The sequence below is a fragment of the Tachysurus vachellii genome, chromosome 23 (genome assembly GCF_030014155.1).
Source record: "Tachysurus vachellii isolate PV-2020 chromosome 23, HZAU_Pvac_v1, whole genome shotgun sequence".
Classification (NCBI taxonomy): Eukaryota; Metazoa; Chordata; class Actinopteri; order Siluriformes; family Bagridae; genus Tachysurus; species Tachysurus vachellii.
The window spans coordinates 4,027,367-4,251,025 of NC_083482.1; the positions used below are offsets into that span (position 1 = coordinate 4,027,367).

At 39.1% G+C, this 223,659-nt stretch overlaps 7 protein-coding genes and 1 long non-coding RNA gene across 11 annotated transcripts; 2 read left to right on the forward strand and 6 right to left on the reverse strand.

Moving 5' to 3' along the window:
• Window positions 1–1,350: 1,350 nt before the first annotated feature.
• Window positions 1,351–41,014, forward strand: ptpn4b (protein tyrosine phosphatase non-receptor type 4b). The gene is made up of 27 exons (XM_060859281.1): window positions 1,351–1,762; window positions 11,140–11,294; window positions 12,428–12,535; window positions 13,565–13,607; window positions 14,556–14,634; window positions 14,733–14,777; window positions 15,659–15,711; window positions 16,036–16,156; window positions 16,453–16,540; window positions 17,469–17,557; window positions 19,141–19,204; window positions 20,423–20,595; window positions 23,956–24,024; window positions 26,940–27,074; window positions 27,368–27,520; window positions 32,769–32,928; window positions 33,028–33,108; window positions 33,206–33,262; window positions 33,474–33,630; window positions 33,803–33,975; window positions 34,785–34,875; window positions 34,963–35,024; window positions 35,251–35,397; window positions 36,215–36,343; window positions 36,503–36,651; window positions 37,278–37,413; window positions 38,075–41,014. The coding sequence occupies exons 2-27, from the start codon at window positions 11,157–11,159 to the stop codon at window positions 38,186–38,188; spliced, it is 2,814 nt and encodes a 937-aa protein (XP_060715264.1). The 5' UTR covers window positions 1,351–1,762; window positions 11,140–11,156; the 3' UTR covers window positions 38,189–41,014.
• A 13,087-nt stretch (window positions 41,015–54,101) lies between these two features.
• Window positions 54,102–68,947, reverse strand: ppef1 (protein phosphatase, EF-hand calcium binding domain 1). The gene is made up of 18 exons (XM_060859430.1): window positions 68,826–68,947; window positions 66,526–66,644; window positions 66,305–66,349; window positions 65,141–65,268; window positions 64,819–64,879; window positions 61,954–62,123; window positions 61,734–61,848; window positions 61,034–61,080; window positions 59,156–59,322; window positions 59,016–59,052; window positions 58,781–58,930; window positions 58,165–58,440; window positions 57,906–58,091; window positions 57,549–57,691; window positions 55,445–55,551; window positions 55,179–55,342; window positions 54,683–54,767; window positions 54,102–54,395 (listed from the first exon to the last, which is right to left on the reverse strand). The coding sequence occupies exons 2-18, from the start codon at window positions 66,578–66,580 to the stop codon at window positions 54,196–54,198; spliced, it is 2,136 nt and encodes a 711-aa protein (XP_060715413.1). The 5' UTR covers window positions 66,581–66,644; window positions 68,826–68,947; the 3' UTR covers window positions 54,102–54,195.
• An 881-nt stretch (window positions 68,948–69,828) lies between these two features.
• On the reverse strand, window positions 69,829–70,318 carry LOC132839048 (uncharacterized). The gene is made up of 2 exons (XR_009647688.1): window positions 70,186–70,318; window positions 69,829–70,089 (listed from the first exon to the last, which is right to left on the reverse strand). It is a non-coding gene; the product is annotated as an uncharacterized LOC132839048 (long non-coding RNA).
• A 1,151-nt stretch (window positions 70,319–71,469) lies between these two features.
• rs1a (retinoschisin 1a) lies at window positions 71,470–80,041 on the reverse strand. Its single transcript, XM_060859456.1, has 6 exons — window positions 79,961–80,041; window positions 79,815–79,840; window positions 79,582–79,711; window positions 77,397–77,538; window positions 73,896–74,091; window positions 71,470–73,481 (listed from the first exon to the last, which is right to left on the reverse strand). Exons 1-6 carry the CDS (start codon window positions 80,013–80,015, stop codon window positions 73,329–73,331), a joined length of 702 nt encoding a protein of 233 aa, XP_060715439.1. The 5' UTR covers window positions 80,016–80,041; the 3' UTR covers window positions 71,470–73,328.
• Window positions 80,042–82,354: 2,313 nt separating this feature from the next.
• Window positions 82,355–125,179, reverse strand: cdkl5 (cyclin dependent kinase like 5). 3 transcript variants are annotated; one of them, XM_060859452.1, is made up of 19 exons: window positions 124,981–125,179; window positions 120,539–120,764; window positions 119,136–119,170; window positions 108,772–108,817; window positions 108,498–108,634; window positions 104,980–105,100; window positions 104,841–104,900; window positions 102,112–102,202; window positions 99,644–99,833; window positions 99,192–99,272; window positions 98,353–98,519; window positions 96,990–98,082; window positions 93,098–93,196; window positions 90,897–91,002; window positions 90,642–90,765; window positions 90,343–90,448; window positions 88,292–88,408; window positions 87,041–87,250; window positions 82,355–86,891 (listed from the first exon to the last, which is right to left on the reverse strand). In XM_060859452.1, exons 2-19 carry the CDS (start codon window positions 120,600–120,602, stop codon window positions 86,502–86,504), a joined length of 3,237 nt encoding a protein of 1,078 aa, XP_060715435.1. In that variant the 5' UTR covers window positions 120,603–120,764; window positions 124,981–125,179; the 3' UTR covers window positions 82,355–86,501. The 3 variants fall into 3 exon arrangements, with proteins under 3 accessions (XP_060715435.1, XP_060715436.1, XP_060715437.1); XM_060859453.1 differs by having other exon boundaries at window positions 124,975–125,179; XM_060859454.1 differs by lacking the exon at window positions 88,292–88,408.
• Window positions 125,180–131,101: 5,922 nt separating this feature from the next.
• On the forward strand, window positions 131,102–150,588 carry scml2 (Scm polycomb group protein like 2). The gene is made up of 12 exons (XM_060859455.1): window positions 131,102–131,161; window positions 131,971–132,205; window positions 132,307–132,395; window positions 133,827–134,070; window positions 142,119–142,390; window positions 143,057–143,168; window positions 143,848–144,051; window positions 145,427–145,603; window positions 145,768–145,893; window positions 147,999–148,226; window positions 148,603–148,757; window positions 148,864–150,588. Exons 1-12 carry the CDS (start codon window positions 131,132–131,134, stop codon window positions 148,987–148,989), a joined length of 1,998 nt encoding a protein of 665 aa, XP_060715438.1. The 5' UTR covers window positions 131,102–131,131; the 3' UTR covers window positions 148,990–150,588.
• A 269-nt stretch (window positions 150,589–150,857) lies between these two features.
• si:ch211-161f7.2 (retinoic acid-induced protein 2) lies at window positions 150,858–158,224 on the reverse strand. The gene is made up of 2 exons (XM_060859477.1): window positions 158,156–158,224; window positions 150,858–153,074 (listed from the first exon to the last, which is right to left on the reverse strand). Exon 2 carries the CDS (start codon window positions 153,038–153,040, stop codon window positions 151,652–151,654), a length of 1,389 nt encoding a protein of 462 aa, XP_060715460.1. The 5' UTR covers window positions 153,041–153,074; window positions 158,156–158,224; the 3' UTR covers window positions 150,858–151,651.
• A 5,090-nt stretch (window positions 158,225–163,314) lies between these two features.
• nhsb (Nance-Horan syndrome b (congenital cataracts and dental anomalies)) lies at window positions 163,315–213,638 on the reverse strand. Of its 2 annotated transcripts, none has more exons than XM_060859689.1 (11): window positions 213,135–213,638; window positions 175,111–175,263; window positions 173,771–173,916; window positions 173,539–173,574; window positions 173,299–173,352; window positions 172,761–172,808; window positions 170,512–170,707; window positions 170,094–170,225; window positions 165,664–168,624; window positions 165,450–165,573; window positions 163,315–165,354 (listed from the first exon to the last, which is right to left on the reverse strand). In XM_060859689.1, exons 1-11 carry the CDS (start codon window positions 213,538–213,540, stop codon window positions 164,766–164,768), a joined length of 4,845 nt encoding a protein of 1,614 aa, XP_060715672.1. In that variant the 5' UTR covers window positions 213,541–213,638; the 3' UTR covers window positions 163,315–164,765. The 2 variants fall into 2 exon arrangements, with proteins under 2 accessions (XP_060715672.1, XP_060715673.1); XM_060859690.1 differs by having other exon boundaries at window positions 173,771–173,898; window positions 213,135–213,637.
• Window positions 213,639–223,659: the final 10,021 nt, after the last annotated feature.

Sequence of the window (223,659 nt, forward strand, 5' to 3'; positions counted from 1 at the left end):
CATTTATTTTCACCCTCTATCACCCTCTTAGGCATTGAGTTCACCAGAGCATCACAGGTTGCCACTGGAGTCCTCTTCCACTCCTCCATGATGACATCATGGAGCTGGTGGATGTTAGAGACCTTGCGTTTCTCCACCAGCTTCTTTAGCAAGGCAGTGGACGTCATAGAGGTTTGTTTGGGGTCTCCAAAGGGAGGGGATCATGCTCTGCTTCAGTATGTCACGGTACATGTTGGCATACATAGTTCCCCCAATGAACTGTACCTCCCCAGTGCCAGCAGCCCCAGACCATGACACTCTCACCACCATGCTTGACCATAAGCATGACACACTTGTTAGTAACACTAACAAGTCACATGACACCAGGGCCAGCGTTTTAGACATTAATGGCTGTTTGTTGAGTTATTTTTAAGGCACAGAAAAGTGTCATTTCTTCAGTGTTGTAACATGAAAAGATATAATAAAATATTTACAAAAATGTGAGGGGTGTACACACTTCTGTGAGATACTGTAATATTTGCAATTCTCCCCGTGTTCACATGGACATTTCTTGAATTTCCTTTAAAGTCCACAAAACACACCAATAGGTGTCCTATGTGTGAGTTTGTACGTGTGTGTGTGTGTGTGTGTGTGTGTGTGTGTGTGTGTCTGTGTGTGTGCCATGCAATACCTAATTCTCAAAACTGTAAATGCAATTCCAGTACCAATAAAAACATTTCACATAACATGCAAACGAACATCACACTGTATAACACTTTAAACCTTGTATGTGTCAAAGCATACAACGTCAATCCATCACTAAGCATCAAATAAATAATTTGAATTGTTTGTTGCTATTATTTCTAGCAAAACTGGATAAAGAGTATATAGTATATCTGTGTATAATCAAACATATTGATATATTAATGTGGTTTAAAGATAGTATATACACTATATTTTATACACACTGCACCCCTGTGCAAATATAATAATAATAATAATAATAATAATAATAATAATAATAATAATCATTATTATTATTATGATTATTATCATTCTTCTTCTTCTTCTTCTTCTTATTATTATTATTATCACTATTATCAGTATTATTATTATTAGTAGTAGTATTATCATCATTATCCTCATTATAATAATAATAATAATAATAATTATTATTATTATTATCAGCATTATTATCATCACTATTATTATTATAATTATTATTATTATCATTATTATAATGATAATTATTACAATATTATTATTATTATTATTATTATTATTATTATTATTATTATTATTATTATACAATCCTTTAGCCGCTGTAGGTATTGAAGCCCCGCCCCCAGTTCTAGCCCCGCCTCTCCGCTGTGGGTGCGCGAGGCGTTTGCGCCATGTTAGCGCCGCTGCGGCTCAGCTGCTAATACAGCTATGAGAACATATGCTGGCTTGATGGAATGGGTGACAAAAAAATCTAATTAGCATATCGTGCAAAGGACTGACGACCATGTCGGCGTGAATAAGCTGTAAAGGAGAGACTAGACGCAGGAGGGATTATTTCTGTATTTGGCTTTGCGCGTGCGTGCGGCGCGCGCCTGCGTGCGTGCGTATGCGTGTGAAGGCTGCTGGCCCTCTTTTAGGAGAAACAGCAAATGGGGCTTTTTCGGTTTTGCAGCAGATGAACATCGTCCTTCTCTCTGCCTCCGGCTTCCCTTATTTCCTCCATCACAGCTACATCACCATTTACCATCACCTGGACTCTCTCTCGGACCTGTATATGACGGTGAGAATCGCTTTCACTGCTGGGCATCAATCAGCTTCTGGTTTTTAGCTCATTATTATTTTTGCATGAATCGGATTCTCTGATACTTTTGAATGAATCGGGCTTTCTGAACGTTTTTCAGTCATGTTGCATGAATCAGGTTCCCGGATTGTACCGTTACACCTGCAGCGTCGCTCTCTCTCTCTCTCTCTCTCTGTCTCTCTCTCTCTCTCTCTCTCTCTCTGTGTGTCTTTCTCTCTCTCTGTCTCTCTCTCTGTCTCTCTCTCTGTCTCTCTCTCTGTCTCTCTCTCTCTCTCTCTCTCTCTGTGTGTGTCTTTCTCTCTCTCTGTCTCTCTCTCTGTCTCTCTCTCTCTCTCTCTCTCTCTCTCTCTCTCTCTCTCTCTCTCGCTCTCCCTCCCTCTCTCTCTCTCTCTCTCTCTCTCTCTCTCTCTCTCTCTCTCTCTCTCTGTGTGTCTTTCTCTCTCTCTGTCTCTCTCTCTCTCTCTCTCTCTCTCTCTCTCTCTCTTTCTCTCACTCTTCCCCCCCTCCCCCTCTCTCGCTCACTCTTTCTCTCTCTCTCACTCCCTCTCTCTCTCTGTCTCCCCCTCTCTCTCTCTCTCTCTCTCTCTCTCTCTCTCTCTCTCACTCTGTTTCTCCCCCTCTTTCTCTCTCTCTCTCTCTCTCTCTCTCTCTCTCTCTCTCTCTCTGTCTCTCTCTCTCCACCCCCCCCCTCTCTCTCCCTCCCTCTCTCTCTCTCTCTCCCTGCTTTCTTGTCTTTCTGCATGCATGCACGTATGCCACATTACATCATCTGAATTGATTCCTAGCACAGTCCTCTGTTACTGGCCAACAGCATATTTACCCAATCTGTACATTATGTAACACTGTGCCTTCTTGCATGCCAATACATACAAGACGACATATGCAAATATTCCCAAGGTGGAAATAGCCTCATATAGACTTCCAGAGAGTTCATTAGTGTTGAGTTGGACTTATATGAAGACTGTAGGTGTATGATTACAGCCCTGGCTTCTTGGACATGCACGCCTCTTTCAGCTGAATGGATGACATCACCTCACTCAGCTCCTCTGTCTAGGTGCGCACTCTCCTGCAGCACCTGCCCTGTTCATCTCTTCATTTGGGAAGGCTAGAGTGCAAAGCGGAGGTGTAAATATATTTACATATTTGCCTGCATTTGAGCAAAACGATGATGTTGTTCCGTTTTCCGTCCCACTGTTGCTGTAGGGCAGGTATGAAGTAACCGTTGTTGCTGTGAACTACCTATTGTCAAGAAGGTAGGGGTTTGTGTGTGTGTGTGCACAGAGACCCGCTTCAATAAAAAAAGACCACTGTGATATATTGCGTATAAAGGGATAGTTGATGACACAAGCGGTGTGTAGATCCTGCTATCCGTTCTCTATCTACTATTTTTTTTTTTTTAAATCCTGGGTGTGCCCTTTCTCTGTTTCATTCAGAGAAAGGCTAGTAAAGGAAATAAAGAGGGGTTGGAGGACACATGGTATTACTACAAATTAGCATTAGACAAATAGGGTCCTATTAGGACAGATAAAATAGACAAATAATCATTAGTTATCACTGTGCTACAGCTACATCATATTATTTGATAATCGCATTAGCATGCTGGCTCAGGAAAAGCATGTTTCTCTTTTGAAAATGTGACGTTGTCTAATTCTTCGGTGCAACCTGATTTGTAACTCGTAAGACTTGAAAGTGGACGAAAGTTCACCGTCAGTCTGTTAAACACTGCAAATTTGTGAGTACACTTTTCTTAGTAAGTATTTGAAAGATCTATTTTATATTACAACACTTGCGGCTTGATAGAAAAGAACCATGTCTTGTCCATGTTGCAAAATCCCAATGTGGCAGAAATCCAAGATGGCAGGTTTGACAGAATTTGCTTTAAAAAGCAGAAACATAAATCTGTATTTAGAAAAAAAAAACTATACATGTTGCTTTATGTATAGTTTATATGCATTATGTTATAGTAACTAAAATACAATACGTCCTTCCGTTGTTATTGGATGAGCTACAGTAAAGAGTGCCACTGCTTAATTGGCAGGAATTCCGCTAGGAGGTCAATGCATGACCCCTAGAAGGTCAACCAGTGTGACCTCCTGTTGTATAGACAGCTATCCACTGAGCGTTCAAATGCTACAGAAGCGTTGCCTGTAAAAGGACATGAAGGAGATGAAGCTAAATTTCAGCATTTCAATCCCAATCCATACGTTTTGCTTTGCTTGTATCGGTCATTATAGTCGTTCAATTTTAGATTGTCTTTTAAGATACTCCTTATGCTCATTTCACACAATAGACATGGCTAACTTTCTCAGCTTTTTCAAATTAGGATATCCCTTTGATGGAAGTGCAAGCTGGCTAGTATAAATAGCTAGCCTTTTTTCCATCTAGTATTTCTAGTTGGCTTTTTTGTGCCAACAAATTTAGTGTTGCAGTATGAGGGAAGGTTCTCTTCTACTGTAAGCCTGGATACTCTCATGGTTTCTTTCTCATATCATCTCAGGGAGTTTTTTCCTTGCTACTGTTGCCTCCGGCTTGCTCATTAGGGATAATTATTAATCTGTTGTATTCTATACTTCTGTAAAGCTACTTTGAGACAATTACAATTGTTAAAAGCGCTATACTAATAATTGATTTGAATAGGTTCATACTAGCATGCAACAAATCTCTGTTGTGGTTTGTCTCTTTTGGGCATGTAACAACCATTACCGTTATCATAGTTTCAGTTAGAAACAATGAATAGCCTACATATTAAACTTGTTAAACACACATAAACATAAATAATGAACTAACAGCATGACAAATTTTTATTTGCTTTACATTACATGGCAGAATTTCTACGCAAGTTAACAATATTAGTCAATGAACACTCAGCACAGGCACCAGCCACTATTTCTGTCCAAGCTTTATATTTCTTTGTGATATCTTTATACACATTTAATGACTGGCTGTATGTGACAGGATAAGAGGTAACAGCTAGCTATTTGTTTTCCTCCCATTTTCATGCAGCAACCAGTAACTAGAAACTAATCAATTACAAACTGAATTTGTCAGTACGGAATTACAGCATTGGACCACACAAACCATCAGATTAGTCCAAGGAATCCTTGAAGCCAGTTGTTTGGCTTTTGTTGCTTTTTACCAAATTGAATTTGCATGAAACTGAATTAAACATCAGTTCAATTCTTATGCTGCATGTTTTTCCCTTGGTGCTGTCACAGAAATCAAATCTCCGTACCCCATGAATCAACACATTTACTTTAAAGTCATCTATTGAATCAGTTAAGTCAGTTAGTTGATAGCTAAATTTAACCGTAAGAATAAAACCTGTCAATTCACAAACAAAGTATAAGTCCAAGTAGACAGTTAAATCAGATTAGTAAATGTATTTTCAGTCTGAGTGATTTGTTAGAGTATTCTCCATGGGTCTAATACCTAATTATGGTATTGCCTTTGCAGCTGTTACAAATCAGAAACCTTTACCTTGGACATGTGCAAATGCAACTCAGACCTGCTAAGCATCAACCTCCCAAAAAGTAATTATGAAGTTATTGCATGGTGTGGTGAAGGTATTGCAAGGGGTAGTGAGGTTATTGCAGGGTGTTGTGAAGATATTGAAGGGGAGACAGGATATTGTAGGGGGAGAGAGGATATTGCAGGGTGTTGTGAAAATATTGCAGGGGTAGTGAGGTTATCGTATGGGGAGTGAGGATATCTTAGGGGGCTGAGGATATTGCAGGGTGTTGTGAAGATATTGCAGGGGGTAGTGAGGATATTGCAGTGGTAGTGAGAATATTGTAGGGGGTGGTAAAGGTGTTGCAGGGGGTAGTAAAGGTTTTGAAAGGGGTTATAAGGATATTGCATGCATGGTGAAAATATTGCAGGAGAAGTGAAGGTATTGACGGGAGGAGTGAGGATATTGCAGGTGTTGTGAAGATATCGCAGGCGGTAATGATATTGTAGGGTGTTGTGAAGATATCGCAGGGGGTAGTGAGGATATTGTAGGGGGAATGAGGATATTGTAGGGGGTAGTGAGGTTATTGCAGGGTGTTGTGAAGATATTGAAGGGGAGAGAGGATATTTTATTGGGGAGTGAGGATATCGTAGGGGGAGTGAGGATATTATAGGGTGTTGTGAAGATATCGCAGGGGTAGTGAGGTTATCGTATGGGGAGTGAGGATATCTTAGGGGGCTGTGAAGATATTGCAGGGGTAGTGAGGATATTGCAGGGGAATGAGGATATTTCAGGGGGAGTGAGGATATTGTAGGGGGAGTGAGGATATTGCAGGGGGAGTGAGGATATTGCAGGGGGGTGAGGATATTGTAGGGGGGTGAGGATATTGTAGGGGGAGTGAGGATATTGTAGGGGGAGTGAGGACATTGTAGGCGGAGTGAGGATATTGTAGGCGGAGTGAGGATATTGTAGGGGGAGTGAGGATATTGTAGGCGGAGTGAGGATATTGTAGGCGGAGTGAGGATATTGTAGGCGGAGTGAGGATATTGTAGGGGGAGTGAGGATATTGTAGGGGGAGTGAGGATATTGTAGGGGGAGTGAGGATATTGTAGGGGGAGTGAGGATATTGCAGGGGGAGTGAGGATATTGTAGGGGGAGTGAGGATATTGAAGGGGGAATGAGTATATTGTAGGGGGAGTGAGGATATTGCGGGGGGGAGTGAGGATATTGCGGGGGGGAGTGACGATATTGTAAGGGGGGGGTGAGGATATTGTAGGGGGAGTGAGCATATTGAAGGGGGAATGAGTATATTGTAGGGGGAGTGAGGATATTGCGGGGGGAGTGAGGATATTGTAAGGGGGGAGTGAGGATATTGTAAGGGGGAGTGAGGATATTGTAAGGGGGAGTGAGGATATTGTAGGGGGGAGTGAGGATATTGTAGGGTGTTGTGAAGATATTGTAGGGTGTTGTGAAGATATTGAAGGGGAGAGAGGATATTTTATTGGGGAGTGAGGATATCGTAGGGGGAGTGAGGATATTATAGGGGGGAGTGAGGATATTGTAGGGGGTAGTGAGGTTATTGTAGGCGGAGTGAGTATATTGTAGGGGGAGTGAGTATATTGTAGGTGGAGTGAGGATATTGTAGGGGGAGTGAGGATATTGTAGGTGGAGTGAGGATATTGTAGGGGGAGTGAGGATATTGTAGGGGGATTGAGGATATTGTAGGGGGAGTGAGGATATTGTAGGGGGAGTGAGGATATTGTAGGGGGAGTGAGGATATTGAAGGGGGAATGAGTATATTGTAGGGGGATTGAGGATATTGTAGGGGGAGTGAGGATATTGTAGGGGGAGTGAGGATATTGTAGGGGGAGTGAGGATATTGTAGGGGGAGTGAGGATATTGAAGGGGGAATGAGTATATTGTAGGGTGAGTGAGGATATTGCGGGGGGGAGTGACGATATTGTAAGGGGGGAGGGAGGATATTGTAGGGGGAGTGAGCATATTGAAGGGGGAATGAGTATATTGTAGGGGGAGTGAGGATATTGAAGGGGGAATGAGTATATTGTAGGGGGAGTGAGGATATTGCGGGGGGAGTGAGGATATTGTAAGGGGGAGTGAGGATATTGTAAGGGGGAGTGAGGATATTGTAGGGGGGAGTGAAGATATTGTAGGGTGTTGTGAAGATATTGAAGGGGAGAGAGGATATTTTATTGGGGAGTGAGGATATCGTAGGGGGAGTGAGGATATCGTAGGGGGTAGTGAGGTTATTGTAGGCGGAGTGAGTATATTGTAGGGGGAGTGAGTATATTGTAGGGGGAGTGAGGATATTGTAGGGGGAGTGAGGATATTGTAGGGGGAGTGAGGATATTGAAGGGGGAATGAGTATATTGTAGGGTGAGTGAGGATATTGCGGGGGGGAGTGAGGATATTGCAGGGGGGGAGTGACGATATTGTAAGGGGGGAGGGAGGATATTGTAGGGGGAGTGAGCATATTGAAGGGGGAATGAGTATATTGTAGGGGGAGTGAGGATATTGCGGGGGGGGAGTGAGGATATTGTAAGGGGGGAGTGAGGATATTGTAGGGGGAGTGAGGATATTGTAAGGGGGGAGTGAGGATATTGTAAGGGGGAGTGAGGATATTGTAAGGGGGAGTGAGGATATTGTAGGGGGGGAGTGAGGATATTGTAGGGGGGAGTGAGGATATTGTAGGGGGGAGTGAGGACTTTGCATGGGGTAGTTGTATGCTAGTCTGATTTGTTGTACTTGTGCTCACAGCTTTGTAAGTACCTCTGGTAAGTTATTTGTGAACAGGTTAAGAATACCCCACTGACCTTTGCTCGCTGTATGACTGTGTTGAGAATGTACCAACTCCACATTCTCAGAAGAAGGCTTGTGGAAAAGAAAGGCTGGCAGAACGTCTTTGATGAGGGGTTTTTTTATTGTTCATGGAATCCTCTTTAATCTAGAAAATAACCTTTTAAAACTCTAACTCATTTTCTGAAAATAGCAAGCAGACAATGCTTTTAGGGTTCTACATTCAAGCACAATGAACCATCAACATTTAACATTCCCCAAACACAGGCCCAGACATACTGTATGCGTGTTATCTGTTTGATGGTACATTAAAAATGTTGTTGAAATTGGTTGGTTCCTGTTGTCACTTGTCTTATCGCACCTATAAACATCGTTTTTTTAACTTTCAGAAAAAATGTCACGTTACTAAGAAATTGCTGGTTTCCAAAGACAGAAAACTGACTGACTTTACAGGTTCTTGTCCAACGCTTTCACTAGTTTTCTGTCATCTTTGGTAATGAAATGGACACTGACTGCTGAATGTCTGCCATCAAACCCACTGCTACAGAGCTTCTTTTCTGGGTTAGAACTTGGTCAGGAGGATTGCTGTGCATACAAATCAGGGATTCAGAGATTGTAAAACGCTTAGGGATCGAGTAACTGCGCTCCAGTGTCTCAATTAATCTTATAAACGCCTCGCGTTTCATTACGATAATGTGCATCACTATGGGTTCTGTAATTTTATCTGTAATGTCTTGCGTTCTTTTGTCTGTGATTGGCTTTACAGACTCAAGGGTATTTCTGACTTTGTTTTAAAGCCGATGTTTACCATTTCTTAGGATGAACCCCTAATATTCTGATCATTAGGCCATTAAACCTAAATGGCTTGTTTTGATGCAAAAACATTGTTGGCATTTGTAAGCTCACTTTCACATGCCCTATGTTCAGATGATTGTTTCAAGTGATCATGCCTCCATAGAACAACTCACCATGTTTTTCAGGTAGCTTTATTTTCCTCATGTACAGTAATACACCAACACACTGCTGATCAACACTGCATTGTGTAAACTAGATAGATCCAAGTTAGAAATAAAACCATTTACATTTAGTAATTGATTCACCACCACGGCAATGTCTTTTACAAACTAGAACTTTATTCACCTCTAAGAGAGTCATGCAAGGTTAGGGTTGGGTATCAAAAGAAATGTTCCGGTTCCGATTCCGGTTCCAGTTCTGCCTTACGATTCCCGGTTCTGATGCCGGTTCCATAATAAAAGAAATGTGAAAAATAATGCACAATACTTAAACAATTCCATTTGTGTTTATTAATAGTGTTTATTATTACTCTTTAAATATTTTAAACAGAGTATTTCAATTCATATCAATTTAAATTGAAATAAATCCAACATCAAATTTAACATCCAGAATTACAACTTAGCAAAACAGTTAGCAATTTTTCTGAAGAATTGCTTTCTCTGGGAGAAGACGAGACCTTATTGTATCTCCAGCTGTGGAGAAAACCGTCTCAGAGGGGGGGAGATTTGCTTCATTGTTGTAGCTTTGGAAATGAATCCACACATTAGACTTTTTTTGACATATTTAACACAAAGCGTACCTCAGAACAGCAGCGCGAGTGACTGATTTCTGTGGTAAGCTGCGTTAATTTGGTTGCGTGACTGTAAAACAATTAATATTCATGAGGTAAGACATGGCTATTTAAAGTGACCGCTCCCAGCGCTTTGCCCGTCATCGCATCGGAACCGCGTTTGGAACCGCAACTTAAAAATTCCGCGCGGTTCCGGTTCCTGTTAAAAAACAGAACCGGTTCTGAATAAGAACCGGTTCTCGGTTCCCAACCCTATGCAAGGTAGAAGCTCTTTAATCCTTTTCTCCTGATCACCACAAGTGTTCTCTTGTCAGATTCGGCCATAATGGTCAGCACTGTGTAAAGATGTGAGGCTAAGGCTTTTAACCAAAGAACACCACTTCAACTGTGAAACACGGTGGTGGCGGCATCGTATTTTGAAGTTTTGAGTTATGACCTGAAATAAATCCATCTTTTAGCTGTAATTTTCAAATGCCCATGTGAAATAAAGGAGATATTCTGATTGACACACCAAAGGAAATGTATGGTAATAGCTGTAAAAATTTGAGTTTGATGTTTAGGTGTTGAAAAATATTTAGCCTCCACTGTAAGACTTAACAACATAGGTATAAATGCCAAAAGGTAATTCAAGCAGTTATCATGTAATTATATCCAACAAGACCAGAGCTTGTGATTCAACATGCCTTAAATACGAAGTGCTAGATAATTATATTAATAGGATCAATAATTAATTATCATTAACCCATTGTGGTTCTCTTGCAAAGATGGTATAATTCATAAATACAGCACATGGTTATTAGTTACTCAGGACATTTCTTTAAGCTAACAGAGCCAACAGTCGATAAAACAATTCTTTCTCTGTAGGGCGCTTTGCCTTTATAATTAGATTAGAATTAGATCCAAATAAATCCAGTGCACTTCACAATAGTATGATACATTAGATCACAATATGTCGTACATTAGGTACACAATATATTGCAGGTGTCTCGTTCTTAAAATTCTGCATACGTAAAACAGTATACACCTAGACATGCAATGTTCTTCAGTTTGGCTCATGATCCATGATAACCCTAGTTTAGAACGGTTGCCTATTTATACTGATGAGTTGTACTGATAATTATACCCTTTTGTAATGACATGCTTTTTAACCACTTATAAGCAGGTGCAATGTCATAGAGCATCCACTACACAGGTTCCTGTTATAACTTGACCTATAGCTACTATACACTACTGTATACTTTCTACTGTAGCCCTCTGTCTTCTTCATATCGATGATTAGAGATTCTTTTTTGTTAAATAACATGTTTTTAAATCTGATCCTCGTTAAGCTTAGATTATGAAAACATCCACCCGTGAATGCAGCGTTATTGTAGAAACAGTAATGTATTAAACAGTAACAGATTCGGGATCTCAGGCGCTATTATAGACTATTTTCTTACTTCCGTGTATATACATGTTTTTTTTTTTGTAATCTCTTACACACTCATGGAGGTTGGGTGTCTTTCGCAGACGGTGCGGGGACAGTAATGACAGCACGCTTCCGGTTGCCTGCTGGCCGAAGCTCCGATGTGGGAGAGTCTGAAGTGGCACGAGACAGACCGAGCTCACAGGTGGTGTGTAACGTTTTGCTGCTGGACAACACGGTGCAAGAATTCAGAGCTAATGTACGTAAACACACACACAAGCAATCTTGTCAGTAAGATGGAATTTTCTAATATACAGTCCACTCTGAAACTGCTGGAACAGTTGCTCTAATTCTTTTGGTTTTTTTTTTGTAATACATTGAAGACATTCGGGCTTGAGATTGAAAGATCCGGACGTATTTCTCTAAATTGGACACACATGATGTTTCTGTAGATGTCTGACTTTATCATGAGTCCCATTGTCAGTAAAGATTAGTGAGAAGGTTCCAGAAGCAGCCATGTACTGTAAGCCCAAGCCATGTCACTACCACCACCACGTTTCACAGATGATCTTTTGTACGTTTCGGATCTGAAGGAGTTCGTTTTTTTTTTCCTCACACTTTGAGCTTTCCATCATACGTTTCAGTTCATCTCTTTCTTTCTCTTATTTATTTGTCCATCATATTCTTACTTGACACCGTTAGAAACACAATCTGATATCCATGTTGTCTCGTCTCAAATCCGTCTGCTGATCTCAAACCCAAATAGCTTCAGTCTATAGCAACACAAAAAAAATTTGCTCTTGCTGTTCCAATACTTACGGATGCAGATAAATACTGAGTGTGGTGCTCAGGTGTGCTGCCCAGTCTGACGTTTGCTTACTCGTGAATTGAAGAAGTCCAAAAACAAACCAGTTACAATAACATAATAACATATAATGAGATTTTTGTCTAGTTTAAGTGCATGTATAAAAAAGTTGTTAGTTTAGTGTTGACACTGTAGACTCCTTCCGAGAGTGTTTAAAAAAATGGACAGTTTCGTAAGAAAAGGTTTTGATTGAGAAAAATGAATAAAATATGATGAGGCAGTGATTTGATTCAGTGAGAATCAAACAACCCTGATTGGGTCAGTGCTATTTAATACGAGTCATTCCATCACCGTTACACAAACCGAGCAGAGAAGGATCCTGATATCCCAACTATGCCCCCCCCCCACAAGCCCAATCCCCCCACCTCTTTGTGGTCAGTGAGCCAAAAGTGCACACATTAGCATACATTTGCATGAATTATTGTAGATTAGTATGCGTCGTAGAGTTTTGCGTCATCGCTGCTTAAATTCTCAGCAGTTACAATGTGACTAAAAAAAAAATCCACATTTTCTCTCTGTATAATTAGAAGCAGGATCAGGGTCAGGTCTTACTGGATGCAGTCTTTAAACATCTGGAACTGACGGAGCAAGACTATTTTGGACTTCAGATCACCGACGACTCCTTGGACTGCCAGGCAAGCCTTATAAAACGTGCACACACACACACACACACACACACACGTGCACAAACACACACACACACAGACATAGGGTTCTTCAGTGAAACCTGTTCTTTTTTGTAATTCACACAGATGGATGAAAGGGTTAAAGGACATACCGATGTGTGTACGCATACACAGACAGTGGATAAATGTGCAAAGCTACACACACACACACACACACACACACACACACACTGGACAGTTGCTCTGGTGGACGCACTGCCTCTAAATTGATAGAGAAACAGCTACGTATTATATTTTCCTCATAGGTTTATTTATTTAATTTGTCCTGTTTGCCTTCTTACGCCATTCCCAAGTGCCCCTTTTCGTAAATTATACCTATTAACACCAAGCTAGCAGAGTGAATTATCACCACTCGTGCCCTGTCCCACATGGCACACTTACAGTCTCACAGTCCTCCTTTATTCGTGACGTAGGTCTCTGTTTCGAGCGAGTGCACGTGATCAAATACAAGCTGCATACTCACTCAGTACACACACACACACACACACACACAGATGGAGGGATTTATGGTGGAAAAACAAGCGGCTAAATGACTAGGAGGGGTTGATTGGTTGATGGATGGAGAGATGCACTAACATTCACTCAAACAAAAAAATCCTTCAACTAATTAAACGTGTTCTTAGTGCCTCTTCTTCTGGTAAATTATTAGAGACAAGGATGAATGAAAGCGCACACACACACACACACACACACACTCACACACACAGTGACCTGAACAGTCGGTGTTGAGTCTCAGGTCTCGTCATACTCCAGTGGTTTGTAACTGATACAAGAGCGTTAACAGAGCAGCGGAAGCGAAAGTACACCAGATGCATAATTCATCGATTCGGACCAATGTTATTTAGAAGCGATAAATGTTTTACTTTTTATTTCACACACTACTTGACCCAAGAAACCCTTCATTTAAGCTGTTGTTAGGGAATCAAAGTGCATGCTGAAACTGACAACACAATCTTCTCTTTGTTGCATTATTTATAGAGGTGGCTGGACCCGAGCAAACCGATAAGAAAACAGCTGAAAAGTAGGTGAAATGTTCTTTTCATTCTTAAAATTCTTTACAGTGGATGAAAAAAGTCACACGCACATATCCATATTAACCCTGTAGGTTTTTGTGATTAAAAGAAGTAAATCATGTCTGATCTTTTCACGGTGATCTGGCAACCAACATTTGACGTATAAAAAAAAAAAAAAGTCTCTTTTTTGTAAGCAAAAAGAAAAATTTTTTACAATAACCAAGCCTTTGTAACCGGGCCTTTATCATGGTCTCTAAAGCTTTTAGCAAGCATACACAGGATTTCAAGCTATCAATCCGTATTGCAAAATAATTTACAAAACATTGGCTGTACCACCAAAAAGCAAGAACAGGAAATCTCTCCAAAAGACCGACAACAACGTTAAAGGAGCTGCAGCGATCACTGCCAAGTACTAGTCACTACTTACATGTGATGACAAGCTTTCATATTTTTCCCTGGTCCATAGGGTAGGGTGTCTAGGGTCTAATATTCACCTCAAAACATGGTAAAATGGGTTCAGAAACCTGACAGCTTCTAACCATGGTGTTCGGTGGTGAAGCACGGTGGTGGAAGCATCGTGCAATGCTATCACTGCTTCTGTTTAGCGCCAGACCTAAATCCTAAGTGGAATGAAATGATCAAGGCACAAACAGGAGTGTCGGTAGAGACTGTGTGTACTACTTACATGCAGAAGGTTGGTTTATCAAAGTTTATTTATTCAACCAGGCTGTTGTTAGTTGTTTTTGTTTTTTTGTTGGTTATTATTACTTGCTCTATGGTTAAACGTGGAAAAAGATCTGACATGATTTATTTTTGCCTAATTATTTTTACAAAAAATAAACCGTAAGATGTAACCGGGATTTGTTGACTTTTATATCTGTTGTATGTTATTCAACCGGTTGGTTCTCTAAAATAAATGTCTGATTTTTTTTATTTTTTTTTTATTAATTTTTCAGGAGTCACGTCAAATAATCTAAGTTTTAGGGTGAAGTTTTTTGTAAGCGATCCAAGCAAACTTCAAGAGGAGTACACAAGGTGCCACCTTTTATAACGCATTTTGTTTTTTTTTCTCCAGTAAAAGCTCCGCGTTAAACAGCATATTTTAAAATATACGTTTTAACACTTATTTTCAGGTACCTGTACTTTTTGCAGTTGAAGCAGGACATCCAGAGTGGGAAGTAAGTAAGAATCGTGCGATCGGGTTCATTACACAGGGACACAAGTGCACTGTTCTGTTAAATGGGACATTTATGCAGTTGTATATTCTGTGTATTCATGTAGCATCAGTGTAATGCATCAGACTGTAAACATTAGACTTTGGTAAGAATGCAATCTCCGTGGCATGCCGTGGTTGGCTGGAGTATTTTAGAACATGGTCATATTTTGGGAATTTCACGCTTAACAGTCACGGTGTGATGCATAAAACATCCAGCAAGCGGCAATTCTGATACCAGACACATTTTGGGGAAAATTGGCAGACTTCATAGAGTTGACAGGAAGTCTACAGCAACTCAAATTACAACTCTATACATCAGCGGTGAGCAGAAATGCAACTAAGAACCCACAAAGCTTAAGGTGGATGTGGTAGCCTAGTGGTTAAGGTGTTGGATTACCAATCAGAATTGTTTGAATCCCAGGCCCCTTATAATGCCACCGCCGGGCCCCTGAGCAAGGCCCTTAACCTTCAATTGCTTGTATAAAATGAGATGCATTGTAAGCCGCTCTGCATAAGGGCATCTGCCGTAAAATGCCTCAAAAGTAAAAGGTGAATGAGTTAAAACAGCCACATCAAGTGTCACTTCTGACGGCCACTGGGCTCATGTTCAAGGTTCAACATCAACTTTTACCGATTATTATGATTGTTTTGGTAGAAGGTGGAATACAGTTTTCATGTTTACATGAGCTGAAATGATTTTTATCTAAAGCATCTCCTATAATAAGTGTTTTATAGGATTTATGTACTGACAGACTGACTGACAAAAGCACAATCCTTAACAGACAATTCTAATCTGTATTTGCTGTAAACTGTGACTCCTTGATCTGTCTCTTGGTCTGTTAGGTTACCGTGTCCCCAGAATGCAGCAGCAGTTTTGGCCTCTTACGCTGTTCAGGGTGAGTTTGGCTTTGAGATGGCTTAGAAGACTCGTTTGCATAAACGGATGGAATTAATCTCCTCAAAAATCGCCAAAGATTATTGTGATGGTGGAAGCTTAGGTTCAGGTCATTAAGAATGACAGCTTAGATGTTTGTCGCAATAAGTAGAGCTGAGTCTTTACATCTGGCTTTTTGCTCTTGGCCCAGCTTTACAGTTTTTTAACGTGAACTGGAAGCCTCGCTGCTTGAGACTTTTTAAAGAGGGCAAAGGAGCCATTGTGCTCGCCGGCTTTTTTCTCACACACACACGCCCTCGGTCACAATGCTTGCTCTGTGTTGCAGCCGAGCTGGGGGACTACAGCCAATCGGAGCAGTCACCGGACTACCTTTCCGAGTACAGCTTCATCCCAAATCCGCCGGAGGATTTCGAGAAGGAGGTCGCCAAACTGCACCAGCAGCACACGTAAGCTGAGAGAAATGGGATGTAGGGCTACGGCTCTGTGGAAATCCTCCGTATAGAATTATGGAAAAGACAGCGTGATTGGACTAAGTTGGTGTGTGTGTGGGGGGGTGGGGGTGGAGGGTAGAAAGGAAGCAGCTGAGTACACACACACACACATACACACACACACACACACACACACACACACAAGAACAAGGGAGCTCATTGTTCCAAACTCTATTGAGTCTCCTTACAGACTGCACAAATTATCTCTCTCTCTCTCTCTCTCTCTTTCTCTATCTCTCTTTTCCCCTTAGTGGACTCACTCCTGCTCAGTCAGAGTTTAACTACTTGAATTCTGCCAGTTCCTTAGAGCTGTATGGAGTGGAACTGCACTATGCTCGAGTGAGTAACGCTTCCTTCCTACCTCAATATATATTTCTTAATTTATTTTCCCCTCCTTCATTAAGGCCTGTTCTTTTTCCTAGACTAAAGTCTGTATTCACATCTCATCCAAAAAATACCGAAAAAGAACATCAACACTGTATCGTACAGTATAGAATATATACAGTATGAATATACAAGGTCATATACAACACTATGCGCATCTTATAAAACCATCTTGTGATTTCTCGATGACTCACGTTTCTATGAATACAAACTCATTTTGTAATCACGGTAGTATTCACCGAATAAAATAAACAAGGTCCTTAGTATTCAGTCCTTCCAGGAATTCACAGCGATTTTTTTTTTTTTTTGTTATTGTTGCAGCCTTTTTTTCCCCCCCAAAACGTTTGATGCTGCTTGCAGAGATTTTGTTCTGCTTCTTTGAAAATTGAGGCAATTAATTGATTTTGCATTCATTTTTTTGATAGCATAATCATAAAATCCTTAAAAAAAAGGACTGACTTGTGTCCCTCTTGAAAACAGTGGTCTGGGGTTCACAAAACAGCAAATGGATGAATCTAGAGCTCTCCCGCTTTTTCCAACCCGAAACACTCCCACGACTGGCCCTCGTGAGTGCGGACTTGACCCAGGAGTGAGCACAGAGTTAATCGACTCAAGTATATTGGGATGAATCCTAACGGGCTTCTTATTTTCTTATATATGCTCACTACTGTACATACGTAGAGTATAACAGGAATTAAAAAAGAAAAAGAAAGAATTTTTTTGTTTGTTTGTTTTCAGGCCCAGTCAAATCATTGAAATCAAATCTGCTACTTCCGAGTAGCTTTTATTGTTTTTTTTTTTTGTTTTTTTTTTTGTTTTTTATTAAATCTAAATTAAAAAATAGCTATGATTCAACAAGGTTCTCTTTCATGATGCAAACCAGGACCAGAGCACCACTGAGGTCCACATTGGTGTGATGGCAGCTGGGATTTGTATTTATAAAAACAGGGTACGGGTCAACCACTTCCTTTGGTGAGTACATGTACAGTTCATATACAACACTAAAACCTATTTGCAGGACACTTTTGTTGCTTAACAGAGATGTGCACATGCTAACAGGGCTGTTGTTTCTTTAAGTGATGTTGTTTTACTTCTCTGTACCATAATCTGTACTGATGAAGTCCAGTGGCCAGCATAAATAAGTACAACCCAACAGATTTCACAAAAAAATCATCTATCTTCAGGAAAAAAAACTATTCTCTGGCTTAGAGGTTTCTTTCCTCTGATCACAAACATGGATGGATGGAGATGGATGGATTGTTTGATGGATGGATTCATAGAGGGCTTAATGAATGGATGGATGGATTGTTTGGTGGATGGAGATGGACGGATGGATGGATAGATGGATCGGTGATTTGGGTGAATGGAGATGGTTGGATAGTCGGGTGGATGTATGGTTTGATGTAGATGGATTGTTGGATGGATAGATGGATTGGTGGGTGGGGGGGGTGGTTTGGAGTGATCGATAAATGGATGGAGTTCAGTTGATGGATGGGTGGGTGGGTGGATGGTTTGATGGAGATGAATTGTTAGATGGATGGATGGTTTAATGGATGGATTGATGGAGCTCAATGGATAAAAGGTTTTATAAATGGATGATTTGTTAGATCAATAGAGAGGGATGAATGGACTGATTATTTCCAGTACAAAAAAAAAAGATTTGTGCTATAATGGATACTGCTGATTTTCTGAGAAAGAACAGAGTAAACGGGGGCATGGTGGCTTAGGGTTAGCACGTTCGCCTCACACCTCCAGGGTTGGGGGCTCGATTCCCGCCTCCGCCTTGTGTGTGGAGTTTGCATGTTCTCCCTGTGCCTCGGGGGTTTCCTCCGGGTACTCCGGTTTCCTCCCCCGGTCCAAAGACATGCATGGTAGGTTGATTGGCATCTCTGGAAAATTGTCCGTAGTGTGTGAGTGAATGAGAGTGTGTGTATGCCCTGTGATGGGTTGGCACTCCGTCCAGGGTGTATCCTGCCTTGATGCCCGATGACGCCTGAGATATAGTGATATATAGATGACGCCCCGTGACCCGAGGTAGTTCGGATAAGCGGTAGAAAATGAGTGAAAATGAGTGAGAACAGAGTAAAAGCTATTCAGCAGCCAGGCGTCACACGACCTTCAGCCAATAAAACACCTGCAAGACGTTTGAGATCCATTCTCCATCCAGCATCCAGGAAAGAGATCATTCTCCAAGAAAACCATTGAAGCCATAAGGAATATTAAAACTGGTAGAATTTTATTAGAGGGAATATCCATTTTTGCAACACCTCATATAAAAATGTACACTTTTCTTATATTAATGATACTGGTGACCAAAACTTGTTTTTAAAAAGCAAAAATGGAATAAAAGTCTGCTCATTTCAAGGGGGTACTAATTTATGCTGCCAAGATATACGTAACTCCTATTTATCGATTTCATTTAAATTTTGTTTCATATAATGGGATGTTATAAATAATTTACCTGTCTATGCATTTAAGTCTGTGTTCTGTATTGAGGTAATTCTTCTTCTTCTCTTTCCTGTTTCCTCTAACATCCTGACGTGCTCATTCCCCAGGGTGAAAATTGTCAAAATATCCTTCAAATCAAGACAGTTTTTTATCCAACTACGGAAAGAATCAGTAAGCTTTTTTTTTTTCTTAGTGATGGAATCTTGACATGTTTTTCTGGAAAGTTGTTTGTTCACATTGTTTGTTGTGGGATTCTTTTGTATCAAGGAATCTGTTCCTTATTAAATTATTTTTAAAGATACTTTTAAATGTTATGAAAGATAAACAGTAAAGATGCAAGAGATGTACCATCGGAGGTACCTCCAAGTTCCAGGGTCTTGTGCCGCTTAATGTTGAGCTTGAGGCGTAGCCGTGTATAGGACTGTAGGGTAAACTGTAGCTATCAGATGTTTCTGTGTCATAATATCTTTTTTGGCTAAGCTACTGTAGCAACACACCAGAACGTTACAGGAGATGACATGCGAGATCATGACACTTTGAGAATACGTATACATATCAGAATCAGAATCAGAATCAGAAACCATATAGAATATGTCTCACAGAACATTTTTACATTGATGTTCTGTTAACAAATTGATGTTACATCGATGGCCTGTTAATAAGAAATTCAACATGTTAGTAGCAAACACGGACCTGCATACAGTATCTCAAAGCACTTATCACGCTCCATCTGATCCTCAAGCACCGCTCAACTAGTGGAATGGTGAATTTTCCCCTGAAAAGAAGAGACACCAGCTGTCTTCAGACCTAACTGTTCATGAAGTACTTAAATTAAGACTTAAAAACACCAAACAATTGTGTTGTCGTTGTGCTTTTCTTACTGTATTACCTCAGAGTTTTTAGACCAGTGGTATTCTTAGCCCTTGACCTAGTGAACCAGTATCAGGATGTACAGTGATAGAGATTAGAGAGCTCTGGATAAAGGTGTCTGGCAAATGCCGTTAATGTAAATGTTAAAAACGCTTGGCTCACAGTTAAACAACATACTTGCTCCGAGTTACAAAGAAACGCTGCTTGGCTTGTTAGCGGTTTACTAGACGACTAGTTGTTTTGAAGCCGATGTTAACATGGAAGTTACAGGAGGTGAAAATGCCGGACTAAAAGACTAAAGCGCCGCTGCATTGCACACTTTAGGTGATTATATCCAGATTAGAGCTCGGTATTGATATGCAGGGTGGATTTTATTTATTTATTTATTTATTTATTTTTCATTTTTGGCTCTTCAGGATCATTACACTCATAATGATCAATTTTTCCATGTTTGACTATTAAACCAACTCAGTTTGCTGATTCTTAATCCCTGCTTTTCTTTATTTTTCACTTCCTCAGAGTAAGAGCAGGGAGTCCCTGTTGGCCTTCAGCATGGCAAACTACAGAGCGTGTAAGAACGTATGGAAGGCCTGTGTGGAACACCACACGTTTTTCCGACTGGAGCGGCCCTTACCCCCCCAGAAGAACTTCTTCACGCACTACTTCACTCTCGGCTCAAAGTTCCGTTACTGGTGAGATAAAAACCTTTCTAATTTCATTATTACGGTGTATAAAAGCCTCATAAATGCAATATGACTGTGAGTCTAAAATATAAAGCTGCATATCTGAAAATAATAAGCTAATTCTAAAAAGAATTGTCTTTGAGAGGATAAAATAGAAATGGAATCCTTTCTCCAGTCTTCAATTTAAAGATTTGCAGAAGATAGTAGAACTTTGGGATCACCAAGTCTCTGAATCTACAATTAGATGCTGTGGACAAACTATTTGGAGAACATGACATTAAAAAAGGATGGTTAGATTAATATATCGTCGCTGTCGGGCGGAAACCTCGTATGTCCAAATTTGGTCAATTTCATATTTTTTCACATATCGATGCTATTGGTCAGTCCCCACGTGGGTCTGTTATTTTTACAAGTTATTAACCAATCTAAAGTCTTGAAAATAGCTTGAGCGCAAATCTCATAACTCCATTGGACACTTCAACTGTCCACCTCTTCCTCACTCCGTGGGAGAGCTTCGCGGCATATTTCTCCTTAATAAGAGTCGCAACGAATCAACACGTCTTCTGAGGTAAATGTCTTCAAAACACTGGGCTCAAATAAAAAAAATCTTGACCCCCGCTAGTTCTGGTGCTCGTATGAGGACAGGAATTTAGCGCAAGACAATCCACTGCAACGCGGACTAAACCCTGTGCACTGCAGATAAGGTTCGGCGTTTTTTTAATTTCCTGAAAAGTAATGGTTTTGGAGATACGAGGATTCCGCCTGACAGCGACGATATGCTAGATAGATGGATAGATGGATGGATGGATGAGTGAATATATGGAGGGATGTATGAATGGATGGGTGGATATGTGGTTATAAGCATGGATGCTTGGATGGATATAAAGATGCATGGATGGACAAATAAAAGAATATATTGCAGAATATGCACAAGATGTCTTTGATTAAAACCAGGTTCTGTGGATAGTTGAGACAAAACGGTTATAGAGAAAAGAACCTAATCCCTGCTGTTAAATATGGTGGAAGATCTGCAATCTTGTGGAACTGTTTTCCTCAAAGGCCCTGAGAACCGTTAGGATACATGGAGTCATGAACTCAGAGAAGTACCAGGAAAATGGCAGGAAGTTTTAGCCAGGTCATTGTTCATGTTCCATCTACAGCAAATCTCTGAGGAATCTTTACTCCCCCATGTCATCAAGCTTTATAGGATAAGATTCAGTGCTGTTATTACCTACTAGATGATGCATTACCAATAACTGTGACTTGTGCTTTTGTTAAATATATAAAAAAAACATATTTTAATAACACTTAGTGTCTATACTTGTAAACTGAAGGTTAGATTATTCTCTAATGGTTAAATTTAGCTTATGAACCATGACATTTTTCCCCATACAATAAGGTGCCAATAATTCTGGAGTTTACAGACAGACATATGAGGGTGTATTAGCAGTTCCAAAGTGTCAGATACGTAGAGTACACAGACCATCTGCAAAGTTTAGGGGTTTTCCCTTTCACCAGATTCAGCTTTAAAATGAAAGACTTAGTGAAAGCATTACACCTACAAACTGTGACTTTGTAAAACACAGTAACATTCCAAACTTCACTAAAAATTCAGTTCCGTTTTAGCTAACTTGTGTATTTTTTATAACATTCTTACTGTTTTAGGTTTGTTTCTTTTTTTTTTATGGCATGCAACAAAAGTGATCATTTATAATCAACAGTCACACTATATTAATCCCCCACTATACTAATCACATTATACCAATCACACTATATTAATCACCAACAATATAACTATACTTATCACATTATATTAATCACCCACTATACTAATCACTCATAATATCACCACTATATTAATCACCCACTATACTAATCACACGATACAAATCACACTATATTAATCACCCACTATACTAATCACACGATACAAATCACACTATATAAATCACCCACTATACTAATCACACTATTAATCATCCCCTATACTAATCCCTCGCTATATCACACTATTAATCACCCACTATACTAATCTTCCCATATTAATCACCCACTACACTAATACCATATTATACCATATTAATCACCCACTACACTAATCACTCACATTATCACCACTATATATACTACCCTCTATATCATCACTATACTAATCACACTATAGTAATCACTCTCTAGATCTTCACTACACTAATCACACTATATTAATCCCCTGCTTTACTAATCGTGCACTATAAATACCACTCACTATCACTATACTAATCACACTCACTATATCATCACTAAACTAATCACACTATATTAATATCCTGCTTTACTAATCGCCCACTATAAATACCACTCACTATATCACTATACTAATCACACTTACTATATCACTATACTAATCACACTCACTATATCACTATACTAATCACACTTACTATGTCACTATACTAATACCACTCACTATATCACTATACTAATCACACGCACTATATCACTATACTAATCACACTCACTATATCACTATACTAATCACACTTACTATGTCACTATACTAATACCACTCACTATATCACTATACTAATCACACTCACTATATCACTATACTAATCACACTCACTATGTCACTATACTAATAACACGCACTATATCACTATACTAATCACACGCACTATATCACTATACTAATACCACTCACTATATCACTATACTAATCACACTCACTATATCATCACTAATCACACAATATAAATCTCCTGCTTTACTAATCGCCCACTATAAATACCACTCACTATATCACTATACTAATCACACTCACTATATCACTATACTAATCACACTCACTATATCACTATACTAATCACACTTACTATATCACTATACTAATCACACTCACTATATCACTATACTAATACCACTCACTATATCACTATACTAATCACACTTACTATATCACTATACTAATACCACTCACTATATCACTATACTAATCACACTCACTATATCACTATACTAATCACACTCACTATATCACTATACTAATCACACGCACTATATCACTATACTAATCACACTTACTATATCACTATACTAATCACACTCACTATATCACTATACTAATACCACTCACTATATCACTATACTAATCACATTTACTATATCACTATACTAATACCACTCACTATATCACTATACTAATCACACTTACTATATCACTATACTAATCACACTCACTATATCACTATACTAATCACACTCACTATATCATCACTAAACTAATCACACTATATTAATCATCCACGGTTTTCTATCCAACTATATAACCAATATATACAGATCAACACTGCAGCTGTCAAGCCACTCAGCGTTTCTTTTTCCCCTCAGCGGAAGAACAGAGGCTCAGTCTGTCCAATATGGAAAAGAGCAAGGCGTGAAGGACAGAGTGTTTGCCAGGTAATACACTAAATACACCACTTATTAAAACAAAACCATTAATATATTGTGATGTTCAGTAATGATATGGTTGACTTGGACACTAAAACAGTCAGTTGATGTGATGTGACTTGGATTTTGCCCTGTTTATATTTATTGTTAAGAATTACAGTATCCATGGAATATCAAAGTCAGACGTTCTGAGTCCGGAATCCAGACTTGCGTCCTAAACCTCAAATAACAACGTGTTCCTCACTGGATATAAAGCATCTTCCCAATTTAACAACCACTCTGTAACGCCAGTCTGAGTTATTCCAGATACTACAGGAAGTGGGGGTGAAGTGAAATATTCTAAGTAAGAAGGTCCACAAGCTGCTCGTGTCATACATTTTTCACATTTTATAACATTAGTATGAGGATTTATATAAATCGATTCATCTTTTTTCTGATGAACAGTTGTTTATTTAGGATTTTTCAACATAAGATAGGTGGTAACATTAAGGGTGCATCTCAAATCAGCTCAGTAATCAGGGAGTCATTCAAAATATGTAAAAGTATAGCACTTTGTGAAGGTTATTGTGTATTTACATATTTACAGCCAGTCAGTTACCCAACATGAAGAAAAGAAAGGGATAAAATGTCCTCGCATGTGGGCGGGACGTCACCGCGTTCAGTCCTCGACTTGTTTTCCGTGTGCGTGCATGTGGTTACATATTCTGAGAAAGATACATCTCAGTAACACAGGAAGCTTCCACAGGGTGGGTGCCTGCATGTGTGTGTGTGCGTGTGCGTGCGTGTGTGTGTGCGCGTGTGCGTGTGTGTGTGTGAAACAACAAAATCACTCCCTCTCAGTTTTAAAGTACAGTGTATTGTTTACTGTGTCATAGCAAATGATGTTGGGACTCAAGATGAGATTAAGGCTTTCATACTTTGCTTCTAGCAGGTACATTTTCACTTGCTTTTGTTTATTAAGTCTATCTTGTACTTATTCTTCTCGCCCTCTTTCCATTTTTTTGTGCTTTTGTATGTACTATTACACAGCTTACTGAGCGTTTCATCATCGCGGCTACATTATTTATTTTGGTCTCTGGTGAGTTTTCAGGCTGCCTGAACGACAGCGATAAATAAAATGCAGCAGCGTCGTCTGAGAGAACCGTCTAGCGCAAATGATGTGTCAAGACCGAAGATGAGTGCAAAAGTTTGCATCCCTCTGTGGTCTCTTGATCTGATATGGCTGTATTTTTCTAAATTTAACACAAATAAATACAGATAATTACAACAGATATAACTTTCCGGTTGTAGACTGAATGATGAATGATTTAACTATTAATATCACCATTAACACGCACTATATCACTGTATAAGCGACCGCATTAAGAAACGGTTTTAAATCAACTGCATTTTCATGAACTGAAGCTAGCTCTAGGATAGGATAAAGCTGGAATCGATTCCTTTATAAGCCTGAGTATGAATTATAAAGACCTAAATAACCTGCTGGACTACACAGCTGTTAATGGCCTGGGAATCAATATACAGTAACTGTGATGCGTTAGAAACATTTAAAATGTCATCAAGTAAAGTAAAAAAGTATATTTTGTAGAGTTATTAGTGTTACAAATCCATCAAGAGTTGGTGTAATAAATTATAAGAAATACTAAAAGGTAAAATGTATTTATTAACAATTATTATTTTTGTGATTGGTTATTAATTAATTTGCCAAAATTATTCTTATTATTAGATATAATGCTAGATATAAAGAACTAGAGACCATTGATTATAAGTCAGCTTAGTTGAGGAATCTTTTTGAGCACACACAACTTTTATGAGGCATTATTAGAGTTTGAAAAATTACTTAAGATTTATAAGAACAATTAAAAGAAAATAAAAGAAGCAGATTTTCAGATTTCCAGTCTTCCTTAAATTAGTAAGATTTTCTCCTGACCTGATCTTAGTAACATTGGGATACGAGTGTGTTTAAAAAACTAGAAGAAATAAATATTGAGTGATTTCATCCAAATTGGTGTCGAATTGGTATACCTTCATCTGACAAGCTCTCGTATTTCAAGTTAAAAGTTCACTAACGCTACTGTAAATACAAAACCACTATCCAAAAAAATAGTGAAACGGAGCTAACTTGATAACGTGCTAAATCAGTAGCAGTGATCTTTTGTGTTTGACATAATAACGAACTAAAGCTTGATGGAATCGGCTCATTACTTTAGTTTGATGCTCTACATTAGCAGTGTGTGCTGGAGAGTCTCTTAATATTCAGCAAGCATGCAAGAATTACACAGAGTGTAAAAAGCACAAGTGCTTTGATATTTTTTTATTTCAGGATCAAAATACTGGCTCTTTAAACAGTTAATAACAGTGTATTCAGCTAGACTAGGTGGCATATTATAAAGTAAAGTGACGTGACATACAGCTAAGTACGGCGACCCATACTCAGAATTCCTTCTCTGCGTTTAACCCATCCAAAGTGAACACACACAGCAGTGAACACACACACAGCATGAACACACACCCGGAGCAGTGGGCAGCCATTTACGCTGCGGCGCCCGGGGAGCAGTTGGGGGGTGGGGTGGTTAGGGGATGTGTGTGCCTTGCTCAAAGGGACCTCAGTCGTGGTATTGCCGGCTCGAGACTCGAACCCACAACCTTAGGAGTTAGGAGTTAGGAGGGTTAGGAATCAAACTGTCTAAGCATTAGGCCACGACTTCCCCATTATTACAAGTAATTTACTTTTATTTATATCCACCAATTATTAATGTAGTAGAACTGTAAACATTTCGTTTCGAAGCACTCTCACTGGAGACTCCTTGCTTGTATCTGTTAACAAACATCAATCAGAATTAAGCATTCAACCCACAACCATCTTAAACTCACCAGAACCGCTTCGCTGTTGAATGTGTTGTGTTTGTGACATTTGACCCCAGGTCACCCAGCAAGCCACTGGTCAGGAGGTTGGTGAGTGGGACAGACTGGGAGACGGTGAGCAGGAACTCTCTCTCAGACGAACGACTGGAGACACAAAGCCTGCCCAACCGCTCGCGCCCGGGTTCGCCCAATCAGTGAGTTCACAGATACATATTTTATACTTTTATATACTTTGATTTTACGGGTCAAACCTGCTTACTTTTGTGCAAAAATCTGAAAATAATTCAGCATTTTTTACGTGAATATATTCTTTGCAAAACTTTGCAGTCAACAGGAAATTTCTGCTGGGCTTTTTATCTGTTATGTGCACTGGCCTAAAGGTCTCATTTGCTCATAAGAAAACTGCAAGGGTTACTCAAGTGTTTGAAGGAATAACTAACCTGCCCACACACCTGAACACTGATTGATTGTCACCTGTCACCCGCAGCTCCATATTTGCTGCGGATGGCTCCCGAGTCCGTCCGTCCTCCATTGGGCACCTGGTGGATCACGTGATCGATGACTCGGTGTGCCAAGCTTTCACCAACCATAAGTCGGCATCGTCAACACAGGCTAACAGCATCAGCCTGGACTCGACCCCGTGAGTTTTCATCTAATTTATTACATTTAAGCAATATAGTGAACTTATTCAAATAGAAATTTTTTAATAAAAGCTTGCATTTTCCCCTCATTCTTCTGCAAACGTTGTATATCGTCGCTGTCAGGCGGAATCCTCGTATCTCCAAAACCATTACTTTTCAGGAAATTAAAAAAACGCCATACCTTATCTGCAGTGCACAGGGTTTAGTCCGCGTTGCAGTGGATTGTCTTGCGCTAAATTCCTGTCCTCATACGAGCACCAGAACTAGCGGGGGTCAAGATTTTTTTTCTTTGAGCCCAGTGTTTTGAAGACATTTACCTCAGAAGACGTGTTGATTCGTTGCGACTCTTATTAAGGAGAAATATGCCGCGAAGCTCTCCCACGGAGTGAGGAAGAGGTGGACAGTTGAAGTGTCCAATGGAGTTAAGAGACTTGCGCTCAAGCTATTTTCAAGACTTTAGATTGGTTAATAACTTGTAAAAATAACAGACCCACGTGGGGACTGACCAATAGCATCGATATGTGAAAAAATATGAAATTGACAAAATTTGGACATACGAGGTTTCCGCCCGACAGCGACATATGTAATTACAGTATATGAGAAGGGCTTCCTGTGATGTTATTTTGTCAGAGTTTGTAGACTTTGTCTTGCACATCCAGGGTTGGGGGTTCAATTTCCACCTCTTAGTAGTGTGCACAGAGTTTGTGTTGTGGGTTTCTCCCTGTCCAAAGACATTTGTGATGGTCTGAATGGCATCTCTAAATTGTTACTAGTGTGTGAATGGATGGGTGTTGTGTTGTGGGTTGGCACCAAAGTGTCTTCCATGCCTTGTCCTCTGAGACTCGATGATAGACCCCGGGCTCCCCGTAGCCCTGTATGGGATAAGCGATACAGAAAACAGATGAATGGATGGAGATTTTCCTGGACATAAAATGTAAACTTCTGAATTCATTCTGGTGCTGCTATCATGAGTTCCATCATCAATAAAATTTAGTGAGCCTGATCCAGAAGCAGTCATGCAAGCTAAGCCATGATGCTACCACCCTCATGTTTCACAGATGAGCTTGTATGTTTTGTATCGTGAGCAGATCATTACTTTCTTCTTACTTTTGCCTTTTTCTTCTCTTTGGTAGCGGTTCATATTGCTTTCGTGATCATACCAGCCTGTATGAACATAATTACGTGAAAGCGATGGCATTGATGGATTGTGACAAATAAATAGTCATTTGTATGAATAGACACAACTTTAATTATGTAGTTCAGATGTTTCAGCCACACCCATTGTTAACAAGTGTGTAAAATCAAGTACATAGCAATGCAATCTTCATTGACAAACACTGGGAGTAGATTGGGTTGTAAAGAGATGAACTCAGATTGAGACCTTTCTGCCCTGCTAGGTCTTTCTGCCCCAGTCAACTGTAAGTAATAATAGGCAAACATCTAGAAGCAGCAACAGTTCAGACAAAAAGTTTTTTCTTCTGTTCCAGTACTCACTACAAAGTTCCAAAGAGCCTCTTGAATTAACATCAGCATGTCTGGAGTGTATAGCAGTGGCTATTAACCAGGGGGTCATAACCCCCCAGGGTGTCGCAAAGAAAAACTTTTACAGAGCACCACCTCAGGCAACAGAATATTATTAAGAAGTTTCCTGGGCTGAGCAGTCTGTGGTTTATAGTCATCATAGCTGAACTGCTGATTAGACTCGAAGCAGTTTCCTGTTAAGAACAAGTATAGAGCCAGACTCATGGTTCAAGATAGTTCAAATCATGACTGGACCGCCTTGCCTCCACTAGCCACACCCACTACTTTGGAGTCACATGGTTAAATTTGGCAATGTTTTACGCCGGATTTCTCTATTTATCCGGCTTGGGACCGGCACAGAAGTCATTGGACTGTGACCCCCATGGCTAGATTACCCAATACGTTGGAGTGAGTATTCCAAAACATTGAAGTTGTTTTATATTATATTAATCTTCATCCATCTGTGGGGCAGATTGCACTCACAAAAAGGTTAAGAACTGCTGGTGTAAAACAAACCACCTACTGGAATGCCTAACAAGTAACAGCAGGGCATTATGGACTGGGGCTGTTTTTCAGTGTTTGGGCTAGGATGCAAAATTTCACTGAAGTGTATCGTTGCGGGGGCACGGTGGCTTTGTGGTTAGCACGTTCGCCTCACACCTCCAGGGTTGGGGGTTCGATTCCTGCCTCCGCCTTGTGTGTGTGGAGTTTGCATGTTCTTAGCCACTTTACTATAAACTTTTTCCTGTTTTTTTTTTTTTTTTTTTTTTTTTTTTCCCCCCCACATTTCTCAGCTTTAAATATGACTGGTGATACCATAAGGTTATTTAAAATCATCCTCACACCTCCAGGGTTGGGGGTTCGATTCCCGCCTCCACCTTGTGTGTGTGGAGTTTGCATGTTCTCCCCGTGCCTCGGGGGTTTCCTCCGGGTACTCCGGTTTTCTCCCCCGGTCCAAAGACATGCATGGTAGGTTGATTGGCATCTCTGGAAAATTGTCTGTAGTGTGTGATTGCGTGAGTGAATGAGAGTGTGTGTGTGTGCCCTGTGATGGATTGGCACTCCGTCCAGGGTGTATCCTGCCTTGACCCGAGGTAGTTCGGATAAGCGGTAGAAAATGAGAGAGTGAGAGAGAGGGTATTGTTGCAACAGTTTGGGCCTGACAATGCCCCTGTGCACAAAGTGAGGTTCATAAAGACACGGTTTAACAAGTTCTTCTATAGTATGGAAGAACTCCAGTGGACTGTACAGAGCCCTGACCTCAACCTGAACAAACACCTCTGAGATGAACTGAACCATTGATTGCAAACCAGGACAAAAATTCTTTATTGTCCAAATTAGGACAGATCCCAATGGTCACTCATGAAACTCTTATAGAAAGCCTTCTAAGAGGACTGGAGGTTTTATAGCTGCAAAGGTGCGGTATTTGCACCCATGGTTTCAGACTGGAATGTTCAACATACTTGGATATGCTGGTCCAGACACCCTTTTCCCCTCAGACTTGTTTGCACCCTTGTCTCAGTTACTTCTCAGATTTTTTTTTTCCTATTAATGCTTGAAAACAATCAGTAGCTTTTGGATTATATTGATATGGTCGACAGCTTTTGAAGCACAGCGTTCAAATGATTGTGGTGGTGTGTGTGTGTGCAGTTTTAAAGCAGAATAGGTCACAATTGTCAGTACTTTTTAACAGATCTGTTTTGCAACACTTTTTTTATCTTTATGACCATGTTCCCATAATATGTAGTACAACATGAGGTTGATTTTATAAAATAATCTAACAATTTTCACAAATCAGCAATACCAGATGAAGTGAATAACACTGATTATCTTGGACAAGGTGTAGGATTTATTAAGCAGCAAGTGAACAGTCATTTCTCAAAGGTAGATGTGTTGGAAACAGGAAAAATGGGCAAGTTACAACATTTTACTTGTAGTGAAACTTCCTTATAAGACGTACTAGTAAGCCAAATGCCCTCATCCCATAATTGAGACCCTGGAGTTTTCTTAGACGTAATGACTGTGAACGTAGGATCAAGGTGATGAACGCATGCTTCAGTACACTGGTGACCATTACTGTGTGTGCACATGTGTGTATAGTGGAGAAATGTTAATCAAGTTCAAATTTGAGTCATCACAGTTTCCACAGTGCTCAGACATGCAGTTGGCATTTGGAGCCTGTGTTTATTGTAGCGTTACACACTAGGTGGAAACTTTTTTGGTTGGGGCTGTGGTTTTCTTTTGCTGCTCATGGGAGGTCAGGAGATTGAAAAGTTTTGATGTATATGACAATATAATACAACATGTCTTTAGATACTAACTAGCTCTTACACCTCTACTCTGTGCACTTTGCCCTCTAACGCTTGAACGGAAGCACAGTGTGTGTGTGTGTGTGTATGTGTGAATGAATAATGAATATACTGTATAAACGCTTTAACCATGGTTTCGTTGGCGGCATCAATTAAACACTGGGTTTTTACTTTATGTTACCTTATTAATGCACTGCTTTAGTCTGATTTATCAGTTACATTAGTTATATAACATGTATAACAAATGAAATACCTATTAAACAGTTCTAAACTTGACCGTAACACTCTTGTGGTTGTGGCTAATGTGGTAATAGGGATTTAATCGTAAATCTAAAAACGACGTGGGCAACAGATTGCACGCACATGACTAATAGGTCATGTCCGCTCTATAAAGCAAGAAATGTACACAGAGCGGTTATTTTTGGCAATGCTTGCCTATTAATCAGGCTTTTCATTTCAACCAAGGATCACAACTTTGGATGGTTCTTTGTACAAAGAGACAGAGCCAGGGATTATTACAGTACATACAGTACTGCGTAATCATTTAACGTGTGATATGTAGTCTAGGAAACTGGATAATTTAAGAAAATTGTTTGTGTACTTGTAGCCCATCTGCCTCAAACTGCATTAAGGTGCTTTGAGATGCTGTTCAGTTCACCACCGCTGTACAGAGTTGTTCAGAGACGATCCAATCATCACCAAGGCGTTTTCCACCGTCGGAACTGCTGCTTATGACTTACTAAATAACAACGTTATTAAATTCTATATATTTGGACCTGCTGTGTTTTTCTGGAACTGTATGTCTTTATCTCAACCTGTTGGACTGGATGTTTCACCATTTTTACCTTCTACCTTCATCTTGTTTTATTTTACCTTCCTTTCACCTTCATCTTGTTTTATTTTACCTTCCTTTCACCTTCATCTTGTTTTATTTTATTGCCATTTTCTGATAGAAATGTCCGACAGGCATAAAATGCTTAGCGGTATCACTGTCTAGTGAACAGGACTGTTTTCCTTTCATGCTTGTAATCAGAGCATTAATAATGAGGCTGTGTGTGTGTGTGTCTATGTGTGTGAAGACCAAGGCCTGGTTACAGTTCTACAGGCATATGGAAGCTAATTCTCGCTTCTTGTTATGCTAACATTCAGACTCCCAATTTCTTTTAATCCAAGTGTTGTTAGATCCTGATTATTTCTTAGGATTTGTGCAGAAACCAGCTGTCATGCTGTCAGCACTGTGTGTACGGTATATTAGAGAATTGATTGTTGTTGTTTTTTTACTTCTAGTCGGTGGGTTGATGTCCGCTATATCAGCAAAATTATGCATCTTATGTGATGCACCTGTAAAACTGTATCCGGTTGGTTGTGCTCTCATTGCATTACCATCCTCTTTCATTTCCACTGTGCTGCCTCGCAGATCTCCAGACAGTGCAATAGACAGCCAACCTCCTGCACTTCCACCAAAGCAGTCCAGGAAGAACCTGATCAGTCACATCAGCCAATCCCGATCTGAGCTTGAGCTTGATGATCACGCCGCAGAACTCTATGACGTGCCTGGAGCTTCAGATAAGAGCATGGTGAGGCATTTATTTATTTATTTGTTTGTTTATTCATTCATCCATTTATCTATCTTCTAGTGTAGCAGTTCCTTACATTCTTTACATTTTTCCATACAGAATGGAGCAGTTCCACACGACAACCTCGTCCTGATCAAAATGAAACCGGATGAAAACGGACGTTTCGGATTTAACGTTAAGGTACGTTTGCGCTAAAAAAACGGTTGATTTGGGAAAGTACTAAAGGAATCGACCAAAGGATCAGCAATCAGTCACGATTCCTGTCCTCTGTCCACAGGGTGGCGCTGATCAGAGAATGCCCATCATTGTGTCTCGCGTCGCTCCTGGAACTGCGGTAAGCTCAATTTTTTTTGCCTGTAAGATTTCGTTTTAATTCCAGTTACAGCATCTAAAGCTAGTGGCCTCAAATAAAGTTGAATAAATTGGGGTGTACAACCCTTCTAAAATTCCCACACTAGGCGCTAGAGAACATGCACAGTATGTAGTATGTCATTTCCTGTGTATTGCATCCTTGTGTCATTTGACTCCTACCTCATATTCCGCAGGCGGACCTGTGTGTACCGCGTCTTAACGAGGGTGACCAGGTGGTGCTGATAAACGGGCGGGACATCTCGGACTACACGCACGACGACGTGGTCATGCTAATCAAAGCCAGCTGCGAAAACCAATCAGGAGAGCTTATTCTGCTAGTAAGACCCAACGGTGAGGATTGTCATTGCTTGTTACTGTTGTTATAATGTAAGTGATATGAAATTGGGGAAAAATATGTGAACCATTTGACCTGTTGTTGTCTGTTTAGTAACAGAATTGCTAACTGTTGTAGTTATTCTGAATGACTGCTAAAATATTCGCCGACTTTATTGAACACTTCCAGCAATTTACGACGTGGACGAAGAGGAGGAGAAGCTGGATTTGGAGCCGGAGTTCCAGTACATTCCAGAAAGCCACACTCTGGATCGCTCGCACTCAGACCCGGACGGATGGAAATCGTCCTTCCAGATGCTGAGAGAAGGCCTGAGCAATGGCTCTGTGCTCATTCAGTTTGATGTGAGTCACCTAGTACACACACTACACTGTTTTGTTAGACAGTGACATTTGTTAGATGTCAGAAGCTACATCCCGAATCACCTACTATACACTTACACTATGCACTAAAAGTCTAGTGTATGAAATTTCTAAGAGCAGTCTTGTCTCAACCTAAACTTTTTACTACGCATAAATATAAGCCCTTTCCCAGTCAATAACGAATTGTAGCCCCGCCCCCCTTCCGCTACATACAGTAAGCAGAGCTGTGAGTTTTGAGAGCATAAAGATTCCAAACTTTCACACATGGTTGAATAAGAACGTCACCCGAATCCTTGAAGTGCTTGAACTTCTTCATGGTGGATTTTTTTTAGCGGGAATAAACCACTCACGAGTAGGCGATTTGGGACGCACCATTTATCCTACAATGTCTGTCACACACACTTACTGACAAGCCCCATGTTTACAGTGCTGTTAAATCATTTTCAACATAGTTTAAACTGAAATAAAACACATTCTGTTCTCAGGAGGTTTAACCCAATGTGTCATTTTCATATCTCTATAACATCTATCATATGTTATAATTTTATACTTTTGGTATCTTTACCTGCTGTTGTATTTAAGGGTCCTCTGCTTTGCTTCTAAACATCACTTCCTGTTATCACGGTACACTCAGTGCTGTTTCCTGTTTCATGACTTTGCTGTTTCTCTAGTAGACTTTTCTCACGAGTTTGTGTGCTGAGGAGGCACAAAAAAAAAATCTGCTCTTACTTACTTGTTAGGCCTAGTCACATTTTGCTAATCTTCCGTCTCGTCATTTCCTTTGTCTCCAGCAACTGTATCGAAAACGACCCGGCATGTCCATGTCCTGCGCCAGGTTACCACAGAACCTGTCAAAAAATCGTTACCGGGACATTTCACCATGTAAGTACGGATATAACACAGTATTCTATTTCCTATATTTAAATTACTTGAAAAGGTTTTGACTCTCGAGCGCCTTGTTTAACGCAGACGACGCGACCCGAGTCGTCCTGCAGGGACCCGAGGACTACATCAACGCAAACTACATTAACGTGAGAACCTTTAAAATTACATAAATAAATAAATAAATAAATAAATAAATAATCTCTTAACCCTTAAAGAAGATAAATGAGGATGTATTTGTTCACATGCGTGCAGACCAACATACATACATATTATTTTTGCTACGAAGTTAATGAGCTCAAGCCTAAACTCTAGTATCCTGTACTATACGAGCACTGTTGTTAACAGTGTTGGTGTGTGTTTTTGTGTCCTAAGATGGAGATACCAGGTGGAGGTGGTGTAAGGCGGTACATTGCGTGTCAGGGTCCACTCCCTGCTACCTGTTGTGATTTCTGGCAGATGGTGTGGGAGCAGAGCGTCACCCTGGTGGTCATGCTCACCACACAGGTGGAACGGGGCAGGGTATGTGTAATGCTTTCCTTTCAGCTGTGCTCAGACACAGATACACACAGATAAAACCAAACAAATATCTTTTTTAAATGATCTGTAAAATTAATTCCTCATTTCTTGTGAGGAAAAAGTAAAAATAAAAATTTATTTTTACTTAAAATGAATAAAATGACCTACAGGTGATATCACATCAGGTGCAAATTATTAGAACATCATTACAGAGCTTTGTCTTATTTAATGGTGGGGTCTCTGTTGTTTGAGAAATGTTTCGGGCCAAAAACTAAACAAAAATAAAAACAAACGTGTAGCCAATGAGCAGAAAGGGGCGTGTCTTGTCAATATGTGGCGGAGAGAGTGTTCAGTGCGCATGTGTGACATTAGCAGAAAGCGGTTTTAACATTGACATGGAGGATAAAAACAGAGAAAGCGAAAAAAGGCTTACGATAAGGTAAGAAGTAGGACGTGTTAATATAGGATCAGCTTTCCAGCGCTGGAGAGAACTGAAGGAGCAGGAAGTTGGTCACATTCACAGATTGGAGTTTCCCAAGTCAATAACTCCTGAGCTAAACACTGTTACTACACAAATAACACCTCTTTTCTATCGTAGTAATGTAGAGACGCAGCTACAACCGTGTTTTGTGTAGTAACAGTGTTTAGCTCAGGAGTTATTGACTCGGGAAACTCCAATCTGTGAATATGCGCCAACCGCACCATAATAACAGTTAAAAAAAAACCTTTCTGCTCATTTTGAGATTGAAAATTGTGTCAACACAACGCCAAAGCTTTAGATTTCACTGACTCACAAGGCGGCTTTTTTTTTTTCTTTCAGGTGAAGTGTCACCAATACTGGCCGAACGTCTCCACCACTGGCACTTACGGGAATTTCCAGGTCTCCTGCGTATCTGAGGATGGGAAATCGGCATATCTGCTCCGAGCGCTGACGCTCACACACCTGGAGGTAAGGCACACAGTATGAAGTTAGTATTTCTCATTATAATTATTTCAAACTAAATGACTTTTATTATACTATACATTTGTTCATGTCAGTTTACCCTTAATGTGTCATGTAACCAGATGTATATGTGTATAAGTCTATTGTGTGTGTGTGTGTGTGTAGACTAAAGAAGAGAGGCATATTTGTCAGATGCAGTACATGGCTTGGCCCGATCACGGTGTTCCAGAAGATTCCAGTGATTTCATGAACTTTGTGAGCTTGGTGCGTAACAAGCGAGGAGACTTGCAGGACCCTGTGGTTGTGCACTGCAGGTGAGACCCAACGCAACACAAGACCATCATTCAACACACCGACATCCTCACACAAAAAGTGTTTGCCCCCTTCCTGATTTTTTTTTTATTTTTTTTGCATGTTTGTCACACTTTAATGTTTCAGATCATCAAACAAACTTAAATATTAGTCAAAGATGACACAAGTAAACACAACATGCAGTTTTTAAATGAAGGTTTTTATTATTAAGGGAAAACAAAATCCAAACCCACATGGCCCTGTGTGAAAAAGTGTACACACAGGGCCAAAAAAAAAATCAGGAAGGGGCAAACACTTTTTCACACCACTGCAACATTTTCAAACAACAGTCAATCTGTGATATTCAGGATAATAGAATATAATTCTGGAATATACTGAACACCATGTAATTAAAATGTAATCTAAATGTTACACTTTTTTTCCCTTAGAATAAAGCACATGACCTTATTTCAGTAAACGTTTTTATGTTACTTTGAAAACCCTTTTTTTTTTCTTTTTTTTTTTTTTTTATATAAAAGAAATCTGTTACTCTGATATCAGTACATGATAATCAGTTGCTCAGTGTGAGCTCAGCCTGTCCTTGACTGATCCATTGCCCTTCCTCTCCTCCTCCCCATCCCCCTGGCAGCGCTGGGATTGGTCGCACAGGGGTTCTGATCACCATGGAGACAGCAATGTGTCTGATCGAGCGGAGTCAAGACGTATATCCGTTAGACATCGTACGGACCATGAGAGACCAGCGAGCCATGATGATTCAAACTGCAGTGAGTAGTGAAGCTTTTTTTTTTTTTATCCCTCTGCTCAAGAAGATCCAGGCATTGTTCTCGACTCTCCATTTCGATTGGTCAGATGTTGGTTTATAGTCGATCTAATCTCAGTTGTTTCTGTTTTGCTGGCTATTTCACAGAGACGTGTATGATGGTGTAGATATTTCACAAATAAATCAGGACGGTAATTTTCTATATGGTTATGCTTTTGGTTTATATATTCTGCAATTACATAAGAGCAAACAGGAACGTTTTGATGGATGAACAGATAAAAAGTAGAACATTTTGTACTTAATAAATTTCAAATTCTAATCAGCACCAAATCGCTGCAGTAGAAGAGAAATAAAAAGACGTCTGAACCGCTTTTATAGGATGATAACAGTAGCTTCATGCCACTCCATTACTGGATCTTGACAGCAAACCCCAAGTGTTTAATTTCTTACTTATTATATTATAGTATTGTTATTGTATTTATTGTTATCCCACTATATTATAACCTATTAAAAATACATTTGTGTTATGAACTTCTATACTCCTCAAAGATCTAGTGATGAAAAGAACAAACAACTTGTGGAAGAGAAATATGTAAAGTTAAAGCCAGTCAAATAAAATTTGAGATCTGGCCTCCAGTTTTCACTCCATTTTACTACCTTTACAGAGTCAGTATCGGTTTGTATGTGAAGCCATTCTGAGAGTGTATAACGAAGAGATAGTGAAGCCGCTGGAGCCGCCGGAGCTGCCGGAGCTGACCGCATGCACAACAGAGGAATAAAGAGCTACCATGTCCTGGATTCCTTAGCGACTGCAACTGTCCCTCTGTCACCTCCTGGTGGATGGCTGCATTCATGACCCCTGCAAATTGGAACACAGGCGACAAAAGCACTATTTGCACTTTAGAACAATTGACCACTTGAGGGGATTTACTAGAAAGACAAATGCATCAGGGTGTTGTATAAGCATTAACTTTTTAACAGTGATAAACTTTCAGGGTGGAGGCAAAACTGAACAGAACTAAAAGACAATAGAAAGTTGCTTCTTGTAGTGCCATACACTGAAATGAGCCAACCTGGAACAAGCCCTTGGATCACTTTCCTCTGTTCAATGCTATTTATGATTTTTTTTTTAATTAAAGAGTAAAAAAAAGAGGCTCATGTCCTTCCCACAGTTCACCATTTCATTTCATGTCTTTCTAAATCCCTGCTATTTCTGCCCAGTGAAATTCAAGTTGTCTGCTTCTGTTCATTGCTCTGATGTTTTGAATCTAACACTGACATGAACACTTTCGATTTAGGTCTTGACTCTCTGTTAAATTCATATCATGGTTTAGGACAGCAGCTAAGGGTTAAACTACTGTATACAGTGTTCGAAATAATGTGAAAAATAATGTGATAATGTTCCTTGCTAGCAAGACTTTTTTTGCTGTAACGTTTACTTATATGACACACCAGATCAGACTGACTGCTTTGGCATGAAATCCATTTTTTTTAATCAAAGGATATGGATCAAACAATGATGTCATTTAAATCTACATTATATTTTACCCCATGTAAATTTTGTTACCTAATGCATGTCGGCAGAATTTTATGAGGCTCTTGTGCCACATTTCAACATACAGGGTTTTATTTTTTTTTTAGCAGAATACTCACCTGAGATCTCACCTCAAAGTGTCTCACTGGATAACTAAGGTAAATGCACCTAACTAACTGATATAAAGGTGCTACAGGTCCAACCCATGTACCTTATAAGAGTGAGGTAAAAATGCTGTGGGCCCCAACCTGCTACCTTGCAAACTGAAGGGTCTGTAGAAGGCTTATATCAGCATCAAGTAACTAGCACAGTCTCTATACCAAACTGAACAAGGTTCTAAAGGCCCAGACCCAATTCCATGGGTCAAGAAACAATGCTATATACCCTATCCCTGTACCGGAGTACCTATGCTAAAAGTGTTCTAGACCAGACCAGACCCCAGACCCCTGGCTAAGGAAATTATGCTAAAGACCCTGACCCTGTCCCAATCTACCTAAGGTGCTAATGTTGAGAGCTTTGTAACTGGATAAGAAAATGTTGCTGTAGACCCCAAACTTGTCCTGGAGCACCTAAGGTAAAGGTGCTATAGCCCAGACCCCAGTAACTGGCTAAGGAAATTATGCTATAGAGCCTGACCTTGTCCCAATCTGCCTAAGGTGCTATAGCCCAGACCCCAGTAACTGCTGTAGACCCTGTCCTTGTACTGTATCCCCTGACACAATTCATTAACAAATTTAACAGTTCTATAGGTCTGACATCTGCACATTCCCGAGATGAAGGTGAAGTTGGCCTCCTGTCTGCAGGTAGATATTATTAAGAAGTATTAGGAAAGCTCTTATTTGTCACATATACATTATAGTACACTTAAATTCTTTGCTGTGCTTGATAGGAAGTTCGGGTCAGCCATGTTATGGGGGTTAAGGTCTTTCCTTGAGGGTCCAACACTGATGTTTGGGTTTGTTGAGGCTTGAACAGCATCTTCATCTCCACTAGCAATGGATAGTACCAGTAGTACCTTTGCCTGAGTCAGCTTACAGTACCTTTTGCTTACTTAACCTTGTGCAAGGAAGGAACCTTTTGATATCATTACCTTCATGAAAGAAGAGGTCCTATGAAGCTTATGTCCCTGTGCCTAGAAACTGAGGTGAAAGTATCAACATTGTATCTGATAAAATATTGGTTCTGTAGGTATTGTTCTAGTACTGGCATTGGCTAAAGACGTTAGTACAATTAATAGGGTAATGATGTGATAATGATAGTAATTGCACCTAGTCCGGTACCTGACTCCATTAAAGGTACTATTGCACTGGCCCTTGCCAATGGAGATGAAGATGACATTGATCACTGACCGTACATGGGTAATTAAGGTTTATAATGAGTTATAAGCCTTGCCTTTTTAACTGGAGAATTAACATAGATTTATTCTACACCTGATTTCACAGAAAGCTCTATAGACCAGCCCGTATTACCTGAGTACCTAAAAAAATGTGTTCGTTGACATAACACTCATCATTAGTCCCTCATTCCTTTGTGAATAAACTCAAATTGTGGAATACACACTGAATTTCCTTTTGTTGTTAATCTCCCTTTTCCCTAAAGAAACTGGAAAAATGATGTGACCAACTACTGTTTTCATGTCTTGCTCTTATTCCATCCGTCCTGTTTTAAGAATTGCACTCCACAATGTATAAGGGATTTGGCTTCCAGGACCAACACCTGTTTTCGTCCTAATGAATGTCCATCAAGCAGACATGCGAGCTTCCGTGCGTGTTGTGATGAAACTTAAGCTATAGATTTGCTATTAATATTGTGTTGGGACAATGGTATTTTTGTATTATAAAAGTTGAGAGAAAAAAAAAAAGAGACAACACTTTGCAGCTGACTTTGTAGCCTGTCGAGCTACTTTATTCTTACTGTAGTTATGGGCAAAGGGGAGTCATGTTGAAATTATATTTATGTCAAAAAATTTGTTAAATAGAGACACCTGTAGGAACATCTCTTAACTACATAGTGTCAAATGTTAAATATTTGTAAATATGTTGTTATATATTAAAAAAGTGTTCTGAAAAGATGGCTTTAGTTTTTGTCTTTGTTTGTTTGTTTTGTTTTTTTTGTTTGTTTTTTTTTTGTTTCTAACCTGGCCAAAAAAAAGCTGGTCAACGATCACGAACAATATAATAATCATTGTACCTATATACAAATATACTTCAAGATACACTGGAGTTGTCTTTAGTCGAAGAAAATGAGCACTTTTTAATTTTTTCTATTTTTAAAATTCTATACTGTACAAAAATCTTTAATTACATTGCATCTTACACGTATGTGACAAGGTGTTGAGTAGGTAAAGACTGGTACTGCCACTGTACTGCCGTTGTCTAGGTTAAACTGGCTGGCATTTCTTCCTGCTGTGAGGAGAGACCCGGTAATTTTCAGCACAAGCGCATCTATAGCCACCTCTGTGGTTCAGGCAGATGTGGGAGCAGCCAGCATTCCTCACTGTACATTCATTAATATCTGGAAAAAAGAAAAATTCACAGGATAGGCAAATTATTTTGGATATTTCTGGAAATTCCTCCATTCTCTTATATAGACTGACCTTTGCACTGGTATCCATTTGGATGCTGTGTGTATCCACGTGGACAGATGCAGCGGTGTGTGCCTGGCAAGTTAACACACTTCCATTCACACTTGTGCTGCTGATGGTGTTGCATTTGCTCCATCTCTTCACACTCGTTAATATCTGAAATAAACACACTCTACTACAGTCCAATCTAATAGATACATGTATATTTATAAGGGTTATAACATATTTTTGTACAGTCCAATTTCTACTATACAGGGGCGGTTCTAAAGGCGGGGCCACAAGGGCCCTGGCCCCTGCTGAAATCTGATTGGCCTCTGATTGGCCCCGTTCCATCAATCGTCCACGAGAACAGCAACCAATCACAGATGCAATTCCACCCAAAAACAATTGGTGGCACTCGAGCGTTTGAAAAAGGAATGACTGCCGAAATGTATTTGCACCGTACTGAATAATTTATTTTGTGTGCTTGAATGTACCCTGTACTTGGCCCCTGAATGTAACATGTGGCCCCTTAATGGCCCCTGTTACAGAAAAATCCTAGAACCGCCACTGCTACTATATAAATATGTGCCAGTAGAATTAAATTTGCACATTCATATGCTCATAAATGCCTGTGATGTCATCTGTCCCACCAATAAAGCATGGTTTGGGATTAAATCTATTGATCTTCCAACTTTAAAAGAAAGTCGTTATTGTTAAGACAGAACATATCTTTTGGCAATTGATGGTGTTATATTACCGTGTTGTGTTCTCTTCAATCATGAACATTTACTAAAGATGAAAATTGATGTTATCTATGGGGCATGACACCTTTTCTTTGCTGATTAGATAAAATGGTGACCAACCCCACAGGGACTTGCCGTATGGCTCTGTTTCCCAAACTGACCCTGAACATGACAAAGCGGTGACTAGGCCATGCTGCACAATCATCTAGTATTGGATATACAGTATATCAAAATAATGCTTTAAGAAAACAAAACAGTATTAATATTTTAAATTCTATTCGCACAAATGTTTCACAATGTTCGAATTGTACCTTTCATATACACAATCATACACAGTGCAACACTTTTATTGTAATTTCTAGCTAATGAATGTTCTGTAAAATCACTAAATTTTCAGGTAGATTACATCAAATCCTTCACCACTAATATTTGTTACAGTTGCTCTAAATTCTGATTCAGAAAGTTTCACTATATTTTGACCAAATCAAAATGAATGTTTTTTTGTATAACTTTTTTTTACAACACAATTTGCTTTAAAGCCGCTTTAGACATTGCAATAAATTCCATTTCTCTTGTAAACGACTGATGCACCTACCGAAACACGGCAGCGAGGTTGAATTTCCTACCAGCGGGTCAGGACGTTTTCTGCGGTATCCTGGTGGACACTCAGGAACGCAGCCCATCCCATCCCCAGCGAGCCGATATCCGTTTGAACAGACACAGTGGAAAGAACCTGGTGTGTTCACACACGCGTTCGCACATGGTCCGAGACCCGTGTTCTCCATGCATTCATCTGTATCTGTACAATCAGGACAAACTCAAGAAAATCTCAACCTCTAATAATACATATTTAAATTCCATGAAACCAGAGACACGAGTCAATTAATTTATCATGACTGACCTTCACAATGTCCGTCTGTGACGTTCATGCTATACCCAGCAGGACAGAGACAGTAAAAACTACCTGGTGTGTTAACGCAGCCAAACACACAACGAGCCAAGCCAGCATGCATCACACACTCGTTCACATCTGGAGCAGAGAGATACGAGTCACAGAATCCACCTGATAACAGCATGGCTTGTCTGTTTAGCCTCAAATCTAATCTTCCTTGTAATGCGATTATAATGCATTATACTTCTGGCTATTAATGCAGTTAATGCAGACCAAACAGTCTGTTATGTGGCAAAACAATCATGCAGATGCGACGCAAAGAGCTTTACATCATTAACATCAAACATCAGATTGCAGTCTGATGTCTGTTACTGGAGCAGTGGCGTGGTTGCTGGAACCATATGGGCTGGTTTGAATATTTAAATAAACTTTTTCCTGTTGTGATTTTATTTATTTATTTATTTTTAACTATTATTAACTGAAGACCTGTATCTGTATGATATTATGCTTTGTACTGTGTGTGTGTCTCACCGATGCAGGACATCCTGTCGGTTGAAAGCCGGAATCCAAGCCTGCAGCTGCACCTGTATGAGCCAAAGGTGTTTTCACAGATCTGCTGGCACTCATGAAGACCCTCCACACACTCGTCCAGATCTACAAACCACACAGACATGCTGTTTGCAGAAACACATGCTGTTTGCAGAAACACAGAGACGCTCTACATGTCTGGAGCGGATTAAAGAGGGGATGTTATATCATATGGATGACCGTTCAGCGGTGGAATAAAGACATGTTGTGCTGCTTATTTCAGATCACAAGACAGACAGGATTGTAGAAAAGTAATAAACATTTCCTTGTATAATTCCCACATGTAAATATGATCATCTTAGTAAGTGAAAACCAAGCTGCTCTAATGTTCTGCTCTGCACTATAACATGCCACAAGCGTATGAACAACCTAGAGGATGTTTTCTGCATCAAACCCTAGAAACTTGTTTTCCGTTGTGGTACAGTACGGATGCTCTGCTTGCTATAAATGACCAACATTACTGTATATGTTTAGTAGAGTAGCAGAGTAACAGAAAATCACTGGGTTCGTCTCAATCCTCTCCCTTGTTCTGCAGTAGTCAGAGCACGGGGGAAGTCCTGGCCTAGTGGTTAGAGAGTCTGACTCCTAACCCTAAGGTTGTGGGTTCAAGTCTTGGGCCAGCCACAACTGAGGAGCAAGGCACCGAACCCCCCAACTGAGCCGGAGCCGCAGCATACTGTAAATGCTCCGTGTGTGTGTTCACAGTGTGTGTGTGTGTTCACTGCTGTGTGTGTGTGCACTTTGGATGGGTTCAATGCAGAGAACGAATTCTGAGTATGGGTCACAGTACTTAGCCGTATGTCACGTCACGTCACTTTCACTGAGCTGACCATTTTTTAACGCTTTCTCTCTTCCTCTCTCTCAATCGCAAAATCATTCCACTTGCTCTCTAAAAATCCTAGAATGCAACATAAAACCAGGGAGCATCTATTCTCATTTTTGTTCCTTTACCGGTTATATTTTCTGTAGCTTCGTTTACAAGCGTAATTAGCTTTTTTGTCATTAAATGATTACTTGGGTTAGCACCTTTTTCGTGCAGTTTATTTCACTAGACAACAATCCGTCTTGAAGCAGCAATATATAAATATCTGACCGCTTTGGTTTTTAACGATGACTGATGAGTAAATTAGAAGGTTACTGGAATTTGAGTCATCAGTGTCCCAGTGTGTAGTGACCCAGAGATCTTAACAACTCGTGCACAATATACTGAGACCGAGGTCATGAGATAGAGACTAAGATCTCCTTGTTTATGTCATAATTCATAATTCATCATTCATTCATCTTCTACCGCTTATCCGAACTACCTCGGGTCACGGGGAGCCTGTGCCTATCTCAGGCGTCATCGGGCATCAAGGCAGGATACACCCTGGACGGAGTGCCAACCCATCGCAGGGCACACACACACACTCATTCACTGACGCAATCACACACTACAGACAATTTTCCAGAGATGCCAGTCAACCTACCGTGCATGTCTTTGGACCAGAGGAGGAAACCGGAATACCCGGAGGAAACCCCCGAGGCACGGGGAGAACACGCAAACTCCACACACACAAGGCGGAGGCGGGAATCGAACCCCCAACCCTGGAGGTGTGAGGAGAACATGCTAACCACTAAGCCACCGTGCCCCCCGATTTTTATTTATTTATTTTTTAAATAATCATATGGTATAACCAGTCATATTTAAAGCTGAGAAATGTGGAAAAAAAATTTAAAAAACAACAGGAAAAGGTTTATAGTAAAGTGGCTAAGAACGAGGGCAGTAAAGAATGTCCTATACCTGCTGTGGCTCGCCCTCATTACAATAACACCCTGCTGTGGGACAAGAATTCACAGCCTTGGGGAAACTCTTAAGAAAAAGTGACAGAACATGAATTTAAAAGGCATTTAGTACAAAATCCAGATGTCCCGGCTGTTTCGCTGACAGATACGTATACATAAAGATTTACGGTGACCAATGGGAAGTTTTTGTCACAGAACCACGAATGAAACAAATGAGGGGAAGCGGTATGAGCTTTATGAGTTTACCTTCTGCTGTTGTTAATGGTCTTACATGGTACCACAAGATGCTCACTAATGCTTCAGTAAATAATCTGACTTGAATATTGTATTGCTGCTGAAATGATAAATACTGTCATGTATTCTAAAATATACTCATTTGAATAGAACAGAAGCCTTTATGATGTCACATAGACTTTACAGCACAGTGAAATTCTTTCTTCACATAATCCCAATGTTGGGGTCAGAGCACAGGGTCAGCCATAATACAGCACCACTGGAGTAGAGAGGGTTAAGGGCCATGCTCAAGGGCCCAACAGTGGAAGCTTGGCAATGTTGAGGCTTGAACCCTGATCCTCTGATCAACAACCCAGAGCCTTAACTGCTTGAGTCATTACTGTTGTTATGGGTAAAGCAAGATGCTTCTTTTTTCCTAGAATCCGATCACATCCCTGGACTTATCTACAGGAAAAAAATGTGCTCTGGAATAAACATGGATCTCTGACCTCGACATGTCCTTTGGTCCCCCAGCAGCAGGAAGCCAGGCTGGCAGCGACACTCAGCATGATTGTGATTGTGTGCATTCACCTGGCACACTTGAGAGCAGCCGCCATTGTTCACAGAACATGCAGTTAACCCTGTGGGCAAGAAACATAGAGAATACACCTGCTTCAAAATAGAACATTTTCATTTTATCAATCTAACAGCCATGGAAAAAAAAAAGTCTGTCATTATTCTCATATTTAAACTAAAAAAAAAGAGGATGTTTGCTGCTTCCTGAAATGATTTATTTCCATAAAGATCCAGTCACGATCTGCTCCAGGCTAATTTATTTACCCTTGGAGGATATAAGGAGGATTGAAACACTTTAAAAAAACAGAACCAGTTCATGTTTCTCTTGCTACAACTCTATTCTGTATACATACAGTATGAAGCTCAGCAAACGTTTGATACGTCTCCTGTCCTTTTCTCACAAGGCAATAAGCAGATGTATGCAACATCTGCATCAGGAGAAAGATAATGAACTCAGCAGAGCAAAAGCCCAGGGTATTCACAAAATAATCCCAAGTTAGTCTGATGTACAGTCTGGAATTCAGTCACAGTGAATTTAGCAGGTTAGAGAGATTTCGACTGGCTTTCATACACGTTTACTCGAAGCATCAGCACAGCGGTGCGCCTGAATAAACCAAGGTTAAGAAAAGTGTTACATTAATACATGCTCATGTGCATTATTACACCAGAGATTCAGGACTGTGGAAAAAACTAGCAGGGTAAAAAGACGGTACAGTCATTTGAAAATATAATTGCGGAAGACTGTGCTGGGAATACACTTTACTGTATGTCTTGCTTCAATTACTTTGACATGACTTTATATGACGTCTAGGGGTATCAACAGGAACTTCTTTTGCATTTTTATTTATGTGTCTGTCTGTCACTAGATTTTATTTGGTGGACATGAGCTTCTGTGCTGCCAGCTTTCCAGATCTTCCATTTGAGTGGGTTTTAAAGATGGGTACATCCTTAAATTGTGTTATATGGTGCATTATTTATTATCCTAGACACTAACTGCTCTGATGACTGATCAGAACAAGCTAAACTTAATAGCCATGTGATGGTCACTGAACAAACTGCTCTCCATCATGGAAAATTGCTTCTTTTTCATTTGTTTTGTTTTATTTCTTTATCTTTTTGAATACTGTACATATCTGTGGTCTCTTTTTATACATTATGTTTTGTATATACTGTATATTATATTATGTCTCTATTCTTTTTATAGAATAAGAAAAGAATTTATTCTATTTTAGAATATTCTATTTATTCTATTCTCTTTTTTTTTTTTCTATTTTCACTTTGCTGCTGTAACAGAGAAATTTCCCCATTGTGAGATGAATAAAGGCTCATCTTATCTTATCTTATCTTATCTTATCTTATCTTATCTTATCTTATCTTATCTTATCTACACTGCTCAAAAAAATTAAGGAACATTTGAAAACAAATCAGATCTCAATGGGGAAAAAAAATCATGCTGGATATCTATACTGATATGGACTGCGTTAGGAACAAAAGGCTGCCACAACATTTGATGGAATTGAAAACTATCAACCTACAGAGGGCTGAATTCAAAGACACCCTGAAAATCAAAGTGAATGATGTGATGTGGCAGTCTAATCCATTTTGCTTAAATCTCATTGAAGCAACTCAAAATGGTGCACAGTAGTTTGTATGGCCCCCATGTGCTTGTATGCATGCCTGGGGTCCTGGGGTATCTCATTCTGGGGTATCTCCTTCCCAGATCTGGACCAGGGCATCTCTGAGCTCATGGACAGTCTGAAGTGCAACCTGACAGCATTGGCTGGACTGAAACAAAGTCCCAGAGGTGTTCTATTAGATTTAGATAGATTTTAGATGGGGGCCAGTCAATGGTATCAATTTCTTCCATTCCTCAAAGCTCTCGTCACATGACACCAGGCATTGTCGTGTACCAGGAGGAACACAGGTTTCATGGCAAATGCTAATCGTGCTCAATGGTGCCAGGCATTTAACACATTGCAAACTGAAAGGATGGCAGGCACTAAGGTCACCCTGAAGTCTGTTTCTGATTGTTTGGTCAGAGATAATCACACTAGTGGCCTACTGGAGGTCATTTGGTAGGGCTCTGGCAGTGCTCATACTGTTCCTCCTTGCACAAAGGAGCAGATATTAGTCCTGCTGATGTGTTAAGGACCTTATTCGGCCCTGTCCAGCTCTCCTAGAGAAACTGCCTGTCTCCTAGAATCTCCTCCATGGTTTTAAGACTGTGCTGGGAAACACAGCAAACCTTCTGGCAATGGCACGTATTTATGTGCCATCCTGGAACAGTTGGACTGCTCGTGTAACCTCTGTAGGGTTCAGGTATCACCTCATGCTACCAGTAGTGATACTGACCCTAGTCAAATGCAAAACCTGTGAAAAACAGTCAGAAAAGATGAGAACGGAAAAAATGTCAGTGGCCTCCAGCTTTAAAATCATTCCTTTTTAAGGTTGTCTCATTGTTGCCCTTCTCATGCACCTGTTGTTAACACCAAAGCAGCAAAAACTGATCAACAACCGACGAGATCACAGAAGTTTAACTGAAAAAGTGAAAGTGACATACGGCTAAGTACGGTGACCCATACTCAGAATTCATTCTCTGCATTGAACCCATCCAAAGTGCACACACACAGCAGTGAACACACACACACACACCATGAACACACACCCGGAGCAGTGGGCAGCCATTTATGTTGCGGCACCCGGGGAGCAGTTGGGGGGGTTCGGTGCCTTGTTCAAGTGCACCTCAGTCGTGGCCCGAGTCGTGGCCCGAGTGCCTCAGTCGTGGCACCTCAGTGCCGGCCCGAGACTCGAACCCACAACCTTAGGGTTAGGAGTCAGACTCTCTAACCATTAGGCCACGACTTCCCCTGACTTAATGCTATACTGATGATATAAGACTCGAAAAGGTGTTCCTTTATTTTTTTTGAGCAGTGTATGTATTATTCAGGGTTATTTGTAGTTCTGGAGTTGTTTTTAATTTTTTTGCTGCTGTAACTTCATTTTGAAATTATGAAATGTGCTTAAAAAAAGTAAGTTTGACGAGAAAGAGAGAAACTATATAAACTTTTATACTGTATAGGTATAAAAAAATTTAAAAAAACCTACACCAATATGTATATAGAGGCTGTGTGTAACCTCTATATATCTGTGATAGAGCTGTTGTAGAAATTATAAATCAGTAACAGAGAACATTCAGTAAGTATCTGTATATGTGCGACCTTAAGCTATGTAGGTGTCTAAAGACTAGCTTACCGATACACATGGGTGTGACCCCACTCCACTGCCCGTCCTGTAGGCAATAGCTGTACACATCCCCATTGGCCAGTGTGTAACCAGCATAGCAGGCATATTGTATGTAATGCTTATATTGGAATGGAGCAGGGTTGGGTATTGTATGGAAATAGAACGTTCCATGAGCAGGTAACGGAGGGTAAGGACACACAGGTCTTCGTTTACTCTGGTGGTGTACTTCAAACCCCGAAATTGTGAAGGTGTTGTCAGGGGCAGAGTCCACTGTCTGGTTCAACACACTTTTCTTAGCTGTTGTGTTTTCCTGATCATGATTACTGATCAAACTTTTTTTAAGACTAGAGCTGGAAGATAATTCTCCATCTATCTGGCCAACCAAAAGTCTATGAGGCTCTGGATGTTCCAGAGCTGCCATCACGTTACCCGTTGTCCAATGTTTTTGGTTAAGCTTTCTGGTAGTAAAAGCTGGAGTCGAGTGTATGAAAGGGATAAGTGCAGTCGTCAATTCTTCTTTGGTTGCTGAAGTACTCCAAAGGAAATATGCTTTACCCTGCATCGCTGAAGAAACAGGTGGTCGGGAAGCAGTCATAAAAGTTGTTGGAATAGCTTTTGGTGTAAGTGGCTCATTATTAGATCCTGCGCGGTGAAGAGAGCTTACTGTAGAGACAGCTGTGCTCACTTCTTCTGTTACCTGTAAAGACTGTAAAATATTTTCATCAGTGGAAGATTCAATTAGGACCATAAAGTTATTAGATATGTCACTATTCTTAAGGATTTCTGGGGACACTGTAGCAGCAGTCTCAAGAGTGTTTGAGTGCGTTTTGGCATCACTTAACTCAACTGTTAGACTCATGTCCAAATTCATTTCTTTTGATACATCAATGACTCGTAAAGGTGGTATTGGAATTTCATGCTGGGTATGTGTTGTTAAAGTCAGGGAGTTTTCTCCATTATCTTCTCCTGTGGGTGCAGAAGAAAGCATTTGATGTAGGAATTTGGAGGTTTGTTCTTGCTGATCACTTATAGTTGAATTGGCCAAGATGCTTGACTGTGTGGGTTTTGATAAAGTAGCAGGAAGCGAAGTGGTGGCTGAGACTGTTGGAGAGTTCTCTAATGTAGCTGGAAGTAGCGGTTGGTTGCGGGGATCTGCAAATTTAGTCTGCCCTTGCATGGTATTCGGTTTCGTGACCGTGTCCCCAGGTCGTACAGGGTGTTGCGTAGTGAATTGATCATGCCACAGTCTCTTTAGAAGGTCTGGCTGTTTCTGTGACTTCTTAGACAAATTTCCAGTCAAGTGCAATTTGGGCTGAGAAGCCCCAAGCAGAGAAGATTTTAAAAAGGTCTCTTTGGCAGCTGTGATAGCAACAGCACTAAAATGGTTTTTCAGATCTGACATGTCTTGGTTTAACTCTATACCAGGTTTGTACAAGGATGTTTGCTTCAGCTGGAACAAGTCCATGATGTCTAACTCTGAAAACAGAAGTGATTGTGTTTATTTTTAAATGACTTGCATGAATGAATCTATTACAAAATTATTTGTTAAGTGGCTATAAACTGTAATTAGAAACATGAATGTGTTAAATACCTGGTTTAAGTGCTTGCGCTTTGTAGACTATATACTGTATAATCTCACCTTTACACACAGGAGTGCTTCCATTCCAGCTCTTGCCTTTGCAATAGAGCAATGGTGAGCCAGAAAGCCTGAACCCAGTGTTGCAAGTGAATTGGATCAGCGAACCATCAGGAGACATCATGGACGTGCCATGCAGGAGCTTGCCAGGACTAGGACAACCTGGAGCTAGGGTAATGCAGGCACCAGACAAAACAACTTAGCTGACTAACAAAATAAAACAACATAACACACTACATCACAACAAGCCATCAGCCATCACATCAACAACTTCGACAAAACATACTATATCCTTGATATACTAACACACCATAGCATTAAATAAATACAAAAAAAATATGTACGCCTGTGAAAGAGGTGGATGGTGTAAATGGAGTAGCTTTGATATCAGGATAAAATTTGTTTATGGCATGCACCTTATATCGCCAACACATTGAGTTACTTATTAATTATTACATATTACTTGTTAATAATGAATTATTTGCATCTGTGTGTAATATACCAATGAAAACAGTGATATAATGCACTGATCAGCAATAATAGTTCAGTATCAATGATATTAGATTTTAGTCTCTTATTTAATATATGTTCATACCATATTACCACTTGGATCTCTAACAAAATCTTGAACTCATACAGTTACATTTGCGTATGTCTATTCTAGTCATTCGCAGGCTGTAACGACTGACCGACGCACAGTGGTGGATGTCTAGCCCACTGGCCAGACACACAGCTGCTGGTGCGGTGGCCGTGCATCCTGAAGCCTGGGTTACAGCTGAAAGTTACGTACAGTCCGTTATACCGGAAAAATGTCCGGCCATTCTCAAGGTGCCTGAAGCCACTGCAGTCGCTGGCAGCTGAAAAGATACAAAGTGGTTCTAAAATACATCATACACATCCAAAGCGCTAAAAAAACCAAATAGATGAAAACAGAATTTAAGAAAAAAAAATTCCAAAATATTTGATGTCAAAATGGAGTACAAGGACAGTGTAAATAAACATACAGTTTATTCTGTATATATTCTCTATAGAGCCTTTTGGCCATATACCCATTAAACAACCTCATACCTGAAGCAAAGGCCCAATTCAGAGTAAGCAATGCAGGTAGCAGTGTCACTCCAAGAGTCTCCATAGATATCCAATGTGGCGTTCTGGTATTCCTAGCTTTCAGACTAACAGGAGGAATGCTGTGTAGCTAGAAGGGATGGAATGGCAGTGTAGGGGAGGGTACGAGACAGTAACAACTGCTTCAGACTTCATAGACACACCTCTTGCTACAGAAAGCTGACAATGCAGGATGGAAGAATTAATATGCTTCACGTTTGTTTTTGTTTTTTTATTTGTAGGAAAGTACACCCATTAAGATACACCTAATATCTCTGAGCCAAAATGCTTTACATTGACTAAACAATACTTCACATATATACTAGGTAATATGATGAAAATTCCAGTTAGCACATGGGGCTTTATTTTAGTAACGGCTTGAGAAGCCCGTGAATTCTCAAAAGGATTCTTTTGATGGTGGAAACAGAACATGCTGGGGGAAAAAAAATCAACAAATATAAATCATCTTGTAGTTGGTAGAAAGGTGTATGTAGGAGCTATTGGTGCTGTGTTCTACAGGGATAAACATGACTGTGGGGGAAGAAACAATCTCGTGCCCTTATGAGACGTCTTAAATGGTGTTCATGTTCTCTGTTGTGGAATGTGAATGGCTCTTCATTCAAAAAACAGTCTCCTGGACACCCAGGCGGTTAAAAACAGGTTGAACCGGGGCTCTGTGTGTTTCTCATACACCATCAATACAGTTTATAATCCAGCGTACATCAGTCATTACAGTAATTTATAATGTCAAAGCAATTTGCTTGCACAGCTGATGAAAAACATTTTTTATTTAAATTTCTGTAAACTTTTTTGCTTACTACTAATACTATATACAGTCACACAACTAGACTAAAATATTTTTCGTTTTCTTAAACATTTTGTTAAAAGCTTAAAAACTAAAACATGAAGTTAATAACCATATACAGTATACAAAAAAATCGGTATTTTTACTTAAAGCTAAATTTCATTCCCAGTTAGATACAGTTGTATATTTCTATCCTTTAAAATGCCTCTTGTGTGGAATACTGAATTAACTGCACTCTTTTCATGCAAATTAAATCATAGCAACCTGAAATTTCTTGAAGTATTGTGTAGAGGTTTAATAAATTCATTGTAGATAAATAGATGTTCGATATTATTACATGTAAAATTCCTAATTGACACCAAAACCATGTTTTTCTGAAAAAATTGTAAACCTTTGCTACATTTACTACTAGTAAACATTTTGCACAGCCTAGAATAAATATTCTTAACATTTTTAGTGAAGACTTTGTTTTCTGACTTAATTTTGCTTTTCAGACCAAATTAGTTGCTAAAATGAACTTAATCAAGTGCTATTCCCTCACAGCCAAGTCTTTTTTTCCAATGATTGACACAATGTACAAAACTTTATAAAACCCTAATATAAAAAAAATCTACTTAATTTTTATCAATGTTATCAATGCCAATATTGCTACTGAACAAATGTCCAGGCAAAGTACAAATAAACTTAAAACACTTAACAACAACAAAAACACACAGTAAATCTGCACTGATTTATCATCTCTCTTAAATCGTACATGCGTCAAATTATTCTTCAGGTATCGAGAACATACAGTGTGACCGTTTCATGCCTTGTTTAGGTTTGAAATGAACGTTTTTTAGAATTTGTTTAAAATTATTTTTAAAGGCGATGAACAGTTTACATCAGCCATAATGACCTTAAAATGTTGGAGATTATAGGAGTATACAGTAAGTTCTCTTTTAATATCCACTAAATATCACTGAATCAAACACAGTAGCACCACAATGCTGTGTTATAGGCTTCGGGTCACATCTGTATTGTTAACTTTCATATGAAGTAATATCTGCACTATTGATTAACAGTGTTTTATTTCAGTGTGTTTTCTCAGTTGAGTATGTTTGTGTGTCAGCCTTGTTGTTGCTCCTTCATGTCCAGCTTATGTACGACTCGGAAAGCCTCGAGGAACTCGTTGAAATCGATGCTGCCGTCCTTGTTGAAATCGATGCTGCGTGCCATGTCTTCGATGGCTCGGTCGTCCACATCTACACCCAAGTGAGAGCTAAAGAGTTTCCACGTGTGGCGGAATTCCTCAATGGATATCTGACCTGCAAAAATGGTGAGGCGCAAAAGTTACCAATAAATGACCAATAATCACTAAGGTGGGTGAACCAGATAAAAAAAAAATAAAAGGCCTAAACCTAACAAAAATAAGTGATCATTTGAGTCTTTGGTTTAGCATGAAGCACAGTAGCAGGTTACATGAGGATAAAACATAAATATATTATTTTCTGATTATATAAGTTATATAAATATATAACTGTATATAAACTGTAAAACTATAAACTGTAGCAATTTCACAGTCCATTAGCATCATTACAAATGTGATACTTGCCAGAATGGTCCTTGTCGATGATGTTGAAGATGATCTCAAGGTCAGTTCGATACCTGTACAAAGTTTCTGCTAAGTTTGGGGCAACCTATAAGGTGGTGGTGGTGGGTGGTGTTGGTGGTGGTGGGCGGTGGGGGCAAAACAAAACAAGCATTAGTTCTGTTAATGAACCAACAATAAAGGTCTAACTAGGCCACACATGAAACTTGTTCAAATTACTAGAATTTTTGGTCTGCTTGTATAATTATAAAACAGAACGTCAGTAGGTCAAATTCCATTAAATAGCCACAGTCTCATACAAGCAGTAGGTCATTTACAACTTTAACCAACGCTGATGCTTCCTTAAACTTTAATACTGTTTAAGATGTATTTTGTGAGCAGAGAATAAACACACTTATTTGTCTCACCTGACAATGTGGTACAATCATATCATTGGAAAATACATTCATTTTTTATTCTTTGATTTGAACAAAACAAATGATTGAACAGGATCTGATACCTGTGGAATAGGTTGCCCTGGACCAATGTTTTCAAAGCATGACTCGTATTCTACGCTGCCGTCAGAGGCCAGACGCACAAGTCGTGGTCTTAAAGTACGCCATGGAAGATCCAACCTCAGAATTGATTCCACTACTTGAGCCCATTCATTGGTAGAGATCCTGCCTGTAAAAGAGCAGAAAAGAAATTAAGAGGGAAAGGGTAGGATAGAAGGGAAAGAAGTGCAGTTATTTATAAGTAGAGTTAATTTCTTTTCTCTTACAGTACCTGTGTTGTAGATATCATATTGCTGAAAGGCAGTCATGAGTTCAGAGCGATGGGCAAACAGCTTCTCTTGCAGAGCCTTTAGAGCTGAGCTTTCAGCCACACTGACTCTAAAATGAACAAACATTCAAGTTAGAAATATCCACACCTGAAACTGACACTGCGCAACATTTTGTAAATGCATTAAAAACTGAAAAAAATTAAATCTCAATTACACAAATGGTCAGACAATTATTTTATTTGTATAACCAACAGAGACAAAAAAGATAAAACAAAAACAAGTTATTTCGAGTCATTTAACTCAAGTCTGAGTCAAGTCTCAAGTCATGAATGTCAAGTCAAAGTCAAGTCGAGTCTTTTTTTAATATTCGTCAAGCAAGTCTCAAGTCTCAAAATTGTGACTTAAGTCCGACTCGAGTCAAGTCATATGACTCGAGTCCCCCATCTCTGATAACCAGTGCTATTTTTGGATAGAAGCAGTATAAGAAGCTAGTTAGTGACAACCAATAAACCAGAATCTATAAAACGGGTTTATTAGTATGTCCCTTTGGCCCCCCAAGTTTTACTGAACTTCCCAGCTATAATGTTCAGGTGCATACAGTTTCCAGAGCTACTGTACCAGACACTTTAGCCAGTAAATTCAAGCATTCCTTGGGGATCAAGAAAGTCCTATTGGGGATCAATCTATCTGTAGTTTGATCCAACCTTTCCTTAGATCTTGACAAGTCTCCAGCTTCCACCACTACAGTGTGATGCTACCACCATTATGCTTCACTGTGGGAATATAACTGACTGTATGACTTCGCATTAAGGTTAAAGTGTTGGTCGGTGAGACAACAGAATCTTGTTTCTTTATGGCCTCTAGGCACTTTTTTTTGGCAAACTCCATGTGTGTCTGTGCTGCAGCTTGAGCTGAATGATGGCAGCTATAGTAATATATTCCTAATTACATTGCACAAGTCTGTACCAGAGGCTTACAGCCAAGTACATTTCCATCAATTTCTTTCTTTTGTGAAATCAAACCTATTTAGCATAGACCACAGGTTACATAACAGAGGTAAGCCATCTGTCATTTACCCTGTGATGAAACACATCCGAGCCTGTAGGACAAATCAAATCAACAAGTGAAAAAGTCAATTAAATAAACGATTACAAGCAAGATTTGGGTGGATGTTATACTGCATGCATGAGAAATCTTAAGCTTAATTTATATGGACTGAAGGAGGATTCCTGCTGATACTGTGTGATCTTGCCATAGCAGATGAAAATCCCACTGAAGTGATCGTCAATATTGATACGTTGTGAACGTTGTGATGGGATCTGTAGCTTAAATAGCAGACCAAGACAGAACTTATTCAGAGGTTTAAGGAAACATTTGTGCCTTTACAAAGAAGACGAAGACCAAAAGACAAATGTCATATAGTTCAAGTGGTCCTGCTGTATGTGAGATGAGAAAGCTCCTTAAACAGAAAAGACTTAAATAGCTGACAACTCAGCAGTAAACGATAAACCGGATCAGAGTAATGCATAAAATCTAAAATCTCACGCAATCTGCATTCTGAGGGAAAGTGCACACTTAGTGTACTCACCCGTGCAAAGTGTAAAAAAAAAAAAACAAGGTGGCCACCTGCTGTCTGGAATGGAGTATTACAGAGGGTTAGAACTGGACCAGAGTAAACGTCACCATTCTAGTGACGAATTTGTAGATGAAATTCAACCAAGACTTCTCAAAACTGGATACGGAGGAGGAGCACTGATGTTGACAGGTGATACAAAGGCATGCCGGATCTTTGTTGACTGAAATCTACTTATAACCTATATTCCTATGATGTGCCATCAGTGAAGATAAGCAATGCCTGGATTGATAGCACCAGCATGGACTGTTATTGGTAACTGGATTAAAAGCTCTCCAGACCATGAAGCAGTTCCTGGGGGAATAGACTCCCCTTCCCTCAGGTCACTATTAGCACTAATACTAACGTGCGCTAATGTAATGTAAATAAACAAAAGGTTGTAGTGAATGCAAGAGTAGAAATTAAATCCATTATGAGGGTCAAAGCAAGCATAAAGCATGGAAGAGAAGGGGTTAACAAACAAGTGAATATACCTCTGTTGCAAAGTCAGCTTCCTGGTGCTACGGCTCACTTGATACTGGAAGAAACGTGGGATCAGATCGGGACCCAGCTTTATGTATGCACCACGATTACTGCCCTCCTCGTAGTAGTTGGATGCAGAGAAAATAGTGATTACCTTCAGAAAACAAATCATTATTGTAAACAAATATGTCCAGGACTGTTTCTTGATTTTTGTACCAAATAATGAAAACAAGTCTGAGATCATAAATCTTGTTTGCTATTTCAGCATGACAAATAAAACAAACACATGCTAGATACATACCATGATACAGTATACCCCAAAAACAGTTTGCATTTGTTATATCAATCTACCGCCTTAAGTGTCTGACCTGTCCATCATGACAGAGCTCATAGCCCTCCTGCTTGCACTCATGTGATCGAATAAGTAAGCACATGCCGTGCTTCTCAAGGAGCCGCCGTGTGACATCAGGCCCGAAGTAGCATCCTCCTCCACGGAACGAGTTCGGACTGCATCCGTTCTGGTTCTTTGGGTCGCTCCACAACACGTCCACAATCTACAGCATCAGAAATGACTGCAATTTCTTCTGTAGTATTTATAGATGTTTACAATTCGATAGCATCACTTACCTGCTTCCATTCCATCTCTTCTCTGGGTGCCTCAGGTAGAGCGAGGGACACTATAGAGTCGAGGAAAGGAACTTGGAGTATGTCAGCAGGGCTAGGGAGTTTGGGTGATGGGGGAGCACACCGCGATAGTCGGGGTGAGCACACTGAGGAGGACGACGACGACGAAGAGCTGCTGCTCTGCCAGGTGAGGCGGCTCTTCCTCTTGCGCTTCCCCTCATCATTGCAAACACGCAATTGATCCAAACTACACTTGGGCAGCCGCAAAGCTGACTTGACCTAAAGAGAGAAGGGTTTTAATCTAAGAGGGTAAAACAATATTCAATGTAAAGATACAGATGTCTGTATCAAATTTTACCAAAGTCTTTGTATCTCCATTTCCAGAATCTTGGATATCACCCCTCAGAACAACCATGATGTCCAGGTGTTTAAACATGGTGGTTCTGAGGGGTGAAATGAAAGATTCTGGAAATGGAGATACAAAGACTCCTGCTTATTGCTTCAGTGCTCAATAATAACAGTGATAATAAGGGGTTTATTGTACAAGGGCTAAATGGTACAGCTATCATAAAAAAAAATTTATTAATTGATAATTTACTTTCTCAGGACTTCAACTCACCTTGTGTCTTTCGACAGAGCTCAGAAAGTCCAAGTCGGTTTCATCTGAGATGCCGCCATGAACAATGAGGACTTTGTTATCGATGATCGTCGCTATCGGGAGCAGGCTGAAGACGTCTTGAAGGAGCTGGAGGATTTCTCTTCCGTGGGTCTGAAGACAAATTCAAACCAAAATAATTCCACTGGATGGAACTTGAGTAACTAAATAAAATAAACTGAATAGAAAAAGAAATGACCTTGTACTTCTGCATCACCTCTTTTGTAAAGCCGTATCTGAAAGAGGACAAATAGGTGTTGCCTTGAAATGATTTAAACAGCACATACAGTAATTGTCAATATGAAGAATACGACTTAGGAAATGAGGTTGTTATTCTACCGCAGGTTCATGATGTGATCCTCGTGGTTGCCTCGGTTGAGGTGCATGTGATCTGGATAGAGAAGCAGAAAGGCGAATAGGATGATGATAATTTCCATGGACTTCTTTCCACGGTCCACAAAGTCCCCGTTGAAGATGTAGGGGTTCTCAGCAGATGGCAGACCATTCTAGAAAGAGGAAAAAGAGCAGAATATTATAAGATGTTAAAGAAGAATACGGACATACCAAGAGTGCTCTAATTTCTATATATATATATATATATAAAGAACTGTACTGAAAATAATAATGTACAAGAGGGCTAAACTGGTAGGTTAAACTGAGCAAAGCGTGCTAGAGGAACTGACATTTTCCACGGCTTTCAGGGAGCATGTGATGCTTGCTATAAAATATCAGAAGCTTTATATACGTTATCAGCTGGTTGTAACTTGGTGTAAATTGTTAATGCTGATGAGAGAATGCTCCAATATAATCAATATCCATGTGCAGTTGTATTAGTCATTATTCTATTTTGAATATACATTTGTTTATATTTATATCACAGTGCTGTTGAATTCTCAATTCAAATAATAATAATAATAATAATAATAATAATAATAATAATAATAATAATAATAATAATAATAATAACAATCTTTATTTTCTATAGTGCCTTTAAAAGTACATCTCAAAGCGCTTTACAAAAGCAAAATAAAAGCAACAAAATACACACATAATATAAAAAATTAAAATTAAAGCAACAAAAATAGACCATAAAATAAGCACTATGTAGAATTACAGTCAAATTAAAAGCTACCCTAAAAAAATGAGTTTTAAGCTGAGATTTAAAAGTGCCAAGAGATGTTGCTTTCAGAAGAACGAAGATCACGAGATGGAATATAAGGAATTAAAAGCTCAGTCAAATATTGAGGAGCTAACCCATGTAAGGCCTTGTAGGTAAGCATCACAATCTTAAAATCAACCCTAAACCTAACGGGGAGATCTCTTAACTTTGTTCTAGTAAGTACTGTAAGTATTCTCACCGCCAAATTTTGCACTACCTGTAATTTGTTTAAGGTAGCTTTTGACACCCCAGACAACAAGGCATTGCAGTAATCAATACGGGAAAACACAAAAGTGTTGATCAGTCTCTCAGCAACAGAAAATGACAGCATTGGATGCAATCTGGCAATATTTCTGAGATGGAAGAAAGAAGTTTTAACCGTATTTTGGATATGTGGCTCAGACGTTAAATTGGCATCAAAAATTACCCCTAGATTCCTCAATTTTGTTTGAAACTCCAGATTTTAACCATCAAGAGTTAGCTTGACTGCCCCAGCTTTGCGTAGTTGGTGGGGTGAGGCAACAAGCATAATCTCAGTCTTTTCACTGTTAAGACAAAGAAAATGAAGCAATAGGTTGGGGGTGGGGGGGGGGGAGGTGTCTTGGAGCTACCGTCTTAAATGATATCATGAAATTGTTTTTGTGGACTAAACATGACTATAAACTGAAAAAAGGTACAATGTGTGATACATAAATAAATGAAAAATTCGAATTATTGGCAAATTCCTGTCAAGAAATGACAAATTGCAGTATTGGTTATGACAAGAACTATATAGAACCTCATTAACATTAACACCTAAAATGTTAACCAGGGGGCTTTTCCAGCTCATGAGAAGAGTAAACGCTCTTCGGTTAAGAATGAGGAGTGTGTAAAGTGAAAACATTATCGGATAAACAACTTATGATACACAACTTATGATACATACATGGATCAGTAGAGGGTGCTAATAGCAATCGCACAATAAGGATTGGTTGTCATGGTGGTGAGTGGAAGCGGATGCTGAGCATAACTAGCTGGGATTATGAATGTTAGGGGGATAAAACACACAAAATTATTACCTTATAGAATATCAGGAGCAAGTCGTCTAGTCTTCCATGTAAGTCACCTGCAGTGAACATGCAGAAGATTTTACATGCTTTCCGGAGAGATGCAAAATAATAAATTCTGACATAATGACAAACAAGATAAATAAATCATGCTGCAGTTTGAGGTCTCATTGCTTCTGTCACGTTCTGTCTATCAGAGTTATTGACATGTTTGTCTGATTTGATGATAGTGAGTACTACAGTACAGCAAGTTTGTGCAAGGAAACAGCAGTAGATTTGCAGAAGCAGCAAAGACATTACATGCTCATAATAAACCACTTATTAGCATCTGAAAGCGGTTCGTTCATATCTGAATAAGCATTTAGTTCTGAACGTTAATGTGAAGAGAGAGAGAGAGAGAGAGAGAGAGAGAGAGAGAGAGAGAGAGAGAGAGATGTATATAAAAAATGGTTCATGTTTACAGAAATCAAATGCAACGTTTTCATGTTGGAATGCTGCTATTAGCATTTGCAATGAAGGAGGCCATTGAGGTGCAAAGAAGCGCTTAGCGCTAAGTTTTGCGTAAATACACACTTCATTTTGGGGACACTTTTGCACGTGCCCACGTTCATAACGAGGAAACTGGGCCCAGAGTACAGTAGCTTCAAATCGTTAGCGTGGAACCTGGAAAGCACAGAACACACGCTGGAATGAGGGCGAGGTTTGAACTTACCGCAGATGGTGATTTCCTTGGCGTAGGACGACGACAGGTAAATGACGTTTGGCATCTGTTTTAGAAACTTCTGCGTCTCGTGAAGTAACTGCAGCACGTATTTGGCATGGAGAATCTAGGGAGAAGAAATACAACACAAGTCATTATAATAATAAAAGAAATGAATAAAAAAAAGAGTTACTAAACTCTCTCATGGGGTTAAAGTTGCAGTGTGTTGTACCTGCTGCTCCTTGAAGGCGCTGAGCAGGGTGTTGGTATCGGTGACGCTCAGGGGGAAGGAGAGGCGAGGGCCGCTGTACGACTCAGGAACAGCGATCTGCTCGTACTTGTAGTGTCGGAGTTCCTCTGTTACAGGGTCTAGCGCCGGGTCCAGCAGGTGAGAGATCAGATCTGGAAAAATAGCATTTAATATTACTTTCTAAATGGCTTTTTTCTGAGATATTTTTAAGAGCAACCACAATAACAGAAAAACACCTGGTGTAGAAGGAGCTTGCTATTTTGACACACTAGTATGTAGTATGTTTAACAAGAAGGTGTCAGGGTTTTCAGCCAGAGGTGCAGCGGTACACTCCATCTCATTGTTCACTCAATATCTAGTTTATCCTCCGAAAGCATTTTGACTTAAGTATGATGAACAGTCAAGCTACAGTCTGGGCAAGAATGTAACCGGCTTCTGCTGCTTCATACCATACTGAAAATTTTCCATACGATGGTGTTGCTGTTGCACTTGAATCCATAAAAGTATAAGTCATTTGTAACAACAATTAACACGGTCTGGATATCACTTTTATGTATTTTTTTTCCTCTGAAAAAGAAGGAGGCCTTGGCCCTGCTAGTCCGTTTTTACCTGTCAGATGTGCTAATATAAATCTATTGTTATACTATCTATTGTCCTATTTGAATGATCTAAAATCCTGGATATTGTTTTCTCACAGCAACAGCCAGTACAGAGTGAGATGCAACATGGCCATCACACACACACACACACACACACACACACACACACACGTCTGAATGGCTGCTACACTAATTATGCACTGAGATTTGGAGCTATTGTCTCAATTGTGCCTTTCGTGAACATGTAAATGTGCGACTGTGTCGGTCTGAATCTATTCTAAAGGGGGTCCAGACATCATGAGCAGCTGTTCCTACAAGAGGAAATGCTCACATCCATGCTGAACTTGCTGCTTATGTAAGCACAAGTGTGTCCAACAATTATGGAGGGTTATGGCCACTGGTTTGAGCTGAATTATACAGTATCGTGATCCTGTTAAACCTCTGAGAGTCATGTGATTTCCTCTGGGTTCTCTGGCTGTCAGTAGAGACCTGGCTATGATACATTTCCTCTAGGTGTGAATCTGTGTGTGTGCGCGCACATGCATGCATTCCAAGGTGTTAATTTTTTTCCATAATTGAGCTCATAAAAACTAGGAATCATTGCATGAGGCTACAGTATATGTTTCTATGGTGAAGAAAATGCTGTGTATTTCTATCAGATTTTTTTCCGCACCAATTATTTCATCAACATATTTGTTGTTCAGATTCCAAACATCTAGTATTTCGATCAGTTCTCTGATCGCCTAATTCGGAGAGCATCCTGGATTTCTGGTAGTATTGGAAAGGCTTTGTGTGTGGTTCCTTTTTTTTTTTTTTTTTTTGGATAAGCTTGAGTTAATTGTCTGCTTGATGCATTTCTGGCACAACAGCACAGCTCAAAGTGGTATCTCCTTGTGTTGCTAAGCAACTGTGTCCCTCCATAGTAAATGTTTTAAACCATTAGGATAGGTGCATGATGGTTAAAAGGGGCTCTGCTCGTTTGATTTGAAAGGATAGAAAGCTAGGGGATGAAATGTGAGAAAGAGGAGTTGATGGATGAAAGAAGATCAAACACGCTGTTAGGATATAAACAGAATTTAAAAAGAAAAGTTTGACAAGTTTGCATGGGAATGATTATATACAATTATTGATTTTATGTATAGAACTAGAGATGCGGTGAAAGGGTATAAAGTTCCAGAATATGGGGAGATTTGATCAAAATGGATGCATTAACTGTATAAGCAAAGTGCTCCTGAGCCTGTAAAGCTTCCTTAAATATCCCAAGTCCATGTTGTAATTGCTGGATATTTGTTGGCTGTAATCTATTGCTCTCTGAAAGGTGAGTGAAATCTGGATGTTTGTGCATGTTTTCCTTCTGGATTATTTGCCGTTAACACCAGTTTTCTTTTTTTTTTAACACCTTTACTGTTGTAGAGCCAAGAACACCAACACAGCCACGACTGAAAAACTCAGAGAAAGATCTAAAGTAAACCTGGAGTGGATTTCTTTCTGGCTTGAACCGTATATTCATACAACCTCAGCTTCCGTATATCAGTGACAGTCGAGTCCCTCTGGATTTCATGTGCCTTGGGCCCAATTTATTGAAGCCGACTTCACTCACACATTATCAGCAGTGACAAAACGTCATCAGCAGAGAGTGAGAAGGCACACGGGAAAAACCATAGCGGAAGAAACAAACATGAAAAAGGTGGATTACTTTCTCAAACACTGATTACTATTAACCCACCAAATTTGGAGAGAATATTGGATCAGAACATAAACATAAATGTGTTTTTGTCTACAGGATGAGGGATATTTCTTTTGCTGAGAATGAAATATGGAATTCTTCTTCTCCTTTGGAAGTACAGGAAGCATCAAGCGTAGCATCACTAGATTTCTCACTGCTCTTAAAGCATCACACTTGCAGTCTCGGGGTCCTGATCCCGGACCACATTAGAGGAGCATGATGTGGTTTTCAGCTGTTGCGGTTCCGTCCACATGAAGGTTTGACACGTTACTGTAGTCTTCCTGTTAGCTCAGACCAGTCTACAGTATATGTTCTCCTCTGATCTCTCTGGATGTTTTTCCACACAGTTCTTTGAAAAATCTCCAGGCTCTTTTTGACATGAACAATACCTAAAGCTGTATTATTCTACACCTCATGCTGCTGCTGTGTGATTGGCTGAATACATGAATGAGCAAGGGTGCGTCGGTGTGCGTACTGTACAAATGAACGTACAGGTGTGTTTTTTTTAGTGCATCTCAGTACCTGGTCCGTTCCCACTGAGCTGTTTGAAGTTATCCAACATGAAGCTGAAGAAACTGGAAAGCTTTAGAAAAAAAAAATGGAGCTTCTATAAAATGATCATTTTATAAGCCGTATTATCATTGGTTTGGTGTTAAATTCATTTAAGTTACAGAACTGCAGTGTTTTATGACACAATTTAAAACTGTCCCATTGACTTTATATAAAGATGATCTGAAAACTGTTATACTGGGTTGTACAGTGATTTTATATATATTTTCTTCTAACCATAAACCTATAAACTTAAGAAAAGATTTGAGATGACATTGTTTTTTTTTTTCCCTACCTGCAGCTGGTCTTGTTCTCCTGCGTACTCTATGGACTGGAAGATGTTCCAAGTGTAACGTCTCCTGATCTCGAGCCGTGCCATGTAACGCCGGTACCAGCGCTGGATCAGTATGGCAGCTTTCATCACTATATAACAGAAAATAATACAAGTGATAAGTAACCCACTAGTCACAAGAAATCAAACTAAAGTTGATGAAGGATTGCAATGGATCAGCCACGACACATGACCATATTAAAAGCCCAATCGCACCACAGCATTAGCACAACGTTAGGTCAGAACTCCCGTTAATAGGCCCTGATCCTATTTTCAGAAGATCATTGTAACATGTAGTATAAAAAAAACACCAACATCAATTAACGTAAGGCCACTTAAATCTTTCAAAACATGTTGGAGTGCAGTAGTACTGCTAAAAATAGGCAAAGCCTCTGGAGACTGGCATCATGGCTGCTAATTAAAGATGTGCTGAAAGAGTTGCTGAGAGTGCAGGAAGGGATAAACAAGATGGGGTGGGTCGATTTTCGTAGCCTCTATTAACCACAGATGAAGTCAAGGTGGGCTCCATGTTATTCTCCACCACAATATTCACTGTAGTATTAATTTAATACATTACATTTCAAACTTTATACACTGCAAATACAGACCGAGAGCTTCAGTTTATATTCACATCATACATCAGGAAAAAGAAAAGGTCTGATCTCTTAGACATTAACTGAAACATGGGTGTTGGTAGCAGATGAAACTGCTGATCTCACACAGAGTTTCTAGAGTTTATACAGAATGGTGCAAAAAAACCTCCAGTAAGCAGCAGGTCTGCAAGCTAAAAAAGTTTGTTGATAAGAGAAATCAGAGGAGAATTGTAAATCAATTACTCTTTACAACCGTGCTGGGGAGAAGATGAGCACATCAGGGTGTTATGAGTCATGTCATGAGTGATTATATGAGTTACTGAATCCTTTTGAAACACTCAGACCGGTCTCTCTGGCATCAATCATTCATGCCACAATCGAAATCACAGATCAGAGTTTTTCCACATCCTGATGTTTGTTGTGAACATTAAGTGAAGCTCTTAATCTGCTGCATGACCGACTAAATGGATAACTACATGAACCTGTACGTGTTCCTATTAAAGTGGACATAACCTAATGAAGGCCAGGTGCTTACCCAGTATCGGGCTTGGAGGCTTGACCATCAACTCTGCATGAGGAGCTAGAGGAGGATCAAAAAGTTTTGTTGGAAAAAAGTGCACGTGAGCTCCTTTCTGAGAGTTCACTAGAGAGAGGACAATGATGAAGGTGCATCTTGAAACATTGACACGTACATGCGCAAAGATATAACTTCTTACTTGACGTGCTGTCTAAAAAACCTTAAAAATGTCTACTTACCGATTTCTGATGGATTTCCTTGGTTCTCTGTGGATACTGAAGCGCCACAACCCATAATGGCACCATGAATGTTTCCTGTCTGATCATGTGTCTTTGCGATCGCAAAACTAGGAAAATAGCTTAAGAATAGATAAGCAGATAGATAAGAAAATATTTAGGAATAGATAAGCACTTAAATATATCAGTATTATTCCAACAGCACTTCTGAATTCTTCATCAGGAATGTTCCACTTCCATCTGAAAGCCAGATCAGACGTATGGTTTAATACGTGTGCCTATTGTAATGGCGTGGTAGCGTTGGCGTTCCCTGGAAGGAGTCTCCAATGTCAGTGTTTTGTATCACCGAGATAAAGCGGTTAGTATCTCCGTCATCCCAGTCACTGATTTCTCATTAAATTTAAGTCAATACGCTATAATAATAATAATAAGCAAATGAAAGCATGTGTGCTGTTACCACTGTTCAGAATATAAAGGACACATGATCCATAACTGATTTTATTATGTATGTTAAGTGCTTTTCAAAGGACCCTTGACTGCCTTTATTTTGAGTGGCTTACACTTAGTGTGAATCAGAGAGAAGAGGCAAAAAAAATGTAGACTGGCTTCTAAATCAAGTACATGCTATTGATCTGTAATCCATCAATCATTTCTCATGTTTAGCCAACTGCCATGCCATGCCACGTTACATACCACTGGAATTATAATCCATGGCACTTCTGGGCACTTTTCATCCACTATTTGATTAACAGCGTGGTTTCAGACATGCAGATGTTCCTGAAGTGGCACTTTTGCAGGCTAATTAGCATGAAAATGTAAAGGCTGATAAAATATTGCTGTACAAGAGTGTATAAGTGTAGGTTATTAAACATTCAAAGCAATTCGACCAAAACCGGACAGCCTAAGATTGGAAAACAACCAGCTGCCCAGTTTTGCTGTGTTGCCTCAGATTCCTGTTCATGGCTCACAGGAGCAGAGAATGCAGAGGTCTTCGTGCTGTTGCTGCTCACCTACCTTGAGGTTATCTCTGGTTGTAACATTGTGTGATAAAGTAAAAGCACATGGAATAGCCACAGAAAAAATTGCAAAGAATGTGGAAGGAGAGAAAGCACATGTGTGATTCAATGTTGATGCAAGGAAAGAGAGAATATAGAGTAGATAATGAAGATACGATTAACTTTTTTCCACAGAGAAAACAAACACACAAAATTTTTTTTTTTTGCATACATGCTTTTCCAGTGCCCAAAATTTCTGGGGATATTTTCAGGTCTTTTGTATGGTGTTTATAATATATTTGGGCTGGAGACCTGGCAACCCTGGGTAAATATTTTAGCTCTTCTCACAGAATGAAATATTATTCTTGCTATAATGAAAAGTACAAATAATCTAAAGAAACAAACCTGGTAGCATCAATTTAAGGTAAAAGGTTGTTTAAAAAAACTAAGCAATAAATAAATAAATAAATAAAAATAACTATACTTTGTAATTGCAGATTTTTTTCTGAAAATTTTAACTAAAGTACATTAAAATAAAGTCAAATTAATATAGCAAATTTAAGTTTTATAGATCTACCTAGAGTAAACCATTTTACGTAGATTATTCAAACTTTTTCTTTCAAAATAAAGAACAAAAATACATTTAAAAAAATTAATGTATAAAAAAGTAAATACCTAATAATACCTAATAATTTTTATAATTAGTACCTAATTATAAAAATTATAATTACAAATCTATTATACCTATGTACAAGCAATTAAAAAAATAAAAACATTTTATAACAAACCAACCAAGTAACTCATTCCTTTGGAATCTTGTGCGCAAAGTTTGTACAGTTTCATCAGAAGTTAATTTACATTTGATATTTTCCCCTCAAACTCGTCTGATATCATCTGTCCATTAAATACTTTAACCCTAAAGACAAGTTGAAGCTTAAAGAAGCATAACTTCGGGCTGAATTCCAAATGAGTCCATGTTCCCTATACAAGTGCACTACTTATAAGCTTATATTAAATAAATATCTACAGTAACCACTATAGCATGTCAAAATATTTAAAGAAATAGAACAAAATTGCTTCACAGTTGGTGTCGTCTATATGTGTGTACACTTTACTTTTGATCCGAGCTTCAGTTTTGCAGACACTTTCAAATGCACTACTGTACATATCTAATAAGACTGTTTGGGATTCAGCTCCAACAGGACCGATGCGCATCAGTTACGATTGAAACATTAACGTGCCATTTTATTATGAATAACGCAACGACGGACAGAATGAATCAGAAGTAGATTGGAAATCGATACATACCGTCTTCGGTGTGACGTACACGCTATAGGTGTGAGAGTGAAAATGAAAACGGAAGCGCGGCGACTCTCGCACGCGTACAGACGATGACTAAAGCGCGCGCGTCATTGCCAGCGTTTGCGCACGACTTTGCAACCCAGAGGATTAAACGTGTGGAAAAGATTAACATACAGATGCAGCTCTGTGAATAAACAGCACACAGAGTGGATTCAGATACGAGGACAATTTAGGGTTCCACGATTCAGATCACTTTAAAAAAGGTGCAATAGTGTGCATGAGGTGCAAAAAGTATTACATGGCTAAGTTTCAGGACTTCTTTACGTTTCAGGAGTTGTTTTTTCCTTTTGAAAAGAAAAACCTGCTGCACTTGACCATTGTTGGGTTTATAGCCCAAAAAAAACAGGACTTGGGAATGCGACCTGTAGTTAAAGCACCGTTTAGACTACAGGTTTAATATTTAAAGAAAAGAAAAGAAAAGGGGGGGGGTTGGAGAAAAGCGTACCTAAGGCACCCTTAAGTGTCATTATTTTTCACCCACAGGATTCACCAAAAAAAAAAAAGTCACGTTAATTACAAATATTTAGTGACAATTTTACAAAGACTTAATAGTAGACAACCATCATTGATGCAAGATTTGGGCTAGCTGATGTGCGTTATTTATTTTATATTCAAACCGACTTAATTTGTTTTTACCCAACACGTGGGTAAATATAATCTTGCACTGCAGGGATGTAGACAGCTTAGTTGTAATGGAGGTACCAACAACAGATGCTGACTACGGCACACCTTTACCCAACACACGGACCCCTGTAGTGTAGGGCTGCATATTCTCCACTGGAATGGCACCCTAGTGTGCGCAAAGCATTTTCTGCAACAGGGACATCGCAGAGAGCAATTGTGCAACAACGGAGCACTAAACCTCAGATCATCAAACCACACTACAGAGACAAAGACACACACGTCCATCAAGCACAGGCAAAGTCTGATAAAAAGCATCAAAAGCGCATTAAAAGATAAAACATTTATTTTATATACACACGTAAAAACATATAGTAACACATTAGGAGGAGGCAGGTCATGCACCGTCCATAGGGAATGCGTTGCGGCGGTGAGAGAGTTGCTGCATGGCTGCACTGATTTCCCTGCTCGTAATGATGCCACGTCGGTTCAAACTAGACAGACGTGCGGCCTCCAGACCTACTCTTCTTAAAAGGAACAACGGCGCGAGCCTCGACCCAGGCACCGCTCTGCACTCATCAGTCTCGAGCTTGGCGAAAACAAAAAGTCCATGAAGTCAACACAGTTAATTTAGAATTTACTACAGCGTCACATTTTTATGCACCAAATAAAAGTGCACTCTTACCTCTCTGCGCATTTTATAAATGTAGTGCGCATGCGCGCGGATTTGGGCCTTTGCTCTGGGATGACAGGCGCGTGGCTCCCGTTTAGATCTCACTGCTTTCATGGCGGTAGCGCGTGCGTTTGAAGAAGGTTCGCGTTGCTGTCATTTAAAAGCGTCCGCGCGCCCTAATTAAGTTAACTTAATTACGTCACATGACCTTATGGCCAATCAGTGGCTTTGTTTCTCCCAAAGCGTCACTAAGGTTTAATTAAAAGTTGTGTTTTTTTTTGCTTCGCTTATGACATTATGATGAATGTGTGTAAATTAGGATAGTATAACTTTTTAAAATGTTTTTCAGAAGCCAACCTTATTTTACTAAAATAACTGAAATAAAAAAGCCTTAATTCTTAATATATTCAAGGGGGCGTGGTCAGTATAATATATTCAAGGAGGCGTGGTCAGTTTGTTTTAAATAAGGTTGTAAACAATAACATGGCTTATAAATGTTATGAGTACTGATAAAATACAAAACAATACAAAATATAAAACATCTAACCTTAGTCTAATCTTCTCTTGTCCTCTTAGCTCTTAAAATGAACTATAATAGTGATATGAATTCATGCTGTATTTGTTTAAATAATAGTAAGTAATAAATAATCACATGAGTATTAAACCTCTCTAAAGCATCTAAAAAAAGACATTTAGATATTTACAGCAGTGTTTTCCTCCTAGTCTTGATCATGGTTCTCCCTTATATCCCTACTCTCTAGTCCCTGGTTGTAAGGTTCCACGTGGTGACTGTGGCCGAGGGGGCGTGGCTACGTGTTGATGGGAGGAGTCATGGAAATCATGGATTACTCAATCATGTTGCTGTGTGAAGGTTTCATCTAGCCCAGTGGTCTTCACTATTTTTTTCATGTGAGCCACACTGATAGGACCAGTGTTGTAATGTAACGGAGTACAAATACTTCGTTACTGTATTTAAGTAGAAATGTCACGTATCTGTACTTTACTTCGCTATTTAAATTTATGTCAACTTTCACTTTTACTCCACTACATTTCCTAGATAAAATGTATACTTTTACTCCGCTATATTTCCACTAAGCATCTTCGTTACTCGTTACTACAAAATAAAATCAGAAGAAATGTGTGCGACTGCAATAAGGGAGGTTTGGCGAATCACTGCTCCTAGATTGCATTACGCTCCGCACGCTCTACGGAGAAGCACAGGGACGCGCAGCGTGCACGCGCAGTCAGAGCTGGAGACATTTATCTACAACGTTAATCGGCGGAAAGCCGCAAAGACGGCAACCAAAAGCAGTGAAATTTCACTATTCTTATTACCAGAGTTGTAGCACAAACAAAATATTAATGCAAACAATCCATTCAATGCTAAATAAAAATAACATTTAATGATTTGGTCTTTGTCTTGTGAATATTTTTATTAATGACTGCATTCATTGGACACACTGTTTGTAGAGAATGCACACATACATGAACTGATTTGATTCAAGACTGGCATCAGTACATCATGCATAAAATTTTGGTGTCCACTTTGCCATTTAATAATCCCTTAAACTTTTGGCTTAAAATGTAGTCATATAATATATAATATAAAATTCTCACTGAGGGCTAAAACCCCCTAAAGATGAAACCCTAGAACCGCCCCTGCTCTTATGCCTACCGAAAAATCACTGAAATTTTACTTTTTACTTTTACTTCAAATACTTAAGTACATTAAATATCAGAAAATTACTTTTGATACTTAAGTACAGTAAATATCAGGTACTTTAAGACTTTTACTTGAGTAATATTCTAAAAATTCTAAATTCTCTCGAGTTGCGGATGACGCATGCTCCCCATCAGTTACCTCTTTTATCACTGTCACATTGCTTTGTTGCTGTTATTTTGTGCGCGGGATTGTTTGATAAGAAATCGATCCATTTTTTAATCCGTGTGTGTACAGTAAACACAAGTTGTTAACTAGCATGAAACACAAACTAGCTTCTGTCACGCCGCCAAAAACTGGCTATTGCGCAGAACGAGTCAAATAATATATATATAAATATATATTATTATTTGTAATAGAGCACATTCGTTTTTCTTTGCTTCCCTGATTGTTTTTAATGTTATTTAAATGAAAAATACATTTTAACCATATGATCATATCGTATTATTTACTGCCATGCGAGCCGCATATTAAAGCTTGGCGAGCCGCAGGAGGCTCGCGAGCCGCGCAATGAGTAACACTGATCTAGCCGGAAGTGGGATTATAAATTTGTCCTGCTGTTTGTGCTGCCTACAAAGCTGTTGACAGTTTTCTGTAATAATATAATAAAACACTGCTCTATAAGACAAAGTCCAACACAGTGTTTAATTGAGGAATCCATCCATCCATCCTTTTGCCTCCAGTCCTTCTGATGATAGCCAATTAATGCTAGTTGTTACTATGGCTAGTTCCAGTTATGGCTAGTAGAAAGTCCTTGAATTGAGGATTAGCCTTACCGGGCATTAGCCATAAACAACCAAAAAAATTAATTAGTAAAATATAGTCAGTTAACATAAAATGGTAAAATATATTAGGACTCAATAGCAGCCTACCTACACATGCTTTTGGGAATTAGATGGAACGCTGCTAATACTCCAAGCTAATACTTCACACCGAATAAATTCACCATTAATCACAGCTAACAAATATTTCAATATACAGTAAACATATTTACTGTTTCCACATCTCTTCAGACTCCAGTGAAAATCATGAATAAATAACATTAATAACATTACTAACCGAACTGCATTGTTGGTTTGGTGTTTTTTTCTTAGTGCTGTCTAAAGTAAACAGGAGTATAATTAATATATTTCTTTTTCTTACAAGATATTTGACCTCCTGTGGGTTGGCAGTCTTTCTCTATATCACAAACAAGAGGATAAATTACACATTTAAACACAGATATAGTGACAATACCACAAATCCCCCTCCACCCTTTCTTATTAGATACTTAGGAACTTACTCATACAATAATAATACACAAGGTAATATAGAATATAGTATGTCTCTAAGAAAGATGACGATGCTGTACTGTAGGTTAAACACACATCTATTGATGTAAAGAAATAGGGTCAGACTGCCACATATGGAAAGTAAACTGGGGCAGTGTGTCCCATTAGATGCACTTCTTCATGCAGAGCAGAAGCTCCATGCGGATAGCGATGCGTGTGTGCCAGCCCAGAGGGAGGATTCGGAGGTAGCGTGTCACAATGGGAGGACGCAGCAGGTTCTGGACCGAAGAGGAGCGATCAGAATTACCGTAAAACACCTGTGAATGGAAGAGTGGTTAACAATGTTGGTCAATCCTTTAAAACTGGGCTCATTTAATCCAAATTCCTGTCAGCTTAGTATATGCATTAGCGTTCCTATTCTAACAGCTTATTCATAAGAACTAATTAAACATTCAAAATGTAATTACTGAACTATTGTTTCATTGATGATTTGATATCTCTATAAATAAATAAATAAATAAATAAATAAATAAAAACATTTATTTAATGCTGTTGGAAAAAGTCCAGATTTCTGCCACTGGAAAGTCCACAGCTCAGAAGAGACAAAATGTGGTATAAGGAAAATAATACACTTCAGGATGCCCTATTGTCAGAAAATAATCCAATAATCAAATAATCATTTGGATTTTCCACACAATATTTCAGGATCTAGTGCTTGAAAAACCACCCACCCTGTTGTTCCCTGTCTGATCTTTGTAGTAGATCCAGTTGAGGTTCTCATTGGTGCGGTACTGCACACTGTATTTGGTGATCCACTCTTCCGCATCGCAGCGTCCTTGTGTAATGATCCCAGACACCACTTTCACCTCCTTCAGGTCAATCTGCAGCCACTGGTTGGTGTCCTGGTACTTCGACAACCAGGCACATCTACAGAAAGTGAAATAGAGAGATAAGTTTCTGCGTAGTTCCTATATGATGTTTATAAGACACTGAAGTCTCATTCCAAATGGCAGATAAACATCTCTTTATAGAAAACTATGATTTTTAAATTTAAATTTATTTACATTTGTTTATTAGCATCAGATTAACTGGTATCCACCATTCAAGTCATTGTGAATCAGCATGATAATATATTAGAATATTACAATATTTATAATGAACCAATCATTTGAATTACAGCTGGAAAGTACTGTCCTAGTGTCCTAGTATGTTATCTGTCTGTTCGTTTCGCAAGTGTCCATAATTAAGCATGATCAAGTTGTTCAATAATACATTATTTAGTTGTTCAACAATACATTATAATACAGATTAATTACTTTTATCGACTTTGCTGTATCTGTGTTCCATTGGAGATGCTAAATAACTAGCTAGCAAGGAAGCATTTGAAAATGTAGCTTAGTGGTTAGCACGTTCGCCTCACACCTCCAGGGTTGGGGGTTTGATTCCCGACTCCACCTTGTGTGTGTGAAGTTTGCATGTTCTCCCCGTGCCTCAGGGGTTTCCTCCGGGTACTCCGGTTTCCTCCCCCGGTCCAAAGACATGCATGGTAGGTTGATTGGCAACTCTGGAAAATTGTCCGTAGTGTGTGATTGCGTGAGTGAATGAGAGTGTGTGTGTGCCCTGCAATGGGTTGGCACTCCGTCCAGGGTGTATCCTGCCTTGATGCCCGATGACGCCTGAGATAGGCACAGGCTCCCCGTGACCAGAGGTAGTTCGGATAAGTGGTAGAAAATGAATGAATGAATGTCTACAACTGAAGGAGCAATCTACTCTACTGTACCTGTTAGAAGACATGTACATGTATACAATATATAGTAAATTCAGTCTTGCATGGCTAGTTTAGGAGTAAAACAGGTTGCTAGTTAGCTGCTGTTATGGAAACAGTCAGATTTGAAAATTCTGGGTAAACAAGGTAAATCATTATTAATCTGGGATAATCTGCTTTAATCTGCCATAATTCCTAAAATACTACTTGATCATTGGTAACGTGTTTGCTCACATACACAAGCAAACACAGTATTAAGCAAGGTGCTTTTTTTCTGACAGTCTGTAAGATAAAAATCAAATTAAAGAATAATATATATATATATACGTATATATATATATATATATATATATATATATATATATATATACGTGTATATTTATATATATATATATATATATATATATATACAGTTGAGGCCAAAATTATTAGCCCCCCAGGAATTTTGGAACATTTTCCTAAAGATCTTTCCAATGTTTGCAGCATTGATAAAACTTGATATAATCAAACATTCGCCAGTGCTATTTAGTAGCTTTTGGTACATTTTGGAATATAAAATACATTTTTAGGCTTGCTTTATAATCAAATATAGTGAAAATGGGGTGGTCAAAAATATTAGCCCCTTGTGAATATTTGCTTTCAAAACACACCCAATTAATCAATCAGCTTTCAAAACACACCTAATTAATCAATCAGCTTTCAAACCACACCTGTGCAGTCAATTGGCTTCCTAACAACACCTGGGCATTCAATCAGCATTAAAGGACTCCAAGGAACAGGGCACTTGAACACATTATTGGGAGAGACTACTTTTACTCACCATGCCAAAGACAAAGGAAATCAGTCTTGAGCTCAGAAAGAAGATAGTGGAGGCTCATGATAAGGGGGAAGGCTATACTGCCATTTCCAAGCTTTTCACAGTGTCTAGAACCGCCGTACGTTGCATCATTGCCAAGTACAAGGAGACAAATTCTGTAAGAAACAAACCTGGGCGTGGTTGTAAGCGCAAGATTTCAAGAACCCTGGAGAGGAAAATAGTCAGAGATATCAGCAAGATGCCCCAGACATCTGCCAAGATGATTGTTGCTGACCTGGCCTCTTCTGGAGTTGATGTTTCAAGGAACACAGTTGTGAGGGCTCTTCATCGTGGTGGGCTTCAGGGCCATCGTCCCAGAAGAACCCCTTTACTCAAACAGCGGCACATCACAGCTAGACTGAGGTTTGCCCGTGAACATTTGAAAGGTAAAGATGAGTTTTGGGAGTCTTTTGGGTGTGCTTTGGTCTGATGAGACTAAACTGGAACTGTTTGGGCACATGGATGTTGCTTATGTTTGGCGAAGAAAGGGTGAGGCCTTCAACCCTAAGAACACAGTTCCCACAGTTAAACATGGTGGTGGGAGCATCATGCTGTGGGGCTGTTTTGCAGCTTCAGGCACAGGGAGCCTTGTTCGGGTGCAGGGCATCATGAAAAAAGAAAATTATGTTGACATTTTGAGGGATAATATGCAGAAATCTGCTCGTAGTCTAGCCTTAGGTCGTCGCTGGGTCTTCCAACAAGACAATGACCCAAAGCATACATCGAAATTGGTCCAACAGTTCCTGAAGGATACCAAAACAAAGGTCCTGGAGTGGCCCGCACAGAGCCCAGACCTCAATCCTATTGAGAATCTGTGGCGAGTGCTCAAAGTGAATGTCCATGCTCGGAAACCACGTAATTTGGACCAGCTGGAGCAATTTGCAATGGAAGAATGGGCTAAAATCCCTCAGGAAACCTGTGCCAACCTAGTAAAGAACTACTCTAAGAGGTTGTTGTCAGTTGTGGCTCAGAAAGGGTTCACTATTGACTATTAATGACCGGGGGCTAATAATTTTGGACGTTTCATTTTTGCCCTTTCTTGTTTCAACTCACTATTTCAATTAAATATCCTAATCAAACTTAGTGGAGATTTTGTCTTTGTTATTTTGGAAACAAACACACTATAAAACACTTGTTGTTAATGGTCATTTCCATGGAGAAATCAAGAGTTTTGTCTAATTTCATAAGGGGGCTAATAATTTTGGCCTCAACTGTATATATATATATATATATATATATATATATATATATATATATATATATATATATATATATATATATAGAATAACAATATAAATACAATTTAGCTATGCAGGTAGGAAAGGGAAAAACTTAATAAAAAAAAATAAAAAAAATGAAGGTCATTGGTAGAATCGTATGACTATTATGAAATAAAACACATATGTGCAATGTTAGCGTAATATGCTAAACAAAAATATTAGTGCCAGGACATTAGTGTGCGTGTGTAATTTGTTAAGAAATTTTATTATACTTCAAAAAGAGTTAAATGTTAGTTGCAATGTTGTTGCTATAGGAGACCCTGTGAATGAAGGGTAACTATAGAAAACATAACACATAACTCGCATTAATTAATTAATAAATGACACTCACCCAAACCCCTGGTTGTTAAGCCTGGCCTTGCTGGGAATCCATGAGGAGAACCAACCCGTGTACTGATCTTGATTAGAGCAGCTGATCTGGTCAGAAGTAATCGATCCAGCCTCAAAGCCCAGGGGTCTGTGATATGGGCATTCTGGGAAATAAGCCTTTATTATCCAATGCAGCCGAGTGTTTAACAGCAGGCTCAAAAACCACAAATGAAGTCAGTTAATAGTAAGTAGTAATTTACAGAATAACTTAATATGTTAAGCTTGACAGGGCAAATTAATTAGCGAACTATAATGGCATGAACACACTCTCTAGTGTAAACATTCATCTGTTTGGTTTTGTTTTTTTCTCGTTTGTCTTATTTTAAAGCTAAGCATGATCAAATAAAAATATTCAAGACTTTTTTATTTACGCTATAAATGTTAACTATAATTACCTCAGAGTTAGTTAGCCAAAGTTCCCTCAGATTTAGTTAGCTATAATTTTAGCCAAGCATTTATTTAAAAAACAAACAAACAATAAAATAGAAACTTCAAATGCTTTTTAAGCACATCTAAACTAAACAAACAATCTAATCAACAAGCTAAAAGACATTTTTGTGCATGTATACCGTATAAAGGTTCAGTTTTAGCTGTAACACAGATTGCTAACTTGCTAGGTTGTTGAGCTTGTTTTTTTTTTTATTTTAACTAACTAATTTACGTACATTACGTAGTTATCACGGTCAGAAACATGTCTAATAAAATAGATGCTTAACAATAGGGTTGTAATTACTTAATTAAGATAAATGTATGAAATTGTACAGTTTTAAAGATTTTCACCAATCTCACAACAGAGCTCATGGGTTGTGATGTAAAGTTGAAAGAGACATTTTTTCAAGGTAATGTCAGATAAATGAATGAATAAACTGTGTTTCAATTCCAGAATAATCTCTAAAAGGACATAAAGCTACGCTGAGTAGTCCAGAAAAGAGTCGACTTGGCTCAAAGCCTCGGGCAGCACGTCTAATGATATACGCATTTTTTTTCTGCAAAAGCTACAGGATTAGAAAAAGAAATGATCCAGCTGAAGCTCATGGCCTTTCTGATAGCCATTTAATGACCAAAAAATAGTGCATCACAAATCCTGTTGTACACCAGTGCGACATTCTCATGTCTGGACCGTTCATGTTACTGTCCAGGTCTTGTGACTCTTTAATCCTTAAAGCTTTTTATAGATCAAATGTGAATGTTGAGGCTTAAAGCTTGACAGATGCCGGTTTAAGCTCTTTGCTTTTTAAAAATATTTTGAAATGTTGTCGGTTTATTTTTATCTAGAGAATTATATTAGGGATTATTTGGAAAGTCATTCTTTCTTATGACCATTATAATGATCATGGAATGGACCATTTTTTATTTGTTTACCCTCCGGAAACATAGTTTGTTACCGGTGATTTAAAAACGTGTCTTTTACATTTCTTTCTTTTACAAAACATTTGTCTCTGTATATCTATGCATATATTTCATGGACTCCTAACTGTCCTGTGTCTTTATTAATTACAGCAAAACATTTTGAATTCTTTGAATTCTACTGTGCTTCCAGAAGGACGTGTCAGAGTCGACACTGTAATCTTGGCATCATATTATTTTTCTCTGTGCTATTCCAACTGGTGATGGGCAAATGTTTATCTGCTCTCTCTCTCTCTCTCTCTCTCTCTCTCTCTCTGTATCCGCAAAATGGAGCATTTCTCTCTGCTGGCTGTGGAGCAGTGGGAGGCACTGATGCCTCACACGGTGCTGGTGAAGCTGCGAGCAAATGATTAATTACTTTCCAGTCCACCACCTGTCTGGGTGCTTCCTTACACACACACTTCACACTCTGTCTTTTTCAAAGGAACAAAAGCAATGACCCAGTGTTCCACATTCTCACTTCTTAATGTCAAACACTGGAAGTCTCGGTTAATCCGTAAATTCAGATTTTTAATACAATAAAAATTGGTAGGCCATAATCCATTTCCAGGTAATGATGTATTGTTGTTTTAATGATATATTAACAGTGTGTCCTATCATGGTTTAATCCTTACATATAAAATGAAGACCTCAAAAACTTTTCAGAGAAGACGAAATGGCTGTATTGAGTAATGTATCTCATATATGTGATTGACGATCCCTTGTTATTTCATCATACATATGTTTTTTCCCTGTCTCACCTGGCATACATTGCATTTCTTGGACCCAGCCTGAGCCAGATAAGATAGAAGTCTTCTCGGTGCTGGACTCGTCTGCATCACAGTTGCATTTGCAAGCATTCGTCGTCCAGCTTTCATTGTCTTCGATCGCCTAGCGTCAGATCAAACGAGGTAAACGATGCACTAGGACGTCTAATTTCGTCTTTGTGTTCACACATTGAATTGTAACAGAATTATAAAGAACATTTACCTACCTGCTGGGACTGAGCTCTTATAGGACCTGTTAGAAATATAAAAGCAAAGAGTTATCATTCTTACATGACAAATGATTGGCTAGACTAAGTTGATAATTAAGCGATAATATTGCAAATATAATGAAGGATCCTTAATGGCCACCTACCTTTATTGGTCAGCAATAGGGTGAGGAAGAAAACTTTCACAGCACTGTATTCCATCTCGCCTTGCGTTCGAGTGCTGCAAAATCCTGATGGTCAATCCACTGGATTACTATAATCCACTGAGTCCTAATGGCCTTGTCTAATACTCTTTATCTGCACTGGGCTCCTCCCACATTTCCTTAAGACCTGCTCATATAGCCATTACACACCGTTGTCCTTCTTCCAACAGGAGAGAAAATTATAAACCCCCTGAAGTTCAGTTCAGTTCAGTTCAGGCCTGTCACACCCTGTGACCCACTTAATGCCCCAGTGCATGCAATTAACTCAACCCAAGCTCGGCCAACATTTTTATGTCACACGGTCCATATAAAGACAACTGCAGACATTTTACTACTTAGCTATCCCAATTAGCCTTCTGGGTTGATTTTTATAACGATATAAAATACATTTAAAAATATCCAATTGGTTTTTAGTTGTATTCTTTATTCAAAGAATTTTAAGCACACCAAATCCTTTCACATCCTTGCCATAGGTGGGAGCATAAAATAAAAATAAAGAAGAGGTCATGGAAATGATTTGTTTTAGCATTTCAAAGCTTAGATCCACATTAAATGCTTTTTCACTTTGTTCCAATGAATATGGACAAAAATTTTTTAGATGCAGCTCTTGTCATGTGACTCTCTCGCCTTCTTGAACTGATCTGGAATGTTTATCTCAACCTCCATATCATCAAACCAGTTTAAACTCTCTCCTGTTGTTTAATAACGCCGTCTCAGACAGCTTTACGACGCTACTTCACCTTCAGAATGATTGAGTGAAATCTTCCCAACCAATGGCCACGTTCTTTAAAAAGACTTCATAAATTCATTCAGTTAGTCAGTTCCAGAGCATTATTATTGTTAGCGTTGCGACCAGTTTCCATTCCAATGCTCTGCTCATGTGACATCAATTCCCTGTATTGTATTGTGGATAGACAAAGGTACATGTCAAACAACTAGGTGGCAAAATGTGCTGAAATATGAGACTAGTGTTCAACTTTAACTGACAAAATAGATGTTTGGGTGAATAAAAAATTGCAGTATATAAAAGATTTGGCTGTACTGAGTAATGTATCTCGTATATGTGATTGACGATCCCGTCATGACATTATTTCGTCATACATATCGTCGCTCTCGGGCGGAAACCTCGTATGTCCAAATTTGGTCAATTTCATATTTTTTCACATATCGATGCTATTGGTCAGTCCCCACGTGGGTCTGTTATTTTTACAAGTTATTAACCAATCTAAAGTCTTGAAAATAGCTTGAGCGCAAATCTCATAACTCCATTGGACACTTCAACTGTCCACCTCTTCCTCACTCCGTGGGAGAGCTTCGCGGCATATTTCTCCTTAATAAGAGTCGCAACGAATCAACACGTCTTCTGAGGTAAATGTCTTCAAAACACTGGGCTCAAAGAAAAAAAATCTTGACCCCCACTAGTTCTGGTGCTCGTATGAGGACAGGAATTTAGCGCAAGACAATCCACTGCAACGCGGACTAAACCCTGTGCACTGCAGATAAGGTACAGCGTTTTTTTAATTTCCTGAAAAGTAATGGTTTTGGAGATACGAGGATTCCGCCTGACAGCGACGATATGTTTTTTCCCTGTCTCGCCTGGCATACATTGTATTTCTTGGACCCAGCCTGATCCAGATAAGATGGAAGTCTTCTCGGTGGTGGACTCGTCTGCATCACAGTTGCATTTGCATCCAGCTTCATTGTCAATTTACAGGATTCCGCAAACACACTTATCTAGAGTGACTTACCTTTTAATCTCAATTTATACATCTGTGCACTTTAAGTTTAAGGGCCTTGCTCAGGGGCCCAGCAATGGAAGCTTTTAGTGGACCTGGGATTCGAGCTCACAACCTTCCTTTCAGTAGTCCAGCACAGTTACCCACTCGGCTACCACATCCCCAATACAAACAACAAAGCCTGGTGGTGGTGGCACCGGAATGTCAGGCTACTTTTCTTCAACCAGGACTGGGGAATTTGTCCTTTTATCATGTCCAAAAACATGTTTTTTAAAATGTTTTTTAATGACCAGAAAGAGCCAGAATCCAAAAAATCTTTGGCATGACCTGAAACGGTACACGGAAGACGCCATGGAAGGATCTAGAATGTTTTTGCAAGAAAGAGTGGGAAAATATAACCAAGTCATGCTGCTAGATTCTTACTCAATAAGCCATTTTTATTCTTTGTCTCTAGACTTTTTATACGCATTCTTTTAATAAGAATAAACCCAGTAAGACTTAAAGACAGGTCTGTTTTTAGTAGGACATGATTTTATTTGTTATTAATTACAGGTATTTATACAATAGAAATGCTTTTTTTTTGTCTCAGACATGCCAATACTCGAAACAACCACAGCCAGAGGTGATGAAAAAAAAAGTTCAGGTCACAGGTAACCGTACGAGAGGTATGAGAGTGAGATTTTTGGAAGCGTGTAATCAATGGAGTCAAAATGAAATCCACAGCTTTTCCTTTCCGTGTCGGTGAGGTCAGAGGTCGGAAGAGGTTTCGTTTCCAGATTCATTTTGTATGGAAAAAAAAAATCAATCCATAAACACACTGAATTCAGCAAACTACTAACCTTTGAGTTCAACCCCTGAGAGACTCTCACACACACACACACACACACACACACACACACACACACCACAATAGCAGCTAATAACGTGTGTGTCCTCTGACCTTTGAGTTCATATTCTCTCTCTCTCTCACACACACACACACACACACACACACACACACACACACACACACACACACACACACACACAATTTCCGAAATACTTTCTACAACAATCTAATAACAAAATGCAAAGAATAAACATTCAAATGTGAAATGTATACAAAAGAAAAAGTTGCTGTACCACTATTGTTGCTGATGGTGTGTAAATGTTTGTGTTTATACAAATTTGGCACAAACGATGAAAAATCCCAACAACAAAGAAAGAAAAAAAAATTATTATCAGAGAGAGAAAGGGAATCAATTAATAATAATAATAATAATAATAATAAAAATAGAATTGAACTGAATATATTTGAGATTTTGAGAAAACTCATCTCTAGTTTTAGGTCTAAAGGTCTTTCAGAGTTTCTGTCATCACGGTAGTGACAGATTTGAGGAACAGAATCAACGTTATGAAAAGTGGCGTAAACGACGGACAAAGGCTCTAAAGGAGATCGTGGTAAACCGGTTACAGGTTTTCATTCGCCGTGTTTCGTGTGAGGGATGGAATTCTCTTTCAGCGGTCGTGTTCACTTTTATTTGATTTTATACACCATCAGGGTGAAATCTAATCAGCTGCGGCGTTTTTCATCCTGGTCTGATATGCTTGATAGACATCGAGTATAGATATTTGAATAAGCAGTTCTACGATATTCATATGGGAAATCATTTTGGGGGAATTTTTAAAAAAAACTCTATGTATGAAGGACAACATCAGTCCTGGGTTTACACGGTGTTCACTGCTCCTTCAACACACCTAACAGCAGTGAATTTGTAGAGCATTGAAGCACACGGTGCCTCCAGCAGTCATCCTCCAGTTTTAATTTAGGTCATGCTGCTAGTAAACCTAAATAAAAAAAAAGACTTGGCATTGCATTGGCATGCTATATGAGCTGGCAATATGCCAAGGCGGGTTAATATGCTGTAAAAGACAGATGTACAACCAAATTGAATGAAACTAAAACGCAAAATTAAAATTATACAAAGCACCACAGAACGATGACTGGATCATACGTGACCTTCATTTGGCCTTCATAGAAAACAGTTTCCGATTTGATCCAAGACGAGAAATAACAAGCCTAGATTTTTAAGTATCGGTCAAAGTATCTTTATAGTCTGGTGAACCGAAGGCGATGACATGATGAAAAAACCAGTACAAAAAAATAAAGTGATTTAAAATGGTGCTAAATATTTACTGTAGGTTTTAATGTAAAGTTGCTCGATTACACATGACGAGTCATGAAACAAACCCACATTCAGTGCAGTTCTCTAGAAAATGGTCGTGATAAACCCATGGATTTAGAGGGTGGTGGGGGGGGGGGATGATTGCCATTTAGAAAACACCAAATGGGCACAATACACTTCACCTGGAAGAAACACAGCTTTAAAGTGCACCATTGGTTATTAAAAATAATGCATGTTGATACTCTCAGTTAGATATCTCTTTCTGTTTCTTTTTGGGATCTCTTGATAAATTCCTGAACGTTGAATATAACCTTTAATCGTCGTTATTAAATCCATTTAACGGAGTTAAATATTTATCATCCAGATATTGCACTTTTTTTTTTTTTTTTACAAGGATAGAATTCATCTCTCATCATCTTTCATACTCTCAATCTTATATACACTGTATTTCTATATATAATATATCCGATATAGGATCATCTGTGAGGCTGAAACATATTCAATGTTACATTTGCTTTGATTGGTACATAGTATGGAGGAGGTCTCTGTATCTTATTCAGAATAATTTAAAAATCTTCACACCCGTGTTCTATTACTTGTAAAGTCAACATCCTGAAAATATTCCATTCCTGTTAACACTCCCTCAATGACTTCTGCGCATGGTTTGGTAGAGCACGTCAACTCTGTCCCACTTCAAACGATTACTGACAGCTTAAGGAGAAAGTGTAAGAGGTCAGAGAGCACTGGATATAATGCAGTTTTCTTTGGCAAGTTGCACAGTCAGTTTCACAGTCACAGACAGGGTGATGTGATGCTTCCTGATAGAAAAATTTCAATTTCCTGATATCAAGATTAAGGTATAGCAGCAATCCCACGCTTTTTTAATTCAATTGAGTAACACGTCACAACCCTACAACTCCCTGTGTATGTTATTACTATATGATGTCTATTGTACACTTTTACTTTTTTGGGGAAACAAATTCTCAAGAGTCTTGTAAGGGTAGAGAAAATAATTCTGTTATTGGTTGATGTCAAGGCTCTATCTTTGCGTATCTTGTCCTTGTTTTTTGACAAAATGTGTCCCGAGTCCCTTGCGAGTTTACTTCATGTCCACCAAAAAACCCCTGACAGGTGAAGTAAACAATGTCACAAAACCCAGCAGGATGATGTTCCCAGACCCACACTGCAAACATTGTTCAGGAATGGTTTAAGGAACGTGTCTAAAGAGATCAAGGTGTTGACTTGGCCTCCGAAATCCCCAGATCTCATTCGATCGTGCGTCTGTGGGATGTGCCGGACAAAGTAGTCGGATTCATGGAGGCTTCAACTTACAACCTACAGGACTTGCTGGTGCCGGATGCCACAGCACATTTTCAGACAAAATATAATGTATAAAGTAAAATCCTTTACTTTGTCACAGACATTACAGCACAGTGAAATTCTTTCTTCACATATCCAAAATTTGGAGGTTGCAAAGGGCAGAGCACAGTGTCAGCCATGATACAGCACCTCCGAAGTAGTCAGGGTTAAGGGCCTTGGTCAAGGGCCCGTCAGTCCCATCAGACTGTGGAGTCCATGCCTTAATGAATCAGAGCTGGTTTGGTGGCACAACAGGGACCTACAGGTGGTTGGAACATTATTGGTGTATAACTTTTTCTTGCTCATACGTACACTAATAAAAAGCCTGAACTCTCCTGACTAAACGCAGATTCTTCCAAAAGGTAAATAAAAAGGCGAGTCAATGAGGGAATGTGATAAACAGCTTCGGAACAAAACCTGTTGATGTGCCTATGTGATCGTCAGCCATTCGTTAAACGACAACAGCCCTGCTGAGCTAATCACTGACGTGCTTCTACTGTGGCCCGCCGTCCATTTTGTCAGCTATTTAGACTAGGTTTGGTTTACTCAGATTTTAATTTATGGAAAAAATATGAAAGAAAATAAAAAGAAAAAAAATGTGCAAGCAAAAAAAAAAATCCTGTCATTGTATAGCTGAAGATCACGTGATGAGAGTTAGCCTCTGACAGTGTAGCTTCTGTGTTAATGGGCAGTTAGATCTCAAAATTTGTAAAAGATGAGATGCCTAAGTGTCCAGGCAGTAGAGGATTCCTAACAGAACAAACTGTTCAATAATAATAATAATAATAATAATAATAATAATAATAATAATAATAATATGTACCATTTGTTACAACAATAAAATGCACTCTGTACAATGTATATATTAAATAGTAAGACACTCATAATTAATTAAATAATCTCCATGAAATATAGAATTATTACACAATAAATATTTATACATTCTCTGGTGTATAAACTAAAGCTCTTACTATTCCATGGTTCATTTACCCCCCAGCTGATAAATTTCCTTATACAAATACTTAGATACATCATCAATGTCAAGAACTGAAAACTGAACCTGTTAACAGATACAAATTCTATCAAAGGATGTAGATGATTTAAAAAAAAACAAGACATGATTAGTGCCACCTTCTGGCCAGAGTCGTTGTTAAGTGCGGAAGTGATAATGGTTTTGCAGACACTCCCAAATTGTCAGAAGAGTAAAAGAAGATATGTCTGCCCCTACAAAGCGGTTTCTTTCAGGTCATTGAGGTTTGGCATCCGTGGACGAGCAGCCCTGGCAAAGCCGATGCCATTCTGCCCAGCTTTGCTGGCCATTTGGTCGGGGTAGGGAGCTGTGGCATGCCAAGCGGACTCTATCTGCCCTGGCAGAGGGTAGTTGTGTGGCTTACGGCTCTTGGTGTTCGGAGTGATGCTGCCCACCGAAATGGCCCGTGCTTCAGGCATGCTTGGAGGTGCTGCTTTGGGTGGCGGGTTGGCAAGTGGCTGGAAGCGTATTTCAGATGAGCGATCTGGAGGAGGAGGAGGAGGAGGAGGCTGGCTAACAGCTGTTGAGGACGAAGGAGGAGAGGAGAGGTGCAGCAACTTACGCAAAGACCTAAGAGGTTGGTTCTAAAGGTAAATAAAAACAGAGGGAATAGTAAACCTAATGTAATGTTTATGTGTAAATCCCTGTCAAAATTATAAAAATTCCAAAATATAATAAGTTAAAAATATATGGAGTTACAAAAAAAAAAAAAAAAAAGCCATCAGTTTCTTGCCTGAGGTTGCACATTTGTATGTTTCTCTACAGGCCAGGTGTTGTCTCTGTCTCTTTCTCGCTCATGACCTCGCTCTCGGTTCCTATCCCTATCCCGGTCCCTGTCTCTGTCCCGTTCTCTGTCCCGGTTCCGGTGACGGCTGCTGTGGTGGGACGAAGACTTGACTGGTCTTTGGAGCACCAGCTGGTCCTGTTGGCCTTCAGCTGCAACCTGGCAACCGTGCAGATAAAAAAAAAGTGTGCAAAAAAAGAACCAAAACCACAGCGACAATCGAGCAAGGAAAGGGAAACCAAAAAAAACACAAATAACGTGCATGAGGCCAGCGGGCTGGGAGTGTGCATCAAATCTCATTGTAATCTGACTTTTGTTATATATATATATATATATATATATATATATATATATATATATAAAATTAGAATTCAGAACAGCAAAAGGCCACATTGGGATCGATGTGGTCTTCTGCTGTTCTAGTTCAATCCATCTCTACAAGAGATGCTTTTCTGCTGACCAAGGTTGTAAAGACAGCTAAATGAAGGCAAAACTCAAGCTCTTGATTTGTACCTGCATGATATTTGTGCTGCTGCTACATGATTAGCTGATTAGACAAAGATATAAATGTACAGTTTGGTTACAGCTGTTCCTAATAAAGTGCTCAGTGAGTGCATGTTAATATGCTCTAACACAGTGTGTAATTAGATGGACTATTAGGACACACCCAGCCCCTGTCTCTACTAACTAGTTCAAATATGTTTGTGTTTTTGTTTTAATGGTGTTGGGGACACATCGTGTTCCATTCTCCTGCTATGTCCTGCTTCTGGAGAATTGTAAATGTAGCTGTACATCCACTGAAAGCAGGCACTGCTGAAGTTCCATGCATCTAATGACATGCTTGTGCTGCTAGACTAGCAGGAATGGCAATGATGTTTCACATGTAGAAACAGTCGGGACCAGATGCATAAAATTAGACCGCATGCTTATTGATAAAAGGTTTAATAAGTACTTGTGAATGTATATAGATCCATGAGATTTCTAAATGCTAAAGATTCACTCTTAGAGCCGGTGATGAGAGCTGTTAATGATAACATGAATCTGGACCCAATGCTCATGGTGTCACATTGAACAAACACTACTGATTAGCTAAAAACCAAAAGAAGTGATGGCTACATTTAAACCGCATGCAGTGGAGACTCTGGTGTGATGTCAACATGGCAAACAATGTGGAGTGGGACGGTTCCATGAGTGCTGTACCATGGGCTGAGCAAGGACAGGAAGCACAGAGGAGTTATGCTTTAAGCTATTCTTTGAGTTAAAGAGGGGGAAAAGGCTTTTCTTGATGCTCGGGTTCCTTCCCTCGCAGCCCTCCGTCTGGAATATAAGACGCAGAAAAAGGCCAGCGGCAGATGAGATGAACATACAGACCCATGGCTTAGAGTTTTCACACAGAGCATGTTTTTTCGATGAGAGGCAGATTTCCATCACAGACACTCTGCTTGGGTCTGTTTATGACAGTCTGAGGGTGGTGGTGTTAGTGGGGTGGGGGTGGGTCGGTCAAGGGGCTATTGGGGGTAATGCTATAAACATTATTTCACATTATGTCCTTATCTGGATTTAAGCTTGAGGGATTTGAGCCCTATTAGAGGATTAAGCGATCATAGTGAATTAAACCAGAATTTTGTTTATTTCCTTTAATAGTTCAAAAGATTTTTTCTCCCCATTAAATAAGTTCAAATTAAACTGATATAAAAACCAAGCCAGTCTAACAAAAAACAGAATATCATAGGTTAGCATTAGCTTTACATAATATACTGTAGCTTTCTAATAAGGCTAATAGTATCTCAAATGCTAGCATTAGCTTTAGATAATGTTGCTTTCTAACATGGCTACTAGAATATCACAGGCGAGAATTAGCATCACATAATGGAGCTAATAAGGCTAGTATTAGCCTTGATCCTATAAATGATTTTAAATGGTGTTTTCGCTGAAGCGAGATTGGTGTAGCTTGTGCTAGATTAACTAACTAATGGGACTCCATTTTGTTGCATGTGCATATGCATTATCAAGCCATTTATCACTGATTTCATTCACTTTGTGTAAATTGGAAGAGAAAAACTGCAAAAGCAATGAAAAAGAGAAGAATAGTTTAGAAAGCTATTGGACAAAAACAAACATGGACTATTCATTTAGTATAGATTTCTTACAAACACACACACATATACTGCTGGCTAAGAGACAAAGACACACTAAGCGACCCAGAGAGACAGCACACACATAAAAGACACAAAGCAAGCCTCTTTGCAGCTGTTAAATGAAGTTTCTGATTTCCAGATTTCTGCAATAATACTGAAAGTGGTAGAACATTAGCATTAGGTGATAGGTTAAGTTGTTCCCATTCAGATTTTAGAGTTGTTACGACATCATGATTTTTCTTGGATGGCATAGAGATGGACAAATCAGTAGTCAGTTGTACTGGACATGCAGATCTTGTATCTAATTAGCTTTTTACTTATATTGTCAACAGCTAACGAAAAGAAAAGAAAAGAAATCCTACTTTGTTCCTTTGGTATGGAAGCTAAACTAATGTGCTTCATGCTGTTGTGATGGACCTTGAAGTTGCAACTAGAGAGTGTGCCTCCAAATCCCACATTGACTGGAATTGAGTGAAAATCTTTTTTTTTTTTTTTTTTTTTTTTTTTGCATATCCCAGCTTTGGAGGTTTGTGCCAGGGTGCAGGGTCAGCCATGATGTAGTGCCCCTGGAGCAGTGAAGGCTAAGGGCCTTGCTCAAGGGTCCAAATGTGGCAGCTTGGCAGTGCTGGGAACTTGGCCGTGCTTGAACCCCAATCCTCCAATAAATAACCCACAGATTTAACCGCCTTAGCCACCACTTTCCCTAGCTGGGAAACATGATGGATGGTTGGTAGTAGAACTATATATTCCAGTCAGACTAATCAGTGTTTATCAGTGTGAATCAAAATGTGTAGCACAAAGCCATCACATAATTGTCCTGCTAGCATGGACACAATGCAACCACATAGTTCAACATTTCGAGAGAAAATAAAGATGCTGGTTCAAAAAGATATTTACTTGTGATATGTGCCGCAAACTAGAGCTTTTACTAGCTAGCTACTGATTTGTCATTTGTCCATCCTGGATAATGTTCTCTTTCAGTTATACATGTTTAATTTTATGCTACGATCCCCATTTAAATTACACAAGACCACTGCATAATTTAAATGGTTTTTTCGTCTATTATCAGACTGAATCCAGTCGTGGTAAATAACTGAAAAGTATGAGGCTCACTGGTTGTGACTTCTTCTTTTTCTTCTTTATTGCTCTAAAAAAACCCTGTTTCTCCTTCTGTTTTGGAATCTCTGGTGGGTTCAGAACCATCGCCTCTGAGTTATTCCTAAAATCAAAATCAAAAGAAATATAGTGTGAGATACTTCCAGACATTCAAAACATCATTATTGACAATGTCCTTCTAAAATTCATTCTGAAAATAATCCTCAATTGTGAAAAAAATAAAAAAAGGTATGTTCTACATTGAGCGGTGAAACTCGTATCTGCTTTCTACAGGCATGCTAACAGTGAGGACTCACCAGGGGTCAAAGTTTGTCTGCCGTTTGGAGTGGTTAGCCATGGCAGCACTGTCTGCCGATACAGGTGGAACTCTGCTCTGAGGCACATTATCATGAAAGGAATTGTCGGGTCGTGGAGAAGGAACTAGGGTATACATAAGCACACACGAGACACCCAATACGTAGTAAGCGGTTGGTTCATCTAGCCACTAATATGATATAGAAAGTAAAAAAAAAGGAAATCTTCATTTATTCTTATTCCACATTTGTGAATACCTCGGTAAAAGCTGCCCACTCGACGTGGCATAGAATCACTATAGATCAATCGGTTCTCCTTGGATGAGGTTCCATCTTCCATATGTGGATCATGGTACATCCCAACCTTGAGCAAAGGAAGAACAGAATGCAGCATAAATAAATTTGCTCCAAACTACTTTTTCTCATGCTTCCTACACACCTAGCCTTGCTGTATATCATATTCACTGCCTTGGAGTGATTTGAAACCATCTCTGTTGACATAGTGGAGTACAGCCAATCCAGAAAGCAGGTGATTCCTGGCAGATATAATTGACTGAAGGACAGGCAAGTGGCACAACTGTTAGGAACCACAAACATGTCACAGAATTTGGAATCTGGGCAAAGAAAAAAAAAGCATCAAATCATTTATAAAACTAGTTCATAGTAGTCCCGTTCACTCCATTTTGGTGCAAAACTGTGCTTCCACCAGCAACAGTAAGATTCCACCAGAAAGATTTTTCATCACTTGGTCAAGGAACGAGACCCCTGATATCTGGTGGAACACAACTTGAAAATGTTCTATGCACTGCAAAGGTAGTTCCTGAAAATGAATATTTTTGACACTGAGTTAAGGTTGTGGTCTGGCTGTCAGATTTTGGTGACTTCATCACTGTCATTCAACTGTTGCATCTATTTATTACCTGGGTGTACATTTGCAAAGTCCTACATTGCCCTACATTAGAATATGTCTAAATAAATACTCTATCCTGGGGTACATAATGCACTGTGTCATCTGAAGAAGCTGCACAGCCTATGCAATCGATTGAGAATAATGTTGTACCTATGGCAGAGCACTGGCAACATGCTTCCATTTAAAGTACGCTATATGGTGCTCCTACTGTACATCAAGTCAGGCACCTGACGTTCTAATACAGTATTTACTTGAGGAGAAGACTTGAAGAAGCTGCAAGGAAAGAATATTTTTCTCTGTTGGTCAAAGCAAAATAAAATAAGGAATAGGTATAGCACAGATAAACCTGTACCCTACACTGTGTGCCACTAGACCTCCAGGTGCAGGGTTCTGTTCTGTTCACCAGCTGACCATGGTCTCTTAGTGGGGTCATATCCTCACATGGGTTTTCCTCATGGATGACACCAATGATGATGACTCATTCTCTTATTTCCTCCCTCAGATCTCAGCATGTCTGGCAGACATCTCATCATGCAAGGCAGCTCATCAGCTAAAACTGAATCCTAGCAAGACTGAACTGGTGTACAGACCTGGAGCGGCATTCCCATGTCAAGATCTTGTGATCTCTCTGGACAACTCTCAGATCTGTCCAAGTGTCATGCAGAGAAACAGAGGGTAGTCTTAGGCAACCAACTATCCTTCTCACCTCACGTCACTAAAGTGACCTGGTCATGTAGGTCCTTCCAAGTTCTCTCCACCACCATATTGCTACATTCTCAGCTCATCAGCTTATTAAAGTTCCAACAAAGCCCAAAACACCTGCACCCACTTACGGGGCATAGAAGCCTTTATTATCACCACATATACATTAAAGCACAATGGAATTCTTTTCTTCACATACCCCAACTGAGGAGGTTGGGGTCAGAGTGCAGGGGCAGCTATGATACAGCGCCCCTGGAGCAGGGAGGGTTGAGGGCCTTTTTCAAGGGCCCAGCAGTGGCAGCTTGGCTGTGCTGGGCCTTGAACCCTGATCCTCCAATCAACAACCCAGAGCCTTAACCAGTTGAGCCACCACTGCCCCGACAAAGACCACTGCCCCCACAAAGACCACTGCTCAGACACCTTAACATACTGCCATACTCTGGCATACTCTGAGGCACATTATCATGAAAGGAATTGTCTGGTCATGGAGAAGGAACTAGGGTATACATAAGCACACACAAGACACCCAATACTTACTCTGCCCCCTTACCTTAACATACTCATAACACCCTGCTCTTCATCTATCATAGCTCTACTGGATCCACCAGGAAAGCATGTACCAAGTGTCTTTTGTGTCCTGGCACCCAGGTGGTAGAATTAACTCCACCTGGCTGTCCAAACATCTACAGCACTAAAGACCAAACTCTTCACCTAACACTCATGACTACAAAGCACTCCTGTATTAGGGCATCTGGTAATTACTTAAAATTGATAAATAAATTCTATAAATAAATTAAAAATAGCAATCTAGACTTGATATGCAGCTTAATCATCTTAAGACTCAGACCTCATTTTTGGCACGTTGTGAGTGGTAAGAAGTGTTGTCCCTTGTCGAGTCTTTAATTGGGCCATGAGAGTGAGGCTTCTCCTTTGGAGACTGATCATTCTGTTAAAACAAACACAATAAACAGTAAGGCATTCATTCTGTGCAGTGCGTTGTTATATAGTTATTGGCAGGCTTTAATTTTTTATTCTTTATTCTTTTATTTTTATTTTATAAACTAGAAACAGTGACTAAGAGGTCAAAATGTTTATTGTCTACCTGAAAGGTTCTTATACAGTACATATACCACAATTATGTATGATTTAAAACCAAATACAATCAAAGCCTTAGTCAAAGTCACCCATTTCAGAGGACAAGAGGTTGTTTTACAATTTTCTACTCAGGTTTTTCTTAGTTGGCTCATTCATCAATTCATGACTAAGCTCAAGATGATGTGGTTTATGGACTACTTGAGTTGCACAAAAATTTCGCCAAAAGCAACGATTCAAAACGAGTTGCTTTAGAAAAGCAATACACCAACACCTGACAATGTAGGCACTGCACTTAAAAAATATCATAAAAGCAACTATAAATGTTTCAGAACAGAAATGGCTCTATTACAAGCTTAGGAATCGCAAACCCTGTATTAGGTACTAATCAAAACATAATTTGATTCGGTAGCAGCATGGTGGAGCAGTGTTGCTGCTTCACAGCTCCAGGGTCCAGGGTTTGATCATAAGCTCCAATTACTGTCTGAATGTAGTTTTGCAAGATATTCATTTGTTTGTGTGGGTTTCATCGTGGTACACCAGTTTTAGTACATGTCCACAATACATGCTTGTAGCTGGACTGGCCACACAAATTTGGTCCTAGGAATGACAGAATAAGCATTTGTATGATGATCTATAATACAAAGTGTGTATTACTGATTGGGAGTCTGATTTGGAATCAACAGTTGGTATGAGGTTCTTTTCCTGGAATTTTGCATTTGGATTACGCCAAACAAAGGGCAAAGGTTTCTTGCTTGCACACCTAACTATACAAGCTAAGCTAAGCCAAGCTAAGCTAAACTTGTATAGTCTTTTTCGGATTGTAGAGGCATGCACTTTCACAGCAACAGTAGAAAGAGCCTGCTGTAGGTCCTGTGATGAAATCTTGCTTGCATGGCCAAACCCGGGCAGATAGGCAGTTGTTTTGAATGTCCTCCACTTGTAGACTATTTTGCAGACTGATTTCAGTGGAATGGCTGATTTCATATTCTTTTGAGATCTTTTTAAGTCCCTTACAAACTTTTAAGCTGCTACAATCTTCTTTCTGAAGGCTCTTTCAAGCTCACCATGGTGTTCACTCATACTTCAACAGTCAGGCGCACACCAACCTAAATGTCTGAGGTTTAAATAGGGCAAGCCTCCTTCAAAATGCTGAGTAACAATGTTCTAATCATGTGTACCTGACGTAATACACCTGTGTGTGATTTTAGCCATTTTGAGTGGGAATAAATGTGGGAATGTCCTAATTTCTTCCTCAGCAGAAATTGCTTTTTTTTTAAATTACATTTTACAGAAAGTGTTAAAATGTTTTTCCTCCAATTTTAATTGTTTAGTTATATTACTTGAATCTCTCAGTGTTGTTAAAATTGATATTAAATATCCATATGTCCGAATATGTTATGCACATGCAATATAGAACACAGTATTTACACTGGACGGTGCTGCTTTTGTGTATTGTCTTTTGTGTATTGTCTTGTATTTTTTGTTTGCATTGTCTTTTGTCCTGCACTGTTTGCACCAGGTTGCACAGATGCACTTTATGTGGCCAGGACTAACTTAAATAAGTCCTCAGCTCTGTCTTTGTTCTATGTAGCACCTAGCAACCTTCTCCAGTAATCCTGGAGAAATGTTGTCTTATTTCACTGTGCACTGCATCAGCTATATATGGTTGAAACGACAATAAAAGCTTCTTGTCTTGACTTGACGTTAAAAAAACAGGATTTCATAGGCAGTCCTCATTTTTTCACATGACTGTAGATCATGAACCTTACATCGCTCATTCTACGTAAATTTTAATATTTATACTTGATTTGTACTTAATATTTATACCCTCATAGCCATTGTGTAAATTGAAATACATTAATTATATTGTGAAGTTACACAATCTCACACACACACACACACAGGGTAACAAATGATAAAATGACAAAGCCAGCAGAAAATTCAGGGTTTTTTCTGGTAACTTTTCTGACTCACCTAAGGTTAATGGTGTGGTTAGGCTTAGGATTATACTTACAGGGTTGGTGTTTAAGGATAGTCTCAGGGTTATAAGTTCAAGGTTCTTTATTGTCAATGCCACCATACTGTATACGCAGATATAGGGTTAGAGGATTAGGGTTAGACCTGGATTTAGTATGTCATAAGGTTGGGGTTAGACTCTAAACAGTTCCCAGAGTAATAGAGATGTTTTTCCCCACATAAAACTAAAAAATAGCAAATGTCAGATGTGTCAATGTGAAGTGTTACCTTAGTCAGGACACTGCCACATACAGGTGTTAAATTTGAGGGGGTATTCTAGGAATAATAGGCACCTGGTTGTTACTGTACAACCCAGTATATGAAATAATCACTTCCTTATCATCATTATTTATAACGTTTTGTCAATAATCTCCTGACTTTGGAGTCCATGGAAAATTAAAGATGATTTGCCAAGAGGAATGGCCAAATTCAAAAGTTCCTTTGTAACTATTATGTGAGAGTAATAATCTCAAAACTTTCTTCCTTTGTCCTGACAGAAATGGTAAACTGTAGACTAATTTCTAATAAAGGAACCCAAACAGACATTTGTTAGGATAAACGTTTGAACCCTGATAGACAAATCAAACAGACAACTGAGCCCCAACTGTAGCCCTCTGGTCAAAGCAAAACTTAATAGCTTGCCTCTATATCTTGCTGTAATGTGCTCTAACTTTCTTTATCTGTTCAGGGTGCATGCTGCTGCAATCTGAACAGGCTGATGCTTCATTAAAGACACAGCAGGACCGCTGGCAACATTTTACAATCTAGCATTTTGAAAGTATGTGCTAGTGTCTCAGCATCACATAAGGTTAGCATTTCTTTTTTTATCTTTCTCAGAGGAGAATAAGCATTTTTTGGGTTCCAGGCAGAATTTGGGTTCCACCAAATTACAACAAATTACAGCATTTTTTTAACTTGTTTAAACTCTTCATTTTTGGTAACGAACTGGTGTACATTAACATAGCTTGACATGTTGTCTTAAGCTTTATATGGCTCTAATCCTCTTGCAGTTGCTGTATGATGTCTCTCAAATGAGAAACAATAACATTTTTCATCCTTTATTATCATTAGCACATGAAATGGTGTGTAATGATTTACTGGTAGTCTGTAATAACAATATTTCTTTTAAACAAACAAAATCCAGGATATTTTACCTAAAGAACCCATTGTCATTGGGGTCAGAGGTCTCATGTTTTGTAAACCCAGCAGTATTGTAACTACGCTCCTATTATAAATCTGACATGATGTTGTAAGACATTTACTGGGTTAACAGTACAATATCATTTTCAGTTAGAGGGCACAGTATTGCCTTGGCTCATTATCCTAGCTTGAATAGGAAAATGACACTGCGGTTAGTCATCTATAACAGAGATATGAGTAGGACTGTGACTAAGTGACACTCTAACGCTTAGCAAGAAACAAACGTCCATGTATGCATCTGCATACACAGGCATCTCTAATCTGAGAGACCTTTTTTTAAGCAAACGCCAGATACAGATAATAAAGTTTAGCATGCATTCCATCTTCCAAAACAAGTTTTCTGATAATTATATTATCAAATAAAACCAATTTTTAGTCGTGGACAGAGAGATAGACAAACATCAATGCAGACAAACAGAGAGTCTGACCCTGCTGATGTCCTTGCTGAGCTCTTCTCTTGATGAGCCATTTGGATGGCGCGGTAATGTGCGATGAGGAAGCTGAGGGGAAAGTAACTGTAGGCTGCTGGCACGTGTTGGCGCACCCTGGTTCACTGCCAGCCCAGCCTCCTGACCGTGGGTCCTGTGGCGCTCACGTCGCACATACATAGAGTGCCTGTGGGGGCGCTGCTGAGATGAAAAGGGGCTGGTATAGCCCAGGCCGTAGGGGAAGGCTTCGTGGGGAGCAGAAAGCGTGTGACTGTGCACGCCTGCGGCTCCAGCCACCATGGATGGATCCAGACCATCCGGAACTTTGGCTTCCTCAGGTAATTTTTTTCGGCCTGAGGAGTGGTGCGAGTCCAGGGTACCACCCTCCATGCGAGGGTTGGTGCGCCCTGCTGGGCTATGACCCTGGTGATCTGAGCTGGAGTGCCGCTCTGTTCGTGGGCTGGTGGGGGCGGCGTTCAAGTCCAAACAGCTAGTTGGGAAGTACCGAGAATTAGAGCTTGAACTGGGAACGGTCTCCTCTAGGTGAAGGCGGGGCTCAGTCAGGTTTCCAACAGACTTTGCGTCACTCAGAGTGCCATGGCTTTTGGACAGGCCAAGGTAAGATGAAGTGCTCTTGGAGGACGAGGACGAGGGCATAGAGCCATGCGAGCTCTCCATGTAGCCATGACGTCCATGCTTGTCGCTAGACTGCAGAGTGCTCGTTTTGCCCTCCATAAAAGAGGATGATGGCTGGCGATTTTGTTTGGATGATTTTAGGTACTTGCCAGTGGAAACATCCATCCCACCAGTCGTCTTGGGTCCCAGAGTGAAGTCAAACTCGGTTTTGCCCTTGACATCCTTGGGGCTCAAAAGATGTGGCAGATTGTTGTTGGCCAAATCTTTGCTGCAAGAGATCGATCGGCTCAGTGTCTGGCTCTGGTAGCTCTTGGGATGCAGTGTAGGACTCAAGCTGGCTCCCATGGGCCCTCCACCACCATTCAAGAAGCCTTCAGTGCTCCTGCGCAAGTCTTCATGGCGTGGCAGCGACGAGCAGTCTTTACCGTTGGTGCGACGATGACTAGAGCTCTTACTACTGTAGAAAGACAAATAGAGTAAAATGATTACAAAAGATCAACACTTGATGAATAAGATTAGTATACATGTGTAGATATTTGCATATCATACATAATCACGTCTTCATAATTCCCTGACTTTCATTAACTTGTTCTCATTGCCTCATCTCATAAAGTAAAGCCCAAACTGCAGGTTCAGCTTACCTTCAGTGGACAATCTCACTTGGACAGTGTAGAATAGTACAAAAGAAATACTTGGTAATGTGTGTCACAGTGTGGAGCTAGCTGACCGGCTGGGAATGGTGTTGTCCCCGTGGTACGGTTTCCTCTTGGAGGAGCGAGGCGGCGTGGGAGACGGTGGCGCGGGTCGCTCGAGCACTCGCAGTGCCTGGAACACGAGGTGGTTCAAACACTGCTCAGTCAGAAAGCGCTCCGACGGGTTCAACAGCAGCAGGTTCTAGGAGTCAGAATTATATTTAGAACAGCAAAGAAAAACAGCCAAGCACTACAATCTGGCTAAAAGAAAAAACCAGCAAGTTATAAATGGTACAAATTTGTATAATTATGTAGTGATTATGAAAACCTATTTATAACTGTGTGGTTGGAAGCTGTGGAATTAGTGCACAGGTGTTATCGCAACTGCCAAACCATTTTCTATGGCATTTCACAGAAAGATGGCTTGTGGCTTGTTCAATTTCTAAGTCAACTAAAAAGTTTGATCAGGCCTTATAAATCATTTAGCATAATGAGTTACTATGTTGAATCCCACTGCATTTGTGTAGCCCACCCCCTACTGGCACTAGGGACAATTTTTCAGAGATGCCAATCAACCTACCATGCATGTCTTTGGACCGGGGGAGGAAACCGGAGTACCCGGAGGAAACCCCAGAGGCACGGGGAGAACATGCAAACTCCACACACACAAGGTGGAGTCGGGAATCGAACCCCGACCCTGGAGGTGTGAGGCGAACGTGCTAACCACTAAGCCACCGTGCCCCCATCAGATATATATATCTATATATATATATATATATATCTTGAAATATATATAAAGTAAGAACAGTTGCTTGGTAAAGATCTTCCCAAAATGTATGAACTAAATTTACTAAATAAATTGTGTAAGCCTTACCTTCATGAGATCCAACATGAGTCCATTAATGATGCCTAAGTATCTCCTTTCCAGGGTCTGTGGATGACTGACTGTAGGGAACTGTCATTTGATACAAAGACATGAAGAGGAGAAAAGAGAGAGCGAAAGAACAGGTTTGTTTTATTCATTTCCTCATTCGCAAGATTGAAAAAGATGGAAACAGGAATGGACAGCAACTGACAAGTACTACAGCAATTCTGAAGTGCAAGCAGAAGCCAATTTCTCATCTTTGATTCACAGCTGGGCTAGGTACAGTTTTTCAGGAGAAGAGAAGAGAAGAGAAGAGAAGAGAAGAGAAGAGAAGAGAAGAGAAAAGAAGAGAAGAGAAGAGAAGAAAAGAAACGAGAAGAGAAGAGAAGAGACGAGAAGAGAAGAGAAGAGAAGAGAAGAGAAGAGAAGAGAAGAGAAGAGAAGAGAAGTCTATTTGTTACCCTGAGTCCAGCAAAGCGAGGGTTGCTGTAGAACAGCTTCATCTGCTCAGGAGGCAGAGGACCCAGCACTTTCTGGATGGTAAAGAGCTGATCGATCTCACTTTCTCCCGGAAATAAAGGCTGTCCGTCACTCAGTTCGCCCAGGATACATCCCACTGACCACATATCCACAGCCTTTCCATATGGAGCTCTGAGAAACACAGCAATACAGACTGTTAGTAAAGAACTAATTCTACTAGGTGAACTTGTACAGCTAATAATAAATAGATTAAATAACATAAATGTTTGAGATGTTTGCTAAGAAGATGTTTTTCTGACATTTATGGAAGGCGTCTCCAGTGTCACTGATTTACAAATGTCTACAGGTCACAAAAAAAATGTGTAGTTGTAAAATCAAGTGAAAGGATCTTGTGTAAAAGCAGATGCTAATGCTAATATTTCTATTGGCAGATAATGCTTCTTTCGAGAGTTACACGATTGAAATGAGCAAAATGATCAAAATTAAAATGTAAAAGAAACTGAATTTGCCTGATATTTTTTACTTTCTTTAGTACAAAATCAAGTCCACTACTACTGCTTACTCAAGAACATTTTGTATTATCGAGAAATCCTCATGTCAAGCTGAGATCCTTCTGAATTAGTATGATTCTCTATGCCACAGCTTCTCCGTTACAGTCCTGGAGTCTGCACGCTTGTGCGTTCTGTGATTTATATGCTGTTAAACACCTGCCTAAATAAATAATCAGCTAATTATCAGGTGCTTAATGAGCTGAATCAGGTCTGCTGGGGCTTTAAGGCACTAGCAGAGGTATTAAATTGTCAGATTATCGTATCGCGGGCGTATGGAAGACACATGAAGAACAATGAATGCTGCGACAGTCATGTTTACTGATGGACTAAAGCTTATTATTAATATATTTGAAAATGAATACTTTTTTGCCATGTCGTCAATGTAAATTGCAACCATGAAAGAGCCAAAATGACGGGGGAGGGACTACGGATGAGGAAATTATGGAGCAAAAGTGAAAGAAAGAGAGAGAGCGAGAGAGAGAAAAGAGTTGAGACATCAGGCTGAAAGACACAGCTCTGCTCAGAGATGCGAAGAGAGGGAGGGTGAGAACATTTGAGTAGGCGGAATTTAAATGGCGAGACTTTTGGGAAAAAAATGATTGTGGCATTCCCTCTCTCCTTCTCTGCTACCTCCTCTGGTGGCACACAGAAATATCAGTCTAAACAGCAATAAGCACCAAGAAAAAACATCTCAGCTTCCAGAATGATCCATGGGTTTTGTTTCCGCAAAAACCAAAGCCTATCCATTTGTTTCATGTTCTACATGTTCATTCATTCGTTCTCATCCGTTACTTCATTGTGTAGCTAAATAGTGTGAGTTGGGTGTTTACACTAAAAATTCCACTTAAGAGAAAGAATTGCACTCCAGGTATGGAAAGTTGGATGCTTTAAATCCAACACTTACAGTTTTGCTTACATAGGTGGAAGAGGGGCTACCAAGCGCTGACGCTGGATAAGAAAACATTTTCATGATGACCGACACTTGTGCATTTAGTTTTGCGTACATTTCGTAGGAGTGTTTCATTTGAGACGATATAACCCTTCAAAAATTCGTCCACTAGACTTTTATTGCATAGTCTGTAGTGCATCATTGGGTACGCAGCTTAAGGTCTATCGACCTTAAAGGTAGGATCTCCGTTTTTTGAAAGCCAATGTTGCCATATAAAATCACCAAAACAAACACGCCCCTAACCCAAATGGGTCCCACCCGTGTATTGATAGCTCCGCCCACACATACATACGTAACCCAGGCAACTAATGGAAAGAAATGCATCTTTTTCCTAGCTGAAGGGAAGAACAAGACGATTGCAGATAAACAAACAAGCAAAAATGACACACAAGCATAATCATGTAAAGGACGGCATATATTAGTTCTGTGTAACAAAGCAAAACCAACGTTACTCACCTATCGAGAAGGAAAAAAGCAACCTCGGCATCTTAAGTAAAGTAATTTCTAGTAATAGCATTTAGCTCAGAAGTTATTGACTCGGGAAACTCCAATCTGTGAATATGTGACCAACTTCCTGCTCCTTCAGTTCTCTCCAGCGCTGGAAAGCTGATCCTATATTAACACGGTCCTACTTCTTGCCTTATCGGAAGCCTTTCTTTGCTTTCTTTCTTTGTTTTTATCCTCCATGTCAATGTTAAAACCGCTTTCTGCTAATGTCACACATGCGCACTGAACACTCTCTCTGCCCATATTGACAAGACACGCCCCTTTCTGCTCATTGGCTATAGGTTTGTTTTGATTTTTGTTTTGTTTGTCGGCCCGACTCAGTTTTCTAAAGCATTTCTCAAACAACGGAGACCCTACCTTTAAAGGTATCAGGGAATGGAGAGTTGTACTTTGTTGTGAGCTGTGGAAACAAATCAGAGGAAAAATACTGCATGACACTCACCCGAGAAGAAGTTCAGGAGATCTGTACCACCTGGTGGCCACGTACTCTGTGTAGTTGGCGTCGCTGCCTTCTGAAAGATTCCGGGCAAAGCCTAGAAAGAGGGAACCAAAAGAGATGGTGAGAAAGAGGGAGGAAGTCAAGGAAAATGACACACAGATCAACTGTTCATCATAATTTAATCCGTTCATCCTTATTATTAAGAACATACTGTTTAAAAATCAGCTGTTTGGGAAATTCAGTCATATGACCTGATGTATCACATGCTGTTTGCTTCACTAACATGACACCACGTACTCCAGATGGTAAAACGTCTACACTCCGAACATGGTGTGTCTTAAGTGTCTCTTAATGACTAACACCTGATGTTTGTATTGTTGTGTTTCTACACAGGACTGTGAACTGGGAAACTGGGAACTGACTAATTGTGAAATTATTAGTATAATACTTAACATATTAATGAGGATCATGTATTTACAATTTTCTAACAGCAATAATAATAATAATAATAATAATAATAATAATAACACCATCCATCCATCTACTGTACCACTTATCCTCAGCTGACACTTGGTCCACGGGGTCCTTCTTATAACACGTATGATGGTTTGGTGCCCACAAACGCTTTGGCCATAGAGTTTGTTATTAAAATGCAACTTATTGTGACTTCTGTTTTCATCGATCACCTGCAAACCCACAACGAACCTCCCACGAGATCACGAGAAACCCCTGTCCTAGACCATGTGTGTGTGTTTTCTGTTTCGATGTGTCCAGTGAGTCTTTCAGAGTGAGCCTTTGTGTATGTGTGTTTAGTGTACAGTCAGCGATAAAGAGTGTAAAGCGAAACAGAAGTTTAAAAAAAGAACCATATATCAATAAAAAAACATATGATCAGTCTATTATGATAAGAAGAGACAAGATGGGTGGCGTGAGTGAGACGGTAGAATATTCACACTTGATCAATCAAGCCGGGGCTAAAAATAAAAGTGCTTCAAAAGAAGTCTGCTGTGACTCATGTGCATTCTCCATGGAACTCACTGAGCTGCCTAATCATATAATGCGTGACTTTTCACTTTTCAGGCAATTATCTTCATCTTCCAGCAGGTGGGGCATTATGGTCACGGCTAGAACCAACACACGACGTACTCTCACACTTACTGTACGAGCTTTTAAATAACAAATGATATCACTTCAACATATTCAAAGCATACAGTCTGTTGTCTTACTCATATCTATTATATTCGTGAGTTTGGACTGCGCTAGTCATGAAAATGTAAGACGATTGTCCAAGTGCATGTAGAATTTTTAAATACGTTAGCATAATAGAATACTCAATAGAAAATGACAAAAGCCTTGTTGCAGCGTCAGTTGTTTTTTTCCTGAAGAAATGTGGGTTTGAGATCAAAAGATGAACATAAGAAAGTTCCACAACATAAAAACAGCACATTTTGTATAAGACCGCCCAATTTTTAGGCAAGCAAAAATATTCATACAGTACACGCTCCTGACAGATGTTCTGACATATGTTTCTCGCTACTCAGGCGTGTCCTGTTTAAAAAATAAATAGCTCTGAACATCTCCTCTCAGTTTCACCTGCAAAGGCTGCGTTTGTTGTTAAAAGTTATAAGCCGGTATGAAAATCTCTCTATCTTTTCAGCTGTCTATGGGAAAAAGAACAAGCCATTTTAAAGCTGTGAAAACACTGGGTATATCCAATACAACAATTCAGAATGTCCTGGAAAAGAAAGAAAGAAAAAAAAACGCTGGGGTACTGAGCAACAGACACTGACGAGGTTGGGCCAATGAAAACAACAACAGCTGAGGGCAAAAACATTGTGTGAGATCTGTGAAGGAAAAACCCAGAAACAATAATCAGTGATATCACTAATAACCTCTACAAATGGCAGAGTGATGGTACCACAATCCATCACTGGAAAAAAGACTTTGAGGGCAGAAATAAAGAGACCATATTGCAAGATACAAAGCACTTATCAGCGGGAGGAATCAGTAAGAACTTCATTTAAGTGAGGAGGAAGAAAAGATCTGCTAATGAATCAAAACCTACAAGCTCATCTGTGAAACATGGTGGTGGTACAGTAGTGTTATGGCTTGCATGGCGTTCATGGCTGCTTCTGGAACATTCCCAATAATCGTTAATGATGATCTAATTCAGTGTGGAAGCAGCAGAATGACTTCAGAAGACTGAAGTCCAATTTACAGAGAAATACGTCCGATCTAACTGGGGAGAAGATCAACAAACTTAATGAGGGGGGAAAAAAAAGTGGAAGACTGACCAAGTCAATCAGCGGACCTTAACCTAAGTGAGCAGAATTTCACCTCCTGAAGAGGAGACAGAAAGGAGAAGCTTCCTGAAGCAATCAAACTCTGTAAAAAGCCTGGAAACACATCACAATGAGTCACAGGCTTTATGAAGCAACTGCAAGCAACCAAATATTAAGAATGATTACTTTTACTTATTCATTTCCTTCAAGACTACATTGGTGCAATAATTTTGCTCACCTACAAATTGGGCCATCTGACACAAAGGTTTTTATATTTTGTATGTTGTTTAACACATCTGGAAGCAAATACCAGGAAAAATCTGGAAACTTTGACACATAGCCATCTTTTGATCTCAAATCCCAGCTCAAATGTCTTTGGAGGAAAATAATTCCCGTCCCGTTTCTCAGGAGACTCTAGATTGATAGAGATATCTTCATCTTATCACTTACCAAAATCGCAGAGCTTGAGGATGTCATTGGAGCTGATGAGAAGATTTTCAGGCTTGATGTCTGAGAAGGAACACAGAGAATCACATTAGCTCAGAATAAGAGAAATCAGTATTTTCCAAAGCCTTCAGGTTGCTTTTACCTCGGTGTACGATCTCATTCTTATGGCACCAGTGGATCGCTTTAATCAGCTGATAAATGTAGTTGCGTACTTTATCAGGTGGAGCGCCATTGGGCATTTCCTCCAGAAGCTCCAGCATGTTCTAGGGAGTGATAGAACAAAATAATCAGTAAAGCTTACATTCTGACTTTAGGGCTTTTCACACTGCATTTAAACCCGGATTATCATTTTATATGCTGCCTTTATTTAGATTAAATAAATGATGAAACAGCTAAATTGTCCAAATTAACTGAGTGTGTTAAAGAGATAAAAGATTGGATGAGCTGTAATTTTCTATTGTTAAACTCTGATAAGACAGAAATACTACTTATCGGCCCAAAAACCAGTACACAGAAGCTCTCTCACTTCAACTTCCATTTAGAGGGATGTACTGTAACTACTAGCTCGACAGTGTAAGACCTGGGTGTTATATTAGACAGCAACTTGTCTTTTCATAACACCCATACTACAAAAACAGCCTTCTTCCACCTGTCTGTATCTGATGCTGAGAAGCTAGTTCATGCTTTCATGACCTCTAGACTGGACTATTGTAATGCGTTACTAGCTGGTTGTCCTGCATCTTTAATAAATAGGCTACAGTTAGTCCAAAATGCCGCTGCCAGAGTTCTCAACAGGACAAGAAAGTATGATCATATAACCCCAAATTTATCACCTCTACACTGGCTACTTGTTAAAATTGATTACAAACTGCTGCTACTTAGGTACAAGGCTCTTAATGGTTTAGCTCCCATGTATCTAACTAGTCTTCTAACACGTTACAATCCTTCACGCTCTCTGAGATCACAAAACTTCTGGTAGTTCCCAGAATATCTAAGTCTACTAAAGGCGGTAGAGGGTTTTCATATTTAGCTCCCAAACTTTGGAATAGTCTTCCTGATAGTGTTCGGGGCTCAGACACACTTTTCCAGTTTAAATGTAGATTAAAAACGTATTTCTTAAGTCAGGCGTACACATAATACATCCCATAATCTTGTGCTCTATTACTTCAGACCAAATGCACATTATCATCTAGTGCTTGCTAATATTATGAACAGAAGCTACATTAATTCCTCTCTACTACTTCTCTCTTTCTACCCATCCCGAGGCATCCAGAAATTGTACCAGCTCCGATCGTCGTGATTTTGGACCTCCACTGAGACGAGGCTGACTCTGTGAGGCATTTAGAGATCTACCAGCTTCAGTTAGACTCTGCAATACTAAAGAGGAGGATGCCAACTCCATGTGGTCTTTGAGGACAACAATTTCCTCTTCAATACAACATTTGTTTGACTGTATATTTATAATCACACCCTCCAATGTCACCCATATGAGGGTGAGGTTCCCCTTTGGTTCCTCTCAAGTTTTCTTCCTTTACCATCTAAGGGAGTTTTTCCTCCCCACAGTCACCTGAGTCACCTCAGACTTGCTCATTGTGGATAAATACAAACACATTTAAATCTATCTAATATTAATCTTGAATTTTGTATTATATTAATCTTTATATTATTCTTTATAATAACCTTTTGTTCTGTGTTTATCGTCTGTAAAGCTGCTTTGAGACGATGTCCATTGTAAAAAGCGCTATACAAATAAATTTGAATTGAAATTTGAATTGAATTTAAAATATCAGTGTGCTGTTTGTACACCTTCATGATTAGTGACAGCGCAAATATACATATAAAAAGCTTTAGCCAGGTTTTAGGACCGAACAGATTAGACGTAGCTGGAATTAATTGTTAACCCCAGATAAATTATAAGCAAGGATTCATTCATTCACTCATTTTCTACCGCTTATCCGAACTACCTCGGGTCACGGGGAGCCTGTGCCTATCTCAGGCGTCATCGGGCATCAAGGCAGGATACACCCTGGACGGAGTGCCAACCCATCGCAGGGCACACACACTCATTCACTCTCGCAATCACACACTACAGACAATTTTCCAGAGATGCCAATCAACCTAGCATGCATGTCTTTGGACCGGGGGAGGAAACCGGAGTACCCGGAGGAAACCCCCGAGGCACGGGGAGAACATGCAAACTCCACACACACAAGGCAGAGGCGGGAATCGAACCCCCAACCCTGGAGGTGTGAGGCGAACGTGCTAACCACTAAGCCACCGTGCCCCCCAGCAAGGATTCAATTCAATTCAATTTATTTGTATAGTGCATTTAACAAATGACATTGTCGCAAAGCAGTTTTACAGAAGTCTAGAAACAGAATAAAAATTGATCTCTATGGCGAGGAAAAACTCCCTGAGATGATACGAGGAAGAAACTTTGAGAGGAACCAGGCTCAGAAAGGAACCTCATTGGCATTTGGATGATAATAGACAGTAAATAATGTAAAGGTAAATAATTTCCTTTCTACATAATGGAGCTAAAGGTTCGCTTTATTTTGGGTTTAGTGTGACCCAGGAGAACTATTTCATGTGTGAAAATCATTTTCTACGATTTCTGAATACACATGACTTCTCTTCAGCAATGAAAAAATATAAAAACTTAACAAAAAATATGTCCTTCACAACCAGATGATCATCTTCACAGATGATTTAAGCTCCACCCACTTGACACATTTGCGCCACGCCAGAGGGATTTCTGAGATATCCAGATTTATACTACAGCATTCTTGAATCAGAAATTATGGATTCATTTTCTATAGCAGCAGCTCTTACAGCCGAGCCAGTTTGTATAATTTATCTTATGGTTTCCATAGTAACAGCTCAATTCAGAGGCATGATTGGGATGTTTTTACATAAGCTTAGACTGATAATATAATAAATGATGTGTTTTTATCTAAAGGAGATGCTTATCTCACATTTTTTTTAAAGAAGTGTCCAGTGTTTGTAGCAGTCTTTACAAAATTTCATATTATGGACTCGACCAGCAAAAAGTTTAGGAAAGACGCACAAGCAATCTTCCGTTCGTTCCAAGAGGTGAGAACGAACACGTGTGTCAAGACAGAAAGCAGATGCGTTCCTGAACAGATTATATCATCACAGAACCAGCCAGACTTATCAGAGTTACTGTTTTCCTCCCACCACAGCTGATAAAACATGCCGTGCTTTTCACACATTTAAATAAGTCAGAAAAAACCCTCTGTATCTCTCTCGCCCAAAAGCAGGGGGGACGCTGAAAGCGGTGGATGGATGCTTAAAAGTTTTAGCGCTGACAATAACTGCCAAAGCAAAGCATACTATAAATATGTGTTTATATTGCGTGCATGTCCTTAGCACGTATTTAGTCATCGGTTATGTGCAATAACTCAGTGGTTAAGGTGTTGAACTACTGAACGGAAGGTTATGAGTTTGAGTCCACAAATCTACCACTGCTGTGCCCATGATAACCACTGCTTAACCCTTGATTGCTCAGTTACCACCTGGTGTGTGATCATCTTAAACACATCAAGTACCAGAATGCCCTCAGAGATCACACACACACACACACACACACACACACATACACACACACACAAAAGGTAAACCGAGAGATTTTGCTCCCACCTTCTCCACATATTCAAACACCAGGTAGAGTTTCCCTCTGCGCCGGAACGCCTCCTTCAGCTCCACGATGTTCTCCTGCTTCAGTGTGCGGAGCATTTTCAGCTCCCGCAGAGTCGTCTCCTTTACCTCTTCATTCTCTGCCAGACAGAGAAACACAGAGTTTCTGTCTGATCTATACAGATCATCAAGAACAGACACACATACATACACACACATACATACATATGCACATGTACATACACACAAGCAACACAAATATGTGGTAATGCTTTACCTTCACTGTCCTTAAACTTCTTTATGGCAACAAGCTCTTTCGTCTCCTACAAAACACACACACATACACACATACACACACACACACACACACACACACACACACACACACACACACACACACACACACACACACACACACACACACCACAGTTAGTGCACTAACCTAACTTTAGGTTAATCTTCTAGAATTTAAATGAAAGAAAGATTTCCTGTAAACCACGTTCACACTCGGTTATTATCTAAACTGGATAATAAGGATCTGTTCTTTCACACTGCACGTCTTTGGATGAAATTCAATTGAGCTGTCAGAGAAGCCTCTTGTCATAAAACATCCCAATAATTAAGATTAGGCTTCAAAATGGCAAGGTGCACGGAGGAATAAGCTAAGCCTTTGTGTGCAGATCATAACAGATTATAGTTATTACTACACATATTCTTAATTAGTCTTAGAACCATTGTATAATCATCTGCTAGAACTGATGAGAGGGTGGTGGGATTGCGGCTTCTGCTATTAGTTCTCATTCTCAATCCTACGCCATTGCTAATAGCACTCCTGTTAGCAATAGTGGCTGAGGCTCAAATTATTTATAAACAATATAATTTTATTGCGTGGATTCCGAGTTAGCGTGTTTGCATGTCCTATTCCTGCCTCTGTGACAATTAATGAATGAAATATTCATTAAATAAATAAAATTTTAGCCAACTGGGCCGGGGCTGTAGGGTAAGTTAAATGCTATTGGCTGTTTTAAAAATGGGTGGAGACTTTTGATATGTCCCGCCCTTTCTGTGGGGTTATATAGACCCTCTATCTTCAGAGGTGACAGCAAATAAGATAAAAGGAAAAAATATAACCATGTTTTTGTTTGTTCTAGAGAAAGAGCGGGACCTTGCCTTCGTGCAGAATCTTCTGATCAACTATTCTAACGATCAGCATCACAGCCCTTGGAGCTTGGAATTCTGCACCATCCCTTACTTCAAAAATCATCCCAGCAGGGACACTCAAACCAAAGAGGATTTCTCTTTACTGAAAGTTCTCTCGTCTGCTTGAAGATAAAATGCTGTTGTTGAAAAGAGCTGTGCGATTCGGGTTAAACAGATACTCAGATAAACAGATGGATTGAGCAGCTTTGCTAAGCAAGGATACAAGGGTCTATGACCATGTTGTAATGTAACACAATGCAAAATTGTTCATGATAGTATTAAGATAGTAATCCAATATTTATGTGCAGTTTTTCTTGTGCTTTTACTCAGAACAGGAAACCTTTCACACTTTTACTTGGTAAACGGTTCTATGTTCTCAGCTTTACACCCAGTAACTTAACCATCGTTAATGTGGAACCGTGTCACGTAACACTGCTACGACAGGGCCACCCTGAAGTGTACTGTTTCTCTTAAGCCTCAAGCCACATGCAAATCTTCGCCTTAACCACAGATTAATGACAAGCGTTCGCATCACCGCCTTCGCTCATCCTCATTATAAACATACTTCCAAAATGTCTAGTAGGAGTAGACTTCAGGATTAAACATTTACGCTTTTGTTTTTTTGTCCTTCAGCTTCTCTGATGTCAGTGGGCATCTGTAGCCAGGGTTTTGGGGGGGTCTTTGAAATTTGAGATGCTGCTTGTCGAAGGTGAAAGCAGATAGTTGTGTATAGAGAAGTGGCTTCAGGCTCGGAGAAAATGGATTTCCTCTGCTTAGATCGACATATCTAATAACGCTGCTCGATGCGGAGATGAAAAACAAAACACTTTTTAAAGTATATGAATGGTTGCGTTTCAGATAAAATGGTTTTATGTTTGCAAATTTGATGCAACTCAGCAGCCTTCTGCTTAACAGGCTGATAGAGAGAGAGAGAGAGAGAGAGAGAGAGAGAGAGAGAGAGAGAGAGAGAGAGAGTGAGTGAGAGAGAGTGAGTGAGAGAGAGAGAGAGAGAGAGAGAGAGAGAGCGAGAGAGAGCAAATCAGTTCGTTTTGGTGTTAAGTTACACATTCTTGGAAATCAGAAGCAGTATTGATTTATTTTATTTAACCATAATTTAAATAGTAAATTTCTGACCCTGAGTTCTGTTACTGTGTTTTGTCTTGTGGTTTCTCTCACTGTTCATAAAAGAACTGCACTTGAACGTTACAGTTACATGTATCAGTCAAGCTTCAAGGTGTTTCCAAAAGTGGACACCAAACAGAACATGGCTATGACATGCACAAACAGAGCTATTTAGCATAAATAGCGTTCAAACGCTCTCTGCTTCATCGCTGAGGCTTTACAATATACAGCTAGGTGCTTCTCTGCCTGAAACCATAACTGACCCCTTTTATCGCTTTCTGAATCCCAAACACTTGAACTATATGTAGAAGTGGCTCTTAAGCTGGGTTTCATTATGCTGCACATAGAAGAAAGAGAAAGGGTTAGGGTGCTACACTAATTAGAACTGAAAGCTGTCTCTTTTTAATATTTTGTTCCAAATGCACTTGACAAGAGATAAAATTCATTTAGATGAAAAAATAAGGCCTAATGGGTTTTTTTTAGCTGGCAAATCTAAGTGGCATGGTCAGGATTTATCAACTGCAAGTGAGCATTATGCACATATGCTAACTAACCAACAGGTTCTTCATCACAAGCTAATAATAATCAGAGATGGGGGACTCGAGTCATATGACTTGACGCGAGTCAGACTTAAGTCGCAAATTTGAGACTTGAGACTTGCTTGACAAATATTAAAAAAAGACTCGACTTGACAGTCATGACTTGAGACTTGACTCGGACTTGAGTTAAATGACTCAGAGATGGGGGACTCGACTTGACTCGAGTCAGACTTAAGTCACAAATTTGAGACTTGAGACTTGCTTGACAAATATTAAAAAAAAAGACTCGACTTGACTTTGACTTGACATTCATGACTTGAGACTTCAGTGGTAGATGCTCGGCAATCAAAGAGGGCTTTGGCTGAATACACCTTGTGATGACATCTTGGAAAAATTGCAAAATCCTTGAGAGACTATTATTATTGTTATTATTGCTCACACAACTCGATCCCTGAACCATGCACCATATAGATATACATGGTCAGAACAGTTATATAGATTATATATAACATCTGTGCTGTCAATGCAATGTCATAAATCAAGAACAAAAGCCACTCATATTAAGCGACAGTCAAATACGAAGTAACCTGCAGGCTGAATGAACGGCCAAAGCTAGGTGGTGGTCAATTCTATGCATGAAAAGTTTGGTATACAGAGTTTGTCTAATGGTGCCAATACTTCTGGTATATACACTCAAGGCTTCTGGACATATCAGCTCGAGACACTGCCCATGCTAAACAATGTCCATCAAATTTTCTTGCTCTGGTGAGTAAACAGTGGTTGAAAGCCAAATCAATTCATTTGTTCATTTTATACCACAACAATGTTCTTAGGTTTTCCCAGTTTCTCCCAAATTGACTCTCAGTTTGGAGTCAAGCATCAAGCTCTACTCTAGTCCTAGTTCTAGCTTGATGGTTGGCCTATTGAAACTCATCCATGTGCATTTGATTCTAGTTTCCAACAGAGAAGAATAACAGGGGGCCACACATCCTTAGTTGGTGCTTATACACTCACCATCCATTTTAAAAGGAACACCAGCACAACATCAGAGTTTCTCTGGGATCTTCAGAGTTTACATAGACTCTTGTGAGCAGCAGGTCTGCCAGCTGAAACACCTTGTTGATGAGAGATATCTGAGTAGAATGATCAGACTGGTCTGAGCTGTCAGGAATTCTATAGTAACCACTCTTTACAAATGACCACTCTTTACAACCCTGGAGAGCAGAAAAAGATCTCAGAATGTATTAAACCTTAAGGTGGATCAGCTACAAAAGCAGAATACACTTCTGCTCACAGATTTGTGACATAGTGTGTAGGGACTTCATTCACTTACTCACTCATTTTCTACCGCTTATACGAACTACCTCAGGTCACCATTTAAGGGAGTTTTTCCTCCCCACAGTCACCAGAGTCACCTCAGACTTGCTCATTGTGGATAAATACAAACGCTTTTAAATATATCTTATATTAATCTTGAATTTTGTATTCTATTAATCTTTATATTATTCTTTATAATAACCTTTTGTTCTATGTTTATGTTCTGTAAAGCTGCTTTGAGACAATGTCCATTGTAAAAAGCGCTATACAAATAAATTTGAATTGAAATTTGAATTGAATTTAAAATATCAGTGTGCTGTTTGTACACCTTCATGATTAGTGACAGCGCAAATATACAAATAAAAAGCTTTAGCCAGGTTTTAGGACCGAACAGTGTAAAACCAGATTAGACGTAGCTGGAATTAATTGTTAACCCCAGATAAATTATAAGCAAGGACCCATCACAGGGCACACACACACACACACTCATTCACTCACACACTACGGACAATTTTCCAGAGATGCCAATCAACCTACCATGCATGTCTTTGGACCGGGGGAGGAAACCAGAGTACCCGGAGGAAACCCCTGAGGCACAGGGAGAACATGCAAACTCCACACACACAAGGCGGAGGCGGGAATCGAACCCCCAACCCTGGAGGTGTGAGGCGAACGTGCTAACCACTAAGCCACCGTGCCCCCCTGTAAAGAAGTTATGTATTTTATTTGATTCCTTCATTAAAACCTGCTTTGGAGACAACACAGCTGGTCTGGCAATCCATTGACATTTCCATTGACATTTCACTATTCTACTACTAAATACAGTGTTTGAAGCCTTGAGGATGTTGTGGTACTAGTAGTCCAAGGGCTCTTAAAGACTAAAGAGATCAAGAGTTCCACCAATGATAGAGATATCATGCTAACATATATAGACAGCAATTGTGAGAACTCAATCTGAGTGAAAACAGGGTTGAAATGTAGCCTTTTAAACCCGAGCTGCTGATATAACACTGATGCATATATTATTCTTTGTTAAATGTGCATCAACACTCCTATTAATAGAGTAGCCGTGCTTTTATATACGCATATAGGCTCAGGATCAAATCCATCGCTTTGACAGTAGCGTGACATGGCTGATTTACTCAAAACTGCAGGGTACTGCCTTAGACTGACGTGAAGAACACTCGATGAGCAATCATCTGTCATCTGACTTGCAACATAATTTCTTGCTGTGAGATGCTTCACAAAATAAATAAATAAATAAATAAAATAAAAAAATCACCAGCATTTTACATCAGAACGGTACACTGGAATTGAATTTGTCCATATAAATGTGTTAAGATGTGGCGATTATATGCACCATACACCATACAGTGTTTTTAAAAATCATTTTATCCAATGATTAGTCATTCAATGCATAAAAGACAGCGACGTATACAGTAACCTTCAATCTTCTAACATGGACAATTTCTCAACCAACTTATCAGCATTTATATATTGCAATATTGATGATCTTATACTGTAGAAGCCAGCAAATAATGATATGTCTCTCAATCTTAAACACCAGCATTGATAGCGCTGCATTGCACATCTCAGTATTATTTTCTTGAGCTTTGCCATTGCAACATGTCTCAGCATAGCCAGCGTTCCCACTCAAGGTGACCTACTTAATGCTAACACACACGCACACACACTCTTAGCCAACATTCTCTGTGCCGTCTTCAATTCAATAAAAAAAAAAAATTAAATGAAAAAAAAAACAATTAAAAATAATAATAAAATAACAGCTCCTGAGCACCAAGGATTTTCATTTCACACACAGTTCATTTTACACAGAACCCCAGGCAGCACTCTACAGACTTGTATAGCCTGCTTTAGGAGATCCTGAGAAGCACATTAGATCATTACACCAAACAGTGGAGTTCTGATCAAAGGTGTAGTCTTTCTAATTCTATTTTCCCATAAAACATATCATTTGAACATAAGTAAGAGCACTTTCCTTTCTTAGAGCTATCCAGCAGAACTTAATGTTTGAAATCAAAGTGTTTCTGTCTTTAAGGACAGAAAAAAAAACGTGTTAGGCCTGCTTTTTCCTGAGCACTGAACAATGGAAGGAACCATTTTGGGAAGCACTTTTGCAATTCCAATGAGAAATGAATGAAAGGCAATTTAGAAACAAATAAGTAAGCCGGGATGACACATGGCAGCTAGTGACTCATTTAACACACCAACCAAGAATTGTGAGAACTTGCAGGGCATTTTTGCAGCATTGCAAACAACAGGCTTTTGCACAAGCCTCCTACAAATCATGTTCTTTGTTAGTATACACAGCAGTGGCGCTTTTGGCAATGCTTCAGCACTTCCTTACTGGTGAAACTCCACAGTTACCAAAAACTCAGGATTGAACCAGGGACCCTGGAACTGTGCAGCAGCAAAACTACCGACTACGCCACCAAGCCAGCACCAATAAACAATATGCAATTATGCAAGTCCTCTCTTAGTAAATCTTTATTAGGGTATAGAGGTAAAAAGCACTGTATTCTACACTTTTCATGGAGGCCAACATGTATGATTAGATCAAAAGACAGAGATCAACCAACAATCGGTGTCAAATGCTCCTCCAGTAACTTGATCACTAGTTGTGTGTCAAACAATCCCCAGACAGCTGCTTGAGGCAGTGTGAAACACCTGCATACCACATTATATCTGTGTGCATGTAACATGATGCAGAATATCAAAAGCATTTGCTATTAACTGAATTTCATCCCTCCTACCTGCCAGGAGTTTCAAGAAATTCCTATGGTAACACCTTGGAACTGTTCAGCAAGCTGCTCATAGATATCACCCACCTTCATACTAATGAGAGGGACAATGTTAGTTTTTAAACTAGAGAAGGACATGGTGACATGCAGGTAAGAGCAGTGAAGCCATCATTAAATAGCACACCTGTAAATACGGCCTATGAGGAGTGTAAACATGACACTATGCATGCCACATAAGCTCATAAGGAGAGCGTTTATGGGATTCCAATAAAAATATTTCCCACATTTGGCCTTTAGTAAGGGAGTAAGAGACCCTAGTGCATCCTGAGATGCCAACCACTGTGATATGGTACTCCACTGGAGTAGGTAGAGGCATTTAGTGCTTAGTGCTTTAGTGTATCAAAAAATCAACAATTACCAAAAGCCTGTGTGATAAGAGGCTGTGAGTTTAGAAGATATTTGGGAATTTCCAGGTCACAGCTCTTAGTTGGTGATTATGCCTTAAACACCAAGAAAGACCAGACAAAGGTGTCACTGTTGATATTTCTGTTTACTTGAGACAGAATATTTGCTTGCAGTGGCCTCCAGGGTGTTCCATCAACTAGTAAAAGCCGCAGTTGGAACCAAGCGCCTCGTGTTGTGGACACCTACGAGACTCAATGGCTAGTTGGTGAGTCTTGTAGAACATTGAGGTGTATAGGAAAGTACTAAAGGTACTTCATGCCTCGAGGCATCCTGTCCCAGTGGGCTTTCCAGCTGCATCTACAATGTAAATCACAATCAGCAACCTCCCACTTGTCCACCTGTGCTTCTCCAAATCCTTGCCACATCTGGACTACTATATTTGGCCACAGATACCACTCCACTGGATTTACAGGTCCTCTTGATAGTGTGTCTGTTGTAGCTCTGTACAGCCCAGATGAGGGAGGCTATTCATGGATGCGCCCACCTGTGGACATTTTGTGCCAGACAGAGACTTCTCCTTGGCCTTGTGCTGCGTGCATATTAAATACAGCTGCATTGTCTAATGTGACCAGCATGTGGCTAAGAACCTGTAAAAAAGAACTTAAACGCCAAATGGACCATCACAATTCCAGTTGGTTGATGTGATCTGAAAGCACCACACTACCCCAGACTCCCACAAGTCTGTAAGGATGTGGAGTGGTGCTTCCAACAGGATTTGTCTGTCCTGTGATTGGGCCCTTTTAATGAGAAAACCACTTGAAAATGACAACTTTTATTGGCCACTTCTGGTCCAATAAGCAATGTTTTTGATGTCCCGTTGTCAGACTTATACTAATCAATGATTTGCTCTCTAGGAATCTTTATTAGCAGTGATGGGGGGCATCCTAGAGCCCACCCCAAGGAGCAGATGACAGGCACTCAAACACCAACCAGAAATATAAGTGTCCAACTTGTGCTAAAAAGAAATAGGTACTGCATTCTATAATGCTTAAAACAGAAAATGTATCATGTTAAGTATCATGTTGTCATGCAGAACAGGCAAAAATCTGGGTAGGAATTATTTTATATGGTAGCTTTTGAAAATACCTCATCTTATGTCACTAAATGATCCTGGTGGAAGGTCTCAAAACTTGCCAAAAATACATTAGAGTGCATAACTGTCATACAATTAATGGTTGTGAAATGCAGTTTGCAGTTAATTCACACAGCATGTCAAGCAAAATTAAGATGTTAGCTAGACTTCCACCCAGTCATTTTCTCTAGCTTTTATCCTACACAGGGAGCCCGGAGCCTTTCCCAAGAGAATCAGGGCACAAGGTAAAGGACACCTTGGACAAAGAGCTAACCCATCACAGGACACACAATAGTGCACACACACACACCCATACCCACACTATTTCTTCGTACTAAGAGACTAAACCAGAGTACCAGGAGGAAACCTCCAAAGGACAAGAAGAACATGCAAACTCTGCAGATGTTATGAAATGAACCCCAACAATGGAAGAGTCAGGCAAGTGTGCTAAACTTTAGCCTCCAGTAAATTAAAAACATTCATGGTTTATTGAGACACAGAACAACACAGCTCAATGCCTTTATGTTAACTAAAGACATATAACTGTCAAGGACTCTGATGACTGACTTGAGCCTACCCTAGGATTAAGAACGAGACAAAGTTATATCCATTCTTCTTTTTAGACGAGTTGATTACTTCTTAAGGTAACCGTAACACTGGACTGGAATAGTACATTGGTGCTTTTATTTGCCCGGTGGGTGATACTTGATACATTTATTATTTACACCTCGAGTTTCATTACCAACGTAATTGTTTTATTATACATTATTCAGGATGCTTATTACTATGCATATTATACACGCTTAGTGGAAACAAACCTAAAGTACTTCAGCTTATTTTTCTCCCAATCACAACCTTTCTCATCAAGCTTGTGAGTTTTTTCCACTGTAGCATATTATACTGGATTGACGTGAATCTGCATTGAACGGCCTGTAATTAACGGCCAGTTGTATTTTTGAAGAAGATGAAAACTAATGAAGGCCCAGTAAGTAGAAGGCCAGAAATATTCAATATCTTTAGTGGACAGAGTGGTAAAACCGCTAAAGGACCAATTATCAAAACCTGGCATTCTCTCTGAGATCCCCAATGGGGTGGATGGTATATATGAGAAAATGGAGGCAGAAGAAGCTGTAAAATTGATTAGAAATATAATCTGACCAAATAGGAAGATAAATCACTTCATCAACAGAGGAAAAAATTACGAAGTAGCATAAAGCATACATAGTGAATGGTATATTGGTATTTGCAATGAAGAATCTTGACCATAAAGCATTTGTACAACAATCCTTGTTTGCTAGCAAATGCAGACTTGCCCTCATAGCTGCTACAGCCTGGTTAAAGGTTTTAGCTAAACAGACTAATGTTACCATAAGGAGCGATCAATATTGCCAAACTAAACCAGGAGTTACCTGGATTTGGACCGAGAACCTGGTTTCTCTTAACAATAAGCCAAATTAAAGTGAATGTTTGCAAGAATTGCCCTCATTATACATGGCTGACACGGGCTCAGCTAGTTCAGTAGTTCCAGGTAGTGATCAGGGATTCTGCCATTTTAAGGTCTGCCTCTCTCACTCGCAAAATCCTTTTAATACACAAAAAAAAAAAATCCCGCAATGCACGCCAAATAGCATAAACGCTGTCTGTTCCCTTTCTGGAAATTATGTCAAATGTTCTGAAGCCTCTCACCTTGAAAAAATGGTGGACAACATCTGGGCCAAGATCTTTGTACATGCAAGAAGATTGTTATTGTTGGTGTAGCTTCTAACTCTGATTATCTTTTAATCTAATGAGCTTTTTGGAAAATCGTGTGTTGTTTATGATGTCACCATATTAACCCCTGTTATTTATCTTGAAGCATGATATTTAGCTGTAGTTATGAATTATTCAGTAACTACAGTCGTGTTTGTATCCGTGGACAGCTCTAGGGAATTTAAAGGGTTAATCCGTTCAAATGAATGAGACCAAGTAGTCTTGCATAATAAAAATTCCCATTGGCATACACACATAGACAGCAAACTGTCAGGTTAATGGAAATTCCTTCTGAATATTCCAAGCCATCCAGCAACAAGAGGTTATGGACATTGGGCAAAAAAAATAAATAATTTTTTTGAGCCATTTTGGTGCTCAGGAAATCTAGTAGTTTAAATACAAAAATATGTCTTACCTTGTGCCTGCATTTTAGAACCACCCCATAGGCTCCTGTAAACACAAAAAAAAGTAACTGAAATTAAAACAGCTTGGCTGACATCTGGATGTAACACACCTCAACAGTCTCTCGTGGAACAATGCTCTACAGGTTTGTGTAAAAGTTCCTGGGAATGACGCTTCTTGAATGAAAGCCTAGACTTTCCTTTCAGGTTTAAACTGTTTATGTGGTTTGGAGCTCAATTATCCCGTGTTTTCAATCGTCACAAGGCCGCTGGACGCCAAGCATCAATGATGCACCTCTGTAGTTTGCGGATGTTGCTTTCCACATATTCCATTTTGGTGCGTAATGTGGGACCAGGTCTCCTCTCACTACAACATATGATGATGTTCCAGTGGCATTGGATAACACCGTCAGACTGTGCAAACCTTCTGAAAACAACATTTGAAACTATTTTACTTGTTATTTCGATACGTGCTGATAGCCAGTAGGATTAAACTCTGTCTTTATCTATTCCTGAAGAGAACAATAGGGTGGCTCTTTAGTTTGCCCTGCTCTCTCACCTCAGATCAGACTCCAGAGCTTCAGCTTTCATGCTAATACCACAATTAGTTATCTCTCAGATCGCTAATTAGCTGAGCTGGGCCTCTGTTGTGACTGTATCATGATTTTACGTATTGAAATTTGTGGTGCAGGTGGGGTTGTTATTCGTTATAGATTTATTGACACAGGGCTAATGCTGCTCAACAATAATGTCTAATGCATAGTTTCCAACCTTACTGGAATAACATGGAGGCCTTGATTTTTTTTTTTTTTATGCAACTATTCTTTATTCTATTAAATTCTACTGCTTATGTTATGGACAGTCAAAAAGCATTTGCGATGCTGTGTATGATAATGTATGTTATGTAATGTTTAAACTGGCAAAAGGTTTGCTAACATGGAACGTTTCCTGTGGATAAATGCATCTTTTGAATGAGCAAAAAAGCATGTTTTGTCTATCTAGCCTTCCTAAATTTGCCTTATCTACTGCAAGGTCCAAAATACATAATATTACCAAATAGAATTTAGCTCCTGCAGTGTAATTTACAGTCGGTTTAATACATGTGCACATTAATACACAGATGGGAAAGTATTAAATTAGTTTATGTAAGTTCTGTTTACGCAACTGAAAGCATTCTATGTCAGTAGCTTAAATAATAAATGACATTTCTGGAAATTTGGTTTCATATTAGATCCAGTCTCTGTTTCCACCTGCTAGCAAAACCACTGAAATCGACTGTTTACCTGAGCATCTTAACATAAACGAAATTTATCATGCAGTAAATACAAGTCATTACTTGGAAATCAAAACACACCGCGAAAAAACGTGGATTTCATCAATCTGCCCTTAAAGATGTGACATGTGTTTCTGCACTCACCTTCTCCTACAATCCCAAGGACCTCAAATTTATTCATCACATCACCGATGAGGCGAATCTTCATCAAGTCAAAAGGCAGGGGTGTGAGTGTGTGTGTGTGTGTGTGTCCGCAGCAAAAGAGTGGTCAGGACATGCAGCACCACACGGCACTCGAACGAGTCATCAGAGCCAGAATGCTGTTTCCTTTGAGACCTGAAATTGATTCCATATTTCTAACACAAACTCACTGAAACAAACACTCACACGTACAACACAATCACACGAAAAAAGAAAAACACAAAAGGCCTGTTAGATGGAACCGCCGTCTCGTTCGTAAGCAGAGATATTTAGATTAGCACCTAAAGCCTTCGTCAGGTGTTGATTATTTTTCTATAAGAGCAGCTCAGAAAGTAGTTTCGGCTTTAAGGCAAATCACAGCTATGTATTCATGAACTTGTTTGTAGCGACATATAGTATAGGGATGACTTGTACAATGACAGCTTCCAATAAATGAGCTACAGAACATGTTGTTGTTGATTTTCTATCAGGAAACGTTTGACCTTTGTATCAGTCAGTATGTGTTATACACGAGCCTTCAGGATAGAGGAGTTTGCAGTAACATGATTTATGACAAAATACGAATTGAGGATGAGATTTTCATGAAATGTTGATGTAAATGATACGTTGTGTCGTTCTTTGATGAGTAACGAGTAAAGATTTTCCCGTTTCGTCACAAAAAACCACTGGATTGACTGATTTTGGGTCCTCCTAACAGGCGATCAATGGGGACCTGGTTTTCTTTAATTACTGCTAGAACTAAACCCTCCATGAAGTAGACCCTGCAGAAAAAAGTTCAGTAACGTAAGCTGTAAAATCAGGGTGTAATGGTGTAAAGGGGGTAATTCAAGATGTAAAATCTGATGAATGATGTTTTTAATTTAAAGACGTGTAGAATCTCAATTCTAACTAGATTTGTAAAGTTCGTCATTGCAAACTTGATGTTGGCTTTGATGAGGCAAGTGTTCGCAAAGGCCGGTGCTTTTTGGAGGCGAGTGGACATAAGGGTCAGTGTTACTTTTGGAGGCAAGTGGACAGAAAGATAGGGTGCCAAAACATTTGGAGGCAAGTGGAGACAAGCATGTGACATCATCCGAATACTCCTGAGGAAGTTTCCCTCATGTTCCCCGAGTGTTTTGATATGTCACATGTCCATGTTGTAAAAAAGTTTTTTGATTTTGTAACTAGCGGTGTGTAAAACCTCTCACAGTTCTGACGTGTAAACATTATGTATTAAACATTATGAATGTAGCCTACATTCATGATCCAGATGCACAAAAGTGCATCACAAAAAGATGACAGCTCAAGCAGCAGAAATAATGAAGATGGGACAGCATGATTACGGCTGAAAGTATGCCTGGGATTTTCCCATCTAAGTTCATTGTGTCTGCCATTTTTGGAATTCCAAAGCTATTTCAAATATTTTACCTTGAAAACTTAGTCTATATCTTGTAATAAATCTAAATTTATTTAATTTGCTCAGTGGTAAAATGTCTATGAGATTTTATGCTAAGTGAGCAAGCAGTTTTTGTGTCAGCTGATAATAGCTAATAGCTACAGTACATCTCACTAGAAGACAAGTATACTGTAGGTTTAATGACTACTTCAAAACTATGTTAATTAGTACATTTCGGTTCAACTCACACTAATGTACCAGACACACCATTATTTGGTATTACATTCATTCTTATCCTGTTAAGTAGCAGGCAGTTATGTGAACAACAGCCGAAATGTGATGGACTGACAGACATTTCCGGACATTGGGTCTTGTTGGGTGTATGGGATGTGCTGGACAAACAAGTCTGATCCACAGCATACCTTTTAGAGGTCTTGGGGAGTTGGAGCTTAAACGGGGCTGTTTTGGCAGCACATTCATTCATTCATTCATTCATCTACCTCGGGTCACGGGGAGCCTGTGCCTATCTCAGGCGTCATCGGGCATCAAGGCAGGATACACCCTGGACGGAGTGCCAACCCATCGCAGGGCACACACACACACTCATTCACTCACGCAATCACACACTACGGACAATTTTCCAGAGATGCCAATCAACCTACCATGCATGTCTTTGGACCGGGGGAGGAAACCGGAGTACCCGGAGGAAACCCAGAGGCATGGGGAGAACATGCAGACTCCACACACACAAGGCGGAGGTGGGAATCGAACCCCCAACCCTGGAGGTGTGAGGCGAACGTGCTAACCACTAAGCCACCGTGCCCCCCTGTTTTGGCAGCACAATGTGGACCAAAAAAAAAATAGGCAGGTGGTAAAATATGTAAATGTATAAAGTTAACTTAGTGTATTCAGTAAGCTTTGCTTGTATACCAGTGTGCTGAATATATCCATCCATCCATTATGCATCACAGGGTCATGGGGAAATCTGGAGTTTATCCTAGGGGACATGGGGCACTAGGCAGGGGACACCAAGTCACAACTGCACACACCCATACACTTACACACTACAGACAATTTACAGATGCTAATCAGCCTAAAATGCATGTCTTTGGACCAGGGGATGAGACCTGGAGGAAACCCCAAAGCACAGGGAGAACATGCAAGCTCCTTGGACAGTGCGAAGGCAGGAATAAAACCCAAAACTCTGAAGGTTTATCCTGGCCAGGGTCACAATGGATCCAGGAAATACTGTGCATAAAATGGGAATACACACCTAGAAGCAATTACGCATCCATCTACCAGCTTGTTTTGGGATGAAACAGGAGGCCCCTGGAGGAAACCAATACACCAATCTCAGTACAGGACCAGGGACTCCCTGGAGCTGTTCTTATTTTAATTTGTGTAACACTTTTACCAGCAGACACTGTCCTACAGTAGCTTTACAGACTTCCAGATGTAGATTCAGATCCCTAAAGTGTAAACAAGGTATGGCTGCAATAACAAAACTCTCATTGAGATGACATGAGGAAGACTCCTTAAGATGAACCCGACTCCTGCTCTTTTGGGTCACACCAGATAGCAGGATTATAAATCATGTGAGCATGTAAGCATGTGGAAAGGATGTTGAGTAAGAGAATGTCCTGGGACAGTCTTTATGATGACAGCAGGAACCACAATATCCTGAAGCATAAGATGAGACTGGGGTATGAGTGCAAATCTTTTGGAGAGAGTGACTGGATGATCATGTCTACCATGTATAGTACAATAAACTATCCATCTTTGGTAAACATTTTATCCTTGAGTCGCAGATCTGGAGCCTATCCATGGGAACACTGGGAAAAAGGAAGGAATACACCCTGAATGGGATGCCAGTCCATCACAAGTCACCACACACACGCACACACACCTAAAGGAAAATTAAGTGTAACCATTCCATCTAGACTAATGCAAAAAAAAAAAAACATCATGACATTCCATTGTACAAGTGTTTTTTTTTTTATTTTCTTTTCACAAAATAGAGTCCATTAGCCAGAGCATGGCTCAGTGATGTGATCATTACAAGGCCACGCAGGTTGTGTTGAATTGTTTCTCAGCATGAACACAAATCGAGTAACGGATTAATGCAATGCGGTGAGCATTTAAACGGCTACACACCATACCGATCAGGTTCATAAGCAAATACTTGCCACCTCGAATGCACTGCATCCTTCGAGTACTGGCTCTGGTTTAGACTAATGTTTATGGCTTTGGGGTCTGATATTAATCTTGGTTAGGCTTGACTTAGAGATGAAGACACCCTCGTTTCCATAACGTGCCTTCCAAACGCTTTGATGATGATGATGATGATGATAAGACGATGTCGTCTTTCTGGACACCAAAGAATACATTTAATGCATGGGGTGGGAGGTGCATCTGCATTTTGTGTGTGTGTGTGTGTGTGTGTGTGTGTGTGTGTGTGTGTTGTTATATGCATGCACTGGAACAGTTAGTGGGTGGATTGAAGTTCTATTCTCATACTATGTGTGATATGCATAAATGTCCCTCATTTGTGCTAATCATGACGATGATGATCATAACGGATGCGCGAGGAAGCGCGGAATCATTCTCGCGCCTGAACATCGATACGGTAACACGCATGCAAGGCATACAATTTAATGCAATGTTCAGAAGAGATACAGCAGCCTGGATTGGCATGACAGGTTATTGCAGCTAAACGCATAGTATCGGGTCTGTGTGTGTGTGTGTGTATGTGAGTGTGTGTCCGTGCGTGTGTATGTGTGAGTGTGTGTGCGTGCGTGCGTGTGTGTGCATGTGTGTATGTGTGCGTGTGTGTGGTTGAGAGAGAGGTGTGTGTGTGTGTGTGTGTGTGTGTGTGTGTGGGCAGGGAGCGCCAGAGATGCTTGTGGTCTCATCAGCATCATCTCTATCTCTAAAAAACAAACCAGGTGCAACAATCGGTATGAACCACAAAATGAACATTTAGAATAAAGACAACGTCACACACACTCACTCCGGTTGTCGAGGTCGGCACGCGGACTCCTCTGTCACAGTCACGGGACGCAGGTTTGCATCTTTGTGCTTCTTCTTCTTCTGTATTTCACCTGCAACGGGAGCCGCTCATTACAGCTGCGATCCTCTCTACCTCCATTCCAGTCAACTGACAAGCAACCCAACGCGATACAGGCGAAGCGTTGTTGCCCTGAGCGACGTGTTCCTGTCCAATCACAACCTCGCGCGAGACCTTCTCGTTCCAAAGGGGGAGGGACTTCACAAGCTGTTCGGTTGAGGGCAATTTAATACCACTAAAACTCACAGGTTTAAACATGAGGGATTTTTCCTATTATTATTATTATTATTATTATTATTATTATTATTATTATTATTATTATTATTATTACTACTACTACTAATACTACTAGTAGGATTGCTGTTGTTTTTGTTTATTTATTTATTCATTTATTTATTCATTTATTTATTTATTCTGTTTCCCTTTAATGTGACAAAATAAAAAGTGGCTCCTGATTGGTTCCTTATTGCACGTGCAGTGCACCACATAAGGTGCAGAGACCAATATTCAGTGCCCTATGCAGTGAGACCTATGTAGGGAATATGGAGCAATTTGTGACAGTTTTTGAATTTGTGGTGTCGTTAATATAAAATGAATTCCTAAGTCTTACTGTGTGAATATATACAACACTAGATGTATCAATCATCATCATCAGCAGCAGCAGTAGCATCATCATCAGGGATGTTAGATCTCAGAAACATGAAAGTGAAATGCATCCACTTCAAATCCTAAAACAAAATTTGTTCAATAAACTTTATGAAAGTATTTCAGCAGAGGAAACTCTGTACCGCTTATCTAGTTTATAGCACCGCCTAGTGGTCTGACAGAAAACTAACCATAGATAACTGGATTCCTGTTTTATCTAGTCATAAACAAAACAACAATTAATTAATTATTTGTTATATAAATACGTTTGTTGGCATATTCACCTCAAGCTAAATGTTATTATATAGTAATATAAGTATAGGTATTTTACATAAGTAAAAATATAAGTATATTGTTGCTCAGTATGAGGGTGTCTGCCAAATGCTGTAAATGTAAATGTATTATATTCTATGATTAAATTATATTAGGAAATATATTCCAGTTTGTAAAAATGTATTTAATAAAGTAAAATAAAAAATAGCAGGCCACTAATACTACTAATTTTACTACTACTACAAGTATTCACTCTCATTCATTCATCTTCTACCGCTTATCTGAACTACCTCGGGTCACGGGGAGCCTGTGCCTATCTCAGGCGTCATCGGGCATCAAGGCAGGATACACCCTGGACGGAGTGCCAACCCATCACAGGGCACACACACACACACTCTCATTCATTCACGCAATCACACACTATGGACAATTTTCCAGAGATGCCAATCAACCTACCATGCATGTCTTTGGACCGGGGGAAGAAAATGGAGTACCCGGAGGAAACCCCCGAGGCACGGGGAGAACATGCAAACTCCACACAAGGTGGAGGCGGGAATCGAACCCCCAACCCTGTAGGTGTGAGGCGAACGTACTAACCACTAAGCCACTCAAGTATTGTATTATATTGTATATATTGTATTATAAGTACAGTATTATTACTACTACTACTACTACTACTACTACTACTAATAATAATAACAATATAAATAATAATAATAATAATAATAATAATAATAATAATAATGTATTTGTGATCCATTACACAAGTTTAATCCCAGGTGACAGAGTAAAACACGAACAAACAAACATTTAAATATCCCAGTTCCTAAATGCACTACAGTGGACGGTGTAATACTGGACATGCGCGGACGGTGGCGCCACTACTGGCGACCTGCAACTCGGATGGAAAGCAGAGAAAAGAACAGAGAAACGCAGAGAAGTGTCTAAACGGTATGTACTGAACACCACTAATGTCCTTCTGTCATACACAACGGGGAGTCATCTGTTCCTGTGTGTATTATGTGTGTTTATTCGGTCTAAAGAAGGAATTTTCTTTACTGGCGTGTATTTGCTATAACACACACACACACACACACACACACACACACACACACACACACACACACAAATACTCATACACACACAAATACACACACATCGCTCTCTCAACCACACACAAACACACACAAACACACACACAAATACTCATACACACACACAAATACACACACATTGCTCTCTCAACCACACACAAACACACACACACACACACACAAATACACACACATACACACACACACCTCTCTCTCAACCACCCACACACACACCTCTCTCTCAACCACCCACACACACACACACACCTCTCAACCACACACCTCTCTCTCTCTCTCTCTCTCTCTCTCTCTCACCCCCCATACACACAAACACTCACAAAAGTAGAACAAAAATATATGTATTTCATATACATTCAAACTGAGACACTATTGACATCATATGCATATTTTAAAATTCATTTCAGCATAATTAAGTAGGTGGGTGTTGAACACAGTTTCAGGTGTATCGAGTATGAACGGGGGGGGGGGGGGTTATTTATTCTTTTCTCTGTTGATCACTGAGTGTTTGAAGAAGTGACGAACACAGTGTCTACTTACAATTCGCATTACTCAAAATATCAGACAACAAAACTGTATGTTTAGGTTTTTTTTAAACGTGTTACAACTTTTCTATTAACGCGTTTGGTATTATTAGGACATATTACATGAAACATAGGCTGCTCATATGGGACAAACTAATAATAATAATACATTTGTAGGCTTTTAGTGCTTTTGCTAAGACAACACAGTGAGACAAATGACTGAAAAACCGTTGGACATTAAAAACGTTATTTTAATGCTAAATGCACAGTTTCATCTCTATTAACATATTCCTTATTCCTTTAGGCATTTGTGTGTCCATCCTTTCTGCGGTGCTCGGTTTGCCTTGGCATCCCCCCTCTCTGCTTTAAAGTGGCTGTGTGTTAAAAGGAAAGCTTCCTGTGAGTTGGAGACAGAGGGGGTAAACTGAATGGAGGGACAGCCAACGAAACGTAGGAATCATCTGTTAACAGGAGGAGTTGGGAGGTGCAGGAACACACCCGCACGCTGAATTGCCTTTTTACGGCAGTTTGGAATCTTTATGACAGTTGAGTGAATGGGATTCACTGCGGAACAGAGGAACAGCCGGAGTGTGTGTGTGTGTGTCTGTGTGAGTGGGGTGAGGAGCCGAGACGACAGAAGGTGAGAGCTAGCGAATGGAAACCTTGGCTTAGAGGTTCATCTCTGTTTCTCCAGCAGGAATAGGTTAGTGATTTCCGTTTGTGGGCTTTTGCTCCTCTGCATCACCTGGGTTCAGCCTCGCTGCTCAAGGAACAGAAGACATTTCCGCACTGTTTGCTTCTTTGTTTTTGTTTGTTTGTTTGTTTTTTTGTTTTGACAAATGGAAAGAGAAATCAGAAGTTTCTAGAAGGTGGAACAGCATGAGAAATGGTATGACGCTCTATATCACATCTTGCCATTAGGTATATTCTAAAGAATAGAATTTTATTTGGATAGAATTTATCATATGCCGATGCATTGAATCACATCACTATGAATGTCATGTGTAAAATGTAAGCAACAGAGACGTAACCCTTTCTTTCTGTGACATATTCTCGTGACAGATTTTAGTTTTTATTTCTAATTCTAATCCAACGCTGCTGAATTCTTCATTCTGATTGGTCAGAATGTGTTGAAAGAGTTTCTATAACAATTATTGTAGCTTCATGTTAGGTAATATTACACAGCCATTTGTCTTGTTATTGCAACTTCATACCCTGTCACAGCGAATAAATATCGTGGCGATATTGTGAGACTTATCACCTGAATCAGAAATCCTAAAGGAGTCCGGGAAGAAACCAATAAGTAACATTTCATTTTCAATTGAATTTATTTGTATAACTGACATAATGAGCTATGAGCAAAACTGAGGCAATGGTGGCAATGAAAAACTCCCTGAGATGATATGAGGAAGAAATCTTGGGAGGAACTCAGGCTCAGAATGGAACCTCATTCTTATCTGAATGGAATTCTGATAAGAATTTCTGCCATTGAATCCATTCCTGTTAGATTCCTATTATAACTGTCTTATAGAACCATTTTTTAATGGGATTTTAAAAATTGGATAATAAGACATAAGGCAGCACCCTTGAAGCAGAAGGGCCTTGATTAGGGGCCCCACCAACAGCAGCAGCTTGGCAGCTCCCAACTTTTTTGTCAACAAATCAGAGCCTTAACCTTTTGTGCCACCCTTCCACTGTTAACAATGCAGTTTGTTGAGTTAAAAATAATGCAATTAAAAATAACACTGAATTCCCATACAGACTTGAATACGAACTCGTCAATAATCTTGTAGTTTTGTCCTTAATACACTTCCTATATGATTATTAGAGGAATGGGTGGAAAATGTGATACCTGAAAACGTTTCTTATTGGAAGTCTTTATTATTTTGATGGAAAGAGAATCTTTGAGATCTCCCAAAACACCCTTTGTAATTTCCAATAACAGAACATTATTACAAAATAAAATAGAAGTAATCAGATTCTAAAAAAATCCAACAAATCAAATTAAAATTCTGATTTAGGATCTAATGTAATTTCATGTGTGGTATCCGGGTTCCTGTTCCTGTTCCACTTCCCAATATAGGGAATGTATACATTTGGTTCTGTTGGGTTTGATGTTTGGAAACAAAAGCATTAAGTTACAATAAAATCGCAGGTGAGCGAAAATCTCTCGCAATTCCATAATAAAAAATAAAAAAAAACTTATCATTGAATAACTAGTAATTGTGCTAGCTGTTAATACACTGAGTAATTAAGTGTAGTTCCTGATCCAAGACTAATAAATAATCATATTAATATAGACCTACTGTATACTGGCATGTTGCAATAAACGAAGAATAGTGACGTAATGGTAATAAAATAATATATTAAAATGCAAACAGAACCTTCTGCATATTTCAGGAAAGTCTTCTCGATACAGATGAAAAGCTTTTTTTTTTAATTGAGTGATTATAAAATCATAAAAATACAAGGCATTATGAATAAATTTAAATGTCAAATTTTAAATGCATATCCTGAATTAATATCCTGCTGTAAAGAGTCGGTTGTTAAAAGCACTTTACGAATTCAAATGAATTGAAGTTAAAACATTCACCAAGCTTTTTTAGGGAGTAATGCAAGGAAGAAAATAAGACATCTCCCCCTACTCCTTGTCATCTTGCACACTGTCTCAGCTGTAGCCAATTTTCTTCATTTGAATTATCACTTGAGCAAAAGCTTTGATCCGTGCAGCCATCTGGACTTCTTTAGGTGTTCGCTCTGCCTCCAGCTCATGCTTTGGTTTAGTGATTTAGTGACACTTGTCTTGGAGAGGAAATGAATGCTGTTTCGATGCAATTCAGGAAGAGAGAAATTCGGATTTATGGGGTCCGGTCCAGCGTGTGTATTGTGTAAGGGGCCGTCTACAGTAACTCTAAATCTGTAGATACGTATGAGGGGATTAAAGAGGCACACAAGCACGAACACAGATAGTATGGGAACTATCATGTTTTTTTTTCTCCCTGAACGATTTGACATAATGTTTCATTACCAAGTAGCCCACTTTTTTATTTTCTCCCTCTGTTCATTAGGAGGTCGCTGTTGTAACTGTGTTATTCCTGGACATTTCGACTCTTTTCCAAGGTGCCTGATGATATCATGGGTAAAACACCTCAGAAAGGTAACCTCACCTTTATATATATATATATATATATATATATATATATATATATATATATATATATATATATATATATATAAAATTTCAAATGCAATCCTTACCACTGCTTTACCATTATTTGTTTTCTTATCACAGACAAAAAAGTTGCTAAACATGAGAACCCAAAGGGTGACCTTCACACCCCCCTACAGACTGCTAACAGTGGTACAGTCCGGTCTTTTAAACCAAAAAAACTGTAACCTATTTTAATGTACTTTAAAGCACCTAATGCTGAATCTATCTCTATCTCTCTCTCGCTCTCTCTCTCTCTCTCTCTCTCTCTCTCTCTCTGGTGTTTCTCAGAGCTGTTCAGCTGGGAGAATTATTTAAAGGAGACGTCTTCTATGCCAGCGTCCCCCAGCTGCTTTAGACAGGTATGAACCTTTCAGCCTGTGGTGCTGGAAAAGATCAACAACTAACATAAATCCACACTCACGAACTGAGTATTGTAACTTCTCCACACACAGTCACACACACAGACACACACACACACACACACACACACACACACACACTAAGTCTATAAAATGATATTAGATGATGATGGACTATAAGATACAGAAAGAAAGCAGAACTAAATTGTTTCAATCCAGACAGCTTCCTTGTATCATTCATTCATTCATTCATTCACTCACTCATCTTCTACCGCTTATCCGAACTACCTCGGGTCACGGGGAGCCTGTGCCTATCTCAGGCGTCATTGGGCATCAAGGTAGGATACCCCCTGGATGGAGTGCCAACCCATCGCAGGGCACACACACACTCTCATGCTTCCTTGTATCATTCAGATGAAAATGTAGAAAGAAAAAAAAAACATTAAAGTTACATCCTTTAGATGAAGCTTTAAAGGTTAATGACGTGCGTCTTTTTTTTTTTCTTCAAAGGTACAATGACACAATTTAGTGCCTTTTTCTGCATTTCTGGTTTTTATCTTTGATATTTTTCTGAAAATGTAGCTTTCAGGTCTTGGGTTATGAACCTTATGCCACCTTTAGGAATCCTCAGAACTATCAGATGTATCGATCTTGTCTGAATTAATACATTTCTCCTGTATACTGTATATACGGCTATTCCTTATTGAAAGCTTCGTGAGCGCTGCTTATATATTATTTACTATGATGCCCCAATTCAAGATTTAATTTATTTATTTGGAACTTCTAAAGTAATCTCTTAATATCTTCAGTCTAGGATTCCTCCCACAAACGGCTTCAAAGTGGGTATGAAAGTGGAGACGTACGACCCAAGGAACTCCACCTCGGTGTGTATCGCCACTGTGATGGGGCTGATGGGAGCACGTCTTCGCCTGCGCTTGGACGGCAGCGACAGCACCAATGACTTCTGGCGGCTGGTCGACTCTTCGGATATTCAGCCAGTCGGCACGTGTGAGAAGAGTGGAGACATGCTCCAGCCACCACTAGGTACGATTCCCATCTGATTTGATTGACACGTATTTACTCATTGACATGGTGAGGAATTTTGTAAGGGATAGCAGTTTGTGCCTGACTCTGCTTCCTCTTAGGTTTCCGAATGAACGCGTCATCCTGGCCCATGTTCCTGTTAAGAACTTTAAGTGGAGCCGAGATAGCACCAGCCTCTGCATTTAAAAAGGTTTGGTTTTAATCCCACAAAGCATCAAATGATTTAAAATTGACACTAAATATTAACAATAAACTTGCCGTGTCCTGGGTTATCCTGGGTTATCCTGGGTTATCCTGGGTTATCCTGGGCATGACCTATCATTCTGTTTCCACTTTATCCGGGGCTAACAATTAATTTGACGTTTCACACTTGTACTTTCCTAATCCCTGCTTTAACCTTCTTATTTGCATATTTGTGCCGTCAACAACCATGATTGGATAAATACAGCATGCAAGCGCTTAAAATAACAGTGTGTCTCACAAGAGAAAGAAGGACAAGTCTGCTGTTCAGCGTCCACGCAGATATCTTTCACAGTTTTCTAATCTTTTTGAAACTTTTCAGGTTCATTGATAGTCAACATCCGCCAATTTTTACAGTGCAGTTTGTCCTGAACATATCTTTGCTGTCTCCCAGTTGAAGCATTTTCCATTATTATTATTATTATTATTATTATTATTATTATTATTATTATTATTATTATTATTATTATTGTTATAGTGTAGGTGTAAGTAGTGGTTAGCACGTTCGCCTCACACCTCCAGGGTCGGGGTTCGATTCCCGCCTCCACCTTGTGTGTGTGGAGTTTGCATGTTCTCCCCGTGCCTCGGGGGTTTCCTCCGGGTACTCCGGTTTTCTCCCCCGGTCCAAAGACATGCATCCCTGTCCAAAGACATGCATGGTAGGTTGATTGGCATCTCTGGAAAATTGTCCGTAGTGTGTGATTGCGTGAGTGAATGAGAGTGTGTGTGTGTGTGCCCTGTGATGGGTTGGCACTCCGTCCAGGGTGTATCCTGCCTTGATGACCGATGACGCCTGAGATAGGCACAGGCTCCCCGTGACCCGAGGTAGTTCAGATAAGCGGTAGAAAATGAATGAATGAATGATTGAATGAGTTTTCTGTAACTACAATCTGAAGGTTTGTAATTCCAAAAGTAGCTGTTCACATGTACCCTAAACATTGCAATATTCCTTTCCACCTGCATTACGTCTTTTCCTTACAAAACATCTGCACCAACATAAGACCTAAATAAACACACGCACCGCTGCGCAAAGGTATTTTCTCAACCCGACTTAAAAATTCTCTGATACATGGCTGAATTAACGAATTATTTCAGATCAGGACCCTCCTTTCAGTTTGATGGATGGAGCTTAATCGGATCGATCTATGGGTTTACGTGAAGGCTTTTCAATCGAAATGATTCGATTAATAACAGATTATTTGGTCACATGTAAACATACCTGGTGAAAGCAACAATTAAAGCAAAGCAAATTTTATATAGTTGTGTAGGTATTTCTAATGAGTTCTTTTAAAATGCTATTTTTCTTAACAGTATCCCTGCATTGAGCCATAATCAGTATTACATCTATTCTTACAGCGTTATTTATTTTTTTAATGGTTAGGAGCCGCTCAAGCCATTGCAAAACCTTTTCAGACTGGGTATGAAGCTGGAAGCAGTGGACAGAAAGAACCCGAGTCTGATCTGCCCTGCCACTATCGGACAGGTGCGTGGAGAAGAGGTCTTTGTCATGTTCGACGGCTGGCGTGGGGCCTTCGATTACTGGTGCAAATACTACTCCAGAGACATCTTCCCCATCGGCTGGTGTCACCTGACCAAACACAGTCTCCAGCCCCCTGGAACCAGCTGTAAGTACATTCACTTTCCACTAGATGACGCAAAAGCTTTGGATTTCCTGTCAGGATTGAAACACACGTGTGCGTTCAGAGAATATAAAAATCTTAGATTCCATTAAACCTCCTATTACCTTTATATTTTGTTATGCGATGATAACAGCTTAAATTCTAAAAATTAAAATTATTATTTATTTTTATTTTTTTCACTTTTAAAGATCTATGCAAACTATGAATTCTGGCTATTGTTGTATCCAATTCTTCTGTGTATGAACTGTGGTCCTCTTCCTTCGGTTGGATTTGTTTATTTAGATTTTTTATTAAACTTCCGCCAATCTGCCAGTTCTGATTCACCACACAAAGACACATGGCACAGGATACAAACAAACTTCTGGTGTCCCAGCAGGGAAATGTCCAAGCCATCCACGACAGCTTGAGCTGCTACTTTTGAATAAAATGCACAGAATAAAGCATTTTTATAGACTTTTATATTATTATATATTTTTATAGAAAAGTGATTAGATTTGGGGAATCAACAGAACGGTGTAGTACTGACAGAGATTTAGAGTTTCCTAGTATTCGGTTTGCTCCCATTTTCTTTTAATGGCAGTTAACACACATTAAACACACACAACCCGATGATCCATTTGGGTCCTAATCCATTTTAGATCATCTGTTAACACTTTAGTAGAGCGCACTCAGTAGAAAAGATGCAAAATTGGACTTCTTGTACAAAGCAGTTAACATGGTCAATATCACACATTTAAATATAGAAACTGGGTCAAATCGTATACGTGTACTGTCTTTATATATATATAAAGGGCCAATGTGGGTGCAGGTTTTCATTCCAACCAAGCAGAAGCCACACCTGATTCCACCTGTTTAATCAGTTGTTCTTGGCTTTTAGTATAGACTCTGGTGTGGCTTCTGCTTGGTTGGAATGAAAACCTGCACCCACATTGGCCCTTTGTGGATAAGATTGGAGACCGCTGGTATATATATATATATATATATATATATATATATATATATATATATATATATATATATATATATATACACACACGTGGGAAAGTGGGCGGGGCCATGTGATGCAGTGGGAGTGGTTATAGGTGTCAGAGAACTTGTATTTATTTACATTCACAAAGAAGGGTTATATATATATATATATATATATATATATATATATATAAACACACACACATATATATATATGTATATATATCATATATATATATATATATATATATATATATATATATATATATATATATATAAATAAAATAAAAAAATCCCAACTTTTCAGTGAGAAATGACAAAATGACCCAAGATTATTATTCCAATAAAAAATCGATAAAAAAAAGGAAATGTAAAAAAAAAAAAAAAAAAAAAAAAAGAAAAGAAAGAAATCTAAAATTTGCATGTAAAAATAAATAAATAAATGAATGAAAAAATAAGGAGCTCCAGATCTTTTGAATCAAATGCTAAAAGCCGCAATTCTTCCCTATTAGTTTGAGTCACTGATTTAAATCATAGTAATTACTAAATAATACATTTTGCTTTAATATGCATGAATGTATCATTCGTAACAATAATAATATGCTTTACCTACCTGATCCTGAGAGCACTCTCTCTCTCTCTCTCTCTCTCTCTCTCTCTCTCGCCCTCTCTCTCTCGCTCTCTCTCTTTCATGTCTTTCTTTCTATTTTTCTTCTGTTCTTTCTAAACATACACATCAGCCATTACTACGCGTAAGAAAGTGTGCTAGCTTCAAGGCAGTATTTGCCCATGTGTTCATTGTTGTGATCATCACGTGGTGTGTGTTTAACTTGTCTACATCATCAGCAACAAATATTACACAAAATTACTCTTATCCTGGTGGCCTAAGTGACTTTTTGTTATTGACACCCGTAATGTCTGAGAGACAAAGAGAAAGATGAGTTGTTTTCACCACTTAATATGGCGTAATTGTGACAATCTTTGGGCCGAGATTTTGTTTCATTACTGTTTTTTCTGTGAATTGTCATGATGAAAATACGTCACATCTTTCGACACTCTTTTATGGGTCATTCATCTGTCCATATATTTTCTGTAGCACTTATCCTACACAGAGTTACAGAGAACCTGGAGTATATTCCAGGGGACTCACAAAATCCCCCCCCCCCCCCCCACACACACACACACACACACTATGTACAATTTGAAGACCAGCATGTCTTTAGACAGTCTTATTATTATCTTCAGAATAGTAACGCAAGAAGCCAGAATAAATTAATAAATACGTAATAACAATAATAATTAATATAAAAATGTATATAGATATCTGATTACACCTTCTTCAATATTTGTCAGTGATCCTAAAATGCATTTAAAAACACAAAAATTATTTAATCTAATGAAAGACATCTCAGAAGAATAAAAGATCAATTAGGCAAAAAATAAAAGATCTACTTTTGTCAGTATTAAGGTTAGATTCTTTAAATAAATGATGGATTAAAAATATATATTTTTTTTTAAAGAATTTCTCACTAAAATAGAGAAATGGCCTCATTGAAAGCTAATGCCTGGTCCACTAAATCTTTTTAACGGGGTGTTCTTTAACAGGCTACACTCAGCACACATTCTTCACCCAGCCACACATATCCGTGGGACGTAAATCAGGAGCCGCACCGCTTTATCTCCGTCTGCTGGCCCTGTGCTTGAACGCTTCCTCACACACAAGCAGGGTGTAATTGATGGGAACTGACCGGAACATGTAGAGTGTGATGGATGTCTGTGGTGGTCATGTGTGTCTTGTAGGCTTCCTATCAGTTCTTCCTCCTTTGCAACAGACTTCCTGCAGATTTTCTTTGAAGTTGAAGCTAGAGAATGCTGGCTTATATTTTGTGTAAAGGTTTCTACAAAACTGTGTGTGTCTGTGTGTCTGTAATAGCTGCATTGCGCTCCTGTTTTTTGTCGAAACGCATAAGTTAAAACACACTCTGAATTTTTATTTCGCAGCACAATAAACTCACAACGCAGTTGTTAACGCACACTGTGAAGTAAATCTGAACGTATGAGACCCTCTTTTGAGGCAGTTCCTTTTACAGTAATCTAGCACACAGTGTTTATTGGCAGGTTTTATATCAGATTAAGAAAGAATGGAGCTTGCAGATTCTTATTAATAAGAATATACATTAAAGAAATATAATATACAGTTTGAGAGTGAAAAGTGAGAAAGTTGCAGAAAGAAAATTGATCAGATTGGAAAGGGAAGAAACTAAGGAAATAAAAAAAGGGAAGAAAAAAATGAAGGAAAGAAGTAAAGAATGGGAGAAGGAAAGAATGAACACTAGTGGTTAAAGTGTCTATGTTGGTGGCTTGGGATCAGGTCACTTAGTCTTAACACAATGCTTGATTTGGACTTTAAAGCAGAATTGAAACCGTCAGTCCTAATAATCCATGTGATATAACATCAGTAATGCTGCTGGAGGAACATCATAATCACACACGCCATGGAAATAGATGTTTTATTTGTTTGCAAATATTCTGTATGTTAAGTATCCTCAATTTTTCATTTTGTTCTAAACACCTGGTATAAATAAATCTATAAATTTGTCTATAATGGTGGGGGGGGGGCCTTAGGCTAGGTTTAATACTGATCACTACTAATACTGATAATACTGACATTATTACTAATAACAATAGGTATTTTCTTTGCATATTTTTTACATTAAATACACACACACACACACATACAGTATATATATATATATATATATATATATATATATATATATATATATATATATATATATATATATATATATATATATATATATATTCTAGGTGAATATCAATACTGTAGGAGGAGGAGGCGTTTCTGAATTTGCTTCTCTGATGCATTTTGCATGAGTGGGTTGTGTGAATGTGGGTCATCAGTGTCACCTCGTTATAGCATTTAATAGTGCTGATTTGTTCCCTGGTTATTTATGGTGATGGAAAGAAATTGCTGCAAGCCGTTAATTTAAATCATGTGTTTAAATTCCATACATATAATACATTTGCTAAATTCTCGTATTTGAACTCTTAAAGAGAAAATAATAAGAAAAGATATTTGCAGTGTTGAATTGTGTGGACTTTTATTTTATGTATTAATCAGCATTTTGCTTCTGTAATAAAAAAATCTATATTTTTAGAATACAGTTAATTGTCTAAATCTTAGGAAAATTTAATACCTAAATGTATCTTGTTAAAGAAATAAAATAGAGTTATTTTCTCTCTCTTGTTATCTTTCTGAAAGCCTTTCCTTTCCTTTGTCTCGGTGTAATCTCTTTTCTTTGTTTATCTTTCTTACAGTTCATCTACCTGCACAGCTTTCTTTATTTACATTAGATACACAGCCACCTTTACTCTAGATTTCGTCTTTCCATAGAGAAGGTTAATGTCTTAACAGACATTAAGATTTGGATTTCTGTCGAGCTGGGTTTTGAAAATGAGGAGCGATGAAGCCAAACGTGTGAAACGTGGCTTTAGGACAGTGTCACGTTGCGACTCATGCCATTTTTTGCCTGCTTTCCTCGCCTGCTTACAGCTGTCCATCAGCCAGTTCCCCTGGGATTAGGCTTTGGGTTACAGAAACCCACCCCCTCTCTACCACCCGTTCCCTCGTCCCCAGAGCTGTCTGGAGGGCCCTAACCGTTTTACCCACCTACCCCTCCTCAAACGGACACGTCTCTGTTTCAGTCGCCTTCAATCGGGGGGATTTTTCAGCTTTTTATACAAAAAAAGGGGGGGGGGGGGGGGGCGCTGCATTCTGATTGACATATTTTACCCTAAGGGTTCGCCTTTCTTTTTGTAAAGAGGGGGGAGGAGACACCTGAAGAAGGGATAAAGTAAACAAAACACACACACAAAAAAAAGGGAGCAAAAATTAATTAAATAAATATATAAATAAATACTAAATTAATAAATTTATTTACATTTATTAACAAATAAATTAACGCACGTTTTAATTGCAAGAATCCTACAAGGAAAACATTGTTCCTACAACTGACACAGGATTAAATGTCACTAATTCTGTTTCATGTCTGACTATTTTATTTATCTCATATATATCTCGATATGTTACTTTTACATTAATGAGATTATTACGTCATAACGCGAATGTTTTCTCGGTCTCGCATAGCAGCAGCGTGTTATATAAATGCAATAGAATTTTTTACGTATACAAATATATATATATATATATATATATATATATATATATATATATATATATATATATATATATAAGCCTTCTTTGTGAATGTAAATAAATACAAGTTCTCTGACCACTCCCACTGCATCATGTGGCCCGCCCACTTACCCACCCCCGTCCAAACTCCGCCCCCATGCTAATTACGCGTCGCCCATTCAGAGCGCGCGCCGGCTCGGGCTTTGTTAACGCCGCTGTTGCTGCTGTTTCTGAAAGCGGAGCGTCGCAGCTGGGTGGAAAAAACCGGGGCGAAAAAAAGTGCGTCGAGCTTTTTAAATCTGCCCTGTAAGGATAAACACACAGGGCTGGTGTGTAGGACAGGAGCAAAGCTGAAAGTTTGGGTAAGTTATCTCGCGAGCTTCTGTTCTCTCTTTTGTTCTGTTGTTTTTCTGTTTTTTTGTTGTTGTTTTTTTTGTCGTCAGAAGAAAAGCTTCTGCTTCTCCGTTTATTCCCCCAGTGCTAATACAAACACGGTGCTAACAGGAACGATACTAGTTTTTTCTTTTAAAAACATTTGTGTAACATAACTTTCCTAATGTCACATGGCTCACTGTACTATAAAGGAGCTTGATGTGTGTTTTTCTCTAACAAACACTCCACATGTGCTTGGTGATGTGTTTTTGTGTTGTTAAATCAACTTATTAGATTTGTCAGTATTCCTGGACAGACTTTACCACTGCGGTGACCTTAACATCTCTAATGACATTTACAGCCAATCACCGACAGAATTTGTTTGTTTGTTATTTGCATATATTTACATATACGGGTGCCATGTTTTTGTTATGAGCTTTGGGTCAATGTTGAATGCCGTTTGGACATTAAACAGATTGCCTAGTTTAATTTAATCACCAGAGGCCCGAGGCAGGTAGTATTCTCTTCATTACACACACACACACACACACACACACACACACACACACCACATGTGGTTCTAGTTCTCTAGATCTGGCAACACAACTCACTGAGCTAGGTAAATTGGAAATATTGTAGCGTTAAGATGGAAATGGACTAATTACCCCAGTTGCCCTCAAACGTCTCCCTCCCCCCTCAACCAGAAGGACTCAGAATCCCCTCAGGACGCCGGTTTGGCCGATTTTGGCCCGCAGCCTGGCCATCAGCAGCTCCGCTCGTGGCCCAGAGGTCACTGGGTCATTCCGAATGGCCTGATCGACTCCACATGTTTCTGTAATCAAGAGATGACGAACAGATAGAAATCCGATTCATTTCCACACACATAGAGGATCGCGATTGGGACTCTTCATCTTTGTGGCTTGAGCTGTCTAGTTATATTTATATTGATATTAGAATTAGTAATGCGAAGAAGAATAAACGGATGTCTTTACTGTAACAGTGAGCACAACCCTTTCAATTGTGCACTCATGTTCCCTGGATGAACTTGGCCCTTTGAACAAGAGCAAACACACGCACCTATTCTTCATCCACTTTCTCCCCCCCCCTTTATTTTCTCCTGGAGTGAAGCTCAGGGGAGGCGATCATGTGTGGCGCCCTACGAACGCTCCCAGATGTACTTAGGGAGGCTAGACGCTCTTTCAGCCTCGCTGAAATATGAGCACTTTATCTGATCTCATTTGTGATGTGGTGTACAGAGCCAATAAAGGAGCGAAAGCAGCGAGAGAGAGAGAGAGAGAGAGAGAGAAGGGGGTGGAGGAGGAAAGGGTGCTTTTGTGTGTTTTCCACAAAGCTTTTCCTTGTGCCATTTTGCACCTTCCATTGATGGATTGGTTGACACTTTGAATTGCAGATATCTGATCCTCTGCCGGCCGGTGTTGTGTGTGTGTGTGTGTGGAAGTGGGCCAGAAAGGCAAAGAACTGAAGGCATCAGAGTTGTTTGATTAGAACTGGCAGAAAGCACAGAGCTGAGATTAATATTTTATCATCAGTCCCTTCTGCAAAAAGCTTTGATGAATTTAAGATGAACAATAAGATGCATTAGACGCCGAATTCACTCCTCGTTGTCTCCTCCAGTCTCACTTTCTTTTGCAATCGATTTTTCACACCTTTCATAATTCCTTTTTTAATTTACTATTTGGCAGTAGAATGTGTTCTTTGGTGTCACAAGGATTCACAACAACCAAACCTTTGTTTGGTAATTAAACAAAGAGATAAAGAATCTGGAGATAAGATCAGTAAACACATGCAGTTTAGCTTTAAGTGTATCTTATAGCTGATAGTGAACCAAACACAGTAAACCGTGTGAAACTTTTCTTTTTTTTGCTGATGAGTTGATTTCGTTGTAATACACACCAACATGGTGTGGGAAACCCTAAGCCCTTAAACATACCTGTGTGTCAGGTTATCAGCCTCAGCAGCAGTTTTATGAGCAGAATAAAAAGTCTTGCTTGCCTGTAACATGTAACAAACCTCTAACATGACCGTTATAACATACAGAGACAAACTGTCAAATGTATCATCGGGCCCTTTTCTCCTCCATCACACAGCATGCATGGAATGAAGCAAGGTGCGTGGCAGGAAACTAACTAACAATGTAGTCATGTGGTGCGACTGTTATCACCCTGAATTGGACAAGTGACTAATAAGCATCATGCAATACAGTTTAAACATTTAACTTGCATTTACACTTGTGATTTTGTGGCTATAATATAATAAACCTCTTCGCTTTTTTTCTCCTAGTAAGTTATTAATGTGGAAACAAACCACAGCTTGCTATGTCATGTATGCTATGTAACTATTATAAAGTGCGACTCTGGAGACTTCTTCCATAAATATCAGAAATTTACATTGTGCTGTGTTAAGTCTGTATATATGCATTTAATATATGTATTTCGTCATCTTTTCGTCATTGCAGTCCCTCTCCCTCGGAGCCCGATTCCTTCTCTGTTGCCGTCCCGGTCGTGGCGCCACTCCATGCAATCCCCGTACCAGCTTCCTCACCCGCTGCCCCCACTGCCCGTCAGGAAGGGCGTGCGGGGCCGTCGGCCCAAGAGCCAGACCATCGCCATGCTGAAAGCTATACAGAATGGCCAGGCGGCGTCACAGAGCGGCGCCACCAAGAGCACCGGGCCTGAACACCTGGAGCCACGGCTGCACAAGAAGAGAGGACCCAAACCTGGCAGCAAGGTAGGAGGCACAGGAGGGTTAAAGGTCATTCACGTGTCACTGATATAAATGTTCATCTGTCAGTTAATGACAAGACAATAACTTGGTTTCTAGGCGATGGAAGGAAGGTCTATGTGAGCATTTATCTACAAATCACAGAAGATATACATCAGTGAGATTATTTAATTTATTGTTGTAATAATATCTGTTAATAACACACATTTTTTTGGCCTTTATTGTACTCGAGATAATGAAGGAAGGTCTTTTTAGCATATTCAGACTTGTCGAACTAACTGCATACTAAAGACCAAAAGAAAAAAAAAAGTAAACAAGAGTCATCTATAAAGTAAAATAATATATATATTTTTTGTAAATCTAACAAAAGAATAGCCATTTCAGCTAACCATTTTAGCTCATTTTATAGCCGACGAGTGAAATCACGGCTCGGAAACGAGTTTATGCTCTCGCTAATGAGCGTAAATGTTGGTTAGCATGTCAGAAGGCATTAACCAAATGCAGTGTTTATTCACCGTAAAGAATCATTTCCTTCTGAATGCCTCATTAAGCACAGCACAGGAGACTAACGCTAGTCAAACAGGCCTCCTAATTGTAGCCGTGGCTCTGCGACGGTCATCCCGAGGCCTGCACTGTCTACTGACTCTGTTTTCCCTCTGTTCATTTCCCCAGAGAAAGCCGCGAGTTCTTCCTCCTCTGTCCAGCCCGTCTCTGTCTTCCTCCGTGTCAGACGGCAGACTCTCCAGTATTCAGATGACCAAAGACTCTGGGGTTTTATCTACAGGTAACATCCTGTCTCTTTTATGTCTGTATGTGTGACAGGTTTTTGTCGATTTACACCCAGAACATTTGGTGCCAAATACACTTAAACCATTCAGACAAAAGACAGTCTTCATTCCTGATATCACAGATTTCCTACTGAGAATATCAGGATTCATGGAAGTGTGTTTCACTGATTTTTCCCCAAGGAACAACCGATAAAAAATTAGATTCTCTTTATTGGAGATACCGACAAACACACAAGATGGCGCAGAGGGAAGATTTTGTTTAACAGCTCGCGTTTACTTAACACAATGAGGATAAGAATGTATCAAAGACATGCAGCCATAAAGTAGATTTAAAACCCTCTGCATATGTAGTGTATGGGTTGGTTACCACGGGCAACTGTTCAGTAGGTTTCCCAACACTTGTAGATGAAACCCCTTTGCCTTTAGGTGCAGTAAGTACACTGTGCACCACAAAGCCTCTGCCTTCAATGCACGCCCGTGTTAATCAATAAGACCATTTACACGAGACGCAGAACTTTTAGTTTTTGCCATAACATCTGCAGTTAATTAGGAATGTTATAATCATGTGTTACCAAGTTTAATTGAGTGTTTCTCTCCTGTGCTGCTGGATGTTTCACAGATACTAATGCATACATGTTTAGATCTTCTTTCACACCAGGACATTCTACTTTTCAGTGTGCGTGTACGTGAACAAGCATGGTGAGTGTGGGCTGCATCTGGACCGAAAGCTGATGCTGCAGCTGCCGGATCATTTCGGACCAGGCCCAGTGAACACGGTGCTGCAGCACGCCGTACAGGCATGTGTGGACTGCGCCTACCAGCCCAAAACGCTCTTCAGCTTCCTGCAGTCTCAGTCAGACGGCGGAGAGATCATACGAGGTAGGAGTGAGTGTGTGTGTGTGTGTGTGTGTGTTAAACCCATAATTAAATCTGAAGTCTTGCAATATAGTTGTTATGCGGAGCAAAAATTCTAACACCCATCCTTGTACACCTCCAAGCCTGTGTGTGTATGAAATATGACTGTATTACTTTAAATCAAATTGCCTGCTTGTCTGCGCCAATATGAGATTTGGGAGAAGCTCGTGTGTCCGTACGAATTAATAAAAGAAAATCTTATAAAGTGAAATGTTCTTGTGATTTGAAGCCTGTCTTGGTGCTGCTGATGGTAATCAAGTATGACATTGTGTGTAACCTGGTTAGGAGCAGACTGGGGCTCTTCTCAGGGGGAGCATGTGTGTGTGTGTGTTGGTGTGGCCATCTGTTGTGATGGTCTGCTTCCTTAATTTAGCCAAACCCTCACAAGTGGAGACTGGAAATTGTGACAAAGGAACCTCCATTTCAGTGCAAATACAATCCAAATTTTATTTGAGGTCTGGTGTTTGCATACAAGCAAATAAATGCTACACAGATTGATCTAGATCAGTAAAATTCAAATGCTATTTCCAAAGAAACGGATTTGCATAGGGGCGGAGGCGGGCTGCATCACAGCTCCAGCATCCCTCAGCTTGAGTTACCGTGTCTGTGGAGGTTCATGTTTCCCCATGTTCTCCTTTGGGTTTTCTCCAGGTTCTCGTTCAGGTTCTTCTCGTTTTTGTTACCCTCCCAAAGTCATGCCCTTAAATAAATTGATGAGAAATGTTGAGAAATTACTCTTAGTTCCGAATAAGTGTGTAGATGCATATAAGTGTGCACAATGTTCTTACACTGGTGTCCCATTAGGGTCAAATGACCGTCATTACACACTGGGTACCTAAAAATATCACAGAGTCAGGACCAACGACCAAACACCTAACCAGTAAGTTACACTTAGGATCTTATGTGTGGTGCAGCTGAGTTTGCATTGCCAGGCCAAACAAACAATACTATAGTAATAATAATAAATTTATTATCAAATTATTATATTTATTATATAATATTTATTATTATAATAAAATTATTATTATTATTATTATTATTGTAAGAGTAATAATAAGCAGCAATAAAGCTTTTCTGTTGTTTGTATTAGGTGAAAGTTATTATCCAAAGACATCACTGATTAGTTCTGCAAATTCTTTTTCCTAACAGACAAAAGGAAACCATCCACTTTATTAGGAACTCTGTTTTTATACCCCAAACATAATGCTGTTATCCAACCAGCCAATCACATTGGAGCAGCACGATGTATAAAAATCTTGCAGACACACATCATTAACCCTTGCATTGTAACCCTTGCATTGTTGCTCTGCACCATTGTGTTTCTCACCCACTTTTTCAGTTCGCTCAGAAGGAGGGATCCACTACGTTAAGCTACCTCGAGCCTCCAGCGCTTCATTCGTTCTGCGCTTCCTCGAGACTCTGTGTCACCATTTGCAGTCTGACAACCTGTTCAGCAGCCAGCCGTTCAGTCCCCTATCCGCTAACACGCACAATGCCTACGACAGGAGCAAGTCAGGTATGTGACAGTGTACACGAGCTGGAGAGGCTCCATACTGCAAGTTAACGTGATAATGACTATATTGGGAAAATACTATAATCACATTGCAGCACTCGTATCTTTACCTCTGGTTTTGATTTTATCAAAAGTGATAATCGTTCTGTTTTTTTTTTATTTTGTAGTGAAGGAAGAGACGTCAGAAGCGTTATCAATAGTGCGGGGCAGCAGACGCTTCACCAGAGAATCCTCCATCTATAGCACTCCTACTCCCACCAACCCACCCAGAACAGACACACACTCTTCAGAAGGTATACCTTTGTCTGAGGAAAGTAAGAGATATGTATGGAGCATGTATAGAGCTTTGAAGAAATACTGTTTTCGAATTCAGTTAAAAAAAAAGTCAGTAAAACAGCTGCCAAACATCTGCTAAACTCTTTGCATAATTATAACAAAACCAAACACATTGTCAGAAATGGTGGTTTATCATGCAGAAGTAATTTTCAGCCATCATTAGCATGTCGGTATGTCCTGCTCATGAGCTCAGTGAAGGGAGACACTCTTTATGGGACATCTCAGGTGGACATGATCGGTGATGACTTTTGTTGGTTGAATGGAAGCCAAATACCTTTCTATCGACTCTACAGATAGGGGACAGTTTCCTTATAACAGTGAATGGTCCTGTATAACGAACAACCTAAAGAAAGATATCAGATTAGTACATGGCTGTTTTTGTGAAAGCAGTCTTCATTATTAAACAGCGGCGTCCAGTTTTATTCGCAGAGGGCAGGTGTGACTGCAGGTGGGTCTATTGAATGCTAAGATCGACTGATTAAACAGGTGCAGTTGGGTGTGGTTTCTGTTTGGTTTAAGGAAAAGTTTTTTAGGTTCAGGTTTTCATTCCAAACCAGATGGAGCCACACCTGTTTCAATACGTTGATTTTGGTGCCAGTGACAAATCCGAGTTGATTTAAATAATTGGTTCCATGTAGCAGCATGTCAGGATTTCGTTGCAGTTTGCTTTACTTGTTTTTGAAAAGCCAACATGATTAATAAAAACAATGTATAACTACAAACTGTGAGGAATTGAGGTTGGAAGCTAATATGTTAGGGTTGTTCAGGTGGCCACGTGACCCACTACACCACCACGCTGCTTAGCAAACTGGAGGATTTTCATATGGACATTAGCGACCCCTGTCTGTTTGAGGTGGAACTGCATGTAAGCGCATGTAAGTATTAGTGGATAATGAATGATCCGGTCAAAAAGAATTTAATAAACAAGTACATTCTATGTTAGTTACAAAGGGTTTTGGGAAACACTCTGTGATTAAAAAAATGTTCTAGCAAACAAGATAATATAAATACTTTGTGAATGTTACAACTGTAAATACACACTTCAGTAGAAATAGCATACAGTATAGTTTGGTGAGTAGTTTTATCTTTTTTCATATAAATACCAATAAATATGAATGGCATGACCTTCTATTGCTGCTGTAACTGTTCTGTACAGGTTTTCAGAGCAATGTTGCTCTGTAGGACAGAGACAGCTCACAGCTGTAAGACAGAACGCTGTTTTTTGGCCTCTTACAGTATTTTGCATTAGCATTCAAGTCAATTGGCAGGATTGAGTGTTTCCTGCTGCTGCATCTGAAAAGCCCGTGGCAAGAGATCGCCGCCTCTCTTCTTTCCCTCATTAAGTGACGAGTGCCTCAGTATTCATCCGTTTCAAATCCCTCAAGCACTCCCCACCTCCCCCCGACGCTTAATTAAAGCACCCAAATTATTACCTAATTAAGTGCCCCAGACATTGTAAGATCTTTGACAGCCTTTGATTTTGTGTTTTTTCTTAATTTTTTTTGGTGGTGTGTGGGTGTGTATATAATAATCCCAAAAACACAGCTGTTTGTTGTTCTCCAGTTTACTATGAGATCTCCTGTCTTATGTATAAAAAGACTTACAGTCCTAACTCTACCACCTCAATTTGAAATTGTATAACTGATCTGTTACTGTCAATAACAATTCAGCATAAAATTTCCTAATTAAAAACAAATTAGACAATCACAAAGGAAAGTCATGGCACCCTTATAACAGTGGAAGAGCTAAAGCATGTCCAGACACACTGCAGGGGCCCGAGCTGCGTTACTGGATGATTTAGTGTGTGCCATATTTAGGAGGTGCTCTTTCACCATTTAGAGGACATTTTTTGGTTCTGAGCTCTCTGGGAGCTTTGCCTTTTATGGAGTTTTGTGGGTTCATGTATTTCAGCTGTCTCGTGAACATGGTAGATAATTTACACATGATTTTCATTTGGCCTGCTAGTCTTGCCAACCTATCATTTTGCACTGGAATCTGTAAATAAATACTTAACACATCCTCGATTACATGCCTTGTCCTCATTGTTCCTGCTTCGTCTCAGCAGAAACACTCCCATCAGAAAATGGCATCTCTGCCGAGCAGCATTTCTCTGAGGAGACCATGGACACCAGTTCTGCACCGTCTCGGCCTCCTGCACAGCGCACTTCAACCGAGCATCGTAATCCAGCCGGGAACAGCCCACACTACTCAACCCAGCAGCCTCCTCTGCGCCGTATCACCTCCAACCCATCTGAGCTGGCCAACACACGCATGCTTAGACGAGTGGAAGGTACGCTATGTAAGAGAGCTTGGCTTTACAAACATTTACTTTTTATGAGACATCAGTCTTGTGTGGCTTTTTAATGGCATTGCATAAGGCAAAAAAATTCAAAAAAAGCGCGGGGTAAAGACCAAAAAATATTCCAATAATCCCTTTTATATATTAAAGATAGGTACTTCATCCTCTGTGTGTGTGTGTGTGATCATCTTCAGTAAAACAAATTGGCACAAACTGAATAAGGATGATCGGATAATATAAAAATAATATCAGAATGCAGAAGCCATACTGATGTATTTGAAATCAACACAGTGTATCATGTTTAAATATTTATTTTAATATTTTGTGCAAGTGGAACAATACTCACAGACTGTGTGTGTTTATTCAGCTGCCAGCTCCACCACCGGTCCAGATCACCAGACGACTGAGCGAGAGACATCCAACAGGAGCCCATCCTCATGGAGCATAGAGGAAGTGATGCAGTTTGTGCGGGATGCAGACCCTCAGGCCTTAGGGCCGCACGCCGAACTCTTCAGGAAGCACGTAGGCGCTGTTAATATTTACGATTGATTTCCATCAGACATTTTCTAAACAGTGAATTGTGAAAGACTGCATGAAAACACGCTTGTTAAATTCTTTCTGCTTGCAGGAGATTGACGGCAAGGCTTTAATGCTGCTACGAAGCGACATGATCATGAAGTACATGGGCCTGAAGCTGGGTCCTGCGCTCAAACTGTGCCATCATATCGAAAAACTTAAACAGGGCAAACTGTAGCTCGATTCACTCGAGCCCCGCGGACACACATAGCCTCCAGCGGGTGGCGTCTGTGCGCACATCTAAGAGCACAATGTCCCCATGCAGAGCTCTGGAGCTGGGCAAGGACCTGAAGATGGATTTGCTCAGAGCAGATGTAAATACCAAATCCTTGTATCGGGAAAAACCAGCAACAACAATCATAAAACCACGCAAACCATCAAGAGAAGAACGAGAGCCAAAATTGACGTCAAAGGGTCTATTAGACAGCAAGAAGGACAAAACGCTCCTGTCACAGGACTCATTTAATTTTAGGGATCATCTTAGACACAAACGCGGGTTTAAACACTGACACTATGACCTCAGCACCTCCTTTTGAGAGAAGGAACAATGCAGGAACTATTCAGCAACTGGACTAAGCTAAATCCCAAAGGATTTCTTTGTCTATATCAAAACCATGCTAAAACTGTACTCCCCCAAACCCCCCTTTCTGTTTCCCTTCCCCAGTTTCAATAGTCATTAAAAAGGAAAATAAAAACAACAACACATTAGGTAATGAACCATCATGTATTATTGAGTAGAGAGATTTACATGCTCTTTTATTTGTGAACAAAGAAACACCAAAAAAAGATGTTAATAAAATAACCACTAAAACCATAATATAAGTATAGTGATACAAATGTCCTACAACAAAACCTCATCTTTAGCCAAAAGCAACAAGGCAGCTATCCATTTTTCATAATATAAAATAGAATATAAAGCTAAAGGCACAAATCAGTTACTGTAGCGACTGAGCTTTTTTCCCCTTTTCAATGTATTACTCCTCAGGATGTGTTTTTGCTTTTTCTGTACATCCATTTGTTAGATCTAAGCCATGTAAATCATGTAAATGTCTATATACAATTCATCCTTGTTTACACAATGTACACCTTGTTAAATATGGGGTAAAGTTTACAAAAAAAAGGTTCTGAAGATTTCAGTTGAAGAAACACTTCACAGACACCTAAGAGCTCTTTGTAGACCTTGTTATAGATAGAATACCACTTATTAAAATTAAGAACAAATTCATTACTCCTTAAGATTACTCCCAGGTTGTGATTTTATCATCAGAGGAATCTATACGGAAAATAATATGCACATTGTCGGTGAAGTGAATTTCTCTTCTGCGAGCATAGAATTGAACTGTAAATCCAACAACGATGAGACTCTTGATTCCATTCTGATTTCACGTGTGACTTGAGCAGATTGTTTCTCAATGACTCGGTCACAATAATCAAATACCAGACGTTTTATATGATATTTAAGTGATCTCTTGCCCTTTTTTGTGTTGCATAAATTTTCATATTTCTGTGTTTTGATTTCAATCTTAAATAAGCACAATGCTGCTTTTCTTTTTTAAAAAAAAGATTTGTACACTTTTATATGTGTTGTTAGTTTCAGCAGTTTAGCTCTTAGGGCATCCCTACATTTCTGTTCTTCTCAGGTTCAAGTTTTTAGTGTTTTGTATACTTTTCTACAACTGCGTAAACTGTTTGCATTAAAATAAGATAACATTTTTTCAAGTATTTTACTGGAACAAAACTTGAAAAGAGGGTTTGTTTGACCTTGTTTAAAAAGTATAGCCATTTTCCAGTACACCTTTTTTAAAATAAAATTTCTAAACAATGTTGCTTATGCCTTGTTTTACTTCCGATTTAAAATGTATTGATACTCTATTGATTGAAAAAAAAATTCCTATTGATTTACAACTATTCTAACAATGATCTTATCCAGAAAACTTGGAAAACTTATAGTATTCTTATAGTTTTGCAAACTTGCAAATTTGAAGTAGTTAGTACAGAGTTAAGAAAAAACAGGAGCTAGTAAATGGGGAAAAAAAGTGCCGCAGAAACCTGGAAAGGAGTTAGCTTGTTTGTTCCATTCAGCTATCAGAGATAGCTGAATGGAACTACTCGGGTGGTCAGGGACATTAAACTCATCTACTACAGCCTTGCTGTGTGCATACAAATAACACACATCTTACTCAGTCAGATCCATCCACAAAAAGAACACAGATACTTATCAGAGAACGTCTTTAAATAAAGTTTGAAAGAGATATCAGCAGCTTAGAGATGGTGACATTAAAGTCATGTCAGTGGTATAATTTATTGAAAGAATAACTGGTGTTTACTTTTATTGTATGTAGGTTTCCGATTTCATAAATATTTTGTTCGGTTGTTAAGATCTTGATAAGTAAAATAAGTATAAATGAATAAGAAATAAACTTTTCTTGATCGCAGAGTTGTTTCTGCAGTAATTTAAAAGCCAGTGGAAAAATGCTACCGCATTTTGTTGAGAGAACCAGAGTGAGGCTCACTTCCAGGTCGGCTTGCACAAAAACGCAAAGGACACAAACCCAGTCTACTAAAAAGAAACATTTTTACATGTTACATATATATTTTGCCTTGTTCAAGAGTGAAACAATTGAAAATAGCTAAAAAAGAATATTGGTGGGTTCTTAGAAAGTCCACAGTTCTGCAGTCCCAGGATTGTACATGAGGAACCGAGGGCTTAAGTATGGCAGATATGGCTGATCTGAGATCAGTGCTAAAGTGAAGTAGCTTGACTAGACTACCACCAATGCAGTCCGGTTGCAAGGAAGAATGATCCTGCAAAAGCTCAATCCAATATCTCAATCAGGAATCTACTTGCTAGAACAAAATGACATCAAATGCTGTTTCTTGATTGGAGAATTGTTAATATTCTGAGAGTTCAATCTCTTCTTCTTGTCTATTTTTTTCTTTAAGACTTGTCCCGGTGGCGACCGTACTATTTGCTCACAAATCCTGCCCGAGGCGTCCTTAGTAGACTGAGTGACTCTTGGTATGTGCTTTGGAGACACAACGCTGCCATTTTGGTTAGAATATTTTAAAGAATATTTTTCATATCGCTTTTCTGTTGTCCATTTGTAGTGCATGCTAAATTCCATGTCAGAGTAACCATTAGGCTGATTGGTCGCTTGAGTTGGTGAATACTTCATGGGCAGAATCAGCTTTGTTGAATCTACATTTCCTGAATTTCTTCCATGATGAATTAGGTTGGTGTTAAAGCACGATTTGTTAGCAACAGAAAGGTCCAGAGCATGGTTTTGATGGAACTGGACTTCCCGATTTGTTTGCATTGGCACAACCTTAACTGTGAGGTCGAGCACTTCTTCCTGAGAAACTGGATGGAAAGGTTGTTTTGGTAACTGCAGGAAATCATAGCCAGACATTCTGTTGTGGGTACAAACTGAAATATATTCTGTCTGGGTGCTTCTGCTTGTTTTAATGGTATGACTTGGTCTAGAGAGGCAAGAGTCTGGGATGAATGGGATTGGGATTGGTATAGGTAGAGGCACTGGCAAAGGAACGACAAATGGAAAGGGTACCAGCAAGGTGGCAGGAGGAAGCAGGGAAACCGGTGGGGAACCAGTATAGAGGTGTGACAAAGTGCTATCTGGAGGGATGAAACTTGCACCAAAGGCATTTGATGAAAATGAACTACTCCCTCGACAATGTGGAGAGCTAAACAATTGCTGTAAAGATGATATGAATTCAGAGCTGTACATGGCAGTGTTCTCAGACTTCCCTTTGCAACTGTGAGACTGATCGATTGTCAATGACAGGTTCTGAGAGAGTCCATTATTCTCCAGCAGGCTATAGTGTACCTGTGGCTGATCAAAAATCAATGGTAGAGTGTGACTGCCAAGTGGAGGCGTGATTACAGGTGTGGCTATTGTTTCAGGTTCTATTTCCCCTGCTTGTTGCACCTGGACTGGCAGCAGAACTGGACTACCAGCGCAGCACACAGGTTGCAATGATGCTGGCATTTTCACAATTAAACCCAACAAAGTTTCTGAGAAAGGAATGGAAATGGCAGAGCCTTCAACAACCACTTCTGAAGAATGGACCGGTCCTGGTCCTGTAGCTTTATTTGAATTGTTGCTCCAAGTCTCAGAAGGGAGGGGGCGCTCTTCCAAAGCCTCTGCTTCTTTATGTGCTTTGTTTTTGGTCCCTCGAATTTGACAAGGCTCACAGTGTAAGCCCTCCATAATGAACGCTAATGACTAAGCATTTGTGGTTTTCCTAGAAAAGAATACAGCATCAAAATCAGTCATATCTATAAAGTATTACATATACATTATTAAACATTTAAAATGTTGAATTTTCCATTCAAATAATGCATTTATTTCTTTACCCTTAAAGCAAGAAGCACTAAAACTATTGTATTCGAGTGTTCAAGCTGAAGAGATGCTTGAAAAATTGACCACCAATTAAAAAAAGACCAAGTCACCCAGGTTTATGGGTGACCAGAATCATAGTAATGTACAAAGAAATATGATCATATGTGGACTGTGTACATCAACCTGACATGATAGTAGACTTGTCTTCGCTAGTTGAGCCCCACTGCATGAATCAGGCATGGGGGAAACTTCAAATCAAACTGAATCTTTAGGATAAAACATAAAATTTCTATATAAAAGCTTAATATGTATGGGATAAAACATAACGGTTTGCACAGATCTGGGAATATAATCAGTGACACTGTGGCATGATGTTGCTTTACATGAATTACTGTTATCGCTAACATTGGAATTTTTATAATATCCGCAGGAGCTGTCTTTCCCCCACACTCCTTAGTTCTTTTATGTAATTTAACTTAGTATATAACTGATGTGAATTATAAGATAGTGGATTATAGACATGCATTTAGGCTGATTGGAATCTCAAAAGTGTCTCTAGAGTGTGAATGTGTGCTCTGTAAAGGACTGGTGCTGGTCCTCTGCCTTGTCCCCTGGAATAGGCTCCAGGTTCCCTATGAAGGTTCAGTGGTACAGAAGATTGGTGGATGTAACCTGTTTGTAATTAGGTTTAGATTATGGTGTGTCTGTTACAGAAATGATTACACATTAGAACAAGCTAATTAGTATGAAGTTATGATTTACTTTGCAGGTACTTTGCAAAATTCCAAATGTAAAGATTTTTTATATTAAATACCAGAGAGACCTCTGGAAAATACAAAGATGAACACACACTACTTAGAAAAATTATGGCCTGACTTTGTCATGACTGTAACACAGTATATAAAACTGACAGTTCATTTCTCACAACTATTGAATGAAACAAAAATGCTTGGCCAAAATAAGTGTTTTTTTTAACCTCGACTAATATTTGTGCGATATTTTGTGTCCGGATTTCAAGCTCTTCTCTACATTACCATAACACTTCAGTACAAATGTGTCTTATGAAACTTAAGGAGTCATAAAGTTCTGCTCATTGGAACACAGCACTGCTTCATTTCCTCTCCGGCTCTTGTCATTTTGCATGCATTGTTAGCCAGCGAAGCACTGTCATCGATAACCAGTCATAAATTCAAGCGTTTGTTTAAATCCTTGGAATACAAACACACGTCTGACACAATGAATTCCACTCGACAGGCCTAAAAAATACCAAACAGCCTGCCAAGAACTTTGAAATAAATAGCGGCCATAAAAAAGACCTTTTAAATGGTAATTCGGGGGTTGGAAAGTCTACAAGGTCGCTTGCTGACTGTGCCGATGATTTATACCAGCAGAGGAGTAACTATGTCATAAAACAGAGATTTAAATGAGTCAGCATTTCCAAACACACCAACTACCTTCCAAGGTGACACTTATTTATTTACAGCCTTTTCTCAGTGCGAATCCCTTCTCAAAAATAACTAAAGTATCCAAACTCTGATTCTGCTTCGAAATACCAGAGAAGGTTTGATATAAGCGTAGCACATTGTGACAATATATGCAACCTTTTAACTTTCTATAAACTATTTATACATTTTTAAAGTACCTATACAGCAATTTGCCATTGATTACAAATGCATACTTTTTTATCCGTTTTTTTTTCTTTCATTTAATACAGCAGCAAATCCATGAAACGGGTTCCTGTTATCCGAGGCTATGGAAAGTCGAAGATTTAACTTGTTCCCAAGAAACCTGTCAAAAATCTTACCTTACACAGTGCTGACACTGGAGATTTTTCTATGTATATAAAAATCAGCATGTTTTTTAACCAATTTATTTATAGTGTTGTGTTGTGGACCCATTGAGGGGGTTGAGCCTCTCATTGAGCCTCCGCTTGCCTCTGGGGTGTGGGGTAAGTGCACTAACATGCTAAGCCACTATGCCCCCAACCTTAGGCATTTACCAATTTCTGTTATAAATAGACATGTGATATATTTGTCAAGTATACGAGTCGCAACTTCTGCAATATTTACCTCATATTCATGTGCTATGCATGCTCTTTGTCTACTGAATCCATAAAGCAGCCTGCTCTACGTCAGGCAAAGCTCAGCGACCAGAAATACACATTAGTAAATATTTGTATTACGCTTGAAGAAATTGTATGTTTGTATATTTTGCTGCAAACATACTTGACACTTACATAAATCATCATGAGCTCTAATGATCCCTAGCAGAAAGCAGATCTAGTTTGGATTAGCCTGCAGTAAGCAAAGAGAGGGGTCATTCTTACAAAATAACAGGTACCCGAATACCCAAAGCATATTTTTTAAAAGTAAGACTGGAGGAATGTGAGACAGTGAAATGTAAGACAGAGAAATGTGAGACAGTGGAACATAAGACAGAAGAGTGTGAGACAGTGGAATGCAAGACAGGGGAATGTGAGACAGTTAAACATAATACAGTGGGATGTGAGACAGTGTAGCATAATGAACGCAAAGTACTTCTTGTATTTTGTCAGAGATCTACTGTAATAAACTGCTTATTAATTAAGATTTTTGAAACTCTAATTGTTTTATTTTCTTACAAACATATTTGAGTAGAATGTGAGACAGTCGAAAGCAGGACAGTGGTATGTGAGACAGAGAAATATAAGGCAGTGGAATGCAACTGTGTGGAAAGAAAGACAATGGAGTTTAAGAGAGTGGGCATTTCTTTGCAAACCTTTTCAAATGGATGTTGGGGTGCCAATATTTTCACACTAATTACTGTCTTATACTGTAGATACAGTATCAGTACAGTATCTGTATTTGGTGACACAAGTATTATAAGGTTGTGTTCTATTAGCAGGACAACCGGAGGGCTGGTGCTGAATCCCTTATCTCATTCATTCATATATGTATCTTGAGGAACTGAACATCATGGTTCAATCACAGAGCATTAAACCCCAAACAGCTTCACTGCTGTCTTGTCTTTTTTTACCAAAATCAGGCCTAGACCTTATTAATATAAACTAGTAAAAAAAAATAAATCAATAAAAAGCACTTTCTTGACACCTCAATGCATAAAAAAGTTTAGTACTGTGAAAGCTTTGTGAGGGTATCTGTAATATAATCAGTGTTTGGCTCTCTGCTTCAGTTTCCTAATCACGTTCCTCAGAGGCCAACGTTAACGAGTTGAATATGCCAGATACGGAACTTAATATCCTCCATGTGGAAAGCCACTGGGCCAACACCAGAGAGGCTAAAACAAATTAAAGCCGATTAAGAGGGAAAGGCGACCCTCTCTAGTCTGTTATGGAGAAAATAGCACCCACTTACAAATAAATAGAACTATATCGGGTTTTTGAAACGGTCTAAAAGGAGCAGCACCAGCTTTGCTTTGCGTTGATGTTACTGATACACATTAACAGGGATATTATCGCATGTTAGGAAAGGTACAGCAGGAACCTTTATAGCATTAAAGATCCAATTTACATCACACCCTGAATGAACTCATCATATTTTGTGAATGTTTACAAGTTAATCTACAATATTTTCCCATTGCTTTCTTCATTGTCATAATTCAACCAGTGTGAAAAGGACCAGAGTGCAATAAGAGTTGTACTATAACAGTTGTGGCAAGGAAATTGGTTCAAATAATATTTCATGCAGTTATCAGATATCAGTGTAAAAATCTGCATATCTTTAAGAAAAATGAATAAAGGCATTACATTTCACAAGTATCCAAAATAGTCATGGTCCACGAAGATGTCTTTGGACTGCAATTACAATGAACAGTTTTGCACTCAAGTCTCAAATAATAACTTTCATGCAGTCTTCTTTAATATGGACAACATGATGCAAGTACAGAGCCAAGCACTTCATTTTTTTTTTTATGCATGGTCATACAGCGTTTTGTTGCTGCCCGACGCCCTCCAAGGTTACGGGTTTGATCCTGAGCTCTGGTTACTTTCTTTGCAGATTACTGTCTCACATGTTCTCTTCTTGGTCCTCTGGTTTCCTCCAACCCACCCAAATCCACTAGTAGGTGGACACATTTGTCCTAGATGTGTGTGCGTGTTTGTGTGTGTGGTGCCCTGCAATGCGCAGGCATTTTACTTCAGTTGTGTCTTCCCTACACGCCTGACAATGAAGATTCATGAACGAATAGACTTCTGAGCAGCTAATATCAGTTCTGAATAGATGCTCTGTTGTGTACTGCTTAAAAAAATTCTTATTGATGATTAATCTATATTGTAAATTATATCTCGTGTTATGAGAGATGTTACATTTTAGATGAAAACTTAAAGGTTTATAAAATAGAACCGAAGACATTTAAATTTCAACTTTAAAGGTCTTTATGTGTTTGACCTTTAAAAAAAAGTAAAAATATTTGCCATAAATAAATGATAGGAAAGGGAAGTTTAAAAGCTATTTTTAGTTATTTTTATTCATGATATTCAACTGATATATTTAACATTAGAGAAATCTAAAATCGCTTTATTGTTTTATGAAGCAGTTACCAAAAAAACCCACTGTCTTAAAAAGCAATAAAATGCTCAGATCCAACCGAAACCTCTCTATTCCCTGTATAGTTAGTAGAGGATATGCAACATCTCATCCAGTTGATACAGACCCATTGCGCCACAGACTGTTGCTGGTTTGATTTGTTGGGGTTTTGGCACCCGCAAATGGCTCGTTTTGGTTTTGTAACCACTCTTTAACTTTTCTTGCTTTGCTACAGCTGAAAATAAACCATCTGCATTAAAAACATTGGGGGAAAAAAAGTAAAAATCAAGTGGAAAAATCTCCACAAAGCAGCTGAAGTGCGCGCTACAAATAAGAGGAGTAACTGCGCACTTTAAAAGTACACTCTTTTCCAATGACCTTCATTTAATCTAAAATTTCAAGTCGATATGAATAGATTTGTTGTATGTATAAATTTAAATAAGTCGCCCCCAGGTCTTACCTTCACAATCAAATCAGCCACGTTAACCGGCACAGATACCGTTCCTGCGCACCGCTTTTTGGAAGTGTGTCATTTGCCAGTCGCTATAAGAAGTGCACTCCACGGACAACCTTCTTTTCTGGTGTATTCAAGACTTTCATACTGTTCTACTGGAGGTGGGAGAGTATCACAGAATCCCACAAATCTATTTTCTGAATACACACTGCTGAATACACAGTAATTACACAGTAATTTTGGGTAAATGTGCATTCTTGAAAAGACATAATATCACAACAACATTAATACTAATACTAATAATTGTAAGGGAGGGATTTTCAAATCTTTGGAAACCAGGGACTTAAAAATATCTTTATAAGAACTTTAATATCCAGTAAGAAACTCAGATCTACTTTAGAAACTACGATTATGCATCCCTCCATCCATTTTATGTACCACTTTGCACAGGGTCTCAGAGAACCTGCAGGAGCCAGGGGAACTTGGGGCATGAGGCAGCAGAAACCAAGTATGTGGTGTCAAAACATTAGAAGGCACAATCACAAGCACACTCACACAACCATTTACATGCTACAGACAATTTAGAGATGCCAATGGACCTACAAAACATGTCTTTGTGCTGAGCGAGGAAACCAGAGTACCAGAGGAAACCCCCAAAGCACAGGGACAATGTGCAAACTCCACAACCACAGGGCAGTGATGGGAATTGAACCCTGGCACTGCAAAGTAAACATACTAACCATTAAACCCATCTGGTCTGATCCAGCTGAACCATGCAACAATAACAGAAGTTGGTCTGGTCTGATTACTCCATGTGGATGCACAGGTGTGTGTGTGTCTTGTACCTGGGAAATAGTGGGCAACAGGATGCACTATATGAAGAAGGCAAACCGACAGAGCTTCTCTGGGCAATGTTCTGCTGGGAAACTTTGGTCCTGATATTCATGTGGATGTTACTTTAACATATACCGCATATACCACACACCAACATTGCAGACCAACCCCTTCATGGCAACCATATATCCTAACGGCAGTGGCCTCTTTCATAGTGTGCTCAGGAATGATTTGAGGAACATGACAAAGAGTTCAAGGTGTTGACTTGGCCTTCAAATTCCCCAGACCTCAATCCAATCAAGCATCTAATCGATCCATGGAGGCCCCACTTGGTCTTTTTCCAGGCTTTACAACCAAAAATCAATATTTTCTTGTTTTAGATTGCATACATATTATGATGATGTGATACATTTTCCATGGGATATAAATTTAGTTATTGAATTAGTTCTGTCATACAATGGACAATAAAAAAAAAACTGTAGTTCTTTTTTATATGTGAGTTTCACCAGGCCATGGGGTATCTTATTTTCAGCCACATAACTGAATTAGCTCTAGAGGTTGCATAAAAAAGCGAAGGAATTTGAATGAAGTCATCATGGCCTCTTTCACTCTTGTCATCCCTAAAAGGCTCATTGTTTTCACTGTTTGCCTCCAAGACTGGATGATCTTCCTAGTGTCGCAAACCTTAAAGCCTACGGGTCAGAGGGGACGACCATGGAGCAGCCCACTTAATCTGCCTTCAGATGTCTCATTTAGCACCTTAATCAGCTCTCAATGGCCGTTTTTTAGGGTTTTTTTGCAGAGAACTGAGTAGTGCATTGTTGGCTTCCTCTTCAGGAGAAGAGTATGTGAAGATTTATTTTCTTCTCTGGGATGTTTTACTTACTCGCATGGTGAGATGGATAAAGTCTGGTTCATAACCGAGTTTTGTGCCACTGTACAAAACGGTTTTCTGATATTTTAAGCATATTTCAAGCTTGGAAATGGTCTGACTAATTATATTCTTTTAAAGAAAACAGATTTGCTAAAGGAATCCTTTACAGCGAGAATGATGTTCTGCACTGCCCCCTGCTGGTTAAATGAAATAACATGCCACATAATAATAAGTCATCACAATATATTGCAGTGAAATGGACAACTGAGAAATTGAAATCTTAAAGTGTTTCACCCAAAATGCTACAAATTTAAATTAGCAATCAAACAACAGTTTATGCAACTGCAGTGTAATATCGTATAATTCTGCAAAAACAAACAGAAAAAAATATTGTTTTTTTTTTTCCCAAATGCGATTTTTAGGCATCTGTCTAAGCTTAATATTAGTTAGCATTATCCTGAGAAAGTGACTAGAATAACATACATTTCAAACTATTATACCCAGAGTAATTCCTGTTTATCAACTGTGATGTTGTTGAATATACTTACTAGGCATTGTCCTCTGCAACAAGGACAGGTGAGTGTTTGCTCCATTTTCATTATTCGTATACATGTTTCTAGTATCAGTTTATTGTCTTTTGTCAGGGCTGAGAATGCTGACTCTTTATGTTAATGAAACAGCCATACTAAAGACAAAACTGCATTGCATTAAGTCTGAAACTTAATGTTAGTGCTGACTGTCACTCTGGTACTTCTCATGAAGGTTTGTTATACTCATAGTTTACATGGATAAACTTAAAAAATATATTGGCCGTATTAAGAAACTCTAATAGGAAGCCATTACCCATATTTGGTTGCATTGAAAACAGCTTTTGCATTTAAATTGTTACGTTAAGCCTTTCTTGCAGAATTCCAGCCCAGAAATCTTCTACCAATAATTTATCTGGAAATATTGTTTCAAACTTGGTAAGGATGACGTTGCTTGCCTTATAACATTGTATTACAATAAAGCAGTACTGTTTTACAATGGGAATACAGTGCAGGTTTACCTTTAATTTTTTAATGGCAAAACTGTGCATCAAAACTGGGTGGTTGATGGTACACATGAGGTACACATGCACTTTCAATAAGTTCACAGTAAACCCTTTTACTCTTACACAACCAGCTGCAGCGTATGTTTGAATTGGTTCTGGGAAAAAAAAATATTATTTTAGACTATTTATGACTCCAAAGAAAGTGTAATGGCAATAAATTCATTATTGTGCACATCACAATAAAGTGGGCTTATTGTGGTGCATTAATGTAAGCTGGTTAGCTTTTTTCTTGGATGTGATCCTTCAGTGCTATGCATTTGAATCTCTGACCTAAATGGTGATTTCATCGTCTGTTCATTCTGCAAGTTCAGAAAACAGAACAGAGCCGATGGTTGTGATGTAAACGTAACACTGGACACCCTTGAAATGCCATTACAATATCAGTGCCACTCAGCCATTCAGCCAACCCAACAAACAACCATCCTTTTGTCCGGTCAAGCATTCAAGCAACCAACAAACCTCTCAGACAACAACTCACAAAAATGTCCTAATCAATCAATCAAAATCAATGGAAAAAAACAACCACTTTTTTTTTTTAATGCAGTCACATTTATTGGCCTTCTCTATGCACAGATACTAAGCAAGCCAGTTGGGCTGGCAAGGTATGGTTTAAATATACAGTGGAAATCATCACAATGTTTACTAAAAAATAAATACAAGGACAGAGATGCACAGGTCAAAAATATACAAAGGCATGTAATTAATGTAAACTTTGAAAAAATTTTACAAAAAAAAAACAAAAAAAAAACTTGCATTTTTTTTTTGTTTGCATCTTTAAAAAGATTTGTAAAGAAGATATGTACATGTTTATACAAAAATACAAAACAGATGCGATTTTAAGTGAAGAGACTTTGAGTGACATGCTGTCCAGTTAAACCTTTGCAGTTAAACCCATGGTCATTCATCCAATTTCTGGTGTCTTTACTTCTTTTATTCACATTCATACCTGTACAAATCCTTTGACAAAAGCGTAATGTGCTTCCCCATTTGTGCAGTGTGATATCAGGTGATATGCGTAATCATTTCATTAAAGGAAAACACAAGTTACAGTGAGATTCAGTGTGAAACAGCAGTGTGTGTTGATTGGAGATTATTTCTCATGAACACTTTGACATGTGATTGAACTCTGAGGTACTGAAAGTTCAATGAACCTTAACTTAGAAACAATGAGATCTAAAGGCTTTGCATTTCATTCCTTGTTTCAAATACAGATGTCAATGTAAAGCCTGAACAATTTTTAGGATTTTTAAATCCTAAAATACAGCTACCGTAATCTGAGTCTTGTTATAGGAAGATAATGTGGGCAAATACATGTACACTGCTACAATAGCTTTAAAGATTTATGATGTCACTAGTGTTGAAGGTACATCTCTGTACTTAAGCCAGATGATGTGATTTAAAAAAAAAAATAAAAATGCTATGAGAAGACAAATGTAAATTTTAATGGCAATGGCAATAATGACAGAATACGATCTGGGTATAAAATCAGTTTAGAGCACCAAAAACAGCTGAATTAAGTTTCATATCATACAGCAAATATGTAAATTATGCAAGTTTACAGCTAATTAGAAACTTTTTTTTTTTTACATTTTTTTTTTACCATTGGCTAATACACCCCTGATATGAAATATGTTCAATTATAACCTTTTTAGTTAAATAAAGCTTTATCATTACTCTTTTCTATATTTGTTAACAAAATAATTCTCTGGATAAAATATCCCATAATGAAAAATATTTTATATTTTCTTCCTTATTAAATGCTGCTGTCTAATAGAGGATTTTACAGATTTCATACTTCTATAGGTATGCATATGTCCACACACAGATTAAAAGGTACAGTCCATATGTTTTCAGTGTTCTGATAAAAAAAAAAAGAAATGGCGATTTTAGATTAAAAAAACAAAGGAAAGCATATATGGAACATTTCTTTCAGTGAATATTGTTACTGGAGTAATGTTATAGTATATATATAAAACGTAATACAAAGTATTGTCAGGACATACATAAAGTATTGTCGGGACATACAGTACATGGTAACGGAACAGTCCAGAAATAAAAGGCTGACTTATTCTCATATATTTGTTAGTCATACAACCACATATATACAAATAATGAGCAAAGCATTCTCCCAGTATTGCAAATCAGCAATTAAGAGATGTAGCTACATAAATGGTCGATCACCTATCCTCCCCATCAGCACAGATATCACCCAAAAACACCAATATATACTCTAAACCTGTCAGAGAGCAGACTTCTCTATATATTTAATATATATATATATATATATATATATATTTTTTCTTTTATACCAACAGTGCTTCAACAGATTGTCCAGTTCTTCCACTTTAGGGATATAAAGCTGAGTTTATTCATATAACAATAAAGAAAAAAAAAACCCTCAAACATCAGTATATTCAAACTTTCACCTATTGAACATACAAACACTCAATGAATGCAAATGATTTGAAAATTAACAAATTTCCCTATGAACTATAGACCCTTATTGCATGCTGTATAGAAGACAAAATAAAAGCGGGGAAAGGGAGCACCATGACAGTACTCATCAGAAAACAATGATTTCAAATGGACTGATTCACAGCTTGTCCATCCTCCACTTTTCGGCACAGTGTAAGTTTGACAAACCTCACTTTTTAATTCCATAACATCTCTTACTGAATAATAAAAAAAAATGACTGCAAACTGAATTCAGTCAACAGCTTGCTTGCACAACTTTAAGGGTATTCATAGAATACAGTTCATGATTTCACGGTTGTATTCTTCCTAGACATTAAGCCCCTATATGTTCTATACCTACAAAATGTATACATAATTAACGTAATTAAGTGCATTCAAATGTAAAATATAACATAATCTTTTTCTGGTAGTGTATGCTCAAAGCTGGTGTTAAGAGAACTACAGTTAAAAGCAACATGGCAGCCTGTAACTGAAAATATAAACTTTTAATGTTATGGGTGGCACCATGTGAGAACTAACACATGGACTCACTTCTATCATACATACACATTGCACCAATCCTTTGTAGGATGTTTAAAGGAATTATCTTTCTTATCTCCAAACAAGTGCAAAATATTTGCAGCCTTTGCAAACCCATTCATTTACACATCAAGAATTCTCAACCATAGAAAAAAGCCTATAATCCCAGAGACTCAATCTGTCCTGTGGAATTTATAGACCTTCTGTTAGGAAAGGCCACAGTGTGATTGTCCTGTGTAAGCCTAACTAAAGTCCCAATTAGGAATCACAACAATGGGCATGTTGGTATTTGGTACTGCAAAAACAAGTGTCAACAATGCTACAAACCATCCAATATAAAAAGCATCTGATCTTGAGGATAGTTGGAGTAGTTTGATACTTCCTGACTGAGACTTTAGCAGGGTCGTGTCTAATATTTCCTTCTAGTTTTGCACCCAACACATTAATGATATTTTTGTTAGCAAAAGCTGAAGATATAATGTTTTGAAAATAAAGTTGTTTTCATCATCCACACACATTGCTATAATTTACACCCTTCGCATTTTATAAGTGAAAACAAAAGAGAGGATTGGCATTTTTTTAAAGAATCAATATTTATCAAGCATCCATATAAAAAAAAAAGATGTTCCAATAGATTTTAATGGAAATAAAATTTCATCACTGAACAAAACGTTCACCCAGCATGTGGATAAAATTTTTTTTCAAAGTTTTCACTTAAGTTTAGGACTGAATTTATGGAAATTTATTAATATTATTTTTTCTGAGGGACTTATTTTGCTATTGTTTAAAAAAACAGGAAAATACCAGAAGCCATGATACCACTAGGAGGAGCGGTCATCATGTGGACTTCCATCAGAGTTTTCGGTTTCTCCTTCTGAAATTGCCTGCATTGGGGCAGTGTATAGCCGGCTGCGAGTACTGTATCTACTGCTGCTTGCAGCAGGTGGGATCCTAGAACGACCTTGCCTGGAGGCAGCAGACAAAGAATGGGTTTTTGTAGAGAAACCTTCAATATTGGCCTTGGGGAAAGTACCTGGGATTGGCTCTATGCTGGCTGGAGACTCCTGCATGGGTGAAGGCAGTTCCTCTGGTTGTCTGGAAGCCTCTAATTCACCTGGTGTCTTGGGAGTGATGGGGCTCTTAAGGATTTCTGTTGCAGACATGCGGTAACTGGTGTCAGTGCGACTGCCCTTCTTCAGCAGCAGTAACTTAAATTCCTCATTGGAGGTGCTGGATTTTTTGGCACTCCTGTAAATGGGTCCTGGTGGTCTCTGAGAACCAGCTACAGGAGTTGGGACAGTTGGACATGCCACAGGATGACTGACTGGACCACTAACAGGAGGAACACCAAGACGACTCTTCCCATTGAGCTCTCCCGAGTCTTTCCGCCCAAGTACTTTCCTTTTGGATCTAAAATATTTATAGTATTACAGAGGATTACAGGATGACATACATTTTGGTATAGGTTGTTTACAGTGTATATTTATTTTGATATTTTAGATTACCTGTGTATCATGGCAAACAAATCTTCAGTTGTGCGTAGTTTATTAGGTGAAGGGAATAAGTTATCATCATCAAACTTAGAGTCATCGGTCAGAGGAGAATTTGAGTTGTCACTAGGTGTTGAGTCTGTGAAAATTACATATTTATTTCTTCAATAACATGCATGTATTTTTATTAATTTAGATATTTATATATGAATGTTTCAATCTATATTACCTTTGCTGAAGTAGTCTTCTGTGTCTGGGGTTGACTCATCCTCGTGTCCATCGTGTGAGGCACTTCTGGTAGTGACACATGTCTCGTACGCCTCCTCTTTGCTTTTACCATCGCTGATTATGTGTGATGACGGGTCTAAACTCCTGGAAAATACTTTATCTGGGCTGTTGCACAGCACAAAGTCACTTCTGCGTATTTCACTGTAAGCAGGAGGAGACAGCGTACTGCTCAGATTCAAGGATGTTTCTGCAAGAGGTTTTGGATTGAGTGCTTTATTGGGTTCACATTTAACACTTTTTGCTGATAATGTGTCTTCCTCATCTGGATTCCTGTTACACTCTGTTTCCTGCTGAGCACTATGGGTCTCACAAGCCTGGACTGTTGGAGTTAAGTGTTCTTCTTGTTCACTGGTTGGTTGCACAGGTGTTCTAAATGCTGTCATGGCCCAGTAAGTTCCCAGTCCATGCCGTTCCTGCCTTATTTTAATCCCTTCATGTTGTATAGCAATGGCTTCTTGAGGTGGGCAGTGAGATTCACAGTGCTGAACAGCAGGTGGCTTGTAGGCTGGTGGTTTTCTGTTATGCCTGTTGTCAGCAGGCACAGTCTCAACTGTTACTGTGGGACACTTGGGTCGAGTTGACTGATCAGCACTAGAGTGCTCAGATCCATGGTTGCCCTCTGTTAGTTTATCAATGGGTCGCAGATTAATTGACCTCAGAACAGTTGTGTTTGCTGTGTGGGTTGAACTAGACGCCTCCACACTTGCAGCAGCACGAGCTTCTGCCAATGCAGCTGCTGCTGCAGCTGCTTTCTGTTTGTTCTGGTGGAGGAGGTGTATCTGGTTCCTATGGGCAAAGGGCTTGGTGTGAAGAGCACTTAGGTCAAGGTGACTAGGTGGTGCCTGCGAATCAGTATCTCTCCTACAGGAAGAGCCCGCATCTCGAAGGGCAAGCTGCTGCTGTTGGAGAGAGGAGAGTGATGATTTTCTTTCTGGCACTTTGGGTTTCCTCTTGCCACTGGTTGGGGACAGTGGAGATGGGAAGAATGCAGATGGAAAGGAAGATGTAGGTGTCTCTGACTGACTGGAATATCCACTTGACGGGGATGCCAATGAAGCTAGTTTTTCAGGAGAGCCCAGTCTGTAGTCACCTTCTTGGGGTGGAAGTGTTGGTGAGCTGGGTCTGGACCTGGGGCAACAGGCCTGAGTTTCCAGATTCTCTGGTGACTTGACACATTCAATAACTGTTGTACCCGTAGCAGTGCTAGAGTTGGATAGCGACCTGTAAGGATCACTAGATTTCAAGTCATTAAGAAGCCAAAGGTCTGCATAGTCTGACTGCACAGCACCCTCATCCTTAAAGGAATGTGTGTCAGAAGAACTAAATGGAGAGGAGCAGTCTAGCATGTCTCTGATATTCTCTACACCCCAGGAGCCAAGCTGTTTTTCACAGAGACCTGCAGTGTCAAGGTGCCTGTCAGAACCAGCCAACTCCAGCTGTAGCTTCATCTCCCTGGAAGACAAAGGCAGGGGCAGCTCACTAGTAATCTTTGGTTCGTTCTGCTCTTGAACATCCACACTGCTATTTGTTTCCTTTAAAGAAGAGCTACGTTTTGGTGGAGGTGGCTTAGCCTTTGGTTTTCTTAAAGAAAGACACCCTCTTCCAAGTGTACTCATTCCTTTGTAAGCTTGTTGAGGGTATTCACCCATGCCAGGTGCAATGTTCCCACTTGGGCCACAGTCGGGGTCAATGGCTGCATAGTTGCAATAGCTTTTGCTACCTTTAAGACCACAGTCCAAGTGCACAGATGTGTAGAAGCCTTCAGTATCAACACCATAATGTGTAAAGCTCTCTAATATTTCACCCGATGGTTGCCCACTAAAGCACTCATAAGTTTCTCCACTAGAATAACTGGGACAACTTATGCCACTCTCATCTTCCCGTGAGCACTTTGGGCTGAAGTCTGGAGGACAAGGTTGATCCTGCTGGTCCTGGTTGCAGTTCCACTCCCCATCACTAGCAGTACTAACACCTGCATCATCCATCTGATCTGTAGCTGAAGAGGTGAATGAACTAGACCTGTGTCCCTGAACTTGTGACCTGTCCATGTGGAAGGGGTCAATGATGAAGCCAGTAGTGTCGTCAATTATATGACACCCTGTGTTGAGAGACAGCTCTGAATCACAGTGTGAGGAACCAGTTAAGGGAGGTGAGGCAGCTGGTGGTAGTGTTTCTGAGGTCTGTGAAGGACAAGTTGAGCTGCTTCCACTCCAGTTTCCACTTGAAGACTGATGGTCTTCTTTGTGGTCAATTTGGCTGCCAAGGACGCCTGTGGTTGAAACAGAGTGGATGGGACTGCTGAATGTGTCTGAACTGGATGAGATCTCACAGCTTCCCATGTCAGAGTTACGTGGAAGCCGGGACCTACCCCTCTCAATCCAAGCATTTTCAGGACTACCTCCATGCTGTATCCGCTTTAAACTTTCCAGCTGGAGCTCTGGCATGGCTTGGTCATCGGTGCTCTCCTCCTCATCCTTTATTATCCTCCTTCCTGGACCTGGCAAAAAGTCCTCTGCCTCATAAGGAGAGAGCTCTTCATCATCTTCCTCATCATCATCACTATCATCTTGATCGTTGTCCCGGAGTCGACTTCCTTCTCGGGGCAAACTTCTTGAACGCAGACGAGTGCCCAAAGCAGTGGTATAGGTTGCATCAGAGCGATCTGGTAATGAAGTGATATTACCAGTGGAGTGGGAGAGGGAAGCTGGAATTCCTTGACCCCTCTGTGCACGAATACGCCTACGGGATGGAGCAGCTATCAAGAAATCATCGGTCTGGCAGCCGGAGTCTTTGGTGTTAAGCGTCCGGCCACTAAGTGACAGCTCCTCCTGGTAGAGGGACATGTGTGGGTTGCCAGGGGCTACCACAGATCGTTCTCTTGCCACAGGAGATTCATCTGAGTCTGACAAAATATTAAGAGGATCACCTTTTATTAGATTTGAAATGTAAATAAAATATAATGATTGTAACAGAATCACTGAAGGCATTATATTATATTTAAGTCCTTAGCTTCAGTGAAAATATCATCAAATATTTGATACATCATGAAATATACAAATATACAAGTTCCCAGTGATTTGTGATTTAAGCATAACATATTTTGTTCACGATCAATATATGGTTATTGTCCACAATCATTACCAACACATAGAGTAAATAAACATGGGCTGCTTTTACAGTTTCAATACAAGAGGCTCTGATAAATCCAAAAATTGCTGTGTTTAATTTTTTAATGAATATTATGCCAAGAAAAATATTCATTTCATGCCAAGAAAAATATTCATTTTATGCTAGCTTTTAAGCTAATAATTGTGCAACAATATACCATTACCTGTATAGTTATTTAAATCCTAGTTTTATATATTAACTATATACTATATACAGTATGTCTATATAAGTCTCTATTTTTGTATTCTTAATTTGGTGACTTGGAGCTGCGGTAACAAACCCAATTTCCAACTGAGGATTAGTAAAGTATTCTGATTGGACAGGCTTAATAATAGCAATTTTTACATTGTGTCTGTGAAATTTACAGATTCATAATACTGAAGCTAAAATTACTTAAGCAAACAATTTCAGTTTAAAGGAATTAAATTAAAAGATTAGATTTTCTCATTAGTTTATGTTATGGGACAGAAGTGTACTTAGCAAGGCATTTTAATTGATCGGATAAAAAGCTGGAAAACCGTGGACAGGAAGCTGGATCTATAATCAGGAGCATGCGAGGGGTAATGCCACTAGCCAAGAGGTGACCTCAATAATAGTACTAATAATAATACGTTTTAATTATTTTGGTGAGTGTGGGACACAAACTGTGCTCCACGCTCAGAGACCCAAAGCACTAACAGCACTTTGCAGGGTGCACAGAAGTGGCTCAGTGAACCACTCTGGACCACACTATTGGCGACAATGTAGAGAACAATCTCCCTATTAGGGGAATCGTGAGCATGAAATACAAAATCAGGTGGGATTGGAGAGATTGGGAAATTACCTATCAAGGACCATTATCTTTCTGAGCTATTACCACTCTAATACATACTGTAGCACAGACTATGTCTGCACACTGACTAGAAAAAAAAACCCTGGGTTTTAAATAGCAGCATGCACAGGTGTCATGTGTCAGCACTTATTACCTGCATAGAGCATGCAGATGGCCATGAATTTGCCCGAGAAGGCACTGCATCATTACACCTTATTGGGTTAAGTTCTATTTCATAAAGTTAATTTCAGTATCTTTGGCAAGCAACAGTTCATATCTAAGTTGATTATTTTATAGAATACTCAGTAATACCTGTTGCAGCTTTACACAGTATAAAGTGTCAACATAGGCCAAAAACCCAAACTTAAGCACTGTGTATCAGGTAGTCTTACCCATGTCTTGTTGCACTCGTCTGGGAATGCCCGTGATAGTTTTCCGCCTCCTTAGTTTCCTTCGCCGCTGCAACACAGACTGGGAATGAACCAACGAGCAGCGAGCACTGGCTTCTCGGTCAAATCCTGCACCTGCAATCCGAGACATACAGCTTCAGAAACAACCACACTTATTTATAATGAAACCATTTACTTTCGACAAATTACTTTTGTATACACCTCGTTTTTAAACCTTGCTTGTGCATTTATAGATTTTCTTTGTCCACACAAATAATATTTCCTAAAGAATTTAGTCGGCCCCAATCCCCATGTACTCCAGGCCACATGAAATATGCATTAGTTTAGAAAAATCATCTAATCTGCACACACACTTCAGTAGTCTGATTAATGTGGGATTTTTTTAGAATGAAGTTTTTACCTGTAACATTGATAGGAATGATGCAGGATGAGATGACATGAGAATCATTCTTCATCCTTTCATCTGGTGTGGGGAGTGGGAGGGCTTTCGACCAGTTGGTCTGCTTGTCTAGTGTCGTGGGAACATTGGGAACTGGACACTTAGGTCTGTGGCTAAGAGCCACCAACTCCCCGTCTGTATTTGTATTTGTTCCAACCTGAGTCACATTTTGAAAGAGTTATATGATGAGGCCTTGGAAAACTAAAAGCATGCAAATTCATACAGCTGTGGTCTTAAACTGACAGGAAGATATGTTACATATTAACTTGACCAAAGAAGCAGTAGTGACCATGGGAAAGAGAAAGGGAAGCGGCAGAGAGAAATGAAAATAAAAAAGAGACAGAAATAGCTGGAGAGAAAAGGAAGGAGACAGAAGGAATACTGTCAAGCAAATATCCAGAGTCAGGAATTTGGTCCGGATCCTATTCCATTAGTACAAAATAAGAACACAGGAAAAGTGCAAAAGAATTCAGCAAGGATGTGCAGTGCCAAAGCAGCTTTAAATAAGTCATTAACCTCCTGACAGATAAACAATAGCTTTAAAGGGACATTGTTCCAAATCTGGCACTTTAGACAAATCTTATTTCCCTTGAGTGTGTTACATTCTGAGACTTACACTTACAATGGTAATTCTGGCCCTGATTTACCAAAATAATGACCATAGCAGGGAGAGGAAACACTGGATACAAATCCATAGTAAATATTTATTTAAAATGGTCCATGAGGTAAATGTTAAGAAAGCCTTTTTAAAGTTCTTTTTAAAATACTTCTTTTGGTGTCAGTGGTTTATACACAGAATTGATTAAACCACTATGAAATGTGTCACACCCCAAACCTTATATTATCAAACATATAAAACATACAAAATAGACATAACTCTCTTATTACTTATACGAAGGACACACTCCTCCATTTTAGCATGATAAAAGGCCTGTGAATAAAATTTTAATGTTAGTGGCCATAAGCTGTTAAGAAATTTTTATTTTTTTTTAATAGTCACATATTCATAGTCAAGGAAAAAAAAAAAAGAGTCATGATTAGTATTAAAAGCAGTGTGTTCAAAGCGAGTGTTCAGAAAGTTAAAGTAGGACAGAGGTTAATGATACATGGTAAGACATGATCAGACATTTTGAAGAGAAGCTGTGCTAAAAGATGCGTATGAGAAAAGAAAAGGAAGTTACCTCTCAGGTAAAATGTATTCTAACAATTTGATTTAGTCTGTTTGCATAGTTTTCAGACACATAATATTATCATAGATGTGCTGACCTAACCCCATGATGTTACCCATTTGCAATTTTTCATACAAACTGGCTCATAAGAATTGAAATAAATCTGAAATCCGCTAAGCACAGACTACAGGGAGAATACCTTTCGAATCCAGGGGAAGAACACACAACACGTCGTGGGGGAGGAGGAACAAGAGCGCTCATGCTAAAAACAAAACAAAAAACAAAACAAAACAAAACAGGCAAAGACATGGCGCATCGTGGATGGTTTTAAAGAACAGACATAACAGCAAAATGTGAAAAAAAAAAAACATGAACCAAGGGAAGGTCATCATGACATTAAACATCAAACATTTGGTTAGAAAAAGAAGGCAAATGCAAACAGAAAAAAACTTGTTTAAATGAAACGGGGTGAAGATAATTTCTGAAATAAATTGATTACATAAAACAATTATGTTATACTTAAACTGTTAAGTTATCCAGACCTGAAACTGTAAAGGATGGGAAAAAGGCTGCATTTTGCACTGGTTTTTAAGCCCTTATGACTTCCTTATGTCGTCATAGACTCCTCATGGACATTAGTGTAGACTACATTAACATTGTATTAACACAGAAGCTTACAGTACAGTATGTGTGGAATAAAACTAGGGGAACATGCTGTTATGTAACAATAATCAACCTTGGGGTGCGCTAATGAAGCTGATTTTGATAATGAGTTGATTATTTTTCTATAACAGCATATTATATCCAAATGCTCTTATACCACAGAGATCTCCCAACGGTCACCATTAGATTTCCTAGAAACTGGATTCATGTCAAAAGAGTAAGTCCACATGGGTGAGATGAAAATATTAAGTAGATTTTGGATGTGTTTTATTTCACCGTCCAGCCCATGACCTGTTTTACCATTTTTAGAAAAAAATCTTAACCAAACATACTACAATATTTTGTATCTTTACTACACTAATGTCAGGCATCATTTACCTTTCTTTGTGCTGGCTGAAACTCCTTCTCTCTCGAAGGTCTCTCCTGCTGCATTATGGGAAACAATAAAAACTTTCAAGAACCAGAAAATTTATCATTAAATCATTATGCTATATTTAGCATATATATTATAGCAATGTAACCTTATTTATGAGCAAAACAATTGTAAACCACTCACAACAAAATAATATGATCTAAATAACACAAAGTGGTATTTAGGGGTGAACAGGTGACCACTGGCAAACAAATCAGGACAAATGATTTAATAAAGTTGGATTTAATTCAAAGCTTTTATTACATTTATTTTTAAAAGATATTTGTGCCAAGTATTTATCTGCTGGCAAACAAACCAAAGTGAAATCACTAAGACCAATAAGATTGTCCCGAGTTTTGGTCTACTCTGTGGTGACGAATGGGATATAAAAAGAAAAAAACACTGAACAATGGAATCGATTTAAAACTATGGAACTAACTGAAAAATAAATGAAGTCTGTGCTATGTTAGAATAAAAATGACATTATTAAAGCAAATGCAGCACCTGGAAAACTTTCCTGGGGAGAGTCTGCATGTCTGACTCTCTGGTACTTCTTTCCTATTCAAAGTGTTGGGCAGAAAGAGGAAAGAAAGAACCTGAGATCTGAGTGTATCGTAATATAACTCCAAACAAATCAAACATCACTAATCAAATAGCATTAGGGCCAAGAAAAATGTCCATGCTTTTAATTCAGTCAAACTGGTGGATTAGGAGTGTTTCTGTATTAACAATAATGTGAATTACCTTCCTCTGCATTGTATGAAATTCAGCTCTGTCCAGCTGTGGCATGACACAATTAGAAAAAAACACAATCATAATAATAAAAGAAAACATTTAGTGTGTATAGCGCAAGTGATTTAAATGTCCTACATGTTAACAGCCAAAACATAGGAGAAATAGTTCTTATGTTTACACCAGTCTCAAGCAACATACAAATCCCAAGCTAGTATTGCGGTATAACATTAATCGTATTTACCATAAGTGAGTGTCTCTGGTCCTGCCTCCTAATGGAGTGAGGGGAGGGGAATGTGGGCATGGGTGGAGCCACTGAGATGGAGATGGTGACCAGATTGCGCTCCCTGCTGGTTGAACGCTGACGCTGCTCTGTATCGGACACAAAAACTGGATGCTGAATTAATTATTCCACTGATATTAGTACCAAGGTCTGGTCATAAAGGCAAGGATTAATCTGTGGTATATACAGTAACTGTAGAGTCCTGGTCAGGTATTTCAGAAAAAGTCAGGTATTTCTATCCTTATGGTGGCAACATTTGGTCCTTATTATATAGTCAGTCATTATGGCCAACGTTCCACCCCAATAAATAGATTCTGTGTGTGTTCAACTCCTGCTGATTACATTGTCATGGCTCTTGTCTCTTGTCATTTCTGCTGCTACTCAACCATCAAGAAATATGCAGCTAGTCCTGGAACACCACATATACATCTATCTAGGTGTGTTCTCTATCACTGTGCTTTTAACAGCTCAACTGACCTGTGTTGATTGTTGCAATATATCATCTTGTACTTTATTCTTTTTAACAAGCCATTTCTTTCAACTAGATTCTCAAACTGCTCTGGGATTAGCAGTTAGCAGTTAGCAGCACTCCTGTGGAAAAGCAAAGTGAAATTCCTGGACTGTTATTTCCAGGAAGACAAAACTATTTCTCCATAATAAGCAGTTCAAAGGCTTGACAACAAACACCTCTCACTCTGAGGTACAGTAACAGTGATTATAAAATCAGAGAACAGGCTGAAGATTTTTCTAGTGCTTCTGCTACGAATGTTATCACTAAAATTTTTCCTAAAACTTCCTGTATTTCTAGTGGCTATGAACAAAATATACATTTGTACATAACAAATATTGAAATATACAGTAATGATACAGTACATGGTTTCTTTTCACCAGGCAGTAGTGGTGAGTAATACTTTGTAACACCAGGGGGCAGCATGATCCAGATATTATACACACAGATTCTTGTTACCTGGAAGGCTTTTTAGCTGTATATTTCTGGAGAATATAAAGATGACTAAGTTCTGCTTTCATTCAGATTGCACTTTTTCTTGCTACATACTGATAGACTTATATAAGGTAAGAACAAACCAGGCTACAAATGTTATAGTATTTAACACTTCTTTAAGGTTTACACGGGATAAAATAATCCATCATAAAGCTTTTTTAAAGTGGATGAATACTGAAAGTCTAAAACACAATCCGCCAGCATATAACTGACACGCATCTTTAGAGCTTTTTAACCCTATAACTATAAAAACAAAGTAGGTGGCTTGGACCAAGGAAAAGGTGTTAAGGCAGCTTACCTCTGTGCAGTGCCCGTAGCGTGAACTGGGCATGGCGGTGCAGCTCTTCCAGACATGGCAGCCGTGTGCTGGGGTGAATTAAGTTGTGCTGCTGGTGCCATGGGGCCTGAAAGTGGGATGTTAACTTACTCTCAACATCCAGATTCGACACGGCTGCAGAGAGAGAGACACAGAAACAGAGTATAAAATATTGTGAAAGGTTGAGGGCTTCTTCAGTTTGTGGATACCTGACTATCACACCTATATGTGGACCTTCCTCATAAAGATGGAAGCACACTTATGTATAGGATGGAACTAGGAACTTTACTGGATCTAAGAGGCCTAAACACTGTTGAAGCATGGAAAAGCATGTTCAAGTTTATGAACTGCACCCCACATCACTAATGATGCCACTAAGGCTCTTGTGGACGAATGGGCAAAACCCAATAGCCATGTTCCAAAATCTAAAAGAGGAGGTCATTAACTATATTTAAATCCGGACTGGGATGCTTACACAAACCTTTAGCCAAATTGTGTCAGTTGAAAATGTATTAGAAATGCCCATCTTGCACCTGTACCTATACTAAACCTGTACAGGACTTTATACAATTTAAATGCACTTGTAAGTGTACAACACACTGCATGTCTCAACCCACATGCCTGCATGCCCCATTCTGCATGCTTGATGGTAAATTATGGTACATTCACTGCTGATATATATGTTGTATATGGATGCCCAAGTATGTATGGAAGTCACACACCCTTGCTTTAATGGAATATATGTTATGTACAAATAAATTTGTACATAACACTGCTGTTGTAATCATCTGCTCATCCCTGGACTCTTTGTGAGAAATAAAAATATAGAAATAAAACTGAATTGAAATAGATCACAACAAGGCCACCACCAGCTAGCTATGACTTAGGTAGTCTTAGAAGTGGTAGACCATACTCAGTAAAGCAGTGACACTGCTGAGAGACCATCCCTCTCTCCTTTCTCTCCCTCAATAAAGCAGCATCTGCCCATCAGTATGCACCGTGTGGCTGTGCCCATGAATAGCCCAGAGTCAGCCGTATCTAAGCAACCCTTCATATCTAATTTACAGTGAATTAGCAGATCCTTATCAGACCACAATTGCCAGCAATAACAGGAGATGCTATTTTGCCCATCAGAGAGAGAAAGAGAGAGAGAGAGAGAGAGAGAGAGAGAGAGAGTGCATGTGTGTTTTTAAGAAAGAGAGAGAAAGAGAGGGAGAGAGCGGGAGGGAGAGAGAGAGAGAGAGAGAGAGAGAGAGAGAGAGAGAGAGAGAGAGAGAGAGAGAGTGCATGTGTGTTTTTAAGAAAGAGAGAGAAAGAGAGGGAGAGAGCGGGAGGGAGAGAGAGAGAGAGAGAGAGAGAGAGAGAGAGAGAGAGAGAGAGAGAGAGAGTGCATGTGTGTTTTTAAGAAAGAGAGAGAAAGAGAGGGAGAGAGAGAGAGAGAGAGAGAGAGAGAGTGCATGTGTGTTTTTAAGAAAGAGAGAGAGAGAGAGAGAGAGAGAGAGAGAGAGAGATACTTATATTAGCCTATCACACTTTTCCCCTTCCAACATAATGCTTCAAGATGTCTTGAAAAATAAGATGTATAAACCTCAGGAAATTACAAATCATTTGTTAGATTCTTCTAATCTACATCAAAGCATTCAGAATGAAGAAGTACTGAATGAACTCATGGAGACTGGAGTCTATCCAAAAAAAGTTGGAGAACATTTGAGATAAAACTTTAATGCACACACTCACTTAAATCAAACCAGAATACCCAATGGACTACACCAACAACAACGAGAGGATTGTAAGCTTAGGATCCAACCTAACTACTACATTGTACTAGACATATTCGAATGTAGAAGACTGATTGTATAATATTTGTTGTTTTGCCGGATTATCTGTACACTTATTCATATTTTCCTCTTTGAAGAAATAACATCCATCCATCTTCATATGCATTACAACACAGTGAAATACTTTTGTCAGATATCCAAGCTTGTTAGGAAGTTGGGGTCAGAGTACAGGGTCAGCCATAACACAGCAGTCCTGCACCTTGTTCAAGGGCCCAATAGTGGTTGGCATTGCTTTGGCTTAATCTCCAAGCTTCTGGTCAATAACCCGACCACTAAGCCACCACTGTGTGTCTTTAGTGTCCTGGGATGCTGCACAATTCCCACATGATGGCAAACCAAACTAATCAGGGGTCAAACCAGGGACCCTGGTGCTATAGGGTGGCAGTGCTACCTGTTACACCACCATGTCACCCTTAGACGTTCCACAAAAAAATAACACAATTCAATCAAATTGTACCTAATATTCATTTCTTACAAGAAAACCCCCCTAAGAAACCTGAGACAAGGTTTAAATGATAAAAAAAAAACGATGGATGTAAAAAGGTTCAGCCTCAACAAAAAAACATTTACAGTTCCTCAACAAATCACATATTAAACATATTTATTGGGTTCTTACTGGCAGGTTAGTCATGTATCAAGTGCTAAGCAGTTATTGGACGGTGTCCAGTCTAGATCGGTACACTGCTGCTCCCATCCAACAATAAATCCAGAAAGTACACGAAGAGTATTACTGAACATATTACTTGGACATATTGCAGTTGTAAGAATCTGCCAAGCATAATCCTGTAGCTCCGATTTATTTTCATTATCTAGTTTCTGCTCTAAAATATATTAACCAAATAAAGAGCAAAACATAAGGATATTAGATATTAGAAACTGGGATGTAGATTTGTGTCTCTAATAAACAAGTCTGAAGCATAATTGGTGAGGAAAAACTCGACCTCTTTTAAATGACAAAAGACTGTCTTTGTTTACGTCTATGCTGGTAGCATCAACACTCAGGTGTTTGCATGTGGTCATGGCAGCTTTGAATGCCTGTGTTTTGTCTAAACCAACTGATACATTCTGAAAAAATAAATTCAGCCTAATTACCGTTCATTTATTTTCTGTAAACGCTTTATCCTGTTTGCATTTGTTATCGGTACACCGGTCCATCCCAGTGCACAAACATTCACTCACTCATTCACACATACCAGTAATTTACTAACCAATCCAGCTGAAACTGAAGAACTGTGTGAAAGTGCATGTGGAGAACATTCCAAAAAACGGAAATTCACTTGCCAGACACACTTATCCAGAGTGGATCACATCGCAGTGTGTCATACGCATTTTTCCCCTAGCCCTCTTGGCTGAAACATTTAAAAGCTTTAGGTTTGCTATCTGTTTTCATCTCTGTATCAAAGGCACGGTGAAAAGGTACAAATTTCTCATTGCCCTTCTCACCAGGAGAAAAACACAGCATCATGATACTCTTCTCACAGAAACCCAACAGCATCCTGATTAATCTCATAACAGACTTGCTGCGATAAAATAAATGTCTTGTCAGTGTATTGTGTAAAAGTGTATAATAAAAAGAAGACAGATTTCAAAACTATATATAATATTCTTTCTTGACTCTTTTACTGCATATTTATCTCAATCTTTTCACCTCACTTCAGTTTTAATGTATAAAATATTTCTTTTCTTTTCTTTTTTATTATGTTGCATTTTCTTTAGGTCAATACTAAACAACCCTACTTGTCATTTCTCTTTCATTTCATTCTTTCTCATCTCCTATTATACCTTTATTTTCTTCATTACTCTCACCAAAACACATACACACTCACACCCAAACACACCTTCCTCCACATGCACTCACCTCGCTACTTGTGTGGCTTAATGAGCAAATCAGATCTGATGCTGCAGTGTTTTAGAGCGCACACTCTATTACAGCATCATCCCCAGCGCTCGGTTTCTGCTTTGCATCATCATAAAACGAGTGCTGCGGTGTAAAAATATGACCTCTACTGAGCTTCTGAGCTCTTCTGAGTGACATACAAAGTGGGTGTTTTTTCAATCACAATCCTCTTAGCACACCAAATACATACAAACATCAATAAAGGAGCACTCATTAAACTTTGGTGACTGATATCTCACATACAGCACATAAGGTTAAGGATTATTCTGGATGAAAAACTGTTATATTTAATCCCACTGCAGAACATTATATAGAAAAAATCTCAAAATTTCAAGGTACCTTACCTGCAGTGTCCTCCCCTTGTCCTGCATGTTTACACTTCCTCTTTACCCTCCTCTTCCTCTCCTGCAGGCCCAGAATGGGTGTCTTTCTGTGAGAGTTGCCCATTCCTCTGTGGGTCGGTTAGTGCCAGTATGCTAGCTCCATCCAAATGGAGAGAGCAGAGCTCTGCACCTGCTCCTATTGCCTACTTTCTATCTCTCCCGTTCTCTATCCATCTCCCCCTCCCTTCTTTCGCTCTGACTTTCTCTCCAGCAGGTGCATGGTCAGCACTGTGAACTGGGAACAGATTCTCAAAATACCCAAAACTACTGAAACATGTCTTAAGAAAAATCCAAATAATCCCAGATTTTATGTTAGATTAAATCGAACCCATATAGAAGGTTTAATATAGGCCTTTATTCGAGGTGGATCTGGAGCTTATTCCAGGCAGACTTGGCATGAGTCAATACAACCTCTATGGGACCCTTGTCACAGTAAATGAAATCAACTTCTTTAATGAAGCAGTAGCAATACATTAAAAATCTACAAACTTATAGATCCGGGGATTATGACTAGACATGGTTCTAATATAGCAGATACTCAGAAGTGCCTCTGTAATATCTAAAAAACAAAACTAAGAAAAAAAAATATGATGCATCATTTACAGGGCCTGAAATTCGTCCCAAAGCAAATTCTGCAAATAAAGAGGACCCTGGTGCGCATTTGAATCATGACAAATCGTGATCAACGAGGCATGAACACTGACACACACACACACACACACACACAAGCTTTGACTGTGACCTAAAAAGTACTTCTTTACCGCTAATTCACTTCCATACTTTCACATTTTTACTCATTCATAATGCACCATAGAAGAAGCAAGAAATGTGAGAACCTTAAAAAAAGAAGTGGATAAAAAGCTAAGGAAAAGACTGAAAGACACACACACTCTCTCTCTCACACACTCACACACACACACTCACACACACACACACACACATACACACCACAATGATCTAAAATGACCTATAAACTTTAGAATTCTTTTAGCAGGCAACAATTCATACTCAGTTCAAGCTAGCCATTAGCCACGGACCCTGGAATTCAAAGTTGCCATGATGTCTCCAGTAAACATTCTAGTGTTTCGGGGTTACTAGTGCACTGTAATTTATTGTGTGATGCCCCAGTAATTTACAGATCAGCAGCAGATCATGAAGAAAGACATAAACAGAGATGGACAGTCTGTGTATTAAACAAAACATAACCATATGTTTATGTTAAATGTGCTGAGAAAAACATCATGAAGGATTCAAAGCCATTTGTCAATAATGTCTTTGAAATTTAGAAATTCCGTCGATTATAGTACAGCTATTGATTTCATCATATGTTTTGTAAATGATGCTTTGCTTCATGTATACAGACTTGGGGCCAAAAAAAAGAAGAAGAAAAAAAAAAACACTTTTTAAGGTGTTGGGTCACCACAGGTCACCAGAACACTTTAACGCACCATGCCACAGATTCCACAAAGTGGCTTATGAATTGTACTGGGAGAATGAACACTGTTCTTCCATAACGTATTCCCTCAACTGGGAAAATGGTGATGGAATGTGCTGAGGATATAGGATAGTAATTATTTAACATAATTACTTATATTTGCCTTTTTTTTTTTTATACTTGCCTAACATAATTGCCTTTGCTTGGTGATGGTACCAGCATGAAAAAATGTGCAGTGATACACAATTGTTCACAATTCAATCCGATTCACAAAACTGGTTTCAGTTGATTCAGTTTTGTCTAAATAAATAAAACTATATATATATATATATATATATATATATATATATATATATATATATATATATATAGACACCCAAATATTCTCTTAATAAATATATATAAACAAAGTGTCTGACCTGGTTGAATAAAACACAACAAGATTTACAGATCAGCAAGTGATGGCTGCCTATGGTGTTTGACCGGTCCCTAAGAACGCTTTATAAACTTTATAATGTGGTTGTGTAAATATATTATGTATTATGCGTTTTAGTCTTTGCAGTCAGGAGCTTTCAGGGTATGAGGCTTTACCAGTGTACACAATATTGTAGGCTCCACCCATAGATATATACACTAGATGTCGCCTTGTATACGGCAGTACATTGGAACAAATGCGTCAATTGAGCCGCCATCTTGGTACAGGGGACCTCCTCCTCTTAATGCATCAGCGTCAATGTAGGCAAAGAAATAAAATCACCATAAATCGCCATGAATGCAATTTTCTAGTTTTTTTGGTTCGTTACAAAGGTCAGACATGTATTTATCATTAAGTCCAGAGAAAATCTAAGGTTTTGATATTAAGATAATCTACTTTTTCACAATATAATGCATAGTGCTAGTAGGTGTAAGTTTATCAGTTACATTCTCAAACTTGAGTAAACTTCAAATGAACAATCGCTACTTACCTTATAGCCTACTGCATGCAACACTGCTACAATGGTGTGACAGATATGCAGTTTTTAAAAATATATGTATACATGTATATATTTAGTGATTTAACTATTCAATTCAATTTATTTGTATAGACATTTTAACAATTCACCTTGTCTCAAAGCAGCTTTACATGAGTATAGAAACAGAATACAAATGTTATATTTTAAAATTAATATATATTATATATCTCTAACATCTATGCCTAATGAGCAAGCCGGAGGATTGCAAAAGCTACTAGCAAAACTAAAAAAGTTTTCCCATGCTCTCATTTTTCTAGTTTCCTTACAATAAATTATTGATTATTGTAAACTGTTGATTGTTGCTATCTCACATTAAATTATTTTATTTAATACCATGTCAGCAATCAAAGCTATGGCAAAAATTCAATTACAAAAACACTATCATATAAATACAATAAAAACAAAACAAATATAAACAAGTCATATTATACAATTTTTTTTAAATTAACATACGATAAAAAAAAATCCAAAACCTTTACAGGCATAATGTCATTAAATATGTCCTTAAGTGAAGTAACTTGATAAAAGAGCATTCTGCTTCTGTTAAGTCCAGGACAATCTAATAAAATATGTTTGACAGATAAGGGAATCTTACAAAACATACATAAAGTTGGGTCTTTTCACCTTTAAGCAAAAAAGCATGGGTCAATTTTTAATGTCCTTATTAAGAGCTTCGGAATCTACAAACATTGTCGGTTTTCCTAACTGTCAAAAACTAAAGGGTAACTAGCATGGATTAGCTGTGGTCCTTAACCAAGGACTGAAACAAACCAACGTAACCACAAATATAATGTCCTAACATTCAATATCATAAAACACATTCTCACTTGTGAAATGTAATCCCTTGCTGTCTGGATTTTGGTTTTCATTCGTTTGAACAACCAAACACAGCACAAAAGTCTGGCATCGTCCATGCATTTGAAGTACAAGACCCCTGTACAAAGATGGCGGCGGGTTTGATGCATTTTTAGGACCCCAAGGCGACATCTACGTATGGTAGATATCTATGAGCTCCACCAAACAAGCATTCTTTCTATATATTTTAAAGCTACAAGTTTTTTTTAATTTTTAATTGCTAATTTTTAATTTTTAATTGCTTCTCAAGCGTATCTAACTGCTACCTGATAATGAAGCAAATATAGTTTATGGTAAACAAATAGGTCTACACACAGTATAAGGAACATGAGCTATAAAGCAGACTCATCACAGAGAGTGAAGGTGTACAGTACCTCTTGATCTAAATGGTACACAGCAGGCCAGATTGATCATGCTGGAGAAGAGACTTGAACCCAGTAGAACAGCATGTTTATGGATCCATCTTCAAACAAGCCCACACAAGCTCCAATGCAACATCTGTAGGCCTGATATCTAAATGCTTTATCATCATTTATATCCTGACTCTGACAAGTCTATTGCAGATGGTACGGCCCATCAGCACTTGGTTTGGTCTTAATCCCTCAGCAGGCTAGTGAATGAGCTTAGTGAGAAGAGTGGGGTGTTATGATAATCCACAGTACAGGGCTACACCATCTCTACCGTCTATAACTGTCTATAAATCTGTTTTCTTCCTATTCAGTGTCGTGAATATTATTGAAGTATTAGTTAACACATCCACATGGACATGAATGTATCTACAGAACTGAACTGAACTGGATTTCAGTATGTGTACCTGTGTGTAACTCGTTACAGTGTTGGTTTTTACTCTGTGTGTGTGTGAGAAAGTGAGTGAGAGGGAGTGAGAGAGAGAGAGAGAGAGAGAGAGAGAGAGAGAGAGAGAGAGAAAGAGAGAAAGCATCCCTGCTGTCCTCATTCTTAATCCCTGTTAAGCCCCCATGCCAATGACCTTGGCACCAATGGCTCCTGTGGTAGGTGAGTGTTTAGCACAGTTAGAAGGTGCCAAACGCAGTTATACTTTTTAACCAGACAAATACAGGTCTGTCTGCCGTGACTGCCAGCTTGATGCTCTACACGCAGTCCAGTACATGCACACAATCACAGCAGAGCCATGGGCCACAGCCAAAACAACCATCATGACCCTTTTCCTGAGGGCTCAGCAGCGGCTTCTGACTATCGAGCTTTGTGAATAGGGATATTATAATATAATATAATATTAATAAGGACATAGCCTCAAACAAAATAACACAATTTCAAGCTCAATTTGGCCATTGAGCAGGAAGGAAGACATTTTTTATTTTCTCAGTCTGAAACAAGGTCACTGTGGTGTGGTTTCTAAAATACAAACATTATCCACTATATATAGTTATATATTTTCCTTCTGTCTTCAACTCATTCAGTTTACTAGAAATGCACAGGTGCCTTGAGGAAATACGATATTTAATGTTTATTATTTTATTTTAATACTAAGCAAGATATTGGCGTTGTAAAACGACAAACCTGGCAACCCAGAATGAACTGTAATTAAATTAAATCTATGAGTTAGTCAGATCCAAGCCAACACAACCCTTTTTCCCACCACACACAAAAACACACACACACAACATCACTGCACTGAAAAAGCTTCTGGAAAAGTTCATGTTTGTTAGTCTAAAAACTCCCTATTGTTTTTCTCTCCCAGCCCCCATCACTATCTCTGTTATGTCTACTACAGAGTTTTTTTTCCCCCAGTCCTCTCCACCTTCCAGCATCATATGAAGCAAGTCTGATGCTGATATGATGGTCATTAAGATTTGAAATTAATTTCCTGGATGCCTCTGGGCCACATTCCCATTCGCACACACACACACACACACCCCACACACACAGCTTAATGACTACACATGCATATATGTGTGTGTGTGTGTGTGTTTTGAGGAAGGAAGAAAGAAATGTCTGTTCACTCATCCTTTGAACCAAATTACATTGTGCCCTGTTTGGGGGCCACTCCCATGCCCCTGAGGAGTGATTTAGAAAAACTATGTATTTTGCCAGAGTTAAACTTTGAAAATTCAACATTTCTCTATTTTGTATTATTAAGGCTTATTTTCATATATGTTTTCTTTTCCAGTGAAAACAGATTTGAAACACTGCCCCCTTGTGGCATGATGTGGCCATGCTAATGTTGAGTCCACATTATAGTTGTAGGAATTGTATTTACTATCCGGTGTCACACACATAAGGTTTCTTCTTCAAATCATCTCAGAGAGTTTTTCCTTGCCACTCTCGCCTCAGGATTGCTGAGCTGCACAAATGTCAAAAAATGTTAAACTATGCAAATAAACTGAATTGAAATTGAACTGAATTTAATAAGCACTACAGTGAATAAAAATCTCAATGTATCTCAAACTCAGTGTATTACAGCAAAATGCATACAATAAGATAGAAATAAGATTTTTGAAAGCTGATAAAGCTCTACTCTGTCCAGGGTGTATCCTGCCTTGATGCCCAATGACGCCTGAGATAGGCACAGGCTCCCCGTGACCCGAGGTAGTTCGGATAAGCGGTAGAAAATGAGTGAGAGTGAGTGAGTGATAAAGCTCCTGGTTTGAATTTCCTGTTCCTACAAGGTGCTACATTTCTTTCATATATCGCTCAAACGTATAACCAAACTGAGAATAATAAGGCTTCTCAAAGATAAAATAACTCTGGGACATGGTAAAGCTCAGAGAAACTGAATCCTGGGTTATCTTGTTTCCCTTTGCTCACATTTAACAATTAATCCCAGCTCTTCATAATCTGAAATTTTACACTGTACATTCCTAAACCCTGCCTTAACCTTCTAATTTAGATATTTTTGCACCATTAACAATCACAGCCACCTTAAATAACAGCTTCTTGACTGGTTTAAGCCTCCTGTGATATAAAAGAAAACCAAACCAAACTTAAAGGGGTTCTGTGACTGTATAGCCGCGTTCACACTGCAAGTCTTAATGCTCAAGTTCGGATATTTTGCTCAGATCTGATTTTTTTGTTTGGCTGTTCACATTACCTTTTAAAATGTGGCCTATATCAGATACCAGTGTGAACTGTTTGCTGTTTCGAACTGACCCGCATGCGCAAACGAACAATAACAATGATGTCACACGCAGCACGCCGTTGCGCTAAAGTTTTCGAGGTTATGGAGGAAGTAAATATTTATAGTAATAATCCGTTTCTGATCAGGTGTCTGATTCAAAGCCATGACATTCAAACACGAAATATGAATAGTGCATCCTTAACTAGCAATGGAGACTGCCTTTTTGATCCAATTTTGATTAAATCTCTGATTTACTCGACTTTCCAACAAGTAACACCAAACACATGACAAACCATCTGTGTATAAGTTTATGCCTACTTACAGGCAAGCAAGTGCACAAGAGTTTCGACACTGATAAATGTGTTAAGAAATCAGAAGCTTGTATATTTTATTCCTCGTTCGTATTCAATCCCTCGTCTGGTTTAATTGTCCTGACTATAGTTTAAAAACACAGATGGATTAAAAAAATTCAGCAAATACGATTCATTCCATTGTATGCCTTCAGCCACTATTAAGTCCACTTATTTGTAACACTATCAGAGGTCTTGATCACCCTGTTTGTGGTCCCTTTTAGGTCATTTTAGAGCCTATTTTGGTGCACGTTCTCTCACACACCTCGTAAACCTTTACACACACTTGTGTTCAGACATCACCAGGGCTAAAGTCTGCTATACAACAGGAAAGTTGTTTATTTTTGCTCCATAGGTCCATACTTCAGTCACATCTGGACCATTTGTGGCCAACTACCCACACATGACCTTTGACCTACTAATGTACTGGGTCATGGCAATCACCTCCAGGGGCTTATTATAGACCAATCAAAAAGTACTGCATAAATAAAGCAAATTCAAGGTGATGTATGAATCCTGTCAGGGCAAATGACCACACACACACTCACACACAAACACAATACTTAATGTGATACTAACCAATAAACATAAAAGTTTCAAACTTAGCAGCTACCATAGAAACCCAATGACATATTTGTCAGAGACATATTTAACATGAAAATGACTCTGGGTCAAAATGCAGAAAGAAAATACCTCAGTGAGAAAGCAGGCCAAAATATTCATAACAACAACGCAAATAAGCAAAATCTGGTCAATCTTCTTCTCAGTGCTACTCTAATCTACCGTGTCATGTAAATATAAAATAGAATAACTGTAAAACATTTTATACAACAGAGATTTGATTCAAGAGAGTTTCATAGAAATATCTGTTACCGTGAGCTTTTTATTCCACATGTACTTCCCACAAAAATATCTTTATAGAGTGAGAAAATGAGTCTGAATATTATCCATGATGCATCGTGACAGTGTGTTACACCTTGTCGTGGCTAGCAAAAACAAAACACCAACTTGAAGCTCCAACCTTACTACATAAACCGTATATACCACTTCTACACATTTTGGAATGTGAGGAATGTGAGAAATATGAGAAAATGTATATGCAGATGCTTTTAATTATTCATTAACATTGCTTAAAAATCTCAAAAGAGAGAGTGCACACTCACACAGATAATCGTGTGTGAGTTTGTGTGTGTGTGTGTGTATGTGTGTGTGTAACAGACTGAGAGAGAGAGAGAGAGAGAGAGAGAGAGCATGCCACTGCAGTGGGGTGGGGTGCAGCCACATCGTGCAGCAGCATTGCGGAACCCATAGGGTGAATAGAAATCTTCCCTCCGTGTATGGGCTAGGAAGACAGACAGAGAGAAAGTGTGTATATAAAGAGAGGTAGACACAGATATAATGTGTGTGTGTATTAAAGAAAAAGAGAAAAGGTAGAGATAAAGACTGATAGCTATGTTTGTGTGCAACAGAGAGAGAAAGAAAGAGAGTCCTATTCGTCACTGCCCATTATCAAAATTTTTAACGTCAGCACTACCTCACTAGAACAGCAACTGTGTATGTGTGTGTGACATTTCGCGTCGGGCTTGTTGGCTAATGGTACAAGAAAGCCATCGCCCATGTTATTTTTAACTCTCAGTTTCCATGGAAACCAGCCCATATGCTGTGAGCAGTGTGCCCTACTGTGTGTGTATGTGTGTGTGTGGCAGTTCATCCTCCTTTATTTAGTGTTGACGTTACTCACAGTATGACGTGTGTGTTGCAGTGTGTGTGTGTGTACAAGTGTGTGACATTTTTGCATTTTATTGACATCAGACTGGATGTAACACACACATCACCTTGACATCTCACTTCATTATAGCTCATTGAAATTAATTAAATCCAAAAAACACACTGAGGGATTAAAAAAAACAAAAAACACTTACACCAACACACACTTATTGAACCTTTTTTTGTGTATAATCCATTGATGATGAATCACTTAAAATAATCCATTAATGATGAATCACTTAAAATAATCCATTAATGATGAATCACTTAATTAGCAACACAAGATACAACATGTACAAGCTGTCCGCCCCTTTATCTAGTCTAATCTAACACTGGAATAGTCTGAGCATTAAGATTACACACTTTATACATAATCTATATGGGTCGGATTTATTACAAATACTTATTTATATATTTATACTGAGACACCATAATATCATAATTATGACTGAAAATCAACCCGTAAGAGACAATAAAATGCATGCACACACACACATACACACACACACACACACACACACACACAGTCAGTTGAAATATATACCCTTTGTCTACACATAAGGAACTGTGTCTTCAACTAGTTCAGCTAGCATGAGTGGGGTTTAGCTAGTATGAGTTCAGTTAGAATGCATGGAGATTTTCTGTATATATGGAACAGAGACATATCATAAAGGTTTTTACCCCCACAAACAACTTAATTAATGTAATATGTGAGTTAGGGAGCATTTATTTTGAGCACGAGAAAGGTAAAATATCTATGGCAAAAAAAACAACCAAACAAACAAAAAACCCAAAACAAAACAAAGCAAGACAGTCATTCCTCCAGTCTATTGTTAGCATGAATGGGGTTTAGCCAGCATGAGCACACGCACGCACGCACGCGCACACACACACACACACACACACACACACACACACACACACACACACACACAGACACACATTTTCTGTTAAAGTATTTGTCTATAGCTTTTACAGAGAAGGAAAACTGTTTTTATCTAGCATAAGTTTAATTAGCGTGAGCGGTGTTTAGTTGGAATGAGTTCAGGTCAGTTAGCAGTTGTTGGATTTAACTACTGTAGCATGCTTTCATTTAGCATTAGTGGGGATACTTATGTTTCTATATGAAACAGACACATATAAAAAAAAATATTTTTAATCCAAAAACAACTTAGTGAGCATTAAGTTTGAGCAATAGCAAGTGCAGATTATCTATGACAAACAAAACAAACAAACAAACAAACAATAAACAGTACAAATATTTTTTATTGCTTGATTTATGTTAGCAAGAATGGGGTTAAACTAGCATGAGTTCAGTTAGCATAACAAGGATTTTCTAACAGTATTTTTGCTAATTGTGATATTTAGATTAGGCTATCCAAATATTTTAAGGACTTCTGATAAATTTGACATCGCCCATGTCCATGAGGTGCAATATCTGGAATAAAACTTGAAGATTTTTAGCTCTGACTCTACCCTATGTGCTAAGATAGCTGTGGTTTCTACACAATTCACTAATAGGAGTTAATGAGCATTTCTATTGAGGTGTGTAAAGAAGTGCTCATTCTATGACAAAATAAATAAATTATATATATATATATAGCTAGCTTTTCATCAGCCTTGCAATGTAAGGTTACTATGGAAACTGCTTAAAGATCAGGGTCTCATGGTGTTCTCACTGCACAGAAATTCTTGTCTTGTTTTTTATTTCTGAAAGACTTTCTGAATGTACACTAGATCCACTATTCCAAATTCATTCAAGTCTATGATGAGCCCTTAACACACACACACACACACACACACACACACACACACACACACACACACACACACACACAATCCACAAGCAGACTCTCTTGCTCTCATTCAATAAACCCTAATGGCAAATGCAGCAGATTGAGTGAGAAGCCGCAGCCAATAACATAGCAGCGTGTGTGTGTGTGTATTCGGTGATGATGTGAGGCAGTTTTACACTGCCAGCCTTGCTGCTAAAATGAGGTCACAATCGAGGAGGAAACACCTACCAAAATCAACCAAAAAGGACGAGTGAACACAAACTGCACACACAGAAAGAGTTTTTTTTTTAAATAAAAGATAAATAAACTGTCAAACACTTGGTTTTTGGATTTAAAATTTTCCTGCATGTGTGTATATATAATCATGTAATTATGAACAGATTGCTAATAGCAGATATTATATTATATTATATTATATTATATTCAGTGCCAGAGGAAATTCCACTTCCTTTTCAGGATTCAAAAGCTTCAAGAAATCATTTCCTTTTCCGCGCTAAAGCCACCGCACCCAGTAAGAGCCACTGCATGTGTCATCAGGGCCGGAGCCTTCATAACTGCTAAATATCCCTGAATAGTTGAGGGGTCTTTACACACATGCTCAGTGGCTCTGGAAATGGGGTTGCCATGTATAACAATTCCTCCAAAATCCTAGATTTTTTTTTATCCTTACCCCTAATCAGGACACGACAAACGCTCATACATTTCAACGACTATAAACAAATTTAAGGTGCATCCCTAATTATAATTATGCACTATTCTGTGCCACATACAAGAAGAAAAGAAGAAGAAGTGCACTTCAGGTATCTGGATGATGCACTCATTCAACGAAGCGTGGAATTTTGTTTGCTTCATGCTCTCACTTCATGTTCATATATGTAGAGAATAAGAGGCAGGGCTACCAGGGGCTGACACTGAATGAGAAGAAAAAAATCCAGGATGGCAGGCGTCACTCATGTGGACAAGATTTTTATTTTCATTTTATCATCACACACTTGATGGTAGAGAACATAGTGCACAGTGTAAGTGCATAAGTCATATGGGACGCAGCTTCAGACTATACAGGCTTTAGTGATTAGTAGGCTGTAGCTTTATCACAGCCTTACAACAGCCACACATAATACAACCGTTCTGTAAACAGGAGATTAATACCGAATAACTGACATGGCAAACATTCTATTCAGAGTACTTTTGGACAGGAAGTATTGTATAAATATGTTTAAATAACTATTCTGTAAAAAAGTGAGTGCAGAAACACCATCCATTAATTTTCGATAATTCTTTAAGAAAAGATAAAAGCAGTGCTGAATCCAGCAGCGCCACAACACTAAAGCTTATACAGTGTCCACTAAAGCTTATACAGTGATGGATGTTTTTCTTTGATAGACCCGAGGGATGTACTTCCTGTTCCACACAGATTAACAGGGGAGTGGAATACCGAGGGTTATCAGCCAATACAAACAGTGTGTGTGTGTGTGTGTGTGTGTGTGTGTGTGTGTGTGTGTTTTCCGCCACCCCTAACTCCCACTGCAGTGTATCCTGACCTATATATCCACACTGTCTGCCACGCTTGGGCACTTCACTCAATCTCGTGAGCCTCAATAGTGCGCTAATCTCACCAGCAGTATTCAGTCAATATAATAAAGTAAAATGTGATTTTTTTCATTCATTTTCTGTCCATTTCCTCTGGCAAAAGTTTAAGGTTTAAACAGCGTGAACATTTATTTAACGAGCTTGTCTATTGTTTTATGCATCTCCATCAAACACTGGCATTAATGTTGATTCTTAATCATTTAACACACCATCATTTCCTCATGAAGCTCTGACAGAAGGAGGCTGACTAAATCTGAATCACCTCTTCCCAAATTAATATTTATAAAAATAAACATCCCCTGGTCTTTTTGCTTTATTTGTGTCTCACGAATCCTCCTCCGCAGTCGCTTAGTCATCAGTTCGTTCTGGTCATCCTTCACCCTCCATGCAGAAGTAAATAAAGTCTAATATAAAGAGGGAGAATTAAGGAATAAAAAAGGCAAGATGGTGAGATGCAATAAAAGTCAAAAGAGAACATTTTTTTAGGAGAACATTTGCGCTACAAGTTACATTACGTAAGTTAAGTTATGTTACGTTACGTTAAGTTGCATTATGTTAAATGTTCATTTTTTTTAACCTTTTGTTGTTAAGATTAATTTTTCATTGTGGGACATCCACGATACAAGTTACATAAGGTAAGTTAAGTCATGCTAGTTACGCAAGTCGCTTACGTAATATGTTAACATCCTTTTTAACAGTTTACAGTAATGTTTAATGTCTCATTGGTGCCAAGCCATGATTCAAGCTACATTATGGAAGTTATAGTTATTTAAGTTCTGTTTTTTGTCTTTCTCACTCTCTTAAACTTAATAAGTTAAACCTCTGACTATCAGAAAGCTCTGACACATGCAGTAGGCTTCCCTCTAAGCTAAAATGTTACATAAACATCTCTTCAGCACTGTAAGAACAATAAATCTGTTCATCCGGCATGTCTGGAAAAGTCTTGTTATTATAGAAAATGAATCAGCATCTTCTAACTCAAGAATTCATTCATTATCCGTATAGTGTTTAGTCGTTATATTGGTTAGTACATGATTAAAGCTGTTACACATTAGCAGATATGGTGCTAATTAAATGTGGCAAATGTATTGCCTTATTATGAAGTCAAGTGTCTCATTTACCTGAGCCTTAAGCTCTAAGAATCTACTACAGAATACTGCATGATGTCTCACTACTGGCATCCTTTAAAAACCTTAAAAAAAACAACCTCCCAGCATGTTTTTTGCAAGAATTCTGTTTAATCATCGATGTGATAAACGATTCCTCCTGGAAATTTTGGAAGGTTTTCCTCTTGCAAGAACCCGCCAAGCCCCTGCTGTCCGGCCTCATGTTCACTTCAGAGTACAGTACGAGATGCCTGATGTACAACAGTTTATATAATTGTGCAGTTTAAAAGAAAAGATGGATGGACTGAATGACAATAATTTATTATATTAGCTTAGTCTCAAATCTGAGTCAAGGTATGAGCTCTGCCTCATTAAAGAAGTGGTAACAAGCACATATCCTTCCAAAAAAAAAAACATACAAAACAACCTACTATTCTGAACAGCATGCATGAACAGACTGTATATCAGTCCAGTCCAGTCCGTAATCCGGTACGTAACTTAAACACAACTCTTCTGCCTTGGGCAACAGACCACAGCTCAGAGCCTGTGAGGTTTTTCTGGTGTACCACATCAGTGGTATGTTATTGGATGACTGACATAGGTGTATTGTATTCAAAACAAACCATCCATCCTCCAACAATTTTATATTGACGTCTAAATGAGCAGCTAGATTTACAGCCTTGATTTCTAAGAGGTCTTATTTTATTTTACCATCACAAATGTTCACAAATTCATATTTCACACATCAACAAAAAGAAAGCATGCACTTGTACGATATTTGCACTTGTACAATACTTGTATGAAGCTGCTTTATCTTTCTCTTAAGACTATTTGCTTAAGAGAAAGATAAGCTATTAGAAAATTCCTTGTTCTACAATTTGAATGCCTGCTGAATTCTCTGATTGGTCAAAAAGCCTCAATTAATTTTCTGACTTTAAATGTCAAACACACACACACACACATATATATATATATATCGTTGCTCTTGTTCAAATCAATTTACAAAGGAATAAAAAAAGACGACTGTTTTGTAGACGTCATAAAAATAGAACATTGATTATTCATTGTTTATTGCCGTAGAATTCAAATCTACCGAAATACTTTTCTAGTCATGTTAAGTTGATGATATTAAATTGTCTGCCATAAGGAGGAGATTTTTTTTTCTCTCTTTTCTTTTTCTGTGCACACTCAGTGGTTTGGCTTTCTGTTTTGCCTTACAGTGCAAGACCTAAAACCACAGCCATAAATACTGTGGGAAAAAGAGCACTGGATCTACAGAGTAGAAGTTGAAGTGTAGTTCCTGAATGTGTGACACAGAGGAAATGTTTCGAGAACGAATGAGATTTTTGCACAAGGTGGAAATCTGATTTCACATTTTTTTCCTGTTTAATTTTTTAAAGGGAAGAAAAGAACAGATATTTAAAGGTTACAAGATAATGTTTCGAGACTCAGGAATGAAACACCAAAAAAATGTCTAAAAATATATTTATATTGCTGTTGCTCTTTTTTATTCAAATACAAGCCACTGTATTTATATAAGACGTGATCAGAGGTTAGCGTTCCTGCCCTTGAATGTTAGCGAAATTGCAAAAGGTTAGCTCAGAGAAGTTTTTGACTGATTGCGTCTGATTGGCTTATTAGTGACGCTTATTATTCTTCTCATTCTGTGCAAAACCAAAGACCAGATGCTACTTGGGAGGCTCCTTTCATTGTGTAGTGTGTGTTTTGTATAGTGTGTGTTTTGGGTGTGGGTGTGTGTGTTGAAGTGTGCTCCCTCCAACCAGCCAACTGCAAGTTGACATTTCATCCCACACTCCTCCCTCTTTTTTTCATCACTCAGCCCTCAGTATTTGAGATGTCAGACAGGTTTGCCATGTGTGGGGTCACTTCCTCACAAGTCCCAAAAAAAGCAAAACTCTTTCACAAAGGGGGCCAACCACAGTGACGCTGAATAGCACCCTCTGTGCACTGAAAAACAACAGAGCCAGGTGTCGGACACTCGAGAGAAAAAAAAAAGAGTGAATGATAAATTGAGCAGAAAAAAACATGATTAACATTACAAGAGCTACTGATGCTGAATTTTTTTTTTTGCAAAGAGTGAGTGTTGAAGTGAAAAGCAAAGTTTTCCAGGGTAGTGTTCTGAAATTCTTGTTATAATAGTATATAAATATAATCGGAAGAACTTTGGTGATTTCTTCACCCTCTTTGGAATAAGCCATGAATATTATCTTGAGAAGCTGGCAGATCCTGCAACTGCATCTAGTCTGGAGATTAGCGCCAGAAGATAATCCCGTGCTAACAGGTTTAGATGATTCCTCCAAATGAACAGACTGCTGAGCAACTTGGTGGACATGTGGCACATACTTTCAGGAGGAGATCCTGTTTTAAGGGCTCTAAACTTCTCAGCTGCACCGATTCACATCTTCAGGGTCGGGGGTTTGATTCCCAAAAATTGATCTTTTAATCAGAGGGGAAATAAACCTTGATGCTTCCTAAATATCCTGTGCCCTTAAGATCCTTTAAAGTTTCTATAGCAACAATGTACTGTAGTATGGCCTATGCATCAAGTATATGGTTTTAAAGAAATGAACGGTTATGCTTGAGTCTCCAGTGCCAGTGCTTCGTACCAGGTGTAAATAAAACTGTAACATTTCAGATGTAGAAGTTCATGACAGAGGCTAATGTTAGCGAGTTAACTGTACACTAGCTAAACAACAAACAAAAAACAAGCTCTTGTTAAAGTATTTTAAGTTTTGAAGAAGATTCAGTTTAATGTTTTTCTTTGTTATACTATAGGAAACAACTGACAAAAGATTCAATGACCTTGCTTTTAGATGTTCTAGTTGATGTTTGGTGGAATGAATGTGGTTTGGGACAGAGCCATCATTTTACATAGAATGTTTTAACTAGACTTCTGCAATTGTAAGATTAATCTTACCTTAAGTTAAGGATGCAGTGGGGTTTTTTTGTTTGTTTGTTTTGTACTTTTACAAGCAAAAGATGAAAATAGATTTCCAAATCTTATCCTCATTCACTTTTAAACTCAACACCACCAAGAAAAAAATGTCCATTTGGTCAGGATTCGTTAATACACAAAAGAGAGGTTCCTAAAAGTTGTAATCTGTACGAGCAAACAGCCAACGCTGTAGCAAGCAAACATTAATACGTCTTTCAAATCCTGCTGAGAATCTCACACTCAACAACCACAGGGTGGGTTGGGGTTGGGGTTGAGGGACCCTTTGGAAATTACAAGGCAAGTTAATTGCAGTTGGGCATAGCTGTAATTATTCAACTGAGTAAAAATAGTTGCCTTCAATTACTTGATCACTCAGTGGAGGTGGATTTGTTGCTGTTTGTAGAATGAGACTCTACTCAACGTGCTTCTGCTTACAAAAGGATTGGAGACTGCGGTTATAGAAAATGAAACGTCTTCCAACCAATCAGAATTGATCAATCAACATACCGGGGTATGAATATTATTAGCAGTTTTTTCAACAAAAATGAGCTTGTTGGAAAAGTTTCATCTTTGACCTGAATTAAATAAAGATTTTATTTATATAATGATATGATCAACTGCAACAAAAGGGTTCAGGTTCTTTGTGGTGAGCCTTTCCTCTCTCTCTCACTCTCTCTCTCTCGCTCTTTCTCTGTATGATCACATGATCGACTGCAAGAGTTAGAGCACTTTTCCTTGCGATGTCCACTGGAGCAGCTGCACTCGCCTGCATGCCTGCGGCGCATTTCCGTGCTGTCAGAGTGCCGCATGTCAGCATGCTCATCAAACCACACAGGAGTGCACCGGCAAGCCAATATTAAAGCTCCTAAAATGCACTCTGTGAATGTCCACGAACAGCAAATTATCCAGCGTGTCCTGAATACGGCTCGTTCCTGACAAAACATGTTCTTTACTAGATTTAGTTTAACGATTCCAAAATCGTTAGGATTGTACACACCTTTCTGTCTCAGGGTGACAATTTAATATAGACCTAACATCCATCCATCCATCAATCCATCCAAGTGTCCAACACAGGGTTGTGAGGAACCTGAAGCCTATCACATAGTACTCGGGGCACAACCTGGATGGAGTGGCAGTCTATCACACACTATGGAAAGCTCAGAGCCAATCAACATTCAGCATACGTCCTTAAACTCGGGAAGGAAACCGAGAGCACCCAGAGGAAGCCGGCATGACACATGGAGAAAGCGGTCAAACCACTGACCTCGGGGTAAAGGGTAATCACACTAACTACTAAGCCACCATGGCTCCTTCTTCCCCTCCACAATAAGTGTAACTGCATTAGAACTGAAACCCCACAGGCCCAAACCACATGTCATTCTCTTTACTGATCTTCCTTAATTTTATCCCTAAGATGGCAGTATTTGTTGAAATATACAGAAACTCTAATAAGGAACATCATCATGGTGAATTGGTTTTCCCAGGTATGAAAAAAATCTGACAAGACTCATTTGGATATTGCTTTCATTAACAATATCAGGATTGGTTATTAAAATGATTCAGAAAAAAACAACAACAACCCACTAACAGTGAAATCAGCTTTAACCTTGTTCCACGTAAAAAGGGACACTCTAATGGTTTAAGCCACTTTAATGTCCAAATGGCAACTCGGAGGAACACTGCCAAGACCTCAAGGACATGGTAGGGAGAGAAAAGAGAGACATAGAGCGAGGGACACAGGGAGGAGAGAGAGGGGATTGAAGAAAAGAGAAAAGAAAGTAAGATGAAGGAGGAATGACTAAGCTGGCCAGCTCACTGTCCAGACATCATCTGGAGGAGTATAGAAATGACACACACACGCACACACACACGCACGCACGCACACACACACACACACACACACACACACACACACACACACACACTCCTGTGTGTGTGATCATTCTTTCCATTGTGTTCTCACTTTTAAAAGTCTTTGACATGCTCTGTATTTTCTAATGCCTACTCTAGTTTTAGTCATTTAGTCACTATTTGTGCAAAAGTATGTGCACCCCTGAGTACCTTATACTGCAGCAGTAATAATCAATTGACTTTTGTGGTCATGCTAACCTTTAATCAAGGTAATTATCCATGGTGAAGTAATGAAGTCAGTGGTGATTTTTTTGGTTGTCTGGTACACACAAAATAACTAATTGTTGGTCCACAAAATATTAACTTGTCAATCAAATTACATGAGGTTCTTAGCTTTGGTGGTCTCAATAATATTCATTTGTAAAAATAAATATGTTTTTTAGAGAATGCATTTTGAGAGATCTCTTTCAAGAAAGTCCAACACCTTCATTTAAAAAGTTGTTAAGTGTTTCTGGATGTCTCAAACCCTGTGTGAAACTTTCTCCCATCAAAACGAAACCCATTACACAACCGGTCTGTTTTATGGCCCACCTTTAAGGGAAAATAAAACATAGCATGTGTTTGTTATTATGCGGGTAAAATTAGACAAGCAGAACTTTCTCAGCCTTTCACAAAGAAAAAATATTTTCCTTACAGTGATTTATAGCTTCAATTTACATTTCAAGTATTGTTATGCTTTTTTTTTACTCCTATTTTATTTGGTTCCTTTAACAAGAGATCCTATTGGCCACAATAAAACACGGAAACGTCAAGGGACGCCTTGGTTATGAAGTGAAACATGTGACCGTATGTGCACACGTCCATGCAAAACTCCTCTTTCTTTGTTTTCCATCCACACACACACACAATCATGATTTAATTATGACAATTCCCTCTGCTGCAGTTCGTTTAGCCAAGACTCTCCTCTCTGTTTTTCCTCACTCTCACGCTGTGTGACAGAACCCACTCACACATTTCCACAGCCAAACACACACAAACACACACACACATCCCGTCTGTTACTTTTGTCATAGCAGGTTTTCCCTAAGTCACTGACAGACAGAGAGGATTCCTTTCATTCTCTCTCTCTCTCTCTCTCTCTCTCTCTCTCACACAGTGGACCGTAAATCCGTCAGACTTAAACAATTTCTACTTCACTTATTTAATAGGCAATACTTTTAATCTTACATAAAGTTGTTGTAAATAAACCTATGTAGATTCTGTGCTCTTTTTTGCCACCTGTTATATTCATTAGACTTTTGAAATAACGGAACTTTTTTTTTTTAGAAATTTAGAGAAATATAATTTTAGAATTATACTCGTTCATCTAAAAGGCGGTTTTGTGTCTATACTGTATGTCTATAGCTGTCATTGGTATTGCTCCCTTAAATAAGTCTATACAATCAATTTATTATTCAGAACGAGCTTAATAGGTCCAAAAAACAACAACAAATAAATACATTCACCTGCTTATACTGACTGGAAATGCCACATACAGTATAATGGAAAGTTTTCACATAAATCTAATCCTGTTTATTAAATTGAAACCACTTCACTCCACCCCTTTTAAGTTTTTCCACAGATCTCTGTGGTTGTGGTTTGCTGAGTGTTTGAGTGGATTCAGGAAGCGAGAGAGTGGCTTTAAAAGTATCGGCATGCACACACACACACACCTCTCACGTGCCTGTGGAACGTGGATATACTTCAGCACGAGCCTGGGATGTCTGCCAAGCCACAGAGCTTTGGGCATCTGTCTATAAGTTATGAGACCTTTCTAACATCCTGAGATGTTTCAAATACACTGCTATTTCTCCAGGGTGCCTTTGTAAGATGTAGTTTTTTCTTTTTGTCTTTTTTTCTTCAGGGTTTGTGTGTGTATGTGTGTGTGTGAGAGAGTGTGTGTGTGAGAGAGAGAGAGAGAGAGAGAGAGAGAGAGAATGTGTGTGTTCTCGCACATTTGAGCCAACTAACAATCCCTTCAGGTGGTTAAAGTGTGTGTGGATAATAGATGGGCTAATAGATGCATTCTAGAACATTCTGTGTGTGTACAGAGACAGGATTAATCAGTGATCTTTAAATGTCTCACATTCTCTACACAAACATTCTACAATTCTACAATTTAAAATCAAAATAAAAACAGTTTGAAACAAAGTCAGTCATTTGAAGTCATTCCTAACTGTTTCACATTTCCACTTCTTTTGACAAATGAAAACACAGTCAGCAATGAATCAATTCAATTCAATACAATTCAATTTAGTGTGCTTTCATAAATGTTATCCCTAATGAGCAAAGCAGTGACACAAAATAACTCGCTGTGACGAAATGACTCAAAACCATTCAAGTCTCCATCAGTTATCAGCTGCTAACTTCACTAAAATAGACTTAATGTTAAAAATTCTAAATTTTTTAATTTAAAACTCAAAATTTCTGGTTGCACAATTGCTCTTTTTTGTTTGTAATAATACAGTAGCTGTTTCTAAAAAAAAATGTAAAATCTGGTGTCACCCAGACGAGGATGCCTTCCGCTGTTGCCTCTGGTTTGATTGTTATGGATAAAATTACACATATAAAATTTACATATTTATATTTGAATATTTGAGTGTGTGCGTGCGCTGGTGAGAATGTGATTCAGTCTTTGAATCAGCCTGAAGTTCGTGAACCAAACAAACAAAAAAGTACCCTGCATTCCAGAGTATGAGGCAGATATTTGAAATAGAACACAAACGTCATTTAGTGTATAGAATCATTTAGTCATTTCTTTCATGTTTTCTACGTTATGGTAAGTGTGTTTTTATTTTTAAGTGTTGCTGCAGTAAAACTTCGGTACTTTTTGATTTGTACCAAACCACAAACGAATAAATATACAATAAATAACAAATATAATAAATATACCATAAATACACAATACTGTACAACTAAGCAATTAATCCTCTTCTCAGATTTATTAAAGCATGATTGGAGTGATTCAACTGACTGATTAGGTCATATATATAGTTCTGTTGAATATAGTTCTGTTATTTCCCCCCACAATTTATGTCCTCATTTCATTCCAAGTTAGATCAGAAAATTTTCTCAAATCAGAAATCTCCAGGGTCATAATTTATAGGGGGAAAAAAAGCACCTCAGATTGAGGACTTCCTTCATCCTTGCCCTAGTGCAGAGGTGCTAAATATTGCACGCTTAAAAAAAAAAAGAAAGTCTGACAGCACATCAGCCGATGGCTAAACTCTAGAGGCTTATCTAGAAATATACAGCAGCCGAACTGTGCTCATCCATAGCCTGGAACATCAACGTCATCATCATCATCATCATCATCTTAATTGGCCCAAATGACAGGCACACAGGGACAGTGTGGGTTTTTAAAAAAAACGAAGACTCAGCATTCTTCCGAGGAAACGTCAAGCTTTATTTTATTTCTTTTTTTCTTCATGATCCCAATTTCCCTGAAACTACCTGCAGTGCAGTGGCAGGTCCAGGCCTCCAGGACGGTTCATTATTTAGGCTTCAGTCGCCCTCCGTTCTCACGTTCTACTGAGTGAATAAACAAGGTCAGGCGTGTTTGGAATGAAAGCACAACTTCTGCTATCACCGTCAAACAAGATGAATCTACAAACTGAAGCTGATGTAAACCTTTTATACCGCATGCTGTGTGATATAAAAGACTGGATGAAAACAGATTCTCTAAAATAATCTACCTGACTCCAATCACCATATAGTCCCGACTAGCCCAATCTAGCATTGTTCCCATCCTTCTGGATTTCTCCCCACCTGTGTCTGGTAAGCAGCTCATTTTTTTTTCTGAGAGCTCAACATAGCTGAGTCATTCTCTGTAAAACATGCACATTTAATTTAAACTACTTGTTTTTCTTAGCTTGGTGTTAGTAAATTTTGACTTTAGATCTATCTCGAACAGACACAGAGCTCATAGAGTGCTCTACAGCTTACTGACGAGTCCAATCACTTTCTTGGAGAAGACTTGGCCTGTGAGAGCTTATAGGACTATTTCAACGTGTCATCGAGTCTTCCAGTGTGACTGATGATGCTGCAACTCAAACTCATTTAGACAGTCCTGCTATTGAACTTCCCAGTATGGTTGAAGGTTCTACTCGAACAGTCTCAGAGGATCAATGCAAGCGTCAGACTCCTTTGTCCGTTTTGACATGTTAAATCTTACACAATCAGAGCAATGAGATCTTCTGGCAGTGGGCTTGCCAGGCTGCAAGGGCCGCCAGGTGGCGCATGGCATTATGGAGATTCTACTTCCACCAGTCTTTAACTACCCTTAAAGGTAGGGTCTCCGATGTTTGAGAAATGCTTTAGAAAATGAGTCGGGATGACAAACTAAACAAAAATCAAAACAAACGTGTAGCCATTGAGCAGAAAGGGGCGTGTCTTGTCAATAAGAGTGTTCAGTGCGCATGTGTGACATTAGCAGAAAGCGGTTTTAACATTGATATGGAGGATAAAAACAAAGAAAGAAAGCGAAGAAAGGCTTACGATAAGGTAAGAAGTAGGACGTGTTAATATAGGATCAGCTTTCCAGCGCTGGAGAGAACTGAAGGAGCAGGAAGTTGGTCACATATTCACAGATTGGAGTTTCCAGAGTCAATAACTCCTGAGCTAAACGCTATTACTACACAAATAACACCTCTTTTCTATCGTAGTAATGTAGAGACGCAGCTACAACCGCGTTTTGTGTAGTAACAGCGTTTAGCTCAGGAGTTATTGACTCAGGAAACTCCAATCTGTGAATATGTGGCCAACTTTACTTAAGACGCTGAGGCGATTTTTTCCTTCTCGATAGGTGAGTAACGTTGGTTTTGCTTTGTTACACAGAACTAATATATGCCTTTGTCCTTTACATGATTATGCTTGTGTGTCATTTTTGCTTGTTTGTTTATCTGTAATCGTATTGTTCTTCCCTTCAGCTATGTTAAAGACACATTTCTTGCCATTAGTTGCCTGGGTTACGTATGTATGTGTGGGCGGAGCTATCAATACAGGGGTGGGACCCATTTGGGTTAGGGGCGTGTTTGTTTTGGTGATTTTATATGTCAACATTGGCTTTCATCGGAGACCCTACCTTTAACTAATTGTGTTTTATGATTAAAATTTTGACTTTATTGTCCAATAAACAATTTGTTTATGATTTAAATCCAATTTACAGCAAATTTTGGTGTCTTGATCTCACCCATGTTGTCTTCTTATTTGTTACACATATACAATTGCAGCTGAGGCCATACGTGGGCTCAGATAAGCCCAAAAATACACAACAGCAGCCTTCATGTGATCCTACCTTCAAGTGATAAATATGAAGATGTCGTGGATTTTATATTGACAGCATTTTACACAGTTGATGATACCGGAATTTTTGTTAAATAGACCATTTTTACACTCGAAAAATTTATAACATGTAAAGAATCCGAACTCCCAGTCGTAATTGTGACTGCTTGTTCTTACACAGTGTCCAAGTGGGGAAACTCCTATTTACGCTAATTCTGGATTGTCTGTTTTGTATCGTAGGGTAACCTAAAATAAAAATAACTTTACAGTATTTGCATGATATCTTTGATAACATCAAATCATTACTGATGAAAACCAGATCAAATATGAAAGTCACTGTGATCAGACCCATAAGCAGCATTAATATTTCATTGAGGTCCACGCTGCAGCAAAAGTAGTGTGACCCACATTTTTCATAAATGTATTACAACCTGTGCTTTTTAAATTTTTACTTTTTTTTTTTTTTTTTTTAATTTTTAAACTTTTAAATCTCTGGCTAATCTCTCATACTTCCATTATTCAAGCCATTTTACTGGGTTAAATCTTTCCATATAGGGCCAAGAAAGCTAAAGAAAATCCTAGAAACTACTGACCTTTGTGTCTTTACAGTTATTTACGACCAGGGCTGTGATTACTTAGCACTTGTTGGCATTCCTAGCTGATTACACTAGCAAACAAAGAACTCTCTTTTCTTGTGACACTTGTAATTGGTCTCCTGTGGAGGTCTAGCAACTTTGTAGGACTAATGTTAATGATAGTAATTAAAGACAACACACTAATCAGTTTGGAAATTGGTTGTCTGATGCTAGGCTTTGTACTAGCCTGCTAACTCATTTATTAACGTCCGCTCACCAGAGGCAGTGAGCATCTCTGCTATTTCATAAACTTTTCCTACGGTATCAAACAATAAAATGCAGGTAGGAAATAAAGTTTTCACTGGAGACCTGAAGAAACGAACACAGGCTTCTGACTTTTATTTCTATTCTCTATGACGTGTTACAATTCTAGAGTCTGAAATATAAATCCTAAAGATAAAAAAGCTGCCTTATTATTTACTGTAATTATTCTCCATGTATTATATAGGCCTCTTCATAGACACAGTTAAGAACCTTAAACTTAAAGAAATAAGTCTTAGACCACCAACTATTTCCCCTACTCTCTAATTCCAAACCAAAAACTAGTCTTAGTCAACCAGGGAATTCTTACAGGTTTCAACAGGCCCAGAGGAAGCAGGTCCCACATCCCCGACCGCATGGATAACGGAATTCCTCTCATCAGTCACAGAAACCTGTGGTGACACGCAGTTGCAAACATGGTCCCTGCATAACTAATATGCTGGTCTTCTTCAAAGCATTTAATAAACTGTAGTAGAACAGGAAGCTTTAAGGAAAATCATTGTAGTCTGGGACAATTTGGGATTCAGGAAATTTTTCTGTAGACGAAAAAATCTGGACGAAATAAAATCAATGGAAATATTATAATAATATAGAAAGTTTTCTACCTACGTTTAGCATACTTTACATTTTTTTAGCATCAGGCAGCTTCAAGAACAACCACAAGATTCAGAAGCTTAAGTCCAAATTTCAACTATTAAGGCCAAACTTTAAACATATGAAATACAAAAAAGAAAAGCTTTAAGATTATTCTATGTACCATTTTTTTCTATTTTAAATCTGAATCTTGCAATTGTTGCAGTCAAAAATGCATGATTATTATTTTTTTTTTTTATTTGACTTTGGTGCTTTTTTGAGTGAAACTAATCGAGTTGGTGAAATGGCAGTGAAGACTTTCTATCAGAGCTGTACTTTATATTTGAAGCATGTGAATCAAAGAGTGCTTTGGCTAAACATGTGTAGTGATCTGCCTGAAAATATGAGATCATTTTGAAAAACTGCTTGATTTTGCATCTATTACTGCGATCACAAATTAGTGAAATCCTAGAAGGACTGTTTAAGATTTTTTACCTAATTTAAGTATATTTTTCATTTTTTAAATAGATGATTAAAAAAGTGCCACATCTTTGTGTACACTGATCAAAATGGTGGCATCTTTGACTCCTGCGGAAGAAGATATATCTTCTTCTCTCTGGTATAAGCCTTCGTCTCCATTCGGCCTTCTCTTTCTGGGTGTATGAGACCTCTCCATCATACAAGCAAGCATCTCTATGACAAGCCTTGTTGAGAACCTTGATGTGTCTCCAGTGCAAATCAAAGGGCATTAAACATTAAAAGTACTGTCGAACCCAGAAGCCGGTTGAAAGTAGGGCACGGAGACTGCTAAGAGGCAGAAAAACTGTCGATGTTCCTCTCTCTGCTCTCTCTGCTCTTTTATTCAGGGAGGTATTAAATATGTAAATTACTGTACATGCGTGTTCAAAGATTCATGCTTATGTCCACTAGGAAAAAAAAGATTATTAAATCTCTTTGCAAGTCTGCTTTATTGGTGCAGACACACTTTAAGTTCAAGGTAATGAGAGAATGATTTTAATATGGGAGAAAAGGTGAAACCTTCAGAGACCAAAGAGCCAGCGTGGCTCCAGAGTGAAAGATAAAGTAATGGAAAGTCAGCTTAGCAAGTCATATTCCTCAGAGGTGAGACAACACCTGTCACTAACCCCCAAATCACACATCAACTCACCAAGCAGGCATGCTGGGAAGTTTTAGAGTCATGTTTTTAGGATGAGGGCTTTTAGGGCTTCCCTTGAGCTCTCACACTGATAAATGATGGAAGGTGGGTCGTCACTGTGGGCTTGAGAGTTCTACCAGATCCATTTGTTTATCTTTGTTTAGAGCCAGTCAAAACACTAGGGTACCGTGTGTGTGTGTGTGTGTGAGAGACCTTGTTTGATGGACAAAACAGCCAAAATATATCATACTTTATTTTGCCAAACATCTAAATGTTATGTTCTCTTTGATTGTTATTCATTTAAAACATTTTTTTTGTTTCACTTCCCACATTAAGACATTTTTTCCCCACTGTGACGTTTCAAAGACTTTTACTCATACCTCTGATAGACATTAATGCCTAAAATAACTTATATTTATAAAGCAAAAGACTACAGTATGTTTAGACTGTTCTGATGAGAGTATTAAAGTGAATAATACAGAATATAAAACATTTTCCGTAATATTGTTTGCAAATAGTTTTTAAAATGCAAATTTTATTTCATATTACCTTTAAAAGTCTGATTCTTTTTTTCCAATCTCACCTAGGTGTTTTTTTTCTTTGAGAGATTTAGATGAGATATTTTACATTAAATGTTACACCTAAACTCCAATAAAAACAATTTAAATTAATATATTTGACATCTATTCTTAAATACTAAATAGAAACAGAGTTAAATGCTTAACTATACAGTAATTTACAACAATTAAAAAAAAATTAAAGAAAAAAGAAAAAAAAATTAATCTGTTTAAATAATAACAAGTGTTTGGTGAGGGTTAGTGATCTCACTAAGGCCATAGAGATTGATATCAGTGACCCCCTGCTTAACTTCAGGCCTGGTGGTCTTCCTTTGTTAATCTACTCTGTTATGCATCTTGCTGTTAGGAAAACAAAAAAAGGAATCGCAATGACCCTGCAGTCTTACCTGATTATTCATGTGCTTGGATCTTAAACTCTCCATCATCAGTAAGGTGTTTGAGTGACAGTGGCTAAATACCCAGAGTAAATTTATTGGATTTCATAAACCCATTTCAAAGCACTTACAGTATATGGAAATTTAATGCCAATTAATTGGATAGAGTTTTATTGTGATTGGGGTTGGATTCTCAGGAAATAATTGGGAGCTGATGTGTGTAAAGACAAGAACAAAAAGCCCTTTGTAGGAGGCTGATTTGTAGAAAAAATCCTACAGCCTAAAAAATGTCAGGAGCCGTGCTTAGACTGGTTAAAAAATTATATCGATGTTAGGGCTTTTAGACAAAAATAATAAGCGCAGTGAGTGAGTAAGTGAGCACAGGATGCAGCCATTCATAAGTGAATCAGCAGCAGATGAGATTGAGATGTGAGAGGAAGAGGCTGATAATATACACGCAGTGTTGGTAAAAGTGAAATTCCACTAAATTGTCTGATTTGTTTTATAGTATATGGCCAAAGGTTTGTGGACATCCTATTGTTAGACTCATATTTGATGTTTGAGCATCCCATTCCAGAATTACTCCCCTGCTGCTAAAATCTACTGTGTATGTGATTTGGGTTCCTTCAGTGAGATCAAACACTGAGAAGGTCTGGAGGAGGTCTGGGGTAAATCTGGTGTTCACTGGGGATACCCTAGTTCTTTCATGACAACCTTGGCAAACCATGCTGTTATGGTGCTCGCTTAGTTCCAGATCCAGTGAAAAAAATATATAATGCTGCAGATTACAAAGACATCCTATACAATTGTGTGCTTCCAAATTTGTTGAAACAGTTTGGGAAAGAACAACATGGTTTCCGCTCTTGGCCATATTGTCTACAGTATGTCACATTGTGTGTAATGAGGTTACAAATTTAAATGTATGCATCCTGGCAAAATATCTAGCCAAGGCAAAGCTATTTATCTACACTCAGCCGTATCACAGTGAACCACATAATGTTTAATAATACACAGGCATGTGAAGACCATGATCGCGTGATTAATCAGGCAGAAATACAGGTTGAAATTTTCAGTTCGTCAGACTGTAAGAGTAGCCTCTCAGCCCTTCCTGTGATGTGTCGTGATGGATGGCTTGAGAGGAAGTTGTTTAACACTCCTTTCCACCATGTTGTGTTAACCCCGTTGTTAGGGCAAGTGCACCTCAGGGCAAACATTGCAGTGAAGATCTCTTCATGACCCTTTGAACTAATCCATCTGGCGGTGTCAGAGACAGTAATAAAAAAAGGATGCCCTAACATCAACAGCATGTCTCAGGAGTTACTCACAATGAGTCTGTAATTACAAGTCTACAAGCTTCAGGAGAAATGTCTCAGGGTGAAATTGGAATGTGGCACCATTTGCACAATTTAGACAAACAAATGGGGAGCACATTTGTTGGTCCGGAGCTCAATTCTGACTATTTCTAATTCAATTTAGCAAACTCTCTCTGCAACAGCCTGATATTTTGGTTCCAATTTAAATTTACATTTACGGCATTTGGCATGAATAGAATTCCAGGATAAAATGGTACTAAGGATTTCTAATGCCACCCAAACTTATTTAAATACACTAGAACACTATTTACTGTATGTAAGTAAAAAACAAGAGAGTGATGCGATGCAGACATGAAATGGAGTTAACCCCAAAAATGTAGAAAAAATTTCTATAATTTCCTGAAACATTTTCTTCCTTTTAATCAGACTGATTACAAATATTTTAACATATATTCAAGACTTTATATTAATTTCTAGCTTGGATGAACATTATGGAACAGCTATATAGCAGCTGTAAAAACATTTATTCACCTTATTTTATTTCCTTGAGGTTAATAAAGACAGAAACATGCAGATTGTCATTTTATTGATACAACTGAGAAAGTGCAAGATGCAAAAGGAAATATCCTAAACAAAAAGCTTACTTATGTGCCATTCAAGTCTATATTTGTCTACAGTCTTAGCCTCAGACGTCACGCCAGCTTTAGGAGGTGCGGATTTTCCAAATGATGTGACTTTCATGGTATAGACTCATTCATTTTCACGAATTTTCACTTAAATAAATATATTGCACAGTCTGGGACAAACATTTAGTCCATTTTCTTTACATTTTCATCCGCCTAAACATGACGCTGAAAAAAACAAACTGTTTGCTTCACATGTCTGTCAGTCAGATTTCTCTTGGGTAATCCTTGGCCAATAAAACCTTCTATTGAGTCAAGACCTTCTGTTTTCAGTCTGAAGCTCTGGCTATGCAAGACTAATAAGTCTACAGTATAACCCATCGCAGGGCACACACACAGTCTCATTCACTCACACAATCACACACTACGGACAATTTTCCAGAGATGCCAATCAACCTACCATGCATGTCTTTGGATCGGGGGAGGAAACCGGAGCACCCGGAGGAAACCCCCGAGGCACGGGAGAACATGCAAACTCCACACACACAAGGCAGAGGCGGGAATCGAACCCCCAACCCTGGAGGTGTGAGGCGAACGTGCTAACCACTAAGCCACCGTGCCCCCACCAATGAAATTAAAGAATTTTTAATTTTCAACAGCATATAATGTAGCAATAATGTGAATTATAAAATTTATTTTTCCACATAAACCTAGCAAATGAGAATTACCATTAATACCATAATTTGGTCCACAATATGAAGGGTTTAGTCTTGATAGGAAAAAAAACCTATTATCAGTCACCATTTAAATGTACAACAGGAAAATAACACAATATTAAAGTGCTCTGGTTGTGGAACTAATTAAAGCATTCCCTGAGAAGTATGCTCCACTATATTTCTGTGCTTTTTTGAGTCTGTGTGTGTGTCTGTGTGTAAAACTCTAAAAGCACTTATGCTGTAAGACCAGAGGCTGAACAATCAGAGCTCAGCTCTCGGCAATGCTGTCCGAAGCAACAAGGATGATGTTTTTTCTGTAGCTCCTTCGCTTCCAGGTCACTGGAGGCCTGTGGATGATATCTATCATCAGAATGGCACACTGCTATTCTTTTAGCTCTTACTCGAAGTAAGAATCGTAATGTGTGCATTCAGTTCTGTTTGCCTGTCCACAAGCACCAATGTGTGCCACTATATTCGCTGACCTAATAAACCAAAAGGACAATGAATTTGGCTGCAGGGCCACTCTAAGCTGAGCAAGAGTGAGAGAGAAAGAGAAAGGGGGGATTTTAAGGAAAAAAATGAGGAAGAAGAGTTGCAGCAGTGAAGCCTAGTAAAAGGTTTGGTCACATCTCCCTCAGGTTTCTGTTACTACGCAGACACAGAGTTGAGGACATGGCTGCCTCGCAGCTTTTACATGGCAAAAGCAGCACACAAGCTGGTGCTCCAGACCCTTTGTTAAATACTACACACTGTGGAATCCCTGGAATTCTTCTGGTGTACTGAATCTCCAGTACCAAACATGTTCTTCTGTATTTTATCCATTTCAGCCAAGCTCAAACATCCTGATTTCAGTAGAACTGCTTTGAATCCCTACAAATTACAGTTACAAATAATAAAAAAAAAAATTAGCTGAAACCTGGAGCAGGACTTTCTTTATTTCTTTTCAGAATTTCTTCTTTGAAAAACTTCATCATGATCAGAAAAACAAACCAACCAATATAATGATGCCTAGCTTGTTAACTGGCAAAGATAAAAAAGTAGCCATGGGAAGGTGCAAGTCTGTATTTCTGCTTCGTCATATATTTCCAAAGTACCGTAATCATCTTTGCTTCAAACACTCTGTAGCCTCAAGCTAAACCACACATCCTGAGCACTCACACACCTGTGTAATTTCCTCCCTTCTGTACAGGACCATCAGCAGGACTGTAATGGCTCTGGGAATGATAGATGAATCCATGTCTGATTTATACCACACGGCAGTAGAATTCCTGATCTGATTCTGATTGCTCAGCAGGTGTTGATTTGTGGTTCAGAACAGCAGCAGCACTGATAGTAAGTAGTTCCAGCATAAAACTTCAAGTTGCAGTAGTAGTAATGCATTTCTACAAATGGATTATCATTTCCATAGCAACTTGTTTGCTACCACTTGTATGACCACTCTGCATTTCGAAACGTGTGTAACTTTGGAGATGTTGATATGAGTCTCCAGTATCAGAGGGGAAAGCAATTATTAGCTATTATAAGCTAGTTATATTATGTTCACTGACACAGGAACAAGGAGTTTTATTTCTTGTGGAGTTTCACATAATATGAAATATCTCTTGCCCTGCATTATGTTTCGACCATTTTTTCTCGTCCACTGACCAACTCAATTTGATTCTCGCTAGTGTGTTTGTGTAATGCTAGCTTAGATTGAGCAGAAATTAGAAGTGTTTGCATCAACAAATTCTGATTGTAGCATTAACCTAATTTCTATGTTTGACTCTTTGACTGGGAATAATGTGTCTGCCACAGAAATTACAGCCTTACTAAAGCCAAGGCTTTTTTAAGCTCAGTCTCAGACTGAGACCATACACTTTAGCTTGTTTATTTTGACTGCAAAACGCAGCAGGCTTCGAAAAACGGCTTAGTTTGTCTCCTCTTATTAGATGTTCGCATGGGATATTATACACCAACCCACATAAAAACACACACACACTTCCCAGGACCACACACTTGCTCTTGTTTTTATTTTTTTATTTTTTTTTTAGCATGTTTATACAAGCTTGTGTCAGAGTTTCATTAGCAATTAATCACACCAGCTCAGGTCAGGTGACCCCACACTTGTCATGTCAACACACTAAGCTGAATGGTACTTTTCACATCTCTGTTATGGCAGGGAGATTTTAGGAATAAAACACAATGGAGTGGAACTTCCCAAAGTGTTTTATTCTTTTTATACCAAAAGAAATTACCAACACTTCATATTTATCTTATCCACTGAATACTGTGTTAAGAAATAAGTTGTTCCTTTCCTCAAGTTTCTCTCTTAAAGTTATGAATACAAATAAATGCAGCTTGTTGTGTTACAAAGAAAAAGTCCTCTGTCTTTAAAGACTTTTCCCTGGTGGAAAAGCTACAAAGTACTGACTCCTTCCTTGGAGTCTCATTCCAAATCAGTATTCTTCTTTTCCATATTGAAGAGTACAATTTTTTTTTTACACTTTCTGCCCCATCAGATACTGCTTCACAAAAAAAAAAATGAGATGGGACAATTTTGTTTTTTTCTGCATTATTTATATAGGGATTCCATACCAAATGTCCAAGTATATTAATTAGCTGCATCCTACATGACTTTGCAACTACACTATGGACTACGTACTCTAATGTGTAGGGATTCTAGAAGGGTCGTCTTGTCAAATGAAACACTGACATAAGCTAGTTTTAGCAGAATTATATGTCATTTGTTAGACATCTTGTCTACAAGAGTATTGTCAGCCATCTTGAATTTTTTTTCTCATCAATCCCCAGCACCTTGGAGCTCTGCCACTTCCACTGTGGAAGCAAAGCTGTTGAGTCCAAGTGTCTAACATTCCACACCTTTTTTTTTTTTTTAGAATGGATAAACACATCATCTGGGTACTTGAAGTTCACTTCCTTTTTTGGAATTTTCAGCATAAACATGAAGACTACAGATTGATAAATATGTAAGTATGTGATTTTGGATGCACCTTTTGAGTGTAAGCTTGATTTTAACACAATCTGTTTGATCTTACACAAGTTCAGTGAGAAAACGTCATCTTTAATCAAGTCCAGTTTGAAATCACTTCCTTACCTCAAACTGACAGCTTCACATTCAGCATTCTTAATCTTCCTAAGATTTGACCCATGTGTGCAAAGTTGGCTCTCTAAGTGCAATTATAAACTTGGAGGCAATCTTTCAGAGACTGTTTGGCTACCTGAACTAAGAAAGACCATTACATTAAAGCTCGTGGCTGACATGACCTTTGTCCTTATGGAGAGACTTTCAGACTCACTAGCCAAAGGGGGCTTGGGGAGGGGTGGAACTACATGGCCAGCCAGTCTGTTGGTGTTATCATAGTCCTGTCAAAGCTCTCTGGAGGACTTTCAACAAAGAGAGCCCACACTGGGACTTTGATACATAACAAAAGCAGACACACTCTTGAAGAAAAGATGGTAAGCTGGCCAGGCCACACATAATAAACCTGTTCATTAAGGTTTAAGGTTACATAGTAAACCTGTACTTTAAGTTTCTAGATGCCTCAGAATGACATTCAGGAATTGTCTAAGTCCATTAGTGCTCATTATTAGTGCTAACAGATTTTTTGATTTCAAGTGCCTTCTTGGTTTGACTAGCAGCCCTGCAAGCAATGAAGTGTCAGTCTAAGAGAGTGGATAGAGCAAGAAAAAAGTTCTTTTTTGATCAGACCCTACCTAAGAAAACAAATTATTCTGACCTACATGGCTTAATCTTTCCATGTTCAAATCAGTTTGTGTTGTCGCTCGGAGAATGCTTCGAAACAGGTCATAACACATCTGTGAAAATGAAAGGCCATGGTCACATATCACAGCACCACAGTGCATTTGGATTGAAGGCAGGAACTGGAGCACTTGGTTCACTGCATCTCCGGCTGCACCTGAACATCATCTTGGAATTGAAAACAACACAGCATTCTCTCTCAACCCTTTCATATCAGACTGGCAGATGTTAATTAAAGATGCATGAACGTGCCCATGTGTTACAGCGATGCACTTCATTACCATCCATAACGCCATCGTCATGCATATATGCTTTCTGCATTATTGGTCTTAATCCAATTTGAAAGAAACGGTTATAAAAAAAAACAGTAACGATGCCTGGCATGTGTATGCAGTGGATGCATTTTCCATGTTAATAAGCGCAGAGAAGCCATGGCGCACCTTCCTCCTCCGAAACAGAACACAGAAACAGCACAGAATGATCAGCACCACTTACTCGTGACCACCTCAACGTGTTAAAATCGACAAATCCATTAGAGCTCGAGTGTTTAGTGGCAGTTTGGATCATTGGGAGGCGAACGCGCAACCGGGGCGCGACGCAGGTGCTGGTTACGCATGCAGGCGTGTGATACATGATAATGTGGAAGGATAAAGAAAGGGGAGGGGGTATCAGAAGCTCACCAGATACCTTAAGGACTTATTAAACATATTGCAATGTATCAGAATCGGTACGCATGAGAAATCAAGCGCGTGGCTACTTACGCACGGCTTCCAGTTTGGGATCAAGCGCGGCGGCGGTCTGCTGCATTTGGCCTATTTTGCCTTGCAGCAGGCGCACGCGCTGGCTCGTGGCGACGACGTCGTCTTCGAGCTCCTGGAAGATGGAGCACGCGTGTCTAGCCAGGTCGGCGAGTTGGCGGAGACTGCGCGCGAGCGCCACGTTGCTGATGGAGCGCAGGTCCTCGAAGAGCAAGCCCTCATCGTTGGGAACGGTGTGCCTGCACAGCAGCTGCGGCTCCACGATCCGTTTGGCGAAAGGCATTTTTTTGCAAACCCAAAACCGCTCTGTACTCCGTCCCACCACCACCACCACCACCACCAGCCGCTGCAAACTAATCCGAAGGGGAAATGTTAAAAAACAACCTTGAAAATTTAAGCCAAGCTCCATGGATCCACCATCCAGACCTCCATGGCTTCTTCCATCTCACTTCATCACATCGGGATGGAGTGCGCTGGAGGCGGCGGTTTCCCCCCAATGAAAGTCTCCTCTCTCCTCCTCCTGATTCCTGCACGCCTTTCGCTGAGCTGCTACCTTTTCCCTTTTTTTCATCCAACGCTTTGGAGGGGTTTTAAAGGAGAGAGTGAAAACGCGGGATGGAGTCTGTGGGAACGAATGGGCATTGCACAGAACCGCGCTATAGTACACAACTAATTATTCATACATCAGACTCAATTGTTCACAATCATTAGTCTACGGTGTATTGAGATGCTTTTAGTCATTTATGTAGGGTCTCTCTCTCTCTCTCTCTCTCTCTCTCTCTCTCGCTCCCCCCCTCTCTCTCTGGTGAAAAAACTTTCACCAGGATCACTGACCACATTTTAACCAAATACAAAGTATTTGTTCAATTTCCATTTATTAATGTGTGTGTGTGTGTGTGTGTGTGTGAGAGAGAGAAAGAGAGAGAGAGAGAGAGAGAGAGATTATGATTGGTGTTGTTTATTGTAAGTGTTTGTTGCCTTTTTGGACTCCTTTATCATTTGTAATGTTGCTCCCATTTAAAACAGTTTGGCTCAAACCGACCATCGAAAACACCCTCTGGGTATCAGCAATAGAATGTGGAAGCACTAAAACCAAGGCTGCAATCTTCAATCTTCAATCCAGTCACCTTTGAAAAAAGGAACCAGGGGCCTCTATTACTCAGATGTTTTCTGGCACCATCTCATGGCCCCCAGTTTGAGAACCACAGGCCTAGACTACTTGTTCTGAGCAGGTGTTGTCGGTGAACAGGCTGTAAAACTGTTGGCTAAGTTACAGACACTCATGAAAAACTGATGCTGATTATCTGGGAAACGTCTCTAACAGCAGTCACAATGTCATTGTTTGTGTCAAACAAGTTGTGAATTTGTTGTAACATTACAACAGGAGATCATGACTTACTCTGTGCTCAAAGTGATGCTCGCAGCTCCAGTGGTTTTCTCTGTGGGTGAACGAGGACGATGCTGAACAATTCCAGGATATGCTTTTTTTTTCATTTGCTGTTGCATTAAACCTTACCCAGATACAATAGTGCTATTTTTTGATTGGCTGTTGTGTAACCTCTTTTTTTGATTAGCTGATAAGTGTCAGGCTCAACTAAGACCTCCAGGGGAGACGCGCTTGATTCCTGCCCGGTTCCATAGAGACAGCGGTGCGGACTGATACATTTTGGGCGCTGCGGCGTATTAAATATATGATAAAGAGTCAAAAAGTTTTTCTGCGTGACAAATACAATGTGTGGCGGGAGAGTGTGACAAAAGACCGAAATGAGTGACTGTCACTCTCAATGTGTGATAATGTACTTGATAGCCCTGCTCAGGTGGATGGTGGGAGTGTGCATTAATGTATTTTCGTGCCTGGCTTGGGGTGTTCAGTGATGGAAAAAAAAAAGCTTAAATTTGTAGAAGTTACTGAATAATGTGCTTTAAGGTGAACAACAGAATAATAAGCTGGGCCTGTAAAGGTTTATAATGACCCTTTATACAAGTACATTAATTATTCAGTTGTTCTAACTGATATTAAAATAACCAACACTAGCCTGGTAAAGTTAGCAACTCCATTTCTCATCATGCATCACGGCATTGATTATTTTCCTATAACGTCATGCTCCCAAGAGTTTTATTCCCTTCTTAGCTAACTATCTAAGTGTATTAATGAAAATAATACTTTGTTGATGTCAGAGGCATCAAAATGGGACCCATAGAAGATAACAATCACAAATATGTTAGATTTAAAGGAAGGGCTTCTTTTAAAATGTAGTTTACATATTTGTTTGGTAGGTTTTATGGTGTATTTTGTGGAGTAGCTTGTCTGTGTTTAGGGTAAGACGTGCGTTTTAAAAGTGCAAGTGAAGCTAAATGGAGCTTTTACAAAAATATATGACACACTGACACAAAACCTAATGTGTGAAAACGCATGCATTTTAAGCTGATGTGTCGAAGAACAGCGACATCTTGTGGACAAACAGCGACAAATGTAACTGCAACAGCGTGACAGCTGTTGAATTTGAATTAAAAAAAGAAGAAAGAAGCCATTATTTGTCACATTTACATTTCAGCACAGTGAAATGCTTTTCCTCACATATTCCAGAGGAGTTCAAAGTGGAGGTGGGACTGCATCAGGGATCGGCTCTGAGCCCCTTCCTGTTTGCTATAGTGATGGACCAGTTGTCAGAGGAGGTCAGACAGGAGTCTCCTTGCAGGATGATGTTTGCAGATGACATTGACAGTGATCAGACAGTGATCTGTAGTGAGAGCAGGGAGCAGGTGGAGGAAAACCTGGAAAGGTGGAGGTTTGTGCTGGAGAGAAGAGGAATGAAAGTGAGTCGTAGTAAGACTGAGTACATGTGAGTGAATGAAAGGGAGGGAAGTGGAACAGTAAGGTTACAGGGTGAAAAGGTGAAGAAGGTACGAGTTTTAGTTTAAGTACTTGTGGTCAACAGTCCAGAGTAATGGAGAGAGTGGGAAAGAGGTAAAGAAGCGAGTGCAGGCAGGTTGGAATGGGTGGAGAAAGGTGTCAGGCATTCTGTGTGAAAGGAAAATATCAGCGAGAATCAAGGGGAAGGTGTACAGGACAGTGGAGAGACCGGCCGTGCTGTATGGTTTAGAGACAGTGTCACTGAAGAAGAGACAGGAGTCAGAGCTTGAGGTAGCCGAACTGAAGATGTTGAGGTTCTCTTTGGGAGTGAGATTGGACAGGATTAGGAACGAGTACATCAGAGGGACAGCTCATGTTGGACGTTTGGGGGACAAAGTTAGGGAGGCCAGATTAAGATGGTTTGGACATGTTCAGAGGAAGGAGAGTGAGTATATTGGTAGGAGAATGTTGGACATGGAGCTGCCAGGCAGGAGGCAAAGAGAAAGGCCAAAGAGGAGGTATATGGATGTAATTAATGAGGATATGAAGATAGTGGGTGCATGTGCTGAGAATGCAGAAGATAGGGATAGGGGTGGAGAGATATGATTCGCTGTGGCGAGCCCTGAAGGGAAAAGCCGAAAGAAGAAGAAGATTCCAGCTTGTTAGGGCTCAGAAAGTGTCCCTGGCCCTTGGGCTCAAGGGCTCAACAGTGGCAGCTTGGCAGTGCTGAGGCTGGAACCCTGACCTTCTGAACAAAGTTGGCAACAATCAGACATTATGAATTTGAGGAATTCACAATAGTCTTGACAGCCTGAATGCAATAACTGTGTAATTTGGTCAAATCAGATCCTTGGTATTGCCCTTGCCAGATAAGCCTGAATACGGAAGTGTAAAGAAGTGTGTGTATGTGTGGGTGTGAGGGAAAGAGAGAGAAGCACACAGTCCTAGGGGATTGTAGTGATAAAAATACAATCATTGCAAGTGCAAGTTTTTTGTATATACAGTATTTATATACAGTATATATATCTACATTACAGGCCAACATATTAAAATGACACACCAGTGTTAGTTGAACGCACCTCAGATATGTGGCCCAGTTACTGTGCACGTTGTCACAAATTCTACTTCCACTGCCATTTATTTGCATATCGTCAGTACTGCATGTCTAGGATCCCGACACGTTTTCTACAACAGACGCCAAAAGTGACTGCACGTTAGGAAAATGCCACGTTTTATAGGATATTCCACAAGCTTAAATAAGGTCATTGTAATTTCTGTGGTATAACTGGAGTATATGGTATGGTAGTTTAGTGGTTTACACAAATGCCTCACATCTCCAGCATCAGGGGCTTGATTTCCGTCGCAGCGCATGCATTGAGTTTGCATATTCTCACTTTGCTTTTGGGGGTTTCCTCCAGATACACCAGTTTCCTCCCTCAGTCTGAGGACATGAGATTAACCTCAAAGTTTCTTGAATCTCATATTTTAAAATTTTGCCTAATTTACATAAAATCTGAATCTTTTTCGGGTTTGAAATGTGAAATTCATGATTTTTTCCCTCTATTTTCTATTTTTCCCCACACAAAGAACAACACAAACTTCAAATTGATGCAACCAAAATGCTTGATTTTGCTGCAGCCTTTTTGAAAATCAGTTTTTTTTTTTTATAACTCAACTTTTAAATTACATGACAAAATCTTATCATCAGAAAGTAAAAAAGGAATAAACACACCAGAAATGTTAAAATCTTTTTTTACTTTTAATACTTTTATCTGCTTTCAATTATACTTCCAAGTATCCAGGTGTTACAGAATGAAATTGTATGTATCTAGATCTAGGATAATCATTACTAAGGTTATAAAATTTTTTATCAGCAACATGTAGAGAGTAAAGTATCACCTTTATAGAGGTGTAATTGCGATTGCTAATGGATTATTTCGAGCAATATTAAGCGTCTCCTAGCTCATGTACAGTAAATACACAGTTGTATTTCTCTTATAATCTGCTGTCCCTTAATAGTATTAAGTAGTAAATTTTTTTGAGATTATTAGATGCAAATTTAGACAAGAAAATACAGCAAATTTATTTATTTCAAGAAAAACAGAATGTGTTTTGAAAATTTGTATATAGTATTGAAAACACTACGAATATTTTATATCATTTCAGTTTTAATTATTTCACAAATGTAATTAAAAAATATCTGATCTTTTCTAAAATTCATAAACGTCATTTCAAAAAACATCTCACAACATTATCTACATTGAGATAAAATTACCAAACAGAAATGTTACAGATTTCACCTTTTTGGAGGAATTTTTGGAATTAAAGAGTTATTTTCTTTGGCAAAAGAACCACCTTTGGTAAGGGAAATTTCTGTTGCCCAAGAAAGAAACTCAGGGCTCTATTTAGAACAGAAATATTGAATAAAATATTTGCTTTTAATAAACTAAGGTGAGCAAAAAAAAAAAAAGAACATGGGAAAGAATACCATGTGGAACATTGTGGTGGCTCAAGTTCTGCTTCTGTCCTCCAATAAATCTGAGGCTAGAGTGGCTACCGAAACTGACCAGCGATAAACAAAATTTTCCATTCCATCATCAAGGTCAGTAAGATCACATTTTTTCCACTTCTTGTAGCGCAAAAGAAAAGGGACCTGTGAAAGCAGGCTTTGTAGTAAAAAATGTCCGTTCCTCTTTCTATGCTTTCTATTGCATATCAGAGATATAAAAGGGGAATTCTTTAAAAAAAAAATTCATAATCTTCATGTAGAATAGAGTGTTAGCAGATTTTTTGTCAAGGCTACATCATGATTTTACACAATGCACCCAAGTCTTTTGAGAAGTTCTGTGCTGTTAGTTGTAGATGCATTTTTCTGAAGCTTGGTGCTACTTTCTCAGATCCTAAAGTGCCACTTTGTTCTTAAACTTCAGCATTACTTTCATTTACATGACCACAAACCGTTTTTTAAAATTATTTATTATTATTTCATTTTCATTCTTGCATTTTCTTTCTTACACTGATACAAACTAACCATAATAACTGTGTCTATTCCAGGATACTTCACTGTTCCTACATTGATTAGCCATATTCCTAAATTTTTTTAGGACATTGTCGGAAAAAACTGCATGATATTTCAAATCTTTGTAAACAGTCGACAGACATTCACAAACTGCTTGTCAGTTTGAACTACATATTTGTATCATGGTTGAGGTGTTTTATGCTGGAAAAATGGGCTTGTGTAAGGATCTTAGCCAAGGACAAATTGTGATGGCTAGATGACTGGATCAGAGCATCTCCAAAACAGCAGGTCTTATGGGGTCTTGTACTAGCACTGCTCGACTGTTCCGACCATCTCTCAAGGTAAGAGGTAGATATACAGCAAGATTCTTTTCTGTTCTGGCACCGAGGTGGTGGAATGAACTTCCCCTAGATGTCCAAACAGCTGAGTCACTGGCTATCTTCAAAAAACGGCTGTAGACCTACCTCTTCCTGAAACACTAGCGCTTATTTTATCGGTTTGTTTTATCTGCACATTAAAAAAAAATAGTTTTAGGTTGATGGTATCCTAAGTCTGTAACCTAGTTAGCCAGTGTTAATATATTTATCGATAGAGACTTCAAAGCAGTTTCGTACGTTGCACTGGAGTACGGTAATGGGTCATGTTCTGCTGGGAAACCTTGGATCCTGGCATTCATGTGGATATTACCGCCTACCTCTTTCAGCAGGATAATTCACCCTGGTACACTGCTGTTGCTGAATGGTTTAAGGAGTTCAAAGTGTTGACTTGACCTCATATCTCACTCTGATCGAGCATAAGTTGGATGTGCTGGACATCCATGCCAGATTTATGGATGCCCAACCTCACAATCTGCTGCTGATGTCTTGGCACCAGATACCACAGTACACAGCTTGATCTTGTGGCGAATCAGAGGTGTTGTTGTGACACACTGAGGACATACACAATAAGGCAGGTGGTTTCAATGTTATGGTTTTATGTTATATTCAGATCATACACTTTGATCATACATTTTAATCTCAAGTCAGGGCTCCCTAAATTCAATCAGTATGTGGACAACAAGAGTGGAAAGCACACTGGATCTTGCAGAGCCCTGCCTCCACCTCGGCTACTCAGACCACATCTCTGTTATGCTACTTCCAGCAGACAGACCACTGGCAGAACCGGTTCTAAGGCCAGCAGGAACCACCTCTGCTCTTCAGGACTGCTTTGAGTGCACTGACTGGAACATCTTCAGGGAGGCTGCAACCAACGGCGACTCTATCAACTTGAAGGAGTAAGCGGCATCAGTGACGAGCTACATCAGGAAGTGCATTGATGACGTGACCGTCTCTAAGACCATCACCGCACGCTCCAACCAGAAACTGCGGATGACTGCTAAAGTGCTTTCACTGCTGAAGACTAGAGACCTAGCCTTCAGAACAGGGGACATGGTGGCCCTAAGAACAGCAAGGGCCAAACTGTCCCAAGCCATCAGAGCAACAAAGTGCATACATGCCCAGACAATTCACAGCCACTTGCAGTGGTGACACCCGGCGCATGTGGCAGGGCATACAGGTGATCACAAACTACAAGACAGCTTCACCTGCCTGTGATAGTGATGCCTCACTCCCAGATGCGCTGAATGACTTCTACGCTCGGTTTGAGATGCAGAACAATGTATTGGCAAGGAAGACCATCCCTCTCCCCAACAATCAGGTACTCTATCCCTGGCTGACATGAGGAGAATATGCAGAGTTAACCCAGGGAAGGCTGCTGGACCAGACAACATTTCCGGCAGGGTGCTCAGGGAATGCGCAGTACAGCTAGTGGATGTCTTCACTGACATCTTCAACATTTCCAGGAACAACGTCGTTATTCCTACATGCCTCAAGACAACCACCATTGTCCCCATCCCAAAGAAGTCTACAGTGTCCTGTCTCAATGCCAATGCCAAGATGCTTCATTTAGCCCTCACTGACTTGGACAATAAAGACACTTACTGTACATATGAATGCTGTTTAGACTTTAGTTCAGCATTCAACACAATTATCAGTCAGCACCTGATTGAGAAGCTGAGCCTGCTGGCACTGAACAGCTCCCTCTGCAAATGGATCCTGGACTTCCTGACTGGGAGACCCCAGTCAGTCCGGATCGGGAACAGCATCTCCAGCACCACTACAATGAGTACTGGAGCCCCTCAGGGTTACGTGCTCAGCCCAATGCTGTTCACCTTGCTGACTCACAACTGTGCAGCAATGCACAAATCGAACCACATCATCAAGTTCGCCAATGATACGACCGTGGTGGGTCTCATCAGCAAGAACGACGAGTCAGCAAACAGAGAGGAGGTGCAATAGCTAACTGTCTGGTGTAGAGCCAAGAACCTGTTTCTGAATGTTGATAAAGCTAAAGAGATGTTTGTTGACTTTTGGAGAGCCCGAAGCGACCACTCATCGATGGATCACCTGTAGAGATTGTCAAGAGCACCAAATTTCCAGTGTTCATCTAGCGAAGAACTTCACCTTGTCACTCAACACCAGCTCCAAAAAAAGCCCATCTCTCTCCCCCCATTCTGACTACGTTTTACAGAGGGACCATTGAGAGCATTCGGAGCAGCTGCATCACTGTCTGTTTTAAGATCTGCAGCGTCCTGGTTCGCAAGTCCCTGCAGCAGATTATGAGGACAGCTGAGAAGATCGTTGGAGTCTCTCTTCCCTCTATTATGTACATTTACACCAAATGCTGCATCCGCAAGCCCAACAGCATTGTGGATGACCCCTCACACACACTCTTCACCCTCCTGCCATCTTGAAAAAGGTACTGAAGCATTTGGGCCCTCACGACCAGACTTTGTAACAGTTTCTTTCCACAAGCCATCAGACTCATTAATAACTGAACTGAACTGTACTGAGCACAATACACACACACACACACACACACACACACACACACACACACACACACACACACACACACAAAATCAACTGTATGGACTGCAATGACCCACACCAAATACACACTCTTCCATGTCTACATGTTTACATCCATGTCTACAGAATCACCAACATCAAACTGTTTTGCACACTGTTTTGCTCTTTTAACATGCTGTCTTTTAACACATTACAATTGATTGCTGTTTTGCCCAATACTTTACAATACCTCATGTAATTGCTGCTATAGTACTAACATGTTCATTCCAGTGTTTTTGCTCATGAAACATTGATTGAACATACAGTATTTACACTGGTCGGTGCTGTTTTTAGTACTGTATATTGTCTTTTGTGTTATTGTCTTTTGTGTAATATCTTGTCTTTTTGCCTTTTGTTTTGCACCGTTTGCACCAGGTTGCACAAATGCACTTTATGTGGCTAGGACTACTTACTAAGTCCTTAGCTCTGTCTTTGTTTTATGTAGCCCCATGGTCCTGGAGAAACGTTGTCTCATTTCACTGTGTACCGCAACAGCTATATATGGTTGAAATGACAATAAAAAGCTTCTTGACTTGACTAATGCAAAGTGCACTTTTATTACTAATATTATTTCCATAAATATTACGTCACTGAAATAACTTCCCAAAATAGAATACAGAAGGTTTAATTAGATCTCACCTCTGCTGATGTAAGAAAAACACCACAAGACACTAAAAATGAAAGCACATGGAAACCACCATTTTGTTTTCTCTGCTAACTGGTGACTCAAACCTGTACAAAACTCTGTATTTTTGTGTCAACTTCTGCATTTGATGCTTGATGCACTATTTTGTTGCACGCACAAACCTGTGGCCCATTTTACCTTTTAGAACATGATTATAACCCCTAAAATGGTCTCAACTTAAACTGGAGCAATTACAAATGTCAAATTTTAGCCATCTGCTTCACGTTTCTGAACAATTTCTTCCCTGGTGTCCTAAAACAAGTATAATGTGCTGTATTGTATTGTTTACACCCAGACCATCTTTCTTCCCATACACACCCAGGTAACTTGATGGAAAATCCACATGCACGCATGCAAAAACCGAAAGGAAGCTAAGTTCAGGATGGAAACAAGAATTTTGAGGAAGCAAATAATAAAATAAGATTTGTGATTGTTCAAACAAAATGGTAAACATCTATGGCAGGACCAGTTCCAGCCAATTACATTAGGGTGGGCTGCTACAGATAATAGGTGGACAATCAACCTTAGTGGCACCAACACCTAATCCAGTTCTCCCCATAACCAATATTTACAAAATTCCTATTCAAAATGCTAACTGTCTGGACTGGGGCTGAATTAGCCGAGAGATAGGACTGCTTTGGGGTGCTTGTTGAGGACTGGGGAAGAGTAGTGCTTGTGGAGGGTAAACTGGAATTAGCTGTAACCTCTGATTTGCTAGCAGCATAGACACAGGCAGCATTAAATTTAATTTATAGAAATAAAATTATACATCAATGATCCAGCAATCACAAATTGAAAAAAAGTGAAAAAAAAAGTATGTTGAACAGAAATGCTTTTATTTTTTTTTTTGGTTTTAGGGCCTGTAAGCATGTCGAACAGAAAGCTAACGGCATGAGGCTAACGGTGAAAAACTATTCTTTGTTGTGTGGCTGCTGCAGACAGATCATTGTCCATTGGCTGTAGGCTACCCAACCAATTAGAAGTTAGAAATTATGCTGGTATTTTCTGTTATTTTTGCCTTT

Bases quoted from the DNA above. Each gene is read 5' to 3' on its own strand.
- nhsb (XM_060859689.1), bottom strand. From the start codon at position 213,540: ATGGAGCTTGGCTTAAATTTTCAAGGTTGTTTTTTAACATTTCCCCTT. The intron at 170,708-172,760 runs GTAAATGATGCC...AATGTGACTCAG, and splicing joins TTCAGCCAGCACAAAGAAAG to GTTGGAACAAATACAAATAC. The intron at 165,574-165,663 runs GTAATATAGATT...TAATTTTCACAG, and splicing joins AGAAGACTACTTCAGCAAAG to ACTCAACACCTAGTGACAAC.
- si:ch211-161f7.2 (XM_060859477.1), bottom strand. From the start codon at position 153,040: ATGGAGGGCTTACACTGTGAGCCTTGTCAAATTCGAGGGACCAAAAAC.
- scml2 (XM_060859455.1), top strand. From the start codon at position 131,132: ATGCCAGCGTCCCCCAGCTGCTTTAGACAG. The intron at 131,162-131,970 runs GTATGAACCTTT...TAATATCTTCAG, and splicing joins CCCCCAGCTGCTTTAGACAG to TCTAGGATTCCTCCCACAAA. The intron at 145,894-147,998 runs GTATACCTTTGT...GCTTCGTCTCAG, and splicing joins AGACACACACTCTTCAGAAG to CAGAAACACTCCCATCAGAA.
- ptpn4b (XM_060859281.1), top strand. From the start codon at position 11,157: ATGACAGCACGCTTCCGGTTGCCTGCTGGCCGAAGCTCCGATGTGGGA. The intron at 13,608-14,555 runs GTAGGTGAAATG...TTAATTTTTCAG, and splicing joins GATAAGAAAACAGCTGAAAA to GAGTCACGTCAAATAATCTA. The intron at 33,976-34,784 runs GTGAGTCACCTA...CTTTGTCTCCAG, and splicing joins CTGTGCTCATTCAGTTTGAT to CAACTGTATCGAAAACGACC.
- rs1a (XM_060859456.1), bottom strand. From the start codon at position 80,015: ATGGAATACAGTGCTGTGAAAGTTTTCTTCCTCACCCTATTGCTGACC. The intron at 79,841-79,960 runs GTAGGTGGCCAT...TATTTCTAACAG, and splicing joins CCTATTGCTGACCAATAAAG to GTCCTATAAGAGCTCAGTCC. The intron at 73,482-73,895 runs GTGGGTGGTTTT...TTCCATTCACAG, and splicing joins ATCAGACAGGGAACAACAGG to GTGTTTTACGGTAATTCTGA.
- ppef1 (XM_060859430.1), bottom strand. From the start codon at position 66,580: ATGGGTTGTGGCGCTTCAGTATCCACAGAGAACCAAGGAAATCCATCA. The intron at 66,350-66,525 runs GTAAGTAGACAT...ATCCTCCTCTAG, and splicing joins AGGAAATCCATCAGAAATCG to CTCCTCATGCAGAGTTGATG. The intron at 62,124-64,818 runs GTACTGAGATGC...CTATTTTTCCAG, and splicing joins GCTCAGTGGGAACGGACCAG to ATCTGATCTCTCACCTGCTG.
- cdkl5 (XM_060859452.1), bottom strand. From the start codon at position 120,602: ATGAAGATTCGCCTCATCGGTGATGTGATGAATAAATTTGAGGTCCTT. The intron at 104,901-104,979 runs GTAAAAGCAACC...GTTCCTTCTCAG, and splicing joins GAATGAGATCGTACACCGAG to ACATCAAGCCTGAAAATCTT. The intron at 99,834-102,111 runs GTGAGTGTCATG...TGTGTTTCTCAG, and splicing joins TCTCCTGAACTTCTTCTCGG to AGCTCCATATGGAAAGGCTG.